At 46.6% G+C, this 247,845-nt stretch overlaps 15 protein-coding genes and 2 long non-coding RNA genes across 51 annotated transcripts in view; 7 read left to right on the top strand and 10 right to left on the bottom strand.

Moving 5' to 3' along the window:
• Positions 1-7,087, bottom strand: part of TSLIG3A (tRNA splicing ligase complex subunit 3A) — a 14,609-nt gene extending 7,522 nt beyond the window's left edge. The window contains exons 1-5 of one of the 2 annotated variants that reach the window (XM_015857708.3): positions 7,023-7,087; positions 6,805-6,873; positions 5,370-5,518; positions 4,069-4,203; positions 1,180-1,364 (exon numbers count right to left, since the gene is read on the bottom strand). In XM_015857708.3, coding sequence (XP_015713194.1) covers positions 1,180-1,364; positions 4,069-4,203; positions 5,370-5,518; positions 6,805-6,857 — 522 coding nt within the window. In that variant the 5' untranslated portion in view covers positions 6,858-6,873; positions 7,023-7,087. The remainder of the gene's footprint in view (positions 1-1,179; positions 1,365-4,068; positions 4,204-5,369; positions 5,519-6,804; positions 6,874-7,022) is intronic. The other variant, XM_085543237.1, reaches the window with a different exon arrangement.
• A 1,927-nt stretch (positions 7,088-9,014) lies between these two features.
• Positions 9,015-11,703, bottom strand: LOC146761345 (uncharacterized). The gene is made up of 2 exons (XR_014944692.1): positions 11,012-11,703; positions 9,015-9,321 (listed from the first exon to the last, which is right to left on the bottom strand). It is a non-coding gene; the product is annotated as an uncharacterized LOC146761345 (long non-coding RNA).
• A 2,800-nt stretch (positions 11,704-14,503) lies between these two features.
• On the bottom strand, positions 14,504-39,446 carry ZNF318 (zinc finger protein 318). Its single transcript, XM_015857706.3, has 10 exons — positions 38,918-39,446; positions 34,367-34,512; positions 29,506-30,145; positions 27,045-28,469; positions 24,935-25,034; positions 23,998-24,284; positions 21,020-21,223; positions 20,441-20,540; positions 19,458-19,576; positions 14,504-19,008 (listed from the first exon to the last, which is right to left on the bottom strand). The coding sequence occupies exons 1-10, from the start codon at positions 39,254-39,256 to the stop codon at positions 15,625-15,627; spliced, it is 6,744 nt and encodes a 2,247-aa protein (XP_015713192.1). The 5' UTR covers positions 39,257-39,446; the 3' UTR covers positions 14,504-15,624.
• A 34-nt stretch (positions 39,447-39,480) lies between these two features.
• On the top strand, positions 39,481-53,986 carry ABCC10 (ATP binding cassette subfamily C member 10). Of its 5 annotated transcripts, none has more exons than XR_014944689.1 (22): positions 39,481-39,744; positions 40,399-40,594; positions 41,490-42,858; positions 43,791-44,018; positions 44,258-44,414; positions 44,989-45,128; positions 45,328-45,407; positions 45,558-45,729; positions 46,661-46,759; positions 46,971-47,160; positions 47,527-47,604; positions 47,973-48,164; positions 48,309-48,444; positions 48,823-49,018; positions 49,092-49,435; positions 49,593-49,762; positions 50,072-50,232; positions 50,633-50,752; positions 51,158-51,303; positions 51,746-51,843; positions 52,037-52,149; positions 53,493-53,986. XR_014944689.1 is itself a non-coding variant. In XM_015857797.3 (22 exons), the coding sequence occupies exons 2-22, from the start codon at positions 40,434-40,436 to the stop codon at positions 53,626-53,628; spliced, it is 4,620 nt and encodes a 1,539-aa protein (XP_015713283.1). In that variant the 5' UTR covers positions 39,481-39,744; positions 40,399-40,433; the 3' UTR covers positions 53,629-53,986. The 5 variants fall into 5 exon arrangements, 3 of the variants coding, with proteins under 3 accessions (XP_015713283.1, XP_085399361.1, XP_015713285.1); XM_015857797.3 differs by having other exon boundaries at positions 50,633-50,886; XM_085543235.1 differs by having other exon boundaries at positions 39,610-39,744; positions 41,934-42,858; positions 50,633-50,886.
• Positions 53,987-54,782: 796 nt separating this feature from the next.
• DLK2 (delta like non-canonical Notch ligand 2) lies at positions 54,783-64,602 on the bottom strand. 3 transcript variants are annotated; one of them, XM_015857801.3, is made up of 6 exons: positions 64,238-64,602; positions 59,777-59,878; positions 58,666-58,729; positions 58,108-58,238; positions 57,464-57,608; positions 54,783-56,999 (listed from the first exon to the last, which is right to left on the bottom strand). In XM_015857801.3, the coding sequence occupies exons 1-6, from the start codon at positions 64,308-64,310 to the stop codon at positions 56,222-56,224; spliced, it is 1,293 nt and encodes a 430-aa protein (XP_015713287.1). In that variant the 5' UTR covers positions 64,311-64,602; the 3' UTR covers positions 54,783-56,221. The 3 variants fall into 3 exon arrangements, with proteins under 3 accessions (XP_015713287.1, XP_085399365.1, XP_015713288.1); XM_085543239.1 differs by lacking the exon at positions 64,238-64,602 and adding an exon at positions 62,140-62,539; XM_015857802.3 differs by lacking the exon at positions 64,238-64,602 and adding an exon at positions 61,844-62,002.
• Positions 64,603-70,393: 5,791 nt separating this feature from the next.
• Positions 70,394-107,397, top strand: TJAP1 (tight junction associated protein 1). Of its 13 annotated transcripts, none has more exons than XM_015857759.3 (13): positions 70,394-70,433; positions 71,283-71,356; positions 91,263-91,357; positions 92,868-92,921; positions 93,012-93,074; positions 94,371-94,529; positions 97,310-97,338; positions 98,360-98,521; positions 99,117-99,183; positions 99,639-99,668; positions 100,884-100,991; positions 101,666-101,749; positions 103,389-107,397. In XM_015857759.3, exons 6-13 carry the CDS (start codon positions 94,404-94,406, stop codon positions 104,703-104,705), a joined length of 1,923 nt encoding a protein of 640 aa, XP_015713245.1. In that variant the 5' UTR covers positions 70,394-70,433; positions 71,283-71,356; positions 91,263-91,357; positions 92,868-92,921; positions 93,012-93,074; positions 94,371-94,403; the 3' UTR covers positions 104,706-107,397. The 13 variants fall into 13 exon arrangements, with proteins under 13 accessions (XP_015713245.1, XP_085399348.1, XP_085399343.1 ...); XM_085543222.1 differs by lacking the exon at positions 93,012-93,074 and adding an exon at positions 95,697-95,858 and having other exon boundaries at positions 103,389-107,389; XM_085543217.1 differs by lacking the exon at positions 91,263-91,357.
• A 1,069-nt stretch (positions 107,398-108,466) lies between these two features.
• LRRC73 (leucine rich repeat containing 73) lies at positions 108,467-114,296 on the bottom strand. Of its 2 annotated transcripts, none has more exons than XR_014944687.1 (6): positions 113,719-114,290; positions 113,123-113,283; positions 112,206-112,556; positions 111,340-111,440; positions 110,568-110,751; positions 108,467-108,925 (listed from the first exon to the last, which is right to left on the bottom strand). XR_014944687.1 is itself a non-coding variant. In XM_015857764.3 (6 exons), the coding sequence occupies exons 1-6, from the start codon at positions 113,988-113,990 to the stop codon at positions 108,855-108,857; spliced, it is 912 nt and encodes a 303-aa protein (XP_015713250.1). In that variant the 5' UTR covers positions 113,991-114,296; the 3' UTR covers positions 108,467-108,854. The 2 variants fall into 2 exon arrangements, 1 of the variants encoding a protein (XP_015713250.1); XM_015857764.3 differs by having other exon boundaries at positions 112,206-112,328; positions 113,719-114,296.
• Positions 114,297-114,371: 75 nt separating this feature from the next.
• On the top strand, positions 114,372-118,323 carry LOC116653204 (uncharacterized). 2 transcript variants are annotated; one of them, XR_004306699.2, is made up of 3 exons: positions 114,372-114,576; positions 116,143-116,282; positions 118,201-118,323. It is a non-coding gene; the product is annotated as an uncharacterized LOC116653204 (long non-coding RNA). The 2 variants fall into 2 exon arrangements; XR_014944688.1 differs by lacking the exon at positions 114,372-114,576 and adding an exon at positions 115,480-115,768.
• A 452-nt stretch (positions 118,324-118,775) lies between these two features.
• YIPF3 (Yip1 domain family member 3) lies at positions 118,776-123,513 on the bottom strand. The gene is made up of 9 exons (XM_032443784.2): positions 123,394-123,513; positions 123,117-123,323; positions 122,936-123,042; positions 122,809-122,854; positions 122,127-122,219; positions 121,654-121,785; positions 121,036-121,149; positions 120,496-120,619; positions 118,776-119,274 (listed from the first exon to the last, which is right to left on the bottom strand). Exons 1-9 carry the CDS (start codon positions 123,454-123,456, stop codon positions 119,153-119,155), a joined length of 1,008 nt encoding a protein of 335 aa, XP_032299675.1. The 5' UTR covers positions 123,457-123,513; the 3' UTR covers positions 118,776-119,152.
• A 45-nt stretch (positions 123,514-123,558) lies between these two features.
• On the top strand, positions 123,559-126,848 carry POLR1C (RNA polymerase I and III subunit C). 2 transcript variants are annotated; one of them, XM_032443785.2, is made up of 9 exons: positions 123,559-123,655; positions 123,729-123,800; positions 123,897-124,004; positions 124,096-124,228; positions 124,789-124,908; positions 125,124-125,276; positions 125,412-125,561; positions 126,088-126,204; positions 126,544-126,848. In XM_032443785.2, the coding sequence occupies exons 1-9, from the start codon at positions 123,587-123,589 to the stop codon at positions 126,660-126,662; spliced, it is 1,041 nt and encodes a 346-aa protein (XP_032299676.1). In that variant the 5' UTR covers positions 123,559-123,586; the 3' UTR covers positions 126,663-126,848. The 2 variants fall into 2 exon arrangements, with proteins under 2 accessions (XP_032299676.1, XP_032299677.1); XM_032443786.2 differs by having other exon boundaries at positions 126,429-126,848.
• A 429-nt stretch (positions 126,849-127,277) lies between these two features.
• XPO5 (exportin 5) lies at positions 127,278-153,514 on the bottom strand. Of its 8 annotated transcripts, none has more exons than XR_014944682.1 (34): positions 153,334-153,514; positions 153,004-153,125; positions 152,097-152,169; positions 151,369-151,506; positions 150,878-151,060; positions 149,832-149,873; positions 148,945-148,971; positions 148,438-148,623; positions 147,686-147,762; positions 147,165-147,264; positions 146,118-146,201; positions 145,564-145,689; positions 145,220-145,310; positions 143,645-143,773; positions 142,934-143,049; positions 141,855-142,010; positions 141,404-141,445; positions 140,687-140,776; positions 139,893-140,092; positions 139,370-139,469; positions 138,920-139,101; positions 135,266-135,368; positions 134,482-134,582; positions 133,851-133,947; positions 133,214-133,350; positions 132,783-132,880; positions 132,226-132,272; positions 131,718-131,812; positions 130,822-130,884; positions 130,342-130,424; positions 129,785-129,892; positions 129,467-129,604; positions 129,171-129,335; positions 127,278-128,874 (listed from the first exon to the last, which is right to left on the bottom strand). XR_014944682.1 is itself a non-coding variant. In XM_015857658.3 (33 exons), exons 1-33 carry the CDS (start codon positions 153,436-153,438, stop codon positions 128,731-128,733), a joined length of 3,663 nt encoding a protein of 1,220 aa, XP_015713144.1. In that variant the 5' UTR covers positions 153,439-153,514; the 3' UTR covers positions 127,278-128,730. The 8 variants fall into 8 exon arrangements, 4 of the variants coding, with proteins under 4 accessions (XP_015713144.1, XP_015713145.1, XP_015713147.1 ...); XR_014944683.1 differs by having other exon boundaries at positions 135,266-135,365; XM_015857658.3 differs by lacking the exon at positions 135,266-135,368 and having other exon boundaries at positions 140,687-140,794.
• A 137-nt stretch (positions 153,515-153,651) lies between these two features.
• Positions 153,652-160,970, top strand: POLH (DNA polymerase eta). Of its 2 annotated transcripts, XM_015857663.3 has the most exons (10): positions 153,652-153,829; positions 153,912-154,046; positions 154,129-154,340; positions 154,607-154,776; positions 156,939-157,042; positions 157,499-157,618; positions 157,852-157,975; positions 158,562-158,627; positions 159,305-159,468; positions 160,012-160,970. In XM_015857663.3, the coding sequence occupies exons 1-10, from the start codon at positions 153,693-153,695 to the stop codon at positions 160,856-160,858; spliced, it is 2,079 nt and encodes a 692-aa protein (XP_015713149.1). In that variant the 5' UTR covers positions 153,652-153,692; the 3' UTR covers positions 160,859-160,970. The 2 variants fall into 2 exon arrangements, with proteins under 2 accessions (XP_015713149.1, XP_085399340.1); XM_085543214.1 differs by lacking the exon at positions 154,129-154,340.
• Positions 160,971-162,387: 1,417 nt separating this feature from the next.
• GTPBP2 (GTP binding protein 2) lies at positions 162,388-172,187 on the bottom strand. 5 transcript variants are annotated; one of them, XM_015857664.3, is made up of 12 exons: positions 171,889-172,187; positions 170,376-170,402; positions 169,644-169,828; positions 169,230-169,338; positions 168,519-168,716; positions 168,054-168,228; positions 167,258-167,477; positions 166,693-166,828; positions 166,260-166,318; positions 165,364-165,535; positions 164,920-165,084; positions 162,388-164,587 (listed from the first exon to the last, which is right to left on the bottom strand). In XM_015857664.3, the coding sequence occupies exons 1-12, from the start codon at positions 172,069-172,071 to the stop codon at positions 164,390-164,392; spliced, it is 1,827 nt and encodes a 608-aa protein (XP_015713150.1). In that variant the 5' UTR covers positions 172,072-172,187; the 3' UTR covers positions 162,388-164,389. The 5 variants fall into 5 exon arrangements, 3 of the variants coding, with proteins under 3 accessions (XP_015713150.1, XP_085399350.1, XP_085399349.1); XR_014944684.1 differs by having other exon boundaries at positions 164,119-164,587; positions 165,364-165,691; positions 171,889-172,175; XR_014944685.1 differs by having other exon boundaries at positions 164,119-164,587; positions 165,364-165,688; positions 171,889-172,175.
• A 907-nt stretch (positions 172,188-173,094) lies between these two features.
• On the top strand, positions 173,095-175,815 carry MAD2L1BP (MAD2L1 binding protein). Its single transcript, XM_015857667.3, has 2 exons — positions 173,095-173,409; positions 173,653-175,815. The coding sequence occupies exons 1-2, from the start codon at positions 173,104-173,106 to the stop codon at positions 174,181-174,183; spliced, it is 837 nt and encodes a 278-aa protein (XP_015713153.1). The 5' UTR covers positions 173,095-173,103; the 3' UTR covers positions 174,184-175,815.
• Positions 175,805-184,886, bottom strand: LOC107311272 (epoxide hydrolase 1-like). The gene is made up of 10 exons (XM_015857666.3): positions 184,767-184,886; positions 183,527-183,550; positions 182,348-182,561; positions 181,682-181,862; positions 180,725-180,955; positions 180,364-180,493; positions 179,225-179,439; positions 177,464-177,572; positions 177,026-177,145; positions 175,805-176,103 (listed from the first exon to the last, which is right to left on the bottom strand). Exons 1-10 carry the CDS (start codon positions 184,793-184,795, stop codon positions 175,902-175,904), a joined length of 1,455 nt encoding a protein of 484 aa, XP_015713152.1. The 5' UTR covers positions 184,796-184,886; the 3' UTR covers positions 175,805-175,901.
• Positions 184,887-206,024: 21,138 nt separating this feature from the next.
• On the top strand, positions 206,025-222,820 carry RSPH9 (radial spoke head component 9). The gene is made up of 5 exons (XM_015857775.3): positions 206,025-206,272; positions 206,430-206,571; positions 207,401-207,530; positions 208,064-208,210; positions 222,567-222,820. The coding sequence occupies exons 1-5, from the start codon at positions 206,046-206,048 to the stop codon at positions 222,725-222,727; spliced, it is 807 nt and encodes a 268-aa protein (XP_015713261.1). The 5' UTR covers positions 206,025-206,045; the 3' UTR covers positions 222,728-222,820.
• Positions 222,821-224,276: 1,456 nt separating this feature from the next.
• MRPS18A (mitochondrial ribosomal protein S18A) lies at positions 224,277-242,838 on the bottom strand. The gene is made up of 6 exons (XM_015857776.2): positions 242,721-242,838; positions 242,446-242,477; positions 240,452-240,556; positions 233,902-234,025; positions 233,069-233,135; positions 224,277-224,758 (listed from the first exon to the last, which is right to left on the bottom strand). Exons 1-6 carry the CDS (start codon positions 242,818-242,820, stop codon positions 224,614-224,616), a joined length of 573 nt encoding a protein of 190 aa, XP_015713262.1. The 5' UTR covers positions 242,821-242,838; the 3' UTR covers positions 224,277-224,613.
• Positions 242,839-247,845: the final 5,007 nt, after the last annotated feature.

Raw genomic sequence — 247,845 nt, 5'->3', positions numbered from 1 at the left:
ATTGTTCATATAGAATACAACCTATGGATACAAATCATAAAGGTAACATTTATGTAGCCTTAATGATTTTACAAGGTGTATCCAAGTTGGGCTATAAAGAAAGACAAGGAAATTCAATGAGACAGTAAAGCAAAGCATTAGATTCAGAAGATTATGATCATATCATTTGTGTTTTTACAGCTAGTGCTGTTCATTTTTATGAGTATTTTTTACTTTTTCTTGAAAATGGAAGCACAGATTTCTTAACGCATCTAATCGACAAGTGCCCATAACGCCAAAACCAGAAAAAACCCAAACTGCTTCCATTCCACATCCTGGGCTGATGGAAAAACCATCATTCCCTTCTTCAACAGGTCAAACCAAACAAGATTTTTTGTTTGGTTGTTGTTTTTGCTTTTTTTTAATAAGGGTGGGGAGCATGAAATAGAGCGCTGGTTCCAGCTGCTTCAATTTGGTTAAGTACAATGCAACTAAAGAGTTACTTAAAGAACTTTTCTGAGAGCATTCTGTGGAGCTACATAAACACATCTGTTCTTTAAAGTTCACAAAGATTCTTTGCTTCTGTTCTGTTTTCCCCTGCAAGAGGAAAAATTGTGTGTCTGTACACTGGATAGTCTATTCCACTTCATTTTTTGGCTTTGTAAGAATTGCTCGAACAAAAGGAAAACTTTAAGAAAACAAAGTGCAACCTGGAGAACACATACATGTAAAGAAACAAAAATGGAACCACAAGAACTGATAAAGCCTCAGGGAAAAGGGGTGAACTTAACTTTAGCTATAACACCACCTTTTAATTTGAACGTTTTTAACAGGAAATTCCTGTAGAAGCTTGTTCTTATGTCTGTATCTTGAAATAGATTTCTCCTTAATATTCTTCCCAAGGGCTAAGCTCAGCATTTTCTACGTCTCCTGCAACAGGTGATGACATTAAAACCAAGAGCAGAGTAAGAAACACCTCACCCTTTAAGGCAACGATAGCACTAGTCCCTGACCCCATGCCTTGGCATTGAAAAAGCCTTTAAGCTCATTTTCCAAATTCTGACTCTTGGCACACCCAGTAAACCACCACAATTCAAACTCTGGAATTTCAAGAGAGACAAATCTCTCCTTGGTAGCAAACTATTTTCCATCGAAACAGCAACACAGTAAGCACTCTAGTTTTGTTCCTTCGGTTCTTACTTTTTTTTCAATTCCACTGAAGAACTGGAACATCGTTATGTTGGCTGGAGGCTTGGACATGCCTAAAGCAATACATATGCCTTTTAGCTCCTGAAAGACTTCACTGCCACCTCCTTCCTGTGCTTTTTTAGGAGGGGCGTTCACACACAGCATTCTGGCAGCTTCCAGTTCTGAGATGAGGTATGCTGGGGTAAGAAAAATTAGATTTCAGCATCAGATACAGCCTAGGAAAATATTTTAGAACCAATAACAACTCAAGTGCTCACAATCAACTAATGTGCAAATGGCATGGCTTAGTTAAAGCTGTAATTCTGGTATCCACACAATATTTCTAACAACCACTAAGGTCAATGCTAGATACAAATTAACAGGAGAAAAGTTCAGTGCAACAAATAAAAGCCTGGAAAAAAAATCCCTACAATTCTGACAGGTATTATTACAGATTTCAGTGCACAACTCTTTTCCTTCAGGCTTTGCCCAGCAAGGACAGGAGACTAGGAACAAGAAAATAAGCAGGATGAGAGACTCACACATGCACTTAAAGCTAAACATGCAAACACTGCTCAAGGCTCTGGGAAATGACACAAGGACGTGAGTAAATAAAAGTGAAATGTTGGATGAGTCCCTTCTACTTTTCCCATGAATGATGCAGAGTGGAAAAACAATCTCACTTTTTAAAGTAATGTTGAGTATTCAGGTTTACCATCCCAGAAAAGAAAACAGCAATTGATAAAGCCAAAGCCAGAATGCATGCAAAGCTCCCCGACATTAGAACTGTGAGAGCCTATCACCACATCTGAACTCCTTTGTCAATAAAATAAAACAAAATAGTGACAGGATGACATGAAATGGTTTTAAGCTGGAAGTGGGTAGTTTTAGACTAGATATTAGAAAGAAATTCTTTACAGTGAGGCTGGTGAGACACTGAACAGGCTGCCCAGAGAGGCTATGGATTCCCCCTCCCTGGAGGTGTCCTCAAGGCCCCTGGATGCGGCTGTGAGCAACCTGGTCTACAGGGAGGTGTCCCTGCCTGGAGCAGGGGGTTGGAACTACGTGATTTTAAAGGTCTCTTCCAGCTCAAACCATTCTATGAAAAATCACAACATTTCTGAATGTGGTCTGAGGCTGTAATTGCAGCACTGTGATGTAGGTTACAGTAATAGCGTACAGCCTTCAGCTGAAGTTTCCACAATACTAGGATTTGAATTAAAAAAAACCACATTTAACAATACTTTTGTCTTGAATCACACTGGGTGTGTTTAACATCAATTTAAAGAATTAGTTCTTAAAACAAGGATTGAAAGACGCTACAGTGATTTAAAAAAAGACCTCTGAATATATAAAACTATAATATTAAAAAACAAAAAAACAGCTTACTACCTCCAAAACTGGAATTTTCTTTTGCCTATGCCAGCACTGCACTGAATTGAGTGATGCTGCTCACCAAGACTGTCCTGCCTACTTATGTTTAGCTGGTGCTTTTGGTCAGAATACTGTTTTGCCTTTCAAGTGACATAAGCTATGCTGCATTTTGGTTCTGCTTTTAATATAAAATACCCCAGCACTCACACTCAAAGCATAAATCTTTTTCCAAAAACAAAAAAGAAAATAAAATGAGTTTATGGCTCACATAAAACAGGACACCTAATAAGTTAGTTTGATGCAGGTAATGAAAGCTGTGTGAAAGTTTTAGGTATTAGGATTATGTTATACACAAAGACTTTGGCATCAATTTCAAGTCCACATTTAACAGTAAACAAAGTATTCCTGCCAGATGGAACACAAGAGTTCAGCTTCTGAACATAACCTTATATTACCAACATGTACATCACCCAAGACCTCTGGGATAAGCCCAGTCACTCGCAAGCCAAATTTACTGAATGGCTTAGCTCACAGAGAACAAGTCAAAGGGCAGAATTGTTTGAACTATTAATGCGATGCGATTAATGTGATGATTACCTCATTTCACCTGATATTTTTGAACATATTATCAAATTGAGTTCGGATTTAAGCCTTACTACCTATTCTTTTCCAGCTGCTGCAATACAGGAACCTACACTATAATTCATTTCTCAGCTGGAGGTAGAATGATATTCCTGCTTTGAACAGGTAAAGAATCAGAAGCAGCTGAAAACAAAACAAATGCTGAATTTAAGACCAGATTCAATTTAGCATTAAGATTCTTAACTCTGACACTTGCCATTTTATTTGTTTTAAATGTGCATCAACATTACATATGTTTTCCAAACTTCAGTGCTATTTCTTCCACACTTAAAATTCCTGAGCAGGAATAAAAGCAAGTAAGATTTTCAGGATGGAAAAGCGACAGGAGGACATCACTTGCTACTATTCATTTCTTTTGAAGCAACAGAAAGTAATATTGAGAGTGTTTACTAAGGGAGATAATCAAAAGAACTTGAGCTGGGATCTTTTCCACAACAATTTCAACTACTGTAGGAGAGCAGGAAAATGCAAGTCCTATTGCACCTTGCAAGTCAGCTGAGGGGGACACTAAAGTGATGATGCATCTGATGTTAGTGGATGTTTTTATGTCCTTTCTGAACAAAGCTCAGTAGCTAAATCTTGATAGAAGTCTCACATGATTTTCCACTTCAGAGCACCTTCTGAGAAGCAGGAGAGGCTTTTCACTAGTGAATGCAAGAAGGGTTAACACTCAAAATATCGTCATGCACTGGCTACAGAGTGACTGGTAAATTTATGAGACCCTAACGTGTAATAGTCTGACACCAGACATTACAGGGAAAAAATATTATTAACTTTAGGTAGCTGCTTTTATAGCGAAACAAAGCACCTTGTCATAACATCTCACTAAGTGTAAGAACATGAGTCTTTGCACAGAAACCACATTTGCTTGCAATTTCAACTTACTAAGCAGCAAGAGACAGTTCTTTTGGTTAAGAAGGCGTTTTGTCACATCTCCTGACGTTAACGATGTGTAAGGACAGTTCATTTCAGCCAGCAACCCACTCACTTCGAGTTGAAATTCTTCAGCTTCATTTGGACCTTAGAAGAAAAATAATCATTTGTTTATAGCTTGACTTTTCTGGCAATGAATGAACTAAGTTTACTCTTAAAAATAATAATGCTTTGCTTCAGTTGCTTTCTAACATGAAAATCCTACCTGCAATGGAAGCCAAATGCATTTAGAGTTTTTCAAAGACAGAGCACAACCTCTTTGGAGGTTTGATGTCCCTCATTATTGCAAAATTATCTTTCACTGAAAACTTAACCCAGCTACAACAGACAGCCACTGGCAAATCCTACAGTGAAAAGGGATACTGAAAACAACGTAAATTCTACAGTGTATTTTAAGTAGACCAATTGCTCGCACTACAAACATGTTAAATAAACCTGGTACGGTCAGAATAATACGGTTTATGAGTGTTCATGTTTGCATTTCCTAAGTCAGCTAACATTTGTCAACTGATCTTATTTCCTACTAACATCATTTGAAAATAATTAAGTCGTTTAAGCCAAAGATCAGTTTCCAGTACAAGTATCAGCCTAAGTGCTACTAGTGAAACAAGCCTGAAATTATTAAGCCAAATTATGGGAAAAAAATAAAAGGGATAAAGTAACAGTCGTCTTTTGAAGAGAGACTGTAAATTACAGACTGTCTTGGGCTAAACTCGAGTCACACAGAATGAAGGAAGGACTTGGTTATATATGACAAATAAAATGTTGGCAATTTGAAATTGGTGTTTAGAATACTGCCAAACTGTAAGGTGTACAGGGAGAAACTTATACCACTACAGGCAGTGAAAAGCTCTGTTATTAGTGGTAGGGAGTCAATTACACTCACAGAAGAAGGAATATTATCAAAACCAGTAAGGAAAACAGCATATTGAAATAAGCCTTCTCGTGATCTAATAAAACAACTAATTTTTCCTTAAATCCATTCCCAAAATTTAAGAAGCATCTACATTTGTACCACTGAACAAAGCTAGTACCAAAATACTCAATAACAAAATGTTTGATCCCTGTTATTACTTCAGCTTCTACTGGCTGCTCATTAGGCAAGTCTGAAATCTGAGGTGGAAAACAACTGAAAATCTGACAGCATACAGACAGTACACAGTGGTACATCAGGTATAGCAGCTGGCAACCCAGATACAGCAGGCAAGAACACACGTGAAGTGCACATTTGTGCTAGAGTTATGGCTACTTACTGTTAGTTGCTTGCACATTTTCCTCTAGTTTACAGAACAGCCGTAACTCAGATACCAACCAAGCACAGAGTTTGGTGAACTCAGGGGAACTGGCTCCACGAGAGACTGCCTGAGCCAGTGCTCCGTCATCTAACAACGGACCTTTGTAACTGCCATGCAAAACAAAAGCACAGTTCATTAAAGTTGACAGTGACCGACGTCCTGTTGCACATTTATTTTATGCTCTATATATATTGAGAGCTACACCCTCATCAGATATGAAATGCTGAACATCTAAAACTGTACGATAAATTCCTGTGCTGAGCTGTAAATGTCTGAGTAAGCCCAATCTGTCTGTGCACATTAGCTCAATGGCACTGAGACTGTGGCACAAGACATTACAATCAAATGTCTTTTTATCCTGGAGAAGGCCACCATATACAGCTGCAATTTCCTTGTCTCCAGCTCTTGGAGACACTATACTTACCTTAGACAACTACAGTCCTAAAATATCATTTCTGAACGCTGCTTTATAGCATATTGAACTATATGTATGTAGTATGGTGAACTACTGGATTGGTGCTTTTTCTGCCACTTCCTATTAAGTGTTAAAGGAAGGACTTTGATGCTTTAAAACACCTGACAGGCTAAAGGTCCTTTTTCCTAGTATTTTCCTTTGACAGATACAACATCTTAACTGTAATATCGATGCTAACTGTGATTTAAGGGATACAGCTCCTTGGCTAGCAGTCTAATCTGAAGACCCTTGACTGTGAGCAGCCTCTTACTTCTGTTCATGCTCCCACAGCTGCCTACACTCCACAGCTACTTTCTCTTAGTAGCACAATGTTGTCAGGTCTGTTTGCTCCCTGAAGCCAGAAATACCCTTTCAAACATATGGCAAGTGCATCGTGGCAGGGACCTTTTCGCATTTCAATCATTGCAATACCAGCCAAAACAGAAGCCTATTTGTCAATCTGGGGAGTTATCATCACCAGCGTAGCCTGGAAATATAATCTTTGTGGTTCAAGTCACACTCCAACAAAGCGATTTATGGGAACATGGCCAACGTGAGTCAATACAGCTGTTTGCACAGAACCGGCAGCAGCAAAGTCCCAACTGCTGCTGCCCTGAGCTCCCAGCAGTGCGAGCTTACAGCACCACACCTTCTGCTCCCTCTCTTTTGTATTGATATAACCTTTAGCGACCCTGCTGAAACATAAGCTTTAAACTACAAAAGTTTCCTGTGCAATGCAAAAAAAAAAAAAAGTGCTAAGTCATCAACAGCTTTTCAGTTGTCATTATTCATCCAAAACACAAAAACCACACAGTTTTCCTGCCTCCACACTTCCCCGTTCCCCACCTCCGGCCTGAGGTTCCTGAGGAGAGGCTCCACCACAGCTCAGGAATAGCTGCAGCCCCGACCGGTCCCCACACAGCCCGCACCCGCACCTACCCCAGGTCCTCCAGCGACTCCAGCACGTCGCTCTCCAGCAGCTCGAACTCCATCCTGCGGCGGGGAAACCTGCGCGACAGCGGCACTCAGCAGCCCCGTTACCCGCAGCAGCCCCGTTACCTGCCCGGCCCCGTTCCCCGCCCGGCCCCTCTGAGGAACAACGGCCGCGCCCCGCAGCGAGCTGAGCAACCCCCGTCACGCGCCGCCGCCCCACGCACACTGCACGTCCGCTGCACGTCCACTGCTCTTATGCTGCTCGCACGCCGTTACGCCGCCGACTGCCGGGTTGGCATGTCAGGGTGGGGGGAGGCGGGCGGGCCTCCGGGCTGCCCCGAAACGCGCCTGACCAGCGAGACCTTCTCCTGCGGCCTTATCCTCCCACCCGCAGCGTCAGACCGCGCTGAGCAAAGGAGATGAGAGTGTGAGTGGAAACGGCTGGCTGCTTTTGTAGGGCGAAAGCACGAGAGGAGCCGAGGAGGATGTGATTCTATTCAGGCTCCGCTGTGGGCAGCCCCCGAGTGAAGGACCCCTTCTCGCCGCCGCGGAGCTCACGCTGGAATGCGTTGGGGCGAGCGGCGCCGGGCGGAGAGGGACGGGGCGGCGCGGGGGACAAAAAGCCTCAGAGACAGCGCGCTTCGCGCAGCGCTGGGACCAGCGGGGACCACAACTCCCAGCCTTCACCTTATGGCCGCCTCCAGGACTGAAGTGGCTCAAGGGGCCATAAAGAGCCCTTGGCTACCGTATCAATCACCGCTTCTAAAGGCTGGCCAATCTACTGAGGGGAGAAATGCCTCCTCAGGGCCAACAGCTTAACGAGAAATGAGCAGTGTGGGCATTTACTTGCTTCTGGTTAGATAACAGTTGATATAGAGTAGCCACAAGCTCCCAGCAAGCTGCCTTACCATGGCTGGGCTAAACTTGTCTATGAAGTTGTCTATAAAGTTGTCTATAAAGTATAAACTTGTCTATGAAGTTGTCCTGCTTTTACTTCAGTCCGTCCATCTCAATTGCTCTGTTTAGCTGCTCTGTGATTGGAACCTGGGGGGCTGTTTCTTTCCTCCCAGGTTCAACACTGCAGCTGAAGACTTGTGACACTTCAGTGTGTTCAGCCTCTGTGCAGCTGAATACAGGGTCCAGATCATGGAGAAACGCAGCATCTCGAGGCCAAAGCCTGTTACAGGAGGGACTATTCATATGTCTCAACTTTCCACTAAGGACCTTCATCCCAGATCTGCATCCCAGTCCAACAGAGAAGGAAACATCACCAACCCCATCCTCTTCCTATTTGCACAAGTGCTGCTTTCTGGCCATCTGTATACTATCAGCATAAGCTCATTTTCTAGAGTAGCTTGATCTCTTCTGCTCTCCAGCTCCGGTTGCTAAAGGAAGAGATAAAAGTACTTGCAATCTGTTCTAGACAGGGTGTTTGAATCCACCCTCATGTTACTCCTCTACTAAAGGATATCAGTGCTATGAAATCTAGTTTACAAAACAGCCTCTGCAGCAGCAAATTAATGCAACAGCAAGCAGAGACTAGACCATTGAATACTTCAGATTTTACAGATGGGCAACTGCTGCTAGGAACCGTGTTAGCATAACATGGACCTTGCATAGGGAATACAACCATTTCTGAAGTGCTACCTTTCTCTGAACAGCAGCAGCAAACTAGCTCATGTTTTCTCATCACAAAGGTAAAATAGGATGAGTGTATCTGTACACGGTAAAGAAATATACCACACATTTTTTTCCTAGGATAATCAGCCACTGTGATAATCTGCAAAAAGTCAGGCTGTCTGTTGTGTTTATCCTTTTACACACTTGATATCCCCTGCTAGGACATTTTTGTTGGTAAAACATAGCAGTATCTCTCTCAGATAGAGTAACTATGGAAAGGGTTAACAAGACTTCTGTGAACATATGAGAAAAAAAGCTTGGGTGAGCTGGTTGCTGAGTTGCAAAATAACAATAAAAATAACAATAAAAATAACAATAAGTATCCAGATTAAGTATTTAGGCAGTATTAAAAAGCCTTTTTTCCTTCAATTGAGCAGCTCTTCCAAGAGATACTACAGAGCCAAAAAGGCCTTGTGAATCAAGAAGCTTCATAAATCAGCTCCTTCTCTCAGAACTATTGAATCCTGAAGCAGCCTGCACACTGTTCATCTTCTTCAGAGAAAAGTTTTTAAACAAAAAGCACTCGGGGTCCACTATTATTTCATAAATGTTTAATGTTTGTTTTTAAAATAGTACTGTTTAAACAAGAGAAAAAATATCTACATATACACGGTCTCCTTGGACGCTGGCAAAAGAACTTACATTACAGACAGACCCATGAACACCATGTTCAACATTTAAGAGTACAGAAAATCCTAATGCTGATTAACCATTTTAATAATGAAAAGAATGTACTCTCATACTGAAGCAAAGAGATATTATTCCAGGCATGCAAATGTGCACCCACCTTCTTGGAAGAGGATTCTAAAAGCCCAGCAGCTCCAGATAACATTTCCATAGCTCCTGTGGAAAGTAACAAAAAGCCAAATAAGGGAATAATGGGCTTGTTATAGCAAATTCAGGGTTCATCCTAACATCCCTCTTTCTGACCATCTGGTGAGTTCGGCTGTTATATTCCCAAGTCTGAGGCCTTTCTGATTCTTTTCCCATCTATATAAAAAAATTTCAAACCCCAAAGCATTTCAAATAGTCTGGAAGAAGCTTAAAACAGAATAAAAACAGCTATGGTTGAACATACAGTGACTGCAAGTATCACAGCAGGATTTTTAAGGACTAGAATACCAGAACTTATATATTTGATGCTTTGGTCTTGCATGCTAACCTTATCTTACACATCTTTCTTGAGTTCTGAAACCCAAATTTAATCCTCATGGGAATAAAACAGATATATTAGTATCTTCGATGATCTCTCTTCTATAGACACGGTAGCCAGCCTCAAGTACGCTGTTCACACCTGCCCACTACCAAATGCCAAACACATCAAATGTGTGTTATATAAAGTACTGTAGCAAATGTAGGTATGGAATTTTCCCCCATTGAATCCACTGCATTAATTTACTGCACTGAATGCATGAAATACAAGAATGAATTATTTCTGTAATCTTATCTTGGATGTTGTGGCTAGAGGTACAATCAATATATACTGGTTTTAAACCTCTCTATAAACTTGGTGAAGTAATATAATCTTTGAAACTAACTGCCAGAGGACATGAACTGTAAAAAGTCCTTGGAAAACACCACATTAAATGGGTTTAATTGCATTAAGCATTCAGTTCTCATGAGAAAAAAGCAGTCACCAACAATTCTTTGCTAATGGACTTTGTTGTCCTGTTCTTCTGCAAACCAGGTATCTCTGGATACCTACCTTTCAGGTACATAGATATTCAGTAATCTCATGTGATCATCTGGCACTTTTCTTTCATTTCTAGTTTTCATATCTGACAGGACATGAATAGCCTAATGTGATTCCTGATGTGAGGATCATGCCTGCTGTTCCTTTATTGGCTAGCTGCAACCAGGCTTCTGCTCTTTTTTACTAGTCTTCACAGCTACTGCTACTACTCAAGTGTTATTTTGCTTCAAGTTTCACGTTCATCGATCAAACTAAACAGGGTTGTATCCCAACTATTTCATTGCTGATTAGAAGCCAGCTAAAGCTCCCTAATGAAGTTTCTCAAAGTATTTTATTAAGAATTGAAAGCAATACCTTATGGATATGCTTTGCTCTCTCTAAACTGACTACTCTGCAGTCAGTCTATTAGTAAAAGAGATGCAGTAGCTCTAATACAGCTTTTATTTGCTGTCACTACTCGACCATCCTCCAACATCTACTCCAACAATTCTGATGGCTCAGCTCTCTGCAGTTGCTATAGGAGCATGCTGGGAATGAATACAGCAACTTAACTAGAATTGCTAACTAAGTATTCAGCCTTCTCAGTCTAAGAAGAGCATAAGAAGAGGTCACGGTAGGATCACAAACCAAAACTCAAGAATTAACACTACATACAGAGTCATAGTTTTCTGCTCTAAGATAAATAACAGTCTGCAGCTGCTTTATTTTGCTCAGGCTGGTTTCAGCCAAGAATACATCCATACTGGTTAACAGAAAAGGTGGCCTAGCAACCATAAACCTGCATCTCTCTTCAGGTTGTTCTGTTTTCCCAGTGTGGTCACACACCCTCCTTGTACTTACTCTGTGTAGGGGGCCAAAGAGGAATGAATTCTTTCCCCGATAATGATTTTGCTCCCTTCGCCTTTCTGTAACATTCTGAAAGAGTAATAAACCAACATGATACTACATTTAGTGCCCTGGAAAAAGCCTACCTCAAGTACTATCTCTTGCATTTTTTAAGGGGAAAAAAAGTGGAACATGCTAAGCAGATATGGACAACAAACAGGACCCGATGAAATGGCCACAAGATGTACCACAGGAGGTTTAGATTAGACATAAGAAAGAACTTTTTCTTTCAGAGAGTGGTCAGGTACTGGAATGGCTGCCCATGGAGGTGGTGGAGTCACCATCTCTGGCAGTGTTCAAGAGGCATCTGGATGAAGAGCTACGAGATATGGTTTAGTGGCTTGTGGTAGCTACAGTAATGGGAGATGGTTGGACTAGATGATCCTGTAGGTCCTTTCCAACCTTGTGATTCTATGATACTATCATGATTCTATGACGATTCTATGACATTCTTGATCACATAATTCTAGTCTCAGAAGAAATAAATTTTCAACACTAAACCTATCACTACACTAAAGAAGTATAATTTTAGCATGCTGTGGGATGTACTGGCTTGGTGGACAGTTGCCTCTTTAAAGAAACAAACCAGCCTACCTCTACCATCATTACTTTCCTTTGGTATTAAAAACAAACAAACAAACAAACAACAACAAAAAAAAAACAAAAAAAAAACAAAAAAAAAACAAAAAACACCAAAACCCGAACACTTGGGATTTACCAGTCTAAGAAAATTGTTAAGAAAGTAGGCAAATACAAATTATCTGTGTTAATGGAGAAAAATTAAGATCTTTGTGCAGTTTCCCTTAGATAAGAGTTAATTTCCACTCCTATCAAGAATTAAGAAGTGTCAGTAACCCTGTATCTTAATCTGCTACTTGTAATTTCTACCAGTAAGATAGGCATGTATTTGAAAAAACTAGTAACAGAACATTGGTTGATACATTCCCCACTAACATGGCCATTTAAAACACACACACAACCCTCCCCAAAGAACAAACATGCTGCTTAGTAAAATCTCAAAGAAATGACTCCAGCAAGCTGGAAACAAGATCTACCTGCTCAAGGGACTACAATAAAAATAATAATAATAATAATAATAATAATAATAATAATAATAATAATAATAATAATAATAATAATAATAATAATAACAACATTATTTTGTCTAAACCATAACTTTTGCTTTTAAAGTTTTTAGCACCATTTAAATATTTGAAGGCCGTTTCTACTTTCCAAATAGAGCCACAGGTGTTAAAAGAAACATGCAAAAACAACTAAGAAAAACAGGGCTTACAGTACACAGATTACCAGCAGCTTTTCCATGGCTCTTCTAACTGTCTGTTAATAAAAAGCTGTTCTTCCACAGACTTTACGCAAGAGAATGTTCTTTCTGCCAGCCTCCAACATGGCAAACTAAAAGTCACAGTATAAAATACATGCCTGGAGTTAATTCATCACCCTTGTAATTTACTACGTATTTGTGCTGGCTTTGAAGATGTGTAAAAACAGAAAAATTCAAGTAGACTTATTCATTCCCTATCAGCAGCTTTCTAAAAATCAAAGAGAAAGGCACTTATCCCTAATGCAGCTTGTACAGAACTAGGCCAGAAAGGAGAGATCACATCATATTGCACTACACAAACACACAAGTAAATTCCCCTCCATTAACTCACCCCTCCTCCTGAGGATCTGGAGTCAAGCATCCAAGGCCAGCCTAGAACTTAAGGCTTCCCAGTCAATGCACTATGCTACAGCTCTGCCAGCACAGGGGATCAGTACGGTAGATAAATCATTTACTGCATGCCTCTGAAAACCACAGCAAAAATAAATAAATAAATAAATAAATAAATAAATAATAATAATATATAAACACATATACATGCCATTTCATAAAACTTTGAAACAACACATGCCTCCACCAATATGCCTATGTGTCAGTCTAGCACCATTTGTTTTGTTCCTACATAATCCATCAGTTCCAGGAGTATCTTCTACTCCTACCTTAAAAGGAAAACAACAAAACACCACAAATAGATCTTACTTTCAGCATGGAATAGTGTCCCAGTTCACTCAGGCACAGAAGAACAACTACTTGACCAAAGGTCAAAAGGTATTATTTAACTCGTAGCAAACGAAGACCTAGCTTCTGGAAAGCTGAAGACCAACACAAGGTAACAACTCTTCCTTAATAGTTTGTAAAGTTCTTGCTTTCCTTTGGCGCTAAGCACTCTTCATTCCTGGACAGCAGGGCTGCGTGCTGACCACCGATGCCAGTTGCAGAAGCAATTGATAAAAAGGATATTGGATTTATGCTGATGTCCTTTCCACCAAAATAAAGCTAACCAAGAGCACTTCCCACACAGGTTGAGGACGTCTGAAGAAGATTGTCCAAATGAGTTTCTCTACCGTTGCATATACCTTCACGAAAAAGAATCTGAGAAATGAAACTAACCAGGTGGTCTGTATTCCATAACACCAATTAAATGCATAACTGTGGGAAAAGAAAACAAAAACACCAGCCAGCCTTTCCTTCCTAACTTCCTTCCCTGCACTGACATCCTTCAATACAAGGCAGGCAAGCTTAGGTCCCCCTCTTCCACGTCAGATTTATAACTAAGCAGGCCCTTCACTGAACAAACTGATAAGAACATGTAGGTAGAATATTCAGCTGTCAAGTGTTGAACAAACAAGCTCAGATATATAATCAGTCAGTCATAGAAAACCGAAAAACAACTACAAAGAACTGTGAAAAATAATAGAGTTTTAACAATTTCTACCCATTACCCAACTTCCACTTCCAAATTATCAAAAGCATATCAAACCTTGTTTTCTTTCTTTCTGATAGCAAATGGTTATTTGAAGAAAGTAGGGCAACGATACTAACAAATTCTCCTTATATTCAATGCGGGAACTGCTTAAAACTGTGAAAAGCAGTCAAAAAGGCTCTCAAAAGCTTCTCCCTTATTTAATTATGATTTTGGGTGGGTTTTATTTGACAACGTACCCTAGCTTTACAAATTCAGATTACACTTTTGTATATTCTTGTATTTCTATTATAAAAAGCACAATAACAACACTGAAAAATGTTTAATAACATCTTTACACAGTCATGGAAACAGAAGACAAAATGTCATTTTTTCCCCCTCTGAAAGTCCACGTGCCGGTAGCAATTACAGAAATATGAATGACCTCTGCTTGCTTCCCTCCCTCCTTTACAAAGGCTTAGGATTTCAAACAAAATTCCAGTGATGATGTTGACAGAAGTTCTTCCACTGACTTCAGCTGGGAATAAATCAGGTTTTTACTGAGCAGGCCAACTGCTGAATATCTTCATTGGCTACAGCTTCTATGAACTACCACAGGAGGTAGAACGTACTTGAAATAAAGCACTTTCCTAGAGCTAAAAAAGAAAGAAAAAAGAGGAAAAAAATAAAAGAAAGAAGAAAGTCTTGTTGAACACTGTATGTTTATTTTTTAAACAATTTACAAATAAAAATGTTCAATTTATCCAAGCAAACACATTTAATACTTTAGTCTTTAACGAGCTATACAAATGAAAACCATCACTCTAGAGCTTCTGCTGGCTCTAGGATCATTCAGGGTAGGCATGCATGTGTCTCTATCAATGAAGCGAGTCCAATTCCTGACACCAGGGTTCTGATCTTCTACGTCTTCAGAGCTGGTCAGCTGCTAAACGATTTAACACAAACAGTTACTGGATCACAATACAATGAAAGAAAGCCCATTTCAAAACATGTAAGTGACCTCAATATGTCTGATCCAGGTGTCAGGCCACAGAGCCTTACCGATTAGTCTTCTTCTCCAAAAGCCAGTCGGACAGATTTTCTCCCCTTGATTAGTGATGTGGCATCCATAAACGTGCTTATACAATACAGTGAAACAGCTTAAGTACAGATGTAATACAGCAGTGATTACAAATCACAAAGACAGATAAACAAACAAACAGAAGATAAATCACATTTCTTGCATTTCAAACAATGAAAGTAAACAAAACCATGCATTACAGTTTAAAGCAATGTTCAGTTTTAGTTCTTCTGCAAGTCTCCATTTCCTCAAGTTCTAAATTGCTGTTCTTGAGCTTGTCCCAGAGGTTGGACTACTTGCGATGCTACTCACAGAAACAAGGTGAGCTGGAAATCATCCGGAAGCGTTCAAACAACAGAAGCCCCCAAAATAAACAACAAAGACGCACGCGTTATAAACGAGAGATTCCACTTTAATAGCAGAAGTGTAGAAAAGAAATCGGCAAAAAATTCACATGAAAAAACATTTTACACAGTTAACTATGTACAGAATAACATGTGTCTGGTTTCTGATGGTGTTAAGTTTCAATTTAGCCGTGTCCTACGATGCTGCGATGTCCTAAGTGTTTCTGCTCAGGCAGGGCAATCGGACTACATGACCATTTGAGGTCCCTTCCCTGATATTGTGTGATTTTGTGATGCAAAGTGCACCCAAACCCCTCAACTGGAACAAAACAAACAAACAAAACCATACACATCATCCCGGCTCTGGCTCCTCAAATATTGGGGCTGGCTGGGTTCAATTCAACCCACTGGGCTCTCTGCTAAGCTTTCAGTAATTCCTGAATTTGCTGTAGCTTCCAAACTACTCTCAGTAGTTTCTGTTTGCTCAGTCTTCTTGCTCTGGATAACGCATAGTCTCTTGCCTCCTGAGCCATCCTCCTTTCCATGTGTTTCTTTGAGTCCAGGAAGGAACGTTTCCACACAACCAGATACCTGACTTTGTCTGCTGCCTCCATCGCAGCTCAGTGACAGCATTTCAGCACCACCTTTGCTCTCCTCCACTTGCCGAAGGCTCTCGGACACGGGAGAAATGCCCTGCATTTCTGGAACTGGTGTGACTGCTTTCATAGTGTCATTGTTTGAGGGTTGCAATCCAAGCTGCGATGCAGCTGTCTGAGAAACCTGGCTGCAAAGTTTATCTTCACAACTACCAGAGGTAAGAGTGACAGAATCAGTAATCTCTGTTTCATCCACTGTTTTTCCAGTGCCCAGCTTGCTCAGTTTGTTTGACTCCAGTTTAATGGATGCAGTAGTTTCTGGTTTTGAAACTTCTTTCAAATTTGTATTTAAAAGTCCTGCTGGAAGGATACTGATGTCTTCATGTACTGCCTTAGTACTTCCCAAATTAAAGTCTGTGCTTTTAAACTCAAGCTCTGCTTTCTCAGAGGGAGTCTCACTGCATTTTGTATTTTCTGATCTCAAGGAGTCTTTCTTGTTATCCTCACTAACACTTGGAGAGAGACTTTCAGATTGCTTGGTATTAGATCCTGAATAAGTGGTATTCAGACTAAAGTCATTGGCTGCTGAGGTTCTTACAGCCTCGTATTTTGTTTGCTTGTTGACAGCCTCTTCTAAATGATGCTCACTGAAATCTGCTGGTAAAGCAACTGCTGACTCTTGGACAAGATCAGAGCAAGCCCTAGAAAAACCTGCCATTCCTACTCCTTTAGCATCTCTCTTAGCAAAAATATCATCTAATGTTTCATCAGATCCACTGTGTCCTAGTGACTTTTTATCAACTTCAACTACTAGTTCTACACTGGATCTGAGTTCAACAATGCTCCCTGAGCAGGCACTGACTAACCAAGCAACCTCCTGCCTTTGGGTTTGCTTATCTAATACTGCACGACCTGACAGTTCTGGTCGAACTTTTTCTTGTGCTTCTAATGTGCTACTTCTAGATTTGGGATTACTAAGAGATGTCTCTGTCTCTCCCTCTGTCAATCTTGAAGCACTAATTTTATTAGAACCATTTTTCATTTCTACATTTGAAGTGTTTGATAATTTCCAACCACTTTCAGAACAAGAAGTGGTTGCCACGACCTGTTCTTCTCTATTATTGTTCCCAGAAGCATTCTGGGAATGCTTTGGGGGGCTTCTTGTCAATTCTGAAATCTTACTTTGAGTTTCTGAAATCTGGGGAGCTTTGCCAAGGACTCCTGGTACTTCCAAAGCTGCACTCTTCAGTTTCACATCTTTTAAGGAGGCATCAATAGAATTTTGCTCTGTCATTACTGCTACTAAAGCTTTTTCTTTTAAAATGTTTTGAGAATCACTAAGCAAGTGTGGACTATCAGTTTCTGAAACAGTTCTAAAGCTATCACTTAAATTTTCCTCTACCAAACTTTGATTTTCAACCTGTTCTAGCATAAGCTCAGGCCTTACTGCTTTTATTTCCTTGTCTTTCATCTCCTCGTCTTTCTCCAAAGTGCCAGAAGCATTTGTGTTACTAACTGCAACTTCATTTGCATCTTCCTGTCCAACTTTCTCTTGGATCTCCGTTCTCTGCAGATCACAGAACTCTTTGTTGTCTGCTTGCACTCGACTTGCTACATCCACAAGTCCCTCTTCTGCAGGCATCTGAATCTGAGAATCAGGTTTTGCTTTTAGTTCTGTGACTGACATATCTGATAGCTGAGGCTGAAATATCTCCTTGTTCCTTTCAGTGTGATTCTCATCAAGAATACAACTGTCCATTACTTGATTACTACCCTGTGAAGCATCCCCATCTTTCAATTTAATCTGAATATCTGTTGGAAGAGTCTGGAATTTTTGATCTACATCCTTCTGAATATCACCTTCAGTGTCAGTACTCGTTTCAAAATTAGGTATTAAAATGTCCTGAAAACCAGTTTTCTCCATTACTGAGCCTGGCTCATCTGAGTGGCCCTGGCAAACTTCAGTAGCCACATTCTGAGATTCCTCTTTAAAGGAGGATAAGCTACTGACTGTCCTAGAGTTTGCAGGAAAATCTGCAGATTTTGCTAGGTTAGAGTTTTCTCCATTTGGAAGCGTAGAACTTGCAAGCTTGCCGTCAGCTGAACCCTTCCCACCACTGCTGTAGAAAATATCATAGAGATCTTTAGCATTGGCAGTGGCCAGGCAGGAGTTTCGTTTCTCTATCTTTTTTGCCTGTTCACTAAAAGCAGTTGAAGGTGGTGGTGGAGGAGGGGGCCTTACAGGCATCGCCAGCATTGTCTGTTCACTTTCAGACACACCTGGAGCTACTTCATCTGCAGGAATGACAGCAGCTGGCTGGACTGCAGGTGGAAGAGGTGGAGGAGGCGGTATATCAGAAGACTCAGAAGGCTCACTTTTCTCTGGTGCATTCATATCCTCCTCTGACCCTTTTAATATTACCTCTTCTCCTCCAAAAGCTTTTGAGATGATATCTGGAGGCAGCAGAAGATCTGCATTTGTTTCTTTTACCACGGGTAGTGGTTTGGTAGTGGCTCCAGAGGATTTGATGGATAAAAAAGTGTTCAAAGGTGCTGGTTTGCTAACTGTTGCAGAAGTAGATTTCCTGAAAATCATAGTGGGGACTGGCAGATTGGGCAGAATTTTTGACTGTGTTGATGTATAAGCAACTGGTGTCCATGGGCTAGTGTGTGGAATAACAGTTTTCCCAGACAGTTTGATTTCAATGGACTTGGCATGGAGTTTCCCAGACTGAAACTTGTTCTCCTCTTTGTTTCCCTCCATATTCTCCTCCTTCGGAATAGCTGCTCCTGGGGCTTTATCCTCTCTCTCAGCCTTCTTCCAGCTGAATTTTCCAAATGATGTCTGACTCGGTGATTCCTTTTTAGATTCCTCCTTCTTTTCCTCTTTTTTATCCTCTTTCTTCTCTTCCTTCTTCAGCTTAAGCTTAATACCCATTTTTCGCTCAGAAGAATCTGTTTTGTCTTGACTTTCATTAGCTCCTTCTCCAAGCTCTGGGCTGTTCTTTGTTTCCTCTTTCTTTATTACTTTTGCTTTCTTCTCATCCTTCTCTTCTTTCTGTTTCTCAACTAGTTTCCTCTTCAGTTCATTCTGCCGCCTGCGCTCCGTTTCTAGAACTACAGCCAGTCCAGCCTGACGGTCAAGATTTCTCCTTTCTTCATAGAGAGGGTTTTCATCTACATATTTCTAAGGAAATAAATGGCACAGTTTTAGCAACTATTTCAATAAAAAAAAATAACATCAATTCAACTCTGTAACAGCTTTGCCTTGTAACAGCTTTGCCTTGTTAAGTAAGTGCCTTCTCAACACTGAGAGAGCCGAGAACTTTTTCCCACAGAGAAACTGAGATGCCACAAACTCTACATCCTGTAGTTTAATACAAATTGAGTGGTGGCCTCCAGCAGTGCTGTCATTCTTCTGTAGAGTTTGAAAATCAACACTGGTATTGAAACACAACCTTATGCAGAGGAAAGGTTAATATCTATGTAGTGGGAAGCTCTGCTTAGTCAGTTCAGTGCAATACAGTAAAAATAACCGAATACACCATGTCAAATGTAATTCCTCAGGAATAGATGATAGAACAAATAAAGGCTAACAAAAGGAATCACTCACTCCTGGTCCCATCAATTACCAACCTTGTATTTTTCATTGTGAGGATGACTTTTCACATGCTGCTCAGCTGAGATTTGATCTCCAAAAAATTCATGACAGAGCTGGCAGTAATAACCAGTGATGGGAATCAGAAACTCAGACCCTGAAAAGGCCGAAGGAAACACTCAGCAAAAGCAAAATTTAAAAGATGCCAAGTTTTTAACAAAGACAAATAAATGCGTCAAAGAATAACAGCAAAACCTCCAACAATGTTCCTGTTCACACTTTTGAAACAGAAATTGGTGGATTTTATGCTGACAGTATGGTAAATACCACTAGTAGGAGCAATCGAGTAAAGTGAAGAATCTTGATTACTGTGATTAAAAATTACCAGCGCTCTTGGCAATGTAACAGCTATACTCTATACAAACAGGCTAACACTTCCTACAATTTTCATCTACCTTCCATCTTTGTGGTATAGTCTCCTCAAATAACAAACACCTGCTTTATAAAAAGAACACACTGAAGTTTATTAGAAGTGCATCCCAGTGCCTGCAGAACCTGCTGCAGTTACCTAATATACTACCAAAATCCTACCAAGTACTCATTAGTACTTTTTCAGGGACAACTCTACGCAAAATGTGATCAATGGAAGAGTCTGTTGCACGACTGTGGAGTACTCCACAAGGTGTGCTCAAACACAGCAAGATTTTGTGGTCATATTCTGATCTGAATTGTAATATGTTAGTAAAAATGACTTCAGAACATTGGGAAAAAGTCAACCAGTATTCAAAATAAGAAACTAAATTCTGAAGAGAAAAGAAGGAACCATACTATGTTTTCCTACATTCTTGCTCCTTTCCCACAGAAGTGCCAGGAAATTAAATCATCTGCCATTTACTAACAATACAGTATCTATATGTGCTCCTGTAACTATGGCAAGATTTGAACTTCCTTTCTCTGAGAAACTGAAACCTGCTGGAGGGCTAATGGAGAAGAAATTCAAGTTTTAAAAAAATTAACGTACCTTTGGCAGGAACAGTTATCTTATCAATGCGCTTTATGGAGTCTTGTTTGGTCTCGCTCTGGGTCTTCGAAGCCCAAGGTCTGTTGTAAGGATCCAGGGTCTATTTGCACAGTGACAGAGGTATACAGGCTCACATATTACACTAGCAAGGCAACTACACTTGGGCTGTTTTGTTGGTTTTTTTTTCAACATCCTTCCAGAACACTGAACATTAAAATCAACGTGCAGTTATATACAGGAGCTAGGTTTTCCACATTTCCCTCCCTTTTTGTAACTTATAACATGAGAATAACCGGTGAAGAGGGTAAGATGTAAACAATATTGAAGGACAGGCAAACACAAAACTAAAATATCAAACACTAGGCCCCAAGTGAACTGAATACAAGCCCCGTTTACACTAGTCAGAACACACCAGTAGCTGTACAAACTACTCGAGTCCAACATTTTTGAATTTGATACGCAGCTTCTTGCATTCATTACTTCAGTTTCTCTTGTAAAATGTAGTTCTGTGGTGTATGTTTCAGTGCTAATATATATAGCAATATGAAATGCACATAGTGAAGGAAGCCTGTCACATACCTGTCTGTGTTTCTTATTATGCATATGTGTGAAAAAATCAAACATGGTCCCGCAGATGGTATTGCAGTCTTTGCACCAGTGGTTCCCTGCATCATAATACTCATAAATACTGGCCAACTGGAAAGGATGTTTGGAGGACTGTGAAGAGGATTCTGCTGGCTTCGGGCTTCTGCCTTTGGATTTTTCATTAGTGGGTTTTGATTCCTAAATTGAACAAAAGGAAATGTTTATCTAAGACAAGGTAGGACAGACATAGTACTCTGGAACTCAGATCTTGTCTCCAGCAAAAGCCACACGCACAAAAAAAGAAAAGTATATATCACCTGCTTTTCAGCTCCCAGGCTAAATCCAATGTTTCAGAAAGCTGGTATTGATGATTAAGGTGCAGCGTGGTCACAGTGAAGAGCTTCCAGTAAGATTCCCAGATGTAATGGCTGGATGGTTGTAGGTAATCAAGGAACCAAATAAACAAATCCCCTAAAGCATGCACCCTTCCCATTTTATGTGTTTCACACAAGGATCTCAGTAGTTTCAATTTATAGTACTAGACAACAGTAAAAGTCAGTTGACTAGAAGTATTCAACTCAATCACTTGATCAGACTACTTGAAAGTACCTGAATTCTCAGGAAGACTCATTGCTTAACAGTACTAAAGTTCTGTTAATTACCTAAGTACATACGGAGAAGCACCTTGTGACTTAAGCATGTGATACTTACACTGATTCATACAGAAAGATGCCATGCAATAATGCACAGACCTTTCAGGACATTAGCCAAAATCAATACATTTTGCTCAGAATCTTGTTGTATGTATGCTACACATGCTACACTGTGAGTAGCAAACCAAATAATCCCTGAAACAAATAATGAATAAGCCCTGCTAATTGAGATTAGCATTCTGCTGCATAGTACTAAGAATATTTTGAGTTTTGATTTACATTCCCAATGGCTGAAAGCCCGCCATGTTGCCATTTCCCATTTGTGCAGCATTCCAGGAAGAACAGCATCTTTCCAAACTTAGCAGGTCCAAACCAGTTGCATGATTTCCAAGTAATTTAGTAGTGGTGTCAAAAAATTACTTAAACAGATGCAAAAACAATGAATAACAACTGCCTTACTTGAAACTCCTTTTGATTATCAGGAATGGGTTCTCTCCTGATACCATTCCATGCAACATAAACAGTAACACAAACGATGAAGAGACATCCGTGCCACTATGCACTCCAGAAATTTCCACATCCCAATGCAATTTAGTTCTTGGTATAGAGTAAGAAGTGGTCCAGTGAATATTTGCATATATTCTATATGCAAGAATGTAGCAAAGCCGACATTCTCTTAAACAGTGAGAAGATCAACTTATGATCAGTAAGAAATGCATGGAAGGATCTTCACGATGCCTAAGAGTTGTTTTCTTTTATGTTATTTATAGACCCACACAATATATCCTATTAAATACTATCTCAACCAGGGCTTTACGAAACACAATACTTCTTAAACAGATGAGTGACAGCCAACTCTAACCCATTTGTGCTTCTGCAATTAACAAAACAAACAACTTTCAGATCATAGTATCTTACATCCACATCAACAGAAACTTGGGGGAAATCTCAGGATGCGTTTTTAGTACAAGACTAGATTCAACTTTGCAATTTTATCTACAACGCACAAACACAAGCTCAGCAACAAAAGACCACAAAATAGCTTGCAAAGACGCAGGAAGACATAAATGTTTTTGCCCCTTGATTGGCCAAGTAAACTGGTCTCAGTGTCTGAAAGTCTGCACTATCTTTCTTTTTACAAAAACAAAAGTTACCAATCAGAATTACAAGGTGAATCTCAGAGGCTAAGGTCACCATCCTATGTTCAATGTTAAGATAAGGAACCATAAAGGGGGAACAAGTTATTATGTGTTCAGACAATGCAAACAATGGAAGTAAAAATAATGAAAGACACATTCACACATACTTCATCTCAAGAAAAGAAAACAATACAACTTAAATGCAATGTAGGATTTAACAGATGTTCTTGTCTACACATTTGTACCATGTGGTGTTTGATGCAAATAACTTGTAAAAATAAGTGGACATCAGATTTTGGTTCAAAAATAATGCACAAAAACAAGCCTTAAAATGAAAGACATCTAATGAACTCCCTGAACCAGACCAAGACGAAACATAAGGAAAAGTTTACAAGATTCACCTCTTACCCTAATAACACTAATTTCTGCAAAAATTAAAAAATACACAGTAAAGTCAGGCATACGCAAAAAACAACTACTATCTCCCATCATCTATACTAGTGACATAATTGATAACACAGAAGAAAACGACATCATTACTGTCCTGAACACACATACAACCTCTCAGATGCTACTATCATCACATACTTCTTCCAGAGTTAAAAACAATTTGAGAACTTGATAAGCCTCTTGTAGTGCATCCACCACTCAGAGACCAAGTCAAAGAGACCACCATGGCACATACTGACATTTCTTAAGATAGAACACTTAGCATATATGTAATAATTGTGTTAAGCTGACAATCATATTGAAGACTTGCCATGATTTGTTAATATCATCACCTGGTGAGAAAAATAACATGCTCCAAACTTTCAGAGAGCTTGGACAAACATTCCTTTTTGGCAGGCACTACTGGAAATACTGTACAGAAAAGTCTGTCATTCTCAATAGGGAGTTGAGACCTAACAGCTACAAACACTTATGCTACTGTTCAATCCATCCAACACCTCACAAAGCCAAGATAAAAAACAGTAAATGGTCTTGAACTGCACAAACTCCATGGGAAATTACAAACTCTGATTACATTTACTCTCACCTGCATACACAATCAACAACAGCATGAGATGTGGTAATAAACGCCATCAAATGAACCTTCTGTTGAATGTCTGTGAGCAGCTGTTCCCCAATCCCCTCTTCTCTTAATGGAAAAATCATCAGTATACAACCCAGAAGATTTTACCTTATTAGAGGAAGTTGCCTTCTCCGGGGCTTTTGTGTTTTCTGACTTGCTGTTCTTTTCTGAGGAATCTTTGGTTTCCACAGATGGCTTCCGGGATTTTTCAAATATGTTAATCCCCAAGATCTGTGCTACTTTGTCAAGCTCAGACTGCTTCTTATCTGCTGCATCAGATTCTTTATGGAGCTCTGAAATCTCCTTCATAATATTCTCTTGAAGTCTGTTCACCTCAACCAACAAAGGGTCTTTGTGTCCATCCTTCTCACGTCGTTTTTTCCTTAGCATCTCTCCTGAGCCAATCAAGGAAAGAGAGGAGTTGGAAATGCAACATGAAAACTGTCTTAAGATCTGTATTTTGTCTAGGAAGGTTTAAAAGTGGAACCAACTTGTAGGTACAACAAATCTGAACAATCTACCTCTGTAGAGGTGTCTTAATATACACCCCTAACAAAGACAGCACAATCCTCAAGAGAAAGGATCACCTTAATAATTACTGTATGATCAAGCAAGCAGAATTGTTTTCTGTGTTAAGTATACACTACAATCTGAAATGAATACCTTCCACAGGTGGAAGTACTTACTTCTGATAAAAACAAAAGCTTTAAATTAACATAAATTATTAAGTTAGAGAGGACTTTTCCTTCTCCAAATAAGACTTACAAAAATTAAAAGACACACTACAAGTCTTCAGATGCTATTTCTTATTTCTTCTAAAAAAACACTAGAATATACAAACGTGAATTCCTTTAACCTACCAAGCTACTAAAGAAGTCTGAAGAGCAGCTGTCTGTTTCAGTGTAACAGTCAGATTTTAACATAATTAATTTCAGTACAGTACTTAGGTCGTTGCTTTCTCAGGAGTTCTGCCTGTACATTTTGGTATTCACTTTTAACAGGAACTGCTGATGGAAAAAAAGAAATTGGGGGAGATGTGCCATACCTTGCTGTTTACGAAGCCTGTCCAGTTCAGTCTTCAGATAATAAAGCTTCTTCTGCCGAGCTTCTCGCTCATTCTTCAGTTTTTCTCTCTCTTCTATCACCTAAACAGATTGCAAGAAGACTGGATTTTCTTCTCCACCTACCGTAAGTTAATCAGTCTTGTGAAAAGACAGCAAGAATTCAGTTTGCCAGTCACAGAACATTGCTCACTATTCTCAAAATGCTCTTGAGTATTATAACCCAACAAATACTATTCTTTACTTGCAGCTGCAAGTAACTATACCTGCGCTTATGTTCCAACCATATACAAGTGCAATTTTTTTCTCACCCCAATTTAAGCAGACCAATTTATTAGCATTGTTGCTGCTGCCACTAGCAAGAACCATTATAGATATTTTAGTTCCCTGTGTCAGAATTCAGTAATCGGTAAGACAGAAAACACATCTCATTCTAATCTATTAGCAGGGTATTTTCTAAATGTGGTAATTTGGCCACTGTATTCTCCAAAACTGCCTGGTTTGATCATTTCTCAAGGCACTGAGCCTTGGCTGACTATCTTCTTACAGGGCTGATCAAGTCTAATGTTAAACAGCTCTTCAAAACTCACATAGAACCTCTACAGAAAGCATATAACTGACCTTTCTGCCCATCATCACCTTCTCTCCTAATGTGACTTTGCCAGGTTTTAGCCGTCATTCAGGATTCTCCCTCAGTGCATCTTAACTGTATCACCAAGAACATTTTGCAAGCATCAGTGACTGAGATTAAACGCATGTATGAAGTTTGTTTCTTGCTCAGTAAAGTCTAGCAGGAGGAGCTCATACATTCGCTTTTCACTAGTTTGAATTGACTCTCACTGAATAAAAACATCCAATGTGTTAAAACCTGAGAAGTGCTTTCCATTTCCTCCCTAATTTTTTTCTAACAAATTTTCCATGACACAAGTCCCAGTATCTTACCTTCACAATGCTCCTGAAGATTACTACTGACTCCTCCCTTGAACAAGCAAGAACTGATCCAAAGACTAGTCCTCACTAGAGCACCATTACTACTATGTCAATGTAAGTGTCGGCAAGATCCCTGCCTTGAGTAAATCTTGCATATACCAATGGGAGAACTTCTACCAACACAGTTAGGCCACTTCTTGAAAGCTGTAAGACTTTTACTATTTTCAAATTATCAAAATATCATTTTGTGACTTGAGCTTTTCTGGCAGCACGGGGGAATCAAATGAAGCATGAAAGTTGCTATATCCCAAGGCATTCAGCAAAGAACTGGACTAAGCCCAAGCCAAGGAAATCTGTAGTGCAATGACCTGGAAGTCCAGCCAAGACACATAGCTGAGCTACCAGTGCATGTCAGAGCAGGAGGAAAGCCCCAAACCTTCAGCCAACACAGCTCTTTCACAAGTGCCTAAGTTCCATTAACAACAAAAGTTCAACAACATCAACTGAAGAAATTATTATTATTGCAAACAGTCAAAATTTGCTCATCTGCTCAAATAGCTTTTTGTCTAAGTACTTCTATTTGAGTCATTTCAAACTAAAAGCAAAGGAGTTATCTCAGTCCAAAGCTTTTGTTTATCCCCAAAACCTCTCTTGGCAACTTGTGCCAGTGCTCAGTCATTCTGACAGTTAAAAAAGCATTCTCCCATGTTCAGATGGAAGCTCTTTTAATATGGAAGGTATTTCAATTTATACCCATCTTGTCCTGTCACTGGGCACCAATGAAAAGCGATTGGCTCTGTCTTTTTCACACCATCCTTCCACGTACTTATGTACCTACAAATCTTCAATGATTTGAATATCTAAACCTCAATGGAATGAAGCTAACATGTGACTACCAAGTGTCTTTCTGTAGGCTTTTGTTTGGCCCTAATCTATAACCTACAAGAGTGCAATCTGGGGGAATTTTAAATGTCTTTTTTGAATTGTTACAGAATAAACAGACAAGTGCCTAGAAATCTTTAACAAAAACAAATTCAGCCCAAGTACTTCTAAACTGGAACCACTCAGGCTAAAATCAGAGCATTTAAAGAGGAAAAGCTTCTAGCCCAGTAAGCAAGCAGCATGACATATTTGGATACATATACATTAGAATAGACAGCATACCTTCTGCTTCTGAGCCGCTCGGTTTTTTTCATCTGATATTTTTTCTGGAGTACTTTTGGGAGGGTGTGAAGATGGACGAAGGGGCGCTTTGGAATGAGTAGGAGTGGTAGGGACACGAACAAGCACAGAACCGTCTCTTTTCACATCAGCGGCATCCTTTTCCATAGAGACTGTCTCAATAACCCGGAGGTTGGGACGTGTAGGGTTCGCTGACATGGCCATAGTAAGAAGCCCGTGAGCCTCTGGCAACGCAGGATTAGGCTGCTGGGTAGGGGGATACATGGTCCAGCCAGGAGCTGCGTAAGCCATATAATGCCCATATGCATCATATCCTGGAGGGGCCAATGCGGGAGGTGGATAGTTTGGGGGCATCTGAGTGGCAGTGAACTGGGAATAGTTGGGAATTTGATATTGGGAAACAGAAGTAGGTGTAGATGGTAAATTAGCAGGAGCTGGTGGAACTGAGGGAATGAGAGAAACGGAAGGAAGAGGTTGATCTGGTGCACATGGAGGTACGTCTGGTCCTCCTAGCTTGCTCTTTGTATATCCTGATTTCTGAAGAGAGGATGGATCTTTAGACTGCTGGAAAGAAATGGGAGGTGATGCTGAGTGCTGCTGGCCTGAGTCTGGAGAACGAGTGCCACACCGGCTTCGACGTAAGTCCCAAGGGTCTGTTCTGCGAGTATCTGAAGAGCGACGATCAGGAGAACGGGACGACAACTTTTTGCCATGAAGGCGTTCCTGAGTACGAATGGCTAGTCTTCCGATTTCAGCAACACCAATGTCAAGTCCAATGGTTTTGAGTAAGTCATGAATCTTGGCATACTCAACATTAGGCTCTTCTAAAGAATCCAGCTTGACAGCTGAAGCGGGAGAAGGAGGCAGGCTCACCTTCTGGCTTCTTACTTCAGTGCTACAACTCACAGGAGGCTTTTGAATGAGGTGTGATTCAGTTTTAGTGTCTTCATCCTCATCGCCATAAAGAAATTTCTCTTCATCCTCAATGTCAGGAAAACTACGCCTCCTCTTCTCCTGAGCACTGACAGAATCAGCCATCATGCCCAGAATTCGGGAGAAACCACTGCCATCCTGACTGGCCCTCTCATGAGGCAGTAGGAAGTCGGTATGACGATCAGCAGGCTCTGATTTGGGTTCTATTTTCTCCTTGTGACTTAAGAAGCTTCCAAACTTCTCTCCGTATGTAAAAGTGTCTTTGGGAGCCCCAGAAAGTGGGTTCCACTCATATAAGTTATCATGTAACTCTTTGTTTGCAGACTCCATAACAGAATCTTTGTTAAATCGCTTGAGAAAGTTCTCCACTTCAGAGGAAAATGGAGCTGTGCTGTTGCTCTGGGGTAAAGATGAATGACTAGAAAGAAGAGGAAGATCCTTGCTGGGAGCAGGGCCGCTAGAAAACTCCTCAGGCTGAAAGACAGAGAAGTTGTTATTCACTACAGCACCCTCTGAAGGGACTACATACCTTGTAGAACAAAAAAGCATGATCATTTCTCTTCAAGACCACATTTGAAGAGTTACGAAAGGCAATTCACAGTTGAAAGAGAAAGAGAGGAGATTAAAAAAAGTAGTTATCTAGTTATTCTAGAATGTCATGTCCAGCAATGAAAGCTCATCCTAGAGAGCACACAAGATCAAAATTATATTTAACTTTTTTATAAGCTTAATAAATGAAACTTTTAAGCTGAAACACTGACATAAATTTAGCTCTGCTTTGAGTTTAATCACACACAAACAGGATATAACACTTTAAGACAAGTAACTGTACTGTGAATACTTCCAGTCATTTCTCCAGATATACATAATTAATGGCATATGAAATAAAAACAGGCATTGAACAGAATCTTCAGTACTGGGGTTCTTCAGTACCTTCTATATAAACATGTCACTGTCAACCAGATCAGTATAATAAGCAGATCAAAAACAATGTGCTAAAACATGAGAAAATAAATTTATCACAGTGGTCCCAATTCTGTTGATACTCTGATTTTCAAATCCAAGTGGAATGGCTTGGGTACAATTTAAGTAGCCTACAGTCTAAAGAAAAAAATTAAGGATACTCAAAGATGTTTGCAACCAAAGACACTGAGGATTCATCAGGCAGTCCTCAGTCTATAAAGAAGCAGAAAGAGGCACTCTGGCAGCCATAGCTTCTATCAATGTCCTGACTGCCTGTTTGCAAAAATACTCAGCTTTTCAACACAATCTGAGAATTTTGGGGCAAATTTCAACAAGAACATTTTGTTCTACCTCAGATTTCATAGATATACAATCCCTGGTTAAATGCCTTCACCATTTAAAATTTCCAATGCAATTCTAAATTGTACAGGCCTGCAAAAAGACACCTGTCCTTTCCGAGACAGGAGAATGTAAGCGTCAAAATGTCAAAATGAAAGTGACTTTTGGAAAGGAGTAATGAAGAGACAGCTATAAACAGAGATCAAACCTGAATAGGAGACTCTACTTCCATCTCTACTCTCTTCTTCAATATAGATTTTTTGGGCATGGATGGTATTTCCTCAGGCCTATATGTGTAACGAGGCTCAGAAGTCTGTAGTGTGTTAGTCAAGCCTGGGATGGCATAACCACTGTCTGAAATGTCATGATTCAAGTTTCTATTACGTTCTTCCTCTTCTCTTTTCCTCCTGGCTCGGTCAAGCTCTCGGAACTCTTCATTCAGGTATGACGGGCTTGGACTTCTACTGCGGCTAAGGCTGTGGCTTCGTCTGCGATAGTTTCGTGTTCCTGATGAGAAACCTGGATGCTCTCCACTCATACAGTGCAATTTCTCATCTTTTTCATATCGTGGACGCTTTATTTCTCGTCCCCTCTCTTCCGGTCTCGATGGGTAGAAAGATTTCCTAAATTTGTCACCATCTCTGTCAGATCCACGAGGCAGCTCTTCTCGACGACCGTAATGTGGACTATAATCTGAACGATGAAGAAAAACATCTCGGTTGCGGTAGTCTTCATCATGCCTCATGTTGAAGGGACTTGAAGAGTGATCTTCATGTGACAGGTACCTGTCCAAGCCTCGAGAGCATGAGAGGCCTCTGGTGAATATGGGACCATCAGCCATGTCATCCCTGCATAAGAGAAGGCACGAAAAAAACATAAGTGCTTAAGTCAGGGAAACTAGGTCTTATTCTCACTCAAGAACAAGAAATTTCCAAATCAAATTCAGAATAGCATCTCCATCACTAAACAGAAGCAGGGGACAGAAAGGATTGCTGTTTTTAACAGTGTCATGCTTCCCTCCTACAAAGTCACTTGTAAATACAGAAACAATTCAATTCACACTGCAGCTGAGCCTTGAAAAATTGGCAGGATGAACTTATTTCTGTAGAGAGACCATGCAACTAGAAAAAAAAACCAAACAAAACATTACTAACATATTGCAGGCCACAATCCCTTTCCTCACCTCTCCCAGCGAGATGCTAAGGTCCCATTTCATATGAATTATTCAATGTGTAATTCAGTTTCACGCTAGAACACGCAACCAGATCCTCTTTCTAACTTCAGTTGTGGAAAAAGACCACAAATTCTAGCAGTGTTTTCTGTTGCAAAAGATCTATAGACAGGATTGTCAAAATCACAATCTGCTTTACCTACAAAAGCAGCACAGTTTTTTGACATGGTATTAGTGAATCAGGAATAGTAAATGTAAGAGCACTGTTCCTTTGTGCCAGCCCCCGCATTATTATATGCAGTGGACTACAACTAGCACAACCTGGGAATAACGGGCTCTATTTCTTGGTTTATCCTTTTTTGGACCAACTTCTACAGACTTCCGATGAGGAGTACTATTTTAACCAACTCCTTTTCCCTTCAGCCCCTGAGAACTTCTCTGCCGCTGTCATTTACATCGGGCAGGAACAAACCAAACCACTTTAAAATTGCCAACTGTTGTCTTTATTTTCAGATACTTCAAAACTCTAGCAAGATCATCCAAGAATGGGAAGCAAATGTGCTCAGTTAAGGGAAATCAATGAGACAGAAACCTTAGAAAACATCTCTCCTGAGTGATTAAGACATCAGCTTGAGATAAACTACATATGTCTGCCTGAATCTTCAAACATCACATCCTCCTCCTAAAAAAAGTGCCTCAACAGATCTGAGGAGACAAAAAATCACGTGAGACAACATTTTCCAGAAACAAAACAAATCCACCAAAACCAAACAAAATCAAATAACAGCCCTGCAGATAATTTACAGACCTGTTTTTAAGTCACCAGACCAAGAAATAAATAATGTGACCCAGTAAGTCTTCTTGTTTACCTTCATAGTTTACACAAGCATATTTAAGAACAAAACCAACCTGAAATTTCACGTCATCTCTGACATGCATCATTGCAAAGCACTTTCTACATTATTAGATGCTTTACTGACCCAAAATGTCTTCAAAAATATGGTATATACTAGTATCTGTGATATCAACGGCACCTCTTCCATAATAAACCATGCACCTCCACTCTTCCAAAAGCACCAAAACATCTATGTACAAGTTAACCAAGTTTTGTACACAAATGTTGTTGTTCATAGCCTACACAAAATAATTTATTTAAAAGCAAATGTCTCTCTTTAGTGCCACCATCACCTTCCACGAGAACCTGCTATACCTAAACATGGTGATCAAGTAACAGATGTACTTCACCATACACCTCCAGTTGATTTTAGAGCAAACTGATTGCACCCATGCTTGCCAAACACTCTCACTGCAGCAACAAAGGGGAAGGAATACTAAATCAAACTTTGCAAAGACAGGAATAGCAAATCCTACCACACTTAAAAGAATGTTCTAAATACACTCTAAATAGTGAGGACACAGATTGAAAACCAAAGATTAAATAAAGGTGTGAGAAAAACATTTACTTGCCTTACAGAAACTATGGCTCTTTGAAATATGTACTCTGTAAAAATAGTTCAATTTTCAGTCAGCCAAGTCTACTAAGTATGTTGCATTCCTGGGAGAGGATACAAGGTGGTACCACACTGAGCATCCCAATTGCACCCCACTGCAGAATCTATGAATTACTGGAAATCACAGTATCAGAGAACAGACCATAGACTACATAGAAATGATGCCTCAAAGAATGAAAACTGATGTAAGGTTACTTTTTATCATATCTGTGTATTTATATACATTGAAACAGAAAAAAACAAAGATACTCCACTGTGAGCAGCCAATAGGACTCCATCTTAACAGCCTTTGAATTGGAAGTTCAACAAACTGTTTACATTCCAGCCAGCTGTCACTTTTGATATTAAGTCAAAATTTGCTATTTCAGATCACAGCTTAATGCAGACCAAGTCTCCACAGTGATATGGTCAAATTTTTTTTCTAAGAGAAAGAGGAGGGATTGTGTGTACAATAAGAATGTGACATGCCCAGTATTAAAGCCAATGATAGGCCCCAGGAAGGGCCACATTCTAAAGCTCAGTGATAAAGTTGGTGTCTCCGAACCAAGGCACACACACAGGAGAAAAAAATATGTTAAGAACAATATCCTTCACCAACTACCAACTGTCTTTTTAAAACAACCAAAATAACAAATAGTGAATAAATCTGCAAGCCATAAGCAGTATCCACAAGCTTTAGAAAAGCAAAGGGATGACTAGGTTGTCATGTTAAGCTTCTGGACAGTGGCACCATTCAGTCAAGTGCAGCCAATGCAAACAGAATGGAGGAGGAAAAAAAACAATGACAAAACACAAACAAAATGAAACAAAAAGTAAACTTAGCCACATGGAGCTCTGGCACACCTACACTTTGCAAATCACTTAAAAACTGAGGTCTACACTGTCCAACTTCTTATGCCAATTAATCCCTTCGGTACCTCAGGTCATTCTCAGGAACAGACAAAGGCCTTTTTTTTTTTTCCCCCTTTAATGCTTTAATTACCCTGTTACCATTTTTCGTCCAGTAACAGAGAGAAAGTGAAAGTTATTTGCTTACCAAGAGGGTAAAGATGCCCACAGCAGTGATTTTCATTCTCGTGTTAAAATAAACTCTGCTGTACATGGTGCTACTCCTAACCAGGAAGTATAACCACAGAACAGGTTACATATAAAACCTCACTGGAGAAATTGAAGCAATGGGACAACTCCTCCACCACAATGTTCTTAATTTGCTGGAGCAGCACAGCGCCAGCTCTCCTAAATACAATTTCCTGCTCCTTCCAACCACTGCATTCTCCCCAGGCATATTCACTCATCTTGTTTGGAAGACTGCAGACTGTACAAGGAATTTACAAGTAAAAAACTGATTCCAGAAGGACTGAGGTAAAGCCATAAAAGTGACAATACCGAAAACTAAACTCTCATTTCCTTTTCTGCACCTGCAGAAACTTAACCTTACATTTGAGAGACAGGAAATACACTGCTTCTTCTCACTTTCTTTTATTTTTTCCTTTTAAACAGCTAGGGGGTAACTGTATCAAAAAGTGATGTTACTGTGCTTTTTGTTTTGTATGCCTGAGCCTGATTAAAATTACAGTATGGCTGCTCTCGGGCACAAACTACCCCAGCTTTAAGATAAAGCCAACAATTTCAGTTGAACAAGATCATCTTTACTTCTTCTGCCAGATTCTACCTGTTCTTCCACTGAAGGCAAAGATTTTCTAACAGTACCTACTAATATTTAAACTTCAGTGTTTACAGCAGCACTTATAACACAACTGACTTCTCTTCATTAACTGATTCTCTTCAGTTCCAATTAAGGAATACTAAGAATTCTAACACTTTATCATGTACGAGATTGTATGACAGTGCTCACATTCCCTCAGCAGGATTTCTGAAGCCAAAATGACAGGCTTTCTTCAAGCTATGCTAGGGATCTCTTCTGGACTATACTAAAAAAATCAAGAAAACACATTATTCCTCCCAGTAAATGAGGAAATCAAAGAGCAACAGTGTCTATAAACAACCTTACTTTATGTCAGCTGCTTCATAAGAAACAGAAGGTAATTGAAGCTGTGATACATCAAATGAAGCAGCTCCTTCCTGCAAGATCCTCCTGGCCCTTTTAGTTGATATAGGTACAAGAAACAATTGACAAAAGTCAGAGAACAAACATTTGTCCAGGATTACTACAAACACAGGCAACAATGCCTCTTCAGAAATTCCCCATGACAAAACATACTGGAGACTGGGAGAGTATTCCAAGGAGGCATTGCTACATCACTACGCTGTCAGTCCCCGCTACAGACAGACTACTGGGCCAGTGAGTCGCTTGGCTTCACCCAGTACAGCCATTCTCATATTCTTACTGTTTCATATGCTTGAGTTCCAGCTGTGGAGGACCATACCTGTCACTCAGGTTATCAATTGGTGAGCCCAGTCTATCAGGCAGCCTCCTTCTCTCCGGTGTGCCAATGCAATACCGGTCATTACCAACAGTAATCCGCAAACTCTGTTCCAGTGAAGACTCAGAGCGGAGACTCGGTGAACGTCTCTGTAAATTGAAGAAAGAGTGCAAGCCCATCAATCAGGGAGTTTTAATCTGAGCTACAGAAAGGCAAGAGACTCTGTTCAATAAACAAGACTTGGGGTGGATGGATCAATTAAAAAAAAAACAAAAACAAAAACTAGACAAGTATTTATTCCAAGTATTTCAATTGCTAATAGTTACTAAAGAAATGGGAGGGTACTAATTGCACTTAACTTCTCACCCAAGCTGCCAGCAATAAGCTCTAAGTTTACATTATCTAAAAGGGAAATTTTCAACTCAAGATTACCTTAAATAAGGTACCATTTTGGAAGGTGGAAAATCAAAGAAGTTCAACAAGTCCCAATTTCACCGCTGAGCTCTTTTCTTCCTTAGAGTGGAATCAGTTAAACAAACAGCGCATAAAAAACAGCGCCAGGACTATCGTAATAAAAGTGCCTGGATTTCTGGCCCTTACCAGCTCCAATAACAGCACGAAGATAAGAATACACCAGTCTAAACACAGATTTTCCTCGCAGTGATGTTTTCGGCCGTTTTCCTCACTTTATGATGCTCTCATTGGATAAGCACAACCTAATACTAAAAATGTCAGTGGCTGCAGGAACTCCATCACCCCATTATCACTGGTAGAACCAAACCACAGTTAAGTTATCCTTCAAAGAACTACAGCAGAGAAGACCTGAGCTAACTGCCCTGCACTGATCTCCATTCGGAGACGTGTCCAATACAGAGAATGTCATTACTGTTAAGTTGTGCTTTGTATCCTTTCAGAACACACTACTAAAATTCGGGAATGACCAAAGGGAAGTTCCATAAGAAGCAGACTGAAAGAAGAGATACTTGATCTATTTTTTTAAACAACCATGGTTTATATTCCTCTTAACAGAAAACAAAGAACCTGCTTTAGTTCTGCCAAACCAGTCATGTGCTTCATATCACCTTCACAGCAGTAGCAAGCTGAAGGTGCACTACATCAGCTGTATCCGTGCTGTCTGCCCTGGGAAGGTGTAGCAGACTGAGCTCAATCTTCCAAGAGAACCAAAGAAGAACATTATATAACCCCCATCAAAAATGTATGATTGCCTCACAAATTCATCTAACAAAATTTACTTGCAGTACAAATCTGCACTAGAACCCATTGTGCATGTCGTTGTTCTAAGATAAAATCAAACTGATTTTTGTTTTTCTCCATTAACCTGAAGCCCAGCATTTATGAGAACACACCCTAATGATTTTCTAAGACCAACTGTTTTATAGAGTACAACATCTTCCAGGACCAGCTGGGCTGAAATACAACACAAACAAGGTGCGTGCATCTCACACAAGCACACTTGGAAGGCTCAAACGTGCTCTGATTAACACTGAATTTCCAGGGCACCCTGCAGTTGCAATTATCTTGAAAGGCACCTTTTTGCCATCGAGGCTTACAGCAAGTTGGGCAATATGACAATATCCCCAGAAACTGGAGACAGAGAAGTGACAGTTATGCCTCATATAAAGGAACTTTGGATAAAAGAAGGGAATGGTTTACATTCAGTTAGTTCAGGATGTATATCACCACCATACAGATCATCTAGAGACCGCACTGAAGGTGCATAAGGTATCTGAACTTTCTGTTGTGAAAGACAAATTCAAGTTTTAAGAGCATTTGCATCCTACCAATGCCCTGCACTGTGTTTTCTTCCCTTCCTCTCCAGGCTCTCAAACAGTAGTGGCCAATACCACATAAAATGCAGCGGTTGCATATCAGCTCTTAATTTCTTATTTCCCTGCTGGCCCAAAATAGTCCAACCCTTCACTTTCATCTAACTTTCTTACATGAAAGCAAAGGAGCTGACAAAGGCTATAAAAAGAACAAGCACGCATATCAGTGGCAAAAACACAAACACTGTGATGTGTTGTCGTGCAAGAACATACAGTCTGCCAAACACTTTCATTGAACAGCCCTGACCTTCCTCTCCCCCCATTACATTTTTCAGTACTCACCCCAAACCCCTGCTGTCACTCCATGCTCTTCCAGTTCCCATGGTTTTCCTCAGTTACTAAGAAACTTACAACATCCACTCTTCCAACATCTAATACGCAGTCAGCATCTCTGTTACACGTAAGACCAATGCTGATACCTTGGGAATGTGCGCCCGTCATCTCAAAAACACAATGCCCAGAATCAAGAAAAGGGAGTAAGAAATCTCAAAGGACGTTCCTTTCATATTCCAATCCATGTGAAGCACAGGGACAGTAACTCTTCCACTCTTCAACCTCGTGCCTTTATCCCATCAGTGCCTACATTTCATGTACTACATCTTCTATGCTCACACTCCCCTCTTCCAAGTCCTCCTTCCTCACTGCAGCTTCAATGCCTCTTTCTCTCAGGCTTATGTCTGAATTCGTCTCTCGGTGACAGCTTCAAAACGCCACTTGTTAACACTACTGTTCAATTCTCCACCTTTCCTCAGCTTCTGTGGAGGGGGTCTTAAGTCGTACAGGTTGAAAAGCTTTGTTCAAACTTTACCAGAGCGTGTTGACCCAATGAATCTGCTGCTGATTTTATTTCGATCTCATTTAGCTCCACTGTTTGGAAAACAGCATAATCCCAGCTTTTCTCTTCCTCTGATTTTGTAAACAGCCATTCTACAAAATGAAAACAATCTATACACGTATCTCCTGCATTAATATCGCCTTTAGATAAGCAGTGCTGGCTGAACACCTCTTGGTGGGCAAAAACTTCAATGGAAAAAAATATTCACAGTATATATTCTGAGAACGAGCTATACTGGGCTTCAGCACATGCCAGAGTGCAAAATACAGGTTAAAGAGCTGTATTAAATCATCTCACTTTGACTCACACAGTGAAAGCTGCTTCCTAGATTAAGTTTTTTCCCCAAACACAGTAGTGTCACAAGTTTTGTGACAGCCCATTTACACTGCCAACCTACTGCAGACACAGCAAAAAGAAAGACCGAGTGCTAATAATGCCTGTCATACTGTGGTATCCCTGTTAACCATCCCCTTAGCTGTGACTGTGTCACTGCCCATCAGGCTACGAAGTAAAATGACATTAATCATACTAAAAATCCATTCTATTTAAAAAAATAAGCCAAAAAAAAAAACCAACTTTTTTTCAACCTGGATCTCATTAGCAAGACAAATTGCAGGGCTACTCTGACAACAATTTATAGGGCTAAGGTAATAGTGAACAACACCTAAAAGTAAATGGCCAGAGGCAAGCTGCTCAGCCCAGCTTAAGTGCCAAACACAGTATTATCTTTCCACACCTTTGGGATGGGTTACACCAACAGCTGACTTTTAACTCCACCACAGACACCTGCCATCTCTTCCATAGATGCAGCTCCAAGGAGATCCCATAAGAACAACCACCATCATCACAAAGGGCAACCCCACTCTCTCAGAGTCCTACCACGCAGTGAATCAATCACAGCAGACAACAGATAGTGGCTGAATTAACTTCCAGCCAAATCAGTCTCTCAAAGCAGTTCACTTTTGCACCTTCACAAACATGTTTGGTGGCCCTGCCAGGCAGGGGGGTTGGAACTACATGATCCTTGAGGTCCCTTCCAACCCGGGTAATTCTGTGATTCTGTGATGAGTGCAGAATACACTGCAGAGCAAAAGAAAAACGTGAGTGCATCTTTCCTATTAATTATACGTGTGCCAAGTTAAGTGAGTAGGGAACCTATAACATCACAGCACAAAAGTCTTTTCTGTCAGAGTAACACGAGCACACAGCAAAGTTATGACTTATCAAGGCAGCAGCTATTGGATAAGTGCTACACCAAGGGCAACAGCCTGAGTGAGTGAGAACAAGGTACCACCATGAGCACCCAAGGTGGTGTCGCTTCAGCTGCAACACCACAGCTTCACACCTATATCCACATATCAACGTCAGATTGTGCGTGGGTTGAGTAAGAGTGGCACACCTGGTGGTGCAGCCCCAGCCAGAAAACAGCTCGTATTCCAAGATCAGTACCAGTAACACGGCTTCCTTTGTATGTCAGTGACAGCAGAAAGTGCTCAGACAAAACACTCAGCCAACACTTGACCAAGAAAGTCACCTTCCCATCGATAAAAGATTGACACAATAACACAGCGCTGTGACAACGCTGTGACAGCTGGAGGAAACGGACCAGCTGCATCCCTTCCCTTAGTAAAAGCATCACCTTCCAGACTGAGCTGAAACGGATCAGGGCGTTAAAAGACAAATACAAACATAACGGGGGAGAAAAAAAAGCATTCCTTAAAACGGCCATAACCGATACCCGCACGGTGCTCCTCAGGACACCCCGGGGACCACTCTCCGCCCGGCCCAACACGCCGTGGGGCCCTGCCCCGTGGCCGGGATCAGGTACCGCGGCCTGTCAGCCGCCCCCACCCGCAGCCCGTCGGCGGTTACCCGGCTGCCGCCGTCTCCGTGCTCGCTCCCCCGGCGGCCCCTCGTCCCTCCGGCCCCCGGTCCTCCCGGCGGCGACGGCGGCCTCCGGCTGCGGTGCGGCGACGGGGAGCGGCGGGAGGCGCCGCGGTGACCCGACGGAGAGCGGTGGCGGCGCGGCGGCGAAGCGCCGGTGGCGGCGGCGGCGGTGGGGGACGGCGGCGGGGGAGGCCGGCCGCGGCACGGCCCCGGCCCCGACGGACCGGAGCGGGAGGCACGGGACCCCGCCGAGCCGCTCTCTTTGAGCCGGTGCGAGTACGAAGAAGACGACGGGCCGGAGCGGCCGCTGCCGGAGCGGTACATGATGGCGGCGGCGGCCCGGGGGGTCCCAGCGGGCTGCGCGGGCGCCCCGGCTCCTCTGACCCGCCCCCCCCTCCAGCCCAGTCCCCCGCGTCTCCCGCGCGTGCGCGCCGCCGCCGGACACCCCGCGCGCGCTCCCGAGCCGCCACCTCCACCCCCCCCTCCAGACGCGCGCTCCCGGGAGTGGGGGGTGAGCGCGGAAGGGGCGGGACAAGGGGCGGGACAAGGGGGGTCCCGCACAACATGGCGGCCGGCAGACACTGTTGTTTCACTGGGTGTAATCTCCCGCCTCCTGGACTCGCTGTGTCGTGTCGCTTTACAGTCACGTCCCCCGCACAGAGCGCGCTGCGGGGCGGCTCGGGGGAATGGGGAACCAGCTCCTGCTGTGGGTGCAGCGCGTCCTCCCGGCCGCCAGGGGGCGCGCTGCTGCCGCTAACTGCTATCCTACACGTGGGCAGCGCGGAGCCGGGGCAGGGCCGGGCCTAGCCGAGGTACGGTAGGGGGCAGGGGGCAAAATTGGTCGTGCGGCGGCAGCGCGCAGCTATGCCGACCACTCGGGAGCTGCCTGCCTCTGTTGGGGGAGACCTGTAAGAGCCGGCTGTGTTTGGTGGGATGGTGTAAGGCCCTAAACGTGTGCTTCGGTGTGCAAAGCAGAGCACGGAGCCCCAAATCCTGCCGCTTTCCCAGCCCTCCTGCACGGCCGCCGGCGCAGTGCTGTGAGCCGTGCTGTTACGTGCTGCTTTAAGGAGCACCGCCTCTGCCTGTGCCCCATTGAGGATGTCTAGAATTAAAACTGGTATGTGGTAGTTGAAGCAGCTCGAGGTGTTTTGAGGCAGGATGCAGGCATGGCAACGCTTCCTGATGGTAATGTGGCAGGGTGAGCTGGCCATGCCAGCACTTGGCCTGACAGTGCAGCCAGTACAGCGTTCCCAGAGCAATGAGACTGCGGGGTGGCTGCAGGAGGCAGCTCCAGCTGGAGCTCGCTTGGTTTGCAGAGCAGCTGATAAGGTGCCAGGTGTGCAATAGCCTGGACTGCCTGACCCAGGAAGCTGTTTCTGGTCCTACGTTCATTCCTTATCACAGTCCACCCTGAGCGGGGCTGTGCACGTCCCGTGCCTCATGTCGTTTGCTCTTTTCAACCTCAGGAGCTTCATCTCTCATGTTCAGTTCCCGCTGAAGGATGGAAAAGGTCCTGGCTGGTTTGTGTGGGACCAGCCCAGAAGATCCACTCCCTGTGTGGGTTGGTGGCACAGTTGGCCATTGCTTTAATCAGCTGGTGCTGAATGTGGTTCCTCATGTGATCCTGGCTGCGGTCAGCGCCTGCTTCCTTGGCACTCCAAGGTATGAGGACTCACTTGTCTGGCACTTGGTTGTTAAGCAGGACTGGAGGCGGGATGGAAGGGCTGGAAATTAGTTCTACTGGAATGTACCGTGTATATCATTAGAGAAAGGCATGATGTTGGAATGCCATTACAATTGTCAGCATCTGTCCTAATTCTGAGCACTGTGTTCAGCTCTGACTGCTCCCTTGCAGAAAGGTATCCAGAAGGAGCAGAGTGTATTGGGAATAAAATAACAGAAAATAGTGAAAATAATTTTAATGAATGAGGGTTGTGGAAACTGGAAGTTTTCTTGACAGGAATTTAAATACAAGGTGGTATGGAAGATGTATGTGAGGTAATAAAGAGCTCAGTTAAATAAAAAATAGTTTTCCTGTTTACTGTTGTCTTGAATTAGTGAGTATAACAATGTTCACTGATACTGAAAGGCCCTGAATGATAATGAAATCTTTTGCTGAGCAACAGATTGGACTTTACCTAGACAGCATTATTGAAAGCAGGAGTGAGGAGGTGATCCTTCTCACAAAGGTGAGGGAAATCTCGGTTTAGAAATGTGACACAGAATTTGATCATCTGAAGGTTAAATATACTTCTCTTTTAATCCTCAAGGACTGGAGCCTCACTTGACCACAAAATATCAAGTTTGCAAACAAATTTCTGTAGAGAAAGGGTATTTTCTATAGTATCAGAATCTCTAGTGTTGGTTTTTATTGACCTGATGAAGTATAACAGTGTCTACAGTCTGTTTAAGTTAGATACCTAGGGAACTGAATACAAGGAAGTGAAGTAAGAATGAATGGGTAAAGGAAAGATGAGTGAAGGAAGAAAGGTGAGTGCTGACTGAGACAGGATGGAATATCAACTGTGAAGATTTTATCTGTTCTTTCCTCCTCTAGATCTGGCTCAGCATTGTCTCACAGGCGAGGCTGGAGATGCAGAATTGCCGTATCGTTTGTACTTGCTGGCTTACTCCTCGCTGATATAATCCCAGCTGCCATTTCTCAGCAGGAGCTGGGCCCTGTATACCTGGAAGTGTTATCCAGTGGCATTGCTGCACTGACGTGGCTCACTCATGGCCTTGCTCTCGTCATGCTCAGCAGGTCCATTCACAGCTCCACTAGGGGCCCTGCCGCCCTGGCTCTCCTCACTCTCTTACCGCTGCCTTCCCTCCTCATCACACTGGTGTGGTATTGCCAAAGTGGGACAGCTTGGTCTCCTGCCCGTCCTGCTGCCTCCTCCAGGTTCACCATTCTCTGTCTGCAGCTGGCCTCCTTGCTGACTTATGTGATTAGCTACCTCTTGCCCGCTGCTGATAGGCTTGAATTCCTCTCCATCAACAGCTCCCAGCAGCAGGATCAGCTCATCTCAGAGTCAGAGATCTCAGCGTCAGATCAGCAGGGAGTGGCAGAAGATGGTGAGAGCTGGCTCTCACGCTTCTTTTATGCTTGGATGAACCCTCTTATGAAACGTGGCTATCAGTGGAAGCTGAACCAACCACAAGATGTCTGTCTGCTTCCTCGAAAGCTTCAGGCTGCCAGGGTCTGTGATCAGTTCTATGCCTGCTGGCAGAAGAAAGCAGCTATGCACCAAGTAGAGGAGGAGACGGTGTCTCCTACTAGCCCAATCATTGCTGGAGGTGATGGCAGTAGCGATGTCCTGGACAGGTCACGCCATGCCCAGGAGGCTGTGCGACTCCTCTCAGTGCTTCATGCAGCGTTTGGGCTTCGTTTCTACTCCCTGGGACTTCTCAAGCTGGTTGGTAGCCTGCTCGGTTTCTCAGGCCCTCTGCTTCTCAACCTGCTGGTGAACTTCATGGAGTCACGGCAGGAACCCTTGAGCCACGGGGTGCTCTATGCTCTTGGGCTCTTTGCTGGCTCCTTTGTGGGTGCACTTTTGCGGAACCAGTTCAGCTATGAGGTGCAGAAGGTGATGCTTATGGTGCGAGCTGCCGTCATCTCTGCCATCTACCGCAAAGCTCTACGTGTTGGCAGCACCAGCCTTTCCCGCTTCACTGTGGGTGAAATCGTCAACTTCATGAGCACGGACACCAGTAGATTGGTCAACTTCTGTCTCAGCTTCCACGAGGTGTGGAGCCTGCCCTTCCAGTTTGCCATTACACTCTATCTCCTTTACCAGCAAGTGGGTATAGCCTTTCTGGGAGGCCTGGCCCTGGCACTGCTGCTTGTGCCTATAAACAAGCTCATAGCCAACCGCATCATGATGAGCAACACAGAGATGCTGAAGCACAAGGATGCACGGGTCAAGGTGAGGGGGAACTGGTGGCTCAATGAACTTGTTATTATATTTTTTCCCCATTTGTCCCTGGAACATTGGCTTTTTAGCTGCTTGCAGTGAATTTCAAGTGGCTGTACTGAATAATCACTGTTGGGAAAAGTGCTAGAGGGGTTCAAAAGTGTTTCAGTGTAAAGTACAATCCCCACCCACAAGATAGTGAATCTCCAATGCTTGACATGCCGCCTGGGCAAAATTGAAGTTCACTTGCGAGGGTCATCTTCTTCATGCAGTAGTTACGGCATGGCTCCTGATTGCTTCCTTTAGACGTGCTTCCATCCCATTACTTCAGTAATGCTGTCAATGGCTGAGGTATCTTGCCATCTGGACAAATGCAGTGATTGTGGATGCGGTGGTTTTATTTCAGTCTAGCTTGGCATCCTCAGTCAGCTTTTCCACAGCTGTTTGGAACTACTGAAATATTTATCTTCCTGACAGAAGATGCATCTAGTAGTACAGGATGTGTTGGACCTCCTCCAGCTATTTCAAGATGAGTTTGCTCTCTTGTTGCTTTTCTTTCATGTCAGGCACAGACACATTTCAGCTTGCTCTGTGCATGCTGATGTGAGAGCAGGAGCGAGAGGGGAATGTGTTGCAGGATGCCTGAGCTGCTGGATGTGAGCCTGCTTGGCTTTGGATGCAAGCTAGCTGGGAAGTTGTGTAGTATTTTGCCTTTTCGTGAGCCTTTCAGGCGCAGGTAGCTGAGCAAGCTGGTGGAATGAATGAGAGCAAAGTTCTCAGCAGCTGCCACTTGAGTTTATATTTCTGTTAGCAATAAATGTCTCCTATTATCCGGAGCCTGGCCCTTAAGCAGGAGTCAACTGCAAACCTGAACACAGCCCAGATACCTAACTGGCATTTGGTGTGTTAAGCAGATGCTCCATGCTTTTTCTCTATGCCTGCAGCTAATGACGGAGTTCCTAAATGGGATTCGTGTTATCAAGTTTTATGCCTGGGAGAAGCACTTCAGCACCAGGATAAATAACTGCCGAGCTAAAGAGCTGCAGAAGTTGCGAGCCATCAAATACTTGGATGCTGTGTGCGTTTATCTGTGGGCAGCACTGCCGGTTGTTGTCTCCATTGTCATCTTCATCACCTATGTCCTGATGGGTCACCAACTCACTGCCACAAAGGTGAGTGAAGGAGGAGATCCCAAGTGACAGCACTGCTTTCTGTAGGTAGGAGAGCTCCAAATTTGTCTCTTGCAGAGGACAATCTGCAGTGGGACTGCATCCCTGAGGCATCTTTCCTAGAAAGTGATCTCCCCATGTCTCCCCACAGCCTTTTGGGCTCTCACTCCTGAAGCCATTTGGAGAATACAAGATGCAGGGAGGTATTGCCTTGGTTCATGGTTGTTTCCTTACCCGTGCAGGTGTTCACAGCATTGGCCCTTGTTGGGATGCTCATTCTCCCCCTCAACAGCTTCCCATGGGTGTTGAATGGGACTTTGGAAGCCAAAGTTTCCCTGGATCGGATCCAGCGTTTCCTTGAACTCGTGGACCAGGATTTGGAATCGTATTATGCCCTAGGTAATGGCAAAGGATGCTGGCAGGGTTGGGACCCTGGGCAGGAGACATTTGGAGCAGAGAGCTGAGGTGTGAAAGGCAGTGCTGGAGGGTGGCCATTCATGACTTTACCAAACATAGGCCACTGCTTGTCCTCAAAGAACCCCACTGCTCCCTCCTCCATCCAAAGCTCTTCTGATAATGAAGCCATCAAAAACCCCAGCTTTGCTTTGGCAACAAGGCATGAGTGCCCTCTCCTGCGTCATCACAGCTCCATTTTTCTCCTTCCTTGCCTTATGCTAGCTCCCTGCCATTCTTTCACCTTCAACAATAAAACCAGATTATCCTCACAGTGTCTCACTTAGAGCCAGCAGAGCAGTCTGTGTTTTTTTCTGGGAGTTGGAGAATTGGAAGAAATTAGGTGTAAGTTTAAGGGCAAGTCAGTAGGCGAGTGTCTTATTTTGGGGTTGGGTCCAGGGCATCCTGGCTGTGCTCTGTTTCTGCTTCTTGCATATGGGAACAAAGCTGGTAGTATCCATGATGCCAGATTCTTGTTACCCTGTAGTATTCTCACTGTAGTGCTGCTTCTTCCTTGCAGGTAATCCTTCAGGTACGGCTTCTGCTATAGATATAAGAGGTGCAGATTTTTCATGGGTGCCAGTCAAAGAAGAAAGCACCAGCCAGCCCTCATCCACTGGCAGTCTGCAACTGCACATTGAGAACCTCTCAGTAAGAAAGGTGAGCAGGAATGCAGGAGGAGACAGAAAGATGGCACCAGGGTGGCACATTTTCCTTGTTTTACAAGCCATATGTGAAGATTTTCTCTTGTCCCAGTGGTACAGTACACATATAATGTCTTTCAGAGCTGAGATGGACTGGAGGAAGTCCATGCTGTGTATTAGCATATCATGTTGGTCCTTTTCATTTCCCTTTACAGGGAATGCTCCTGGGAGTTGTCGGAAAGGTTGGCTCTGGCAAGAGCTCTCTGCTTGCTGCTATCACTGGAGAACTCATTAAGTAAGTAATATAAAGACTTCTCCTTACCTGGTTCTTCCACTAAATGGCAGGCAGGGACCATTGAATTACATTACCCTTATTTACTGGTCATTCTGATCTACCAACAGTTTACCTTTAACATCATTCTGCTTACGCCTGGTGTGCTTGCAGACAAGGTGGACAAGTATATATTTGTGACCTGGAGCAAGGATTTGGTCTGGCCACACAGGAGCCTTGGATCCAATTTACCACTGTCCGTGAGAACATCCTTTTTGGGCGACAATATGATGCCAGGCTGTATGAAGAGGTGGTGGAGGCCTGTGCCCTCTCTGAGGACCTGAATGTGAGTGCCTGAGCTGTAAAACCTCTTGGGCTTCCTCAGCCATACATTCTGCCTGATATTCACTGTGAGGAGTTCTCATTCTTTCAGGCTTTAACCTGCTTTTCCAGTGTCACAGTCACACAGCTTTGCTATGATTAACAGTCCCAGACTATACCCAGCTCCAGTTTTCTTTAAGGTGCAAGATCGCTCTGTTAGCACTTTGGTTTCCTCGGTGCTAAGCTAAAAGCTCTTGATTCTGATGAAAGATATTCCATCAGAGCATTGACTGCTAGGTTTTTCAACCAGATCTATCAGCAGCTGATGCTTTTCTGGATCAGAGGGGCTGATTTTGTGGTCCTTCCATCAGTAATGCATGTATTGCACATTTGAAGCTTGTGGCTATGTTAGCCAATGAACTTGCTGTTAGACCTGGTGAGAAGCTAGCCTCCTCCTCTGAGTGTATAACCTAGTCCGTGAGTTTCTGAAGTGCCAAGTACTAGGAGCTCCTAATTTGCTTCAGCAGATCTGCGAGTACTATGCAAGTGCGAAGTACTTACTTGAGAAGTGGTAGCATATGCCTATGGGAAGCATTTCTGTTTGCTGAAATTCAGTGTTTTTTACTGCTGAGCTGGGAATGGGCCCTTGCATTATTTTGTTGTAGGCACAGCTACTGCTTTTCCAAATAAACCCTGGGCACAGTTCTGGAATTGTCTCAGACTAAAGTTGCTCAGTGGCCACCTATTCTGGAATATGAGAGAGTTCAGTGGCATAAATATTGCCAAGCTTGCATGTTGTCTGCAGAACCATTGTATGTACTGTTGCATTGTTTCATTTTTTGTAAGTTATCACCCAGTGAGTTACTGACAGAGTCAGGAGAGGGGTCTCAGTGTTCTCATTTTAGTCCGCAGTGGATTCCTATACCTTTTAAATAGATTTTTCTTGTATGTTTCAGATTTTACCTGCAGGTGACCAGACAGAGGTGGGTGAAAATGGTGTGACACTCAGCGGGGGTCAGAAGGCTCGAATAGCCCTTGCCAGGGCTGTTTATCAGGTAAATAGCAAAGCAGTTCTGCTGTGCCTTGTGCCAAGTTGATTGTAAAGTTGGAAGCATGCAGTTGTACAGTGTGCTCTGGCTGCGTGCCTTGAACCACTTCATGCTGGCCAAAAGCTGCTGGCAGTGTGCCACGCTGAGGCACTTCTCTCCAGTATTGCCTGTTCGGGCAGGGCCAGGAGCTTGTCCTTGTCTTTTGTCTTTTTCTCAGGAAAAAGAGCTTTACCTCCTTGATGATCCCTTGGCTGCAGTCGATGCAGATGTAGCCAGTCATCTGATGCAGAAGTGCATTCTTGGAGTTCTCCAACACAAGACCAGAATCCTTTGCACCCATAGGACAGAATTTTTGGAAAGGGCCGATGCTTTGTTGTTGATGGACAATGGCAGGATAATCAAGACAGGTACAGTGGCTGTCTTCACAGGCGTCCATTTGTGCCACTTTGGAGTGGCTTGAGCAAAGATGGCCATTAGGGAATAGGAGTAACTGGTGGAGAGCCCAGGGAAGGATAAAGAGTTTGAGGATGCTGCAGGTGGGAAAAGAAGACTGTGTGGAAGGGAGCATACACATTCACAGATATGGACATAGAAAGCTGATAACACAAAAGGCCATGGCAGGGATAGATGGAGAAGAACTTTAAAGAAAACAGTTGCTGTGGGAGAAAATAGAGAATGTCATGAGATCAAACCTGGGCCATTTCATAGCAATAATCAGAAAGAATCATCGATTTATCTCAGGCTCTGAAGCATGTGCATGTCTTTCCTTGCAGGCCCACCAGCTGATATCCTGCCTCTCGTGGAATCTGTCCCCAAATTCAAGGATATGAAGAAGAGGCGGAATGATAAAGGTCTGCACCTGGCAATTTTGGGGGTGGCTGGGACAATACAAGTCATCTGAGCACCCAGACAGAACCAATACACTGTGGCTTTTGGCCTTGAAGCAGAGCTCTCACTGCCTATGGCATAGCTGATCTGTGGGTATTGTGTTCAAAGGGGAAGAGAAGACCATCAGCTATTGGTCTGGAACAGTGTTTGTATCTGCTTTTCCATTTGTAGTTCAAATCTGAGTGTGAGCCTGCTAGCATTGGTGCACCTATCACAAAAGGGCAGAGAGGAGGGAATAAGTCTTCTTCTTAGCCTTGACTTGCCCTGTTGGCATCAAGGAGCAGCTGCACCAGCGTGACAGTGACTTTTGTGTTTGCTTCTGTCCCAACAGACTCTGATGAGCAGGGCCAGGAAGAAGCTATAGAGACAGAGGCAGAAGAATCATTGCAGGACAAATGTCTCCTCCACAAGGAGGAGGAGAAGAAAGAAGGGGCTCTGGATTTTCAGGTGTACAAGGCATATTGGTTGGCAATGGGCAGCTGCTTAGCATTATCTATTCTCCTCTCACTGCTCCTGATGCAAGGTGAGGCAATGACCCAAGAGCGCATCTCTCTTTAAATGTTCCTGTCTTCTTTGTTCCTGGCTTTGTGGAGTCCAGGGAAAGAAAACAGAGGTTTTCTGCTTTGCTAACTTGAAGATTGAATCCTTTGTCTGTCTCTCTCCGTAGCATCCAGAAATATCTCGGATTGGTGGCTCTCACACTGGATCTCCAGCATATCCCAAACAGCAAATACATCTGTGATGGTCTTTTCAGCTTCCCTGCCTTCCACAAAACTGCTTCTCTTCTCCGTTGTTGGGCTTGTGTAAGTGAATGCTGGGCAGGGGATGCCGAAGGAAGCACACTCATTTACTCATTTTGCCCTTGTGCATTTCCTGTGAGTACCCTTCTTAAGACCACCCCATTGCAGGCAGGGGATCTGTAAGACTGCTTTGAGAAAGAAATAATTGAAATCTCTGGCCAGACAGGGAACTTATGAAGTGCCTGTAGAGCCCATAACCAGAGGCTGATGGAAGGCCTATGGCTGCATGGTAATCAGTATTTTTCTCAGCAGGGCAAGAGGAGCATCAGGCTCAAGTATCCTGATTTCCCCTCTAGTCTGCTTTTGGGTTCTGATGCCCTGAGTGTAACTTTACTGCCACAGGGACCTTGGCAGATTCATAATCCTCCTTCTCTGTTCTAGCTCCCCGATTCAAGCTCTGGACACAGCCCCAGTCCCTTCCAATGCTTCGCTGGATGTGAATTTCTACCTGACAGTTTATGGGGGCATCGCAGGGGCCAACTCTCTCTTCACCATTTTTCGGGCCTTCCTCTTTGCTTATGGCACTATCCGTGCTGCCGTTGTCATTCACAAGCGACTGCTCCAGAGAGTTATAAAGGTAATGGTCAGAAAATTCAGGACAGGACAGAGTTCCTGCAAGTCATTCTGCTTTCTTGATCCTCTGTTTCCAGGCCACAGTCACCTTCTTTGATACGACACCAACAGGCCGGATCCTGAACCGCTTCTCCTCAGACCTATACTGCGTGGATGACAGCTTGCCATTTATCCTTAACATTTTCTTGGCCAACATGTATGGGCTTTTGGGCATGCTGGTGATAATCACCTATGGTCTCCCTTGGATTGGCCTGGTCTTACTCCCTCTGGCTGCTCTCTACTTCTCCATCCAACGCTATTACCGGCGCACATCCCGGGAACTCAAGCGCCTTTGCAGTGTCACCCTGTCTCCCATTTACACTCATTTCTCAGAGACTCTCTCAGGACTGAGCAGCATCAGAGCCATGCGGGCAACACAGAGGTGAGTGGAAGGAAAGAGCATCTAGAGGGGCAAAGTTTTGGTTTTATAGATCATGGAGCTAGTTACATGGTGGCAGGAATGCCTGTGATCTTGGGCAGTAGCAATGAGGGCTGATTGGTGCACAGCCTGGTATGAACTTCTGTTGTTCTTCCATCAGGTTTGAGTTGGAGAATGAGCTGCGCCTAGAAAAGAATCAGCGTTGCCTCTTTGCCAGCAACACAGCGATGCAGTGGCTGGACATTCGCTTGCAAATGATTGGGGTTGCTGTGATTACAGCTATCGCAGGAATTGCCATCATCCAGCACCAGAAGCAGCTAGGAAATCCAGGTAGACTGCTGGGATTTTTCTTTGCCCACCCTTAGACTGTGGCCCAGGGGTTCTTCTCAGCCCAGAGTCGCATGTCTCTGTATACCAGAGTAAGATCCAGAGTTCCTGTTTCTTGTCACTGTGCACGTTGCCCACAGTGTGATGCTTTGGCTCCTGTTGCTGATTTTTATATGTCCTCATCCAACAGTGAGATCCCAGACTCCAGAGTGCTGACTTCTCTCTTGTTTTGTGTTATTTTTTCTTTGTCTTAACAAGATCCCAGCTCCTTCCCTGCCATGAACATTCTTGCTTGTGCTTTTGTCCTTTCAGGACTTGTGGGCCTGGCGCTCTCGTATGCCCTGTCTGTCACAAACCTGCTCTCAGGCCTCATTTCCAGCTTCACTACAACAGAAACCATGATGGTGAGTGTAGAGCGGACAGAAGAATATACCACAGACATCCCCGTGGAGCCCCAGGATAAACTGGTCCAGGTAAAATCTGGTTTCAGGAATTGGCCTGTCTTCTGGCCCTGTGCCTTGTGGTTTCTTCACGGGGGAGATCGAAAGGTTCCACTGAGTGTCTGGAAAGCACTCATCCAAAGAATCTGTTTCAAACATTCATCCTTTATCGGTGCACTTCTGGGGGGATAAACCTTAGGCAGGAGTTGTTGAAGGCTAGAGTGATGGAAAAGGGTGGAAAAGCAGAAGGGGGTATTAGGGCTGAGCTGTGAGTGGGGAAAAAAATTGTAGGAGACAGATCTGAGCTGTACCTTGAGTCTGTTCAAAAGCCAAGCAGTCATCCAAAGTGATGTGCGAGGCTTGGCCTGTGTGGAAATGGGGCTGAAGATGACATTCACATTCATCCTCTGTCTTTCTCTGGTACCTCTCTTAGGTTGCTGCTGACTGGCCTAGCCAAGGGCTTGTGGAGTTCCAGCAGGTGATCCTGGCCTACCGAGCAGGCCTTCCCAATGCACTCGATGGAGTGAGCTTCACCGTGTACCCTGGAGAGAAGGTGGGGATTGTGGGTCGCACAGGATCTGGAAAATCCACCCTTTTCTTGGCACTGTTCCGCATGCTGGAGCTGAAAGCAGGCCGTATTCTCCTGGATGGTGTTGACAGCCGGCTGGTGGGCTTGGAGGAACTGAGGTACAGAGGGCTGAGCAGAGCAGGGGGCAGCCCATCGGGGTGGGGTGGTCTGGAAGCTGAGAGGTACTGCTGGTTGGATGCCGAAAGGAAGAGTCAGGAGGAAAGGGCTTCCTCTCTGAGCTAAGGAAACCAAGTTGAATATGTGGCCCAAGCCCTATCTCTGTGCCTTTAAGACATGCAGACAAGGCATGCTGGGTGAAAAAGGATAAAATAGGCCATTGCTTTTCTGCAGAACTCACCCTACGTGCCTTCAGCTATCCTTTGCTTGCAGATCTAGACTGGCCATCATCCCCCAGGATCCATTTCTATTCAGTGGCTCAATCCGAGAGAACTTGGACCCACAGGGAAAACGGACAGATGCGGAGCTCCATGAGGTGCTGGAGCAGTGCCACCTGCGGGATGCTGTTACCCAGATGGGTGAGTCTGGAGTCAGTGTGGAGAGCTTGGTGGGCCCTGATACTGGGAGAGGAGAGAAAGCTTCCAGTTAAGAAGCTGAGGAAAAGGGAACAGGTTGTTGTGCTACAGAATTGGTTAGATGAGGCACCACTAGCACCAGTTGGAAAAAGGCCAGTGAGACCACAGTGACATTCCCAGATATTTAATAAGAGTCTGTCAGGTGATGGATTGGGTGGCAGTGGATGCTCAGGCAGAGCCTCAGAGAGATGCCACAGCCCTGGTTCTAGCAGCACACTTTGTGTCTGTCAGATATTGCTGGCATCCAAGCAGAAGAGCTTTGATTGCAAAGACTTGGGACTGAGCAGGATTGGAATTTTGAGTGCTGCTGGGGAAAAAAAAAACAGACCTGGGGAGTTGTCTACACAGGGTGTGATGTGGTAACTGCTCAGCTTGACCTCTGCAGGTGGATTGGACAGTGAGCTGGGAGAGAGAGGAAAGAATTTGTCTTTGGGTCAGAGGCAGCTGGTGTGTCTGGCAAGAGCGCTCCTGACACAGGCCAAGGTGAGTGCCTGCCTCCATCAAAGAAAGGAGTGTGTTGCTGATGGCTGTGTTGGCACAACAGGGCAGCGTACTCCAGGAGTGGGGTGTGGTGGTGATGGATGACCTGTGCTACCTTGTCACACTGTCCCTTGATGTAGATTGGGGGTCTCCCCAGTGATGCTTGGGTGTCCCCTTCACTCTCTGCCCCTGGCAGGTGCTGTGCATTGATGAGGCCACAGCCAGTGTGGATCAGAAGACAGACCAGCTGCTGCAGCAAACCATCCGCCAGCGCTTTGCTGACAAAACTGTTTTGACAATTGCTCACAGGTACGGAGAAACCATTGTTCCACGTGTAAATTCATTTTGACACTGTGTTATGCCCTCAGAGGGAGCAGTGGCTGTGCCTGCCATGCCTGAAGCTTGAGCAGAGCATGGCGGTTAAAGTGTTGTACCTAGAAACTGGGCGACAGTAGAGGGGAAATACTGTAGAGCTGATGGTTCTCCTGCTGGGACCAGAGGGTGTGAACTAGAATGCGGTTCTGCCTAGTGGGGGAAGGAGCAGTGAAGAAGCATCCTACAGAAGGCAGCAGTTGGACATAGGAGTGAAGCAGTTGGCTCTGGCTCAGTAGAGGGCACTGCAGGACAACTGAAGGTGAAGGGCTGCAGACAGCTGCTGGCCAGCGGAGGCAGAGCACTTCATAATACTCTTTTCTAGACCCGGGGTATTGGATCCAGCCTGCATCCAATGCTGACAGGCTAGACATTTCCCAGACAGTATGCAGCAGCAGTGCTTGCTCCAAAGCCAAGAAGTGTAAGAGTTGAAGCAGAGTATGGGCAGTGATAGAGAAGTGTAAGACACAGATGCTGTGGATACTGAGAAGGGATGGGTCGGCTGTGGTCTCTGCCCTGAATGCTCCCACTGTTGCCAAGTGGAAGACAACCTGGAGGAAGGTCATGCAATGGTATGTAGGGTGTTTTAAAGGTAACTGCTTCCCAGCACCATATTTACTGCAGAAATAATAATCAGACAAGCGGGTGACAGGAGATGTTGTCAAGTGGGAGTGGTGGATAACAGACAGGGTGGGCCAGGCCTTGCAAGGGAATCGAGTGGGTCTTGTGAAGTGGATTAGATGGGGAAGACGGGAAATGGGAACGTGATTCCAACACTAGGGAGATTATGCAGAGCTAGAGTAGGAAGGTAAGCACACTGTGGGCTGAGGTGTGTGTTTGGGGTGCAGTCGAGCTTTCTTTGATGAAAGAGCAATTACTGAGGAGAACCAGCAGAGGAGGGAGTGACAGGTGATAAAGCAGCAAGACTGGGTTGGAAGTGGCCCCAGCCTCTTTTCCACTAGAATTAAGAGGGGAGGTGATGAAGGAATTTTGTACCTGCAGTTGTTCCACACCATTCAGTTTTGAGTGAGCCATTAATTGCATGGGCAAACAGAAGCAACTCAGTAACTCTGCTGTGAGGATAGAAACATCTCGTATTTTAATGGTGGACAGGGGCTGCCTGGAGAACTGGGCTGTAGCATGTCCCTGAGTGCATAAGGAGAGCCTCTGTGAATCTTGGTGCTGGCATGTCTTGGGCCAGCCCTTGACAGCAGGTGAAGCATTGTATGGAGATCCTCCTCAGCTCCACTAATGTGTGTCCTGGTGTCTGCTGTCCACAGGCTGAACACCATCTTGGACTCGGACCGTGTGCTAGTGATGCAGGCTGGAAGGGTGGTGGAGCTGGACTCACCTGCCTGCCTAAGCAAAAAGGACGGCTCCTTGTTTCAGCGCCTGCTGCACAGCGGGCAGCAGTAACCTTCAGGGGCTGAGGTCAGGCAGCCCTTCTGCATCCGTGTCTGCTTTTCCTCTTGCCTCAGCTGCCAGCCCCATCCCTGCAGGGCCAGGAGCTGCTGAGGTGAGAGGAGGGGTCATTGCTTTCTGCTGATAGTGACTGTATGTCTCAGGGATGGAAGCATGGCACTGTAGCCTTTCCTTAAGCAAGGAAAATGTGAACTGGTGCTTAGGGCCATGCGAGCCTGGCCCTAAGCAGGGCCCCAAAGCTTCCCTTTGTGATTACAGAGGGCTTTTCTGCTCACTGAAGAATCAGTGACTCCTAATCTGAGATTCAGTCTCAAGTATGCCATTTAAAATAAAATGGGAACATTCTTGTGAAGTTGTGTTATTTGGGTTTCTTTTCCCTTCTTTTCTCAGTCTTGCCTGTGAGCTGCAGGAGTGGTGCTTTCTGCGCTAAGATAACCATTCCTTCTTCCTAGAACCTCCCGGGAATGTTGGCCTCTGCAAATACCCCAGAAGTTTGCACCCAGGGTTCTTACTGCTTTTTTTCTGGCCTCTGAAAGGCCAGAATGCAGTGACATTAAAGGCACTTAAAGCTAAGTTTATTCCAAGACCATTTTTACTTGGGGAACTCCCTTTGACTCCTCACCTGCTCCCACCTGCACAAATACATGGCTTCTTCCAGTTGGAGAGTCAACTTGCTCTTCCCATCAGTGCCTTTTGACTCAGTCTTAGCTTTTCCTTGCTCTCCAGCACTCTTGAGGCAGCACCTTGCAGATATTACTCTGTCCTGAGGCAGGTCCCTACCCACTGTCTCTCTTTGCTCAGTGACGGGTAAGGCTGGCCTCAAACTAAGCAGGATCTGATGTTTTGAGATGTTAAGATCAAGAAGGCCCTGACAACTTCTCCCAGCAGGACAACGCCAGGCCAGCAAAATTAAGGGCTTCCAGGTAATGAAAGGTTTATGGTGACTTTGGGCCAGAGCATGGGCTGGAGCAATCCGTGTGCCACAGTCTGGGTGTGCACTCTTGAGGGCAGTGATGAAAATACAGATGCTCACACCTGGACAGGATAAGAAGCTGAGCAAGCTGATGTCACTGAATCTGCTGAGAGCTGGAGATTGGCATACAGAAAATTCCTTCAACTCAAATTATTTTATCATTCTCTGATACAGATTCTGGGCTTGTAATTGTTTTATTTGATAAAGGTACATTATCCATTCATGTATTAAAAAAATAATCTTTTTCATGGAGCCCCAGTCCCCTCTCCCAGGTCTCTCTCCTGGCTGAGCACTCAATCCTCTGTCCTCACTCTTTCTACATGACCTCGAACCCTGTTCTGTGACCCTACAGGCCAGTAGTAGGGGTTGTTTTGTTGTTTAGTGCTTAAAATTTCCACTGTTTAACCTCTCATTCCTATGAGGAGGCACAGAAAATCCTGACCCTGGCAGAGAGGCCCTGCTTGCTGTACACCAGACCAGAAAAGGCAGAACAGAGCCATTACCAAGGCTATGTGCCTCTCAGCCTTGCTTTAGCAAGGAGATTGCAGTGCTGTATCTGCTTCCTACAGTCATTATTGGCTCTGTATCCTTTCTTCATATCCACTGCGTAGAGTTTAGCTTGGTTGCTATCAAGAAACACTGCAATGGCTGGTTTGAGGTTAATGCCAGCAGGTTGCCTTGGAGGGACTAGCAGGGGAAATGAGGATCTGGATCTTGTATTACTCCTGAGCCAGTTGCAGCACATCTCCAGTCTTATCCAGCTCCTGTTTCACCTGTGAGGGCATGTGAGAAGAACCAGCTCAGGCCCTGAATGCCCCACAAGGAAGAGGCCATGCACTTCCCCGTCAGCGAACAGTAAAGCAGAAGTGCACACTGGAGTGGGGAAGGAGCTTTGCTGTCTGTGTCCATACCAGAAAGGATGGCTCCATAAGTGGGGAGAGGAGACCCCATGGATCATCAGGAGAAAGGTACAGAACATGTTTGTAATGCCAAGTCTGGTGGCAGGAGGGAGGAGCATCACACAGGGCAAAAAAGGACAGGAGACCCTAAATGATCTCCATAGTCTTTCCAAACTGTCTCACAGGACCACAAGGCCACAGAGCAAGAGCATCTGCTTGTGCCCTTGGAACGCAGTATCTCAAACTACAACCACCAGAAACAGCTGGGAGACCCTGTTCCAGGGCAGGGAGCGCTGAGCGGGCACAACCATCCCAAAGGCCCCAGAAGAAACATCCCAACACCAACAGAAATAGCAGGGCAAAGCCACTTCCAAGTAATCACAGAGATGAGTTGCAGAGGACCTAGCAGAAGACAGTTGTGAGACGGCACTCCAGCACTCCCAGTCCCATTTCCAAGCACTCATGTTGGAGCGGTATCAATGCTGCTCCCTTGCAGGGCTGGCCCCATGCAGCCCTAACTCCACTCGCACAGGCACTGGCCAGGTGGAGACAGCTTGGTCCCACTGCACCGAGCCCAGCACTGTGGGGTTTTGTTGATGCGCTCACTGCCTGAGAAGCCCTTCCCTACTGCCCAGTTTGCACCAGAACAGCTGCCTGGGGTGCAGTTCAAGGGGTCTACCAGCACGATGACCTGCAGGGGCCTGGCTCAGAGTGCTCACAGCTCCGTTGTTTTTCTGGGCTCGATGAGGACCGAGTTTAACATGCCCACCTGGCACTCCTGATCTTGGAGCTTCCTGGCAGCCTGCGAAGGGCTTTGGCACCAGTTTGACCGCTGTCGGCCCCTCTGCCAGTTCCTCAGGATGAGCAGGATGGTGATGAGGACCAGCACTGCCGTCAGCACCCCGAACACCAGCACTGTCACCAGCTGGGCTTCGCTCAGCCCCGAGTCCCTTTGGGTCACCACCTCCTTCACGGAGATTTTTAACAACCCTCCTCCCGGCACTTTCTCGCTGTGGTTGGCCACACGCCGCCCCGTAACCGCAGTCCTCACGGGCTCTGGCTGTGTCACCGCAGGCATCTCGCTGGTGGTGCTCCTCATCGCCCAGCTGCTCTCGTGATTGGCAGGGTGGTAGGGGGGAGCCCAGGTGGGCTCAGGGATGGAGATCTCACAACTTTTGCCAGTGAAACGGTCGGGACACAAGCAGTCATAGTCATTGATACGGTCGTAGCACTTGGCCCCGTTTTTGCAGGGCTGGCTGGCACAGTCGTTGATGTTGATGGTGCAGAAACGCCCCTCGAAGCCCACCTGGCACTGGCAGGAGAAACGGTTGATACCATCTTGGCAGGTGGCACCGTTGGCGCAGGGCCGCATCAGGCAGTCATCCACATCGTGCTCACAGAGAGCCCCCACAAAGCCAGCAAGGCACCGGCAGGTGAAGTTGCTGGCAAAGCCATTTTCATCTTGACACTGCCCCCCATTCTTGCATGGAGATCTGTGAGGAGAGAGGAAGAACGGGTCATGGCTCTGGAGAGCAAGCAACTCCCGCCCTAGGGATGGAAACTCCCTACTGGATCTGGCTGCCAAGCCACAGAGCAGGTGGATGGATGCGGTAAAGGAGGATGTGGTAAAGCTTCTGCCTCCCCAGTGACAAGGGTGGGATGTCCCCAAGGCACAGGGCAGCTGCCCAATGGGAAGAGGCAGCAGGCTGAGTATCTGAGGAAGATGCAGGCCCTACTGATGCTCCTTAAGGCACAACTGGTGTCAGCTCATTGTATCCACACTGACAAGGAATGGGACCCTGCTAAGGTCACAGCCCTAGCGGGACTGCAGCATGCCAGGCTAAACTAAAGCCAAAGATGGTTTTGGCTTAACTCCATGAGCACATGGAAACTCAGAGACAAGAAGCCAAACTGAGTTGCAACTAGTGATGTCTGTAATCACAATGCCGTGTCTTACCCTGCCTTCTCACATGGCCCTGCCTTCATCTCACAGTCCTTCCCGTGGAAGCCCTCTGGACACAGGCAGGAGTAGTCCCCATCTCGGTCGTAGACACACTGAGCCCCATTCTGGCACGGGGACTGATGTTCACAGATGTGGACGTCTGAGGGGGAAGGAAAAGGTGGGGGGAGTGAGAAATGAGAGTCGATGCAGCCACTTCAGTTCCCACACCCTGTCAGACCCAGTGGGGATAGGAAAGTGGCCACAGCTTCTCTCTCCTTCCCTCCAACAGGCACTAGCAGCCCAGGTCTGGAGGTGGCAAGAAGAATCCTTGTTGCCCTAGAGGCCTGCATGATGTGCTGGTGCTGTGCATGCCAGCTGGAAGGGGCACACCATGGTGGTGGCACTGTTAGGACAGATAACAGCACTTGAATACAGTGTCATGCAGCTCCCACCATGCAGCTGGGGACAGCCAAGGCACATCCCATCTCCTTGCAGCCCAAGCTGAGAACCCACATGTGGCTTCTGGCTGTGCCATCCCTCCTATTAGTGCAGGGCATGCAGGACTTTAGCCACAGCACCCTGAAGTGCAGCATGGGGATGAGTTTGGATGACGCTCCTCTGTCCCCTGCAGAGCTACCCCCGCCCAGCCAGGGACTCACCCTTGTCGCAGAACTTGCCGGCCCAGCCGCTGTGACAGATGCATTGCCAGGGCTGGTGGCAGGTCCCATGGAGGCAGCCCGGCATACGCACACACTCCTCGCAGTACTCGCCTTCCCAACCTGGGTCACACCTGAGGGGACAGGGCAGCGTTGTGACACCCAGCTCTTCTGTACCCACAGATCATCAACAAAACAAAGCTATGGTGTCCCAGTAGCCTTCCCTCATCCTGACAGCTCTCAGCAAGTGCTAAGAAAAGAGGGCATCTCTATGGAAGCAGGGCTGAGCGGAGGTGGCACCAGATACTGCAAAAGCTATAAACAAAACAGCATGAAGATAAACCTCAGGATAAACCTGAGTGGGCAGCAAGCACTGCTTCCCTTGGGTACCACAGACTGTGGTGCAGGAACGGGAGGTGCAAACTGCTTTTCTTTCCCAAAATGTAAAACCTAAAAACCACAAGGGCAAAAGTCCCTGGGCAGAGGGCAGTTTTGGTGGGATGTTGCCAAGGCTGAGGTGTGGGTAAGGACAGATAAATGCATAGAAGGAGGTGGACGTACCTGCACTTCCCATCCTGGTCACAGCTGCCGTGGGCCAGGTTGCAGCGCTCGCTGCAATCATCACCTGCAAGGTAGGGACAGGGGGCTGAGGTTAAGCAGAGATCATGGGTGACCCCAAACCTGCTCTGGCCCTGCTGGCCTGCAGGTAGCTGAGAAATGGGACCCTACAGCCTGTGCTACAGCACGTGGACCACCGGGGTGAGAAGGCTCAGGCACACACAGGACACAAAGGCACCAAAGGCAGAAACAGCAAGAATGGGTCCTTTGTATCTCTGGGATGCTCCCATTCCTGAGGAAAACTGTTAGCATGCAGCAGACTGCAGCCAGGGCCCAAGCACCCCACTGAGGAGCAGGTATCCAGTTCTGTTTATTTATTTAAAGGCCACCATAATGATGCTGTAACTGAGCCGTGGCCTTGCCATGCCGCTTCTCACTCCTGATCCATGTCAACCTGCTCTCTCCAGCCCCGTGTCTGCTTTCACCCCAGCCTCCCCCTCTACCACATCACCTACTCAGAGGTTTCTGCAGGAGCCCATCATACACCCAGGCCAGCAAGTGACTGCCCGCCCTAATCAAACCCCTTCATCCATGAGGCATGAGCTTCCCAAACCTCCATCTGTGAGGCAGGAGCCTCCCAAACCCAACCAAGGCAGTAGTGCTGGATCTGCTCAGCCCAGGCATGGGTATCACTGTCCCTCCTGCCCATGAGCACCTCTCCTGGCAGATGGCTTTGGGAATTCTGCACTTACCCAGAGTGGGGGGAGGGCAAGCTAATCTTCAGGATTTTGCCTCACAGGATCCAGGATTAGCCATTTGGGGTCAAGATCGTCTCTCTCTCTCACCCTGCCTCTCCCCATGGGCCCATCCCAGTGAGAGGTGGGGCACTGGGACCCTTCACCTCCCACCTGCTCGTGCACTGCCACCCAGCTGCCATCACAACAGGGTCTCACAGTCACCATTAGTCACTTCCCAGGTGCCAGATGACGATGCAGCATTTTCTGGTTTTCCTCATCAGGCCAGCTCTATTTGAGCTGATAAGCTGAGGAGTCTTGTCTGCGCCAGGGATGGATTTGAAAAGGTGGACAGAGAAGAGCAGGACCCAGAGACTCACCTTGGGCAAGCTGGTGATGGGCCAACAGGATCCAAAGCAAGGACATGAGCTGAAGGCAGAAGCTCCTGAGCATGGTCAGTGTGGCCCCACCGAGATGAACACCTACAGAGGTGAAAAGAGCTGGCTGAGGAAAGGCCTCTGGCTCACACTGCAGCGTCACTTCATGAGTCCCTTCCTCTCCACTGCCTGGAAGTTCTGAGCTGAAACATCCAGTTTTGTATGGACTTCTCACCACACACCTCTCTGTCCTTCCAGGCTTCTTCCTCTGAGGCAACGCTGGAGCACTAAGAACCAGAAAGCCTTCTAAAACATATGTCTGGGAGACCAAACAAATACACCCAGTGCTGAATGCACAGCAGCTGAGGCTGCTACACTGCCCCAACCAAAGCTCTATGAACTAGTGCTGTCAAAGGGACCTTCACCTTCCCTCCCTGCATCGGGAGACCTGAGCTCTGTGTTAAGTGAGGTGTGAGGTCCCTGCACTGCATGTATCCCATGCTCACAGCACCTGGGCTGCTTTTCAAAGACTCACAGCCTGCAGCAAGCAAACCCCATAAGCCGATGGCTAAGATGCGAAGCTCCTTCTGGCTCAATTAGGAGGGAAGGGAGTGGGGTGGATCTAGATGGTAAGAGGGCAGTAAGTAGCACCAGAGAAAATAGCTTTGGTAAGGAAAGGGGTGAAGCGATAGACCCCAGGGTTGAAGCACTGAGCAGCGCTCACTTGCTGGGTGCAGCCCTTTCCCTCTGACACCCCGCAGACAGCCCTGTGAGCCCCGAGTTCCCGCACCCATTGATTTTCTGACCACCTCCTGCCCTTGTAAAGTAGCATTAAACACTTTCCAAAAACACTTCGATCCCTCCCAGCCTTCTGGGGTTGTTTAGGGCAGGAAATTCTAGGGTGATATCATAAGGATATTACTATAATGAGATGGGAGGGGTTAAGCCATCCCATGAGGAGTGTGAAGAGGAGCAGGCTCCATCCAGTTGCGTGGGTGTGATGGGCAGGGGCCACGCTGCTCTGAGCCCCACTGTGAAGTGAGAGAAGGTTGTGTTGGGTCTGCCCAGATTTGGAGAGAAGTCCCCCCACACCTACATCCATTGCAGGACAAGGTGCTAGGGACACTTCTAATGGCTTGACACACATGGACCACACAAAATCACCCACTGAGCCCAAAGCAATGATTCTGCTCAGGGCATCTCGCCACAAACAAACCATCACCCACAAAGGACACAGCATTTTCAGAGAGACTGCGGGATGTGCTTGCCAGTGTCCCAGCCAAATTCCAGCAGGGATCACAGCATCCTCCCTCCGCATGCTCCCCTTGTCACTGTGCTCTCAAGACTGTCCTTCGCTTCCTGCCCTGAAATGCTGGGCAGTGGCGGACAGCTGCAGCATTTCAGGGGAGGGTGAAGCAATGCCTAGGAAACTTATAAAATAATTGAGAGCCGACGGGCGAGCAGTTGGCAGCCCATCCCTTAGGGCTGTTGAAAGCCCGACCTCCGATCACCACGCGTCCTTGCAAAGCTTGCTGCTCGAGGCTCCCCACTGCTGCCCCTTCGAGCTCCAGACCCCCGTGTGCTGCCGCCGGTGGCCGCATCCCGGGGGCAACCGGTGCCCACGGGGCCGTCAGCGGGCCTGGCCTTGGGGCGCAGGGACGCTCCCGCTCTCTCCTCCCTAATCCCCTCCAGTGCCCTGGGGCATTAGGGCCCCCGGGGGGAATTACAGACACCCCCTCGCGGGTGACCGGGAGCCGCCAGAGGCGACCGGGTCCAGCCTCATAACGAGGGCTCTTCCCCAGTCCCCCGGCCCGGAGCTACCGTGGCACGGCAGGATGCACCGGGAGATGCCGCGCCGCCGCGGCTCTGCTCTCCCGGCCCCCTCAGCCCCCCGCAGCTTCACGACCCCTCCAGATGCCCCCGCACCCCCGGGATGGTCCGTGCGGGATGCGCTCTCTCTGCTGTTCCCCTCTCCGGCCGGGGGGGCCTCGCACCACCCGGGCCCCGCTGCCCCCCATGCGGCGGGGGGCCGCGCAGCGGAGCCAGCTCAGCTCCCCGGTGTGTGCTCACCTCGGCGACGCGGCGGCTCGTGGTGCTATCGCGGGGCTCGGCGGCGAGGGGCGGCCATGCCCGGCGAGGCGGCGGCGGCGGCGGCGGGGCTGGAGAGGCGCGGGGCTGCGGAGGGAGCTGCCGCGTGTGCCGCTCCGCCCGCCGCCGCCGCCGCCGCCGTGCGCCCCGGCCGCCTGCCAGCGGCTGCGTGTGCCTGCACATCCCCGCTCCCTCCCCGGGACATCCCGCCTCCCGCAGCCCCAAACCGCAGGCAGCCCCCCCGGGCCGGCTCGGCCCGACCCGCCCTGCCCGCTCACCCCTGCCCTGCTCCCTCTGCCTCCGGGGACGGCCACACGCAGGACTCCCACCCACGGTCACTGCGTGGGCCAAGCTGAGCCCCCGGACCCACGAATAGTGGCAGCTCCGGGCTGGGGGTCGGATCCCGGAGGAACCCCTTAGGAGGGGGCAGGGTCAGACATCCTTATACACGGAGGCTTCGCTGCTGGAGCTGGGTAGTGCCGGGCTCCCGCTCGGTGTTGGCCACCTCCCTCTCAGCACCTCTGCCTGCTCACCGGGAAAGCCCAACAGATTCCCCCCACGCTTTACAAAGCTTCAAGATGCGGAGAGAAGTGAAAATGCCTTCCCAGGCCCCCCTGTGCCAACTCCAGTCCCTCCAGTGAGCACACCTCCATTTTCAAGCCCTGGGATTTAAAGTCTGAAAGTAGAGAAGCAACGTGAGGCAGCCACCCCAGTAAGAAGGCGTCCTGCCAAGCTGCCAGGAAGGAGCCATCCCACCAAGCTGTGCTCCTTGGTGCTTCTCCTGCTGCTGCTCATGAGACATAGACTCCGATGCTCCAACATGGAGACAGCCCTGTGTGAGCGGCTGGGCAGCCAAGTCTTTAAGAGGAACAGCTGCCTGTGCTTCTCTTCACCTTGCACGGCCTTTCTGCCACTTGATAAACCTGGACTATTCCACCACCTCCCAAGGCCTAGCTATCCTTAATTAAAAATCACCCACACCTTTTCCATACTCCACTGGCCCCAAAGTTTGCTATTTTCCACAGAGAACCAAGAATAACCTAATGCTCCTGGTACTCGTGTGGGTGTTAGCAGTTCCTGTCTCCCCACCACATCCCTGCCCTCCCTTTGTCACCTCCTGCAGCCCCGTGACCCTCATAGCCCCACCAAAGTCCAGCTCTGCACCTCATCTGCCTGCAGACCTCAGCTTGTTCAGACAGCACAACTCTAGGGAGCTATACTATGGGCTCCTACCTCATGTGCCTCCTTTCTGCTTCCCTTCTGCTCTCCTGTCAGGCAGAAAGACCATTCCTCTCTGCCTGCCTTTCCTTATCTTGGTCACCCTGTGGAACTGCTCCAGAGGCCCTGAGGATCAGGCAGGTCCCAGTCTCCTGCAGCTCAGATGCTGACTGAGGTGTCCCAGCTCTAGGATGCTTCCTGCAGTTTTCCATCCTGCTCTCACTCTCTTCTGTGGATATCTGCCCAAACACTGCACCACACTGCAAGGCCATACCTGTGTGCAGGTAAACCTTACTTGTTTGAATGAACATTAGAAAAAGCTCTTGCAGACCGACACTGTGTGTCGGTACCCATAAGCATCTGTATCCACAACCGGAGCGGTGCGGGAGGGGGAGATGGGATTGGGTTGCAGAGAGCTGAGCCACACACGTGGCTTTCCCATAACAGTCATCTCCGAGGTGAAATCTGTGGCCAAGGCTAGGGAGGGGAAATCGGCTGCTGGAGATCTGCATGCCGAGGCAGGGGAGTGGAGAAGGGAAACCACGGCAGGGATTCAGAGGGGTGAAGTGAACACATCTGAGGAAAAGAGATCTGGGGTTTGGTTTATTCCTCTTGGTGTGAGGCACACAGACAGGGAGGGGTGGGCAGAGAAAAGCATGTGCAGAAGGGAGCTGACAGGCACATCAGGCACAATGGACCCTAAGTATTCTCCTTTCTCATCATTGAAGGGCTCTTGTCCAATCCATGGGCAAACTCTGAGCCTTGCTCTGGCTGTCCCCAGGCTGCCCGTGATAACTCCAGCAAAGTGACTCTATTTGCAGACCCAAGTTATGGGGGCTGAGGAGGGGATTCCTGCACTTGGCTTGGACCTGACCCTACTGTGCTCTGATCCCTGCCATGCCATCCCTAGGGGCGTCTCGCATGAAACAGCTGCTGGGTCAGAATTAGGAAGGATTTTTTTCCTAGCCGTAAGAATCCCTCCACTGCTCCTCTCTCCAATGAAGGAAACCCCACAAAGCAGGGACCCAGAATGGGACTGGGAATCCCCCATCACCACAGCACCTTTGTGCCTCTCCCCCATGCCTACCAGCTGCAGGCTCCCTCCCATACCGTCCTTCTGATGCAGGACCATCATTCCCAGTGAGATGGAAAAGTTACCTGTCAAAGCCAGCTGGGGCTGCTTGCCTTTCCTCCGGTGTCTGCAGCCTGCGCCTTGGAGACAGCTGGACATCAGGGGTGAGGATTCTTGCTTTCAGCAGCGGGTGATACTGCCTCTTCTCCACTGAGGAACCTTCCCCAGAGCGAGAAGAGAAAGAAGCTCTTCTCTGTGCAGACTCCTGGAAAAACTCACCCCTTCCTGCCCACTGTAGTCCCTTAAGGGAGATAGAGGAGTAGTAGCGAAGCAGCTGGAGAACGGCTGCAAACACCTCTGAGCTACCAGCTTATTCCAGCATCCTCCCCCACAGCTCGGTGTGACCCTCTCTGTATGCACGCTTGCTGTGCTGCACCAGCCCGGGGTCTCTGGGTAAAAACAAATGTTCTCCCCCATGCCACCCCCCTTGTTTCTCCCATCCCACAACAAACATCAGCAGCTCGCTGGCCCCGCAGCCATGTAACCCAACCCCGGCCATTGTTCCCCCTTCCCCAAGGTCTATATTTGACTCGGTGGCAGCACCGTCTCTGTGTGGATGTGTGTGTGTGTGCGCTCACCGCACGCGCACGCTCCAATATTTGTTCAGATCCTCATTCCCCGGATGCCCGGGATTGCTTAGAAATAGCTTCCATGGGCAGTAGGTGTTTGTGCCTGCAGCGGGGACATGGAGAGGGTGGGCAAGAGTGTGGCAGGGAGAGGGTGAAGGTCGAGAGTGCAGGAGCTCATGGCTCTTCCTGTGTGATTTTCACCATTTCAGTAATCTCTCGCCATTCGGAGGGTGGATGGGAGGAAACACAGCAACACTTGTGGTCAACAGCAACAGTGGGACTAGTGGTGAATATGGGGAAGGATGGAGAACAGGGAGATGTGTATTTGCAGTGAACCCATTGAGTTCCACACTGCCCTGTGTTTTACTGTGGTATAAATGCTCCAAAAGCCCTTCAGAACTTCCCAGGACTGGTGGCTGAGACCATCAGAAATGGCTCCAGGAAGGGAAGTGTCACTGGCACAGCTGCCCAGAGAAACTGCCACTGTTCCATCCCTGGATGCACTCAGGGCCAGGCTGGATGGAGCCCTGGGCAGCAGAGCTGGCGGTGACAGCCCACAGAAGGGGTTGGGATTGGGTTGGCTTTAAGGTCCCTTCCAACCCAAACCATTCTATGATTCTAAGACAAGACCAGTTCCCTTGCTCCTGGTGGCTTTGCGAGGGGTGCTTCAGCCCATGAGAGCTCTGGGATTCACCCTCCTCCATGTTAGCGCTGCAGTGAGGGCAGCCTCCCTGGGCTACCCCAGGATATATTTTGTGTTTCCCCAAAGCCTGTAGGAATGCTGCCCAAGCCCAGTGTCACATTCCCTGTGACCCTGAAGTCCCTAGGGAATATTGCTGAGACTCAGCAGTCTTTTTTATTAGGATCCTTTGTGGCTTGCCAGTGCACTCAGCAAAATCAGAAATACTACAGTCAAAATTAACGATGGGAAGGATCCCCTTTATCCTAAAAACTGATGATCCAGGGAACTCATTGCTGGGGGACAAGATGTCCAGTACACTTACAGAAATAGCTGGACATTTATATAGACAGTAAGGATACAGAATGATGAACCCCATAAAGCTATAAACCCTCCTGCTCCAGGGTGTTGAAGATGAGTGCCAGGCTGTGGAGTAAGGCTTCTACCTTCCCCTGAGTCAGGAGGATGGGTGCCTGGGAGGGGAAGGGTGCTGAGTGTGAGGAGGCATCATTCACTCGCTGGAGAGCAGCCACAGAGGGGTGGCCCAGCCGACATTTCCCATCACCACAGCCAAGGACTTGACAGCTGTTTAGTAGCTCTATGAGATATTTCAGAGAGATGATTCCCAGTGCTCAGAGCCATGTGTCAGCCTCAAGCCAGTCCTGCGGGGCTGGAAAAGTCACACACTGTTGTGAGATATGGATTCCTTGAGCATAACTTGATTATTTCTCTTGAAGTCAGAAGAGAGTCACCAAGAAAATAAAAAGTGTATACATATATATTTGGCTAATTAACTTCAAATATACGTGAAAAGGAAGAGAGACAGGTATATATGGAGGGTAGCTGGAGAAATAATGTATCACCTTTATCTCCCACAGCTCAAAAAACTGAGCCATCTCCTTTCAGAAAGCCCCCAAGTTCCCTGTGTGGGATCTTATTTTGCCCTGTGATCTTTGGCTTCCCGTTCTGTGTTCAACAGCCACTGCCACAGCTGCCCCAGGGCGCAGCCCTTAGGAGGTGCATCCCCGCTCCTTGCAGCCTCCTGCTGCCAGGGGAGGTTGGGAAGGATCAGGCATGAAGGACGAGCTGTCAGAGGACCTCTGCCAGGCCTTCCATTTCCTGGCATGCATGATAGAGTGCCTTGAAGCCCACCTCCAGCCATGCCCTGTCCTGTTTTCTTCCAGCTGGCAGCTCTAGCAATAAAACCTCCCTATCTCACTGAGAGCACGCGAGCATTTAATGGGATCCTATTGAAGAGAATGTTTGGAGCTTCCTCGCAGCTCACCTCCAAGCTTGCTCCTGGGTATTTGCAGAGGTTGGCGTGTCTCCATGTTTGCAGAGAAACCTGGCAGGAGTCTGTTGCAGTCAATTTCAAGGTCATTTCATGAAGCTAGAGCCCATGCTTCGAAAGGCTTGAACCTTGGGTGCAAAGGATGGGAGTCCATAATTACCAGCCCCGGGGGGCATCGATGATGGTTGGAGGGGGAGGCTAATTGCAGACTGACTGTCTCCTTGGCCTTCAACAGCTCTCCTGGAGCAGGGAAGTTGAGCGCTCAGCCAAGCACCAAGCGTGTCCTACGGAAAGGTAATTCCTCCCCAGCCTGCCTGAACCCGTCCCTATAAACAACGAGAGCTGCACGGGGAAGGCAGTGCTGCAGATTTCACGAAACAAAACAAAAAAGTCTCTTTGAGCTGGAGAAGCAAGCCAGGCGTGCAGAAAGGCTCCTTAGAAGACAGCACACAGCCACATGCCTCTTCCTGGAAGAGCCTGCAAGCCCCTGCTGTGCCCTCAGAAGCAAACAAGGGCTGAGGGGCTGGATCCTTCGCCCCATTTTTGCTCTCCAGGGAAGTACCACCACCACCACCCTGATGTGGATGCGTTCACGACGTCCCCTCGTGTACGGGTGGGAGTTCTGCCCCATGCCATGTCTGGCCCTAGGGCTGCACCTCAGCCCTATCTGCTGCCCCATGCAGGCTCTGAGATACATCCCCCTTTCCCCTCCACATACTTTTAGCTTGGTTCACTTCAAACTCTTTATTAGCATGACAAGCTAAACAAGTTTCGACAAAGGGGAACGGATTCAGAGGCCCTGGAGTCTGGATCTGAGGCTGACACTATTACTCCAGCCTTTGCTCCCTGGTAGGGTTTTCTCTTGCACTCAAGCATCTGCTCTTCCCCTTGGGCATAGGCTTCTCTCTGCCCCTTCATCAGGCTCATTCTCTGGCATGAAAAGGTGGCAGTTCCTCAGTGTCCACTGCAGGGTACACCTGTGCTGGCACTGGCATCCCTTGGGGCAAAAAGGCTTTGCAGAAAGTGTTGGCTGGGTGAGGCGAGATGAGGCCACACAGCAGAGCCCTGAAGCCTCATGTGGTGGGGGTTGGAGGCACTGTGCTGGGCACAGGGTGGGATGCACACCCTGCTTATTGGGTGAGCACAGTGCAGAGCCAGTGGTCAGCTGAGGAGCAGGGGGCTGCCACAGCCCAGTCACTGTGCCCAGGAGGGGACACTGGGGACAAGAAGCAACAGCGAGCTGTGCTTTGTAATGGCTAGTTAGAAATGGCCAGTAGGGGTCACTGATATCTATTTATTTTTAATTTTTTGTTTTATTTTTCAACATACATACATATATAAATATATGAAACATGCACAGGAAGCAGTTGTAATGGGGAAGCGTTGACATGCAGTGCATTCATCAGATGTACAGGTTAGGGAAAAGGGCCATTACATACATTTGAAATACCAGTGTAAACCGTGCATCCTTCTCTGCTCAAAATTTATGATGGCACAAAACCTCTGAGCTGACCAGGAGTCAGGGTCCCATGCAGGTGCTTCACTGCTGTTGTTCTTCAACTTCCAAGCAGGAGGAAATGGGACTTCATGCATCATGCAGGCAGGTGTCACAAAAGGGTGGCCCAGTCCATTGTCTTCCCAGCTTGACCTGCATTGGCAGAGGACCTGAGGGGACCAAGGCTGCTGTGACTTCTGGTGGGGAGACGTTATTTATGGTGTCTACTTCTTCATTATAGGCACTTCAGAGGGATTTGTCCCTCTGCAGGGTGGCACCTGCCCCTCCAGGGGTTCCTTCTATAAAGTTACAGGGGTCTATATAAAGTGCTGCCAGTTGGAAAGTATTTTGAATAGATTCCTCCCTCCTCTTCATTAAGGGTCATAAATTCAACTGGTATTTGAGAGAATCTCGAATGTATTTCTAGGACTGTTTACTGAGAGCTTCAACATCCGCCAGAGGCCCCTTAAAATAAAGGGATTATTGGGAGTCAAGTGTTAAATTACCTGATGCTTGTTAATTGAAGTTCAGAGGCTTTAGTGAGCAACTGGCACTAGCAGGGAACAAAACTTTGGCATGAATAGTGTTGTATAAATGAATATAATGCAACACAACGTCATGCTTCCGCATCGTGTCACTTCTCTTGGCTCAGAGCAGTGGTGAGCCCATCTCATGAGCCATCCTGATACATGAAAAGGCAGGGTATATGTGTGTGGCGCAGAGAGGGAAGGGGAATGGCAGTCAAGGGGTTCTGGATTTGGGTGCAGGGTTTTCTTCATGCTGACAGGAGGTGTCATCCTGACTTCTGCTTTTGTGTTCCTTTAGACCTTGGGATCTGATTTTGAAAAGAGTTTATTAGAAGCATATCACACTGAGGCCATCTGAAAGTCCAGTTCACCCTGTGCAGCAGGACTTATTTCACCTAAGCTTCTAAAAAGATTGGAGGTCCTCTTCATAGACCCTCTGCCTTAGGTTCTCTATGATTCTAAGAGTGATCCTACTCTAAGAAAGGAAAGGGCTCTAATCATCGCTGCCATCAGTGCACACCCACAGAAACCTGAACAGCCTACAACTGCGAGCCCTCCAAGGCAGCAAGGCCCTGTGGAAATGGGAAACCTCATCAGCTATGAAAATTTCATCAGCTGGTGCTGCAGAAGCAAGAATCTGGAAGTGGGGAGCAGATGGGCAGCCTGGATTTTTGGAGCCATTGTCCTCCTGCTTGTTATCTGACTCCAGCATGGGGAGGGTCGGGAGAATTTATGGGGGCACAAAGGATTGAAGGCTTTCTTGAAATATCCCTGCTGACGCGTGGCACAGTGCAGGCGGCACTTGCTGGGTGCACAGCAGTTTTGCACTGTATTCCCAAGGTCATGAAGCAGGGCTCTGCCGAGCACCTGTCCTCTATTGTGTAAGAGAGGGCACCATGTGGGCTGGGCTTGCAGCACACTGAGCCTTTCACTACCTGACTGCAGACTTGAAGGCTGTGTATGTGTAATACACTTGGGAATATCATCCAAATACTATCAGGACTTTTCTCGGATGTTCCCATTTCTTCTGGATGTGGCTCAAATAATCACCATGCGGGCATCGGCTTTGTGAGAGAAACAGTGACAGGGAGGGGACAGAGGGTAAGGCTGCAGGACAGGCCTAGAGGGCAGCGGGCAAAGGACATGTGTGAGCTCCGAATGGAACAAGTGGGATGATTTGGTTAAAATGTAAAATGTATTAACTTGCTGAATCTTCAAGTGTAGAAAAGATGAAGTGGATGAGTTTGCCAGTAGAAACCAAAGTTCATGATCATAGCTGTGTCCAGATCTGACCTGTTCTCATCCACCTTTACTGCCAGTCCCTCTTCTCTAAGAGACAGACAGAAATCCACAGGACTTGTAGTTGGGTTTTCCCATTCAGCTCTGGGATCTCTCTGGCCCCGCTGGCAGTACTGAGAGCTGTGACCTCGGGGGCATTTGTCCCCCTCTCCTCTGCCCTTGTAAGGCCCCATGTGGAGCATTATGTCTATGCCTGAGACCCCCAGCCCAGCAGTGCCGAGGAGCTGAGGCGCGTTGCCGCGGTGCCGTTGGGACGCGCGGCCCCGCCCTCCCGTCCCGTGCTGCCCGATGACGCACCGCGCTGCGGCGTGGGGATTCCGCCGGATTACCCGGCGTGCCCTGCGGCAACATGGCGGCCTGAAGTGAGAGCGTGGGGCCGGGCCGAGAGGGGGCAAAGTTTGGGGCGGGTTCGAGGCGAGGTCGAACCGGGGCCGAACCGGTCGCAAAGTCACGGGGATCACGGGTGGAAACGAGCCCGACCGGGTCAGAACCGGGACGGGGCCTCGGGGACGGGGAGAGGGGACGGCGACCGGCCGGGGACCGAGCTCTGGCCCTGCCCCCGGGCCTCGCCGGCCTTCCCGGGCGGGAGACGGCGGGAGGGTGTCCCGGAGGCCGCCGGTTCCGCTATGGGGATTCGCTTTGCGGGACGGAGCCGGGTGGGTGCGGGGTGTGGAGGGATGAGGTGCAGGGTCCTTGCAGGGGGTGCTGGAGAAGGAGCTGCGAGACAGAACCAGTGTGGGATGGTGTGTGTGTTTTAAGGAATCAGAGCCTGACTGCCACAGTCAGAGCTGGGGTGGAGGGAGTGGCACTCACTGCCAAGCCTGGGTTTAGATGGGAAGTTATCTGCCAGCCTGGGTGCCCTCTTGTCTACGTGTGGACCTCTCCTATGGTTGACTTAGAGAGCAGCCCATGGAAACTTGGGAAGATTTAAAAGATCTAAGCAAACAATAGTGACCTGCTTCTTGCTCAGAGCTTAAACACACGGTGTGGTGTGCAGTGAAAGATTGAGTGTGGGTGGATTTTTAAATGGGCAGGATGCTGCATTGGGAGGCAGCAGGGCATGCAAGTGATATACAGGTCTGGCAAGGCTGCAAATGACCTAGATCTGAGTGATGCCAGGTGGAGGCTGTCCACTGGAAGGAGTCATCTATTAAGTACAGTTACTTTGTGCCAGAGAAAGCTTTTCAGAGGTATTCATTTGTGTTTTACAGATTCAGAGAAAGAAATGGGAAGAGTGTCAGCTTAAGAGGAAGCAATTAATCCCTGTTGAAGCATCAGATAGCAGGTAAGAAAGCCAGGAATGAGCTGATGCTGAGCTCTTCTTGTCCCTTTACTTGAATTATTTGAGACTATGGTACCACATACCTGAAAAACTTTCCCTCCTGTGGTGTTTTTTGCATCGTGTTAGACTTACATTGCCTGAATGAAGAGGTCAGGGGTGTGGATCAAATGGATCTAACCCTGAAAAATTCAGTAAGAGCCCCTGAGAAGGAAAGTTCAATAAAAGATGTGGGCTAATGCCCTTTACCTGCTGTGTTAAAAAAATACATGTATCTCTAGAGTCTTTTCTGTCGGTGCTGAAGTAGCAATGTTCTCTGTGTAATGGCAAGAGGTCTGCTGAACCAGTCACGGTGAAATCCTTTCTGGAGATGTTTCCCTTGCAGTAACTGCAATATCACAGTTAAGTAATTCCACTGACCCTTAGTTCTGTTAGGTTATTTCTTCTGCTGCATAGTTTTTTCCACCCATATTTTGACTGATCCCATGATGGATGGTGCAGGTGTGCTGCTGGCCTCTCTGTGCTCTCCTGAACTCATCATTGAGGTCCAGTCCCAGGGACAGTTATTTGATACCTGACTGCTTGGTCCTGTACATTTTACATCCCTTTCACTTGTCAAATCACAATTCCTTTTTTTTATTGTTTTGTTTTGTTTTCCCTTTCATAATGGATCTCTGCAGAAAATGTTTGTATCCAAACAGTACTTTACATGTGGTGCATCTTGGCTTCTGCGTGGTAAATCAAAATTGAAGCTCCCAGGCCCTAGTTGTGGTATCAGAAGCTTTTGGCTTTTAATACCTTGCCAGTCACTCAGTACTCTTGAAATTGTGGGATTGCGTTTCAGAAGGATCAGCAGAGTTCAGAAGTGCAATTCATGGCCATCTTCATCTTAATAGGAGACAGGGCCTTGGGTCAGGAGGGGAAGTGTTGCATGCAAGGACCTGTTGTCTCATCAAACCATCTTTTTGAACCAAAGATGACCTTGCATTCTTCTTCAGCGTTCTAAGCACTTTGTTGGCTGCTGCTAAGTTACTTGCTTTGCAGCTTTCAGATCCCGAGTTCTTCTCTGCCCTGTCCACACAGCCATGTGGCACAGTATTTAGGGAAAGTAGGAAACAAATTATACCCTCACAAGAGGAGTAGACTTTCACAGGTTTGCCCCTTTTCTTCCCACAGAAAAATAAAGTTGAGTCAGATAATGAGTGTTTTCTGATCAGTCTGTTGGTGAGAATGGTAACAGAGATGGCTTGGAGAAAGGATTTGTGGAAGCCAGTGTTACATAAATGGCTTGTTCAAAATAAATAAATAATGGTCTAACTGTTTACCTAATAGCAGTATAAACAAGTTTCAGTAACTTGTAACTATATATATTTTTTTGCAGTTTCATGTAGATTTGTGAGCCTTGGAAGCTGATGGTTTTTCCAAAGACAAGCTTCCTAACATGCAAAAAGTATCTGTTTATGAAGGTTCTGCTGAAATCCAGGCTCTTGAGATTTCCATGTTTTCATCACTTCTACAGCACAGTCCCAGTAAATAAATCTGAGGGTTATGTCACTGTGAATTAACCACTTTATGTCCTTGTGAACAGTTTTTACAGCACAGTGTGACAAGATTAATGTAGCAGTGGTTAATAACTTTCTGCCTTTCATGTTACTGGTAGAAATGCTGCGTCAAGGAGCCTCCGATGAGTCTGAATGTTGATACTGCTTGAGGGCAGGATTCCTCCACTAAGAAATGAGAATCATACTTGATGCCTTTTTGATGCTGCTGAGCTCTTTTGACCAGTGTTATCAGCAATAGGAATTTTCATAATGAGCTGAACAGACATCCTTGGCTGCTGGACTTGATTGATCCTTTGCAGGTAAACTTGAGGTCCTGAAGCTCCCCTAACTTGAAGGTTTTGGCTGGGAGGATGTCCCCTTCTTGTATGATACCTTGAGTGCTTCTGGCATTTGTACTAGATTGTGCCTCTTACGTTACTAGTAACTGGATAAATACGGTCCTTTCTGAAACCCATTTCATGCAGGACTGCAAAGGAACGGCATGTATAATCTGTGTAAATGGGGCTAATACTTCTGTTTGTCACACTCCTCTACTGATTCCTTACCTGAGGGATTTTTGTAAGTGTAGATCAGCTGAGACTGTAACTGAAATAGGGAGAATCTTACTTTTTAGGACTTTAAAACCTTTACTGCTGGTTACAGGGGAATGATGAACCTGTGGTGAGAATGCTGAACTGGGATGTAGGATACCTATTTTCTACCAGAGATTGATTATGTGTGTTCAGATAATTCCTGATTCTTGCTTTGTTCTTTGGCTGTAAAAATTAATGCCCATCTTAACTAAGCATTTTAGAAAGGGTTCATAAATACCTGTAAGATGCTTATGTACTGTGTTGCTAAATGTTTTGGTAAAGCATAGTAAGGAAAAAATTATAGAAAGAATATTCAAAGCCATGACTTCAAAATGAAGTAGACCTTCTGTGATCTGTCATCCTTCATGTTCTGCAGCGTGTTGAAATTGCTTTGAAGTTAGGCCTGGCCTTCTTTAAGGCAAATAAGCATTTTGAAGCCCCCCTTTCCGCTCTTCCCAGGAGCTGTTTCATATTTTCCACATCCGGTAATGCCTTATCCTGCTGAATGTTTACAACTTCAACTCATGTTTTCTTGTTTGTCCCCTTTGATTGTTCTAGACTTGGAAGCTGTTCTCTTTGTTGCCAGGATGTTCCTGTAAGGTCTTATTGCAAATGTGCTCAGGCAGAGAAGGCCGAGAGCAGAAGCTCGCAGGCTATCTCATGTTTGGAAAGACATAAGCCACCCTCTGGAGTGTCCTCCTGGGAGCTGTGCTTAGGAAGGAAATGGCGTGGAAGGCCATGTGGGAGTGTGAGAACAGCATTGCAAAGGGTTGGAATGCAGGATAGGCATCACTTGGGTGGGCTCGGTTTTCCTCTGCTTTTCAGCAGTGCTGGGTGCCAAGTCTGAGGAAGACTGCTGCGCAGAGCTGAAGAAGCTGGAATGTGTTCTTCAGTTGAGGTGAATGCAATTCAGTAAAACTGATAGGCATCAAACTGAATAATGATTTTAAAGTATTTTCACATGATGTCTAATCTGTGCAAATTCACTACCACATAATAGCACTGAGGCTGCGAGCTCAGAAAAGATCAAGCACTTATACGAGTGGTAGTGTTCAGACTTGCTTTAGCTAAAGAGCTTGTTTTAGAAGGCATCTATTTTTTTTTCATACATAACCCAATCTCTAACAGGTAAAGGTTAGAAAAAAGGGCAGCGCATTCTGTAATTGTCCACTGGGGCTTCCTGCTGTCTTCTAAACCACCAAGTATTGGCCTGTGTCAGAGGAGAGGGACTGAATCACACTTGCTGTTTAGAACCTTTCCTTCTGTGAGAACCACATCTTAAAATAAATAAATAAAAATAAAAGCACTATGGCTGCTTTGAGTAGGGCTGATAGGTGAGGATTGTGAAGTGAGGCTCATGGAAAGGTTAGCACAGTCCATAGATGAAGGCTGTCTTATTCATGAATGTGAAGGCATGCAAGTATTGTTTCTTTACTCTTCAGTGGTCAGGCATAGTGAGTTGTGTTTCTTGCCTTTGCTTCCAAGTGAGGAAAGCGTGCGGAGTTTGGCCTTTCCACGTTGCAGTTTTTTAATGGACTTTAATCCCAAAGGCAGCTGAGGAGGTGGACTTTAAGGCCATTCAAGTGAAATCCTGTATCTTGTGGCATGAGCTTCACCTTCCTGATGTTTGGGAAAGCACAGCTTGTGTTCTGTGCACTTGTCCAATTTGCCCTGGATCCAGAGGCTCAGCAGTGCTGCTTGGTCACGTAGGCATCAATTCGATTTGCTGCATAGACTAACGAAGGTAAGTGGCAGTGGTAAGGTGGTATGTATAAGGGGTGCTTATAACATCTGCCTAAATGCAAGGGGAACTCCTGGAGATAATTGCAGAGAGGGGGAGGGTTTTCAGAGCTAGGAGCAGGTCATGCAAACCTTAAGATCTGTGTGTGGATACCCTCCTTATGGGCTGCTCTGGAACAGCATGTGCTTTAGGGCACAACGTAGCCCTGTTGTGGTGGGTGTAAAGAGTTGCTGGCTTTCACAGAAAGCGGGTGATACTGAGGGGATAAAGATTAAAAAGTGAACAGGGTCAGGATTGGGAAATAAGGTTTTCTGTAGAGATGAGGCTTGTTTTTAGGTACCTCCTGCTAGTGGCAAGAGAGAGCTAGTTTAACTTTCTGATTTCTAGGGGTCAGCAAATTCAGAACTGAGAGTCTATGGCAACTGTTGTGTCTTTGGTTGACTTCTGTATTTGTATTTTGCCCATGCGGTAAAACCGGCTTTGGCACTGTTGCACAAATCGTAACTGTGGGTTTTCTTGCTCTTGTGCTTAAAGGCTCAGTTGTCTGGTTGCATTAATGTAACACTCGTGTGCGTATGGTTCTGGAATGAAAAGCAGCAGACGAGGTAGTTTCTCTCGTATTGAGGAATCATACTTGGGCTTATAAAAAGCCTTAGGCAAATTTTACTTTGTAACGTTTGTATCAAGAGAACATAAGTTATTTTCCCAAGGCAGTAATTAGATAATTATTGTGGCAATAAGTTTTTTGACCATTATTTTAGCATATGTCACTCAGGGTAACTGAATTCAGACCTGGCTATGTCTTGCTGTGCAAGCTCTGCGCAATTCCCAAAGATGCCTTGCTTCATTGTCTCCTGAATGAGATTCCATCCTACAGCTTCCCTGCTCATTTGCAAGGGCTCTGCTGCTGCCCGGTGGGAAGGTTAAAATGTTCTCAAGAGATGACTTGGAATCTGATTAATCTCACATAAATGAAAGGCGATTGCAGTTAATTCTACTGTTTTGTTGTTGTTCTGTGTTCTATTTCTTGTTTTTTCCTTGTTTAAGGCGTCTTCCCCCTTCCATTTTACTGTATGTGATCCATACCCAATATGTAGTTCACAGTCCTGTCAAATGGGAGAAAAGAAAGCAATAGAAACAGTGGATGTTTGTTTAATTTAGAGTTGTTTTAAGTTACCTTTCTTGAGAATGGACTTCAAGTTCAAGATCCTGCTTTTAAAGCGGTTTCATTTCTCTGAGCAGAAAGTATTTCATGTGCTTAAGTATGCAACATATATTGTTCGAGCTTCTAGAATTAGATGTCTGAGTGTTGCTTGTGCTACAGTTACCGTAAATCCTAGGAAATGCAAACTTTACTGAGAAGGATTTTCTCAACTAGCTGCATTTTCCTAGCAAATTCAATCTTAATAAACATCTGCAGAGGCAGTCGGCCCACTTTCTCCTAGGAATAGTGAGCAGTGGTATTTGGGGGAAGCTTCTCAAACCAGGTCAGACCGATTCCTGAGAGCAAATCACCCTTTCTGGACTGTGCATTTTCTGTAGAATCAACTTTAAAGTGTACCTGTTCTTTTCTTGATTTGATTATACCTTTGTAATAGGTTCCCAGGTGTATCTGGAATGGCTGTAACAGAATTCAATGTCGTCGAAGCTCCAGCTGGATGAGTAGAGCTGTATTACTGTGCAACTCTGGAGATGATTTACTGTCCGCCTGACAACTTGCAATATAAACATTAGTCCAAGCATGATCTTGTCCCAAAACCCCGCCTATGCAGGGAGCCAGGAGTCTTCCTGCCACGCGCCATAAATCGTTTTCAGTTTGCTCATTCCCGTGCATTTGAAAAACAGCTGTGCATGGGGGATTAGCAGTTTGCAGAAGGCCCGTGCGGGGCTAAATTAGGGTCTCTTGCTCTGGTGGTGAATACCAGTAATGGAATAGCCAGAGTGCTTCTCTGCAGCAGGAGGCAATTTACTCTGGGAACAGGGGGTTAGGGCTGGGGGTACAGCAGCCATGGGGGAGAGTGCTGTACTGCAGTGCTGCAGTGGGAGCTCAAGTGCCTGCCAGGTTGCCCAGCATGGTGAGGGACTGAAAAATCATTGTAAGCTGTGGGGCTTTTATTTTAGTTATTTTGTTACAAACGCACAAATGCAATAAACATAATTCGTTTATCCAAAATGCAAGCAGACTGCTTTTGTCTTTTAGGAGCCAAAGGGCTGTAGAGGTTTTTTTGTGTGTGTGTCTGTGTGTGAAGTGTGATTTCCCCTTTGTTTTAGCCCCTGGTGGCAGAATCTGATTCTAGGTGGCCATCTGGGGCTTCACAACTAGCTGCAGCTTTTAGGAGAAGTTTTACTGGGCCGCTTGGATTTATGACAGCTTTGCAGTTTGAGCTCCCGAAGTCAGGCTGTTGTGTTGTCTGGGTTAATTTAAATTACCTCCAGGAACCTTTAATGACTAACATGTGTTTATGGTGAATCCTCCCATTTTTCCAAACCCCGAAAGCATGATCTATTTCATAACTACAAATATTGATGCTGTTACATCAATGCTGGGTATGTTTGAGCCTAGAGACAGTTGGTGCCTTCAGGTCTTTTTGTAATAAAAAAAGAATATTCAGATTCTGCTGTACAAATGAGGCTAGAGAGTAGAGTTCAGATACCTCCTGCATATGCTGGGTGATGGACCAGCTGCTGAGTAATGCAGATATAAGTAGATCATTTTATCTGGGCTGGTGTCTCCATCTACAAATCCCCTCTTGGGTGGGTTGGGTAAGAATCTGGGTGGAATGTGTCAGTGGGGCACCGCCTTTTAGCTGCATTGGTGAAACACAAGTGCTTCCAGGCTGTACCATAAGCATCCATGAGGCAGAGAAAATAGGCTCTGGGTAAAGCAGAGGACTTGTTTCCAAAATGAATACAGTTAGAAAGGTCCTTAGTGTTTTGTTGAGGCTGCTGCTCAGACATCCCTCTGAAATAGGAATATTATACTGGAGCCTCCTGCTTTGTTCTCCTCTGTCAGTGATTTGGGGAGAACAGCTGGAAGGACTCATGATAGGTGCCGGAGCCTAAGAGTTGCCTCCTTCTTGTTTTTCTAATCAATTTTGGTGAAAGGCTGTACAGTCAGTTTGGTTCTTTGTGCCACGATGAGATGGAGGCCAGATAGTACCGAATGTATTTGTGGCTGTTTATGTGGGCATTTGAGATGTGGAAGGCACCTGCTAATGGGCGGTAGGTCATTTCGTGTCAGATTGGCTGAGTTTCTATCAAGTTGGTTCTTTGTTGTGGCAATGCGTGTGGACTGTCGATGTTTGGGGATCCCTATTATCTACCTCTGATGCAGAAGATTTTCCTCCTCTTTGCTGCCGCCTCGCTGCCCACAAGAAAAGAAATTGCCCATTTTGGGAGAGCTCCTAACCTAGAGATGGAATCAGGTGCTTTGCTCTTGCTTATGTGGGCCTTCCAGATATACACGTTGTTAGAGAGGGGCGTGGGTACCTGATCATATTGCAAACTTTCCCTCCTTGTTGCTGTTTTTGATGCAGCTGTTGGAATTCACCTTTCCCTTTTCCTGGGAACTGGTGTGAAGGAATTGCCATCGCTCAGAGCAAAGCTCAGCCTGCTTGCCTCAAGGCCTCACCCCCCCCAGGTGAGGACTTTGCCCAGCTTCCAAAGGCACAAGGTTCTTTGTTGTCCTGCGTTACCTGAATCTTCTGGGTTAGGTCTGAAGGGAACGATTCAGGGCAGTGGAAATAGCAACTTGAGGGATGCTGGAATAGGGGAGGGAAGGAAAGGATGGAGTTAGCCATACAGTTAGCTTATCCTCCCCACACCCTTCTTTTTTCTTTTTCCTCACCTGCCCAGCTGTGTAGTAGGTTAGCAGTACGTGTCTGTTCTTATTCTTATGAAAGTAGACTTTGTTCTCTGAAGACTGCTAATCATGCCCCATGGGGGTGTAATCAGTTATAAGGTATTTAATACGGTGCAGGCGGGAACAGGCCGCCTGGCTGGGCTGGCAGATTGCAACACTACAATTATAAAGGGCCCCTTTCCCCCACTCACCCGCCCACTGGTGGCAGGATGAGGGTTGTACCTTAAAACAGCTTTTAGTCTATGAAAAATAAAGGTGTAGTGGGGGTGGAGAGAGGAGAGGCAGAGGAGGCAGCTCCTATTCTGGGAACTGGGCAGATGGAAACGCTCTGAATGCTGAGGCCATGGCTGGTTGTGCTGTCGAGACTTGTGGGCATTTGGGTGCAGTCACATCTAAGTGCATTGCATGGGGCTGGCCCTTGGCAGCCTGCTGAGCATCAGGGGCTTCCGTCCTCTCTGCTCTGGGTTTTCTTGTGGTGGTTGGGGTTGGAGTGGTATGGAGTGGTTAGAACTGAAGAAGCCCTTTCTCTGGCATAGGGTGATTTAGACATCTGATCTGTTTGGGTGCTTTTGTACATCCTGCCAGGCTTCTATTTATATCTATGGATATAAATCTATTGGTAAATCTAGCCTTTCATGCCTCTTTCTCCTAAAGGCTGTTGCTAGTGCAGCAGCCTACCTTCCTGCCTTGAAAGGGAATAGATGGCTTGAGGCACTGAAATTCAACGGGCATGGGAAAGTGTGTTGCACCTCGTCTGATTTGCTCTCATTACCTAACAGCAGCCCATTCCCCTCATTGAGGGCCCTGAAGTGCACGTGTGGAGTGTGGAGCAGCAGGGCCACCACCTTAGAAACCATCCCTTCTCTGGCAGCTTGCTAGATTCATTGGTGCACCTCTGGAGCTTGTGGCCACGCTGACTTTTCCTCTTCCAGGATCCCCAGAGATTATAGTATTTTAGGCCTTTGTTGGTGCTCTTGGAGCTCACTGGTGTTGTTCTGTGCAGTGACAGCACATGGCTCTCTCCCATATGTGTGCTCTTCACTTCCTGGAAAGTAGAGGGGGATTTCTGTTCTGCTGTTCCAGCTTGTGTTGTATAGTTTCTGTCAGTCTTATGAAATCTGACATTCCTGTGCTTTGCTGAGGTTTAGAACCCTTTAATAACTGAATTCTTCAGAAAGCCTTTTGGATTTCCAGGCACTGCCTGTGAAAAAGTGGTATTTTTTTTCTCTGGTGAGAGTGTGTGGCTGCTGTAAAATAGTGGGACAGCAGGTTCCTTATGCATTGTATTTTTGTATGCTCAGTCTTCTCATGTTTGTTTAATAATGTGGTGTCAATGCTGTTGGAGAGCAGGGTAATGTGCAGTGAAGATCAGATCTGTTTCTGTGGGCAGTGAGGACAGCGTTAGGATAGGATGTGGAAATGATCACATCCCAGAGAAAAGCTGCTTGACTTCAGTTGGGGTGGTTTCCTGAGGGAGGATAAGGGTTTGGGTACCTGGAGTGCTTGAAGGGGCCCAAGTCAGCTTCCTTTCAGCTCTGCCCCTTCAGGTCAGCAGGACTTAGTGTTGCATTCTCCCCTTGCCTTGTAGGAAAAAGCAGGGAAATTCCCTTCCCAGGCTACTGTGCAGCACTCTGTTCCTGCCCTGGAATGCGATTGCTTCCTGGCCGTGATGGTGGCTCCTCTCCCCACACTATGTGTGCTCAGTTGGTGCTTCTCCTGCCGTATGCTTTGTCTCTTGCCCGTGGCTTCAAGTCACCTGGAGAGCTTCAGAAGGCCCAGTGGAAGATTTTGGGGCCGAAGCTGTTGTTGGGGCCCTGGCAGTAGCAGGGCTGGCGTGCGTGGGGAGCGTGGCGGGTGTCAGCCTGGCGGGTGTGTGGGCTTGCTGCTTGTTTTCCTTCCCTGCCTGGTGAGGAATGCAATGTGTTTGCCTTCCTTGGCCTGTGGTTGCAGCCACATTCCTGCACTGGGAGTCAGCACGGCGTGGCGTGCTGTTCATGCCCCCTGGCTACATGCTTTCAGCTCCACATCAAAGGTGTGTTTGGTGTGTAGCTTGTGCCATTCCTGGCCACACCTGGTGGCCTGCAGGCATGCAGGAGGTGGAGTCTGGCTGTGTTTGCAAATGGCATTCAGGGTTCAGACTTCTTGCTTGTGGAGAGGCTGGAGCTGAGTCCTTGCTAAACAACCCCAGGAATGCAGCAGGAGAGCTGAGCAGCACAGTCACTCCAGGGGCATGTCCTAGCAGCAATGTTTCCTTTATAGCTGCAGCAAAATAACTCATACTTGCTTCTCCAAAGAAACTGTTTGCTTGGGTGTGTTGTAGGGTTTAATTTACACCGCTAAGGCCAATTAAGGTTGGCTTGTCCCCCAGCAGCCTGTATGATGTTGGCACTCAGCAACGACTGAGTGGCTCGTGCCATCAAATTGTGTGCTTAGTACAAACTGTGCATGAGATGTCTTCCTGGAGACAGAATGACCCCAGGATTTAAGCCAGGTAGGAGCACTCCCCTCCCCCCCCCCCCCAGTCAGTGTAGTGTATGTTATTACACAAATAAGTTACCACTAAACTGTCCCAGCTTCTGGAAAAACCTACTTCTGACTAGTACTTAAAGGGAAGAGCACTGGAAGCTTGGTAATGAACTGCAAATCAAGATGCAGATGCCTTATTTTGGGGTCCTTGCCGGATGTCTAAGAGAAACAGGCACTAAGATCTTTCATGTCCCTGTCTTACAAGCCATCCTAGTTCTATGTACATAAGTCTTTTGTTTGCCTAGCTCAGGGAAAAAATAGTCTCTTTGCTGGTGCTAGTGTGAGGATGGGTGCTTTGTGAACAAGGTCTGTGGGAAGAAAAGTGGAACATCATCTGTCCTGAGTAAACTCTGGGCTGTTGGGCTGTTCAGTTCATTAACCAATTTGCTTTTATCTTGGAAACTTGCTGTTCCCCTTCTGAAAATTTCTGTGAGCCTTTGGTTCTCTGACCGGCCAATTGCTTCCACATTAGAATTTGTCTTCTGAAGAAGAAGACCTCCTTACTGCCATCCTTAGACAGAAACAGGCATGAAAGAATGGACATTTGAAAGTGCTCTGGCTTTATAGCGTAGCATTTGAGTTTGGGCCATGGCTTTAGTCCTTGGATCAGTTGCTGCGGGCTGGTCCGTGCTCCTGTTACTTCAGAAGGATGTATCGTTTTTCAAAGCAAGAACTCAATGATAGATGATTAGGGAGATGTTGCTTGTTGCAAAAGGTAAATGATTGTGAAAGGATTGGAAATGATTTGTGTTGGTCTCTCCTCTCCCCTGATTTTATGTAAACTGAGCATTTGATTTCATGCCATTTGCCACTGACTCTACCTGACTTCTAGGACTCAGGTGTTGGGGAGAAAGTGTATTGCCTGAAACTGTTTTCCTTCCTCTATTTGGCAGTGCCAAACTCAACAGTGTATCCTGTGGCAACATGAAGTGTAACAAAATATAAATAAGCCTAAAACTGGATTATGTGGAAAGTTATTGATTGAACGTTTAATTGTATATAATAATTGCGTGTTCCAGCTTTGTCATGCAACGTGGGCCGCAGCTGCAAAAATGAAGGTTTTAGGATTAAATATTCCTTCTGCTGCTACTTTCTGATTGCCAGGAAAGGAGTAAGGCTGATTCTTGTGCTTTTACTTGCCTATCAGTGAGTTTTAATATGTTGTGTGTGGGGGGAAGTTGGTTTGACTTCACTGCTGGCTTTCAGGAACTTGTAGGAATCCTGATCTCTCTGCTTTGATGTCCAGTCCCAAACACCTTTACCAGGGAGGTGTGCTCCCCTAGCTAGAGCATTAACTTTCACCAAGTAGCTACATCTCCCCCTGGTGGGACAGAGAGCAGAAAGCAGAGCTGTGGTTAGACCATGGGATAAAGGGAATTGTTCTTATCCTGAAGCACCTTGAGCCAACAGCAGATGAGACAGTTGAGACATTCCTTAGTCCAGAGTCACAGACTCTAGAGCCCAGCTCTTGTAGCTGCATGAAGCTGAAGACATGAGCCAACAAACACCTTCTCTTTGCAACATCTGCCTGGAAATACACTGGCATTCGTCCTTGCCCTCAGATGAGTAGTGACCTGCTAGCCTTTGGAGCGGTTTTGTCTGATATCTGACAAAAAAATAAAATAAAATAAAGTGCATATAACATGACAGCTTGCTTTTTTTAGGACATCTGGGACAACTGTCCTCTTTACTCAGAGCCCCTTAGAGCAGTGATATAGATCGGGTACTTCAGTTTTACAAGAGAAATGTCAGGCAGGGGATTCAGTGCTAGTCTGGACAAGCTGCCCTTGTGGTAAAACCAAAGAGCCTGGCCTTTGCTGCAATTGCCCCTTGGGAGGGTTCATGTTCATGATTACCTCCTGCTGAAGAGCCATATTTGTCATTATTAGCAGTGTTGAAGGAGCCAGTTGATGAGAGTGCTAACTGTGCCCTGAGGAGGAGTTTTGTCTGAGAGAAGAATCGAAGAAGCCATGTGCTCTGGGGTTGGATGTCCGTGGTGGTCTTCCCAAGGAGGGAAAGTGAAGCCTGGGGATGTAACACAGCATACGTGGAAGGCTGATTAGAGCAGGCCCCTCACGTGCCATCTGTGGGGTGAAGGATGGAGGTGTGGGTCCCTGCTGCCACTGTTAGGATCCTGTTGATATGAGGACTAGCGGGAACCCAGAAGAATGGGAGAAGGGGCATAGCCAGAGTGGTGTGCCTCATACAGGTCACCAGAGAAAGATGGGTGGGTGGATCTGTTTGCTTTTCCTAAACTGGATTAAACCGTGTTGTATTTCTGCGACTGAACTCTCAGCATAGAATCTTTCAGCAGTTCAGTAGAGCTGAAGGCTAAGAAATGCATTCAAAACAAATAAAAAAACCTAAAACAGGTGAGGCAAACTGAGGCAGATTAACTGTGGGACCACACCACAAAAAAGAGAAGATGCTCCAGGGTTACGTTCTGCTTCAGGAACCATGCTGCTCTATTGTTTACAGAGTTGAGACAAGTTTTGTGCCTGTTCCTGCCCTTGGCTCACGCTCTCTATCTGGTAGGCCCAAAGCATGTTTTTGAAAGCAGCCTCCTTTCCTTGTTCGTGCGTCGTGGCCTGTTGAGACTGCTACAGCCAACGTGTAGGTGTGGGTGCTCCAATGCTCCAAATCACACCTGGCTGCAGAGGCCAAGTGGAAATCAATGAGGAGTCCTCGCTGCAGTTTCTAGAGCTGTGACAGCTATGACTTGGGTGAGGGGGGAGACATCCCTGCCTGACAGGATACATGCTTTGTGAAGGTGTTGGCAGCACCATCACTCCTGACTTCTTGGGAGGGAAAGTGGCAGGATAGGAGCAGGCTGTGAACTGTTTCCTCTTTTCTTGCTGCAGTTGGGCAGTTTTATTGCCCCGCTACCTCTTCTGTTCCTCTCACTGCCAGCTCATAAAGAGCTATTACTTATTGCAGGTAAAGTAAGGCCCAGGCTGGTCGATTGAAGGTCAACCTACTGGTGTCCTCGCACAGTGCTGGAGTCTGTAATTTTACTTCGTTGTACTGTCTGCTGCCTGTATTCAGTGCTGCAGAGATCATAAAATATTTGTTCTAGATTTTTTTGTGATAAATAGCACAAAGGATGGCTCAAGTTTCCATGGCAATGCATCTGAATGTGCTTCTGTGTCACTGAAGAAAGAGGGACTTTCAGTTGATTAATGTTTAAAGGTTTTCCCTGAGAAAGGGGATGGTGGTGAAATTGCATGTTAGGTGTTTGCCTGCCTTTGGGTAGTACCTCTGCTCCTGATGTATAATCTGGAGAAGGAGGGAGCTGACATTTGGCTAATGGCGAAGATGGACTGTGTTGTGCAAACTGCAGCTGGACTCCTGACCATGCTTAACTGTTTGGATACAGATCATGCAGCTGCATGATCACACAACAGTTAAGCCTGTGCCATTCTCTGCCTCTCACATCTGACCATCTGCTAGGCAAAAGCTAATTAAACCAAAATGATTCTTGCTGGGATTAAACCCTAACAGCAGAGAAAATTGAGAATTGTACAAATATTGTTCTCCCGCTACTCGATCAGGATTGCTGCTTTATTTGTGTATGTAATTCAACTCACTGCTGTCAGGTAGGTGTTTAGCTCATGCAGGCTTTCCTTCTTTTTAGCCCAGATCGCTGCTGGTGTAGGTGCGAGAAATAGGGCTTTGTCTTGCTGAATTTTCCTACATCTCTTTTTTTGTGACAGCTGAGTCTGTTCTCCTTTTTGGAGAACATAATTTGCATGGAATTTCATGCAGATGCAGTGTGCGAGGCTTTCTCTCCCAGCGCCTCAGTTTCTTTCCTTATTGATGGAAATTTCTATTGTCCTTTCTCAATGCTTGCCAGTACGGTGAGTGTGAATCCTGGTTTTGATATTGGGGCCATGGACCCTCAGAGCTGCTGGAAGCTACCGGTGCGAATCTGAGATTAGACACCAAGTAGTTGATTGTGAAAATGTACCTGCAGCCCTCTGAGGGTTGGAATTTATATCTCATAAAATAAAGTGTGGTTCCCTTAGCAACTGAACTCTCATATGTACCTACAGCCCGTGTTGCCATGTGATCAGGGTTCAAAATAGCTCTTTTCAAAAAATAACAAATGAAGTGGCCTTTCAGTTCTGATTTTGGTGCTTCTCCTGGTACTGAGCAGAAGTGACAGCTCACTCTGTTCCTGAGAATGGTGGCACAATTATTTTGGTGGCTGATGAGGAATATAGTTCCCTGCGAGGGGCTTAGAATATTTTCCCTGTTGTCATTGTGTGCTAAAAGGGAAAGCTTGTTGCATGGGAGAGGAAGTGAGCTCTGCAGGGTAGCTCAGAGGTGCCAAGGGAAGGCAGTGGTGAAACAGAATTGCTGCAGTGGGTGTGAGGAGGGATAGTGAGCTCAGAGACCACAGGGGAGAAACAAGTAGAAATGGAAGCGAGCACAACAAAAGAACGGGGATGAACCGTCATGGTACTTGGGGAGAAATGGTTCAGATGGTCTTTAATTGAGGAAGGAAAAGACTGGTAGTTCGAAACTGCTGGAAATTAACTTTGACAGACTTGTTTCAAGAGGAAATGCTGTGGGAACTGGGGAGATAAGAGGCGATTTTAGAGTGTCAGCACATCGCATCTGTGACTTCTCACTTGTTTTGTGTATGTGATTACCACACTGTTAGCAACTGTGCCTCCTGCTTTGGTGGGAGAGGGCAGCCATAAGGCCATGCCTGGGGGCCCTTAGCTAACATGCTCAAACTCCACACTCGGGTTGCTCAGGTAAGCTGTTGGTGAGCCATTCCCTTAGGAATGAATGAGAGTGTGGAGAACATTCCCTTCTGTGTGTCCAAACCGGTCCAGGTATGTTGGACATTAGCTAGCAGAAGTTGTGTGAGTGCATGGAGAGCAGGGTACGGCACAAGCGCTTGTTCTCATACTTCTTCTCTTGCTCAGAGAGTGGAGAAAATGTCACGCTATGTAGGTCTCAGCTCTGTGATGATAAAAATCTTGTAGTCATATCAATGTCAGTAAATTCAATACCTCAATATGTGATGTGGTTAGCTTATATTGATTCTAAGAGAGATGCCACTCTTTTTTCTTAAGGAAAAACAAACAAACAAGCAAACACAGAACCTTCTTTGGAAGCAGGGAGGGACAAAAAGGGTTAACTTCAATACTGTTAAGGATTATGCCTGCGCAGGGAAGTTGTACTGATTCAACTTAATCAGATTAGAAACAGTTGTGATTATATTAGCGCAGCATTCTTGTATAGGCATTCTTAATTTAGTTTGTCTTGTATCTATCTATTTAACTTAAGTTGATTCAACACAAAGTGCTCTAAAACTGAATTAAAAACATTTACCCAGGAGGGTTATACCATTTTACATTATTTTCTAATTCAATTTAATTTAGTGTAGTGTATATGTAGACAAGACCGTGGGGAAAAGGCTGATCTTTTTTATTACTTGCTGAACAGTATGTCATGTTTGGCTGCAGCCATGTGATTATGGAATGAAAGGGCCTGTTGTGGTGCATGGGGATGGAGGATGGGCGCACTGATCACTGCAAACCATTTGCTTTGTCATTCTTAGCCACAGCATGTGATTGTAGATTGTTCCTCCTTATAGAGTGGGACTTCCTTGGCTAGCACAGGTATGAGACCCCTGGAACACTATTTTGAGGTTGTTTCTTGGCTTGCTAATAAATTTGATGCTGCTTCCCTGACACTTCCTCACCCCAGTGTGCACGTGCCTCAGTGTGAATGGTGACTTCAGCTCCCACAAAACTCATGGTGAAGGAAGTCATTCTGTAAGCACTGCAGATGCCAGTTATCTTTCATATTGGAAAGCATGAACCCAATTGATACACATCGTTTTTTCTCCTGGTGGCTGAAGGTTCTATGACAACTAAACGCTCTACAAACCCAGTTGTACAGGTAATATTTCAGAATGAACTTGGCTGCTCTAAACATCTGTTTAATTTTCTGAAGTTTATTTTTTGCTACCACCTGCAAGCATCAGGACTGAGCATAAAGTCTCTGCAATCTTGCAGGTGTTTTCTAGGTTGGGTCACTGCAGCGAACTTGCCCATCTGTCCTCTGTTAATTATGCAAGTGATGTGCCGTGCTCCATTGCCAGTCTGTGTGGATGCTGCACTGTATGTTGGCCATCTGTGTAACTGTAGCTCATTGAAGGAGGATATGTTCTGAAGAGCAAATTTAGGCAAGCATGTTGGTTGCAGTAATGGTGCATTCTCTAGCATTGCTATGTTTTCTGTTAGAGGGACAGCTCAGTGACTTGCAGTCCTTGCAGTTGAGAAGTTGGAGGCTGTAGCTTTCCCATAACTTTAACTTAAAAAAAAATATCATGGGCTGAAACAAGAGAATTGCTGATATTAATTGCTGGGATGGGACTTAGGGACTTGGACCTAGGCTCTGGAAGGTTGCAGCCAGAACCACCTTGAGAGAGTCAAAAAGATCACTAAGCAAACTAAAACGATCCAACTAAAGGAATCTCTGAGCAAACCAAATGGCCTTTTGGTCTGTCAGTGTTTCTGGATGAGAAGCCCCTTCTGTAGCTGTTGGTGCTAAAGGTAACTTGGCAGGTGACCTTTTGTCAAGCTGGTTCTTGTGCAATTTCATATGTAGCCATTAAAGGTGGTTCTATGTTATATGGATTAGAAAGCTAGCATTCATTTCCTGGTCAGAATCTCCCCCGGGTATTTTTATTCTCCATTAACATTCCTTCTGGGGATTGTATTCGGGTCTTTTGCTTCCTGTCCTGTTCCTGTTCAGATGTTAATCAGCTGTTGTGTTCTATTCCAGTTACATGTGAGAGATGTTAGTGTTTCTGATCCGTTCTGGCGTTTATAAAAGGGTTAGGGGAGCTAAGCTGTTCTTAGCACAGTGACTAGATAATAATCCATAGTTAAGGATAGGGAGCCCAGCTGAGTTGGGAGGTGGGGATCTTTGTATTGCACATGGAAGGAGTGAGGCCATAAGAGAAGTGTGATTCTGATAACTTGTGAGAGTCTTTCACAGGGTGCATGTACGTGACAGACACATGATATGTCCTGTTTGGTGGTATTTATATTCAGCAAGAACTAAGCAAGACTAGAGTCCATGGATTTAATTTCCTTTGGAAATATGCTAGGTGTTAGGCCGGCCTATTCTTCAACAGCAACCACGATCCCTTTCTCTTGCTATCTCTTGAAGTTGCTCCCATGCAAGGAACAGAGATTTCTGCTTAATAGCCAAGGTTAATTGATATGAAAAAGCAGAAATGAGCAATAATTCTTCTGAAACTCAATTCTAATCCAAAAGACACTCTAATGCTGTTACTCAGATGTGACCTGTGAGTATTAACATGCAAGTAGAACTGAGATGCAAGTCTGTATGCTGGGAGCTGCTATCTCTTTTTATTTTAAACGGAAAGCCTGGGAGCCTCAAAGTAACCAGCAGCAGAATGGATCTGAACGTATTTTTAATTGAATTTCCTTCTCTGCATGAAAGGAACTCATTAAATGTTAAAATACCCTTTAATAACCCTGCGGTCCTTTTCCATTCTGCTTGGCGTGAGCAGTCTACAGGGGCTGCTTCTTAACTCAGACATGATCTTCTGTCCTCGACAGGATCTCTCAGTGCAGTTTCTACATTCCCCATCTCTCTGATGAGTTGTCTTGATCAGGTTGACTGCAGCAGTAACTTGTGTAATCTGGCTTGAGACTTGCAGGGGCTGAGGTTGGCTCTGTCCATAAGCACAGGAAGACAAGTGACAGATCTCTTGCTGTTGCTTCCAACGAGGCTAACAAGGAGAAACTGTTGCTTCCTAATTCTTGCCAGTCTCCAGTTGAATCTGGTATTTCAGCTGTAGGCTGGTTAAACTAGGTGAAAATTCTGGGTTAGCTGTGTGATTATATAAGTGGCACGGGACAGCAGCAGCAAATACTTCTGCACAGGAGTGTAAAAAAGTGATTGGAGTTTTTTGGAGTATTGATATGCTGATAGCCAATGGATGTTCCTGTAGTGTTGCTTTAGAAACAAATGTGGCTGTGTTATGGAAGGTATTTTCTTTGTCATGCAAGCTTATCTTTCTGATTAAAGCGCAAGATCAAAGAAATGCTGCTTTTGAAAGGAAAATGTTGGACAGATGATGCTGAAATAAGGAACGTTCTCTGCAGCAATATCACTGTATTTCTGTTAAGGATGGAAAACTACTGTTTCTGAACACTGGTGAACAGGCAGTTGTATGGGACCAGAAAAAGCAACATGAGAGAAGGTAGTGGTGAGGAACGTGTCTTAGATGTCCCGTTTCTTGTTATTGGAGAGGTGATGCAAGTGGGTAGTGCTGTGGTTTTGCAAGAATGCCATGTAGCTATTAGTTCTGTGGATCCCGGACAGAATAGTCTAAACCATACAGTGCTACATCACACCTGCTCCTGATGTGTGGTTAAATTCCATCTGTATTAAACGGTGCAGAGGACACGGCTGCTCTGGGGATGGATTTTACATGCAGGGGTGCTGTCTGATAGAAACAACTGGAGCCAAATGTGTGTGCAGTTGCAGTCAGTCACTGTCACTGCGCCCTGTCTCAGTGAAGAGGCTGTTTGGCTTTTGTCTTTGTGAGGGGGTGGAGGAATCATCAGCTTCTGGCAGTAGCAAAGTAAATTGTTAGGTTTCCCCTGCAGTCTTCTGACCCTGTATCTGTTCAAGTCTGTTTTTTATGAAGATGTGACTATTGCTGATGGGTGTTGGCCCAAGTCTGGTAGCCCTCAGTGAATTGTTCTAGTGAAGCTGTATCTGTCAGTGAGCTCAGAAAGTGTCAGGAGTTATTGTGGGTAGGAGCATGAAGACAGTAGAATTGGAGCTTCTGCATATGATAGCCTGCTAGAAAGAGAACTGCAAATGCTAAGGGGTGTTATTGGGAAAGATGGATAAGGCAGATAAAAGGGACTAAGAGGTTCGGTTTCCTCTTGTATTACAGTGCTAATTAGAATAGCAACATTTGGGCTGAAGAGCTGCCTGCTGCTGTAGCTTCACACTTAAAAAGCTACGTTTTTCCTGCGTACAACAGAATGTGGACTTGTAAGCAAGCTTCTTCAGAGGCTTGTGAATACTTCGAGTGTAGAGCAGAATTAGCGCTTTCTTCTGTTTCTAGGCACTGCCTATGTCCATTTCTACTTAGAAGCACAAGGTCCATCGATCTGCGGAATGTGTCTGTTGCTCTCTGAATGGAGTAGCAGGGGATTGAGCCACCTCGGAAGCAAAGAATGCCTGGATATTGTAGGCAGAGGGGGCCTAACTGTGTAGTTGCAGTGAAGTCTGCAGAACAAAGTTAGGCTGGTGTGGTGGGCTGGTTGGGGCAGAACGACAGAAGCTGGATTCCTGATACTGGTCAGACTGCCTTTCAGGCTGGTTACTGTTCTGCACAAGCATCCTGCTCAGTGGTGGGATGATTAAAAGACCTTCCCTTTCTGGGATGCAGTGAAGACAAGGAGCTTCTCTTGCTCTAGAGGCTCCTGTAATTAGATAGTAGCCTGATGGTGCAGCAGTTTGCTTCTGACTCTTGCCCTGGCACCAGGCTGTGGGTTGCTGTGCGCGTGCCTGGCTGTTTCCATGTATTGTGTCCATAGGTGACTGACACTTAGTTTCCTTTCTCATGTTTCAGGAGCTGTTGGCCAGATGCTGCTGGATGCTGACAGGGGAAAGCTGATTCTGAGACAAGCAGTCAGAAATGTTTGGACACATCGTCATTTTGGATCTGTAAGTCCTTGTTTGAGGGAAAGTTGCCTGGAGGCAGTGTGAGTATTTGAGTGGAAATTTTGAGATTGTGATAGTAGGTTTCCAGACCTGGTATCTCTTCCAGGTGGGTGAGGATGAGATGGAAGGTAGTTTAGTTGCTGAGTATTGGGTAGGAAGTGAGACAGTCCTGCCTGAGCCTGAGGAACTGTGTGATGAGAAACAGCGAGGCCTTTAGCATTTTGTTCTGGGTACCACCGTGATGGAAACCTGCAGGGATCCATGGGGACAGCTGTTCCTGGAAGCCTTTGCTTGTTTGCCAGTCTGACTTCCAGCTGTTTCTGGGAGCTGGTAGAAAAGCAGTTTCATGCTGTCATAACCTGGTCCTTCCTGGAGTTACGCTTTTTTTTTTTTTTCCTCTCTCTCCTCTCTCATACTGCTTGCTCCGGCAGATCATTTACACTGTTGTGGAATTGTTCTTAACATTACTAGTTGAGACCTGACAATAGCATTGCTGTAAGGAAGGGGGCTAGACAGTTTGTTGGGTCAGGGCCAGCACCAGGGCACCTTTCAGTTTGTTTTGGCAGAGCTTGAGTTTGCATGATCCTGGTTGCCTGCCTGTTCCATTCACCTTCCATCTGGCTCTCCCCATATGCATACAACTACTCCACACCCTTCACTTCTGTCCCTCCTCCCAGGGCTTGGTGCCACGGATAGGGGAAAAAGCAGCAATAGAGGTGCATCAGGAAAGGGAAGACTCCTCTTCAGTCTCTCTCATGTCAGTGACGGGGTGATAGCCATAGAGCTAAGCTCTTAGAGCTGTCTCCTGGATCCAACTATTTCTCTTCAGGCAATGATGGATGCCCTGAGCTTTGAATACAGGAGATCCTTTCTGAACTTGTGTTAAATCCTGGATTGGATGGGCAGTATTTCACAGAAACCTATTTGCACCAAAGTAGAGCATGACATGCTGCATGCAGGAAGCCAGAAGGCAGCTTGTCTTCTCACTTGTAGAGGTGTGAGCTGTCACGGTGGTATGCGCGGGAATGTAATGTTTTGGCTCAAAGGAGAGTCTGATAATTACCAACTCATTTGTAAGTGCACCTTTAGCAAGAAAAACTGACTTAGCAATTACTTCATTTGTCCTTTTTAGCATTTAGGCTTCACAGTCTGCAGTATCAGAGAAAATTAGCAGTAAGGGTCCCATTTCACAGGGGATTTGTTTAGTCCTTCCTGGAAGCAAGGTTTTCTAGAACCTGTTGCTTCATGAATTTGCGTGGTTTGGGTTGCTTGAGTGAGTCCTTGGGATGTGTCCTTGCCAAGTGCCTTTCTAGCTTTTGCTGGGTTATGTGGCTCAACTGTCCTAAGCTAATCTCCTTTAAAACTTACCGTTGTAGGTTGGAACAGGCACTTGTAGTGTGATAAATATCATGTTGTGCTTCATTATAAATATTCCCTCTTCTTTACACACTTACAGGGTGAGGTTTCAAACTGACTTTTTGATAATGCTAAGACATTTATTTCTCTTCTTCAGGGCATCTGAGTGAGTGTTCCTGTTTCATGAGGCTTTGAATTTGAGCCCAGGCTGGTAAGTCCTCAAGTCCTTAAGGGCTGGAGAAATGACAGTAATTCCATCTTGAGATATTTACATGAGTATCTGCTGTCCTTAACTTGTCAGGAGTTGACAGAAGAGTTAAGTGTCAGAAAGATGCAGCTAAGAAAGAGAGGATAAAGACTGAAGGTAACTCTCAGGGCTCCATTTGGGCACTGAATAACATGTAAAACTCCCCTGGCCAAAACATAAAGCAAATGAAGCCTGCTGGGTCATTGGCCTGGCAATATTCCTTTGCCAGCTGGGAGAGCCATTGTAAGTGGGCATTAAATAGCCTTCCCAGCAGATGAGTGGGAAGGGTGATCTGAGTTGTGGCACATTCTGCACTTTAGAGTTTTGCACATCAGGCTCTGTGGATTGCAGAGACGCTAAATGTTGTCAGTGATAGGATTCAGCAAGGGAAAGGGGAATGGGAAGCGGGTGCTTACTCCAAATGTATGGGGATTGTGAATGATTCATGTATTATCATCAGCATAAATCTGCTATCAGGCCCTAAAGAGACTTCTTAGCATCTCTGGGACTTGCTATCTTGTATGCAGTGGCATAGCTGAAATTCTGGCTATTTGAGGGAAAGTCTTCCTGCTCTCCACCATAGTTACTGAGTGGTGGAAAGGAAGAAGATTATTCCAGATATACAAGATAGCTGCTTTCCTTCTGTCCCACATCTTGCTTTTGTGCTGCTTCTGCTCATACAGCAGGCAAAATCTTCCTGCCCAGTACAGCTGGGGTTAAGGGACAAAAACTAGTCTGGTCTTTCTCATAGCAGTACTGCTGCATTTTGCAACTTCTGACCTTAGATGCCAACATTAATGGCAGTGCTTCCTAATTTGATGCCTCCTGCAACTTGGTCTTTGTCTTTTTCTGACAGTGAGGAGCTGTAAAAGTATGGTAGCTCCTTCTGACATGCCTCCTACAGTCTGCCCCATTTGTGTTCCTGTGTAAGCAGTAAACTCCTGAATTTGGGCTCTTTAATGACTAGAGTCTCCTCCCACATAGTTCCTGCTGACAGTGACAGCACATAATCAATAACTCCTACTGTCACTGCTGCCTGTAAGGCTTGCTGTTTCCATACTGGAAAAGGCCTTTCCTAAAGAGCCTAATCAATATGCTGCTGTGAGGCCTGTTCTCGTTTGCTATATATATCTGGATACACACAAACTACGTGAGTGTGTGTAAAAGGGGGGAGAGGATGTGCCAGCCCTCTGCTCTCACTGGCTGGGAGAAGGACACATCTATCTCTGACTTTGCTCCCTCTCCTGCAGCTGCTGCTCAAGGCTTGTGGCTGCATCCTTTTCCTGCTCTATCAGTACTCTGCATGGGGACCTGCTCTGGGACTCCAGGGGAGACTGCTTCCTGCTGGTTTGCTTCTAGGGTTCGATGGGGTGCCTGTGCCTCTCTCTTCTGTGAACTTTCTGCTGTTGGTAGGTAACCCGCTGTCGGAGCCACTCAGGAGGGAGGATGTCAAACACAGCTCCAACAAAGAAGCCTTACCGCAAGGCACCCCCGCAGCATCGTGAGATCCGTCATGAGGTTCCCATCATTCGTGACGACCAGGATGGAGTGATCTTGGCTGAGCAGAGTCAGGTAACAGCTTGCCGGGTGGCAAAGGGCTTATCACCATTGCACCAGCAAACAGGGTTTAGTTGCACTGAGGCAGGCCAGCTTGAGCAGGCAAAGGGGTTTGAGGTTTGCAACCTGAACTTCTCCTCATCGTGGTCCCTGGAGTCCAGCAGTGAGAAGGAAGTGACAGGGTGCAGAGCAGAGTTGAACGTTAAGAGCCAGACCATCTTGCCAGCACCGCCACATGGTAGGAAGATGGGACAGCGAAGTGGGAAGCGGTGCCCAAACCGCAGTCGTGGGCATCTCAGAAAATTTGTGAGCCGTAGCATGGAGACAGTTGTGATGCCTGGAGACGAGGTACACCATTCCAGTTGTTCTTTCAAGAGCAGAAGCCTGGAACGCTCACTTATGTTTAAGGAGCCCCCTGAAGTCTTGACACCGAGGAAGTTTCGGGTCTCTCCTTCACACCAGCCTCTGAAAGGGATCTTGAAGCAGCCTGGCATGCAAACCGGCCCATGCCCTGAGACCTTACGCAAGTCCCGCTCAGTTGAGACACTCTCCCATGGCCGTGGTTCGTGCAAGTACAGTGATCCTCAGCTCTGCCCTGTCCGTAAGGAGAAACGCTCTCTGGAGCACAGCAGCAGTAGTGCTGCTGACATTGCCAAACGCAAAGAGAAACGCAGAGAGGAAAAACTGCAGTTCTCCAGATTCCTGGATGAGATTAGCCAACGGGTTCTGAGTCCCATCCGCTTGCGCCCACTAGAAGAGACCAGGGGAGCACAGCAAGACCAGAATTCTACCTGTTGTGCCAGAGGCTCTGTGCCAGAAGGCCAAGGGGAAGGTCACCTGGAAGAGGTCAAAACTAAGCGTGCATCTGAAAGATCCTCCTGCCCAAGCAGAAGAAAATCAGAAAAGAAATGTGAGGGAATGGGAATGGCTTCATGCCAGAGAAAATGTGCAGAGGAGGCTGAGAGAGTTTCCAAACTAAGAAAGAAACCCATCCTTGGGAGAAAGGACAGTAAAGAGAAGCTCCTTTCTTTGGACAGAAAGGTAGTAGATCTGTGTCAGTATGAGCTGCAGCAGCTGGGAGACTTGGGGCTGGCAGGGACATCCTCTGGGCAGCAGCACTCACTGTCTTCATGGAAAAGCAGTGCAGAGGGCAAGAGGGATGAAAGGAGTCCCTGTTCACAGCTGTTACAGCCAAACCATCTATGCGCTAAACTCGAGCGGAAGCGTACAGTGGAGCGGAACCACCCAGATAAAGGATCCTTCTCCCCTCCAACACACAGGAGTTGGGAGAAGGGACCTGCCCCATCTAGATGCTCCCCTTCCTTCAGCCTGGCACTGAACAAGGTAGGTGCCAGGACTACTGGCTTTTGCAGACAGGGGTCTCACAAAGGCTAAAACTCCTGCCTGGATCTTTTCACAGCTGTAATTCCAGGACTGGGGGGGAGACAGCAGGCCCCCAGACCTCGTTATGTGGGTACTCAGTCACCAGAAGCATTGCTGCTCGTGTCTGTGCTCCAAGGGGCAGTCTGGCTCCATGTTCAATGTCCTTTTCTCCTCTGGGAGTGCTTTGGGACCATTGCCTCATTTTACTAGGCACTGCCTTATACCCTTTGCCTTGTCACTACTGTGTGCTATGTGTGGTTGTAGAGGTTAGGAAAGCAGTTGCTGGGTGATTCTGCATAAATCAATCGTTATTTGGGGTCAGAATACAAGGAGGTATTGGGTCAGTGGAATTGCCTTTAAGGACTGGAGGTTGTATGCAGGCACTAAGGTCTGTCATTTTTAAAAAGTGAAGTGGTGAAGGAAGCAGCCTCCTGATCGGCCAGAACTGGGGTAGGTTTGCCTTATTTAATATTGCTAGAAGCTTAGCAACCTCATTTGCAACTGCATGTGGCATGGCCTCTAAGCTCAGAGCTAGCTGACTGTGACACTTAATAGCCAATTTAAAGTGTTTCAGTACTTAGGGCTTCTGTAGTGCCAGCCCTACACCAGGCACCAAAAATAGACTATGGGCAGCTTGGACTTTGTGAGAATGGTCACAGCCTTGGGCTTTCACAGAAGGTATGGTTGTTGTTAGTGCTAATTAAATCTCACCCAGCTGTGCTGGCAGTCAACAGCCATTTCATGCTGCAGCACTGTCTCTCCTTGTTCTGTAGATCCCTACTCCAAACATCTGTGGGGATGTCGCCCAGAATGTTTCTTTCACAGGTTTTTTGGCTTCTGATGTTTCTTGTGCTACCTAGAATAGTTACAGTGGCTGTTTTCAGGTCTGCAGAAAGAAATCCTTTTCACAGTATAATCTAACTGGTGTAAATGGTAGATGGGATTTTTGTTTGGTTTTTTTTTAATCTCCCAAATGATGCTCTGTAATTCTTTTGTGAGGCCTTGAGGGTGTTGTGATTGCTGTGGGGACAAGTTAATTTGCAATGTATGCTGGCCTGTTTGATTCCTGTTGCCCTCTAATTGTGGATTTGTAGCAAGCTGAAACACCAGCGGAGATGACAGTGTTGCAGAAGATGCTGAGATTGCAGATGGGAGAGTAAAGTTACCTAACTTGTGTGGTGGTTTCTGGTCTAGCTGTTTTATCCTGAACCAAAACACACAGTCTGTTTTGGTATCAGACAGCAGTGATGTGTACAGAGCCCAGCTTCTTTAAGCTTCCTTATCATAATCCCGCAAAAAAGATGTGGAAGTCCCACATAGGGTCTAGCAAATGAAACTTTGTCCTCTAAGATACTATGTGAGAGCAACTCCTGTTCTGAAAGAATCTCACAGCTGTTTTCTTCCCTGTGCAGGAACCCTTGACGGATGCAGAAAGGATGAAGTAAGTGTCCTGTTCCCCCTTTATCCTTGCTGTACTGCAACTGTGTGAATGCTGATTCCTCACATCTTGCCTGTGCCACCTGTGCAGTGAAGCTGACTGGCCCTGCAGGCTCCCCATAGATCTTCATTCAGCTCTCTTGGCCTACACGGGCAGAGCTTTAGTCTGTGCCTTGCCAACCTCTGCATTGTATGCCTCGCTCTGGAGGCATGGGGGTGCAGATCTTCAGTGCAGGTGCAGGCAGAGGAGTTGGAACACAAGTGGGGAGAGAAGTGCCTTCATGTTGTGGCATCTGTTTTAATGTAAGCCATCAGAATCAGCATGCAGGAGCCTGCTGCTGAGTGAGGGTGAGAGCTGGGCCCTTTGCTGATGGTGCTGTGGGGCACAGACAGCTGCTAGTACTGTGCTTAAAGCTATAGTGAGGAACAAGAATGCATTGCTAGAGAGGAGCTGTGCTGTGCTTCTGTGTTTTTCTGAGCACAAAGGAATGAAAAACAACAGGAAATCCTTCTGACCACCAGGCATGTCCTGGCTGTGTACTAACAAAGCAGTTTGTATTAGAATGGGATTGACTGACAGCTGTGATCACATCTCTACACCCACCCCATCACCTCTCTTGCTGACCTCAAGGCTGTTTGGTGTACTTTCCACCATGTGTTAAAGGTGTGAGGGCTTCTGAACAGTTCAGGGGAGGAACAGTTCAACTCCTCTATCATATGCTGGGATAAATTATTGAGTGGGTTTTATTCACCAGTGGGGGACACTGGAGCTGAATGGCCCATCTGGCGCTGTAACCTGAGAGGGAGCTGGGTGCTGGTAACATGGCCAGATAGTGTGTTACAAAGCATGCATCTTGTAACAACAGTGCACCTCTCTGCATGGGCTGGAATCTCCTGATAGTTCAGTTCCCAACTTTTTGGGGCCCATGTGTGGGGTTGGCCCTTAGAGCAGGGCAGCAGGATATGGGTGCTGGTGTGGAGTGCCCCTTGTATGCTTAGTGGTACCTTCATTCCTTTGTGTCCAGGCTGCTGCAACATGAGAACGAGGAGCTGCGCCGACGGCTGATGTATGTGACTAACAAAATGGAAGCAATGGAGAGGGAGCTGGAGTCAGGTCAAGACTACCTGGAGATGGAGCTGGGTCAGAACCGGGAGGAGCTGGAGAAATTCAAGGACAAATTCCGTAGGTATGGAAAAGAAAAATGAAAGAGGGGTAGAGAGATCACTCCCACCAAGAGCTCCCTCAGCTGGCTTGAGCAGGCTGCGCTTTGTTGTGTTAAACAGAGAGATATGCTATATCTGCAGTTCTCTTCCAGGCTGAGGGGAGAGTAAAAGCTTTGCAGCCATTGCTTTCTTCAGGGTACAGTGTAGAAACCCAGCTCAAGGGATGGACAGCAATAGGGAATTCTATTAATTGGTTGTAAGGTGGGTTCTGTCTTGGATGGCTGTCTGACATTAACAAAAAGGAGCTGCTGACTACCTGGGATATCATACTTTAGTTAGAAATTAATGCTAGGCACTGGTTACATGGTTGTACATAACTTAGTTCAGAGGAATCTTCCAAAGTCTTTCTTACTCTCTCCAACAAAGACGTGAAAGGTCAGTTGGCCAACCTCACCTTGTCCCTAGTAACTGGGAGTCTGAAGGCCTTTATGTTGTCTTAGTACTGTGAATACTAAGGAGTATTGGGGTTGTGGAGTTGATGGGTTGCTTGGTAGTTATGAAGAAAACTTGAGCAAAGGCCTGAGAACCATTCCTGTGTGTATGTTCTTGATCCTGTAGGTTGCAGAACAGCTACACTGCTTCCCAGAGAACCAACCAAGACCTGGAAGAGAAGCTGCATGCCCTGGTAAGTGTTCTGCACTACACAGAGGAGGTAGAAGAGACATGTCAGGGGCAGAAGGGGGAAGGGTTTCTGGCTATAGCCAGCAGATGTGGTTGGTGTGGGGTGGGTTTTTGGCCATGACCATCTATTCTCCCTTCCGGCTGGTGTCACTAACTAGTTTCTTGATGTATTGAGGCCTACTTGGTCATGCACGTGAGCTGGATTGCCCACAACATAACTGCATGGTATTCCGTCATGTTGCTTCAGTCCCTCTCAAAATGCCAGGGATGTGTCAGTCAGTCTTGGGGTAGTCATCCTGGGAGGATGGGGGCTGAGCCTGTGTGCGTGTGTGTCTGTTATGTGCATTCATAACACTCATGGCTGTTTCTTTTCTCTCCCTCCCTCTCTCTTTCTCTCTCTCTCTCTCTTTCTCCTCCCCACGCTGCTGCTGGCACACACTGGGCGCGCTCACCTCTCAGGCCTCTCTCAGCCAAAGCTGGATTTTTGCAGTTGCGTCTTTTCGTTTGTGTGTTTTTTCTTTTTCCTCTTCATGTGTCTCAGCCTGTTGGTTTCATTGTCAGTCCCACATATACACCATCCCAGATGGAGGGGCCCCAGCCTTCGTCCAGCCAACGTCTCACCTGGTATCCAGCAGCTGCCCACAGATGCAGCAGGTCCTAGCTTGCAGTGCTCCATCTTAAGAGCATTTGACTCCAGGCCAGCTTGGAGCATGGTGTGCTGGGAAGTGATGCCCATAAGCTGTGGCACTGCACAAGATGTGGATGGCTGTGAGCCTTGTTTGCTCCCTTTCTTTCCCCTTCTGGGTTGTGAGCAGGCAAGTGAGCAGCTGAGATGTAGCCCGAGATGAGGGTGGGTGTTGTTTTCTAGGTGGCTTTTGTTCTAGGCATTGAATTTCTTGGGTTAATATAAATTGTGTTGATTCCTAAAGAGACTGCATATTTGGGAAGGATTCTGCTCCTCAACCCCCTTGTGCCACTGTACTTCACCTACTTCATCACTGGGCTTTGATAGTCACAGCCTTGGAGCAGACTTGATCAGTGTTGGAGGAGCTTCTTGAGAAAGGAGATGGCCTGGTTGTTCTAAGCTACTGATCCTCTCATTTGTTATATCTGAGTTTCTGTCTGCCCTGTACCTGAACTGCTAGGGAGTCTAAAGAGATAAGATCATCTGCTTTAGGAAGGGTGTTAGGGGAGCTCCAGGTGAAGCTGCACAGGTCCTTTTTCTTAGTAGAGCAAGAACTGAACTCTTTGAAGATAGTGCCCTTTCCCTGCCAAAAAGAACTGTGCATTCAGTGTTGACTGCTGATATTTATCAGCAGTATTCTTATTCTGCTGATACTGAGCAGAGGGCTGATTAGCATGAGCTCAGAGGTAGTTACTGCTGGTGGCAAGATGACTGTTCAAAACCAGTAGCTTTCCATCAGACACCCTGTGAGCCATGACATAATTAGGCTGCAAGAAGAGGGACTGCATTAAGGAGGTTCAAACTCACTAGTTGTCTCTGTACCTAGCAGAGTGGCTGTCTCCAGCTGCCTTTGGAATCCCTCATGAGGTGAAGAGCCAGGCTGTCCCCCTGTGTCTGTCTGTCTAGAAGTTTTCGTATCTCAGCTGAGCATGTCATTGTGCTATGCTTGGGGTGAAGTGGGTGGTGAAACCGGTTTATTCTGTGCTGTGGAAATTTACACTGGTGTTCTTGCATCCCAGATTAAAAAGGCAGAGATGGACCGCAAAACATTGGACTGGGAGATTGTAGAGCTCACTAATAAATTGCTTGATGCCAAAACAACTATCAATAAGCTGGAGGAACTTAATGTGAGTCTGCAAATGGTTGTGGAACTGTGTTGAGGTGTGGGCTATTTTTCTGGTTCAAAATCATTAGTGTAAACAAGCACGAGTAACTAGAATGTATATGAAAACATGGGAACAAGCAAGTAGAAAAGGGCCTGAGGGGCTGAGCAAGAAAGATCTGATGTTTGATATGTTTACTTTTCTAGCATTTAAGTTTAAGGTTTGACCTGTGCCCAGGCTGTAGTAACCAAGTGGTCATTTAGTTTAGAAATGGGAGGAAACTATTGCCTTTTCCACACAATAATGTAGAAGTTCCTAGATTTTGTGTGTGTTTCTATTAACTGCTCTCAGTTCACTTCAGTCTGTCTGCAATCTGCCTGATATTGAGCAGTGTCTGCAGGCATGGCTGAGAGCTCCAAGATGGGTTAGCAAAAATCTGATGGGACTCTTGGAGATCAGTTCCAGAAAAGGATAGGAGTTTGATAAATAGAGAGAATATAGGCCTGGAACAAAAGTTGAAAGGGACATGGCTGAGTTGTAAGTAGTACACAAGGTGTGGAAAGGAGAGAAAGGCAGGAGGCACCCTCAGGAGAAATTCATGATGTTCCACCTTCTGTTTGAAGTTGGCGAGGTGGTGTCATTTCAGGTAAGAGATCAGCCTGACACTGTTGCACACCTGTGCTCTTTTTTTTTTCCAGGAACGCTATCGACAGGACTGTAACCTTGCGGTACAGCTGCTCAAGTGTAACAAGTCCCACTTCAGGAACCACAAATTTGCTGATGTGAGTAGCAATCCCAGTCAGGTGGGAAAGAAGGGCTTATGGTTTCCACCTGTCTTTCCAGCTTTCTCTGTAGGGCTATTGGCCTCTCATCCTTCAGCCTCAGGCAGAGTTCTGGGGGTCTCCTATTCCCACTCCCACCAAGAAGGCAGTGCAGAGACTCTGACAGCTCCTCTTTCACACCAGCTCCATTTCGCAGCGTAGCCAAGAGCTGTTATAAAAAGCACAATAGCCTTGAATTTGATCACCTGCTTGATTGGAGCTGGCTAAAGGACAGACCTCTCTCTTACCCTGTTCTGTCCTCTTTCCTTTCTTACCTGGCCACATGCAAAGGCCATGCTGTGTGATAAAGAGTCAAACAGCAGTATGCTGGGCCTGCTTCAGTTCTTGCTCTGATGAAAAGTTTGGGGGACAGCATTCAGAATATCTTTTGGGTTTCCTGAATGAGAGATGTTGGTGCCAACATATACTCCTGCTTGAGAGAGCTCATCCTGCCCTTGGGATAAGAAAAGGTGGAGGTTAGGCCTTTCGTGTTGGTAACATCACTCATTTGATTGGGAGTATCATTCAGGCGTTTAACCCATCTCTCTCTTTTTCTGTGCCCTTAGCCTTCAGCCCTACTTATGTTCCTTTCTGCAAAACCATGTGCTCATCTTTAGTTACTTAGCAGGTGACCACCGTGTCCCCCTCCCCCATTGTGTCCCAAATTAGCACTCTTGAGGTCAATGTATCAGTTACTGCTGGGGTAACCTTGACCCCTCTCCCAGCTGTCTCCCTTCCCCAGGGCTTTGAATTCTGCCCCCCAGAGTGCTGCATCCTACATGGCTGCCACTGGAGGGGGTCGGTAACGAGCCACTCTGCAAGCAATCTGCCTCACAGCCAGCTGTTCACATGCACTGTGCTTCCAGCTTTGGATGAAGTTTCCTTCTGGCTGTGACAGGACGGGCCTTGCTGTGCCATGGAGTGGCTTGTGGAGCTTTGTTCTCCGTTCTGGTGCATTTGTTAGGGCAGTGGAGAGAGCAGTAGCACCCATCTGCAGGACAAGGAGCAGTGCTTAACTCTGCTGGACGTTGGTCCTGAGGCTGTGGTAATAAATAAGCCCTGTGTTTGCCTCTCTGAAGAGGAGAGAGTTGACAAAATGGGATGAGGTGAGAGGAGTCAGTGGGAGCAAGGGAAGGCATCGATTGTGATCTGTGGGCAGGCTGCCAAGGCAGCAAGGCTGTAATTACTGCATTTGGGGAGCACTGCAGATGTGAGCACTGGGGGCTGTGCAGTCACTTCAGTGCAACCACAGATTTTCCACAGATCAATTGACCTCTCTCTGGCATGCAGTGGCTGGGCCTTGTCTCTGTGCTCATAGGCATGACCTGTGACATTATTTCTTGGTTGGTTTTTTTTTTCCAAGATGGGCCTGTGAACCGTGGCCTAGAAACATGAGTGGTATGACAGTTACAGAGCCTTGTTAGTCTGTCACATGCAGCAGGTTCTCTTTTGGAAAGAGATGCCTACCCCAAGGCAAGGCAGGTAAACGTTAGTATTGAGATAAAGATTCAAGATGAAGATTGGCTGGAAAAGGCAGGTTTTTTGGAACTTAATGACTTGTGTGTAGGTACTCTTCTAATGTCCTGTTTCTTCTCCCTAGCTTCCCTATGAGCTGCAGGATATGGTCAATAAGCATTTGCACAGCACCCAAGAGTCTGCAGGGCCTGCTCAAGAGGCAACCCACACCTTGGCACCATCTGATGTTGTGCCCACCTCAGTCATTGCCAGGGTTTTGGAGAAGCCAGAATCTCTGGTGCTGAATTCAGCCAAGTCTAGCAGTGGCAGCTGTCCTGTGGCTGAGGATGTCTTTGTGCATGTGGACATGAGTGGAGCCCCTCCTGAGGCCTGCAGCAGTGCAGGGCAGATGAAGAAGGAGGGAGGGGAAGTCGGGAAGCAGCAGAACGGTGGCTGCAAGCCACAGGGCAGTGTGGAAAGCATGCCGGAGGATGTGCCAGCCTTTGAGAAGCTAAGCCCATACCCTACACCTTCACCTCCCCATCCTATGTACCCTGGACGGAAAGTAATTGAGTTCTCTGAGGACAAGGTAAGGATCCCAAAGAACAGTCCCCTGCCCAACTGTACATATGCTACGCGCCAGGCCATCTCCCTCAGCCTGGTACAGAGTGAAGATGAGAGCTGCGACAGGCACCGAACGCTTCCCAACAGCCCTGCTTCAGAAGGGCGCCGCTCGGCCTCCAGCTGTTCCTGTCAGCAGTCCCCCAAAGCAGCCAGAGCTCATGGCTCTTCCCAGAGCAGCCCCTTCAGCAGCCCTCCCCAGATCCCGAGCGCCTTCGCCAGTTCTGCCAGCTCCGAGGAGGACCTGCTGGCCAACTGGCAGCGTATGTTTGTGGACAAGGCACCCCCCACCTCAGAGCAGGTGCTGATGAACCGTACAGCATTCAGCCGTGACACAGCCCCCGAGCTCCAGAAGAGGTTCAGCCGCTCCATGCAGGAGCTGGATAGAGCAGCCTCTGCCTACTCAGATGGCGAGGAGTCTGCTCAGAGCTGCAGCTGGACCGTGAGCCGGGACTCAAGTGTGGATACAGACAGCACCGAGTCCAGAGCTCGCAGGAGTCATTTCTCCTCTGACTATGGTACAGATTTCTCCCAGGATGAAGCCCAGAAGCTGTTGCAGGGAAGCGGTGGAGGCACTGCTGAGCCTGGAAGTCCACCCCCAGAAAAGCACAAGGACTACGTGGACCTTGGCTTGCCTGAGAGCCCAGCCGATGAGAGAGAGTTGTTGCTCCAGGGAAGCAAGGAGGGTAACCAAGCAGGAGCTCAAGAGGAAAGCGGGGAAGGCAGGGTCAAGCCTCCCTTTAGTCGGCCGCACCGCAGCCCCAAGAGAATGGGGGTCCACCATCTGCATCGCAAGGACAGTCTGACACAAGCCCAGGAGCAAGGCAACCTTCTCAGCTGAGGCAGGGGACGCAGCAGCCACATGCTGCAGAGCTGTGGGATGCCTCCGTCTTTCTTCTGAGGGAGAAACTTCTCTCAATGCCCTCCACCCTAGGAGGAGCTCTGGGCTCTGCTCTTAAATGATGTATTTATTCTCTTTTGCTACCTGGAAGAGCTGGGCTTCCTATTCCCTGGCACCTCAGACCTGCAGTACTAGCACATGTGCGGAAGCACACCCACAGCCCTGGCACACTCACAGCTCTCTTCACAGCCTCACACTGGTGCCTGTACCAGACCTTGTTTTGGTACCCACGTCCTGGTGCCTCTCCTCTCTGAGCTCCCATCCTCTCTTTCTCCTTCCCACTCAGGTACCTGAGGCCCCGGCTGCTCCCATACTGGTGCCTGCAGCTGCTCTGCTCTCTTTCAACTAGTGCCAACAGGGCAGGGTGCCTGCATGGTGGTGTCTGATTCCCTGGGAGCCCCCAAGGGCCATGAGAACTCTCCCAGGGGATGGATCTGGGCCCTGGGGTGTATGCTGAGGATGTTGGTTTCTTACTTTCCTGCTGGGTTTTCCCCCCAACCCCCTGGGTTGTGTTCTTCAGAATCTGCCCCTACAGCTCCCCATTGCTCGGCTCAGCACCTGGTCCCTATTGAATCGAGTGCAGGGCTGTGCTGTGACATTCAGCTGAGAGGCCTTGGGGAGCGAGGGGGGTCAGTCCCTTCCCAGGCAGGGACATTGCCCTGTGGGCCATGCGGTTTATTTGTGCGTCTCCTCCCTCACACCTCTTCCCCCGCTCTCTGTGCTGTTGTTTTGTTTGAATGGTGCTGACGCCTTGCTCTTGGGTGGGCTTCTTTCTTCTTTCCAAGCCTTTGGTTTTGGGGTGTATTGGTTTTTGGGGTTTGTTTTTTGTTTTGTTTTTCTTCTTTTCCCCCCGCCCTGCATAAACAGACACAGTGGTTGGCAGCCAGTCTGTTGCCTGCACTAAGGGTGTGTTGGGGGTGGCTCAGCTCTGAGCTGCGCTTCCCTCTGATCCTGGCCTTCAGCCTGCAGAAATCCCTCCAAACATAGGAAGGAGATCTTGCCCCTGGGGGAGTGAGGCGTGAAGGATGCTACTGGGATTTGCTGGGCAGGGCTTTGTGTACTGTGGGGATGTGAGGGAGCTGCTCCCTGCGTCTGCACTACCTCACTCCTCAGTAGCAGCCCTCTGCCAGTCTCTTTGTGCCCCACTCTGGGGGCTCCAGGGCTGGCTTTGGTGCTTCCACTCCTGAGCAGGGCCTCTCTGCGTGTTTTTCCTAGTGTAGTGTGGTATTATGTGATTCTTCTTCACGGTCTCGTGTGCTGTGTCTTTCAGGGGGGAGGGAAAGGGAGAGGTCTGTAGATGTAGGTATTTTTTTTTGAGGGCTGACAAAGCCTGGTATCCAGTTTTTAATTTAGTCCTGTGCCCCTTGTCCGTGTTTCATCCCCAGCCCAGGGGTGTGAGGCAAAGGGCTGGCCTGCTGCCTCAGCTGTGCTGCCCCCACACCAGCTGGCTGTCCCTTAGCTTGCTGTCTGTTTTTTGTGTTGCGTTTGTGTTGTCTTCCTGCCCTACTCCCTTAGTTCTTTGCTGTCTGGCTGTGCTGGAGAAGAGCAGCCCACTGCCCAGGAGGGAGCTGACAGCAAGAGATGCAGCCAAAAGCTGCCCAGGGTTCCTGCTCCCCTCCCAGACCTCCATCTTGCCAGAGGGTCACGCTTGCAGCTGGGGGCAGCCATGGCCCCAGCTCCAGCCTGGAGGCTCCAGGGCCAGTGAAAGGGAGCTGCAGGCCTCTGGGGGCTTGGTGTGCCCTCGTTAGTTGGAGCTGCTGCCTATATGCTTACCTTCTGTCCCACCTCCAACAGCTGTGGAGCTCAATGCCGACCTCCGAGGTGGAGGTGGGACTCAGTATTTTACTACAGTATTTCACTCAATTCCTGTGCAAACAGGCTGGTGCTGAGAGCAGAAGATCCCTTTTAGCTTGCAGGGCATTATTTCCTGTCCTCAAAGTTGCAATGGGATCCTTGCGTTTGCTCTCCCCTGCCACCATGCTGCTGAATTTCTCCTGCTCTTCTGCAGCAGTACTGAGGGCTTTCACCTGCAGCAGCCACCACCTCGTGGCCCATGGACATCACCTGGGGTTGGGTGCTAGTGGTGTGAGCTCCTTGGGCTCTCAGAACACTTGTAGCACATGTGGGACAGCCTGTCGGATGAGGCTGGTTGATGTGGGTTACCCATACCCCTCATTGCAGCAGGGGGGCACTGCCCTTCAGGGCTCATCTTTCCTGGTGTGCTGGTCAGGAGACAAAACCCATTCTCTTGCTGAAACTGATGGTGCTGGGCAGAGCTGGGCTGCCCCATGCTTTTGGTCTCAGTAAGCTAAAAGCACAACGGAGGAAAGAAGGGTGGGAAAGGAGTGCCCACAGCCTTCACACGCATTCGTTTCACTGGCAGGCAGTGAGGGGGAGCGGGCAGCCTAAGGAGGAGCAGAGCCCCCTCCCAGCCAGCAGTGCCTGCCCTCTGCTCTCCTCCAGCAGTGTTGGCTCCAGGGCCTTGAGCTGACCCAACTTTCAGTGTCCCAACTCCAGACTGTTAATCTGTAACTAATGTGTTTTGTTGTTATTTTTTTTCTTTTTTTTTTTTTTCTGAAATTTTCAAACTGATGTATATTTTAAGACCAGAAATAAACTATTTTAAAAGTAATGGGTGTGATGGCTGTAGCATTCTCTCAGTATTGAACCAGGCAACTTTGGAGTTGACAGGAGATACTCAAACAGGAAGCCTTCTTTGTGTGAGAGAGTGTTTTTACAGGTTACTGATACCTCACTTCCAAGAGTTTTGTTTCCGTGATGAACTGTGCTGCAGGGGACTCTGATGAAATCTCCATCTCACATGTTACACAGGTGTCTGCCTTCTTGCAGTACTCTGTTTCCCAAGCTCCATCTTCATGGCGACAGGAGGAGACCCTGAGCACCTTGTGGTATAGGTGGATGGAGTGACACAGGAAGTGTCTTGTTTCTGTGACTCCATAATTAATGATTTTATTCTGTGCTCCCCTGAACAGCAGCTGCTGCCACAATTTAATCTTCCAACCTAATACCAGTCATGAAATACAATCTTCTTCCTTACTGCACTTCAGTGCAGGGGACACATGGCTACAAACTGCCATACCAGTGCTAGTTGGAGCCTTCACCATAGTTAGGCTCCAGCCCTCACTTCCAGCAGAAGCAAAGGCCTGGAGGAGAGCAAACAGGACTATGCTGGGCCGCACTGCAGGACCAGGCAGGAATCTCCTCCAAGGGAGCTCTGCTCCCTGTGGAACAAAGGGAGGAGGGAAGCTCGTGTCCTTCACCCTCTTGCAGCTGGGATCCAGGATCTTGTGCTTTAGCAGGAGCTTGTGCATTCCACCAGGGGCTGACTGGGCTTGTTTGATGTATGAAGGAAGCTGTCAGCACCTCATACTCCTGCAGAAGCCTGTGCCTGGCAGCCTAAAGCTGGCACCCAGCTTCAGCAGAAACTCACCCCCGGGTGGCAGTGTGCCTCTGTGTCCCTTGCCCCTGTCCTGCGAACTGAGAGTAGCACCTGCAGCAGGCTGGTACTCACTGGGGCAGGGCAGCACGGAGCCTGGCCCTGGGCGGTGCTGCCACCTGCCGCTCGTGCTATGCCCCTTCCAGTGTCTGTGAGAAGCAAAATGCCCGTTTTTAGCACCATTTCTGGCAGCACAATTACCTTGATGTAGCGGGAGCGGAAGGACTGAGGCAGCTGCGAGCAGTGCCACATCTGTGACCTTTATAAAACTCTGATTGCGACAGCAGAACAAGCAATAGAAAGACCATCTCTTATACACATCTGAATAAATACAGCCTGCGCCCCGCAGGGCACAGCCAGGCATGGGGAGAGGCAGGGCAGTGTGAGCGACACATGCAGCAACCGGACAACCACAAGCAGCCGACGGGGCGTGTGACGACACGGAGATGTGTAGAGGTTCACTTGGACCAGGCTCCAATGCTCAGAGAGTCAAAGGAGCATCGACAGGACGTGAAATGCGTGAGGAGACCCCAGGGGCAGCTCACCGGAGGCATGGAGCTGGTGGGTGTGTGCCCCCCCGGTGTGCCATGCGTGCGGCACTCTCCTTGGCAGAAGCAGGCAGAGTAGCCCAGCTACATCTCTGTTTCTGCTAAGAGGCTGTCACCGAGGCCTGACGTCATCAAGACCATCTGGGAGCTGGGATCTGCGGTGAAAGGGAGAAAACAGTGAGATTTTGGGGCTGCGGGAGGACTTGGAGCTGCTCTCCAGATCCAGAGGTGAGGATGAAGGACTGCAGCCCTGCAGGATGGAAGCAAAGTGCTGAGAGGATTTGGGGATTAAGTAGGAGCTATGCCTGCTCAGGTCACGCAGCTAATGGGGGAGGGGGGCCACTGTTATGAGGCATCTGGGCAGGGGGAAGGTAAAGAGAGCTGCAAGAGACCAGGGTGAGCACCTGTATTTGTTGTGTCCCAGCAGCCTGGGGTACTCAGCTGTCAGGAACATAGCTCTGATCCTCCTAGCCCCCCTGCACCTTCCTGACACATACGTGCAGTTACTGGTCCTGCTGACCCAGCTGTGTGTTTAGTCAGCTCTTCCCCATTAAACCTGCATGTGATGAATGGAATCATTTCAGCTCTAAAGCCAGTGTCCAGCTGGGATGAGCTGTCAGGCAGCCCACAGCCTGAATCCACCTAGGGTGGTAACACAGCCTTCCCAGGAAGGCAGCAGGCAAACAGACATTTTGTGGCAGCAGAGATCTGGAACTCCTGCTTTGCTTTGTTGCATGAACATAGGGTTTGTGCAGCCCTCCTCAGCCTGGCTCCAGGAAGGTGAGGACAGCTTTCTGGCTTTGCAGTACTACGGAGCCCCAGCCAGGAGCTCGGCAACTCTCCCCTGGCCAAGTGACTCTGGTGCAAGAGGATGGGCATGCACACCAAGTCAGAAACCAACAGAGTACCAGTTTCTCATCCAGAATACTTTACAAACAGCAAAAAAACCTGTTTTTTCTGGTTGTGATGGGGGAGATGTTTAGCACCCAAATGCTTTAGGTCCAGATCATACACATTCAAAATTGCTGTGGGGAATCTGTTACTAAAAACTGGGTCCCGAACTTGGTCAGAGCTGCCAGCAAGGGAGATTTAGGGCTCTAACAACCGAAGAACCAGATGTTTTGAGGTCCTTAGAGTGGTTGTGCTTGTCTGCTAGTCTGCTAGTAGAACGGGGAGGAGGGAGGAAGGTTAATTAAAGATTTGAGGTAGGAGGGAAAACAAACAGACCGACCAACCAACCAGCAGGATCATAACGCAGATATGACAACATACAATATTGTGTACACGCACACAACAGCCTATTGGTATGTCCTTCATATACCTTCATTTCTATTACAAGCCACTGCACAGACAGGCTGTGGCACCTGGCTAAACTCTCACAAGCTTGGGCCACAGGGACAGGATCCTGTGCCAGTTCTGGAAGCAGTGAGGAGTGACATGAGTTTTGGCTAGGATATCTGGCAAAGACCCCTGAGATTTTAATGTTCCTGCCCATGGATTTCAGACTGCATAAAGATTTAATTCCTTTAGCATAGGGAAAAACACCTCTGAGATACTGTTCCTACTCTCTGCTGCAGCCGCATTGTCCTTGTAAGTTCCTTTTCCAAGCATGGCTCAGCCCAACACTATTAAACGTGAAGGTCATAGCTAAAGGCTGTCTGGATTTCAGCTCAGGGGGATAAGGGACAGATATCTCAAACCAACCCCACCCTGAGAGATAAATGGCACTAGGAACCACCCCATGCACCCCCTAGTCCTGCCTTCCAACCCCACTGTGCCAGGCCCCAGAGCTCTTACTGTTCTGGCAGATCCAGGGGTTCTTCTCCCTGGCTGTGACTTCACGAGCTTCCGTTTCCTCTTCTTCCTCGCCTTCTGAGAGCAGGTCAGAGATCTGCTGCTGCAGCTCAGGACTGATGTTGTTCTCTGACAGGATGAGTGTCCGTAGGGCCGTGGGGTAATTCTCTACCATGTCTAGCAAGGTCTGAGCAGAGAGTGAGATAAGCAGACTGACGAGAAGCATAAACAGCAGCTAGGTTCAACAGCAAGAGTTTCAGCACCATCTTCCTGCAAACTCCAGCCCTTCCTCTTCTTACCTCCACTGTCCCTTAGCTTTGACCTCCCTTTGCCAGACTTTCTGAGAGCCTGAGGACTTTCCATCTTCTTGTGGGAAGAGCTGAGCCTAGATTTTCTTGCTCCATCCAAAGAGAAGTGGACTGCTCTACACCCTGTTGCTTCCACATACCCAGGCAAGTCCCATCTCTCAGGGGAAAGCCTATGCTACCATGACTCGGCCCCATCTGTACACAGTGCTTCAGCTCTGATCCTCCGCTACAAATTCACTAAACACAGTTATGTGACCTTTCCCGGCTGACTTGAAGGAGGCAAAAGAGCCCTAGGGCTGGAGATGTGGCTTCTAAGTTCCTCCTGTGGCTGAACGCAACAGGCCAGGGGAAAGCGGCAGCAGCACTTCTAGGTGGAAGGGAAGAAAGGTGTTCTGCCTCTATATAGATGGTCAGGACCTGTGTCCTTTAGACTGCAGTGATGCTGTAAGAGTAACAGGTTTCCTTACCTGGGCTGATTGGTTGGTGAGTCCTGTTCCCTCCAAATCCAAAACTTCAAGGGTTCGACTGGAAGCCACAGCGACAGCAAGCATCCCTGCTACCTGGTCACCTAGAAGAGAAGCAAACCAGGGCTGTGAGCAGCACCTGCTCACATACAACCCCTGCTCTTGTGGGGTTGGGGCTGTCATGGAAACACCCTCTGCAGATTTCTGCCATTGGACAACTTCTGGCAAGTCTTGGCTACCTCAGGAAAGGAAAAGTTAACTGAGGGAAATGCATTTTATTCCCCAAGGATCTGCATCTGCCCACATCTCCTTCCTACTCAAGGCTGTGAGGACATTTCATGATGCACTGTAAGGACTTGGAATAGCCTAAGGGAAAGTTAGAGCCTGGCTGAGGCCTGTGCCAGCTAATGGGCTGTCACCTTGGAAAGCAGGGAGACTTCTGGGGTGGATGCAGCAGGACTGGGAGCATTAGAGATCAATGCCAGTGAAGGAAAGAGACCCCAGGGTGTTCTCTTGGCATTTCCTAGGGACACAGGACTATGACACATCCTCTCCTGAGGAAAACCAAGCTGACACCAGGTAACACCCTGGGGCCTTCACTGCTCTGGAGGGTGACCTGGTCTGACAGGGTCTGGTAAGGTAGAAAGTGCCCAGCTGGTGCCTGGGTTAGGGACACACGGCCTGGTCTCCTCCTCACCACCCTGCAGTAGAGCTGGAGAGAGTTGGTTTCTATGGCAACCCATGCCAGGCTCTCCTCCCCCCAGCTCCACAGAAAAGAGAAGGGAGGAGCAGGGGGCTGTAAAGCCACCAAAGCAAACAGCACAAACGTGGGCAGGTGGGAACACAGTATTCCTTGGTCATCTGCTTACCCAGGGGGTTGTAGTCCAAGTTCAGCACTCGGAGCTGGGAGCTGTGAGCCACAGCGATGGCCAGGCGGCCCCAGCCTTTGCTTGTGACACCCGGGTTGGCACTCAGTGTCAGTTCCTTGAGGCCTAGAAAGGGGAGAGAAGCCAAACCAGAACCTGAAGGTCACCAGAGCAGTCAGAAGGGAATGAGTTCAACTAACCAGGAGGTGTGTCCCCTGTACTCCAACAGGCTAAAGGGTTTGGAGGAGGTGGCATGAGGCGACAGGTCAGCAAGGATCACAGGGACAGCCCATACCCAGGTGACCAACTCAGATAACAGTACCAATGGCACTGTGAGCATGGGCAGGCAAAAGTCTGGGGAGAAGAGGTCAAAATCACTCTGAATGCCAGGGAGAGGGGTGGTGTTACCCAGTATGTCATAGCTCCCCTTTTAAGTGGGGCCTCAAAGCTCTAGAGATCATCCTCTGCAAAGGTCTGAGCACTGAGGCTCTGACCATCTACACACTCCATGTGTGCACTCAAAAGCAGGGATAATTTCTGGGTGCTGACAGTAAAGCCAAGAGTGAGGTGAGGAGCACACCAAGTATTTATCTGTGGTGATTATCAACAGGCTAGTGCAAAATAATAAATGAAAAGCCCAAGCTGTCCCCTCCTCCAGTTTCAAGCACTCCTGTCATGAACCAGAAGCAACCTGTTGGTCTCTGAGCAACAAGCTGCCTGCAGGACACATGATAGCAGAAAGCCCATGGGAACTGCTCCTCCATCACTTGGCTTTTCTGTTTTACCTGAGTTTGGAAAATAAGTCCCTCAGCCCAAGCTATGGAACCTGCCTCTCCCAGGGCTGAGGATTTGTGGCCGTGTCTATCTGCTCCATGTAAAGCTCCACTGGCTCCCATGCAGCCCACAGCCCTCGTGCTTACCAGACTTAGCCCCATCAGGCGGCAGGAGTCCACAGATGAGGTTGATGCCTTCATCACCCAGCATGCAGTCTCCCAGATCCAGAGCCACCAGTGAGGGATGGATGGAGAGCGCAGGGTTGAGGAGAGCCAAGCCTGCATCCGTCAGGGGACTCCCATGGAGGCTGCAGAGGTAAAAGGGAAATCAGCGTGGAGGCAGCCCAAGGGCCAGCTAACCCCACAGGGAGGGAGTAGAGGAGGATGACAGACAGATCCTAATGTCAGATGGGGAAAACGTGCTGGGAAGGCCCTGCAGAGGGGCTCAGCCGGCAGCTGCAGAGGCACTGCTCTCCCAGCAGGGATGAAGGGGAGCGGAGGACGCTGACAGGGCTCAGGGAGGTGCTTACAAGCACCGGGGACACCCAGGTTTGGGGAGACAGAACCGACACCACGGCAACCAGCCGGGAGCAGAGCTAGCTCCCCCAGCCCGGTGAAGGGCACCGGGTCGGTGTCTGCAGCGTCAAGGACGTTTCTCGTCACGCCGGGGCTGGCTGGGAGCCCCCGTCCCCATCATGCCGGGCAGACCCGGCCGGGCACCCCGCCGCTTCCCCGCTACTCACAAGAGGGACTGGACGGAGCGGTTTGTCTTCAGGGCCTCGGCCAGCTGCTTGACGCGGTTGATGTTGGAGACGATGCCCAGGTTGAGGTTGAGCTGCGCCAGGGAGCGGGACTCGGCCACCCCCCGGCAGACGTGCCCGAAGTCTCGCTCCGAGAGCTGGCAGCCGCGCAGCGACAGCAGCCGCACCGAGTTCTCCCGCAGGCTCTCGCAGATGTCCCGGATCTCCGCGCCCGACAGCGTCTCCCCGGAGATCTGGATGGACCCCGGCAGCATCTTCCGCCCGCTCGGGAAGGCGCAGCCCGCCTACCCCGCGGCGCCGACAGGGAGCGGGCCGGGGCGAGTGCCAACGCCGCCACCACCGGGCACTGCCGGCCCGGCCCACCGCGGCCCCGGGGGCGTCACCGCGCTGCCTTACCGGCGGCCGCCGGGCCGCCCCGCTCCCCGCATCGGGCGGCAGGGGTCCGAGGGAGCCATCGGCGGGGGCCGACCCGGAGCGGGGACGGGGAGGGAACGCGCCGCTCCGACCTGCGGCTCCAACCGGGGCCGAGCAGCTCCGCCCCGCCCCGCCCCGCCCCGCCCCGCCCGCACCTGCGGGGCCGCCCCTCCCGTCCCGTCCCACCCCACGCTGAGCGGCTCCGTCCCGCCCCGCCGGCCGCGCCGCCATCTTGTGCCCCGCCGGCACTCGAGGCGCATTGGGGTGTCCGCCATCCTCTGCTGCTCAGAACAGAACAGCGGTGCGGGACAAGCCCAGAGAATGGGCCGGAGCCCATGGGCCATGCTGTACCCCACAATGATTGATCCACTGACACCCACTGCTGTTGGGTGCTGGTCCAGGTGCATGTAGCACAGCGCTGTGCAGGTCAGTGTGAGCCCAGGCTGGTGCTCTGCAGGCGGGACGGGGCTTTTTACAGTGGGTTCACAGCACGTATGGAGGGCGAGGTGGAAGGTTGGGCTGGAGGCTTCTTGTTGCCCCTTGGTGGGGTTGGAGTTCTGCTGGGCCCTGCTGGCCGAGGTGAGTGAGTGTCTGGGGGGGAGTGGAACGAGTTCGTGTGGGGCGGATGGCCCGGGGGGCAAAACCTGGGGCCGATCTGACAAAAATAACTGTGGGAAAAGGGTGAAATGCTGGCTTCCCTGGCTGGCTGCATTATGGCGTGAAGATGTGGAAGCCTGCACACAGCTGAGGTGGTAGCGCTGGGGTTGTGAGGAGCCCCTGGTGGATTAATTTAGTGTGATTTCCTCTCTGAGAAGTAGGGCAGCATGTGAAGGGTTCTGGGCCACGGCTGGGTGCACAGGAGAAGCAGAAGAAATGAGGGCATCTATCATCCTTCCAGTGGTTTCCTTCCCGCAGCAGGGAATGATGTGTGCTGGGTACGGCCTGGAAGGAGGGGGTTGGGGGCATGGATGTGTCCTCAGGCAGCAGTGATGTGCCTCAGGCTCATGGTAAGGGAGCAGCCCTGCCCCGTATCATGTCCCCTGCCTGGTGCCAGGAGGTAGCTGGAACATGTGAAGGGGGTGGGGAAGTGCTGTGTGTTTGCTCACCTCTGCAGCACACAACCTGATAAGAGATGTGAGGGGTGTCTGTGATGCCCTTTTAATTTTCTGGATCAGGGAATTGCTCTTTTCCATGTTCTTGTAATGCTGTACTTGGAGAGAAATATGATGCAGGGCCCCCGTTGTTTCAACTCCAGTGAGCTGAGAATGGAAGCCAGTGATGTGGAAATTAGGTTAAACCACATAAGTAGGCAGCTTTCTGCACATAGCTAATCTGTTAAGGAGGAAGCCTGGCTGCTGTATATGGCAGGACTCAAATGAATTCTAGTCCACCGGGTAACTAAGGGACAAACCCAGGCTCCTCTGCTTTGCTTTCAGGCCATGCCATGAGAGAGGAGGGGAAAAATAGAATGTGGAGGGGGTTGTTAAGCAGTTTTTGTTGTGTGAAATGGAGGAGCAGGTCACCTGAACCACTAGCTACGTGTTCTGTCCTGGATGAGACGGTAAGCAGCAGATGAGAAGCTGGACTCTGATGTCAAAGACTTTGACTGCAGCCAAAGGTAGGTGTCACCATGCACGTTGCATTTCCTGTTGCACATGGGTGCTTGGGCTTCGAATTGCATCTGCAGGCTGCACCAGGAGTGAACCACAACCTGGAAGTATATCTGTTCTGGGATATGAAAAGCAGCTGTATGCATCCAGCAGTGCAGTGCTGGTGATAGCTTTCAAAAAAGGACTTTCTGATCTATGATGCCATTAAACGGTTCAGGTGAGAAGGTGATCCTGTGTATTGCAGGGCTGTGGTACAGAGTGAATGTCATAATGGTCTGCCTAAGTAACAGCTGCTGATCAGCACAGGTTGAGTGGAAGACTGCACTTAGTTTCACTTGACAGTCACCTCCAGGCACTAATGAACCCATGCTTCCTTCGGCAGGCTATTATTAGAGAGGCACTTGGAAGAGAGCCCCTGGGATACGTCCCACTTCAGTTGACAGCAGCAGCCTTGAAGCACTGCTTAGGGCATCAGCCTGCCTTTGAAGCTCTAGTGATGGCATCTCCGGTGCATGTAGTCAGGTGAGAGCACATCAGGGAGATGAATATCCTGCCTTGCTTTATGCTCAGATCCATTGGGATTAGTGGTACAGGAGCAAGGGGTTCAAAGCTTGACTCACTAAGCCTCACTGAGGGCTTTGCGGAGGCAAACTTGGCAGTGGTATTTTGTCAAGAGCTGGGTAGTACTTCCTTGTCACGTGCAGTTAGCCAGCAGGTATGAGAAAGGTGATTCATTGTTTTCCTTCTGGGGCATGGAAGGTGAGAGCTGACCCCCTAGGCTGATGGCATTAATGGCTAACACATAAGTAGGGAAAAACAGCAGGTGATGAGCAGTTAGAGTGAGATTAGACATAGGGGGGAAGACACATGGGAGAACACACAGCATACCTATAACCCAGAACATAACTAAGGTAACACTAAGCGCAGCAGCTATGAGCTGTAAGAAGGGTTGGTCTCCCAGGTACTGCAGAGGAGAGGAGACCATAGCATTTTTACCTTCCTCTTTCTAATGTGGCAGCCTTGTATATTTATTTCAGCTTTTAATTAAAGGGTTTACAGAGTTCTTGTAGCATTACCCTTCCTCAGCAGCTGCACCTGTGAGGAATTACTTCAGATTTGCTGCAAGGGAAGAGGGAGAAACTTATTTTAGATTTCCTGCAAAAGCCACAGCAGGAAGCAAAGGCATTAAAGGTAGAGTGTCTGGCATGATGGGGATGTAAGACTTGTGCTGATAACTAGAGGACTTGTGTAAGGCTGACCTGCCCTCCCACAGGGACCTGACTAAGGCAGTGAGCTCAGCGTGCTCTAAAGAACTGCAGCACACATGCATTTCTCTGCAAAAGCATGTTCCCCTCTGTCAGCAAAAGGAGAAAGGCTGAATCTCTCAGCAGAGCACCAGAGTTCTGGTAGTACAAAGTGTTTCAAGCTCCAGCTGCTGCACAGAGAACAAACTGGGTCTGAGGAACTGGAGCAGAGCAAGTCCCACAGCATCTGAGAGGGAGGTTTGTCATTGCTCTTGTCATCTGTCCCCAGCTGACAGGACACATAAGCTGCACAGGGACAGCATGAAGACTTCTCTTGTAGCATTACTGTGCTTTGAGTGAAAACACGGGGTGCAGCTTTGTTGTTCTGACCTACCTAAATGGCAGGGTGTAGAAAAGGAGCACAGCTCTTCTCTAATGATGCCCACAGATCAGTGGTGGTATTTTGGCCGAGTGGCTTTTCTAGTGGCAGTCATCTCTTTCTCCTTTCCTTTTCCCCTGCCTGCACTTGAAAAGTTTTCACCAACAGAAACAGACCCATTCTATGCTGCCAGGGCAAGAAGTGTGTCAGAAAATTATAAGCTAACCTCCCATAGGGTTATAGTGAGGGGAGTGCCAGACTTGTAGCATTACGAACTAATTCTTTTAAGTTTGAAAATAATGGAAACTGTAGGTGCTGAAAGTGGCTTAATCGCTCCAAGTAACATGGAGGTTGATGGCCCACATAGTGTAGCTGATGCTCCCAAGCAACTTGTTCTTGTGTTCTTCAGCCAAAATAAGTTGGGAGCTGGGGGAGAAAGTCAGAGAATGTGTCTACTATGCACGTGTGAGCAGATTAACTTCTTGATCTTGGGAGGGAAAGAAATAATGAACTCGGGAATAAGCAACAGTGGAAAGGAGGTCTGTGACTGAAATGCTCAAGTCCTGTCTGGTGACACTGTTGTAACTGGAGCAGTCTGACTGCAGTAGCTGGCACTGTTTTCCTCTTTTTCATCACGCCTTGGCTCTAGTTTGAATTTTATCTCGACAGTAGTATCCTCTCCCACTAATAAAACAAAGGGGAGTGCAGTTCTGCCATGCTATCTGCCTTGTGCTGATTGTAGGCACATCCGGAGAGGACTTTTTGTCTTCTCTCCAGTATGAGTGTCAGCTCCTTAGGTGTGGCTCCTTTCTTCCAGGACAGACGGAAAGCCAGAAACCAGCTGACAGCTTAACACTTTCAGACCAATGAGGGAAGACTACAGCTGAACTATTCAATTGTGAGTTACAGTGCAGGTAAGCCTAGCCTGGGCTGTTCTACTTACTTCCCTTTCCTTAGTGGAGCCTCCCTGCTCACAGACATGCTGACTGCAGTCAGAACTGCTATCCCAGAGCAACTCAGGCAGGGGAGTGATACAAAAACATACAGAAAGGTGTGAAAACACAAGGACAGATACATTTCTGACATGTACAGGAGATGGGATAGTGAGGTGAGATAGCAGCTTGACCAAATGGAAAGAGAGGGATCAATCTGGAACGTGACAAGGAAGAGAATATGGTTAAATATCGTAATGTTTCTTAAAAGTCTGCAGTGTAGCTGAAATCCTTTTTAGGCTATGGAAAAGCTGCCCGAGACAGGTCATTTATCCTGAAACACTTGGAAATGTGACAGCACAAAAGTGCAGAGTTATGTTTTGAGTCTAGACAAGATAAATCAGGGCATAGAGACCCCAAAACACTCTCCCATTACATAAGCAGGCTCAAACATAAGACATCATTCAAAACCAACATCATTTAATTCTTCCCTCTTCAGGACGGGAACAGAGCAGACACTCCTGGGGTTACATGAGCAAGCAGAAAGAGGGGTAAGGGACTAACCGAGCTAGGAAATCCCAGCTAAACATGCAGGCAATAGAACCACTCTACTCAAGACAGCCCAGATCTGGGTGGGTAGAAGAGCGTAGTCCTCCTGAGTCATGGAGGTGCTGTCCACGCAGCTGTGCAGAACTGCAACCCAAAGGACAGTCCAGGAAAGCAAAACAAAACTAAGTCTTATCCTGGCTGTTCTGTTCCTTTCCTAAGAGGCAGCAGGCTGCTGCAGCCCTATGCAGCCCTGAAAGTAGTGAAGGAAGCAAGTCCGAAACTGTGCAATTACAGGGTCAATGCATTGGCTTTGGCTGTTGTGTTTAATACAGCATTGGAAACAACTGGAATGTCTCTGGCAACTCTCTGAAATGGTGGCATGTTGGGTCCTTCTAATGTGTCCAGGATACCTGCAGGAAACAGGAGGAAGAGGAGAGTGGCAAGAGTTAGTTCAGAAGCAGGTGCTGTGTTTCTTCTTGCTTTTCTCTCTGGCCAGTGAGTGGCAGAACTCAGGACATGGAGGCAATGGGAGGAGACATCTTGCCCCTCAAGAATAAGCAGCAATAAACACCTCCAACCAGAGACTGCAGCATGCAGACCAGAGTTTATCCTTGGGACAGGGGAACATAGATCCTTTCTCTTTGAGGGAGCTAAATCCAGCCCCTTGTCATTTGACCTGAAGAAAGACGCTGCTAGGGGCTCTCCTCTGCCAAGGCAGCCTGGCAGGTCATTTCCCCGCTTCACTCCAGCACATACCCTCCTCTTAGAGCAACTGTTTGCTTTCACCTTGAGATACACCTGCAAGGCTTATATCAGAATTACAGTTGGAAGTGCAATATGGAATTTTTATCACTGCACTGCAAACAGACCATATTTGGCAGGAAATGCAGATGCTGATGGAAGTGTTCTCCAGTTCCTGTCAATTACCCTCTCAAGACTGATCATCAGTCACGGAGATCCTTGGAGAAAATTGCTTGGAGTATATTCTCACATATTTCATTTGCTGAGAAGTTGCATATTAGGGCTGAGAACGTTGGCCATGAATAGGGAGCCAGGAAAGAACAGTGTTTAGCTCCAAGAGGACTTGTGATGCTGTGCCAAAATTATGCAGGTTTCAATCTAATAATTTGTTAGGAGAAAATCAACAAAACACAAAGACCACCCAAATCTGTATAACCTGGTAAAAAGTACTGACTGCAGAGGATGCAGCTTTTGCTGTCTGTGTTGTACAACTTAAGATAATAAAGGTGTTAGGTAAAGAAGGAAGGACTTTCATGATACGTTTCCTGATCAGAGTAAAGCAGCCTGATTTTAGCAAGGATCAGGAAGGGACTGGATAACTGCATAAGAGAAGCAGTCACTGCTTCAACGCTTGACTTGTGGGGAAAGCCTGCTTGCAGCTTGTCTTAAGTACGAGAACTGCATACAGAGACTACCCCACATCAACATGCTGACCTGCTTTGACACCTTCTGCTAACTATGGTAGTGCAGTCACGCTTGGGCCTGGAACTGGCCCAGATGCCCTTAGGTCAGTTCCAAACTGCCTGTCCTTTCTCTCTGAGAAAGGAAGAAGCACCACCTCCTCCTGCCCCACATCAAAGAGGTACTGCCATCATGTTTCCCTTGCTTACCTTCTACCACCTTGTGATAAGCAAAGTGCAGATAGAGGAGGAAAAGCATATGCAGAGCAGCAAGAGTTCCACACAGGATGAGCCGCTGGGTGTGCCCCACCGTGCGTGACACCAGCACAGCAACCTAGGAGAGAAGTGGAGATTTAAGGGATGGGAGAGCTGCAATATCAGCCTCTGGCACTGCAGTCAGGAGTACACAGGAGGATGGGCTAAGCAGAGAGCCAGTGGGAACACTGCTCAGAGCCTTCCTCACAGTTGGCACTAGGAAATCTGACTGTTTTGGGTAGATGAATCTTGCCCAGTTTCACTCAGTGTTAAGGGGGCTCAGCAAGTATCTCTGGAGCAGCGGGGGACATAAGACAGCAGGCTTCCTGCAGCTGTTAGAATGGGTGAGGACAGTAAGCCAGGCCACACACTAATAGCCAAATGGCCCAGAAGCATCAGGCTTTCTTTAAGCACCCTACCCAGCTGTGGAATCACTTGACTGGCCCAAGGAACAGAAAGCAAGAAACACTTCCCTCTGGGCTGCCAGTCACTTACCATTCGCAGTGTAGAGAGTCCACCAACGACTAACCAGAAAACATAGAAGAGGGAATGGAAGTGGATATTATAGGTGACAAGCAGAGTGATGCAGTGTCCAAAAAGGCCATAGCCCTGGCAAAACAAACACATCCATGTTACAGTTGTCACTTGCACACAAAAGGTTGTTGAGCAACAAACAGCCAATGCTTGCAATGTTTCAGCAAGGCACTACTTTGCAGACTGCACACTCCGTGCTAGAATGTCAACCAGCACAACAGATTTAACAGGAGCTCACACCCAGCTCATCTGTCAGAAGGATTCACAGGACTGTTGGAGATTGCATCAATCTAGGAAATGCAAGGAAAAAAGCCTCTGATCCCAGAAAAATGAGAATCTCCCCAAGAGGAAACTTGCAAGCACTAACAGCTGCTCTGTGCCATCTCTGTGTCTGGGACAGATCAGGTCCAAAGATCATCCCGGATTCCAAGTTGTCCCTGTGCAACAAGGTTATGGTCATCTGGGACCACTCATTTACAAAGATGTTTCCAGCTCTCTGGGAAGAGCTCACAGGTTACCCTCCCCTCTGGAACACCACGCAGCCAGCATCCATCCTGGGGCAGCCCCATCCGTACATACCAACAGCGACAGCATCTGCACCATCGTGATTTGGGCATTGCACAGATATGCCAGGAAATAGATGAAAGAGGAGACTCCCAACCAGTAACCAAAGCAGGTGCCAATGGCTGTGCCCATCAGTGTGCCTTCCCTCTGTGGAGACAGCAGCAGGACAGAGAGAACTCAGAGCAAGGGCCTGCCAGCACCTGAGTTTCACTGCAGAGCACCCAGAGCCTTTCATACATGTATACAAACAGCTGGCTTAACAGCAGGCAGGTTGCCCCACGACCTACACCCCATCTCTCCCAGCTACAGAGCATTGGGACTTTCTGATGCAACTTTCCTCCCCTCTCCAAAACCAAAAGGATCTTCCTCAGATCAAATCTGCTTTTCAGCTCTTGTGATACAGAAGAGGTTTCCTCTCCCTTTCCAGTGTCATTATAGCAATCCCAAACCCGGTCAAAGCACAAATGAATCACTGAGACTCGCCATACAATGATAGTGTCCGAGGTCTTCATCCCATGCAACAGGATGGCCACCAGCGTGAAGACCAGCATGAGGGGTCCGTAAAGCTCACCTGCAATCTTCTACATGTAAAGAGAGAGATGAGGCTTAGTTAGTGCTCCTGTCTTCCAGGCTCTCCACCCTGAGAGACATAACGAGCATCTTGGAGACTTTTATCACCCGAGGAGCATCTGCAAGGCCACTGCTGACAGAAGCCACACAGAACAGACTGTGATGAGTCAGAGTGGTGTTCAACAGGATGCAGAAATGGGCAAAGTGAGGTCTAGAGTTCTACAACTGTACCAGCGTTAAGGGTAGCAGGAAGGTAAAGGCAGCGCTGGCACAGGCTGTGCAGGGCAGCGGTCACAGCAGTGAGCTGGCTGGAGTTGAAGAAGCATCCGGACAATGATCTCAGCTATATGGTCTGATTTATGGGTGGTGCTGTATGGAGCCAGGTGAGCCTTATGAGTCCCTTCCAACTCAGGATGTTCTATGATTACAATTCTATGAGAATGGGGTTTGGAACAACCATAGGAAAGGGTTTACTGATACTTTGAGGGAGGTGAACATCTAACAGACTTGGATCCTTAATAACAGGCTAATTACATCTGAGGGGTCTCTGTGGAACAGTCACTCAGGCTGTGGGGTCTGGTTCAGTGAGAGAGAACTCACCTGTGGGAAACTGATCATCTTGACGGGCACCATGGACTCCAGCAACCTGCATTACGGCACAGCGGGGAACGACATCAGGACAGTCATTAAGAAGCAACAGATCCCGTGCACCCGCTGCCCTGCCCACCTGGTGCGCACTTGGACGGGCTCCACGTCGAAGTATGGCCGCAGGATGTCGATGTTGGCGTAGAGGCTGAACGCTTTGGACGCCTGTCGCTTCCCCACCTGCCACATCTGCGGACAGAACGGTACGTGCAGCGGCGGGGCCGGGGCCGGCGGGGCTGTTGGCGGCTCGTGAGCCCACTCACCTGGTCGGCCACCTGCCGGCCCAGCTGCCCCTGCAGCCCCTTCATGCCCAGGAACTCGCCGTCCTCTTCCCCGCCGGCCCCCGCCTCGCCCTCCGCCTCCTCGTCCTCCTCCTCCTTCATGCGCTGGTGCATCTCCCCCATGTCCTCGAAGCTGGAGCCCGACGTGTCGTCCATGTTCTCCATGTCGATGACGGCCGAGCCGCCGCCCTGCTCCGATGCACGGATCGTCAGCGCCCGCTCGGGCCCCTCTGTCCCCCCCCCCGCGGGCCGGCCCCACCTGCACGTTGTCCTCAAAGCCGCCCCACTCGGCGGTGCCGCTCCTGCCGCCCGCCGCGGCCATAGCGCCGGTAACGGGGGACGGCAACGCGGATGTGACGGTCCGGCCGCTCCGTGTCTCGCGAGAGCCGTCAGTTCCGCATGGCCGCCTTACGTGCGGCGGGGCGGGGCGGCGGCGCGTCCTTCCGTCGGCGATGGCGGCCCGGCGCGGCACGGACGAGATGCGGGAGCGCGTGGTGCTGGGCGAGTTCGGCGTCCGCAACGTGCGTGGGGCGGCGGGACGCGGGGCGGCTCCCGCATCACCCCCCGCTGCCTCACGGGCTGCGCCCCCCGCAGGTCCACACCACTGACTTCCCAGGCAACTACCCCGGGTACGACGACGCGTGGGACCAGCGGCGCTTCGAGGAGGTGAGTGGGAGCTGATGGAGATGATGGAGCTGATGGAGCTGCTGCTGCGGGGCCCCTTGTTCGGCTCCGTCGTGACGCGGCGCGGTTCCCGAGCAGGGGTTCCGCGTGGACGTGGTGCGGGAGGAGGACGGCGTGCTCGAGTTCGACATGGTGGGCATCGACGCGGCCATCGCCAACGCGTTCCGCCGCATCCTGCTCGCTGAGGTACCGCGGGGCTGGGAGACATGACGAGTGGATGGTCCCCGTGCGGTGCCCTGCTTGGCGGCTTATCGCCTCGCTCTGTCGTCCCCCCGAGGTGCCGACCATGGCTGTGGAAAAGGTGTTTGTGTACAACAACACGTCCATCGTGCAGGACGAGATCCTGGCGCACCGACTGGGCCTTATCCCCATCCGGGCCGACCCGCGGCTCTTTGAGTACAGGAATCAAGGTGAGGGGCTCGGGTCGAACAGCGGTGGGGAGGGTGGAGCCCATAACCAGGAGCTGGGGTCACACCGTAGGATCATGAAGGCCATCAGGTCCAACGATCCCACAACATACAGGGACTCCTACATCTGACCAGGTGCTCAGAGTCCTGCCCAGCCTGGCCTTGTAAGTCTGCAAGGACAGGGCATCAGCCGCATCTCTGGGCAGCCTGTTCCAGTGCCTCACCACCCTCATTTTCACCACTCTCACTCAGTAATAGACTTTTTCTTTATCTCTAAAGTAAATCTACCCTCTTTAAGCCTCAAACCGTTTCCCCTTCTCCTATCACAGCAGACCCTGCTGTAGAGTCTGTCCCTTTCTTTCTTGCATGCTCTTCCTAGGTGCAGAAAGGCCGCTTCCAGGTCTCCCTGCAGCTTTCTCTTCTCTAGGCTGAGCAGCCCCAGCTCTCAACCCATCCTCGTAGGAGAGATGTTCCATCACTGGGTCATTCATGTGTCCCTCCCCTGGATACACTTCAACAAAGCAGAATTCACTTCCATAAAGATACTGTTTTGCCATTTCCAGGAGATGAAGAGGGGACGGAAATTGATACTCTGCAGTTCCAGCTGAAAATAAAATGCAGCCGGAATCCTCAGGCAGCCAAGGAATCGTCTGACCCAAACGAGCTGTATTTCAATCACAAAGGTGAGAGCTCCTTGTGCCTGCCCTAAAAGTAGGTGCAGCTTTCTGCTTTTTCTCTTGTTCATTTTCTTCTTTCTCTCTCTTGGTGTTTTGCCTTGTGAGCAGAGACAGCTCATTTCCTCACAGTATACATAGCTTGCTTGTGCCATCTCCTATTCAGGTCAGCAACCTGTTTTCTGAGGCAGCAGCTGGCTGATGCTCGTGGTTTCTTTTGGCAGTGTACAGTAAGCACATGACATGGGTTCCCTTGGGGAATCAGACAGACCTCTTTCCGGATGCTGACTTCCGACCTGTCCACGACGACATCCTTATAGCACTGTTGAGACCTGGGCAGGAAATAGATGTGCTCATGCACTGCGTCAAGGGTGTAGGTGAGTGCTGGGTCTGAGCTGGGGAGTGGGTGTGCTGGTGCTTGGACTCGAGCACAGCTGTGTGATGGGAAACACTGGAGAACTAGCTTGACCCCAAGGCCTGTCCTCATCCTTAATTCTGAACTCTTTGTGCAGGTAAAGATCATGCCAAGTTTTCTCCTGTGGCCACAGCTAGTTATCGACTGCTTCCTGACATCACTCTCCTGCAGCCTATCGAGGATGAGGCAGCCGAGACGTTACAGAAGTGCTTTTCCCCTGGAGTCATTGAGATCCAGAACGTCAAGGGTACTTTCTTTCCAGCTGTAAAGTGCCTCGTTCCTAACAAGTCTTAGCAGTGACTGAATAGAGACAGTAGAGATTGTAGTCAAACCTTGTTGGGAAAATAACACATTGCGATGTTGTCTTGCTGATCAACAACAGTTGGTGCTGTTTTGAGCCTGGTTGTAGTGGCTGAGTGGCTGTCACACACAAATGTTTTTAGCAGTGAACTGAGATCTCCCTGAAATGCTTATGTGTTGCATGCCTGTCTGTAGAGCCCTGTGCTACTGTTAGGTGTCTGGGTAGCGAGCTTGCTCTTTGTAACAGCTGAGCACGGGGAGGACTTGTGTCCTGCCCAGGAGCACATACAGGCTTTGTGTTTGGCTTAGAACTGTTCGAGGAAATGAATTCTGCCAAGCTGGAGTTTCATGTTAGGGATGTGCTAATTATATGTGGCTTTGCTGCCTCTGCTGCTTGAGGGGTAAGTACTTTTTGTGACCCCAAGGTGCTCATCTGCTGCCGGTGCCCACCTTGTTTTGTCTTCTCCTTTTAGGAAAGAAGGTGGCAAGAGTAGCCAACGCACGGTTGGACACGTTCAGCAGGGAAGTCTTCCGACACGAGGGTCTGAAAAACCTGGTGCGCCTGGCCAGGGTGCGAAATCATTACATCTGTAAGTAGCCTGTTTTGTGCAGAGCAGAGTGCCCAGCCCGATTCTGCTTTGTACAAACAAGCAGGGGCTGGCCAGTGTGCATACCTTGGTCTCAGTCTTTCCCTTCTACTTGGCATCGTTATTCTTCCTATGTTTGTATTCCTCTGGGGAGCTACTGAGATAGTGGTTTGGTGCAGCTTTGGGGTAGGATGTGTTTGTGCTTCTTGCTGGCTTATTTCTTTCAGCTGCAAAGGTCTGGCTTGCTGGAAGTGCAGCATAAGGGAAGATGAGGAGCAAACGCTGGAGCCAGCCGCAGGCTGAAGCAGCGCAATGGCCGTGCTGACTTCTGTCTCTGTGCAGTTTCAGTGGAGTCGACAGGTATCTTGCCTCCAGACGTGCTGGTGACTGAAGCCATCAAGATACTGATGGGAAAGTGTCAGCGTTTCCTGAATGAACTGGATGCTGTGCCAATGGAGTGAGTGAGCTGTACAACCAAGAACCCTGTGCTGCTGTTTTGGGCTTCTTGCTCTGGCCGGCAGGAGTGGTTCTTCTGCCCTAGGCATGAATTTGGAGATGGATTTTTTTAAGAGCCCTGGGACCATCTCTTTGTTTCGTGTGTGATGAGCCTCAGTGAGGAGATGCACTGAAATAAAAGCTTGCTTTTACCTCTGCCTGCTTCTGTGCAGTTAACAACTGTGAGACTGTACCATACAAAAATAAAGTGGCAGCAGGGCTGAAGCCAAGTAATACTTGTTTTAGAATGCAGGCAGTGTGTGAAGAGGACCAGTAAGGCACTGTAGTAAAGCTCTTAGCAGCAGGCCCATGAGAACTGAAGTCACTGTCAGTTTATGTCTGTTTTGAAGATGTCTCAGTGTGGTAGCTGGGTTGTCTTATAGTACTGGGCTTCTTTGTGTAGTAGGGATGGTGGGGTTTAAATACGTGCTCTAGAATCCACAGGGGGGATTTGAACCTGGGCCTCCGTGTTGCAAGCGGCACTTCTACCACTGTGCCACCGGGGCATTCATTGGCTGCACTTTCTTTCTGGCAGCTGGAGCGAGGAAGGCTGAATACAAACAAAGTCATGACACCGTGGGTATGAAACTGGAATAGCTTTACTGACATTCAGAGGTGTAACACAACTGGTTCAGAGACAGCTTTAAACATTCCTACAAAAAAAAAAAAGGCTCTAAAAACCATTTAAAAAAACCCCTTGTGTCTAGCATGAAGTCACAGAATGTTAAAAACCTCACAACACAATAAATACACCCAGCCTTTGCTAAGAGCCAGGAGCCACGTCAGCTCAGAGGTTCAAAATGTCTGAGGCCAGGAGGGAAGTAGAGGGTGCAGGTGGAACAGCAGGGGCAGGAGGGTGTGTAGATTCCCAAGGCACACTCATCTTTTCTGCATTCTAACCCCCTTCCATCCCAAACTTTTCAGTCCCGTCTGTCCTCGCAGGATTTATTGGTTCTTCTTGATGGCAAAATGAGCTGAGCCTCGCAGCTCCTGTGCCAGCATAAGCGTATGCTGAATGAACCATTTGTCATGTCAAGAAGAGCCAACTTTGCAAACCGGAGTCACCTCATCTGACACCTTGTTTCTGTTCTGGCTGTTCCCTGTAAGCTGCAGTATAACCCCCACTCCTCCTGCCCCGCTGCATTACCTCTGAGAAGTACCAGGCTGGGTGAAACTCCTGTCGCCTCCACAGCAAGAGGGTGAGGAGATCCCATTTGTTTTGCAGGTGCTTCAGGTATTGGTCCAGATTTTGTGTACCCTGCACTGGCCATCATCAGGGCGTGGTAAAAACAAAACGAAACAAAACATCTGTCCTGCTCCCCCTTAAGGATATCCAAGAAAAGCTAGCACAGAGTCAAAGCCTTTCGTTTGGCTATGGGTAGAACAAGTATGATCGTATATATATACATATGTATGTATATATATGTGTGATGGTGCCTGCCTCCCACAGAGGAGCTGCACCTTAAGAAGACTGATCTCAAGGAGATCCTAGAGCACTGCAAGGCTTCCTTGGCACGCAGCCCTCAGCCCAGCATCCTGGAAGAGAATGGATCCATTAGAACACGAGTCCAGTAGAGACAAGCATGATAGGCATGACAGCAGTGCCTGATGGATCCTCTGCAAAGCCTGGCTACCAGCACCTGGAGAAAGATGATGGTAGCCCCTTTTCACAAGCTGCACTATACCTTGCACTAATCCTAAACCCCAAAGGATGAAGAAGTGGAGACCCAAGGCTATAGGATGACCATGTTTTACCTAACAGTCTATGGGCTCAGCTCCCACCTTGCAGAGACAAAGGTCTAAAGATGCTCATCCAGTGTAGGGGAGGGGAAGGAATAAGAGAAAGCTTAACAGACTGGATCAGATGCCACCACAGACCCCATCCCATTGTAGGGAGGAGGATGGGACCGGACCTGTAAGGGGCTTTATTGAGACAAACGCTCGTAGAGGTGGTGACAAGGAGAATCTAGTGTGGTTACTATGAGAAGAGATGAAATACAAAATAGGGAAGGAGATGGCTGCAGCATCCCAGGCTCAGGGTTCAAAGAGCACAGTGAGATCCTCTCCATCCTCATGTGTCTCCAGCACATCTGTCTCCAGTGATGGCTTCACCTTTTTGAAGAGAGATGGGAGGTTCCGGATATGAACCTCCTTGCGGAACTGCTCCCCAAGTGGCTTCTGCAGAGGACAGACAGACATCAGTCATCAGCACCCTCATGCCTCCATCTTCACTAAAGCCCAGGACCCACTTGATGGATTTGTTCAAATGTTTCCCTACCCAGTTCCCTACAGGCACCTTTGTGTAAAGGTGTCTCAGTGAGATGAGGGGGGAAATAGTCAGAATCTGCTGCGACAGCTCCTTAGCTGGAAAGGGTGGTGGACAGGGGGAGGCAAAGCAGCCTGACTGCCCCGATGCTTCTGCAGGCACAGGGATCATTTGAAACAGGCTTGTTTTCCCTCAGGATATCACCTACCCCAATGCAACCCGTTATCAGGCGTTTGAAATGATCTTTCCGGCGCTTGTCTGCCACTTTCTGCAGCGTTGGGTTAAGAAGCTTTGAATCAAACTGCTCCAACGAGTCCCTCTGGATGTCTGGGATCTGCTCCATCACCATCTTCAGCTCAGCGTAGTGAGGACGCTGCAAGGAGAAGTACAGTCATCGCAGCTGCCCTCCCTGAGGGCCACTGGCTCCTCTGCGCCCCTCTAAGCAGACAAGGGATTTGCTTCCCACCAACCCCCAGACAAGGCGGCACGCTGACAGTTTCTCACCAAAGCCTCGTAGATCTGGAAAGCCAGATGGACAAGAGCTGCCATGCAGCCATCGTGCTGCCCATGGATCTGTAAGCCCTTCAGCACGCTGGTGAAAAACCAGGACACGGCGTCGGGCAGCAAATTGCCTGGAAGCACCTGGGGAAGAAGCACCGTCAGCATACGATATGACACACGATTGCCCTCCTACAGCTGTTCAGCCTTCTCAAGGGACACTGTACCCAGGGGTGAAGCAGCCATGCTTCTCATTCCCACTACATTCACAATTTCCTCTCCCAGTTCTGCCACAATGTACCCGTACCTTCCTCCTGTACGTACCTGTTTGAGCAGCGGCCAGCAAAGCTGTGTTGTGGTTCTTTGGCAGGACAAGGTGTCTTTCCAGGACAGGGATGCATAGGCAGTGGTCATCAGAGCAGTGCAAACATCCTGAGAAAGAGTAAGAGGAGTAAACCAGTCAAGAGAGATTTCCACCTCCACCCCCAGCATTTATACCAAAAGGGAGCCAAAAAGCAAAACAAAGACTCTACATCCTGTGTGCTAATGCTGCTCCAGCTGGAGGTGCTGACAAACACCTAACAGGCACCACAAGGTGCAGCAATTGTTCCATCTAAAGCCAGGAGCCCAAGACTGGGAGGCAAAGCCAGGAAGTGCTGACGGGGCTGAATGCCCTCTGCCTCACCTAAAGAACTGCTGACACACTGTAGCTGAATGTTACACTGGATTCCAAGCCCTGAGTGTTTTGTGGCCTCTGCAACAATTAACACAGCCCTCTGAAGTTCCCTGCACTGGGAATGCTGAAGCAGACCATCTGCACCACAGAGATGCATGACAAAGAGTGCACAGGAAGGATGATGGCAATGGAAGCGTGCTCTTACCTCCTGCTTCATCAGACACTTTCCAAGCTCTGTCAGCTCTGCGCTGGCAGGAGGAGCCACATCTGTGGCCATTGCTTCATCATCTGCACAAGGAAGAAGAGCAGCACTGTGAATGGGGCCTCCGGGGGACAGAGGAAGATCTGAGCTGTGAACCCCGCACCTACTCTGTGGGACAGGAATTAGCATCTAACTAGCTCCATCCAGCTCTCAGGAGTATCCACGCTTCAGCTCAGCCCCCCCCTAGGCCCCTTAAGAATCAGCTGCTCCAACGTGCTGCCCCATAAACCATATCACATAGCACATTCACGCTTAGGCTAGGCTTTGTTTTTTGTCTGTGGTCTCCACAAACACTGGGCAAAATCTGAGCTGAAAGCTGCCCACCATCATCTCCATCTACAGGCCAGCCTCCCCTTTTAACAAATGAGAAAGGTGTCTGCGTGCACCAAAGGGGTGAGAAGGCAAAGGTGGGCATTTACTCACCATCTCCATCCACAGCAACAGAAGTGTTATGCTCAGCACCTCTCTTAGCAACACAGCAAACAGCTGCAAAAACAATTGTTAATTGAGCAGAAGAGTCAAGATGAACATGCAAAGATGATCCCACATTCTTTAATGGGCTCACAGTTGCTTCAAGCTTCCCCCAGGTCTCCCTTGACCTTTCTTCTCACACAGTATCTGAAGAATTTGAAAGCACAGCAATAAAAGCCAAATACTGCACTAATTGGGAGGTCAAAACGACCCACTCAGAGAATCGTCCCACGGTGGAACCTGCTGTACGGGAGCTGCTTCAAACTACTAAGAACTAGGAATGCACAAGATCCTTACTAGCCTAAAACAAGAGAATAGCAGCACTGTAGGGCTGATGAAGAGATACAGAGCTGAGGAGCTGTGAACTCTATGTGGAGTTAATTTTCCCTGCCTCTCTGCTCAAAGCCACACAGGCAAAAATTCAGCAGTGGAGCAAGGGGAGGGAAAGAAAGGAGATTGTTTGTGGGGAGAGATGCTTCTGTCAGCAAATAAACACCCCATACTCAGGCTATCCATGACTTGATGTCATGTATCTGGCATCAGGGCACAGAAGGCAAATTCCAAAGGATGACTGGATTCCTATGGGGACAGTGCTGACAGCATAGAGCCCTAACTGTTAACAAAGCAAAAAGGAAAGAAAATTCCCTTTCTTCTGAAGGTTTTAATGTAATCTCTTCCCAGGTTGATGTAAGATTCTGACAGGTCTGTTTCACACATGGCTTCTAACGGTTACATTAATTGCTGCTACCTATTACAGCTAAGTTTGACTGTAAGCTGGAAATCCTGTAGCTCCTTTCCAGGTCAATCATCCCCGAGCATAGCAGTGAGCCCAGCTTGGTTTCACTTACTGATGAGATCCATGACTTCTCGGGTCAGCAGCCTGACCAACTGCTCCTCAAGCATCTCCTGAGACTCAGGGTTGTCATCTGCAGCATCATCCTCACTGAAAATAACAGGTTTTTGTGTGAGGGGAACCAGTGTCTTAAAGTATCCCCCCTGCCCAAAGCACTGGGAGTCAGTCAGCATCACTGTAAACAAAGGGAAAGTGAGACCACGGACAAGTTAAGACCACCACTCTCTCAGCAAAGCGGGGAGTACTGAGATGCAGCTGTGACCAGGTTAGGATGGGCTAAACCAATTCCTTACTAACAAACATCATCATGTAGGAAGTCCAAAAGCGAAACCAGCCAACTGCAAGCTCAAGTCAGAGCCCCAGAAGAACCGGTATTTTTCAGCTCCCTACTGGGGAGCCCTTCTGGGCTCTTTTGTGTGCAAAAGCCTAAGTGAAAGACATAAATAAGCTCCATCCCACTGCCCATCTCCCACTTTCAGTACTCACTGAGGGGTAAAGCTTACCAGAGAATGCTTCGCTGGTTGATCACTTCCCATTTCTGAGACAATCTCTGTTGAAGACCAAGACACAAGAGAAGATTCAATAGCTTCCTAAGAAGAATCCACACTGCAAAGAAACCCTACTGCAGCCTTGCTTGGAAGCAGCAATAGCCTTCAACAGAAGCACAAGAGCTTTAAACACAGCCCAACTTTGAGTGGGACAAAAACTGTGATGGACAGCCACAAAGATGTGTCTGTGTTGACACAGAATCCAAGCGAGCTGTCAAGAAAATGTGGGGACACAGGCAAAAGCCTCCCGCTTCCATGTTCTCATGGCTGAAGTTTGAGGATCCAATAACCAGCAGTTTGAGTTCACAGCAAGGAATGCTGTGGGAAAGCCAGAGTTCGAACATCTAAAAATCCACTCCACAAAACTGCATCGAAACATTCAGTACTGAGGCTCTGCTCTTGTCTCTGCTGACTTTGGGGAGACACAGAAGCTCTCACACTCTGCTTGCTGCCAGCTGCTACAAGGAGTTAGGGCTGCCAAGAAGCAACCATCGATCAATCTGTTTTCTTACCATGTGCAGATAGGTGAAGAGTGGTCCCAGCATGGGGCAGACGAGGGTTTCGTAGTATTCTGGAGGGCAGGAAAGTACCATGGGCTTCACAAACACACCTGCACAGACCAGTTAAGGAAGAGATGCAGCACACACGGCCTGCTGCTACACTGCCCAAAGCAGCTCGTTCTACTAGGCCAACTGACAGCAAGCTGGGCTCCTCTGGGAAGGCGAAGGGCCCGCTCCCTCCCTCCCACTGCCAACAGCTACTCACTAAACAGCACCTACAGGGCAGTGGGAGGAAATGGCATGACCCAGCCCAAGTGCAAAATGACAGCTTCTTCCTCTGACTGTTTTGTCCTGGCCACACTTAAAATAATATCAGCCACCAGGTGTTCAATTTACATGCTCAAAGCCTCCCTGGCCGGCCCAAGGCAGTGACAGAAGGATACGGAGCATAGGGCGCAATCTGTAATCAGGAATGTTGTTGAGGTTGATGAAAGCTGAGCTGATGAGCTGGGCGGCGAGACCCTCAACTGTGTAGAAATCCTGTTGCATGGATGGGCCTGCATTTCCCAGTATGTGGAAACTGCAATGAAGAGCAGGTTAATTGCAGCTGTGCCAGAGAACAGGTACCCTGAGAGTATGACCTGGAAAGGCTGCAAGAGCTGTCACCTCGAGATTACATATTTGCCACGGTCTTAAACACTATCAAGTTTCTTAAACAATATCAATTTTAGCATAATATCTCTTTTTTCTTTTTGTTCCTGGGATATCTGCAGAGGGACAATGATTCAGTGCGCAGTTAAGTAGTAAAATGCACTTTCAAGTGTTGATGGATGCTCACACATGACGTGGAAGAGCTAAAAAGCAGATGCACTTTTTGGGGTACATTCTCTAGTGACTGTGTTCTATGTATGTGGTAGGCTACAACCACCAAGTGTAGATCACCACTGCACCCAGCACTTGGATATTAGAGAAGGCAGTGCACGTGGAAAGCACAAGACTGTGCACATGTCAGCACCCAGCAACAGCCCATTGTTCCAGCTGTGCAACGTTGGATTGTGTTGGGGTATCCAGCGCTCTTACCAGTTATCGTAGAGGGTACAAAAGAAACCCTGCATCCTTTCTAAGACGGTTTTGTAAACAGGAGAGTCATAAAGCTCCAGTAGAGGCTGAGGGAGACCTGTGGGGAAAAGTCAACTTCAGCTGCACTGCTGAAAGGGGACCAGGACACCCCTAAGAGGGCAGATTCAAGAGAAATGCTTTACACTTTTATCCACAAGGCTGCTCTGTTCTGATGGGTTGGAAGGGCTTCTGTGTTCAGACTATTTTAAGAAGGCTTCAGAAGTCTGTTTAGTAAGTCACAGGGCCATACTGCAGGACTTGGCTCCTACCCTTTGGGGCAAGTTTCTGCACTCACTCCTGCTTGAGCACTACTCAGAGGCAGACATTTACAACTACCCCAGACTCCGCAGCCTTAAGAGCCACACTGCACAGACTCCTGCCCAGCTGGTAAACACCTTGGTGGAAAGCCCTTTATTTCCTGCAGAAAAAATAGGTTTGTTTGAGACTAGTAGTTTTCCATTTCAGCAGGTTCAAAGCAGAACTGAACTGCAAACACTGTGAAAAAGCTGGCTCTCCAGCCCCCATCAGCGGACTACTTTCTCAGATAGCCCCAAAGAACCTGCCCACACATTCCTAAAGAGAAGCTCCTTACCTAGGATGGCGTTCTTCTCTACCTCCAGCATGTCTAGGGCTTTTGCAAATGTTTCTCCCAGCTTAGCCACCATTTCTGGCGTGTAGAGATTGTTGTGAGTCCTGAAACAGAAGAGCATTTGGTTTATATTCATTTGGGTCAACCCCTTTTGCCCTTGACAGTGGGATCCTCTCCTTCAGCTTGTGAACAGCTCCTGAAGCAGACGATGAGGAAGGTGAGACCAAGCACGTGTGCATGGGATCCCCCTTCCCCACCTGCAAAAATACTGGGGAAGCTCACCCCATAGAGACATGGAGTGACTCCACCTCATGTCCCAAATCTCCTGGCAGCCCCTTCTACTTATTTCGGCAACAGCCTATTAGCTTGGCCAAAGGGATATGAATGTGCTTTAAAAACCGACAAGACACAGACTCTGTCATCTCAAGAGATCTTCTGTACCTAAGTCCCCTGCAGAGGGAGGGGCCGTTTCAGCTCCGAATACACACACTGCCCCTCAGGGATGGGTCACAGTCCCCAGAATGGCAGGCGGCATTGGAGGGGCTCTAGGGAGAACACTGGTCCAATGCAGGTGTTGCTCGTGGCAGACACAGTTGCCCCTGGACAACGCATCCAACTTGGGAACAACTCCACGTCATCAGGAGGTGGCTGTGGTCAGCTCTCCGAGAGGGACACCAATTCCGCCACAGGTGGCCGGTTCTTGCCATCCAGGCCAAAATGGGTCCTCTCTTAGCCAGGGCACTGACACGCAGAGCTGGACTCGGTAGGGGGTGTCTCTCTCACCTACCTCTCTCCTTTGAGACCTCAGACCTCCACTCTGGGTGTCGCCAGCTGCACACAGCACAAATCCTGCAGCCTCCTCCAAAACTGCAATGCCATTGTACCTGCTGCTAGAGGTGATCAAGGGCAACTCAGTATCTCCCCCTAGAGCAGCGTTTCCCAAAGCAGGGGGGATACATGGGAATGGCTGGGGGAAGGGAGCGCGGGTAGACCTCAGGATGTTCTCAGAGTCTCAGCTTTCACTCATGTCTTAATGATTTTTTGTTATAGTGTTTGAAGGTCTCTGTTGACAATCCTGGCAATCCCAATGCAGCGATCACTGCCTGAGTTTGCAGAGAGCCTGAGTTATTTCCAAAACAACAGCTACCCCATTTTTCTATGTATTTCATACTTCCCTGCTCACTGCACGTGAGGAAGGCAAGTATTTAGAGTCGTAAGAGTTACACAAATCACTTCTTAGCCACTCATACTCTCATTCTGGGCTGGGTCTCAAACCATGCAACAGGCCTCAAAGGGGACAGAAGCTGATTTTTCCCAAGGGAGACCAGGGAGCAGCCCCTCTTCCAAATGTTTGGACAATGCAGTTTCGATGACTCAGAAACTGTGCATTTCTGCTTGAAGCTATCTGAAACCTAGCCACTAAAACCACCTCTCCTCCTGTATATCTCCTGCTGCCCCCATAGCCACTGTCGGCTTTGCCTCGTAGAGCACGCAGGCAGTGGGACAAACTCAAAGACTGCAGCATTGTGGGGTGCACCCTGGGACCCCACTGCTCTGGCCTCAGCAGGAAGGTCAGACAGTCGCATCCTGAAGATCTCCCTTCACATTTTAGCACGGTCCCCTTGGTAACAGAACAAGGCTGATCCGTCAGCTCCCCATGGGAGTTAAAACAGCATCCAACAACCCTTGTATGCGATGGAGATGTAGCCCCAAGACATGGTCCAGCCAAGACTCATCAGTGTGCAGCACTCCTGGGCATCCCACACACGGGACAGTGTGGAGAATCAAAATTCAAGAGATGTTTTACACTTTAAGCAAAGGATATTGCAAGACTTCAGGTCATGTGTTTTCTGACACGGCCACAGCTCTGCTGGAAAGAGTGACTGATGCTTAAAGAAGTGGGCTTACAGGCTGAAAGATGAGTCCTTTGGAATGGTCTGTGCTTGAAGTCTTGATTTAGACCTTGAGTTGTCTACACTGAAAATGCTACAGAATCCCACCAGCACTGATGCCTTGATGTTGTCACTAACACATCAAGAGAAGGTCCAGAAAAGCCTTGGTGCAAAGAATTCGCTTCTTCAGTCCATTTGTAAGAGAACGAAAAACAATAAAAAAACCCCAACAACTGAAAACACAGGTAAATCCCAACACAATGACGGTACCGTGCTGATCAGTTAATGTAACTGCTGACTCTGGAAGTGCCTTCATCTAAAGGCAAGATTGAATTGGTGATCTGAGACTGTAAGTTGGGTTTAAACCCAAAAGAGAACCAGAAGAGAGAAAGCAGTTGGATGAAATGCTGTACCACACAGGGAAAGAGAATCATCACTCAAAAAGCTGCAGTGATTAACAAAGCAACTTCAAAATCATTCAGCAGACACAGCTACTGAGATGGCTAGACACTAAAATACAGGCTGGCAGGGGAAACACCATGCTGTCCATGCCACTCAAAGGTAATTTATCTTCCTTATTACCTGGACTATCTATCATTCATCTTGCTTTTCTGTTCTCACCATCGAGCTACTTACTTTGGCCAAAACCCAACAGTTCAGCAACTTTCACTGCTTCCATCTGCAAACACAGCAGAAAAATGCCACACAGTGTCCAAAGTGCAGCAGACCCAACTGCTCTGCCTGGAAAATGCCCTTTTTTGCATCCTGGTGCCTGACACAGAGTTCAGTTCAGCTGTTCAGAAGGACCTGTGCAGCTGCTGCTTGCAGATTTACTTATGCAGCAGCTAACACCATCTGCAAAGGGACTTCCAAACCTGCTCCCCTGCATATAAGCAGCACTGGACTTGGATGGCACAGAGATAAGAGAAGCATCCATCCCCTTGCAGTAATGCAACCATGTTAATTAATGCATCCTCAATGCAGGATGCTTTCAGCCAGCTGTCCTCCATGTCTCTGTATTTTTCATCTGCTGACAGGCTGCTGCAAATCCCACGTTCTCTTGCACAGTCTATTTTAAGGATAGCCTGAGCAGTACATGGAAAAAGCACCCAAAGCCAGCAAAGGATGCACCAAGAAACACCACAGCACCAGCTCCTGCTTCTCCAGAAAGACGTAAAAATCATCAACTTTTACAGTGAACACCGCTGAGTTTGCAGTAGTCATATGGAGTGGCCTCTACGTCCAGCAGCAGCCAGGAAAGGCATCAAGTGGAGGATCTCTCAGTCACCATCAGCCATTGGTTCTCTCTGGAGTGCACAGCCTCAAGAAAAGCCTGGATACATCTGAGTGAAGTTACACAGAGTGAATGTTGCATGCTCTAGAAGAAGCTGCACAAAGCTCCCACTGCTCAGGGTGGTACCCAGCCTACTCTACACAACCTGCCCCAAAAGCTCAGCCTTCCATGATCAAATGCAAACCCATCACAAGCACTGCTCCTCTGGGCCACAGCCATAACAAGATGGTTCAGTCCTGCCCACAGGCCAAGGTACCACTTGATGAGCTATGTGGAGCTATGAGATGAGAAGCAATGCTGGAAATGGGCCAATACAGCATGTGCCTGTCCTACCTGTCCAGTGTGTTGCTTCTCGTTGGAAGCAGCAGTCTTGAGCTCATTAGTGACTATCAAATGTAGCTGCCTAGACACAGCATGAGTAATAAGGGCCCCCTCCTCACAGATTTGGGAGCAGAAATATCTCAGCGTATCAGAAAAGGCTTTTTCTCAACAGACTCCTGCCAACGACAGACCTTAAGTTTCCAGGTAAGCAATATGTAGCATTATCTAACAGAACAGCTCTAGAAGCGTTATGCCAGACACTGGCAAAAGCCCACTGTCAGCAGTTACTCCGAGACTAATTCCTGATTTATAAATGTGGGAATGGTGTTATTCTGGATTCTTCTTTTCTGCCTTATGTTTCTCCCTCCTCTGACTGCCCTAAATGTATAAAACACCAGTGGTGTGCAGAGAGTAACTGCAAGGCAGCAACAGCTTGAGAGTATGTATTGATCACTGGTTTCAATAGCAGGCAGTGTTTTAGGAAACTGACATTCACATTCAGAAAACCAGCTTGATTTCACTCTGAAGAGAGAACGACACAAAAAGGATGTGATGAGAGCTGGGACTGCCCTGGTGGTGGCTGGAGAGGTGGCCTGGCAGGGGCTGAGGGCAGAGCAGAGATGTTAGTCAAGTAAAGATTAACTGTGTGCAGATATATATCAGTAAAGGTGGGGGAGGCAACCCTAGCCCAAGCTCCCATTGGCTTTAATGGACTCTTGTAGGCCAGGCCAATGAATGTTCAAGAAGGCTCCAGTTACCCCAGTGCTATTCCCCACCACTAACAGTCAGGAACAGTACTTGGGCACCTGCACCAGCCTGCATTCCCACTGGCTTCACTGAGGGAACATGCTCTGAGCATACAATCTATTTATCACAGCTTAGCTTTCAGAAATTCTTAAGCCAACATGAATGATTTGAAGTCAAGTTGACCCACCTTATAAGAGCAAGTAAGTTGTCAAAAAGCTTCAGGACTTGCTCAGTACAGGGATTGCGGTAGACTGGACTTCCACTGGGCAAGTACCCGACCAGGAATCCTCCAGCTTTTGCCTCCTCCATAGCTGCAGGCCAACGAGCTCGTTTCACAACTCCCAGAATGGTGTACACACAAAAGCTTATCTGCACCAAGAGATGTGAACAGAGCATATTCAGTCAGAGCACAACTTGAATAAATATGTTTTCAGAGAAACCCATCATCATCCCATCTCAAAAACAACACTTGGCATTACTTAAGTAAGCATGGGATGCTTCTACCTAAGGATGACTTAGTGTGCTTCACTTAACAAATGAACATGGTGACAGGAACAAACTTTGGTGGTTTCTTTGCAAGAGAAAACAGCAGGTCCTGTCTCTCTCTGGATAATGCCTTTCCTGGTACAATACTCACTCTAGAGCGGTTCAGGCCACTAGGATCTTCCATGACTGGATCAGCAATTTTGTTGTCTGCACCCACATAGGAGATAAAGGCTTCAGGATCCGAGAGAACTCTAGCAGCAAAAGACAGCACATCTCTTAGGGCATAGGAACACAAGACCTTTGAATCTTTTCATTGCCGCGTCAACACTTGTAAATGCCCAGCTGCCCAGGGCTGCAGGACAGCACAGCTTCCCAGCTTCATCTGGATATAAGCGAAGATCTTTTACATCTCACTTTCTGCAAATACTTTGAGCATGCTGGCAAGCGTCCTATCATTTTAAACCACTCTTCCCCAGCAAGATTCAACAAACAGCATTTAGACTCAGCTAACAATTTTTAAATGTCAGGAGAGCTACTAGCACACAGTGACTGCCCCAGAGCACAGGAGGTATTTAAGCATCTCACCACCTTCTTTTGGTATGTAAGCTCTTTACTGGGATACCACACTATCTCTGTAATACCTCCAACTCAGAGCTCTGAATAGTGACCCATACCTCTGCATCTCTGCGGAGAGCCATAAGCCAGCAACAGGGGCCATGAGCTCCTCCAGGAAAGCTTTCTGCCGCTCATAGTCCTTGAACTGGTTGCTGATGAGGACAAGTGCCTCCATAAGGGCACACTTTTCCATCTGTGTCAGAAGTAGCTCATTGGAGAGCAGCTGCTTCACATGGTTGTACAGCATCTCGAAGTTGGGCTAGAAAACACATCCAATTGAAAAAGTCATGTATTTGGTGTGGAGGAGAACAACCGGGGAAGGCAGGGGGAAAAACTCTGGGGTGTACTGTGCCATTCATAACAGCTGGAGCAGCGTGCCTAATTTTTCTCTACACAGGAAACGCTCCATCTCAGCCTCTAGTGTTTCTGAATGTTCAGCCTACAAGAACATCTCTTCTTCCCAGCCCCTCTATCATCATCCTATAGAAGATACACCTACCAGCTCTTGATAGCTGCTGCAGACAAGAACTGTCTTCAGCTAAAGAATGAACTGAGACTAGCATAAATAAGTGGTAAAGCAGAAACTCAGTGAACAAGTCACATAAAGTGAACCCAGTGCTGCTTGCCTGTTCCTCACCATCATCTCCTTTGGATTTAACTTAGCACTTCACTATTCAGCTTCTCAGGCAGAAAATTGTTGGGATTGTGGTAGGGCAGGATGCAGGGAATAAAACACCACCACTTTTGTGGCAGGATTGTTTCCTTGAAGGAAAACGGAGGCTGTTTCCAAGGAAACTGAAGATCCCACAAAATCCAGCTGAAATTGAGGCAGGACAGAGCTGAATGTACATACCAGGACAAGCTGAGGGTAATCCCGACACATCTTTATGATAGAGGAGCATGCATGCCTTCTCACATTTTTCACTGCTCGAGTTCTGGGAGCCTGGACAGACACAACAAACTTCAATGCAACAAAACAAAAGTTCAGAAAAATGCAGGGTATCTTCAAGAAACAAACGTATTATGTAGAGTTTTCTTCACTGTTGAGTACACATAAAAAATAATGCCTAATGTTTCCACACACACCCCAACCGCACAGCAACTAATTTGCTCTGAAGCTGTAGCCAGCCCCAAAAGCCCATGTTCTGACAAGCTGCACTCCAGGATGAGGATGCTCGGGGTCTTATTGACTTTATCAGGATTAAAAGCATCCCCCTTAGGTAAAAGGCAGCTTTACAAACATTGCTCATAGTAATGTATACCAGCCACTGAAATCTACCAGCAGCTAATGAATACATTTTACTCTCAGGAGGAGCAGCATAGACTTGAGGACACAGTGCACTGGCCTCAGACCACACCTTTAGCCATCTAAGTTTGCGAGTCAAAGCTTGTAAGGCTATGTCAACCAACAAAAGATCATTCAAGTCTGGACTCCACAGCCCCCTTTCCAGAAGCAGGGCTATAGCTGAGAAGCTACTATAGCAGAGTCTGCAAATTCAGCATGCTCTTAAATAAAATGCAATCTGATCCAACTGTTATAGCAGATAAGTAGAGATTAATTCAGACATACCTTACTTTCTTCTACAACTTCAAAGGTAACTGAAGCAAACAGCTGTGAGAAAAGGAAGGAAAAATCCTAAAGCTCATGTCATTTGCAAATAATATCTATCAGTTTTGGTTGTTTTGAGCTCAACAAATAGATCACTGACTTTGGAGTGATTTCATTAGTCAATAAGGAACCCCTGACAAAAAAGAAAGACTAACCATCATCACAGAGAAACCTCAAAATAAACCATGATGTTTACTGTACTGCCTGCAGTGTACACTTAACATTGAGATTTAAAGCTAGAAACTGCAAAATTTTGTTATTTGACACTGTTTCAATTCAATCTGTTTTACTGTTTTTTAACACAACAGATTCCCTAAGAGGAATGTCAAGAGGTTTAAACTACTCCAATTGATAAAAGGGCCACGGTTCCTTAAAAACCTACTTGATTTTAGCATGGTCTGCAAGTACCTACCTTGGAAAGTACTTGTGGGAGGTATTCTGGTCGGTAAGTGACAAATGGGAATAGAGCAGAGACATTGGTGAGCACACAGGACAGGATGAGAGGATCCTTTGTTTCAAAATTAAGGACAAGCTGCAGTAGATCTATGCCATCATTCACTGGGATTTCCTACAGAGGTGGGGATGGGGAGGGAGGAGAGAAAAAGAGGAGGAAATGCTCACTGCTTCAGCCTGTTGCACATACCACAGAACTCCTAAGAATGAGGTTGAGTTGCTGGTGCTGTGATATCAGGCCTCTCAGATGAAGGCAACTGTTCTCCAAAGTGGAAAGAAAAGCAATGCAAACCTCAGTTTACCTGCATGCTATGTACACTTGTTGACAGAAGGTGGATAGCAAGCACTGGCATTGCTGCTAGAGCAACCTTGAAACATCCATCTGAAATCCCCAGTGTTGCCTGTATCTCTGGGAAAGGCTATTTTCCCCTCTCTGGCTCCCAGTTTTCCTTTTAACTATTCAACAGATTCCATGCTTAACCAACTACAGCAACCCACGCAAATACATTATGGTGATTAGAATAATAAAGTGTAGTCTAACGGAACAAAAATCCAACCAGTCTACATGAGACTATGAGGAAAAAATGCTTTCTTTCTGATTTGCCTTATGTACAGAATGCAGAGAAATTTCACCTGATCTCCTGATCTCCCACTACCTCAGCATGAATTTACCTCACTCAGATAAAAATACAGAAAACAAAAGAAGAAATGGGTCAAACTTGAAGATGATTTAAAAGAATAAACTTAAAAAATGTTTGCTTAAGCAGCCCTCCTCTAACAAGGCACTGTGTCAAAGCAGGCCATCTCCAGTGACTTCTCACGGCACACCATCCAGAACCAAAGCATATTGGATGCAGTAAGCCAATGTGAGATTAGTCCCATCTAAGGAAGGGTGAGAAGGACTCACTAATGTTTTTTCTGCATGGAGGTAAATATTAATGACAGTGGTTTTAAGGACAGTATGGCTGACAAAAACCAACACCATTTAAGTCAACCCAGAACAAGGCAGGAGAGCAAGAGAACACGTGGTTCACATACGTCTTTATCCAGGGTCCGAAACATCTGGCTGATGACACTCTCTGAGAAGAAGGTCATGGCATCCCACTGCACAAAGGATGGAGAGAAGATGGAGCAGACACCTTCACCTGTCTTCGCTGAAAGGAAGAGAACAATGCATCTCTCATCACGTTCCTCTCCTCATGCACAACACCAGGCTTATAAGCTCCCACACCACATCATTTTAGCGTGCCCAACTATTTCTGTCACACAGCTCCGCCTGTAGATGTCTAGCAGGGATGTACTGGAAGCAACTAAGCTACTCCAGAGCAATTTGCCTTACTGGGGAACCTAAGACACAGATGTCACCGTGCCTTTGTAGAACACAAAGCTGCCTTCCTTCAAGGTGACTGACAGAGAGATCCGCCAGTCAAGCAGAACTCTGAACAAAACTAGTGCTACAGAGACAGCAAGGCCCAAATAATTGCAAAACTGTATCAGAAGGAAAAATGATATGTGGAGAAGGAGCTTTCCTGCTCACCAGGAGCTCTGCAGTAGCTATTTCAGAAGCAGACTGCAAACAATAATTTTTCAGTTTGCTTTTGTTTTTAACTTGCACAGACCCTGAAAGCCTGAAAACCTGCTGCAGTCTCTTGACTCCCCTCCAAAAGAAAGAATGAAGAAAAGCCAAAGAAGTTCCTTCCTGGCTTGAATTAAATGTTCACTTTTTTCTTTTGTTCCCCAAATACTTACAGTTCATGGGTCCAGTATCAACAGGAGCTGTGAGCTGGTACTTCAGCCATTCCCCAGCCATTTGGAAGCCAGTTAGAGGGTCAAGACGACAAGCCATCCTCATCACTTCTCCTTGCTGGGCTCGGAAAGCTGCAGTGAAGGATGGTGAACCTTGTAACAAGCTGGTGCTACAAATGCTCCCTCCCCAAAGCTCACCTGCAGCTTTGCAGACCTGGGAACATTTTTGTCTGTTGCTCTGTCAATAGCTGCATAGCAATCTCAGATAAACAGTGAGTAAACTAGCTATAACAAGACGAACATTTGTTTTCAAAGAGATATAAATGACTGAAGGGCAATGGATTAACATAAAAACAAACTCAATTCAAGTGCAATTACAAGTTACGAAAATTACACTAAACCCAGACTTAATAAAACTGAGTCTCTGCTATTCACTAGAAAAATAACCCTTAAATGATATGTTTGCTGCTTGCAAAGCATTATAAGACACGCAGATATCAAACAGATTTGATACCTATTTGATGACTATCACTTGCATCTGCTAAATGCACTTTTTTCCCCACATTATTCAACTCACCCCAGTGCAGTGACAGGTTCTAAAAGCTCCTAAGCCAACACTAACTCAAAAAGAACAAACAACCCACCCCAAAGCAGGAAGCCTTGTTTTCACTTTCAAAGATAGGAGCAAAAGCAAAGTCAAGACAGGTATGTAATTTGTCCCAAGGCATTCCAGGACAAGACCACACAAAAGGAACAGCTCTACTCACTACAGATCCAGCTTGCACTGTTCAACAGTATCATTCTACTTTATGTTTCCAATAGTTCCACTTTATGTTTCAAGCCAATTTTCACGTGCATCTTAAAAAATGTCAAGACCATTTAAGTCCCCTAAACAATCTCAAATCCCATCCCTGCACATTCAGCCTTTTGATTTACACACAACCAGATTAATTACAGCTAAATAAAATGAATAATCTAATGAATGATACAAAAATGCAACACTCAGACATAACTCTAAAAGATAATTTAAGTAAGAATCAAACTACACCAACCAGAGACAGCCAACCTCATTTAGAGGAATTAAAACACAAGAAGAAAGCAAATGCAAAATAATTACAACCTTCTCCATCTGCTGGTTTAGGATTATGATTAAGATCAGCTATTCTATATGCTCAATCCTTGCCATCAGTACTGAACCAAAACCTCCCTAGAAGGATCAGGACAGACTTTCTTTCTGGAATGACAATCTGTTATAAGCTGCTTTCCTTTCCTAACTTGAACAGGACTCCAGGCCATTTCTTTTCCTTATCTAGGTCACCACAAGGCATATCTTCAACACTAAATGCTACTTGGCCTCTCAGCTGGCCAGTAAGTGAAATACGATAGAGAAACCGTAAGAGGAAATGCCTGAGCTTCCATGGGAAAACCCCAAATTCATTCAGCTCCAAGTCTGAGGCTGAAATAGGATACAACTGGAAGCTGACCAAGCCTACACAGCAGTCTCCAAACTCAGCCAGCAATTGAAAACAAGAGGAAAGGCACACACAGCAACATCCGCAAGGAGTGAGAGCAACTTACAGTTGAAGAAGGCATTGAAGTCCTCGTCGCTGTCAAAATCAAAACGAGAGTATTCACAACTAGGGCTGTCTGTTTTAGAGGGAAAGCCCACCTGGAGATACAGTGGACAAGAGAGGAAGAGAAGCTGATCATCACAGCTAATGCCACTTCAAGGAGATGAAGACAGAAAGAGCAGAGAGCAAAATGCCAAGATGGAGCTGTTTGCTCAGCAGCCTGGGATCTTGCCCTCAGCAGAGACCACGTCTCTGGCATTCACACTAAAAATATCTTTTCTCCCTCATAAGCCACAGGCCATGTTCACATAACCATTTTCTCACACCAGTCTGCCCAGAGTTCCCACATACCTTCACAAGGTTGGTCATAGATGCACGAAGATACTTGGGGATCATAGCCAGCAACAAGGGGTCGCGGGAGAGAACCTCGTGTCGAAATAGGGCTCCCCATGTAATCTGGGTGGAGGAGCACAGAAACTGGATGGGGAAGAGAGGGAAAAAGAACAAAATGGAGAAGGATTTCAGTACTGCGATCTCCACTGCTAACATTCCAGTGTTGCAGTCGGTAGGCAAGGACAAACTACACTGACTATTTATGTGAGGCCAAGGCACCCTGCAGGCTCAATCCAAACTTTCAGAAAGGCAAAAATCTCTCCAAATAAATACCAGCGTCAGTTGCAAATACTGCACCAGATTCTCCACTCAGCCCTTTTCTGTCAGATACCATTGCTACTGGGGTAGTAAAGGAGGAGAAACCACTCAGTCTTACAGTTTGTTATCTGAAATGGAGAGATTGGAAAGCAATACCAGGCAGAAGAAGTTCTACTGCCTTCCATAGGTTAGTTTAATTATGCTTTCACACATTCTTACAGAGACCTACACAAGATTTTTGGTTGTTTACGTACCTGGCTGGAGTGAGTTGTGAAGGCTAAAAATGAGTCAAGGTATTTTCCAAAGTTGGCGGGTGTTTCCACTTCAGAATCTGAGCCCTGTTACAAAGACAAAGTTTTATAAAGGATACTAACTACATGTCACTCTGGGTTCAGAAGTGGCATGGGTGAAGCAGGATTGCTTTGGGTAAAGCACGAATGCTTATATCCAAGGCCATAGACTAAAAGAAGAGGCAAAACAATAGAACAGCGAGGTTTTTTCTGCAACTAGCAGCCTAAGGAGCAGCAAATTCTGTTGACCAGCTTGGGGGTGCTGCTGACAATACCATGTTCATTTTAAGAGCAAAGGGTGACTTCTCAAATACCAAATTCATAACCACTGCTGCTGTCGCCAAGTATCAGCTTTGCTCCCACCCATCAGCACCTAAACTGGAGACTTTTTAACCACAAACTGCAAACATGCAGACACATCCAAAGGATTTCACTTCCATTCCTCCAAATGGCTCCTGTGTTGAACAGGTGAACATCTCTTACCAGGAACTTTCTGCTAAATTTGTCAGGAAATTTCACTCGATGCCATAAAATCAAGGTTGTGCTGCTCCTCACTAAGATAACACAACCCAGCGCCCTGGAGATCCCCATTCCGGAGCTGTACAACTCAGTACCTTCTCTCGCAAGTGGATCAGTGTGAAAGGATTCAAACCCCTGTTTCATTACTTCTGAATGGACTAAGAACCCACACTGGAAGTAATAGCTCACCATTTGTTTGCTGCCCATTCTTGCTAGGGATCCATTCTCAATTTGTTTATTTCTATTTTTCATTTTCCCTCTTTGTGAGAATTCTCTGCTCTGTTAGATTCGCACAGGCTGGCTATCTCAGTCCCCTCACAAGCAGTAGCTCTCAGCAAGTCTGCCTTCCCTGCTATAGAAAAACCGTGCTGAACCGGGGGAGCAGGAATTGAGAAGTCAGTATAGTAACCACAGTAGCGGTGTGCATTTTCATCTCAACACTGACACAACTGTCCTTGCTAGGATTGCTGCTGGAATTCAGTAGAGACTTACTAGCAATGCACACAGTTGGCTGCCCAGTGCACACAAAACTTGGCAAAGTCTCTTCAAGAAAACATAGTGCTTCTCCACCAGACCTTCACCATCTGCTGTCCTGGGAACGAGGAAAAATGGAAAAACAGGGTCACAGTTATTCATGCTGTAAGAACAGGTACACCAACTATCTTGTAGATAAGAGAACACTAGAACTATTAGATTCTATAGAGGTGGGTTTTTCTTTGCTATTACCATAAAAAAAACTGCCACATTGACAACTGACACTTCTAAAACTTTCTTTCTTTCTGAGTCCCTCTGATCCTGATTTCTGGCTAGCAGAAGAAGCTTGGCGAAGCAGATGTATTTACCCCACTTTGTCCTACAATTTTGGATCCGAAAAAAAACAGCAGTTTTTCAGGGTGTTTTTTTTCCTTTTCTTTTAAGCAATGGTTTTGTTGTCTGCTTCCCCAGCAAACTACACCTAGAAAGCTATTAGTACACAGTTCTGTTTGAAAGAATCACAGCAGGATGGTACTCACTGGGCAGCAGAGAGAATGTAGTGCATGGCAACGTCTCCAAATAAGACCATCAGAGGTTTCCGATCCTCCAACTTCCCCTGTGTACAAAGTAAACCAAATGCTTTGATTAGAGCATAACTAGTTATTCCCATCTGCAATTGAGTCTGGAAGATCCTCAGTTGTTCTTTCACCTGGAGAGGAGCTTGCAACCCACAAAAGGATTTCATTAAAAACTGTAACAAAAATAACTAAATAACTAAGGGTTCCCTTAATTTCAACAATCCCCCCCCCCAGCAACCCCATCACAGGAACTTAAAAATGAAGGTTTGATTCTCTGACATAAATTCTTCTTCACTGCAGACCGGCAGCTGATAAATACTCAGCCTTGACACATAAGCTGCTTGTGAATGTATGGGTCAAATCACCTGCTTAGATCCTGCTGCCATTGATCTGAGCTTCTAGATGACACAGCTAGGTGACAGTGTTTCCCACTTCTCAGTTGCAGAAAATGGAAAAACTAAAGTTAATGGGGACCTAAAACGCTGAGAGGGAAGCACAGAAGCTGGAGCATTCCAACAACTGCTGTAAGCGTTGTGCTGGCATGGCATTCACTACAAGTGTCACTGACTCAAAGCAGTCAAATTTTAACTTTGTTTCCTTAAATAAAATGGCGAAGACATCATTGTTCAGTCCAAAGAATTATATAGGAGGTGTATACATATATACACATATTTAGGAGGAAAACAAAGAGGAGCTGAGGAGGAAGAACTCACTTTTCTGCTGACAGCAATTAGGAGACACTCTGCTGCTCCTATTTGGAGCTCAGGCTCGTTCAGGAGCAGACACAACATCTCCAAGAGCTTGCAGTTGTCCGCTGTGATGTGGCTCAAGGCCACCCAGTCAATGTAGCCAGCCAGGGTGTTGAGTGCTGCTATCCCCACACGGCAGTTTGCTTGGGCCTGCGAACAGAGGCAAAAGGTCAGAGCTAAGGAGAAACACCAATTCCCACCTAAAACCGTGCACTCTCTAAAAAAGTTGTATCAGAAACTGTCCTGAGAAAATGAGGAGGCAGGAAAAGGGTCCAAGTCCCCACACAGAGGACATCAGCTCAGATCATGGCATTTTTCCACTTAGTTTATCATTCACCTCTCAACAATTTCTACAATGGGTGAACAAACCCATCTGCAAGTAAGAGATTCAAAGCCTAGGATAAGCCTGTTTCTAAACAATCTTGATTTTAAGAATGACTAATGCACTAAACCCTGAACAGCTCCACTCACCTTTGGCTGCTGAGCCAGATCAGTCTTCTGAAAAAGAAAACAACAGAGAGATGGTAAATGAGCAGCTACAAAACACGCTTATTCCCAGCCAGTGCTGGATGGGCTTGTTCTCAACAATGCAGCCAGATGCAACTTCGTGGATCAGCTCCCTAATGAAAGAGGCTGCAACAGCCTCCTGCTCACATTGTTACAGCCATCATAACCACTTCTGCAGCCCGCCATCAGGTCTTCCAATTGCAAGTTAGGCCACAGTTTACTTCTCATCCAAAAGATGACATTCCAGTCAGCAGGCACCAGGGAGACATGAGGGACAAGAAGAAAAGGCATTCTGGTGCTTCCTGGAAGCTACCAGAGAAGAAGGTTTTGACCTTTTAAAGACAGAGCCTCCGATGACGCTGGTGGCTTTGATCTACCAAGATTAGTTTCTGAAATGGATGAGTAATTTGTCCATAGTCAGAATGGAGCTGGAAAGAGAGCTGGGGCGAGAGCTTACGGCCTGACTCCCAGTCTCAAACACTTGACAGTGGCAATGCACCACCTGCATCATATTACCTGCAAACTGCAAACGCAGTTTGAGCTCCTCACACAGACAAGTTTTATTCACTTTTCAGATGCAAACGCACCATAAGAATTTCTTCTGTCTGCAAGGCTTCGGTTTGGAAACTGTCCATCAATGCATTCTGCACATTTACTTGATGTTAATTTGGTTGTGTCCCAAATGTTTCACAACTGAACCACTATTGCAGAACCACATATTTAAAAGCACTGCAGATGGCACTCTTGGGGAAACTGTCCATCATCTCCCCAGTCTCAGTGTGCTGGTAGGTAACTCAACACCCAACCCTCAGAGTTTACCCTGTGCACAAACATCCCAAAGATCTGCTAACCTGTGGAGTGGTGAGGGCTTCTTGTTCCTGGGGTGCTCCAACCTTGCCAATCAGAAAGATTCCACCGTTAGCAGAAGCAGCCACACTTCAGAACCTTAAGCACTGCAATTCAAACCTTACCTGGAAATGCATTTCAACCAGGCTAAAAGACACACCAGGGTTGCCCACCCACCATCATAAACTGCACAAAAAACGCCTTGCGGTACAGGAGAGTTTGTTGAGCACAGCAATGTATCAGAACAGAGGGCAGGTAGTACGTGTTTTTTCACCTTCCTAGATTCACATTTAAAAGCAACTCTGGATTCCAGTTCACAGAACAACAACAAAAAAATCAAAAACCAAAAGGAAAGTACAAGAGATACACCTAAGGAACCTATTTATAGATTGGTTTCTGAACTTGCTTCACTCCCTCAAATTCACTTCCCTCACAGAAGAACAGAGTGGGGTAGCATTTGCCTTCACTATCCATCCTGACCAACCCATATTCCTCTACATGAGAATTCAGGAAAAGTCTCTTTAAACAAAAGGGCAGAGTGTTCCTCACCACACCTTGGCAGAAAAGTGCCTCCTGACCTGAACTCCAGGAAGAATGGGCCAGAGAGGCCCACATGCATTGCTGAGCCACCAGAAACTCCTACATTTTGGTGCATCGACACAATCACAGCTGCAGCAAACAACGGTAGATGTGTGCCCAGGACAACAGCTCTTTACCACTGCCTGTTACACAAACCACCCCAAATCTACCTGTTCCTGCCACAACTCTTTTGGCTAAGCTGTGCACCCCAAGCGTCAGCCAGCTGCACAGTCCAGCACTCAGAAGGTACGCATGCCATTTACACTACAAATCCAAACCATTGCTGCAAACCCTATCAGCCTTTTGTGCTATAATCAGCACAGCCTTCCCTGGGCATGGCAGATCCCTGCCTCACACCTACAGCAGCAGCTTTCAGACAGCTTCTACACTTGCTTCCCAAGACTTGTGGGTTGCACCCCAGTTCCCAGTTGCCTCCAAGTACCAACTGAAGCCAATGAGAGGAGACGCTCACCATGCGCCTGTACTTGTTGACGTTCTGCTGCAGGGTAGACAGTAGGAAGCTGAAGATCTTCTCCATATTCTGGGTGAGGGTTTGCTGGATATCTCGCCGCCGCTGGGTAGGCAGGGTTTGGAAAGTCACCACGTCCTCTGCCAAACGTAGGAGGATGAACATCACCAGTTCTGTCTGAGTTTCCTGATGGCCCAAAATGAAACACACTCCGTGAGCACAGTTGAAACATTAAAATCCCCAGAAGCAAACTCAGAGATATAGAAAGCAAACACTGTGTGAAGATTTAAGTCACATTTCAGGAAGAAAGAAGAGTCATCTCTCTCCCAAAACTCCCTCCTAGAATAACAATCATACAGGCACTCCCCAAGCCTGTCATCAGCCTGCCTCCCTGCCCCCGAGCTTTCCTGATGCTTTTCTCACAGTGATGGAAGACTGAAACCCTCCTGAAAACCAGGAGAGACTGGAAGAGGACAGACAGCTGTGGTTCATACCCCTTGCTTGGAGAGAGTATCCAACTCCTTCAGCATATCAGGCCAGTGCTGAGGCCATTCCCGCTTAATCATCTCCACCACAATGCGAGACAGAACATCCTTGATGTGACTTTCCTCTTCTAGAATGCTCTGAGTTCCCTATTAGAGAAGAGGAGCAGAATTACACACACAAGCAAACATGAGGCACTTGTAATTCCGACACAAAATTGCACAGCGGATGCAAATACTCTAAACAACAGAGAACAAATGAAAAACTGCACAGGGTCAATCTACATCCCAGTTAATTCGAGTGGCACTGCTACTTTCCATAGCATCCACAGATGGAGGGATGGGAACCAAAAGGAATTTCCTCAAAGGGAAATCACTCGGTCATGACAACAACCACAACTGTAACGTAAACATGACTAAGGGAACAGCTTCAGTGCCCTTGCAAAGGATAAAACACCTCTGTTTACTGAACCTCTTTCTAAGAAACCAGAAGGAGCTTGTACATGCCTCACAGGCTCCCGCCATGTGAGGTGACATGGCTAATACTGATACTGGAACAATCAGGGATGCAAAGCAAGAGAGTAATGAACTCCAGACTTGAATTCAGGTTCTCGACGCTAGAAAACAGGCACCTATTCTCCTGTTTGCTCCCACTTTCTACCTCCAAATGAAAAAACCATGCCTCAAAGACCAGAAGGCACACTAAATATGAGACCCATCAGATACCAGAAAGCACTTACACTGGATATGAGACCCATGACGTTATTCTTTAGGTAAACCTTTTCCAGACGAGGCATGTTGTTCCAGCGGTACCTGATCAGAAGAGTTCAAAGAGATGAGAAAAAGGGCAGTCAAAACGTTTAAACATTTCCAACTTGACTCTCATTGGACTGTTTTACCTAAAGTGGAGAGGATGGGACCCTACAGCCCACCACTGCCCAAACCCTTAATGAAAAGGTCACAGAATCACAGAATTGTAGGGGTTGGAAGGGACCTCTAGAGATCATTGAGTCCAACCCCCCTGCCCCCCTACACCATGTCACACAGGAAGGCGTCCAGGTGGGTCTTAAATATCTCCAGAGAAGGAGACTCCACCACCTCCCTGGGCAGCCTGTTCCAGTGCTCCGTCACCCTCACTGTAAAGAAGTTCTTCCACACATTCATGCGGAACTTCCTATGCTGTACTTTCATCCCATTACCCCTAGTCCTATCCCCACGCACTACTGAAAAGAGACCAGACTCACCACTATGGCCCCCACACCTCAGGTATTTATAAACCTGGATCAAGTCCCCTCTCAGCCTTCTTTTCTCAAGGCTAAATAGACCCAGTTCCCTAAGTCTCTCCTCATAGGGGAGATGCTCCAGGCCCTTCACCATCTTAGTGGCCCTCCACTGGACATGGTCATGACATGACAGAACTGCTGCCGGCACCTCTGGGGTCAACACAACTGGAAAGCAGCGGCCAAGCATAAAGCACCAGGGCTGCAGAGAGGGCCCTCAGAATTGAGCTGCCACAAAGCCTCTTTGTTAGCATGGAGAAGGCTGAAGGCCTGCGGATAACCCCATGTTTACATGTGGCAACGAGGTGAGCTAACAGAGCTCCCCAGCCCGCCCCACAGCCATTCCCTGCCGTCCTTCAGCCCGTACTTGACCACATGCTCCAGGATCTGCAGGCCGAAGTGGCGGACGATGGCCGTCTGCGTCTTCTCAGCCAGCTTCAGCCCGCAGGGCACGCAGATGGGGCATTTCTCCTTGAACTCCTCGCAGAACTGCCGATGGACACGGACACACAGACACACACAGACACAGACACAAACACAGACATATAGCCATCAGACGGACACACACACACACATATATAGCCATCAGACAGCTGTAGGCCCCCAGCCCGTCCCGCCGCCTCCCTCATCCCCACGTACCCCCTCAGCCCCCATGGCCCGGCCCTGAGTGCACCCTCGTGGCCGTAGCACCTCGTACCTTGAGCGCCTCCAGGCGGTACCGCTGTGTGGAGGCCGGGTCCATGATGACGGTGACGGCCTTCACCAGCTGCTCGCACAGGCTGCTCACCTGCTCGGCGGACATGGCGGCGGCCCCGCCACACACCTGGCACCTGCGGCCGAGAGGAGACGGCGCTGCGTGAGGGGGCGGCCCTGAGGAGGAGGAGGAGGGAGCACGCGGCGCACGCGCCAGGGCACGGCGGTTCCGCGCATGCGTGCCGGGATGAGCGCACCGCCCCCTCGATCCGAACTACAACTCCCAGAGTGCACCGCACGCCACTTCCGCCTCCATCCGGCCGCCCCGCCCCGTTGTCCCGCCGTGTGTCGGCGTGTGTCGCGATGTGGCGCGGCCGGGATCGCGTGGTGGCCCTGGTGGACATGGACTGCTTCTTCATGCAGGTGGAGCAGCGATACGACCCGCGGCTGCGCGGCCGGCCCTGCGCCGTGGTGCAGTACAAGCAGTGGCAGGGCGGCGGGTACGTGCTGTCGGCTCTCCCCTTCCCTTCTCTTTTCCCCTCTCCCCGCCGTTCTGTCGCCCACGGTTTTGGTGCGTTGCAGGATCATCGCCGTGAGCTACGAGGCGCGGGCGTTCGGCGTGTCCCGAGGGATGTGGGCGGCGGAGGCGCGGGCGCTGTGCCCGGAGCTGCTGCTGGCCAGAGTGCCCGAGGCGCGGGGCAAGGCGGACCTCACCCGGTCAGTGGGACGGCGGGAGGGGCGGGGAGGGAGCGGGGATCCCCCCCATTGCGGTCGGGCGGCGGCTGAGCTGTGCCGGCAGGTACCGGGATGCCAGCGCCGAGGTGATGGAGGTGCTGTCGCGCTTCGCCGCCATCGAGCGGGCCAGCATCGACGAGGCGTACCTGGACCTGACCGACAGCGCGCGGGAGCGGCTGCGGGAGCTGCGGGGGCGGCCGCTGGAGGCCGAGCTGCTGCCCACCACCTTCGTGCAGGGGCTGCCCGCGGGGCCCGGCCCCCAGCCCGCCGACAAGGGTACGAGGGTTCGGCCCCGACGGCCCCGCGGGGCTCCCGGTGCCGCCCGGCGCTGTCCCTCCCCGCGGTGCTGCTGGTGCGCTTCGTTCCCATAGCGCGCTCCCATAGTGTTGTTCTTAAGCTCCCTGCTTCTGTCCTCGCTGTTGGTGCGCGCTGTCAGATGTAGGCAGCTGTTTGCTGCTGTTTGCTGCCGCTTGCCGATGCCGTCTGTCCCTTTGGTGGGCTCACCAGCACGCACATAGCTCCCCTTTGCCTTCCTTCTGTAGAGGAGCTGCGGCAGCGTGGCGTGCAGGAGTGGCTGGCATCGCTGTCTTTTGATAACCTCAACTGCCCCGACCTGCAGCTGGCCATGGGAGCAGTCATTGTGGAGGAAATGAGGGTGGCCGTGGAGAAGGCCACCGGATTCAGGTGCTCAGCTGGGATTTCGCACAACAAAGTACGTGTGTGAGGCATCAGCCTCGCTTCTCTGAGCCACTCTATGCCACGGCAGCGCCACTGTGTTCTTCTAAACCTGTCCAGTGGAAGATGGGTGGGGAAAGCTATAGCGAGAGAATGATATTTACTGACTCAAACTCCCACCGACTTGAAGGAAAACACCTGCGTGCTGCTGCTGAGCTGCTTCTCCTCTTTCTGGTCAGTTGGTCTGTGGCACCTGCTAGCCATGCTCTGGGGGATGCTCAGCCAGCCGCACCGGTACCTCATGCACAGCAGCAGCTGCAGAAACAAACTGCCTTTGATGCTGCAGTTGTGGGGCTCAGCCTTTGCAGGAGCTCACCCGTTACAACTTTAAATGTGCAGGTGCTGACCAAAATGAGAAACAGATGCTTTGAAACTGGGGATAATGCATCTCGTCTTGGACTGCCATAGGTACAAGTTAAGCTCCCACCAACCAAACACAGATACCTGAGCTAGTTCTGCACAGGCTCATCTTGAAAGCAGCAAATGGACTGTGGCACAAGCTGAGTGAGCTGTACAAGAGCACTGCTGTAGTAATTTCCAATGGAATGGATGTTCAGCTTTGCTCTCTGTAGCATTCCTGCTCCTCATAGGAGCATCTCCCAGCAAGTTTCTATTCTTGCATTTTATTCTTAAGGAGAATAAGGATGTTAGGATGGGCTTTGTTACGTATCTATTGAAGAACTACGTATCTATTGTGTCAAGTGCAGAGTAGAGACCACCAGGTGGGAAGCCTGCACATGGTGGTGGTGTGAAATGTGCTACAGTGCTGCCACAGCCAGCTCAGCTCTGTGTGCGCGAGCCTTTTCTGCAGAGGCTGAAATAAGCATTAGGGTTCTCAGTAGACCACAGAGCATTTTGCCCAGCAGGAAACCATTCACAACTGCAGCATCAAAGTCAGTTCGTTTGTTGTGCATGAGGAGCTCTCAGTGGCTGGCTGAGCATCACCCAGAGCATGGCTTGATGATTACCGTGTACCACACTTGGCAAGATACAACATGAATGAGGTTATCTGTCTGCATCTAGCAGCTAAAAGAACAATACTGTAGTCTGTAGTGACTGTTTAATGAAGTGCAGTCAAATGGGGATGTCTAAAGTGGGATCCTGGGGAGATCAGTCTGAGTTCCATCGAGAGCCAATGTTTTCAATGAAGCCTACAAGGAGATAACAGCTGTAGGTATTACAGGTGAATACTAAGCAGGGGCAGGGCTGAGGGCCTGGGGCTGTGAGAGTTCCAAGAGATGAGATTAGGGATGAAACTTCTGGGCTTGGAGAAGTCCAGAAACAGACTGAAATCCTTTGTGTGTGAGTGGCTTCCAGGAAATAAGAAAATAAGGAGGTTTTTGGCTGAGTTGCAGTAAGTCAGGAAGTAGCCTGGGGTTACTGTGAGCAATCAGTCAGTAATGGGAGAGCAAATGGCACATACCCTGCTGCAGTATGTGCTAATTAGAGAGGTGTCAGAAAAAGTCAACTAATTATGCCCACAGAGCAGCAGTCATTGGTTCAGTTTGCTTCAGGAACAGCGTGGTTAAACTTGGAAGAGTCTCCAGTGAAATAAGAATGTCTTGACAGCTGCAAAATGACTGGATGTGGAAGGCTGAAGGAAAAGGATCTGCCTTGTCTAGAGAAAAGCAAGGGTTTGAAACAGGCCGAAAGCAAAGATGCATTAATCTATGAGGAGAACGCTTTGTTACGTGTGGTAAAGCAGTGCAATTATGGGACTTCTTAAAATTGGCCATACTTATTTCATTTGTGTATTTTTGACCCTGTGTTAGAGTAGGGTGAGAGGAGAAGCAGCATAGCAGATAGGTGAGGGAGTATCCCTTTTGAACCAGCCTTTGTGTGTTTTATAGTTTCCTTTTGCAGCATTATGCTGCTGTAGACCTTACAGAGAGAAGCTAAAACATTAAGAAAAATCAAGATAGAAACAGAAGATGAAGGAGCAAGCGTAGTGAGAGAAATAGCTGGAGGAGGATTATGGAGATGCTGGGAGCAAGTAGTGGTGCAGCCTCTGTGCCCTTTCTAGCAGCCTCTCCAAAGGCAGCCCTTAAAGCTGCTAGAGCAGCATGTGCTGTTGAGTTCTGGACAATGAAGTCAGCGCAGTTCTTAATAACAAGCTTTCCACCCTCTTCCGTATTACAGATGCTGGCAAAACTGGCCTGTGGGTTAAACAAACCCAACCGCCAGACACTGGTATCTTCACGATCTGTCCCGCAGCTCTTCAGCCAGATGCCTGTCAGCAGTATGTGAGTATGGGGAGCTGCCTGCTTTTGTGCTGCTTGGGGCTTAGGCTGAGCTGCTGTGTGGCAAGAGCACCTGTTTGAAATGCTGGTGCTCCACTTCCTCAGTCTAGGCTTTTATGATGAAGAGAGCTCTGCTTGCCCTTGTTACTGATGTCTTTGCTTCTGTTAGTTTTGTCCTTACTTTGAATAAAGAAATCAAAGTGACCTGGGTGTAGGAAACTGTTCCCGGCTACATCAACAGAGAGCAGTCTAATGTTAATTGACAGCAGTCAGCAAAGGCTTTCAACATCCACAGTAACTGTTCCTCTATCTATCTAATAGAGAGAGAGGAAATCCTGCTAGGAATCCAACCAGCTTCTGACTGCTTCTAATTGTCCTGAACTAGTGTCATCTGCAGCAGAAAGGCTTATTGCACTCTTCCACATGGTGCTCTGTTTTCATCTTTTTCCTTTGCTGTAGCCGTAACCTGGGGGGCAAGCTTGGTGTTGCCATCACTGACATCCTGGGAGTGGAGTACATCGGGCAGGTGACACAGTTCAGTGAGACGGAGCTCCAGACTCACTTTGGAGACAAGACTGGGTAATGATGTACCATTGCTGCGTTTTGGGTGAGAAGGGAGGCAGTTCATTGCTGCTGATGTTAGAGCAGGGACCAAATCCAACTGCCTATTGTGCTTGTCCCAGCTGCCTGCATGCAGGGCAGCAAATTATCCACTTGGCACCTGCAGAACCTCTGCAGTGGGTGTCCCTTTGTTTGCACATTCCCACAGGGCCACGGCTGCCTTTACAGCATCGTATTTCTGTGGCTTTCAGGTCCTGGCTCTATGATCTGTGCAGAGGAATTGATGATGAACCTGTCAAGAACCGCCACTTGCCTCAGTCCATTGGCTGCAGCAAGAACTTCCCTGGGAAATCAGCCCTGGCTACACAGAAGGAGGTAGGAAAAGCCAATGTCTTGCAAGAAGAAACTCAGCTTTTGGATTGGTGAATAAAAGAAAGAACTCTAAAAGCAGAGATTAGCTTGCAGAACTGCTGCTTTTCTGTGTCGTGGTACCTTAAAACTCAAGCCAGGGGTCTGGTGGAAGGGAGTGATTTGGGCCACTAGAAAAATCCCCCATTGACAGAATTGAACTGACAATTCATGAGTAATAAAAAGGTCCAGCGTCATAATTTCCATGAGCAAAAGGGATCTCATGGTACCAAGCTTCCATGGCTGGCTGCTAGAAGGAAGGTAACTACCTGAAAGGAGGGGAGAGGCAAAAACAGATCCGGAGTTGTGGAGCCTGACTACCTTTAAGCAAGCTCTGGTAGTAATGCTGTAGGTTTGGTGTCTGCAGTGCTTTTCCTCCAGAGTTACCTGGGCCATTTCCTCCAGAATTATTCCAGATGTTGGGCTTTGTGATAATCTGTGTCTATTCCAGTCTGATCCCCTTCCAGTGTTCCTTAGTGGCTGTAGTATTGCTCTGGCCTGGCAGCAGTGCTGTGAGCATGGGCCCACACCTGTTTGTTGTTCTTTTATCCAGGTGCAACACTGGCTGCTGCAGCTGGCCTTGGAGCTGGAATCCAGGCTGATCAAGGACAGGAGTCAGGTAAGGAGACGTGCAGAGACAGCATCCTTTCTTCTATGCCTGAGGAGGCCAGGCCTTCAGGAAACCACACAGTGCATGTGCAAGAGGCTGAGGGTAGTGGGGCTGGGGGAGGGAATCTGCCTGCCCTTGGATGCATGTCAGTGCTGAGGTGCTCTGAGAAAGGAGTGTGTATTAGAGTCCAGCCACCAAAATGACTGTCTCAGAATGCTGCAAGGCTAAGGATGGTCCTTTTTCTTGTGCTTTAGGATGCAGGGACTTGAAACCTGCTGCACTCTCGAACTGCCTCATCGCTGCTCTGTTGCATATTGCAAGTCCTTAGCTGATGGTGTGACCTTTGAGAGCAAATAATATGATTAAAACCACAGATGGTAGACTGCAGGCCCAGGTGAAGCTACTAGCTTCACTGCTGCAGGAAAGCCACAAAACGGCACACAGCTGCCTTTGAACAAAAACGAGGACGAAATGCTTGACAGCCCGTGTGAGGCAGTTGTTTAAGTCCTTGCAGTCCTGTATCTCATCTCTTGGAGATCAGGCCAGGCAGGACAAGCTGCCATCTGTCACGTAGCATCGAGAGGTGGCAGGGTTGGAGAGCGCTCTAGGCAGAGACCATCTCCGCCGCCATTCCGGCTCCTCCCTGTAGATGTCGCCTGCAGCACAGCTACGTCTTCTCTCTGCAGAACCACCGAGTGGCCAAGCAGCTGATGGTGGTCATCCGCATGCAGGGAGACACCAGGCTGTCACGCTTCTGTGCTGTGACCCGCTACGATGCACAGAAGATCTCCAGTGATGCCTTTGCCCTCATCCAAAACTGCAACATGGCTGGGGCTCACCAGGCAGCCTGGTGAGTATGGGAGGAAGTGGTTCACATCCCTGCTAGGACTTGATATGAATGACGGTTGTGCTGACTGCCAGGAAAAGGACAAAGATGCTTTTTGAGAAGAGGCCATTGGGACAAGAATTAAAACTGGGGTGCACAGCTCCTGTATTCAACATAACTTCCTCCCTCCTGCTCTGTAGTAGATGCTGGGGTGTACTTTTACGACAAGGCTGCTGCTGAGGCCCTCTCTGTGACTAGAAGGGTCACAGTAGCTCCAGCCTGTGGTGGACTAGGCTGGCAGCTGGCTGTCCCTGCTCTGCTACCTGTCTTCTGGGGGAGGAAATGCTGTTTTGGGATGAGACTTGCTGCTGTGCCCAACGTAGCCTGCAGTATGTGAGAGGCTGTGTTCTGGAGATAGCATAACAAACTGTTACAGGAAACGTCCCTCCCACCTCTTGTCAGATACCCAGACTAAGTGCTTTCACAAGTTTCCCTCTCTCTTTCCTGTGAGCATTGAATGCTGCCTTCTGCCTCTTGTCCAAGTTGATGTTGCTCTGTCCTTTGCAGGTCTCCCCCACTCATATCAGTGCACCTCGCTGCTAGCAAGTTCTCTGCTCCCACATTCCTCTCCGCAGGCATCACATCCTTCCTGACTAGTGATGCTTCATCTGATGGCACTGCTGCTGGCAGCACAGAGGCCACGTCTTCCACGAGGTCTAGGGTCAAATTCTTCAGGAGCCCAAGCAAAGAGCATAGACAGAAGCCGGCTAATGCCATTGAGTCGTTCTTCCAAAAGGCGACAGAAAGGCAGCAGTCCCAGGCAGTGCTAACCAGCCTGCCAGCTGCCTCCTGTGCTCAGTCACCTGCACCCAGCTCCCTGGGGCACCCAGAGGGAGATGGTGCTGGTCTTGCCTCTGAGCGGTGTGAGCTGGAGGCCTCTGTGAAGTGGAGTTCTGGAGATGGGAGCCCTACTTCTTCCAAGAGGCCGCCTTGTGAGGAGCTGCCGTCTGATGCTACACAAACACCCTCAACTCCACCCAGCTCCAGGATCCTCCTGAAGTTAGAGCCAACTCTGGAGGGAAACGAGCAGAATTTGCCACCCCCCGAGCAAGCCCTGCTCCCTCATGTCTCACCAGGGGACCAGCAGCGCTGTGAGAAGTGTGGCCAATATGTGCTGGCCTGGGAGCTCCCAGAGCACATGGACTACCACTTCGCTGTGGAGCTGCAACGCTCCTTCCAGGAGCACAGCTCCCCACCAGCTCCAGCAGAGGTTCCCAACCCCAAGGCTGCAGCTTCTGGGTCTCCTGCCAAGGTGAGGAACAAGTCCAAGACTCCAACAGGACCTAATGCAAAACGACCTCGGGAAAGTGTGACAAGGACTTTAGATTTTTTCTTTAAGCGTTTACCTCCCTAACACACAGCTGTGCTGCAAGCTTTTAGAGAATCAGTGTTTTTTAAAAACTAAACCTTTTATGCTGCCTTTCAGCTTTTAATCCAGAGAAATCTAATAAATTATCTCTACCCAACTCTATGAGGAATTAGGACTGATGAATAGTGTGTGGTGTGGGATGTACCCAGCTCTGTGAATTGCACACATAGTCTGGTGGTGACTACCATGCCTGTGCATGGTATATATGGTTTGGCAACTGTGTTGCTGCTTAGTGCGTAATGCTCATCACTAGCTCTAGAGAGCACAAGAAACACTGCTAATATCAAATGACCCCATTGGCTACAGAGCTGACAAAGCAGTCTATACTATACAGCAAAACAGGAGATCCTGCATCGTGGCAGGAGATGGGTTCAGCTCCATGCTGCAACGCTTGGGGCCCCTGGGCCTCTTCTATAAGCTGGGCTGCTGCCGATGTGAGCCCAGTTCTGGAGCAGTGGGAGGGAGCATATACGTCAAGGCAGTGCTGGGTGGGGCCAGGAAACACAACATACTTTGCAGAGGGTTTCATCAGCTGCAGCCTTTCTCTCCCAGAGCAAGGGGACAGCCTCTCAGGCAGCAGAGAATGATGCAAAGTACAGCTGTAGTTGCATGTGCTGTTTCCCTTTCGTTTCTGAGTAGCACCACCCTGCTTCCAGCTGTTGAGCTGCTCTCCTTCCATCAGCCAACGTTCTCCCCTGCGCTAGGAAGCTGCCACACTGCTGTCAGCGGCCACCTAGTACATAGCATGGCAGCTGCAAGATGCTGAGAAGCACAAGGCAAAGCTGATGCTGGTGTGTGCAGCAAGCTCTGCTGGCAGCGAGCAGAGGAAGGAATTACAGAGTCCCTCCTGTTAATGACAGCCCTCACCTTGCAAAGTGACAAGTTTCCTGAAGTCCTTACAGAAAGAGGAATAGCAACCAGTCTGGCAGGGTTGCCTCAGTCCTCTGACAGCAGCACACCTCATTTCCTACGTGACTGGCAAGACCGGCCTTAGCAGGTGCTGCTGCTGGTCACAAAAACAAGCTGAGAACACCCATTGACGCAGCCACTCAGTGACACACATCACTTCCACAGGGAAGCCCTTCTGCCTCTCGTCCCAAGGGAACAACACGTTCTCAGGGACATCAAAGCAGCTGCAAACCCCTTGATAAGGTTGAAGCTATTTTAGAAGCAAGCCACCAGTTAGGTCTGTCCCCTAGAACGCATCCCTTTAATTAGGCTCTGGGGCAATGAGGAAGCCCCAGCCAAAGGCAGTCCCGCCCCCAGCAGCCAGAAGAGCTGTGCTCACGGTGACGTGGCTGCCTGTCACTTCAGGCTTGCTCCGATAAGTTGGGAGAGCGAGGTTGTAAACAGCAGCGTGCACGCATTCCTTCCACGCCCTGGGATGGTATTTATAGGACTGAGTGCAGGATGCAGGGTGAAGGGCAGCCATGTCCAGCCATGACCCAGCTCAAGGGCGGCAAGGCAAAAAGCCCAGCTCCACCCTCACTCACTGTACAACTTGACCAGCAACCTCCATAAAACATCTTTATTCTGTACATTTATTTATAGACACTCAGGGAACAGGGATAAACCCCAGCATTAGAAAACGTCAAGACAACAAAACAGCGATTATGAAGAGCATGGCACCAAGAACAGTCATGCCACAGCTGGTAGGGACAAGATGGGACCAGCCATCAGCTATGTACCTCAGAGAGGGTTAGAGAAGCCCAAGCCTACTTTGGTGTGGAAGACGCTAGGGCTGCTGCAAACAGCTGGCATCGTGTTCCTCACCCCAAGGCAGCTTCTTAGTGAGCCACGAGCTGGCAGCTGGCACCAGTCCTCTCAGGCACGGCTGAAAGACCTACAACCACTGCAGTCACCCTGACCCAGCAGCTGCGGTCTCCCCACTGAGCTGACTTACAGCTGGGTCAGTGCTCTTCCCAATGGGCAGGCAGTGCCTGCTTCTGCCACCATTGAGCTGTTTCTTGAGTCCTTTCAGGTACATCACCATTTCACCAGCCTCCCCCTGGCCCAGCATGCACTCTGCAGTGCTGCCATCTTTTGTCTCCCCAGGTATTATGCTGTCCACAGATCCGCAGCAAGGGCCACCCAGCCCCGCACGCACTGCCTGTGCCAGCAGCCCAGCACCAGAACTTGCTTTCAGGAGGGCAGAAAGGCTCTTTGGGTGTTTGTGTGCTGTTGCAGGCCCTCTCCCCTCTCTTCAGTCAGAGCTGGTAAGCTACGTGCCATGCAACAAGGTTGGCTGAAGGACTTGCTCACAGCTGACTCTTTTGGTCTGACAGTCAGTGAGAAAACCAAAAGCCCATGAACAGCTCAACAGACCCTGCCTATGGGCTGAGGGGCCTGGAGGAGCTGTCACACATGGCAGCCACACAACGGCACAAGGGAAATGAGAGCGCTTCACTGCTCGTGCAGAGTCCTTGCTGGCAACAGCAGCCTTCCACTCACAACACACCCCAACGGCAGGGGAAAGAAAAGAAGTCTTCCTTGAGAAGAAAAATAAAGTCACGCCACTTTCAAATCACATCTAAACAACAGAAATCACCTTGTTTTGTGTTAGTAATGTGGCCTGTCCTCACATTAAGGCAAGTGTGAGGAGAAAGGTGGGCTGGGCCCTGGAGAACTAAACCAGGGAGCTCACTGCAAGCCACTGCAGCCAGCGTGTAGACTTCACCTGTAGCTGCACAGCCATGGAATAATCTGCCCATGCCAGCACAGGCCCAGGTCCTGCTCTGCTCCACAAAGCAGATCCTGTTCTGCTGCTGCAAGGAGCTGTTTGCAAGCGCAAACTCTGCCTTTGCACTGTAATGCCGGGAGGCTGCGCCACACCAAGCAGCCACAGCTTCCTAAAAGCCACAAAGTGGGATGCTGAAGGACTGTGTACATGCACACAGGGAACAGGACAGGATGCTTGTCCAACAGTAAGATACTCAGACTGGAGTAATGCAAAACCAGCATACAAATGGACACACAGCAGATTAAAGCCAACCAAGATTAAAACAGTTAAAAAGTGTCCTGAACGTATTTTGATAGGTTCAAACAAGATCCTGCTGCAGGCAGCAGGGCCTCTCTCATCCCCTGCCTGGAAGGATGTGCTGCAGGACTGCATCAACCCAGTGCTCAGAGAGCTGGAATGGGACCAGATCTTGTTTCACAGATGGAAAAACATCCCTTCACTACCTGCCTCCAAGGCTTCTGCTCTTCCCAAACAGTAATTTTCTAACAGTGAACAAAGCCAGAACTTGCCTGCCCAGGCCAGCGGGTGCCTCCAATCTATTCTGAAGGAAGGCAGGATAACAACAGCAGTGGGCAATGCGGACAGCGTGCTTATCTTGCCTCACGTACAGCACTGAACGTGAGGAACTCTCAGAGGCTCCACCTCACAGTACGGAAGAGAGACAGCCTTGCTAGAATGGGACAGCAGCAGCTCCAGGCGTCGCTCAGAGACCCACGGGAGCTTTCATCCTTCTCCCTGGTTGCTGGTGAGCAGAGATCTCTCTGACCTAGTGGTAGTCAGAAGCTCAGCTGTCCAGGCCCTAGAGACTCCTCCAGGCCATTTTCTTTGGTGGTGATGGCTTGGAGGTCAGTGACATGCCCAATGCCTTTGGTGACTCCTTCACGGAAAAGCAGCTTGGCTCCAATCTTCAAGTATTCAGGATGTTTGATGAATCTGAAACAGACAACGGCCTTCTCTCCTGTCCGCAGCTTATCCTGAAGAGAAAAAAGGGACAGCTTAGATCTATCTGTCCCACTGATGCATGCAAGAGAGGTGCATGTGGATGCTAAGATGAAGCAAATGAGCAGGTTGTCTCCTCAAGTGGCTCAAATCCTTCCCATTATTGCTTGCATAGGGGGAGACAGGAGAACACAAGCCCTGGTGTATGGAAAGCTCCCCCCCCCCCTCCCTTCAGAGTCTTGCTGTAGTCTGTGATACTGCTTATTTTGTGAGGAGGAAACACCAACCAAATGGAAAGGATTCCCATCTGGAACCAGCAGGTCCCACACTGAGTTCCATCTTTATCCCTTCTCCTTCCACAACTTACCTTTCCATGGATCTTCTCTACAACAGCCGTCTGCCGCACGTTCCCCACATGTACCGTCACCTGAAATCCCTTCCGGAAAGTTGTTGCATGGAACAGCAGCACAATCTCGGCTTCGAACACTGAGCAGATGGTGGGGTTCATTTCCGGGCTCACCATGACCATGCCCTGCACAATAACCAAAAGCTCAGATTAGTTAAGGCCAACCCTCCTGTTTCTGAACAACACCCACAACCATAAACATGTCTCCACTCTTGGAACTTGGACTTGTGCCCCATTCTCAGTCCAATACTCATCACACTTCACAGCCTGGCAACCTCCTTCCCTTTCAACAAGCTTTCTGTAAACACTTCTATTTCATTCCCACTCTACCAAAGGGAGATCCACAGGGAAGCCTCCAGTCCCACTCACTGGACCAGCAAGGAAGCTGGCAACAGCAGGACTCACCTTCCGCAGCAGGGAGCGGTCGAAAGGTCCGAGGGCCAGCGTGGCTGCCTGGCCAGCCCGCAGCACACGGCAGGCTGAGCGGTTGCGCTGGATGCTGCACACTTTCAGCCGGAGGAACTTCCCATCATCAGTGGGACCAACCACCAGGTTCTCCCCTTCTCGGCAGATCCCACTGCCCAAGGCACAACAGCAGGACAGAGCTCATCAGGAGACAAGGAGGAATTTGCGCTCTCCAAGATCAACCTGCACAAACTCCCTAGGGCCAAGGAGGCGAGTGTCTTTGGATTCTTACCCAGGCACGTGACCAACTAATAGGAATGCAATGCTGCTGGGAATAGGGAGCAAAAGCCACATTATCGCACCTCAAACACCAAGATTCCCTTGGACAGGGGCCACTCCCTCCCACTGCTCTGCCACACTGCATCATTTCTGCTGGTGAGACTGCAGTTGCCACTTGTGTGAATGTAGCCAAGCTGTGCTCACTGCTCTTGAAAGCTGAATGACAACTGCTTTCTTCACAGGGTGACATTAACTTCTGCTGGGAGCAGAGGACTTACAGTCTACATTTCCTCATCCTGATGGAGGAAGAAGGAATACAACACCTTAGCATCCTGGCTTACTTTCGCTGACTCTGTTTCCAGCATGCTTTCACCTACTAGAACATTACAAGTCACATCCCTATCTAGCAACTTTAGAGCAGATTCCTTGCCTGCCACTGCACGAGCAACAGACGGCTCATGACACCTCCTAGCACTCTGTGGTCCTCCATCCTCTCTCGGTTCAGTGATCTGGCATAGGGATAAAGCTTGCACTGCTTCCATCTGCAGCAGGTAACTCTAACCTTGTGGGAACTCCAGCAACCATTTGCAATCACACATGTCTGCCTGCTCCCTTACCTCGACAGAGTTCCTCCCACAACAGTTCCGACTTCTGGCACAGTATAAATTTCATCAACCTGCAAGAAGGCAACAAGAAAAAGCTGCTCAGAGAGCCGCGAAATAGCACTCCAGAGTGAGAACAAACGGCCCAGCCCATACAGAATCAGACACCATCTGTGAGCTTTCATTAGCTCCCACAACTTTCCTTTTAGAGGAACCTTTGCCGTTTAAGTGGCAAGTAAAGAAACAACCTTCTCACTGAAATGGGCACCCCTTGGTTTGGACGCAGCCCAGCCTAACAAGCCTCTTTCGAATGAATTCTTTCTTTACTTGAACATCTCCCAGTAGTTCACCTTGTCTCTGCCTGTTCTATCTAGAATCCACAGATGTTTGTCACACATCACAGCAATGAATGCACTAAGAGAACTGGAGCCAAGCTACCCTTCCATACCTGAAACTCTGTGAGTTGTTGCATTAGCTCCTCCTGCTCTTTACTGTTGGTCAGTGGAGGAAGGATGTTGAGAAAGACTTTCACAAGATCCAGGTTCTCCCCAGAAACACTGGACAGTGTGAAGATTGGGGTGATGCTGTCAGACACAAAGAGACAGGAGTAAGCAGAAAGTCAGACTGCAGCTATCAAAGGTGGCTGAGATTCTGAATCTACCAAGTCCAGAGGCTACAATGATAAATGGTCAGAGCAGGAGGTCTGCCCTCCTACTCTGGAGGGGTAGGCACAATTCTGCAGTAACCCCTGTTTCAGTAGCTGGTTGAGGCACTGATCTCTTGCCAGCCCACAATTCAGTCTTGGAAAAGCAACTCCAGCACAACCTTTGGCATCTTCTGCCCCCACAGCCCAGAAAAAAGGCCTGGGAGGTGAAAATGAAGAGGTTATAAAACCCGCTGAGAAGCCCAGACGTTCAAGATGTGGTTGCCTCCCTTGTCATCACCCTCTCCCAGCTCCACATAGCAGCCCAGTCTGAACTGGCTGCCCCCAGCAGAAAAGAATGCTTCCTTACTTGGGAGACTGTGCAAACTGCTGTGCTGCTGTAACAGCATCATCATCTGAGGTGACAAGCAATGGAAGCTTGTTGCAGCCTGGCTGCTTCAGAATTCGTTCCAGCTGCTTCACTGTCCGTTCCACAGTAGCTTTTGAACACAAGTCAACTTTGCTGATGACAATGAAGAAGGGGACCTTGAGGGCCATGGCCAAGCCCAAGTGCTCTCGTGTCGTGCCCGCTGCAGGAGACAAGTTAGATTGCAGTCACTGTTTATTTTTGTAAAGCTACATCTCCTGACCTTCCCACGGGCTTACCCTAGAAATTTTATCCCAATAGTTCATCAGGCAACGAAAAAGCAAAACTGTTCTTTTAAACAAAAAACAAGAGGATTCCAGCAAAACAGAACCCAGAATTACTGGAACAGATCTCCTTGCTTCAGAAGGATGCAGTAGTTTTCCTTCTTTATAACCAGAAGATGTCACAGAAAGATGTGGAAAAACTCCAGCTGCCTTTTCACAAGGTTGCAGGATTCAACACCTCTAAGAATGCAATAAAAGCCTTCTTTTTTTCTTCTCCTTCTCCCCCCACCCTCCAGCAAGTACAGCCTTAAATTCCAAACAAAGTCTCCGTCCAGAGCACTGTTTAATATGGCCTATAGCTAGTAACCCAGCTCTGTTTCCCTCCCAGGCACTTACAGGTGCTGGTCTACAAGAAATCAGAAGAGACTTCTGGACTATTATTATCTTCCAAAAACTTGCTTCCCCATTTCTCTTCATATTTTACTCTCAGCCTGTGCAGGCAGTGTAACACTCACCAATGCCAGTGTTGGCACTAACCACCAGCATTGCAAAATCTGGGCAGTAGCTGGTGAGGCCAAAGATGGTTGTTTTCAGATACTTGTGGTGGCCAGCCAAGTCGATGAAAGTGATCATCTTGGAAGAACTCTCACAGATCTCTTCTGCCGTTCGGGAGTCACTGTAATTTACCACCTGAGGAACACGAGGACTTGGTGAGAAAAGAAGCTCCAGCTGACAAGTGAAGGAAGGGCCAGCTCTTATTGGTCCCCTTTGACATCCAAATTAGCAAAGAGAGATCATAGATGCAAGAAATCATGTCTGTTGCAAATGGACACAAGCAGCGTTCAGGTTCAGGTAAGGGGACACAGAGCTGTACTGCCTCTCTTCAATCATATTTCCCTCAGTACTGTATCAGGAGGGAAATCCTATTCTTCTCCATCCTCCCAGTCACCTCCATCTGAGTTCAGCAGCCCCCTCCTTACCTCTCCTTTGCTGTTGAAACCGAGAATCTCAAAGCTGATGCTTGATGTTCTTCCTGACTGGATTTCATGGAGATGTCTGAAGAGATTGAGGCGTGCTCGGCCCCGGCCGTTGTCCAGCTCTCCTTGCGTTAGGACACCCAACAGAGTTGACTTCCCTGAGTCCACATTCCCCAGCACAGCTACTCGCAGGTCTAAGAACTACAGGAAAAAGAACAAAGAAATCATTAAACCTAAATGCTGCGCTCCACTGGGTTCATATGAACACCACATAGCAGCAGAGATGCACTCCAGAGTATCCTTCCACAACAGACACTGCAGTGTATTTTTGTTCAGATTCTGTTCTTGCTCATGGCAAATCATAGTCTGGGAGTTGTGATATACTTCATTGTGTTGTGACATGACACATCAGCAGGAAGTCTAAATTCTTCCTTGTTTGCACACTGGGTTGCATCATAACTGTTGTTGCAGAAGTCAAATGGTTATCATCTCTGATCAAGGAAATCTCTCCTACTGTATGAGCCACAACCACAATCTTGGAGATAAGAAGTGTCGTCCTCAAAGCCTCCCTCTGGCAGCTCTTTAAAGCACCTGCTACGGGCTAATCTAGAGCAGACTGCCTCTAGGGCTTGGACTCTCATCCCAAAAGTAAGTTCCTTGTATGAGGGCTGCAATTCTCTGGCAAGAGAGGATGGCCAGGTCACAGGTTCCTACCTGCTGGTTGTCAGGCACCTTTCGGACGAGCACCTCCGTTATCTTCCTTGGAACATCACTGTCATAATCCACCTCCCTCTCTCGCAGCACCGTAATGTCAGCTCCAACCCTGCCACAGACACAAAAGGGAAGAGTGAGACACACACTTGCACTCAGCAGCCCTTGCACATCTAGAATCAGACCTGAGAAAGCGAACAGGATGAAAACTAGGTATAGCAGGGTAGCAGCCTCAGACTTGAAGCCTGAAGTCCTCTAGCTCCATTCCTATGTCTAGACCTTCCTGATAAGAAAATTTCTATCATACACAAGCACCGTGGAGTGGTGCCACCAGCTCCTCTTGGAACTCCTGGAGCCAAGTCTCATTGTACCAATTGTTCAAGCCTACAGGTCCTTCAGACAAAAGTGAACACATACTTCTCTGCCATGCGGCGCAGGGTCTTGAGTGAGGCACGCATCTCCTCCTCCGAGAGGCCCACCAGCAGCCCGTTGTCCTCCACACCAATCTGGTACACAGCCTCACCGCGGCCTTCCTGTAGTCTCCACTTCATCTGTGTCACCAGGTGTTCAAAGCGGTACTGCGAGGGATTCACCAGCTTCAGCTGTTAAACAGAGGGGGGAGTTATAGTCACAGCCTGGAAGCAATCCCAGAGCCCAAACCAGCAGCACTCTAAATCAACTCTGTGAAGCAAAGCCCCCTGCTCTGACCCACCTCTGGGAAACACACCCCATGTTAGCATCTAAATAGAAACCATGGGAATGCTAAGAGAGTGTTTCACAGGGATGCGTGCATATGGCAGCAGAGCATTTCTGCACCTTCCCAAAGGGTCTGTACTCTGCCTGCTGGGGGGTAACAGCACCATGGGACCTATTTGTGATACATGAGCCAAGCGTGATTAGCAGAACAGCCACAAACCGAGTGATAAATGATTATCAGGGACACCTACAGCTGTCAATATGAGCTCAAACTCTTCCAGCTCAGACACTGGGTATCTCTGGGCACTCAGAAGATGACTGACTGTTCCTTCCTTAGTACAGTGTCTGTCTTTCTGTCCACATGGGCACGTTCCCCACACACTGTCTTTCCTGGAGTTATTTGTTGTGAGACAACTCTGCGAAGAAACCCTCCTACCCCCACAAAAGGCTCACCTTGTACTCGATGTTACCATCTTCTGCCTGGTCAGAGAACAAAACAAAACAGAATGGTTAGATGCTGTGCCAGCAGGGATTTCTATAGGCATCAGCTGAAAAGATACTCTCTACTGCTTGCATTGGCTATTTCAGAGAGGGAAAACTGCAGAAATTTATTGTTAGATTACAGTCTATTCTGCTGTTCATTCCCACACTCAACTAGAACGTACTTGAGGTTTCTTTTTGCTGTTTACATCACATATAACGAAAAACAAGGGATAAAAGTAGAATATAACACAGAAGGGTAGCGCTGCCACCTTCTTGTTTGTTTAACTTGTCCACAAAAAACAGGGCCAGTCACACAGAGTTCCAGGCTCAAAAGAGCCACTTCCCACACTGCAGAGCACACCATCCCAACCTTCTGTCCACTCAGTGCACACCAAGTTGTTTTAGAGCCTAAACCAGAAAGGCCCATAGAGTCATCGACCACAACAGGCTCCAGCTTCCAAAGAGAACGTATAGTCTAAACTGAAGTAACTTCAGCACTGATTTGGTCTAAGGAGCCTTTAAGAAGCCACGTACTCTGGCAGACTAAGTTGAGCTGCCAACTCTAAGCACTTGCTTTACCTCTGGACACCAATTTGCGTGTCAAGAGAGGCAACAGTCCTCTCCCTGCCTTCTAGCTGAGCTTCTAACCACAGTGGAGCTTATGGTGGCGGAAGGCCAACAGAGGGAAGTTCCAAGCTGCCAGCTCGGCACTTGGGAAGCAGAGCTATGCAGCGAGGGAAGGCTATGTGCAGGAGGTTTTACTCTTTTGCTATTTAAGAAAAATATTGCGTTCACATTCTGTGCTGTCCTCTAAACAAGGGGGTCGGTCTGTTCTGAGGCAGCTGAGCCTAGAGGAAAGCAACACACTAGACTGGGGCGGCCAAGGACAGGAAGCCGTGCTGAAACCACAGGGGCCGTGCAGCCTCCAGCTGAAGGGAAGCAAAACTGAACTGCAGCTGCAGGGGACAATCCTGCCCACCGACAGGATCTCACACAGCCGAGCTGAGCTCCTTCCTCGCTATAGCCCGGTGTGGGGAATGCCCCTTCCCGGCACAGACTGCGATAACTTACAGAGAGCTCGGCCAGCAGTGCTGAGCAGTGTTCTGCGGGACAATGTATTAATGCTCTCCGCCCAGTTTGCTCACAGCTGTGCCAACCAACCTGCACTGACCCACACACCCCTCAAGTACCACCAGCAGCTTTTCCAGCTGCAAGAGGCAAATACCATCACCGAGATCGCTCCCTCCGAGCCCGCCGGCACCCGCCGCATCCCGGCGTACGACAACACCGCCTCCCCGAGCCGTGCCGGTACCGTGCCGTGCCGAGCTCCGTTCTGTATCCCGGAGCCGGGGATCCCCCGCAGCGCTGCCCCGAGCTCCCCCTCATTCCCACCCCGGCCCCGCGGCGCACAAAGCCGCCCCCCCGTCCCGTCCATCCCGTCGTGCGGCGCTGACAGGCCCCGTGTCGCCCCCCGCCGTGTCACCTCAGGCGGCAGGTACGGCGGGTTGTTGGCCTTGCCCCCCCGGCTCCGCCCGTTCTTCTTCTTCGCCTTCGAGCCGCCGCCGCCGCCGCCGCCGCCGCCGGGCGCGGCCCCTCCGCGTCCTCGCAACGCGGCTCCGTTGGGCCGGCAGCAGCCCCCGAACAGCTCCGACACCCGCGGATCCATGGCGGCCGCTGAGGCCCCGCCGCCCGCCGCCGTTCCCGCTGTCCCCGCTCCCCGCCCGGGCTCCCCTCCGCCCCGGCCCCCGCCGTCAGCGAGCCGCCGCAAGGCACCACGGGAAACGGAGTCCACGGCGCCACCCGCCTACGATTCCCAGCACGCACCGCGCCGCGCCCCTCTCGGGACTGCTGCTCCCGACGTGCCCCGCGGCGCTACCCGCAACGTCCTCTATGGGTTCCCTTCGCAAGGGCGGATGGGAGTTGAAGTCCCGTGCGGGCGGCGCCCCCTGGCGGCCATGGAGCTCGGGGTGCCCCGGTGCTCTCCGTTACGGGACGGGGCGCTCCAGCACACGGATATTGGCACCGGGGGCGGGAAGCCGGGGCGCTTTACAACATGTCTGGCAGCAAAACTACCCAGTAAAGGCGGAGAAACGGCACCACGTACGTGACAATTCACGCAGACACCGCAGCTCCTTCCGACGGGGCTCACAACGACAGCGCCGGGCTCGGCCCCCATGTGCCGTGCCAGCAGCACCCCGCTATTCACCCCGCACCCGGGGCACGGCGCCGCCGTGTCCGTGTCTGCCAACACGCTGTGGGAGGCCCGTGGCGGGCAGCGCCCAATGGGGCCGCGGACACGTTGTTTCCAAACACGGCCGCTCCCCCTCCACCCCGGCCGGGTGCCCGCCTCCTCCTCCTCCTCCTCCTCCTCCTCCTCGCTGCGGCGCTGCTGCTCCTGCCCAACAGCGCCCGGGGCGATGTGAGGCGGGGAGTTGTGCAGGGCCGGCCCCCATCACCGCCGTGCCCCCTCCCCGCAGCGCTGCGGGCGGGCTGTGGGACAGGGCACAGCCCCGCTGTCCCGGCCGCTGGGGGGCGCTCTTCTGCTGTTCTGCTGCGCAGGGCTGGCTCCTAGCGCCCTCCCCCCATCCAACATGGCGCCCGCTCTCCGGAAGCCGCGCAGTGGTCGCTCCCCCGCTCCCATGGTGCCCCGCGGCGGCGGCCATTCAAATTGCAGCGGGCGGACAGCGCCGCTCACAAAATGGCCGCGCCGGGAGGGACGCGGTCGCCCGGTGTGGCGGCTGCGGCGGCTCCGTGTAGTCCGCCCTCCCCGCTCCTCACGGCGGAGACGCCGCCAGCCCCGGAGCGCGGCCGCGTTGGGAGGAGGTCCCGGCGGAGCGCACCGACGGCTCTGAGCCCCGCCGTGTCCGTGGTGTTCCCGGGCTCCGTGAGCCGAGAGAGCTGCTGCCGCTTCGCCTGCGAGCTGCTGAAGCACGTCCTGCACCAGCGGCAGCAGCTCCCGCTGCCCTACGAGCAGCTCGCATACTTCTGCCAGCGGGCCGCGCAGGTGGGGGGCGGCATTGCCTTGGGGGGGGGGGGGGGCGTTTAAAAGCCGCAATTGCAGCGCCTTCACTCGTTGTCCAACGTGTCCCCTTCTAGAAACCTGTAGGCTCCAAGCTCAAATGTTGCCTTCTGCACGTTGCTCCATCGTGGATGGAGGAGGGGATGCACCATACTTTATGAAGAGTGAATCAGGACCCTCTCCAATCTTTTTTACTTGTATTAATGTCTCTTTTGTTCTGGTTTGCAGGATGGAGATGTGATCAAGAAGCCGTCCTCTGTGGGCCTGGCAAGCAAGAAGTGCCAGCAGGTGCTGGTGGAGCTGGAGGGAGTGTTCCAACAGTTGGAAGTGATGTTCAGCTTGACGCTGGTTCCCCGTGTTCTTATTCTGCTCGGTGGCAATGCTGTGAGCCCCAAGGAGCTTTACGAGCTCAACTTGGAGGGGATCTGTGTGGGCAGCGCTGAGAAAAGCCTGAAAACCACATCCTGCGTACGTAAGCTTTTTCACTCGCTCTTCATTGCAGATGTCTTCAGTGAACTCAAAGCTCTTCCCGTCACGGGCACTGTTGTTATGCTCCAAGGGCATCGCAATTGTGGTGCGGAATGGTTCCGGCCCAAGCTCAACTACAAAGTGCCAACCCGAGGAAGGAAACTGACTATTAATTTGTCCTGTGATGGAGACGTTGATACAAGTGCCTCAGCTCCTCAGACTCTGACTTCTGCTTGGGAGGACTACATATGGTTTCAAGCACCAGTGACGCTCAAGGGCTTCCATGAATGATCTGCGCTCTATAGAACTTTAATGGGATATTGAATATTTTTTGGTGCTGCTTTAGGCAATAATCCTATCAAATATAATGGCACACTCTTGTCTCTCTGGATCTCTTCTCTAGGACATCTGTTGCCTTCCTGGACCACCTTCTTCCATGTTCACCTCCTGACTTGTCATTGAAAGCAAATGCCCTTTAAGGCACAGTTGCATACAGATATAGTGATTCCTTAAGGAGATTAATTGATATATTGGGTGTAAAAACTTCCCTGTGACATGCTTGCTGAACTGACAAATATCGGGTACAGTCCTTCTGTGTTTTACTCTCCTGAGTTTTACTGCAGCCATTTCTGTTAATGATTACTGCATTTTATGATCATTTGGGACAAGATAACATATATGATTATTAACATAGCTGGCCATTACTGTGAAGGCCATAACCAGTCTTTACCTCACTGATGTGAAAAAAGACCTTTTCCTGCAGCCTACTCAGGTTTGAGTACTCAAGTGCTTGCCCATCTAGTAGATGATATATTTCTTCCCATAACATTGTTTCAGATTGTTAGGAATCCAGCATGGTGCCCTTTAGCAACTGGGAGACTTCATACCTAACACTGTGTCTTATATTGGTGATGAAATGAGGCTGAGTGGTCCTGTGAAGGCAAGGGAGCACATCTGCCTATTTCTTTACTAGTTTTTAGCCCATCAGACCTAACAATCAGATTGATATGTGATTAAAGTTAGGAGCAAGCAGTTTATTCTCTCCTTCCTATGAAGTTAGGACTCCTGCCTCAATGTTAAAGCTTATTCTCACTTAACAGAAAATAAAAGTGTCTTATTTGCTTTTGGGGCAGGGAGGAGAAACAAATGCCAGAACCAGATATCTGCTGGAGTTGTCTTGAGTCATCTGGATATGTCTCTGCCGTGTAATGAGTTAAACAGCTCCATCCATAAGAAGAGAATCTCTAAGCTGTTGGTAGTAAGGTTGCTTACTAGGTGCTAACAAAAGCTGTTTGATGGGGTGATAAAAATCATTTGAAAGGAGGTTGTTAAAGGGTGAGTTAACCCTCTGCACTCAGTGCATATTTTAAGCTTTTCTGACATTTTGGCAGTGAATAAGATTGTAAAACTGGAAGGAAATCAGTTTTTTTAAAGAACACTACAGGTGCATTTTTGCCTTGTTATCCATTGACAGCTAGTAAGTGCTAAAACTAGCTCTAAGGACTGCTGGAATAAGGAGAGCTGCCTTATGTGCAGCTGCTCACTTGAGAGTATAATCACAGGTCTCTTGAATGAAGTGTAACTCAAATGATTCCATAGGAGTGTTTGATATCCTCAGGACATCTAAGCCCTTTACATTTCCACCAAAGCTGCTTGAAGTGTCTATTTAAGTATGCTAAAGTTTCAGTATTTGAAGAAGGAACAAGGGGCCAATTCCTTTCTATCTCCTCCAGATGAGTGCAATGTAACTGCATTAAGTTGTTTACATATTCAATTATACTTGAATTATGAATGCAGCAGTGATACGGTGCCAGGAATAGAAGACAAGATGCTTTTTTTCATATGAAGAGCTTTAGAGTTAAACAAGTTTAATAGTTATCATCATCATTATCAAAATAAAATGGCTTCTGTGTTGTGATCGTATTGAGTTTATTTAATCCCTTAAAGTAAGGCTTCTGTGTGTGGCAGAACAACTTGCTTCCACTCTATACATGTATCTAAATTCAGGTTCATAGCCGCTCCACCTTTCTCACAAAGCGGATGATGTCTTGTGCCAGCAGCTTTGGTTCCTCAAAGGCAGCAAAATGTCCTCCACGTGGCATGTAAGAGTACTGGACGATGTTCTTGAAGGTCTTCTTTGCCCAGACCTGTGGTGTATGTGCTATCTCCTGGGGAAAAGCCGCAACAGCTGTTGGAACGTAAACTCCAACCCTAAAAAGACATTGATTAACAGTATTTTCAAGAAGAACTTCTCAAAGTCATTTAAAAACCTTCTGACTCACAGCTGTCACATGAGTTGAAGCAACTTCACCACAGCAACTCTTCTCATAGTTTGTACTCTGCTGAGGAGCTCCACTGGTGTTTGGATCTCCTTGAATTCAGAAGTGTTATATCTAAAGATGCACGAAATGAAGTCCCCTTTGTGCAGAGTTCAGTATTGAAATGTGTTGAAGCCACACCTCTGTGCCAAACTCCAAAGTGAGCTAACTCATGTTTGCTTTAGAATTCCTGGTACCAGTATAACCCCTATTGAGAGGGAAGGTGAACTGGTTCTGTCAGTCTACAGAGAACATGACTTTCTTTTGCTAAGATCAGTCACTTGCTGAGTTTTGCTTCCTGGTCACCCTCTCCTGCAGTCATCTCAAAGCTAGCAGCTGTTAAAGGTGTTTGGTTTCAAGTTCTGCTCTCCTGGAAGCTTGTTTCCTTGGAAAAAAATCACTTACTGCTTCTACAGTTTTTGCTTAACAGCTGTAGCTCATGGTTTATTCACCTGTAAATCATCTCCTTCCTGTTTAAACCTGTTCAAAATGCTTGTGATTTTCTGGTTTGTTCTTAGTGAACAAAGCCATGGATTACAGTTGTTTGTCCAGTAAGTCTATGGACCTGCTGTATTTTGAACACAGATCTGAATTAGCTCTGTTAAATGTTCTGCATTGTTTTGGCAACAAACCAACTTGTGTGAATCACAGGTTTAAAAGAAAAGCATCCCTTAACTATATCAATTGAAGATAACAAAAAAAAGCTTGCCTTTTATTTTTTTCCTAGTATAGGTTAAATTTGCAAGTGATCTGAATGCTTATACTGGTAAGTCTAATTTAATCTTGTTTCAGCACCCATCTTGCCACTTTGTTACCTGGCATCAGCCATAAAGTCCCGGGCAAAGTTCTCCTTGTAGTAGCGCATTGAGGGCACAATAGATGCTGTCACCCAGTAAATCATCACGTTGGTCAAAAGGTCATCCAGAGAGTACTTGCTAGTGTGAGAAAAAAAGATTCAATAGAACTGTGAGCTGTTTCTCAACATACTTTATTAGGCCTATGCTCTGATAAGCCATTGGTCCTCTGGTTCTCTACTCATTTTCAAGCAGCAAAACAATTTACATTCACGTGCCCAAAGCAGAGCAGTAGCTTGCAGGCAGCCCTCTATACGCTTAAACTCCTACTTACCTACTTGTAATCTTTCATCCTTAAAATTCAGCTTGCACTGGCCAGCCTTTTGTCTATCTCCTCATCAGTTATCATCAGGTGGTTGTTTTACAAGTTTTCTCACAGGATGACATTTGCTTTCTTACCTTTCCAAGCCTCCATCGTCTTTCTTCAGGAATGATTTATCTGTCCACGTAGAGAATTTCTCCAAAATATATGCAGCAAGCCCCACAGGGGAGTCATTCAGTCCACAACCTAATGCAAGCAAAGAGCAGCAGAGCTCTTATATTTGCATGGTGCTGAAGTACTTCAAAGTTCATCAGCTTTTGTATGATTTAAAGAGTGGAATACTGCATTACCTGTTCCTGCTATTAGAGAGCACTAACATGAGATAAATGTAGCATGTATGCACCAAGTTATCTTTGTAAAACAAGGATAGCGGTCACTCCATTAATGATGCTAAGGGTTGTATACCTTTATCTTAACTTTGTAGAAGATAACACACACTGCTGTTCCAATTTAAATTATGGACATAGCTAATTAAGTTTGTGCATTGGCACAATTTCCCCTGCAGTGTCAGGGTAATTTGCTATGGGCTGAAATCATGTAAGTGATTTTGACCAGCCAACAGTAGTTGAGGCCTAGATGTACCATCTAATGCATGATCCATATGGCAATGAACTGAGGGCTGGAAGCTGCCTCTCAACCATTGTATTAAACATCTGTGGATTACAAACTCAAAGAGTAGTCCTGTTTGCAGCTTGTTATTCAGCCTGTGCTGTAGCTTACATACTGCAAACTGTGCTGTGAGAAAAAAAAATATATAAGCTTGCTTTAAACCTGCCTGATGAGAGCTGCACTGACAAGGCAGTTATTCCTTGAAATTGAGTAGGGCCATACAAGGTTTCCTATTCTTTTTCTACACCCTTCTCTTGTAGTATGCCATGGAGTCCCTGCTTTTTTATTTATTGGTTTTAATTCCCCTATGGGTCAGAATCCTGGACTATATGCCACATTTGTATGGAAGCTGCCTGATCATTTCAGTATTCCTTTTTTTCTCTCCTTTCTGTATCCTTCTGGTTCTAAAACGTACATATAAAACAGGGCCAACAGGGATGCAATGAATTCCAAATATCCTTGTTTAATTCTTTGCCTCTTTTTGCTTTATTTGACAGACTGTAAAATGCTCTTGAACTCTGACTAAGCTGGCTGCATTTCAAAGAACTAGCCATGACTCATGGCTTTTCCCCCACGGCAGCAGCCAGACCAGAGCTGATTGTGATTTTCTTCCTCTAATTGCTTTGCACTTTGTTGACATCCAATCTTATAGGCCAGTTCAATTGGCAAGTCAATTAAATGTTTCTGCAACTCTGTGCAGTTATCTTTAGATTAAACCAAACCTTGGATAGCCATCAGTTTTTCACTTAACAATTAACTTTTCTCTGTAGAGAAATTAGGATCACACTGAAATGTGCTAACACAGATTTTTGTTATAACATCCCTTCCCCTGCAACTTGCTTATTCCCATGTTAACCAGTTATTAATCCATGAACTAAATCCTTTTCTTAAGGCACTTTTGTTTTTTGGGGAACAACAGGAATAGAACTTTGTACTTCTAAAAGCTTCAGTTTCATAACTCAATGCTTCACTTTAAGAGTGCTCTAGAAAGGAGTTCTTTCCCCAAGAGTAGCAGCATACTACTTTAAACTGTTCGGAAAAACCATATTTACAGTGTCCATCTTTCATAAGCTCCTCAAACTTCCTTTTAGGTCTTAGTCCTATTCCTTACATTTAGTCACCAGAATGTATTGCTTCTGAAACATAACAAGCCTTTGCTCAGCGATGAGCTTTTACATACCATAGGCAGTCTGTATACAATATACAGCAATACAGGGACGGTTCATTACCTGCAGTGTCTGGTTTGGTGGCTTGGATGTGTAAGTACCCAGATTCTCTCAGAATGTCAAATACATTCTTCTGCATGAAAGGGTACATCCGTTGAACATCTTCCCTGGTGAAGCCTACAAGCCATGGTACATAAGCTCCAAGCATCACCTGAATCACCTTTTTCAAACCTTGTAATCTGATGAAGATAAGATTCAGATGAAGCCCTTTCACAGACCTGGAATCAAATTCAGGAACAGTGTTAACACTTTTGTCTCCAAATCTTCCAGAAAATAGAAGTCTGACTGGAGCTGTGATAGAAGCATTTCACTGAACCAAGTATATAAAGCCTCGAAAGAATCTCTGTATAGTTGGAACAATACAAGCGTACAGTTGTAATTACAGAGCAAATAGCCATAGGGTATCTAGGAAAAGACTCATCAGTACTGAGGCTTTCAGTTGAAATGGATGCTTACCACAAAAACTCCACACAGGAGCAACCTCCAGAAAGAGACGCTACCTTAGTGGTGGTCAGCCCTTAAATGGGATCTGGGAGAGGTGGAGCCAAGCTCCATCCCTTCTGGTAGCACAGCTGAATTACCTTCACCTGTGCTCCTGCAGCTGACTCGTCACTTGCCTCAGATGGTTAATCAGAGGTTCAGGCTGTGATCAGCAGTTTCCCTTACAACCTGAAAGGTTCATTGTGGTGCAAAAAGGAGTGGGGGGATAGTACGGCTGGTTCCACCTCCATTCAGCTGTGTTATTTATCTGACGCCAGTTTTAGGCACTATTGACAGATGTGGCATATCCACATTCATAGGTCTGGCTGTTGGTTCATTCTATGCTGTAGGCAACTGATTGTGTTGGGTACTTTCTGAAAAGCTTTGTTAAATCACATTCAGTGAAGCGTAACTGCAGCCCAGAAGAGTGAGCTGAGCAGCAGCCTAATGGCTTTAACAGCTTTCTCTATTTATCTGTTCTCCGACTTAAGTACAGCTGTGGTAGCACTCTTCTGGTTAAATGCTAAATGCTCTGTTATGATGCCATCTTCCAAAGAAACTGTTATGTTTCTTTTCCTATCAGTCTTTCTCAGCTTTGCATAGGTAACTGCTACACCCAGCTGCTGAAAGGATGAGCTCCTTCAACTCCCTTTGCTACTCACTGTGGCAGCATCTGGGACATGTTTGTGGTAACACGAGATCCCCAGTCTCCTCCCTGTACGTAGTATTCCTTGAAGCCCAGTCTCTTCATCAGCTTGTGAAATATCCGAGCAGTTGCAACGGTGTCAAAGCCTGCATGTGAAAAGAAGCACCACATGCTTGTCCTAGCATTTCCTGGCCAGAGATCACAGCCTGAATGTGCTGCTGTAAAGCCACAGCATTCCACACTGCTTCTCCTCACTCTTTGACAATAGAGAGAACACGAAGTGTTGTAAATTCAATGCAAAGTGGAGAAAAGAAAGAGAGTTGGCTGAAGTGTCACGCCAAAAACTGTGATTCCAATGGAGCCTTTTCATCACTTACCTTGCTGGTGTGGTGCCTCTGAGAAGCCATAGCCTGGGATGGATGGGCAGATGACCTCAAACACCACATCACCACTGTCCAGGCCATGCTTGGCTGGATCCGTGAGTAGAGGGATGATCTTGTAGAACTCATAGAAAGAGCCGGGCCAGCCATGGACCATCAGGAGAGGCTGAACAGCTTTTCCATGAGGGACGTAGGAGGGCTTCACATGGATGAAATGGATATCAATCCCTGCCAGACATACAAGACAAAAAAGTTTAGTTTTGGCTCCTTCTCAGTTTCTCCTCTGCATTCTGAAGAAAGAGTTTGGCAAAATAGTGATTAGCAGAAATTACACAATCATCCCACATCAAGAAGATGACTGCCTGAAAGGGATGTCTAGAATCATACCTATGTAACACATTTGCCTATAGGTGGAGGTTTTGATCCCAGCCCCAGACAGGGGGATCACAGCAGACTGAACATCCTCCCCAAGAGAAACTGGTTTCACAGTAATAGGTAAAGCCATGCTTAAATACACAGCATAATGCAGGCAAGACAAATGCAAGACCATGACAAAATGACACTAAAAAATACTCTGGGCTCCTAGCAGGGATAAATTTTGCAGCTTCCAAAGGCAGTTTCAAGGCAATAGTGGAAGTAAACCTCACAGTTAATTCGCACAAGTTCAGGGCCAGAGGAAGGCCCTCTTGAAGCAGATCTAAATTTATGGCTGATATATGGTGTTTGTGATCTGTATGAGCTTATTAATAGTACAGCCAACACGAGAAAGATTTCCCTTACATCACTAAGCTATTACGTACAAGTAAATATTCTACCATCTTAAACTAGCCATCAGGGCTGAGCATCCAGAAGCTCCTTTTCCCACATATATTACTGACAAGTGCAAAACAAGGGCAGGAGAGGCAGCTGGGGAAGTGCCCTGTGGTGTAACAGGAGGCACAGTGACCCACTCACCTTCAATGGTGGTAAGGAAATGAGGGTATTTGTTGAGGATTTCCACTTGCTTGCGCCAGTCAAACTTGTTCCTCCAGTAGGCCACCACCTTCTGCAGGTAGTCAGAGTTGAAGCCATAGTTGAAGGCTGCCCTTTCCAGTGGAGGCGCGTAGCGAGCATGGTCGAGGCGGCGATGCAGGTCCTGCAGAAGGAGTGAGGCTACCCAGATGCCCACATGTGCAGTGCACCAGGGCAAGCATGTGCAGGCTCCACTAGCTTTTAGACCTCTACCTGTTACACAATGATCCCAATTAAAGCAGTACTCTAAGTGATCTCCTCAGTCACAGGGAATATACTTTGCTGTAGATTAACAATTATCCCAGTGCACCCAGGACTAGCAGGTCTCACTCTCACCTTTCTGTTAACTTCAATGTTTTTAGTACTAGGAGCTTTCAGGTAATGCTAGATGGGTAAAGAATAAAAAAGAGCAACTAAAGATTGGGCCCAGCTGCCTGTTGCTAATTGGCTGGACCGTTAGGGGCAGTTACTGCAATTCATTAGGAACTCTCTTCACTCCTCCAGGTGTTTTGCTGTGGGAGCCTCTCAGACCTGCCCTGTTCTACCAAATTCTGCCCCTACACCCTCCCACTCTGCCCCACTGCCTGCAGGCCCACTGTCAAACTCTACCTCAATTTCTTCATCAGATGTTTCAATCTTGAAGGGGCGGATGCTTTCATCTTCTTTCCCTTTTAGGGGTTTTTCTCCTGAGCCCCACCATCCATCACCCATTTCAATACTCTTGATCTTGCGTCTAGACATCAGCCAGCAAACCAGCACCCCTCCAACACCCACAGCAGCCACAGGGACCAGGACTGCATTCTTCTGAGAATATTGAAAAGACCTGGGGATGCACAACATTTGCATTCAGTGAAAGGGTAGCAGGACAATGCTGAGGTTTGTTTTCACACTGATTGAGTTCAAGAAGCAACAAATGTCTAACAGCCCCGTGCAGTTGGCTTCTGGTAGTACTTCTGTTGTTTTTGAAGTTCACATGCAAGATATGGAACAACCTCTTAAAAAGCAATGAATTCCACAAATACTGGCTTAGGAATCTAGAACCAATGTAGAGATATTAAACTAACAACAGGAGTGTGAAGACAAGAAGCCTCAAGGTTACAGCTACCAGTGTTCGTTAGGGATCTCATGCTCTTGCTGGTCATGACTTGCTGATTACAAGGCTTCCTTGGCTCTCTCCTCATGAAGCAGGATACCATGGGGGAATAGGGTCAGTAGGATATCTGCAAGTCTATTTTAAGGAAGGTACTCAAGTGAATGGGATAATAGGAGCTAGATTCCTCCAGGAGTGAAAACTGCAAAGGCTGAGCAGAGAAAGGGGTCTTCAGCTGCTAGCGGCAGCTTGATGTGCCCCTCTTGGCAGTGCTTTATATGCAGCTTCCCTACAGATTCAAGCCTCTTTTAGGATGACAGTGGCCCTCTAATGTAGCCTTCCACAGGTAAAGATCTCAGACTATCTTTTTGGTGCCCCTATTTCTGTTCCAGTCATGAATTACCTGAAAGCTAAGTCACTACTGTTGGCTTTAACAGACATGTAACATGTTCCAAAGCTGTTCAAATGTGACAGCAATCGTTACAAAATGTCATGTACTTTCATGTCCCTTGAACCTGTGGGTCAAGGTCTCCAGCTTCTCCTGGGGATTTGGAGAGGTACCTTTTCTAGGGGGCTGCAAAAAGTCTTTGAACAATGAAGATTTTGGTCAACTAGGGTAGGGAAAGGACTATGCTGTGTCTCAGCCAGGGTGCTGATGAACAGTGGAGGTGTCAGCACGGAGCAGCTATTTCACTCACCTGATGCGGGACAAGATGCTCTCCCTGCAGAAGAGAAGGAAAGAGGAAAAAAAAGATACTTATGGTCTGATAGTGTTGTCTGAATGGTACCAATCCTTAAGGACAGTGCAAATGATTGCCAGCACCATTTACTGCCCAGCCATGCCATTGCAAGCTTTTTAATCACGTGAGCACATCCACAATTTTTCTAATACTTTTGGATGCAATTGAGAAGGAGGACCTCAGATAATTGCTTTTGCACAATGGGACTGTTTCTTAGCTGCTAGATAGCTTGTTTCCATAATATTTCTTCCTTTAGCACAATTTAGATAAAAGGCCATAAACAAAGGGATAGTGTCCTTGCAGTCTTTCATCCTACGAGTGGTTGTGATACTCCAGCCATGAAAGTAGGTTATTTTGACCACTGAAGAGAGATAGCAGTGCAGCCCTGCAGTGAACTGTCAAGATCAAGGTTCATTCTGCTGCTAGCCACTCTGTGCTTATTATGCCAAAGGACTGGCATGAGGAGAAGCTTGCAGGACCTTTATCTGCTCAGATTTCAGTGAACTGCTATACCTTTGCCACTTCTAATTAGTCCAAGCTGAATAGTGAGCTTTTAGGTCTAATCTGCCTGCAAGGAAAATGAAACATCTCCCTTGCTTCTCTTTTAGCTTCATAGATTGCCCCATAAGAAAAGCACAGTCAAAACCAGAAAAACCAGAAGTGACAAGAGAAGGTCTTGTTACTGTCTCTGCCTTAAGGTAGGCAGCTAAAGAAGGGAGCTGTTTGGTATCATAATTAAGATACCTTGAAACAAAATAAGGGCATGAAGTGCTATGAAAACACCTCTGCTGGCTGTTTCTTTTTACCTTGGCCCCAAGCTGTGGAAAACAAGACTGCTGTAAGCAGTGTCACCCTCCAACTTACGCTGAACAGCTTATGAAACAGGTAATAGTATCCCCATGCACTTACTTCCCAGACCTTAGAGTCTGAGAGGCACGAAACAAGATAACATGGCAACAGCACCAGCTCAGCACTGATACAAAAAATAAGCATGCTCAACACAGCTCTCCAAGCAACAGAAAATAAGGCTTGATTTAGTAGAATCTCCTCCCCAGTCACGTTCCAGAGAAGTCAGCTGCATGCTCCCAATTCCCTCTAATAACCCACCTGGGCTTGGGTTACCCCATGGTGGTTTCTCCCACCCCAGCCCCAGCAGAGCTGTATAGGTCCCTCCTCCCCGTGCTAAAAGGCATCTCACCAGGCATTGGGAATGACCTCCTGCCACATGCCTGTCTGCTCCTCCTCGCCTTACTGCAGTGCTGAGTAAAGCAACGTGGGTGTCTCTTCCGCTGGCTTCCTCTTTGGCACTGGCACTCTCATACATTGGTGCCACCTATTGACTAAATATGCACATGCAAATTAAGTTCAACAAAGTTAAACAGAGGCCAATACAAAGTCCTGCTTAGGGAGGGAATAGCCCTGTGCACTACCATGGGCTCAGTGCCAGATACATACAGAAAGCTGCTCTTTAGAGCCTAGTTTGAAGTCCTCAGATGAATCAGAGTCAACAGGGGGACCTCGTGGCAAAGGTCAGCTGTGTATGGGGCTATACAGCAAGCACATTAGCCAGCAGGCTGGGGGAAGGGATGTTTTGGCAATATCTTTGGCACTTGTGAGATCATCTGTGGAAGTGCCATGCTGAGTTCTGGTCTTGTTGGTAAAGGAAAGACCAGAGCAAGTCCACTGTAGAGGCATGAGGCTGCCCAGGGGCTGGAGCACATGCTGCATGAGGAGAAACTAAGATCTATGCTTGTTCAGCATGGAGGAGGCATAGCGTGTGTGTATTTTGCAGCAGACAAAACAAAGCAAAACTATATATATAAAAAAGGAAAAGTTGAATTTCCTCATGTACCACAGAAATCAGTGCTTTGTTTTAGCTCAGGGAACTAGATTTTATTCCCCCAGTAGTCAGTTAAATCATGCTGGATAAAGGCTTCTGCTTCCTAGATAGTTGCTCTTGCTGTGTTTCAGTCCAGGAATAGCTATATTGCCAGGGGGAATGATTCTTCTCTCCACACAGTGCTCAAAGTGAAGTCTCATCACCACTGAGATCTGTGGTGATCGGCTCTCATGTTGCTGGGATGTATATGCAGTCCCTGTGTGGAAAATAGGAAGAAGACTGTAAATCCTTCATTTGGTCAAAGTTCAATGTATTGCTACACCAGGGCTATTTCTGGTTATGCCTTTCTGGGATCACTTAGCTTTAAGGTCTGATTTCCTAAACAAAAGGTCGAGAGCCCGTCTAAAAGCAGGGTATGTATACAGGGATACTGTGAGTGCTTGAACCAAAGAGACCCAGGGAGTCCAGAGGAAATCCTCCACTTCGTAGCTCTGCAGCAGCTCGACCGCTGTAAAAGAAAGATTTTTCTCCTCCTCTCTTACAACCTCTAGTGGCGAAAATAGGCAACTTCAGGCAGAAACTGCAGGCTGGTGGCATTAAGGCATCCTCCCTGGAGCCTGCGATGCGTGTCCCACAGACACAGCGATTAGAGGAAAGGACATAGAAAAGTGTCTCAGAGCATCTTCCGGCACTGGGGCAGGATCCCTTATCCTCAATGTCGTCTTATCAACCCTTTGCTCATCACCAATCAGCAGTATGCAGTATGGGTGCCCTCTGGTGGGAACAGGAGCTCACAGTTCACGTAATAATAGAGCGTGGCAACTGGATGTTTATATTTTTTATCTTTTCCCTAATAAGAAAGCAGCTGAAGGCTAATGCAGCCCTCCTCAGCTTGACTGCTTGTTTGCTCCCTCAGAATAAAGAGAGCACAAGACATGAAACATATCATTTCCCAACACTAATTCTGAAGGGGAATGGTCTGCGCAACCCAGCAGGTCCAAGCTGGGACTGTTCATGTATATATATGTCTTTTCTCAGATGTTGCATGAACAATGCTGCCTGGTAATGGCATAGGAAGAACTGGAAAGCTTAATATATGTGTCTGTGTCCTGAGAACCAACAAAGAGCCCCAGGTGTGCCACAACGGATGGGCAAAATTTTCACCTTCCTGCTGAGGCCTTGGGAGATTCAGATGGTCGGTGGGAGATTTGCTCCAGCCCTGAATGGCTGCCCCTGTATTGAGGCCTCAGTGATTACAGCCTGTGAAGAAGCACTGGGCTCCTAAGCACTTCCAAGTTGTTAATTCCTGAATTTTATTAACAAGAGCCAGATGAAACATCTGAGAGCTGATTGCAGCAACACTTCACTTCTGCCTCCACCAGCAGCCAGCCCATGGGGCTGCTCCGCGGCATTTTATGTAAAACTCAAGACTGCCAAAGTGACAAACAACTTGGGAGGGCTGTGGAAAAACTCATCTACTTCCCCTTCTCCCTTCACAAGTGCTTCTTGCCTTCCTAGGAAGCCTATCACCATTTTTCCTGCAAGTGCCATCACTCCCCCTTCTCCCCACATCTTTCTAGTCTTCTGCCCTGCACAGTGTACTGAATAAAAGTTAGTGTTTTCCCAGCTGAAAATGGCCCCTTCTCTGCCTCCCTTATTTCACTGCTACCTCCAGCAAGGACTAGCCCCTTCTGTTGCTAATTAGGGAACTAAGAGGCTCCCCCAGGCACTTCCCAGTGAAACCGAGCCTATTAAATGAATGGCAGGCAACAACTCAGGGGGTGGGGAGCAAAGTTACACAACAGCTGTTTGGAAACAGGCAGTTGGTTACGTGAGCTGGTTTTAGACTCAGCAACATTTAAAACAAAAGCAACTTTCAAGTCCAAAACAGTGTACTGAGGTCACTGATACCCTGGGGATAATCCGGGGGATATCGGTGATTGGAAGCAGGCAGCAGGCGGTGGGATCTGGTGCTCAGCCCAGACGTACAAAACGTGATGGTCCCCATGTGTGCACCCTGCCATGCACAGGGAGCTGGGTACATAGGATCCATCTGAGCTCTGGGATATGGGCCCTGCCGTGTTGTGCAGCAGGACTGTTAAATCTGGAATGTAATTGTAAGGCAGAGCTCCATTGATTTTGGACACATCGATGGCATGATGATAAATGTGACAGAGGCTTTCAGTCTTGGCCAACCCAGATGCCCAACAGCCTATATACTAATGTGCTGAACGTGCTGTTCCCAAGCCTTGTCTCCCTACGGGCTGGATTCTCTGGACACTAGATACCAAAGGCTACGTTACGTAACAAAGACAGAGGAATTTCTTAAACAGTGTGGGACTCCATACAAACTCAATCTGTTATATATTTTTATTGTCTTACAGTCTTAGAAGTGCACTGTGTACCTCCTGCAACAGTCGCCACAAGTGACCTACAATTATCTACTCACATAGCACACAAGAAGAATTAAAGGAAAAAGGATGCAAATGCCAAAGGCACCTGGGAGAAGTACCAGGCTAAAGAACTGTAGGGGAATAAATATTCTGATATCTTACGGAAAATAATATGGTGATTTTTCATTAGTGTCATGATGGAAGTGTTGGAATGCTGCGAGAAGCAGGCACACTGTAGGAGAGGGGCAGGCATTCTCTGTCACCCTGCTCTGTTACAGCACTGCAGAACCAATGTCCTGGAGATAGGCAAACCTCTTACAGAGTAGGACTTCTGGAACATGAATCACACAGAATCACACAGAATACATGAGAACACACTCTGCAGATCTGAAAACATGTGCAAGCAAAATGAGTCTTTTGGGAAGTCAGTCGCATGGTGTGTTGTTCAGTTCACTGGAAATTTCAGCTTTCTGCTCTGATCCTATGCATTATTTCCTCTCTCCTAGGGAACTGTGCGAACTACTTGGAAATATCTCTATGGCCTCCTTTCTGAATAGTCATTTATTCTCTGTATGGTTTTTCCTACAGTACGTAATTAGTTGTTATGCCTACATTGTATAACAACAACAACAGTGACATGAAGTCACTCCTCAGGTCCAGAGGCATTTAGGAAATCAAGACTGAATCAGCTGAACTTCTCACATAAGGATATGATTTTCATTTTTCATCAGAAACAGATAGTCTGGGAAACCACGACAGTTTGATATAGTGCAACAATAACACAGCAGAAATCTCTGCTAGAGAAAATAGCACTGTGGACTTTGAGCCTTATAGGAGAACCTACAAATAAAGCTGGGAAAATAATGAGCTATTGTATTTTAAGATATCAGGCTGAATATGGTAAACAAGACTCAACAAGTCTGTAAGGATTATTTTTTCCTTCCCTTCAGCTTTACAGAGCTCTTGGCAAGACCGATCTAAGCATAATCCCAGTGTATGTAACCGACTGGCCCTTCCCAAAGGTACAAGGATAAAGCCCTTTGCAAATGGCCATTAAGAAAACTTGGCAACAACAGTTTGCAGGATGAATAATTGCCAAAGATTAATAAGCAGTTGCACAAGCAGTGGGACTAATGAAGCCTCATTTCCTATGTGTATTTGCAAAACACAGCTACTATTTGCAAATGCAAATACAAAATCTTTTAAAGTGAATTATTGTAAGTTTTTGTTTTCTCTGTGTACATATATAAAATTCCATCTACGCTTTCCAAGACGAGCAGTTCTCATGAAATGTGTAGAAATACATTTCATAATTGCTTTGAAGTCACTGCTTGGGGAAGCTGACTGAAACCAGTAAATATGTTAAAAAACTACTGGGGGACATGTTGAGTGGTTGAGATATATGAGCATTTTTTTCTGCAGAAAGCAGGGAAATAAAGTAAAGTTGTGAAAGACGATATAGGAAAAAAGATCCATTTCGTAGCACTGTTGAATGTACAGGGGTTGAAGGGCATTTTGCATGATCAGCACTTTGATGTAAAACAGCCAAAAACGATCTGCTCCGGCTCCTTTTATTGCACTGGCAAAATCTTCAACATTGCTAGTGCAACCACAGCTTTCTTCTGCACCATGTCCAGGGGGTGAAGTATTCAATGAGGTGACCAAGCCTATATAAGAATATATAGAATGACTGGGAAAGAAATCAAAAGGTCCAACTCAAAGCTGCTCTTCCTAAAATCAGTGCATGATTCGGCATTTGCCTTCAATGGGAGTAAGGACAAAGCAAAACTTAGGTAAGTGAGTGGGACAAAGTGCTGGCAGATGGAGCTCTGTGTGCCAGTGGAAGTCATGGAAAGCTGAGAAAACTGCATTCTGAAAAATGCTGCAATAGAACTGATCTCAGGGAAAGGATCTGAGCACTTTCATGGCAGTGCTGAGAGGACACAGTGCAGAGCGAAGCATGTATTAAATAGGAATTTATACGTTTCCTTAATAATTCCTAAATAAGTCATCTGTGTATCATCCCATGAAATCAGAGTTGAGTATAATTACTCCTTTAATAAAAGGGCAGAGAAGAACAGAAAAAGCAGAAAATAAAATGACAGACACAGGCCAGTGGAAGCAGTGATGGGAGAAGGGAATGAGTGAGCAGCAAGGCTTAGCTTTGTGAAGAGCTGAGTTAGATGAGAGACAAACACTCCTTCCACAGCTCCCGTGCAGTCACAGACCTCTGTTCTGTAGTTAACAGGGCTTTTTTAAAGGCTGCACCCTCTCTCTGGACTAGCCACCTGAGGGCAACATCACACAATCACCCACTCAGCGCTGCTGTGCCTGCAGTACTGCTCTTGGTTCCAGGAACCACAGTACCAGAGAAACCATGACAAACTAGAAGCAGCTCAAAGAACAACAACAGAGACGCTGTAGCTATTCTGCAGAAGAAAAACATTGCAAAAGCAAAATCCAGTTTGCCTAAGGAACAGCATACTGACCTCCACATATTTGAAGAGTGAAGAGAAATCATTTAGCATAATAAAGGAAGATAGAACTGGGTGGAAATGAGGCAAGGAAAATGTGCTTAGTCTTCCTGTTGTGTTTTTCCTACCTGTGAGATACTTTTCTTGTTCTGTAATGAAAGATCACAGCTCTATCAAAGTAGGCACAGTACAGGCCAGGAATAGAGACCCTTTGCCAAGAAGAACAGCTCAAATTCATGTGAAGGCCAGGATATGTCTAGCAGGTAAAGCATATCACTATTGTGGGGACAGAAAAATACCATCAAATAAGCAATTATTTGAGAAAGATACGTCATTTCTCCAAGAAAAAATTCCTGAAGCCCTGGGAAAACCAAGCTGTTCTCCCCCATCTGCAACTTTTAAAATACACATGGTCCCAGGAAGGCTCTTTTTAATTTGTTGGACTATAGCACTATGTTTTGAGTGTGATAAAGCAATACTGCTTTCAGGCCAGAGCTACTTCTTCTCTTTCTTACTCTTTCCCAGGGAAGACAGTCTCTGAGTCCTAGTCAGGCTCAGGCATGGCTGACTATGGGAACTATTTACTATGATTCTGGACAGCTGTTATTTCTATACAAATGCTGAGTTGCTGCCTAGAACAAGACATAGATGAGAACTGAATTTATGGTATTTATATGAAGTGCCACCAATGTGTACAGACAGGTGTGAAGAGGAGACACAGAGGAGTGTTTGCCCTGCAGTTCAGGTTCAGCCTCCTCACTGCACAGATTTATCTACCAAAGCACAACTTCAGCGGGGCCTGATCACAGTATGTGATGATATTCACTGTGCCAATTAACTGGTACTGAGCTGTGGCCTTGGCAGGTCATGCTGGAAGAACCCAGGGAGACCAAGAACTGAGTACTGGGCAGTGTGGACAACTGAGAGCCTCTCTAAAGGCTCCTAGGATGGTCATAAGTAAAGCATGCAGCCTGGTCCTCAAGCAGCCCTCCCAAGCTGCCTCACAAGGCAAGAGAGAGGTGCAGGAAGTCTCCCAAAAAGGGACTGAAGCTGGGAGAGGGTAAGCTGGACATGCTGAGCAAGCCAGCAGAACTGCTGTACTGTGAGCTCAGTGGCTGCCCCAGCCTCTTCAGGACAAAGAGCAGATTTAGCAACCTGGGAACACACATAGTTGGCAGGATCACGCTCTACCAGTCCTGAAGGCAGAGCTAAGCTGCAGGACTGCAGTGCTGTGGCACTGGGCACTTGTAAGCTTTTCCATTCCTCTGCTTGGGAAGCGAAAAGCTTACAAGTGCTCCCTGGTGGGCTCTGAACACCTCTGCCAGCACTGCTCATGAAAACTGTTTTTTGCACAGGGACTGGAACTGCTAATCAGTGCCTCTCACCACTCCTCAACCTTCTTGCCCCACTCCCCTCCGTCTGCCTTGACAGTGAGATTTGAATGCCACTGGTCTAACTCAGGGCTAATTTTGTCCCCACTTCTCCCTCAGCCACCCACCTGGCACCCAAATTCCAGTATCTCCCTATCAAGCTTTGCCTTTCTTCCCTTTCTGTCTCTCCATCCTCCTCCTTTGCTAGTTGACCTAACAGGGCCACACCAGCTCTTCTTCTTAGAGTGTGCCAACATGAAAATAAGCTCCTAGCACGGAGTTCCTTGTGACCATGGAAAGCTTCCCAGCATTTTAATATGTGCCAGGCCCCTAGGCGGAAGTGGAGCAGGCTCAGCTAATCCCGAAGGGAAATGATTAGCAGCTGTAGACTTACGTCTTGGTGGCATAGGATTTGAGATTTGTTTTCTTAAAAAGCACAGAGCTGAAAGCTCCAAGGTGATCTGGGGCCACCAGAAAGCACTGGAAAAGAAGCAGTTTCAGACCTGCACGATGTTTAGAATGATCGCTTTGTATCACAAGTTTGCTAAAGGTGCTGCAGGATGTTCTTTATTTAAAATGCAGTTGGTGAAGGGAATGCTGCATAGGCAGACTTATCTAGATCTAAGTAGCAGGGATGTCAACGGCAGTAAAGCCACAGCAGCGTGGTCAAGCAAGCTTGCTCAAGTCCTGACTTCACTTGTCTGGCCTTCCTGGAAGTCTTTCCTGCTGTTACTTCATCACAGCTAGAGTTTACTTACAGTTGCTATGCTGCAATTAAACATTCTGATTCTGTGGTAAGCATGTCCTAAGTGTGATGGAGCCTGACAATTTGGGAAGCAAACTGAGCTCATGTAACTGAACTGACTCCAGGTAGAAAAGAATAGAAAATGGCAACCCTTCCCTTCCCTTCCCTTCCCTTCCCTTCCCTTCCCTTCCCTTCCCTTCCCTTCCCTTCCCTTCCCTTCCCTTCCCTTCCCTTCCCTTCCCTTCCCTTCCCTTCCCTTCCCTTCCCTTCCTTTCCCTTCCTTTCCCTTCCTTTCCCTTCCTTTCCTTTCCCTTCCCTTCCCTTCCCTTCCCTTCCCTTCCCTTCCCTTCCCTTCCCTTCCCTTCCCTTCCCTTCCCTTCCCTTCCCTTCCCTTCCCTTCCCTTCCCTTCCCTTCCCTTCCCTTCCCTTCCCTTCCCTTCCCTTCCCTTCCCTTCCCTTCCCTTCCCTTCCCTTCCCTTCCCTTCCCTTCCCTTCCCTTCCCTTCCCTTCCCTTCCCTTCCCTTCCCTTCCCTTCCCAGATCCCTCATTTAAGAAAGGAAATTATTCTAACATGCTGGTTATAGGTCAGAATTGTACCAACTATGATAGATCTTGAAAAAACAAAACAAAAACAAGAGGCGCATGTACTGTCTCCTGACAGAAAGCTGGTTTGCAAATACAGCCTGCTAGATCCCTTTCCTACAGTCTGCAGCAATATGTATTTTCTCTGAGATTAAGGAGTCAACACTCAGCCACACAAGTCTACCTCAGACTCTGGAGACAGACTAATGCATCATATCCTCCAAAAACAGCCTGATGTTTTCAGGTTCCTGTTAAAGGCTAATGATCAAAGAACAGACTGCTTTTGTTTTCACTCAAATACCGAATATAGTCTGTATCTCTATTTGAGCAAGAGCAAACTAAGTGAATATTTTGAGAACCACTGGCTCTCGGGAAAGAGGACTATTTCCTTTCTCCATCTCCAACTCTCACATTCTACTGATGAAAAGCAATGCACAAAGAGTATCTGGCAACACATTCAATTAGCTGACCTATGCAGTGACATGAAGATGAAGATACACAGTATTCTGTTGTAGAATAAATGGCAGAAGTCTCCTTAGCTGGAGAGGAAGTCATCATGAGAAGGTAGTTTTATTTTTCCTGGCTGTTCCTTCCTGGCTTTGTAGGGTCCTTGCCCATAGGCTGTTTCTCTGAGAGAAGTAGTCAGTGACATTAATCTGACGTCATTATATCGTGTTTTTACTGGCTTCTGGAATATATAGCCCTTGTAAATATGAAAGAAAAGAGCTGAGCCCTCAGTGACCTGTGAAAAAGCAACAGCATCCACAGCTATCTGCGCTCCCCAGCCATGACAGAGCCCTCCCTGCTACACAGACCCTCCTAGTCCACTATCCTACCCCTTGCCCTGAGACAGGGACAGAAAAGGGTGACCAAATATCTCTTTGTGCTTCATCATCTGTTCGTAGTCAATGCTGGCAATGGAAATTCGGTCTTCATGCTGGGTCCTCTAGGGTTTGTCAGCAGTGCATCAGTTCAGCTTTCCAGGTACTCTCCTGCTCTCTTACTCTACTTGGAGAGTGATGTTATCACATCCTTTCCCCTTTTGAATACCAAGAGGAGGAGAACATGTCCACTGAAGCAGAGACACACTGGCAAGCCTGCAATGATGTCGGTCTGCAAAATCTGGAAGCCAGCAGCCTGCTCTGCTTAAGGCCTCTCGCTTTATTCATTCTCCTTTGAGTTTTGGGACTGTAGATACAGCCAGCTTTGTCTAACAGCTGGACATGGAAAAGGGTCATTTCACAATCCTTTGGAGCTGCTCCAGGTTTGCTGGCCTCCGGTACATGTCCCACTGTGTATTTCTGACATTCCCTTTCCATCTGAACTGCTCTCCCATGTGTGATATTGCCAGTATTACTGCTCCAGACTAAAGCATCCTCAAATTGCTGTGAAATCCCAGAGAATTAAGCCCTTAATGGCAAAAACTGGCTTCTTGATTTTTATTTGCATATAAAGACTCACTCATACACGTTTTATTACTGTGAAACTGCAGCTATAACCCTGAAGCAGCTCATTGCCTTTCAGCTTGTGACGGCACTTTTCCCACAAGCGTATCCCAGGTCTTGTGTTCCCCATCTTCTACGTATTCAGAACTGACGATAGGATCACTTTTGCTGGTGCACATCTGGACTGCCTTTCTTCCTTTCTTGCTGCATGCTCCAGGCTGCTGCACTCACAGAGCTCTGCTGAAAGCCAAGCAATAGGGCCATGGCTCCCCTGCACAGCCACCTTAACAATTTGCCATGCTCCCCTGCTCATAGCTGTTCTTCCCAGCACCCAGTGCCACAAATAGCACTTTTCATGAGTCTCCTCTGACATAGCACCATAGGCTACCAGATACTTTAAAAAAAAAAAAGCATCTTTTTCAGCAGGTGTCCTGAGCCCCCCAGGGAGTGTTTGCTGTTCTCTGTTTGCAGATCTTCTCTCATTTATCAGGCCATCCAGGTCACTCATCACTTCCTGATGTTAATGCTGGAAGACAGGGATACTGAGTGCAAGAGTGGCAAAACTGTCATTCTCCAGCTGGGCAAAAGTGGAGCCTCACTCAGCAAATATTGACACGTCTGCAAACAAACAGAAGGCAGATTTCAGCAAGCAGCTCTCTGGCTCCCTGAGCAGAGGCTGGACCAGAGATGCTTGGTGTTTTGTGGTTACAAGCTGATGTTTATTGAGTACAGTATGCACGCATGGATCTCCAGCAGCTGTGATGACAGTGGCAAAATCATGGGTTCATAGGAGTCACCAGCAGCGTGCCTAATGCCTACCTGCACTACAAGTGGCTGCAACCACTTCAGCTTCTGGAAAATCAAGCTGTCTCTGCCACTCCTCAGCAACTTCCAGTCAAGATTTCTTCAAGAAAATATTCAAGACAGTCTCTCCTTGAAATGGTTACCACAAACACAATCTTGTTCCAAGTCTCGAGTTGCCCTGACTTCCAGTTCTAACACACTGCCTATGATATTTAGGTGGTTATCATTCCTCCTGTGGGTAGTTGGATGTAGGGAAGTCACAAGTGTGAGTGCATATAAACACAGAAGTCATCAGACTGAGTCCTTCTCATGGATACATGAATTCAAGTAGCCAGAATCAACTGTAACCGAAATCCCAAAATGTAGTTCTTATGCCTTATAAAAACTACAGATTAGTATACACTGTAAAATGGGAGTTTTATGTCTCCTTTCAGACTGCTGCCTGCAAGCTAAAGGACCACACTCCCTGCATAGATGGAGCAGAGCCCTTTTCACCAAGACGAGATGGAATTGCAAGGAAGGGGTCTTGATGGATTGGGTTCGCTTCCTGGCCCACCCCCTATGACTTTGAGCAAGTTATTTGATCTCTTAATGCTTTAGCTCCTATCCATGAAAGGGAGGTGATAATGCTTTCTCTCTGCAGCTCTTTCTTTTACCTACTTAGGCTAAAAGCAACTTGACTATTTTTCTTTTTCTTTTTTTTCCCCCCTCCCCGGTGTTCCTGTGTTTTCTGTTTGTTTGTATTTTTAGTATGTAGGTTCTTCTGAAAGTAATGACTTCTACTTATTTTCATGGTAATTGGAACAGAGGAATAAAAACCACAATAACACTATTTGATAGAGCAAATTCTCAGCTACCAAACACTCTATTTCAAAGTAGGTATCACTATTAGCTCTACATTTCCATCAGTGATGAACAAATGCCTTCATGCTGTCCTCGTTAAAATCTGCACCAGCAGAGGCGACCCACTGTCACAGTCACCACTGCTGAAGTGCAACACGCACAGCCTTACTGTGCTCACATTCACTGCTTTGCCCTCAGAAATGTTTAGCATCAGTGAATGAATGTCAGTGGGTGCCATCTTTTCCTCATGGAGGAATCCAGTGACACACCTTTGCTTCATGCCCACTTCCACATCAGACACCTTCTGTCAAACTGCCCCTCTGCTGCCATCAGTCACACGGCAACAAGATGTAAGGGAATACTGATGAGAGGGATCAACTGCTACAGCCATTCTACCAACATAATCACACAGGAGGCATTACTTTCGGAGCAGCCATCTTACAATTAGATTCTGATCTGCAGAAGGAGTTCCTGTATTCTTCAGTAAATACAAATCATTATCTGTTCTCATTTAGAGCTTGAAGGCACCACCATGTAAGGCAATAAATAACGAAAGGATGACTCAGATCCGTAACTGGCACTGTATGGATCTTAGATTGGGAACTAAGGAGGAAAACAATAACTTCAGGAGTCACCATGAGCGAGTCCCTTTCACCTCTTTCCCTAATGTCTAAATTATTTCTTTACACTTGTTCTACACTCCCTGGTTTGTCTCTAGTGCCTCTGCCTCTCATTTGCAGAGTAAAGACAACAGCTAATCCCCAGTTCCTTTCCCCAGCATTAAATAAACACATTAACTAATGTGCGTGCTTTGGAGAGAGGCCTGATCCCTGCCCACAGAGCACGTCGTCTCTCTTCTTCCTTGTAGTCTCTTGCCATTTGTCATTTCTAAATCAAAACTATCAGTTTCCTAGAGCAGGGACTTTGTGTCACACAGCACAAAGCGCCTACAGCACTGTAGTACATAAGCAAAGCCATTGGTGTAGACTGTACAGGGTTTCTTATTTATTAATTTCCCAGAGTAAATCAGAAACCAAATATTTTCTACTAAACAGCTTTGCTGAGCCAGATATTGGGTGATGACATGTATGAAGAGTGTGGAAAAGGAGGCTGGGAAATGAAGATTTGATTGGTGCCGGACCAAATTTCTCACTGCTGCAACAGTGACAGCCCAAGTGCTGAGCAGAACAGGAAGGCACAGAAGTGCTGCCTTGACAGCACTGATGTTCTGATCCAAACCTCAAATTCTATGGAAAAAAAAAAAAAAACAAAACAAAACCAAAAACAACCACAAAAACTATTTAATAGCAAACATTTCAGCTGTTCCTCTCCTCTGGCCTACCCTATTCCACAGTGTCTCTGCACAGGGCTGTGAGTTCCCATCTGGAATCAGTTCTTTTGCCAAGATCATTGGAAATCACGTTCAAAAGCCAGAGCCAAAACTGCTGTATGCCTCCAGCACTTGCAAGTCCACTAGTACAATTGAATTACAGGGAACAAACAAAGCTAGGCATGTTGCTGGAGATTTGGGACAGGGAGAGAGAAGAGGAAAGCACAGCATGAGGCAAAAAGGAAAAGAAGCAAATACAGAAGACACCGAATGGGTCTAAAGGTAAATTAAAAGGGCAAACTGGTGATACCATTTGTAAATTATTCCTTGAGTGATGGTTTGTACAATGACAGTCACAGAAACATAAACAGCAGGCACAGACACTTCAATGGGATGGCAAGTTGCATTCCCCTTTCAGAAGTCCTGGATACTGGCACTACATAGGTAACAGTACAGGGCTTTTAGCGTATATGATGCTGAAAATGATGGCTGCCAACTTTTTCCTACAAACTACTTGCAGGATAAAAACACATAGGTAGAGACAGTAACCATCACCTATGCATGAAAGACAGTGTGAAGTATCACGTTATCCGGTGCCTGGTCTCCCAGCTGGACACTGGGAAAAGTAGGACTAAACTGCACCTCTGTCTTCTGTGCCTAGAAGAGGGTGAGCAATAAATAATTTATTTGAAGGCTTTTCCTGGTACAGACAGATGTGCTGTAGACACACAAGGGAAACATTGCTTGTTGAAAGGTCAGCATATATTGGTTACGAGCGGGGGAATGTTTTTGCAGGAAACACAGGCTGTGCAGAAGTAAACATACCTCCAGTGTGGAGTGCTGCAGTGATCCAGCTGAGTTTCTCCTGGGAATAGCTTCCCAGGAATGATGCACAAGGCCCTTGGGGTATTTACACAACCTGTTCTCTAAAGACCAGCTGCCACTCAGCACAGTTTATCTTCTTTTCCTGATTATTCAGTTTGTGTTTTCTTTGCTAGTCCTGGCTGCCTCTTCCTCCAGTTCCAGGAACCATGAGGAGCTGTGAGCCTCTACAGCACCTGTGTGTGTATGCCAGGCACAGCAGCTGCAGCATCTCCAGATGCTCTGTGCAGCCTGTCAGTCACGTGCATTTCCAGTCTTCTGTGCAGCATCCTACATTTGGGTCCTAACCATGCAGGTTTGTTTCTAAGCATGATATTTTCCTGCAGCATGAAAACTGCTCTTTTCTCCTTTGCATCTCTGTGTTTTGTGTACCTTTCAAACATGGAAGCACTCATCATTCTGGTGCAGTGAGTGCACCTGAAAAGTCCCATCTCCTTGTTGCTTCCAAAATAAGAAGGGGAGAGAATGTTCCAATTTACGAAGAGCTAGGCTGAACTTGTGTAGAGGCACAGGGAATATAAATGAGAATCTGACTGGATCGTTGCATTTGGCTCTTTAAGGGACTTTTACAGAGGGTCAAAGCCTCACTTTATTTCTGCTTGTGAAGGCTTGCGTGTTCATTTTCATGCTAGATCTCTCTGCAAGGATGCAAAAGCCTATACTCAAATATTTGTGACAGCCTCCACTTGGGCTGGAGGAACCCTGACTTGCAAAGGCTTTCCAAACACATGAAGATTATGCAGTCCCAGATGAACTGCTGGAACCTTTTCAATACACTTCTAAGCCAAGATATGGCTTATTTCTTGCAATAGCAAAATAGCAGTATCAGAGAGATGCATTCTTCATTGTGGAACAAAGAGGGCACTGTCTACCAAGCTTTGCGGTATGAAATTCATTCAGTGAAATTCACAATCACTGCTTGCCTGCTCCCTAATTTCATAGGCCTGCTGTCCTGACTACCTTCACCAGCCCCATCATTTTTTGATTCACCCCCTGTAACAATTAATAAAATCCACTAATTGCCCATAGATCACAATTCCCACCTGCTTGTGGGACACAGGACGTAAGAGAGAGATTTCTTCATCTGTCCATCACAGATTTATTCTGGTTATAACCCTGCAGAGAAAGAATCCTCTAAAAATATGATTTAAAAAGTTGAAATGCTCATTAAATGCACACATATGCACAAAGTGTCCCTAGCTAACTTTGCTTGTATTAGCATTAAACTTCTCAGCTGATTAATCAATTGCTTATAGCACCCAAAGAGGTGCTGTTTAATATCAGAAGAAATTATTGCTGGCTCTAGTCTCACAAATAAAATTCTTAATCTATGCAAGGTAGGAGTGAGTGCCTTGATGTTGTTGCTACAGACTGAAGGAACTGAGGGGCTGCTCTTGGTAGATAAGAAGTCTACGCATGTTTGCAAGGTAGAATTTCCAGGGTATATGAAGCAGCCCATCATCAGCCAAGGTTACAGCTGACTTGAGCAATCAGTTCCATGGAGTTTGGCTTTGTTAAATAATTGTATCCAGAAATCCTCTGGGAGTTTGAACTACGCTGTTTGGCTCTGACAAATAATTTGTGAGGCATCTCTACCCTCAGGAGTCCATACTGTGGACCAGCTGTGGTCCATAATGCAGAACAGCTGTCAGCTTTCTTTGGGAGAGTGGTACTGCTAATGACCATTCCCCAGGTCATACTCTAATTACTTCCCATGATTTTATCTTTCAGATCTTCTTCAAAGCATGTAACCACTCCAGAACCATTTTAACTTTCTCAATGAGTTTATAGTGTAGGTTTATAATTTTGTTTCTCCATGTGAAACACTGAGAGGCATATTCCACCTCACTACAATTATTGTACTGCCATTTCTGCTACTGTTGTTCATTGACTCCTCATTTGCACTCTACAATCTACAGATGAAATCCTGATCCAGTGAAATCTATGGAAGCCTTGTCACTGGCTTCTGCCAGACCCGTGCTTCAAACAGCAGCCTCTGTATTTTAACCAAGATACAAGTTCTTTTTTCTTTTTCTTTTTTCTTTTCCTCACAGCAAGAGTCTTCCAACCACTCGGCAATACACCTAGCAGCTTACCTGAGCTCCTATTCCTGCTTATACCAAGTGGATAATGTTCTGAAATTGGCAGGCTATTCTCATGCAAGCATACAGCTGTGGCCTGTCACTTCAAAGACAAACGATCTCAAGCCGCTGAGATGTAATTCTGGGCTAAGAGGGGAAAACTAAAGCTGTGGTCTAATGAAAAGGAAACATTACATTGTTTTGTATTTTGTAATTGACTGAGTATTTATACACAGAGACAAACTGAAGACTTAGAACTGGACATCCAGATCAGTCAGTACTGATCTGAACAGTTACTTCCCAAAATGATTATATCTTAACTCATCCTTGCCGACAGTGGTAGCTCTGAGAAAAAAAAAAGCCCAAACCAAAAAACTACAACAGTGCTTAAGGTTGCATCATGGCAATTCTCTGGGTAAGGAAATTTGGTTCCAAAAAACCCCCCAAAAATGTCCAAGTCTGCATGTCTCAACAGTTTATTAGTTGGTAAGCCAGGTTACCTATCTCCAGTGACAGCCCGTTCCACAGTGATCCTACCGTGCCAAGTTGAGCTTTGTGATGTGTTGTCACTAGTTTAAGATGAAGCAAAAGAGATACTACAACTGTCTAAACCAGGAATTCATCACACCACTCACTTCCCTGCCCTTAATCTCCAATTCCTTTCCAGTGGAAACCAAGGGGAATATCAGGAAGGGGAGAAAGGAGAGGATGGATGGTAATACATTCAGACTGCCCTGAAAAGCAAACAGAATCTGAGGCTTCTGAAACAGTCCCAGGCCTCACAGTTCAGATGTACCTCTACACTTCAAAAGTTGTTGTCAGTATGTAATTGTCCTGTGGCTGGCTATAAAGCCTAAACAACTGAATATGTGATTCCCATCCTGTTTTCTAGTAGCATTGCACTGTGCTGCTGCATTGATAAACTCACAATGTGGAAGTGAAGAACATGGTTTTTCTTCTTGTCATTAAGAAAATTTCCCTGGCTCAGATCTGGAATGACCAGCCCTGACTGGACAGTGACAAGGTCCCTGGGCTATGGGAAAATCTGTGGTAGAGGCAGGTAGAAACAAAGGCAGGTAAAACAGTCACTGCAGGAGTGCAGTGGTTGTCACTGTTTTCATGGTTATATGTGATATTATTTGTATTCCAGTGGAAATTAAAGATCATAAATGTGGCTGGAGGAAAGATTAATTCTTCTAGGTGGCAAACAAAGCCAGAGTGACTCCCTGTTCTTGAAGTTTACAGGTGTAAGTGGCTCACATAACAGAGGACCTTTAAATTTGATTGTTTGTTCCCCCCCCCTTCCCCCATAAATTTTATCATTTCTGTAATGGTCAGAGAACTGGAAAAGAGATCAAACCAGGAAAGACCGGATTCTGCAAGCACACCTGTGAGACTTGAACCTATGAGTTACATATTTATAGGGTTAATGGGGTTTTGGGAGTGATCCAGGTAATGATAAAGAAGTCAAGGAAAGAAGGAGAGAGATGGGAAATGAATTTCAAAGGATTATGACACTAGATCAGGTTATTAATAGAACTAAATTAGCCTTCCTTCATACCCATAAAAATACAGCCTGCATTTTCTCTTTAGAGCAAGTAGTAGTCTAATCAGATGAGAGAAAAAATATATATTCTGTCAATATAGAAATGTCAATCAATGTTCTGTTAATTAAAACGATTTCCCAACAGAGAGAATAAAATACATTTTTCAGGGGGGCCTATAACTTCTATCAATGATAACCCTTCCCCTCTCAGCTGCACGCACTTACTTCACTTTTCAGTAGCTATGTCTGAAGCACACATCTATATAACATTTGAGAATTTTCACATATAATTCACTTCTGAATGGGCAGCGTGTGTTTAAGTTTTCACTAAATGAATAGGGAGAAATTCTGCTCTTTGAAAACGTGATGTAAATCTTCATTATCTGCACTAATACAGTTATTAATTCAGAGGAAATGAGAGCACACTTTGGCCTCACGACATCCAAAATGGGAGCAGAAACATAACACAGGAAAGGGTTACTTTCTAACTGCTTGTAAGAAATAAGACAGATAAATAAATAATAATAATCGTTTTTTGTTTCTGGAAGGAGATATTTAGTCTACCTAAAGCACTATTCAAGTCATTAAAGGATTCCCAGGTGCTAGTATTTGGAAAGGGTATTAGCTGTTCAAACAGTTTAGGCAGGAGTCTCTGCCGTTCTCTCTCCTGGGTCATCTCAGATTTCTTCTGTCTCTGCCCAGAAGTGAACACAGGCAGGAAAGAACAGTTGGAAATTTCAGAGGAGTAACATTTTCTTGTGAACAAAAAGAACTTTTATTTTTTTTTCAGTACTGCAGTAAAAAGGAGGAACACCCTCATCCCCCCCCACCCTTTGTTAGTACGGCTCAGTTGGATGGAGGCCTACATGCTGCACATGGAGGGGAAGACAGCAGGAGATCAGACTCTGCAGCAGATGCTGAGCAGGAACCCTCTTGTCTTTCCCCCTTTCAGAGATAATTTACCTGGCTAGACTCTATTCCTGGGAAAAGAAAGCACACAAAAGTGTCAGCCCAATGCAGCCGGGTTGTTCAGAGTTATCCAGCAGCAGGTGGAAAGAGCAAATGCACACATATGCAGAATACTTACTGAGGGGATGGCTGAGCTATACTGACAGGAGTCAGTTCCTCGGAGACAGGAATGCAAACATCTCTCCAGGAGGGAAGTCCAGATGCAAGCTGCAGACAACCATCTGAAGCCACCAACCCCATCTGAGCTGATCTCTGGCTCTTGTGCATTTTTAAACATTAATAGTTCTAAGCAGGTGTCCGAGACCAAGTAGAAATTTCGGGTGGGAAAGGCCTTTCCTGAGGGAAAAAAAAACAAAAACAAAAACAAAAAGGCATTGGAAATAGTACTATAGATAGTGACAAGAAGAACTTAATATCTGACAAAGGGAGAAATACATACATCTCCAACTGGAAAAAGCACTAAAAGCAACGTTTACTACAAGTGTGTTTTCAGAAAACTTTAGTTAATGAAATCTGCCTAGTAAATTGCTCTGATCGTAGAGTCCATCCAGATTCAATTCCTTACTCTGATCCAAGTTCTCAGACAGTAGGCCAGAAGTGTTCTTCTTGTTGTCTGCTTGCCAAATGCTTGTTTGCTTTCCTCACAACCACCCAGGTCTTTGCTGTCTCTGTGCTAAACTATTGAGAGGTTCTGTCTGGAGCCACCTGCAAGCTGCAGACTTGTTGGTCTTTTTTGATTAAACTTGGTTATATCAAGACTTTCTCTATCTAAGGTTCCTCAACAGTACCTTCCTTCTCAGACTGTAGGCTGTTTGACTGGCAGTGTGTTGGGACAAGGTAAAAGAACTGTACCTCACCTCACCAGGTACCTGAAAAATACAAGAAAAGCTGTGTGTGTCCAGTTAATGTCAGCTGGAAGAATCATACCTACTCATGTGATGCCCAGACAAGATTTTGTTTTCTTGTTTGTTGTCTTTTACTAATCTATTTGCCTTATACAGCAGTGATTTACATGCAAAGGAACAACTCAAAGCCACATGATTTATGAAGCCAGAGACAGCCTAAGTTTTGAGGTAAATGGGTGGAAAAACAGATTTATATTCAATACAGCTGGGAGGAATAATCTCCCTGCATATTTCCAGCTCCATCAGAATCAAGGGAACCCACATTTCTTATCCAAAAGGATGCCAGCTATAGCAGAAAAGCTTTGCTGTGGAGTAGAGCAGGGAGGAGCTGAAGCAGTTTGGCACATGGGTACATAGATGCCTGATCTGGTCAACACAAAAAGGCTCAGTGCTCCAACGGGAGACCACTGTGCACCACTGGAGCACAGCACCTTCCCTCAATGAAGGAGGTTATCAGTGGAAAGCTGCCTGACCTGAGCCAAGCTGAATGATACCTGGTGCCTATTTTCTTCCCTCCTGGCTGCCCGACTGTTGAGCTGCTTGTTCGAACCTGGGATGGCAACTGATGGGAGAACTGCTTTCAAACTGTTTAATAACAGTGATGGTAACCTCTGACCTTGCTGAATAGCAGTGCTTTTGACCTTTCATTTGTTAAATAATACAACCACTTACTTCCCGATGCTTATCAGTGTTTAGTAATTGGGGTCAAGACAAAGCAAGGCAGAATACAGTTACCTGACAGACTTCATTGAACCAGGGAGAATTTCCTTAAGCTACAGATTTCCTTTTTGATGATCTTCAGTCAAGAGAGGCAAAGACTGGAGTCTGGGTGGCTTAGAAGGTCCATAACAAGCTAAAGAGCCTCTCAGCTACTAGCATCTGGTTTGAATCCAGTTGTGGTTGACAGTGGCAGAAATTCATTATGGTCTCAGTTTGCCTCTCTGACTTGTATGAAACGAGTTTGGCTTGCAGTTCTAGTGGTTATTGGCCAGCCAGCCAGCCATATAAAAAATTATGAGTGTAACAAATAGTTCTAGAGACATTCATGATTAAATGAGCTTACAAAGCTTGAAAATGTCTGTTCCTATAGGGAAAATCAGGCTAAGGAATGGTGGTAGGTGACAGCACGGACAAAAAGTCTGTGGTCACTCCTGCATGCTCTGCATGATTCACATTAAAGAGGGGCGGTTAACCTTCAGGAATTCAAGTTGCTTTTCCTGAGACCTAAGTAAAACAAATGGGTCGGATTGCATGCTGGTAGGTCATTAAACATCACACTTGACAGACAAGCAAGTGACAGCCGTTCCAGAAAGCAGCCCCAAGAGCTGTGCGTTCCTTAGATGCGAGCAGGAAATAGATGAAAAACAAATCTAAGAATTTATGATGTGACAACAGATTTCAATATTTGTATGTATACATATAAAATGTTAAACTTTCTTAAGACATCAAACAGTTTTTATTTGTCTAAGCTGCTGCATGACCTCATTCAGTTTGTATTAAGCTGGTCAGCATGACTTGCGTGGTGGAAACTATTTCTTGAATGCCTGTCTGGGTGTGATTCAGCAAAAGAAGTCCCCACACAACGATATGAACACTGCTACCTATTAATGAGAAAAGGAGTCATTGACTTACAGATGTACATGAGGTCAGTAAAAATGATGCTATGTAATGAGACGCAGTTGTGTTTTTTTGTTAATATTTCAATAAAAAAATGAGGAAAATGGTGGTGTCTCAGCTAAGGTGCAATGCAATTGAAATGTCCATTTTTTTGGATGTATCTTTGTGTTTTGGCCTTTCAGAATGGATGAATGACACACACACCAAAGCAATCCTGCTCACCACTATCTGCATTCTTAACACATTGCTTATCAGGATCCCCATGTCTATGGACAGGGTTATGGTTACACTGGGTTATGGTTACACTGGGTTATGGTTACACTGGGTTATGGTTACACAGGGTTATGGTTACACTGGGTTATGGTTACACTGGGTTATGGTTACACAGGGTTATGGTTACACTGGGTTATGGTTACACTGGTACAGCCTGGACTGCCACCACAGACACGCCGTTCTCTCCGGTGGCGGCCTGCTCCTGTAGGCTCCCCAATGCCCACCGCCATTTTCCCCCGGCTCCCTCCACGCCGTTTCCATGGCAGCAGAGAGGCGGGCGCCGCCATTGCCCAGGCACCATCTTTGATTGACGTTCTCCGCCATCGGAAGTCCCGCCCGCCCTAACGGCGGTTGCCCGGCAGCGGCGACGCGCTGTCCATGGAGCTGGTGGCGGTGCCCGCTGCGCTGCAGCTGGTGGCCAGCGGGGACACGGGGCTGAGCATGGAGACGCAGGCGGCGCTGGGCTCGTCGCTGCTGCTCCTGAAGCGCGATTACCGCTTCGAGAGGGTCTGGTTCTGGGGCTGCATCCAGGGCGTCAGTGGCACCTACTACATCGCGCAGGGGCTGGGCCCCAACCTCGCAGCGCCTCGCAGCCGCCTCTACAGGTGCTCGGAGGGAGGGAAGCGGGGAACGGGGAGGTCTGTGCGGCCCCAAGAGGAGGGATGGCGGCGTGGGGCCTGGAATAAGGGGCTGGGGTTGGAGCCTGGCCGTGTCCCAGGGCTGAGCTCCGTATCTCACGGGATCCGTGCCCGCGTCTGACAGCTTGGACTGCGTGGAATGGAACCTCCTGCCGCCGGCGACCGAGGAGATGGTGAAACAGGCCGAGCTGCTGAAGGGCCACTTCCAGGGAGATCCGTCTTTTGAGTACGAGTATGGCGGGGGAAACGCAGAAGATAATGAAAAGGTAAGGAGGTAAACACAGCAAAACGCTAACCGGCTCTCTTTGCTGCAGTTGTACCCCTCGCACCAAGCAGACTACTCCTCATTTGTTTTAAACAGCTGGTGGGTTACACAAATGACCTGACTGCACTTGTTTGGCTGACAAAATCTCCCACTGACGGGCTGCTCTGTCCTCAGATTCAGTGCACTTGCATATGGACACCATTGACTGCTACCCTCAAAGTTAGGACAGTGTGGGTCTGTGGGACTTCACAGCTCCTATTTGACGTCTGTTTAGAGAGGCTGGCTCTGTGGCTTGTAGTTTAGTTCTCAGAATGCTCCTTCCAAGATACGTGTCCTCAAGATTCTCCCTGTTCACATCCGGTGGAACATACAGTTTCCTGTTTTCTGTCACCGTGTAGCAATAGATCCTTGACTGAACTCTTCCTCCAGTTATTCCTTTAGATGTGGCTCAGAAATATGATTTCTCCTTTATCCTTTATTATGTGCAATTGGAACAGATCCTGAAGTGTTATACATGAGCTGCAGGTACCCATTCATTCTAATTATAATAAACAAGCTACCCAAGTAGCTTATTTGAGAGGGAGGAATGGATGAATGAAGGGAGGGACGGTTAATTTTCTGGTGAGTCTAGACTGTTCCCATATATCTTGTCATATCTTAGGAAAATAATGTCTGATGTGTGATCATCCTTGTGGTGTCGTTGGGCTCCAAGCTGAACCTGTTTTGGTTTCTATTGTCATATCAAGTTTATTTATTTTCAGAAAGATCACAAGGAAAGCCTTCCCTTTAAAATTTGCCTTTTTTTTTTTTTTTTTTTTTTTTTTTTAAAGCCCAAAATCAAGGAGGAGAACCGCCTTGTAGCTACAATAGAACAGATAGACAGAGAGGTTGGTATCATCCCCCGACGTGCATTTATGAAGACTCCTCTTGGGTCTGTGCAGGAAAACAGACACTTTGAAGGTAAATTTTCATTGTCTGTATCAGGATCAATTGTTCTTTGTTCATAAAGGCTGTAGAAGAAGATGAATTTACCTCTCTAGTTGATGTTTTGATTTCAGCTTGGGTAAGATGAATAGGGGACAGTCCATTGCCACCCCTGCAATTGTGATTCATCCCATGGAGCTGTGAATAAAATCATTAATGTTCAGGTGTGCAGTTCAACTGGAAGGTGGGAGTAGAATCTGAGTCAATAAACCTGTACTTTCATTTGTCAGTGTATAGTTTATGTGGGTGCTTAGCAATTATATCTGCGGTGAATTCTCCATCTACACAATAGGATGTAACCAAATGGGCACAGAGAGTTGGTCTTGACTCAGAAGCCATTGCTTGTCTGTGGCCACGATTAACATGGTTTGCAATGCACTAGGGAGTCAACTGGAGAAAGCCTATAGCTGTCCTGTGCTGCAGACATTAGAGAAACAACATGACAGTCTGTGATGCAATGTACTTCAGCCCAGCACACTGTATTAATGATGAGGAATGGCTGTTTGCAGGTCTTTCTTTGACGGAGGCAAAAAAATTAAGTTCCTATTTCCATTTTACTGAGCCTGTTAACTTGAAGAATAAAACCCTGCTGGAAATGGCTGACCTGGACCCATCCACTGACTTTCTGGATTCTCTGGAGCATGATGTCCCACAAGGTAAAGACAGCAAAATCAAGAGATACAATGAAAAGTAGTTTGCATAGTCCGAGAAATACTGCAGTGACGAGGTGTGAGTTGGTGTGCTTAAAGAAAGCTCCGGTAATCTTTAAAGGAACATTATCTTTCCTAAATATTGTACTTAGTTCCTTTATCAAGCAATTATAAGCACTTGAAATAGCAAGTGTACCAGGGCTGTCATATCCTCACTAAAGGTCTTCTGACCAGCACTTCCCTGCTCTTGGCCTTAGCTCTACCTTTACCTCCTGACTTCAGTAAAGCCTGTTACAGAGGTGTCCCTATGGGCAGGGATAACTCCTCCTCTGACAGGGAATTCTCATGGTATGAAGTATTTCACACCTCCTGTCCCACCCAATATTGCTCTTCTTTACTTAAGCGGGCTTTCATTAACACTAAGTTGATATCCTTGAGAGTCAAGATTGAAAGTTTGTTTTGATAAACTGTTAGAAATGCTGTACTAGGGAATAATCTGTCCTCTAGCAGAATTACAGAGTTTAGAAGGAAAAAGAAAGATGTGCATAGTGGAATGTTCACATCTCTACTCTTCTTCTGGACAGCTGTTAAATATAAATACACTGAAAACCTCATTCAGTGATTCCTCTGTTGGGATATTTCTCAGAAGTAATGTTAACAGTTTGGATTTCTGTTACTGTTTTGCTTTTGGAGCTCTGAATAGGACCTAGTTTCTACATCAGAGTGAGAGTAAGTCTTCATTTAATCCATGTGGTCTGCAGCTACATTCCTTGATACTGTACTGTACTACAGTTTTAAGTACAAGTAATTCTCCAGAACTGCAGAATGTCCATAAACTGGGAGTGACTTATTTGTTTCTAACTGCTTTTTGCTGATTTGGTGCTTATATACTGTATGTATACTGTATGTTTTACATATGCTGGCTCACTGAGTTGCCCCTCTTAGACTCAGAAAAGAATATTGCAAGTGGAGTTAGCTCCTAGGTACTTACTAAGAAAATCTTAGCTGCAGTTTCATATGGTAGTTCAGGCAGTGTTACTATTTACGTTTTCCCCTCTGTTTTTCTTAGGATTTGTGATAGGGGTACTCTTTACTTTTGTGAGATTTGAAGGCACAAGTCCACTGCAGCAGCTGATGAATCTGTAGTGTTGTCTATGTTTCCACTGGAAAATGGACACCAAGGGTTAAGATCCTGAAGGCTAATTTGCATCAGAGAGCTGGTTTTAGACTTTGGCTGTGATGGAGAATGGCAGCTTCTAAAGATCAGAGATCTCATACTGCAGTTTCCCATCTAGTCTGAAGGATGAGGCAACTGGCAAGTCATGAAGACATGAAGACAGTGGTTTCGTGGAAGTCTTTAAATCAAATTTGACTTGTAGCTTTGTTTTCCCAGTGGCAGATGGAAAGTAAGGCTCAGCCATGTCACTGTCATGTTTGTCTTCTTGTGGCAACCTGAGGTTTGTATAAGCATGAACCTTTGCCCTCTTCCTGGGAGGCTGTTGCTGTTAATGTGGTTCTCAGTCTCGTCAAAAAAGGCTACCTGTGAAAGACTACCTGAGCTCAAATGTAACTGAGTGCTTCTTAATGGAAGAGTAGAAGATTCATCATAGTGCCTCTGCAGCTCTGACTGTAAAGCCTTGCTCTTTTTAGATAGAACCTGGGGATTGATGGGATGAGCTTGTCAGACTAAGGAAATAAGACAGGAACTGATTACAGGATCAGCAAAGCAGATAGCTTCTCTAATTGCACTCTCTCATGTGCAGATAGGAGCTCTGATGTGAATGAAAGATCAAGCCACCTCTTTAACAAGCATTCAGGTTGCCTGAAGTACCGGTTGCTTGCAAAAATGTAATGGAAAGAAAAAAAGAACATGGGACAGACACGGGCTTTGCACTGATTTGTATCAGCACAGCTCCGCCAAGGTCTCTCATTCTTGGTTGCAAGCCTTTTGAACTCTGGTTCTTGGATCACTTTCTTTCAACTCTGCCAGTGCATGTTAGTCCTGATCTAGAGCAGACAATGCTTTTTCTGTTTCTTGACATGTTGTTCGCAGCTCTGGCAAATTCTCACTGTATGACCTGAAGGTTTTCCTGCCTTTTCTGGTGCGATCTGTTCTTGAACAGTTGTTACCAGAATCAAAGCAGGAGTTCCCAAATGTATTGCATCCAGAATAGATTGTGACCTGAAGCCAGAATTGTTTTTGCCTTCAGTGTATATATCTAAAAAGTGGACAAATGGGTGAGTGACATCTTGGTGACGTTCCCAGCTTTTATTGACTAGAATTCCAGTAGCCTCTTAAAACACCAAAAGAACAGGACTGAGGGATGAAGGGCTGATTTTCCCTGTCTAAAAGTAATAACTCTGCTGGAATAGTTTTCTTGATTAATTGGAGAATGAGCATCTGTGACAGATGTCAAGGAGGTAACTGTCATAAAATGTATGGCATGTCATTATTGGAGAGCAGAGGTGTCTTACAGAATGGAAAGTTGGAGGCAGAGAGAAGATTTTATGTGACAGCTGAGAGGTGGGAAGAAAGGAAGTTAAACCCGGGTTGAATAAAGGATGCAATGATAAAAGCAAGGAGTTTAGTGTGAGACTGCAACAACTGGAGTTTTATAACAAAACTGTCCTCCACCCTTATCTTCACCAGTGATATCTCTGGTGATTGCAGGTTCCAGATTCTCTCTGTCTTATCTGTGTGGTTATCTGTGTACTTTAAGAGTTTGGAATATGTTGCTGGTCCTCCCCTGATCATACTGTGAGTCTGTCTGGTTTTCGTGGTATCTCAGCTCACTGAGGCAAGTGACTGTGTGACATAGTTTTCATTAAAAAATAGTAATAATAATAAATATATGTATATAAATGGAGAGAAAAGTGGGAGGCTACTGTCTTAAAAGCTAATTCAGTCTGCTTCCCCCCTTTAAAATTTTCAGTTCTCTGAGCAAAACCCTTGAATTTGAGTGGCCTGACTCAGGACTTTTGAACATGGAGGAGCTGTGATACTGATCTTCTGTCAATACAGTATCAGATCATGCAGTGCTTCATTCTGATCCAAATGGCCAGCTGGCCAAAATGTTGCATGCTGGGATCTGTAGGTTTTTGCTGGCCATATGTCTGCATTAAAGATAAGCTTGTTTGCTCTAGTTTAAGCAGACAATCTGCTTAAATTTATGCACAATTAGATGTAGCCTTTGAGCCACTGGCAGATTGCCAGCACGGTCTTTTCTATTGCAGGGAGTTCAGCACCCTGGGCAATAGCATTTCAGGAACTAGAGTTGTGGCAAGTTTTATATATGCTTGTGGGTAATATAATAGCAAAGCAAACAGCAATAATTCCTTGCATGCCTACAGCATTTTCACTTGACCTAATGTTGTGTAGCTGTGAAACAATAGTCATTTGTCACGCACTGGCATGGTGGGGAACGTGAAAGAGGAAGGATGATTTTACTGTGATCACGGTACTAGCTCAGGCATACATTCTGCATGGGTGTAGGAAAAGGATGGGATAAAACCTAAGGTACTAGTGTTAAATGGAAAGCTTGGGAGGAAGTAAAAGAGGGGACAGTTCTTAGGCACTTTCAAACTACTCTTCAGAAGAAAAATAAGTTGACTTTGAAGGTTTGTGACAGATTATTGACTCAGAACACTTTGAAATGGAGATAAGGAACACCAACAGGGCACTGTTAAACACTGATGCAGAAGAGAAGTACGTCAGGGGAGAGAAAAGGGGGAGAAAAAAAATGTAGATACAGAAACATGAGAGGAAATAGAATTTCTATGAGAAGAGTTTATTAGAAAGTCATGACTTCCAGTCAAGAAATAGCAACTGTTGGCAGAAGGCCCACCAGGTTCACTGGTAAATGGTGATGTAAAAACAAGAATTGAAATTGAAAATGAGTGTAAAAGGAAATGCAGGAAGATGGGAACAATTAATGATTTCTGTAAGTGGAATTCATAATGAGTAGAAAATGACAAAGGAAATCAGAACAACCTGGAGTAATCCGTGGCTGTAAGAAGGAGTTTTTCAAGTATATTGAGAGGAAAGAAAGCACAATAACAGTGCTGGTATCTTTCATTATATAGTGATGGTAAAATGGCTGATAAGAATGTGGAAGAGCAGAAATGCTCAACAGTTTCTTTTGCGTGTTTGTTTGTCTTTAGATTGAAACAAAAATATGGACTTGTATCAAATGAAGACAATAAAATACCATTTCAGATAACTTTCAGACTATTTGCTAAGGGAGAAAATAATTAGGTAACCTTTACTGTGGGCCAAAAAAAAAAAAAGGAAAATATCACGAGCCAAATGAGTTACTCCTGAACGCATTATCTCAGCAAGCTTCTGGCATAATTATGATGCTAACCTTTAATTAATTCCAGCACTGCTTACAAACTCCCTAAACTGCTTTTGATTTGTAGCTGTGATTCAGAAATCACTGAATGGGTGTGTTCCTGGCAGAGAACAGAAGGGGGACCAGTGTCAGTACTGATAATTCTTCAGCGTATGAGCTAGAAATGTGGGACTGGTGGGGAGATGAGCACTGACAAAGGTGGGACAGTTGCAGTGACCTAGCAAACCTGGCTTATTAAAGTAAAGTATATTTTGGTGTAAATTATATACCCAGGAACAGGAAGCACAAGTCAGACTTTGAGAATCATATTTGAGAAGCTGAGGCTCTGAGGAGAAATCCAGGCACAACCTGCTAAACATGAGCTCCCGGCCTGATGCTGAGACCTAAAAGGTTAATATGATGTGCAGATGTATAAACAAGGGTGTAGCAAATAGGAACTGGGAGGTGACTTTACTTTTGCTAGATTACTGGTGGGATCAGGACTGTATTATTGCATGTTGCAAAGCTGGAGAGGCTGCAGAAAAGAGCCACAGAATGATTCAAGGGCTGGTGAGAGACATAAACAATTCAATCTGTTTATCTTACAGAAAAGAACACGAGAATGACTGTATTACACTGCGTAAATACTCAATGGATTTTAAGTACTGGGTACTGAATTCTATTTAGTACGGCAGAGAAAGCCATAACAAGAACCAGTAATAATCTGGAAATAATAGCCAGAAAAATAAATAAATAAATAAATAAAAGGAAAAATTTGGTAGAAATCTAACTAGTGAAATTATTACCTGCTAGCAAGGGCAATGATTGAGTGTGTCTTTTGGTGTCTTAGCATTATGTTGGATATCTTTCTGGAGATGCATCCTAGCCAAATGGAAATACAAGTTACTAGCCCCAGACTAGAATAACTGAGTTCAGTTTGATGGATGGTGGCATGTAAGTGTCCAAAACAGATGATTTCCTGGCTTGCCTAGCTGTAAATGTGATGGCAGCTATGGAGAACCATATTTGGCTTCTTCAGTGCCAGTGTCAGCAACACAAAGGTGACAGTAGGTTCTTAAGACAGTGATCCTAAGCATAGGACTGTCAATACATCTGACTTTGCTTCTTGAACTATGTGCACTTAAAAGAATATTGAGGAGATTCCCAATTTATCATTGTCCATCATGGAACGTGAACCAAGGAGCTGATACTTCTTCAGATGCTGTTGCTGACTCCAATGCAGAAAGAGATTTTATAGCATTGTTCCAAATAGGTATGTAGTGGCAGAGCAGACCATAGTGAGCCATATCCATTTTCTGTTTCAAGATGCAGCTAGAGGAAGGGGAGAATCGCCTAGAAAAAATATTTAATTTCTTCACCCCAAAGTGTGCTGTTTTTGGAGTGTTCCTCATAGAGCATTACAGACAAAGTGATTTGTGACTATTTCCTTGACTGAATACTTTGGGCACTAGCCTTTCTGTAAACTTCCTTAACAGTAGCCTAGGTTAGAACACTAACCTTCTGTCCTCTGAGCTTCATTAGCACACTCTTTATCGGTTTAGCAAAACTGATAGGGCATAATGGGCCCTTGAAGATGGAGAGGTTGTGTTTTTAAGTGAGGGAGAGTTTCCTTTGACCACTCTCAAGGGCCATTTTGGTAGCTTCATTTTGGCGGTCCCAAAAAGCCCAGATGCTGGGCAAAAGAGGTCCAGGAGACATGAACCTGCTTTATCTCCATGCATTAACAGAGCTAATTAACTCCCTTCTGGACCGTCCCCCTCAGGCGATTAATCCCCTATCAGCCTCGTCTCCAGCCATTCGAAGAGTCTGTGTCTGCAGAGGTATTTACAACACCAGCTAGCCAGCAGAGAGCAAGTCGGCCTGTTATCAGGGCTCTAAGACAAATGGCTGCCTATCTCCCCAGCGGCCTTGCAAAATCCAGCAAAGTGCTGTGCTGTGTTGGCCACCTACTTTCACCCAGCCTCCCTTCTCTGTTAACATTTCACAGATGTGACCTGAGCCCTCCCCTTTCATTGCTTAACAATAAGCAGCACCTCCCCAGCTCTGTGAAAGCCGAGAGCAAGAGCACTTTACTTCTTAGCTTGCCAAGAGCCACGCGGGGACAAGGCTTTTCAAACTGTCTCACTGAAATCCAAACTAAAAGACCCATAATGAATGAGAGGACGGTGTTGCACGTTAGCATGGAAAAAGGAGGTAGCCAAAATATAAACCAAAATACTAAGTGTGGCTCCTCATTCCCGATTAGGAGATGTGATCCTTAGGCTCTGTGAAACTGGGCAATGGAGTTACCTGACATCTATAGGAATGGCGTTGACAAACAAGCTTTATAACACAGTGGTACAGATGGAGTATAATCAGTGAGTGTGGATCAGAACTGCTGGTGGTTTTCACATGTAGGAGCAGAACTGAATAGCTGTCTTAGTGAGTTATTAATTAAGTCATGGTTGTTTTTTTTTTTTGTTTTTTTTTTGTCTGGTACCTGGATTTCTTTTAAAGCCGAAGGCAGCCATCCCTAGAAGTAATTGTCGGGTAGCTGTAGATGCTACGCTCCAGCAGGGGGCACTATGGTGCCAGCATTGTCAGTGTTGAGACTGAAAGGAAACCACGGGAAAGTAAAACGAGAAAGAAAAGCACCAAGAAAAGGATCAGAACGAGGAGAGGATAAAGCCTGAACTTCCAGCCTGTGTGTGGTGTAAAAACATACTGAGTTGTGTATGGAGAAGAGACCCCGTCCCTTCCAAGTTTAGATAATTTTTGGGATGGTCACTGGACCATTCCAGGGAAATAAGCATTTTGAGTATCGTCAATGACCAGAGGTGTGCAGTGGACATACAGAAACACACAAGCACGTTTCTTGCCTCATCCAAAAGTAGAGACATTGATTGGTTTTGCTTGTGATATGTGGTCTGGGAAGCCTTCAGAGACTAGTAAGCCATGCCCACAGTGACCCAGGAAAGTTACCTGGGAGCAGCACAAGATACTGTCCCTCCCTAAACGTGGGGTACTGCCAGCTCAGGAGTTCAATATCAGTCTGAAACCTCTCATGTGGCAGCACAGCAGGACTCCAGAGCCAGCTACTATTATATCTTTAGATTGGCTGTCAATGATCTGCCTTGATTTCTGGAAAGGAGTTTGTTTTCTTTTGGATTTACGTCTACTGGTAATAAGGCAGTGCATTCACTGCTTTTGGGTCCTGGGTCTATATCACCTCAGGGGTCCTGTTTAGTCAGAGGCCTTGAGTAAGTTTATACTGGATCAGGGCTGACCATCAACTGTGCTGTGGTGAAATCTTTCGCTCTCCTGACTGCTGTGGTGAATTGAGGACAGAAGCACGGTCTTTATAGCAACTTTCCAGGGATTGTATTTTAAGTCTGTTCCTTGTCAGTAAAAGAAAATGAACTTCTTGCTTAACTGATGGGGAAAAGGCTGCTAGAGCTTCTGAACCAGTAGCTGTATTTTGATCACTGCATCAGTAGGCCTTGAACTAAACCATTTTTTCCCCCTAGAGAATGATGAAAAATTACATGAAGGAGGAATCCTAGGGTGGTCCATCTGTCACTGGATGTCAGAATGAGCCCTAAGCAGGTCAGCTTTTGCTAGGAGCGATCTATTTCTGAAGGGGCTCCACATAAGGAATTGCAGTTCCTACCTGTGCTCTGGCTGGCGTTGGTGCCAGCGTTACATATGGCTTTCCTCTGCTGTTTGCCGCTCCTTTGGCTGCAAGAACTTTTGCAGGAAGAGTCAACAGACATTGTCTGGCTTTGCCGTAAACAAATATCACATGGATTAAAATTCAGCATGCTGAAGAGGTGCACAGCTGTGGGCCGATGGAAAAGGATGAGGGACAGTTGATCTGTAGGTATATCTGTACAGTAATTGTAGCATGCATGTGTTTCTAAGCTACTATAGGTACTAAAAGATGCTTGGCCATCTTTAGTGTTCAGAATTAGCTCCAGTATTAACACAAATGTCCTGAGCTGTAGACAGTCTCCTCAGAAACTGGTAAACTCTTCAGGTAATTTGGTCCAGAATTCATACATAGCCTAGTATGAAAACATCCGCTGTTCATTATCTGTGCCATCTGTTCTTCATCCAGAATCCTTTTAACTAGACATGCTAACTTGATGATGAGGTAAGAAGTACAACTTGGGGACTGACTGACAGGGTTAGTAGCTTTGCCTCTCCTCCAGGCCAGTGAATTGGATGTGCTCTAAGCATTCAGTGGATTCTGAATCCTGGCATTTACTGCTTTGTGTTCTCTCAGAATTCAGAGATCAATGTGAGGTTCTTTGCCCCTAATCCAGCCCCTGTTCATCATTATCACCTTCTCAAAGTGGCCAGTGCTTTGTTATCAGGAGAGGCAAAATCTTACAAGGTGGTCATAATCTCCTCTGAGAGTCAGACAGATATTCTCCCTTGGGTAAGAAAGTGACAGTGACCGAAAGCTGTAGGGGAAGATGGCTAGAACAAAGCTGTCCATTGCATGCTTTCATCAAACTGTTAATCTTTCTTTCAAAGACATCACATTTGTTTGGCGACAAAAGCCCCAGAGAAGCTGTATTGAGCCTGAAATCCTGTAGCAAGATTTAGAGGAAGCGTCTTTCATTCAGAGTGGGGAGGAGCGAGAGACTCCTTCTTTTTCTTCCTTCTAACCAATGGGCTCACAGAAGTCCACGAAGGTGACGGATTAATGCAGGGGCTCCCCAGGTAGATGCTACGTGACTCCTGGCACGCTCCAAAAACGTTTCCACAGCGACCAGCTGAACAAGAAATATGGTGTATGACGGGATCCGGCATAAGCCTGTGCTGTGGAAGGAGAGTGCTTTGCTGCTCTGAGATATTTCTGAATTTACGGCAGAAGACTTGAGATACAGTGATGTGTATTTTAATTGTCAGAATCCAAACAGCAGGGATTGGAATTCATTTTTCCTGCTCCTTAGAAGTTTTGATTGTATATTGTCTTGCCGTTTCCTCTAGCGCACAGTTCGTTCCAAATCTCTTCTGGATGCTTTCTGTGCTAAATCTGCATCTTTTTCTAAACATCAGAATTGTAAGGAAAAAAGAAAAAAAAAAAAAAAGACAGCTGGCAGGAGAAAAGGATTCTAGTTCTGTTCTAATTATCAAATGGATTTAGAACAAATGGACAAAATAATTAGATGTGCAGTGCTTCTGTGTTAGCTTTTTCAGTGCTTCCCATCCTCTGCTTCTCATTTATGTGTGTGTATTGTCCTTTCTTTTGTATCAATGGTGATGGCTGTACAGTCAGATTCCAGCTGAAAAAATAACTTTATTTTTTACTACACTGTTTTGCAGCCACATTGTTTTGCAGGTTTCCCTGACCTGGTTCACTGAGCAGTAAATAAAATGCTTTTGCAGTCCTTGTGATGGAAGGGGTTATGAAGGTGGGAATAAAGGTTTGAGGACAGAGGCTGCTTCAACAGAACTAAGCAATACTGCTGTCAGATGTCTAAGTATGGCCTGAATTTCACTCTTATAAGGCACCTTGTGAGTCTGGGACAAAGCTGCAACTTCTGAATCCTTCTCGTCAATAGGAAGCAGGTACTTTGTCTGTAACCAAAAGGCTTCGGTCCATCTTAATCATTTGTGCTGCATCAGTGTTCCCAGTGAAGGGTAATGAAGAGAAAAAGTCTCTGGAGTAAGATCATTTTCCTTTGAGGTTTGGGAATGGTCATATTTGTATGTCAGAGATGTGGCAGCCATTAGAATGATGCAGCCGCCTCCTGGCAGCGTTTGACTGTTTTTAAGCTCCGCTTTCCTGGCTCTTGTAGCTTTTAAAAATAGTTGTGAATGTGCAACCAGTCTGTGTTTCTATTTAATTATTATTAAATAGTTACATGGGGAACTGGAAATATTGACAGCAGTGATAACATATGGGGTGCAGGTGGTGTGTCAAGCAAATGATAGATTTAGTTTGCAGCCAGTAAGTGGCATGGAGTTTGTGCCCCGTGTAGTGCTTGTCTGTGTCCTTATGGTTGTCAGGCTGTGCATGAAACGTCTGTGTGGGGAAATTTGTTGAGAGCCAGAGGACAGTGACCTTTCCTTACAGCTGCTCTGCTTTGCAATTAATCTTTGTTCCCTACAGACAGCAAATTAGAGGTAAGAAGCTTCTCCCAGCATTGGATTTTCAGTTGGAGGGAAATAGAAGCTAAATCCCGTGGTTGTAGCCTGACTTTGTCAGAGTTAAGTGCCTGGGGTCACACAGCCAACCTGCAGCTGCTTTTGCAAAGGGAAATGGTTGCCTTCCCCCTGTGTAAGTGTTACTATTTGTCCAGTAACTCAGTACTTCACTCTCACTCAAGATTGACTGTGGCATGATACATTATAACCTGCTCTTGAGGCTGTGTATAGTGGTGAAGTGTATCCACGGTGTAGCTGCTTTTCCCTTGAGACATTTTGTTCTTTGAAGAATCGATAATGTCAGTCTTACAGCTCAATGTGAGCTTTCAGGACATGGAATCCCTTGTCAGGCTGTCTAGCTTTTAGAGCTGTTTCTTCTCAAGCCTACTCTGAAATGAGGCACTGCTGAATCACCTCCAAAGCAGCAGTGTTATGAGAGGTCATACTGAAAGTGGACCAGTTATGGCAGGAAAGTTCTTTTGCAAACAGACCTCTTAAAAGGCTTTTATTTAAAAGCTAATGCCTCATGCACCCTCTTGCCTCTGAATTAAAAGATTCAGCCTGTAGCTGAGACAGACATGGGGGATGAGACAGGGATTTCTATTGGCGACTGCAAAGGAAGAAGAAGCTGAGAAGGAGGTTGACTTTTGAAATTCAGCCCTGGTGTCCTGGCAGCTGTTGAAGGGCCATAAAAAAGGCAGTGGTTTAACACTGGGTGAGCATCAGGTTCTTCAAAGCACTTTCTTGTTTGGGAAAGATGTAAGGAACTCCTCAGAATTCCTGCCTGTGTTTGGAGGGGTGGAGGCTGTAGCCTGCTCCGAAGGGGGAATAGGAAGCTCCAGATCTTCTTCCAGTGGATATTTTTCCCATGCTCTTTCCTCCCACACAGCAGCTCCCTCCCTTCCCTTCTGGAGCAGCAGCAGGCGATAGTTTCAGAACGGTGTTTGGCTGCCTTAGGTTTGCAGGATGCAGCTTAAGAACTTGCTGTTTTGAAAAAAATATATATTTTGAAGAACAGAAACCTTAGTAGAGCAGTGCTGCTGTGAAAAAAATCTCTATTGTGAGAGCAGTGACTTCTAGGAGTTCCCTGTTCCTCATCAGACCTTACACGATAAGTGAAGTTAACTCTGCTGCATAATTTAGGGGCAATACAGGCTGCACCCTCACACCCAGGTGCTACTTAAAAGCAGCACTGAACTCTAGGAAAGCCAGTTCTTACTTGCAGTCTATTAGTTCTAATTGTATTGCCTCCAATGCAAAACAAAATCACCCATATTTAACTTTTTTTTATTCCTGACAACTTCCATCTAGGTGTCTCAGTATACCATACAGGCTGATGTTCTGAGCTTCCCAGTCTCACATCAAGAAACACTTTGCCTGAAACAGGGGTAATGATATGCCAGTGTTAGAAAGGATCTGAACCTTGCATCCCACTTCATTATATCACTACAGACATACACCTACCTATGTAATGGTTTTACTCATTAAGTGCTAAGAACCATTTGTTATTGCAGAGAAGCTTAAAAAAAGAAGATAAATGAAGCATATAATTTTCATAACTCCCCTGATTCTTTTTAATATCACACTATTGAATGCATTTCTAAAGTTTTCCCTTGAAGGAGAAAGAAGGAATATTCATTTTAAGCTATTATTTTATACTGTTCATTAGCTATTGACTAAAATAGTTTCAGTGAATTATGATATCATTATTTAAAACTCCTACAAGAAAAGTAGTCCTGATAAAGCATCATGTTGTTCAAAGATTGATTATGAGATTGAAGATGTGATGGAAGAGAACGCAGTTGTCTTGGATCTTTCAAGGAGAATGACTCTGTCCCTCTTGAGTTGAAATATTAACTTTGTTTTCTAGACTATTTCTTTGAATGCAGCTCACAGTGCAGTAACGTGCAGAGATGCCATACACCTGTACTGATCCTGCCCTGTATTAAACAGTGAGTGCTTTGCTTCACAGTGATTCCAGTTGTTTGTCTGTAGTGTAAACAAGGAACTGTATCAGAAGTAAACTCTTCAGTGCAAAAATGTCCCGAGTCTTTAAAGACTGCAAATATCTTCTTTGTGCTTCCATACTGCGGCCAGTCAGTTTATCAGAAAGTTCACTGACTGTCACAGAAGGTGAAGGGGTCCTTGTGGTTCATTTGATTCCATGTCTGCACGTAATTGAAGACAGTACTTGAAAGGGTACCAGGTCAAAGATCACACAGGAATTATGTTATGTATATTATGACGTAACATACCAGTGGAACTCTCTACTGAAAGATTTGTCCAAGAAACTTCTGAAAAGAACAAAAATATGGAGAGGACAGGTGTTGGGTGCTTGGATCAACTCATGACAACTGGTCTTACAGGAGTTTGAATTGTGTTATTCCTTTGTCATTCTGCAGCCATCATATATACGTTTGCTTTCAACATCCCTGGTCATGTTCCTCCTCCTTCAAGAAATCAGTTGTTGTTAGCTGTCAAGTGGGTAAGAGACTACATGTACTTTCAATGTGCAAAAGACTGAAGACATGTGAAGACTGAGTGCCCAGCTGGCTGCTGCCTTTTGACTGCCAGGCAAGCCATACATTATGGAGATACCTCTTGTAGGAACTTGTGGTGCTTAAGCCCCTCAGCCCTCCATCAGATGCAATTGGCCAAGTGTCAGACGTTACTGGGAGAGGGAGGATTGGCAGCTGGCAGCAATCACAGAAGCCCTTCTCCAAGCTAACCATGACATGAGTAAGCATGAGTCACAGCATAAATTACAGACCCCAAAATTATCTACAAGAATGAGTATCTTCTAACTGGCCCAAAACATTATGGGCTTTCTGCTTACTTTTGGATTGGCAGTTTTTGGCTCACCGTATAGGCTCAGCACTTGACTCTGGGCCAGTAGTGGCGAGACAGCTCTGACCTTTTTATTTTTTAATTTGGTCTGTTGCTTCTGTTTTTAAATGGGGATTCAGCAGAAACCTTCGTCCCTATATTGCAGCCTCTAGGCATTTGGAATTGAAGATGTTATTTTCTTCTCCTGGAAGCTTCTTACCCCTAGCACCCAATCCAAACTGATGCTCCAGCCCCCTCCCCTCTGGCATTGTTCCCAGGCTGTTGTGTCAAACACAAAACAATACTCAGTGGCTCAGAGCTCCTTCCATCCAGGAGAAATTGCGTTTTCACATTGGCTCTGGACTTCCTCTGCAGAGCTAAGGCAAAATTAATTCCAAAACCAGTTTCTTTGCCCCTACTACGATGACGCCAAGAAAGAGTGAAGAGAATTAATGTTTTCTGTAAGTTTCTGAGATAGGAAACATCCTGCTTTTAGCTTTCTTTTCTTCTTCTTTCTCAGTTCCTGCATTAGAGAAACCAGTCTTCCCTGAAGCGCCTTCTTCTTCTTCCCACTACTAACGCTACCAGTCTGAGAAGAAATTTCATACCTGGGCAAATATGCACAGGGCTGCCATTTAGCAGGTAGCTGGACCAAACAGGTAGGCAGGGCTTGCTAAAGTAACTGCTGCCCATTCAGCAGCAGCCAAGTAGTAGCTTCTCCTAGAGATAAAATATGCAAGTCCAGAGCTACAGGAGACCCTTCCTATGATCCATGTGACACTATTGTTAGGGCTGTAGGATTGTGCAAGTGCAAAACTAGACACCTGGAAGAATGCAGCCAGTAATGCAGAACCGCCAAAAGAAGAAAGGACATTGAGGTTTTTGGTCTGATTTTCTACTTTTTGGGTGCTAGGAACTCCAATATACTGATGCAGCCTTATGCATTGTTGAATAGTTGGGCAGAACCCACCACAGTCCTTCTCCCCTGTCCCAGGAATTCAGTCTTTCTTATTTGCAGTAACACACTATCACATGTTCTCTTACAGGCTCCTGGGCCGTCCACCTTGAGAGGGGATGCACTGTGGTGGTGTTGAGAAGTCTGCTGTGGCTTGGACTGACATTCTACCATATCCCAATGACTAAGCAATATGGCTACCTCTATTGTGGCACCGGTGAGAAGAACTTGGATCTGCCCTTCATGCTGTGAAACACTTCTCTGGGATGATCACTCAAGAATATTTAGAATTTATATTTGGGAGATTTTTCTTTATAGCTTGTTTTACTAAATGCATGAAACCTCTGCACTGTGAGCTGAATTCTTTTGCGCCTTGATTCTTTTTCTAGGATTTTACAGCATGCAGACCTCAACTCCTGATTAAATTCCTTGCAATGTGTCACTACAGATCCTTCAGCTGGTAACAAACAACATTTTCTTCCATGAAGGGCTGAGTCTCAGGTCAGAAATCAAACCTGGGCCAACAGTTTGTGTACAGAGACATGATGCTTTAAACAAAAACTCACCTGGAGGGAACGTAAATGAATGCCTGCTGTCACCCATGAATGACGAACAAAAGCAATTTTTGCCTTGGAGTGTTGGTTACTCAAGGGGATCCTGAAGACAGGAGTGTGTTTTGTTTTTCAGGTGTTAGCCTTCACAAAAATTAGTGTGGTCTTTCCAGCTTATTTCACAAAACTTTAGAAAAAAATTAACTGTAGGCATCATTTAGTTGTTTGCAAAACCTTCTCATTTAGGTTCATCTCAAGGCCATGGCTTTATCCAGTGACATTTCTGTTAGCAGAACTCACTGAGTGCAGCTACCTGGGCTAGAAAACACATCTACTTCTGTTCACAGGAGAAGGAAAAATCTTTACCTTTCTGAAGGCCTGTAGGTTTCAAAGCTTCATAAAACAGAGATGGCCAACCCAGAGATTTAAACTCAGTATAGTGAACGAAGTGTCAGTTCTTTCCCAAAGCCACAACATCTTAGCCAGCTCAAAAGGCTAAATTCAGGGCTTCCATTCCACAAAGGCAAAACAACACCACCAACAACAAAACTGACCAACCAACCAAACGAAACAACCTCCCCAGCCAAAAACTCCATTATAAACTAACTTGATTTCCCAGGTAATATGAGTTTATCCCAATCCTTTATTCCTGTCCGTACCAATAAGTATGAACTGATGATTCTGATGCAAGCAGTACATATAGAAGGCTGTGTTGATTTGTAGCTTTCAAATAAGTATCAAAGAAATGGAGCCAATAATGACCCTGATAATTTAATAAGCCTTTCACATAAGGCCCTTAATTAGCACTTCTCAAGTAGAAATGATCAGTGAAAGTTGCACATAGACATTATACAAGAGAAATGGCGCTTTTACTTACAATATGGAAAATTATGCGCATCTGTCAGCCCAAAACTATCCTGGGAAGGACCCTCATCACTGACATGGAAAACATAGAAAATGCATTTATTTGCAAGGAGAAAACGAAGTCCGTTTGTCTGGAACATCAACATTCTGTATTTGCTTGATCCAGGAAGGATGCACAAGCTTGGAATGCTGAAGTGCATGTGCAAGAAATACACGTTTGCCTGCCACCGCCATGTGTTTTCTGCTGCAAATTATGGATAGCACAGATTTTAAATATAGTTAACTTTGGTAGTCATTAACCTAATTTGTTACTGCTTAGGAGACACAGAGCTCCAGGAAGTCAGAGATACAACAGCCCAAATGAGGCAAATCCAAACTGAAACACGTTAAAGGGGAATTACCATTTATTTCCAGGAAAAGAAGGAAACCGCCTTTCCAAACCCAGCAGCAGACTACAGTGACACAGAAGCCTTCAGATCCTTCCTGGCTTTGAGGTAAAATCTTTGCCCCATGCTTTCTCCAAAATCATTCCGAACGTTGAATTCTGCTTTGCTGAATCCCGTGTTTTCCTTGAGGAACAGATCGCAGCTCATTCGCCAGAGGCAATACAGGACACTAATGAGAGTTTCTGAATTTGGAAATTGGAGATACCAACAAACTTGCAAACAAAAAAGCAGAGCAGTGTAAAACAGCTGTGCTCCTTGACTGTGCCAGTTCGGGAATCTAGTGGTTGTAATAAAGGGGCTTGTGTATAAATTTGACATTATCCTTCAGAAGAAGGTGTCCAACTGGCATGGGAACTTTGCACCACTTAGGGCCCCTCTTCCAGATGGGCTTTGCAGATCTGACGGACCAACGAGTCAGATACCTGTCAAAACAACACAAACGTATTTCAAGTTGAGACCGATCACTGAAAAACGGCTTTAGTCAAAGCAGAAGCAGACACTCAATACATTGCCTTTGCCTTTCCACATGCCTCTCTATGAAAGCAGAAACGATGAGCAGAGCTCTCTCAGTTCAGAAGGGAAGCACTGAAAAGGACTATTTGTTTTGGAACTGCTGCGCCTCTGCTGTACTGTAGCCACTGGCACCTGCCTGACTTGCAGTTGTGTAAAACAAATCAGGTGTAATCTCCAGGCTGCTGGCAAGTTGTCCACCTGTAGCTATCACAGAATGCCACATCCCTTCACTGCAGCTAAGTTCAACAGTCCGTCCATCCATTCTCTAGAGGAGGTGCCATTTCAACAGCTTGCCTCAACAAGATAAACTAATTACAAAGGCCAAGTTCAGTGTAAAATAGCCTCTGAAAAAGAACTAGTTTGCTTTCAGTGGATAAATAGGTACTTCTTTTCCACAGGATGGGATTCTGGCCCAGTCTTGCATTTTCATATACTCGAGTTTGCTTTAGCATTCTCTTTATAAGACTATTCCAATTTGCTGCTGCAGGAAGTCAGAACCTGCAATGGAAGAGGTACCATAATCGAATTATCACAACTGCAAATCTCTGTGCGGAGTAACGTCTGGCAAATATCCTCTGCTTTTTTGCCATTTGATGTTTTAGACTTGGCTTTGCAAACTGGCAGGGGATTTCAGATTCAGAATCGGTTACTGGAAATCTTACCCTGCGGCTGGGTGGCCTGGAGTTTTGTTAGGCTTTAAATCTTTCGCTACCAGTAGAGAGGGAACAGAGGTCCTTAGAGAAAGAAGAGTCTTTTCAGACAATAAAGATCCAAAGTAAAACCCCAGCATAATCTGCACAAACAATGCTCCAACAAATTAGAATTTGGAACAGACTGATAAACTTTGTCCAACGATGTTTGCATGCCTGTGTTGAGTAATCCCATGGTCTTCATGTAACCTCAATCAGTCATCCTCTCCCCAAACAGCTTTGTTACCTTTCATTTGCATCATGCAAATTTGAGATATTAAGAACTTTGGACAGAGATCATGTAATGCATTTGTTTGAAGGCATGTGGCAGATTCCCAGGAGCTCCAAAGAAAGCTTGCTATGCCAGGCAGCTACAGACTGTGTAACAGCAACACATTTTCCTAGTACTTTTCTTCTCCAGCAATCCCAAATAATACTGATTGAAAAAATGAATTGCAGTTTGAGGTTCCTGCCACTGAAATGAAGCCACTTCCAAACTGTTTTGCTTTTGCTTTCAGGAGTTTATGATAGTTAGGATGGCAGGAGGGGTTCAAAAGATGGCACGGAACAAAGCTCAGTCAGTTTTCCTCACGTAAATGCATTATATTAGACCCTTTTGAACTTTAATTTTATGCTGCTGCGTTAGTGGAATCCCTTACGTAACAATATGAGGACAAGAAGTCAGAGAGACTCCTATCTCTCATTCCAAACGTAAGGGGAGCTCAAAGAGACCAAACACAGGTCCCCACTTGGGAAGCTGGAAAAGAGCCAATATAAGGCAGCTCTTTTTGGAAGAAGGTGTAGAGTTATTTGACAGGCACACGGGGCTACGTCTTCTCACACTTCCCTTCCTGCAGAGAGAAGTCTGGCTTGATATCACAAGACCGCAGTTACAACAAAAGAAGGAAAAAAAAGAATCTGAAATCATTGTAATGCATCAATATGCCAAGTGCAGTTCTGGTCACGTGTCTGCACGTTTACAGGAAAGCAGTCCCGTGATAATAAATGTTCTCAATGGGAGAGAAGCAAACGCGTGAATGCGAGATACACACCAATGCTGTGTGCAGGTTTAGACAGACAGTGGCTTTTTAAGAAATCCCTCTGTTTCTGTGTGGGGGCTGGAAGTGCACACCCCAATTCTGCATAGGAAGGAGGATTTAGTAATGGCCTGATTTTAAAGCTTTTGTTCTTTCTCCTTTGAGCAGGTCTAATCCAGCCCTCTGGTCCAGCCTTTTAGCTTCCTTTGGGGACTGCAGGCTGGGGCTTTTCATTGTTAGCTGAAACAGACATTTGGACGCTTTCCCTTCCTGGAGCACATTTGCTTTTAGCACTTTAATACTTGCTTTGTCCCAAACTCAAACTTGTCCTATTTTATTTGCTGGTTTTTTTTTTTTTTTTTTTTTTTTTTTTAACCTTGATTCAGCAATAGCAAAAGCCCAATGCCTGGCAGCACTCGCTCTACTAAGTTTCTTTTCCTCTTTTACTAACCCAAGTTCCTACTGCTTCACAGAACAGATCACTTTTTTTGTGCCCAAGAGTAAAAAGAATCCACAAAACTCATATAGGAGCGCTTCGAAGCCCAGCACATGGGACTTTTCTGTGCACTTTACTGTCCACGTAATCCAGTGCTTCAGAAAGTTGTGCACCCTTTTCTAGCCAAGTCACCCAACTTCCCATTGTAGTGAGCCACCTGGTTTGTCTTGGGCAGCTTTTACAATAACACACAGACATACACTGCCAGATGGTCTAAATTTTCTCAGTCAGCTGAGGGCTGTCGGGCTTCCACGTGGATGCCAAATGCAGCTGGCGTGCAGTCTCCTAACCTGTTATCTCAGTATTCAGAGCTCTCATTCTGGACAAAGGAGGAAAGAAATGTGATCTCAGGGAGCAGCAACCAACCCCAGGGCTCTACTTGCCACCTCGATTGTGGTGGGATCCTAGGGAACAAGCAGAATCCCTAGATTCCAGATACACAAGTGACTAGTTTGGATAAGGCAAGATAGGAATTCTGGTCACATTTCCCTGATTGGAAATGGCAAGACCTAAAATGAATGGAAACAGATGTAATTAGTCAGCCACAGTCACTGCAGTCACCCAAAATATCTGTGGCTCGTAGAAATCAGTTTCCGTGGATTTTATTCTGTGAGCAGGAGGGCCCCAAACCCTTCCCACTGAGAAGCTGCTGTTTAACACCTAAAAATAAGCACAGAAATTCTATGTGCTGGGTAAGAGAAATTACCTACACATGGGGCTACTGCAGCCCTGCATGCAACCCAAGTATGCTGGCGTGGTTCAGGGCTGAACTTCTGAACCCTCACTGAACTTTTTTCAGTCTGTCTCCTGTTTGGATTAAGAGCAGAAGGCAGAGGAAGCACTCTATCAAAGTGCTGGCAAGACTGCCTCCTCCCTGCCACATCCCTTCCCTAGACACTTCTTGGTTTTGCTCACCTGCAGCCACTCCAGCTCTTTGCTCTTTTGAATTCACATGCTATGCACAGAGTTTCCATACAGATGAGAGAAACCACAAACTGCTGGAGTGAAACACTGATAGCAGTGAAACCGGATTCTGCTCTGAGGGATGAGAGGTGTCTGCAGAGCCTGAGAACTTTATAATTCATGAGGAGCTCATAAGGAACCTGCCTCTTCCCCGACACACTGCAAATTCTCCAGTTCATGCGGAGGAAGGACTGGCCTGGATATTAGCTGTGCCAATTTCTGTTCTTCCAGTAGGAAGCTGAAAATGGAATAGTAACTGAGCACTTAAAATCACATACTCATACTCCACATGTACAGCATGTCTTGCTGACAAGAGTACGGATGACTCAGGGAACGTGTGACATCCTTCAGTCCTTTGGGAAGGGAACAACTTCCCAAAGCTGTGCTTTAACCAACGATTTGGGCCTGCCAAGAGAAACACAGTGGTATATTCACGTTAAGAAAGCATCTAGATGATGGCCTGAACTTGGTGTCTGTTCTAGATAGTTAGTCCACAATACCCATGCAGCAACCTCCATGCTGTAAACAAAACTGCTGAGTTGTTCAGGTTTCCACTCCTGGAAAGCAAGGACAGAAGTGTGGCCTGCAGCTGTACTTGACAACTTCCCAAATGGCTTTTTGTGTGTGGTGGCTTGCAAACACAACCCTGGAATCTGCGAATAGCCTGTCACTCCACACAGTGTTGGTGAAATCCCTGAGAATGTCCTCAACCTCATGGGCTACTGACAATGTTTTGTTGCTGCAGCACTTTACTAGAACATGCCAGGCTGGAGCATAAATGAACTCAAAAAGAAGAAGTAACAACAGGAAGTTACAAAAGGAAGAACTCGGACTGCAGCTGAGGGAACAAGCTTTGGCTACAAGACATGTTTGCTTGTAGAATCAACCCTTGGAAACAGCAAAAGTCCCAGAATGGGCCAAATAAATGAACCATAGGGACCAATTCTGTAATGACAGGGGTAATCTTCACTGGTTTCATGCCCAAGTTCTGTAGATAAATATTACGAAAGAGAGGGAGAGGACAGTAGACTGAAGAGTTTATGGATGATGCAGATACTCTGATGACCATATGTCTAAAGTGCCCACAGCAAATAAAGCAGTTAAGCAATAATGGTCATGAGCTATCATCATCAAAAACAAATCAGACAGAATGTGAAAAGAAAGAACTGAATCCTAGAATCCAGTGGGTCTTACCTGGACAGCGTCCCAAATGCAGGGAGTAGAACACAGAGCTGTGGAGTGCCCCTCTGTTAAATTCTGACCCCAAGCTGTTCCACACATCACCCACCACCATGATGGCCAGAGCGTGGCTCTAACTGGATTCCACTTGCACGTTATACCTTGTTTTGCAGTTCCCAATCTTCTTCTCTACATTACATTACATCCTGGATGGATGGATGTGACCACACCCACTCTGTGCTAGAGCTGCGTGACCAAGAACAAGCTGGGATCAGCAGATCACTGCTTCCAAAAGCAGTCTGCACTTATTCTTGCATCCCAGAAACAGGTTAGGAAATGGGGTAAGCTGCCTGTCAACCGACCCAGTACAAAACAGGTAAATTCTTACCAATATGCAGACAATTCTGGGGCATGTGAGAGAGAATGTCTGAAGTATGTGCAATGGAGACAATAAAACCACTTCAGAGAATGTAACAGTGATTCTGCCTGTAAGCACCAGAAAAGCAACTTCCAGGGAAGTAAGAAATCCAAACTTCACATCGGTAGATCAGCTGCAGGGCAGCATCCCTGATCCTTGCAAAAAGGGTGGTCAATGCTTTCTGGAGGAGACAGAGAGCAGAAGTGTCTATTTCAACACTACACACAGAACAGACCCACTGATGGTGGAAGGAAGAAGCCATTACTGCAGGCTGAGCTGGAGAGTGCATAGGCTCATCAAACTAGCGTTAAGGAATGTACATTAGCTGTGTTCTAGTCTTGGAAAAGCTTTAACAAGTAGCCAAAGATGCAATCTGATACAACTGCATTTAACATCACTGCTCATTTTCTCCCCATTGGCATTCCTGGGGCTACAACAGCAGCACAAAATAAAGCAGTTACCTCTCATTTAAACAGAGATAAAGACGACTACAGCAGTCAATACAGGGATCTCAAGAAAAGCTGGAGCTCAAAGATTTGGAAAATACATCACCTAATTGTTCAATACAGCACCTGCTATGATAGGATCCCTGCACTTGAAAACCCAGCAGGCCTTAAATGCAGTGAAGAGAGGCTCTGTTAGGTGGGCAGTTCATTATTATGTTAGACAAGATTACAGGATGACCTGTTTAGGTTCCCATGGCACTGAACACGGCAGCTTGCTTCACTCATGTCCCAGGCCAATTCTGCCCTTGCGAGCTCACTTGCACTCGGCATCACCACAGGCTGAGTCCCCAGTTACCATGGCCTTACAAAGACTTTAAGAACAGTTACACAGGCAAAGGAAAAATAAGCTAGGACAAGTCATTTACAAAGGAAACTTATGAGAATAGCATGGAAAATCCAGGTAGGGGCAGGCATAGTTAAAACTCTCATAGAGCCACACTGGATAAGATTTCCAAGGAGATATGGATTTTCCCCTTTCAGCAGAATGAGACTGTTGTAAAGGACCACAGACGCACTCCTGAAGTACCCCTACACTCTACCCTGGCTCCAGTATTTATTTAGTTCCAGCTCCATCACTACCAAAGCTTCCCATCAAATTTCTTGATCCCTTCCATTGTCTCCATTCAAACCCCAAACACTGCCTATTTCACTGCTTTTCCATCTCCTCAACAATAGCTTTGTTCTCCTCAACCATCTGCAATCTACTTGTTACATTCTCTTGCTGGAAAGAAAAAAATCATGTGGTATAAGGAAGGACTAGCAGCAGGGAAGGTGCGGATACTAATCACTAATTAAAATCTCTTCATCTTAGAGGTGGAGATACCCACTTCCACATAGAACATATGTTGAAATATCCCTTGTTCTTCTAAAATTCTAAGAAACGATTTATAAAATTCAAGGCATTAGACCTGGAGTCCTGGTGTGATTCCAGCAAGATACAGGATTTACCATTTCCTGTCTCAACCTGTTACACAAGGTTGCTATGTGAATACTAACAGCATCCTGGCTTGCATCAGAAACAGTGTTGCCTGCTGGAGCAGAGAAGTGATTGTCCCCCTGTACTCAGTGCTGGTGAGGCTGCACCTCGAGTACTGTGTCCAGTTTTGGGTCCCTCACTGCAAGAAAGATATTGAGGTCCTGCAGCATGTTCAAAGGAGGGCAACAAAACTGGTAAGGGGTCTGGAGCACAGGGCATAAGAGGAGAGGCTGAAGGAGCTGGGAATGTTCAGCCTGGAGGAGGCTCAGGGGATACCTTATTGCCCTCTATAACTTCCTGAAGGGAGGTTGTAGTGAGCTGGGGGGTCAATGCCTTCTCTCATGTCATTAGTGATAGGACTAGAGGGGATGGTTTCAAGCTGCAGCAGGGGAGATTGAGGCTGGACATTAGGAAATATTACTTCTCAGAAAGGGTGGTCAGGCACTGGAATGCACTGCCCAGGGAGATGGTGGAGTCACCGACCCTGTGGGTGTTCAAGGAACAATTGGATGTTGTGTTGAGGGACATGGTTTAGTGGTGGGAGCTATTAGTAATAGGTGAACGGTTGGACTGGATGATCTTTTAGGTCTTTTCCAACCTCGGTGATTCTGTGATTCTAATTAGATAATGTGCTCCACCCCACAGCTGCTGGATAAAAGCAGCAACTAAATAATCCCAAAGACTTTTAAGATACAGGAAAAACAAGGAGTCAAAATATCTGATGGAAACAAGGCTGCACCAAATGTAGAGTCCTCCAGTTTGATTCTCCCCAACACTCAGTGCACAGCCTGCCAGCATCTCAGGGACATTTCCAAGGGCCTGCCTCAGATCTCCATTGCAGAGCATCAGACCTGAAATGCAGGAAGGAGTCTCTGCCCCAAACACTGCAGCCTAAGCTTTCCCAGCAACAGCCCCATGCCCTCTGGTAACCCCATGGCTTGCTAATGCAGGGTTCATAAACCGCTCTGACATCCCCATGGAAACAGAGTGTGAGGCCATAAACAGGGGATTAGCACCTCCTAATGCCGAGCAAAGCGCAGAAGGCGACAGCAGCCTTTAGGTTTGCCCCAAAGGCCAGGGGCCATTCAGTACTGGGAGGGGGAAGACAGCATGCTACACAGGAAGGGCAGGCTGAGGACGAATCACAGCTTGCAGTCAAAAAGGGCAAATGGAGATGGGGCAGTGTAAAACAGGCTTCTGGCAGGCCCTTGCTAGATGTGCAGCCCCCAGCACATGGCTGGTACCCATCCCAAGCACCCTTTCGTCCTGTGTGCAGTTGAGGGCCAGACACCAAAAGGCTGAGAGGGAAGGGACTGTTTATTCTGGAGATGAGAAGGTTCAGAGAGGGTCTCATTAGTGCTTACAAATACCTGAAAGGAAGGTATAGAGAAGACAGACGGGCTCTTCTCTGTGGTGCACAGCAAAAATATAAGAGGCAATGGGCACAAACTAAAAGTGGTGTAATCTATATTTAAGAAAGTACCTTCATAACTGTGAGTGGCTGAACTCTGGAACAAAGAAACCGTGAATGGTCTGTCCTTGGAGATATTTAAAATTTGGCTGGGCATTCTTGGGTAATCAGCAATAGTGACCCTGCTTGAGCAGGAGGTGACTAAATAGTCTCCACAGTACCTGTCTAACCTCAACTACCCTGTGATGCTGTGACTCCATTTCTGTGGCAGCCTTCCATGTCTGCCCTACTGAATATTAATGAGCAGGAGGCAGCTGAAGAAGGGAGGGCAGACTAATGTGTGGCATTCATCCTGTGGCAGTAGACTGATGGAATGAGATGCAGTTTGTCCTTAGAAGTCTAATGCAAGTACTTCATTGCAGTAGATATGTATTCTTTATAAGACCTGTTGCCTAAGGCATGTTTTCGCCAGTTATAAGGAACTGCTTTTCCTCTTCCAATCTATTCCTGAAAAAGAGAGACATGGAAAGACAAGACTACTCACCTGTTCAACTTGGGTTTCCTGGGAACATGCCCTTCAGTAAGTAAAGGCCTGTGGTTTGGCAGTAAACCTGAGACAGAAAAAGAAAGGCGTGAGAATACTTTACAGTGCCTTTGTTCCATCTACAGCATCTACAAATTAGTTATACCTCATAAGCCAGGCAACCCACATCCCTACTGCTAAAACACAACTAGAGCAGAAAAAGTATTCTTTCTTTTGCCACTGCTGAACCTGTGCTCTAGCCAGAGAGAAGCTAGGAGGTTTTGCTGTACACACTATCTAAGAGGAAACACACACTGAAGACTTAGGCTCACCAAAGAGGCTTTTTGAGATGACATAAAGCACCGAAGTCCAATCAGATTCCACTTTCAGGATGAAAATCTGACTATTAAATCTTCAGTCCATTTAACTTGGATAATACTCAAACTGTGTCAACCTGGGACCTGCTCCCAGGTCAAAACAAAGATCTTCTGAAGGTGAATAGGAGACAGGTACATTAATGGGTAGAAGATCAAGCTTATGCTAAAACGTCACTTCAAAAATTGGTGTTTAATCATTAGTTACTATGGATTGAGATATTTCCCTCATCTTTCAGCAATGGTAGACTCATCTAGAGAAGTAAATATGTACTGCTAAGGCAGGAACCAAGACACACAGAAAGCAGAACAAGTATTTTCTTTCTGGTCAGTCACCTTGTCCCAGTACTTGGTGCATGATGGGTTTGCTGGGTGACTAGACACTGAAATCTCACCAGCATAATATGTGGGTGGGAGAGCCCTCTCATGGGGCTCTATTCCCTGCACTAAGGATGTTGTCTGAAGGAGGAGGCGAGGTACCTGCACGGTGCGCCATCTGCACACAGGCAGCAATCTTCTTGTGCTCCTCCAAACACAGGCCTGTGATCCTTCGTGGCAGCATCCCTCCATCAGAACGGATAAACTGGCTCAACAGCAAGACATCCTGCAGAAGCAAGAAAAGGGCAAAACCAAAGTAATATAGCTCCTTTAATTGCTGTGATTCTTAGGTGTTGTGCTAGTCCTCATGCTGTGTACAGAACTCAGTACAAAACAAAGCATGCTTCCCACACATCTCAGATGCAGCTTGTCAACAAGTGGCTTTTGCTAGCCATTACTTTGCCTGCCAGCTTAACTCAGTGAGGTCACTAACATGGTCTGAGTCTTCCCTTGATTTCACTTCTGTAAACACATGATGTCAGCTGCAATCCCTACTACTTCACTGTCACTTGCTCCAAGATTCTGGCTAAGATAATGTGTCCTAGGTACTGAGACACAGTTACACAAGACCTACAGATGGATGTGTTTACACAACTTGAAACGCCATTAAAGCTGCTATCCTAAAGGTCACAGATATGTTAGATCACCTCTGGCCCTTTCCTTGTTCCCCTCAGAGCAGGATTGTTCTCTGCTATCTATTCTTCAAACTTCAAACTTCAGTTTCCCATGGTGGAACTTCCCTCACGGAGGGGTGGAGAACAAGGAAACAGTCCATAATGTTCCATGAAGAAGCTTGTTGTAAGAAAAGAACATGTGCTGATAGGAAAGACCTAATAGAATAAATCACTGCTTTCAATTCTTTGCCTGTGTGTGCACGCATTAGGCTGAGATGTTAAAGCCACATTGCATAGAAGGAGCACTCAAAACACACTGAGGGTTTGGCTGAGATTCAAGAACCATTTAGATTAAACTGCTGTTGACCTTAATTAAGAGCTCTAGAAATGTAAAGCACTTTTAATAAAAACAAAATTAGAGGAATCTCTAAAATCAGATAGTATCACAGGTCTGGGATTACAAATTCCTAAACACAGCAGCAACAGCTGTTGCATGAGTGTCCCATTAACTGTACATAGTAAGCCAGTCCAGCTCTTCACTTCCACACGCACCACCACTGCTAGTGCACCCTCAGATCAATGCAGGCAGGTCCCCTTGACGTGCTGATGTCTGCACAAGTTGACCCAAAGGGCTTCTAGGGCCTCTGTACTTGTTTTTCTCCATCTGTTCACAGACTTGTTGCTGAGAGTTTACTTCTCCATCACTGTAAACATTTTCATAGTTGAGGTAGCTGGACCATGCAGAGGCGGCTCACAAGGCTGGAAGGGACGTGACAACAGACACTTCAACATGGTAGGAATTCAAACTAGGTATATCAGCACTCCATACTCCTATCAGTTTAGGGCAACAGGTGAGAACTGAGAGTACTTGTTGCTCTTCACGATGGGTGACCCCAACTCTGCCTGTTAGAGGCAGGCCTTCTTCCACTCTATATCTAGTCTGTTTTACAAAGGGCTCCCTGAAACATTCCTAGCCTCATTTACTGCCATTGCAAAGACGAACAGTTACAAGTGGAATAAAAATGGGCATTCAGAAGCTACAGCTGTACTGAATTTATAAATCCATCCCTAATGTGTGAGATCGGTTAAACTCTGAAGCGGGCTGCTAGAATTCTGTATGACTTTCAAGCAATAACCAACTCTGCAATATGAGATGCTGATATACAAATGCTGGAGCAAAAAATCCAGAGGTTTATTTTCCCCAATCCCATCCTCACTATTGTGACCACAGCAAACAATTTCCCTCTTCCCTAGCTCCTAGTTCTACCAACTAACATGATCAGGTTGATTTTCAGATCCATCTCCTTCATTTTGTAAATACAAAATGGCTTATCATCCACCATTCACGGCGATGCTGCATCATAAGAACAAGAATAACATAGCTGAGTAATGAGCAGGAAGCTCTCAAGAGGCCATCTGTGGATAAAAGGGAAGAGAAGTGTCTTTGGTCCAGCTAGTGCACTGCCCTGCCAATGAGAACAGTAACCAGGGGATGAGTTGGTGCCAGCTGCGTTGGTGGAAGTTGGGCAGGGGCCAGCCAAGCAATCCAGGGGCACTGACTTTCAGCCACTCCTGAAATGCACTGGATTGGGTCCAGGAAACTGAAGCAAGACTCCATCCCCCTTTTCCCATCTTCTTTAGCTACCCAGTTCTCCAAATAACCAACACCTCAATTTGCCATTTAGCACAAACATACCACTTCCCTAAGTGAGAAAGGGCTGTTCAGCTCAAACTGCCTAGGAAATGAAAAACTTCCTAGGCTTTTCTACTAGCTTGCATTACTCTGTGGGAAAGAGGGAAAAGGGAGATGATGGCAAGTTTAAGGCTGTTCTAGTCTTTGCTACAGTGAAAACCTACTGAGGCCACAGGCTCTAGTGAAGGGTGTGTGTGGTCCAAGTGCTTTCTCATATTACCACCACGCCTCATGGAGTCACAGAGCTGTTATCAAATATTTCCATGCAAAGGAGGGGAGGTGAAAAATAAAGGGAGATAGTGCTTTTTCTCCCACTGGAAAAAAATAAAATAAAAAATCAGGAAAATCCATTTTTTTGTTATTATCTCTGAGCAACAGCATCACCAGCTGACCAGCTCTGTGTGGCAGTCATTTCTCAAGTGAAATCGCTTATGTTCTAGTTGCCACAGCTTCAAATCATACTCATGCCATTTGGCTTGAAATGCTGCATACTCGACAGAAGGTTTGTCCATTTCTGAAGATTCCCACAGTTAACAGAGCAGGTGCCTCTCCCATTGTAATCACACAGATGCATCTTACCACTGGGAGAAAGCAGACAGGTACAGCCAACTTTACGGGGCAGCTGTGGAGGGAAAGTGTGCAAGTACATAGAAGAGTCAAAGAAAAAAATACGTCTGGCAAGTTCTCATAGTGCCGTCATGTTCCATGAAATTCACATTGTGTGCTAATGGACAGCCAAGCCTGTAACCACGGCTTTGCTTTAATCACTGGACAGCTCCCACGAGGCTGGACCCAGATTCCCACCCCTGTAATCTGCAGCATTTGATGAAAACAATTTGGATTGAATTAATCTAGAGCTAACAGGCAAACTTTGCAGTTCAGTTTCCTCTAATTGCTGCTAAAGCAAGATGACATGTTTACTGCCTAACTCAGACTAACGATGGTTGAAGTGGATAAGGAGAAAAGGCAAAAAACAACCAACCAAGCTTGGCCTTCACCTCTAAAAGGCCTGGATGAACTTGCTATCCGTTCATAATAATGTGCTATACAGTGTTTTGTTTAGCAACTGAATAGCAGAGGCATCTCTGCATTTTACTATCAACAGACAATCTGAAAAGCAAGGTCCTTGACATGTTATATGCAATTCATTAATACCTCCCACTTACCACAATAAGATTTGTCTGCGTAGCCAAATTACTACTGGGTTGTATCAGCCAAGTCATTATTTCCAGTTACACAAGAATATACTTCCTCCTTTCACTTTTACTCCGGGGAGCTGTACACCATCCTTTAGATATTTTGTAAGAAGACTGCAGATTCCAAACCAGTTGCCTGACTGTGATCAAAATCGTTTTATTGTTTAAAATCTCCAATGGCTACAAAAAATAAAATCACCTCTAAGTTTTTAGTGGATAGACATACCCGGATCACAAACTGTGGGAATTTGTGCCTTGGGCCCCTTTATCTTGAGCCTCAGCAGAGACTAAGGACTGAACTGGCAATGACAACTGCAGCCCTCCACACCACAGCTGAGGCAAGTTGGAATCATGACCCGAGAGCGCTCACAATGCCTGTTTGGTTGATTAATAACTTAGGAGACATTGGTCCCCCAGTTCTCCGACAGCTAAAGTAACTCATTATGCCACTACTTTAGACTGTGCTAGTTGCCCATCACAAAAGGAAAGTCCTATGAGGTCATATTACTCAGCTCCCTCAGGGGCTAATTCAACACTTCCCTTTTCATAGTGCCTTATTCATTCCAATTACAAGCATCTCAAGCAAAAAAGCTCACACTTTCCCTTCTGTGCAACTGACTGATCTCAGCTTATCAATCTCAAAAGAACCACTGTGATCCATCCATTCTAGTCTTTTTTCAAACACAGGTTATAGTTTATGCTTTATAAACTACCCCGTGTCTTTAACAAAGATAGCTGTTCTCGATTTACTGTCTTTTAGGATAATTCAACCACCAGCGAGTAAATTGTGCCACCATTTAATTACCCACACAGTAATGTCTCTGCCCTTTATTGTTTGAGCACTTCAAGATTCTGCTAGTCATCCCTGCTGTAGCATAGAAAAATAGCAGAGAGCTTTTGTGCAGAAAAGGGAGGTTTTATTCACCTTAACATTTAAAAGCCCATAAATTCTCAACTGGCATTCAAACACATAACAAACTTATTCAAGCAGAAGAGGTGATCTACTCCAGAACTGAAACTTTCCTAGTTCACATCAGGCCCGTGGAGGAATAGCTCTAAATACTGAGGCAGGAACATGCTATGACTCAGATATGCCAGTTCATACTACTATCTTCAGCTTTTTGTCCACATTCTCCTCTGCTCCACAGCAGAAGTACTAGATGTATATATGCAGGAACTAGCCATATATCCTGCATAGCCAGGATGGACACATCCAGGATTCCTCTATTTTTGGGAACAGCCTCAACAATGATTCTAAACATTCTGGCTGCAGGATCTCTCCTCACATTTGGTTTTCTCTTCCCTCTATGCTGACCAGCAGAAACCAGGATCTAAGAATCAAACTGAACTTCAGTATGGAAGAAATGCAAAATCTTCATTCACAGTAAAAACACAGGTAACACTTGACTAACAGTCTCCTTCTAACCCTGGCACACAGTCTCTGCAGCACTACATTATCTAAACCCAATGCTCTGGATCTCAGTGGCTCTGTTATCTATTCACACAATGGAGTCCACTACCATCAACAGAGGCAGAAAATGTTTTCATGGTAATTTCCAAGATCTGATCCTCTGCAGTAGCTCACTTCAATCCTAAGCATCAGTTTATAGTTCCTCTAGAGCTCCTAATGTGAGACTCATGAAACACTTCCTAGAAATCCACAGAGCTAGAACTAGTTAACAATACTGCCAGCTCCTTATATTTAATTGCATGTAACACTGAATTACCCTTTGAAAACTATTTTCCAGTGTGAACGGTTTACTTCAAATAGTTCAGTTTAGCAACCATAAAGAAGCGTGTCTTGCAAGAAATCCCTGCATTCAAACATGGCAACATAAAACAAATTAGATTTGTTATTCCAGCACTTTCCATATCAGAGTTGGAATCACTGACAGCACAGAGACCAGACTATTTTGTGATTCCTTAGGCCTTTTCCATACGTTAAATAAAATCCTTCCCAAGTCAAGTAACATATTTGTTAGTTAAGTCCCCTAAGATCTTGGGGCTACATGCAAGCTGGGCCTACTGTTCTGTACCTAATTCAATGCTTAAGCTATCTCTATAGCTTAAGTATGTATTTGTTTAGCTGTTTTTTTCCCGTTGCCTTGCAGTAGTTATTTGCGAGATTGTCATTAGTACCAAGATATCCAAAGCTTTTAATTTCTGTACGCACTAGGACTGCATGTGAGCAGCTCAGTCATTCTGCAGCCAACAGGGCTTTCTGTTCCTCTCACGTTAATGTTCTTCCTTTCTCAAAGTATTTATTTTCCTCCAGATGTATTTGTATCTCTTTCACCCTAATCCTAGTGGCATTAACTCGCTCTGACTTCTCCGTTACCTTATCTTAGTAACAGCATGTTCTTGTCTGGTTTTCTTTCCTGATTCCAGCACTGAGATTTTAGCGTGGTGGGGGCACTTAGTCCTTTTATGAACTCTGTGTCTGAATGACATTTGGTGAGGCTACATTCGACGTCTTCTACTTCATACTCTCTATTCAATGGCGCTTTTGCTTTAAAGAATTACATACTTTCCCTGCCTTTCCACACTTAGAGTTATTAATACTCTCATTAGCATTTCCTGCAAAAGACATCAATCAAAATCTGTTTTTTTTTTTCTTTCTGTTGCTAAGGGGAGAGGGAAGTCAGCGTGTGTGCTCTACCTCACATACATCAAGGCCTTTAAAATGCATAAAGAATAGTTACCACCTTGGAGAACAATGACCCAAAATGAAACCATGGTGCTCAAGTACACAACTGATTTAATCAAGTTTTCTGGCCTCTCTGGAGTTACAGCAGGCTTGAATCTGATAGCTAAACATCGCATTCCAGCTCTACTCACCTAACCATGCTAAAGAGCTGCTATGCACATTAGAAATACAACTTCTAGGACAAGATGGTCAGAAGAAATGAGCATGTGCATAATTCCAAACCTCCTACTTGATATGAGAAAATCCATTTTTTCCCCAAGGAATACCATCAGCCAAGGCAGGCAATTACTATGTAGGAAGTTATTACACTCAAGGGCAGCAGAGGTGGAATGATCTACTCTGACTATACCCAGCAAAAGAAGAAAGGGGCAGGTTGTACAGTACCCTACATCGGAGAGCAATATTTATCCACCTGTGGGGAATACTATTTCATTACACTTACCACATAATCGTACTTATGCTTCAGGTTCCAGCGACAGATAGGACACTGGCCAGAGGGGTTAGGAGGTGGTGGTGTTTCAGCATCCTCAATAATTTTCCCTTCAATCTAAGAAACAATTCAGAGAATATAATGAACAAGCAAAGATTCCATAGTACAGATACCTAACTTTCTCTGTGATTCGAGGAGTATCTTTCATCAAGTCTATGACATGCTGACCAGTACAGCATGGATGTAAGGGAGCCAGGATTCGTATTACATGACTTACTCATATACTGAGAGACTGAGCACTTTGGGAATGCAAAGGCATTTGGGATAAAAAAAAATCCAAGGGGCACAGAAAATCATTTGACAAACCCTTGTGTATATTTTACTTAAATTTAAGCTAGTACACACTTAATGTGAAGTTCTCATTCTTGCTTGAATTCCATTTATTGTGTATTCCTCTGAACTACTATGCCTTGCAATGGTAGCAACCTGTTAGACAGAAGCCTTAAACATTTTTGCTGGGAATACGAGAGTATCACAAAGTAGCAGATGCATGCTGTGGGCCAAAACACCCATAGGCTTGCTAGATTGTAAACCACCAACATGGAAAACTATGAGGAAAAATCAGGACTGTTAGAAGATGTCTGTTGTGCGCTATTTGACTGCACTTTGCACTTTGACTGCAATTTCACCTTGAAAGTAAATGAAGAAAAAATATAATCAGAATGCTACATCAATTTTTCTTGGCATCAATTTCAACATACAGATTTGGGTAATTATTGACCAATAACTGAGGGCTATCATATTGTTAAGCCACTGAGTTATTATTCTTCCGTTACAGAACTAAGAATGAGTACAGAGGCTTGATGTTCTCAGTATGCTGATGAATTCTGAGTTCCGCTAGGATTCATTCATCTGGTTCATGTCCAGCACTTCCTTTGATACTGATAAAACATACGAGTTCATAAGAAGATGAGCATGCAGATGGATTCAGATAAATCTGAGGTTGAGTTCATAGGAAAAATGGAGTGACCAAAGAATATACTGAGAAATGCATCAGCCCTCTAGTCGGCCAATTTACATCATTTGTTACAAGATTTTCTCATCTATGAGCATAGATGAATCATATGTGGATGCATTAGTACTGATGCATATTACGCAGAAGTATCCAGATCTTCCCTATGATGCACAAAGGAAGTATAAAAAAGTTATACATCTAAACTGTAAGTAACCTACTCCAAGTTTCAAACATGACAGTGCCCACAAATCCAAACATGACACAAAGGAAACCCAGACTTTTAAATGTATAAACAGTTTTTGCATAGCAAAGAAAGAAAATAAAAAGTCCCTTCAATCTTTATTTATGTATAATCCATGCTCTACTCTCACAATGATATTGAAACACCTCCAAGTATCTGTGTTGCCTGTCTTCAAGACACATATAAAAACTTTCAGAAGCAATACTGTTTGAGTATTTAGAGGCTTGCTTTTGACAACGGTTCTTCCACTGATTATTTTCTCCTCATTGGATGCATTACAAAACCTTAACATCACCAGCAGCTGGTGAGGCACATGTTGTGACAAACACAGTGCAGATCAAAGGCAAGCGGCACGTGTGTCATACAGCCGGCACTGAGCAACTCTGCAGTCAGGCAAACTTTGGCCATGCCTGCTCACGCTAACCATGGGGCTGAGATGATGACAAGTGTCAGGGCTCCCAGTTTTATCGGGTATTACCACACAAGAGGTCTGGGTAGCCCTGACCGCAGCCCTCCATCACCTTGCTCAGCAGCAGGGTGACGACCCAGGCTTTCTGTGGCCAACCGGCTTAACTACACTTGTAACGCCCTCTTTCTTTTGTTTGGCCTTCACAGGCTGCGGTGTCGTTTGGGCAGAAAGCCGACCCTTTCACCCTCCCCTTTCGGAGCCAACAGGCTTATTCCCCACTGCAGAAAGAAGAATTAACAGCATCAGCTGTTAACGAGAAAGAAGTAGGGATAGAGACTTACTATGGTCGTGTTGCCTTCAGTCACCTCCACGACTACACAGAACAAAAATAAAGGAGAAAAAGAGAAGAAAACAAAATGAGACTCATTCCTCCTTAACGGAAATTAAGAAGAAAAAGAAAAAAAAACCACTAGGTGATGGTGAAACAGCGTAGTTCCACCGCAGTGAGAGACCACAGCGAGAGGCTGCCGGGGGTCGGGGCAATACAGAACGATCCCGGAGCACTGCCCCGACCCCCCCGAACAGCCCCTTTGTAGACGGCCACTCGTGCACTCACCCTCCCGGAGGGTTCTAGCCGGTGGTGCGACCCAGCCGCTTCCCCAGAGCCCGGCGAACAGCCGCCTAAACGCCCCCCGCAGCAAGCTGGGTGCCGCCATCTTGGCGTCGCCCTCAGTGCCGTCACTCCCGCTTCCGCCGGCGGGAAGGCGGGCTCTCGGGCGCCATGTTGAGGCTCTTTCCCTCCCTTAGCACCTGAGGGGGGAGAGTAGTATGAATAAGAGTGGTATGAAGAGAAGGGCTGTTGCTGCTTTGAGGTTCTTTTGACTCTTCAATTGATCTATAACCGATAGCAAAATTCATCCAACGAGTTTCCTCAAATGCTTGTTTGCTGAAAATAGGTGTGTGTTGATGCCATTTGCTTGTACTGGTGGTCTACGGTGCTCATGCAAAACATTGTGTACATTTTTTACTAAGTTTCTAGCTGAAATGTGATGTAAAATATAAATTGTGACCTTAATGTAGCAATGTAGCATACAACAAAATGTGCAATGAACTGCGATCATCCTGTCTCAGGAGGTCTTCCATCACCTTCCTCTTGTTTGTTACACTTGCTTCTTGTTACAGTGTAGTATGAAAGCAAATGCTTTGCAAGGGACTACACTTCCTATTTTACAGGTTCTTCAGGTGCTATCACCATCTCTTTAGTTTGTAGAATGGGTTACCAGACCAGAAATTAATGGAAATCCCTTTCCGTGGCAGTTCTAAGTCCGCAACTCCAAGACTTTTCTGAAGAAATCAGAATGAAGGCAGGGCTTCTTCTTCAGGACTTGCCGTGCTCAATGCCAAGCAATGGAAACTGGGTCATCCCAGTTATTCAGACAGCAAATTGAGTAAGAATGCTGACTGGAACATAACTATTCCTCTCTTGCTGCATTACGCTATATAATGTCCTCCAGAAGCAGAGTGATTTTCAGCTTGTCCAAAGCTTAGAAATAAAATCCAAACAAAATATCTACTGCCATCCAGACTGAAGATAATTTCCTTATGAGGAAAAAGGAACATTGCTAAACACTGTGATGTAGAAATGTCACATTTTTATATAGAGAATTTTATCCCAATGGAAGGAGTTTGGCTATGACAGCCTGACAGGAGAGTTTATTCAGTGTCTTAAACCCAGTTTCCTCCATTTGTCTCACGTGAAGGGGAAAACTGAAGGGCTGACTGCTTCAATGGGATATAAACCAACCATTGGTAGGAGCACAGTGCTGGCTCACCATGGTAAAAGATCGAGAGGGCTGGTGCTGGTCAAGGGCTTCACCATGTCATTTGACTTTCATTGCTGATATTTAAGCAGCACTGTGGGTTTTGTTCTGATAAAGGCAGCCAATGTGGTGATAGTTCAAATAACATTAGGTGCTCCACTTGCTTCTCTCACCTTCAGACAAGCGCTGTCCCTAATAGTAATTTAAGTGACACATAATTTAAAGCAAAGAAGGAAAACAGTTGCTTTCATAAATAATTTTTTTTGGGTAGAGTGAATCCTCTCCATCTCCAAGAAATTTTCTTTGCCTTCAGAGTGTTTTCTAGAACCATCAGCAATGCGGACCATTTTGTCCAAAGGAGACAAATAAAGTTTGTGCCAACTTGGGTTGAAGCCCATTGTTTCTTTCCAAGTTTGGAAATCTGACATATTTTTGATTTCTTACAGATAATTTCTGAATGTGTTTATTTCATCCAGCCCTTTTATTCTGGGGTAAAATAAAAAATAATCCTGAGTACTATGTCTGTGTACAAAAGAAAAGCAAATGACTTGCTTTCTGCAAGTAATTTCAGCCATGCTCTGTGTTTTGTCAGCACTGCAGAGGGTGGTCCAGCTTAGATAGAAGCAGACATTTCTAAGGAATGGAATGGGATGTCACCGACCATTAAAGAATGGATATTGACATCATTACAGCCTTTCAATACCTGAAGGGAACTTACACCCAGGAGGGGAGTAAACTCTTGGAAAGGGCTGACAATAGCAGGACACGGGGAAATGGTTTTAAGTTAAAAGAGGGAAGATTTAGTTTGGATGTTAGGGGTAAGTTCTTCACTAGGAGAGTGGTGAGGCCCTGGAACAGGCTGCCCAGGGAGGTTGTGGATGCCCCGTCCTTGGAGGTGTTCAAGGCCAGGTTGGACGGGGCCCTGGGCAACCTGATCTAGTAAAGGTGTATGTTTGGTGGCCCTGCCAGGCAGGGGGGTTGGAACTACATGATCCTTGAGGTCCCTTCCAACCCGGGTCATTCTGTGATTCTGTGATTCTGTGATTTTCCTTTTGAATTAAAATTAAACCTGTGCTCACAAGTTGGGGTGCTGGGTGGAAGCAAAGAAGTAGCATATTTTAGCTGAGAAGCGTATGTCCTCATTGATTATGGCCTCTAAAGACTGATCTCAAAGGAATGGTATTCCAGTATTTGAACTCCTTTGGGACTAGACATTGGAGGTGTTTCGTAAGACGTCCTTTTTTATTTTATTGTTATTTTTTAGACAAATTTGTGTTCTGCTTTTTGTTATTGTTTGGAAAATGGAGTATGCTTTGCTTTTTTCTTATTTAATATAACACATTACTACTTTCTGCTTCCAGCAACAAAGCAACTTTCCTGATCCTTTGGGCATTTTTTGGTCCATTGGATGCTAATAGATGTATATCTGCTCTAGAGCTTTACTTGTGCAAATATCTAATGAAGGCTGAGGCTATTCCAGTGGAACAATGTTAAAAGTCATAGAAACTGAGATGGAAAAAGCTAGTAGGTCACGCAGTTCCCACACTGGCCCCCCAGACCAGTACAGGTTTGTTTCCAATGGTACATTTTTGGTGCTTTCCAGAAGGGGTCACTGCAGGTCAGCGTTCACTTAGTCCAACAGCCTGTCTCCGTTCCCTCTTGAAAAACTAGGAAACATTCTCAATGTGAGTATGCTGCAAAATGTCTAGAACTTTTATGATAGCGTGTAAGTTGATACCGAGTGATCAGAAGCGGAATAAATCCATTCAAGTGCAACTGAACAAGTAAGAACAACTGAACATGTAAATGAGGAAATTTAGTGAGCTCTTCAAAGTGGCTTGCTTGCCACACATGCTTATTAATTGCTACTTGGACTCGATGATTAATTGCTACTTGGACTCAATGATCTCTAGAGGTCCCTTCCAACCCCTACAATTCTGTGATCCTCAGGACTGGAGCCACCCAGCTGTAAGGAGTAAGACAGATTCACAGGTTTGTCCTTTCAAGGTAGTTAATACTTAGAAATATCACGTTTTACAGTTAGATAAAAATAGCTCAAATAATTCAAATGAAACCGATTGGAAAAATCAAATGAAACAAAACAAACAGAAACAAACAAAAGCCCAGAAAACCCAAGAACCTGCAAAAGTTTCCCCCCTCCCCTTAAGTGTGAACAGAAGAAGGGAATAATGAACACTCATGTCGCACCAAGACTTCACTTCATCATTACTCGACCATTCAGAGCCACTGGGATACAAGGAGCTCTCTGAAGATTGTCTAACAGCCTGTTAGAGATCAGAGGCTGCTGCGGGGTTCATCTCTATCATGTGAATCAGGTGTCCTGATTGAGGGTAGCCAAATCCTTGTCAGCCTGCATTCCACACATGAACAGCTAACCCCAATTTCTTCTGTCCATATACTGGGAACTACCTTCTGAAATGGACTTGAGAAGGTAGGAGAGAATGATATCGGGACAGAAATTAATCATTTGAAGTGTGGAGGGGGATGAAAAGTTGGTTGGAAAGAAGGAAAAGCTGCAAAGAGAGAAGGAGCATAGAGCAAAGCGATGGTGCTCTAGCAGGAAAGTGAGCAACTCACTTGGAAATAACGTGTTTATATTTTTAAGGTTTCCACCTTTTCCCAGCGGATACAGTTATTTTTCAAAGCAAAATAACCAAGAAATAATTTTATGATGTTTCCTTCCAATATTTCAGGCTTAGCGTAAACAAAAAAATCCACCGGGAAATAGAATCCAACTTCTGCCAATAACACTTCAGTTCTGTTTCTTCCACTACCTGCCTCTCTCCTCATGTGTTTTAGATGCTCCTATTCTCATATCCAATATCTGAGGCATTGCTGATACCAGTTGAAATACGTTGGTGAAGACATTTGTTAGAGGGAAGAACCTTTAGGCTCACTGAAATTCACTTCTGATACAGCAATGGGAAGTTCTGAGAATTTCAGTGTTTAAAAAATACCAGTGGCTTTTGACATTTTGGGAATGTTCCATATAGGCAAGTCAACGTGATGGAAAACAACCGAGCTGCCTGCACTGAGATTAGATCTCTGGAAATTAATATTTGGGTTGCATGGAAGAATCAGAAGAAAAACTCTTTAACAACACCATAGACATCAGACCGGCTGCAGCCCAAAGCTTTCATTTTTCCAGATGTTGCGTGGGCTTTTTTTTCCCAGGCCAGGTGAAGGAGGAACTTCAGAAAAACACCATGTATAATACTGAATTTGTTAAGGCAGGGCTGCCATAAAGACCACTTCAATAGTGAATCCTCAGGTACCTGAAATGCAAGCAAATCCGAATTTGCATTAAATGAAGGCAGAGGGTTTATCAGAGCCCTCAAACAATGGTTCTTTCTTCAGACGTTTCCAGACAGAACTGTAACAAATGCTAAGTTTGATTTCAACAACAGACATGTTTGTACATGATGAGGATGAGCAGTAGAAGACCAGGAGCTCTCTGGTTCATTCATATGAGAACAACCCTGTAGTAGTCTTCAAGACCAGGTTGGACAGGGCCCTGGGCAACCTGATCTAGTAAATGTGTATGTTTGGTGGCCCTGCCAGGCAGTGGGGTTGGAACTACATGATCCTTGAGGTCCCTTCCAACCCGGGTCATTATGTGATTCTGTGATTCTGTGATAGTCTTTTACTGGGGACTCTTGAAGGCCTGAACCAGCTGTCTGCATCTGTATTTTGTGCTGTTGGTCGTAGCCTGTGTAGCCTTGACTCAGTTTCTCCCTTGTTGCGGCCAAAGCCTGAGGCTCCCCATGGAGCTCTTGGGACAGTGTAGGCAAAACAAGCAATGCCCAAACTTTCAGCAAACTGATGTGTTGCTGTAGCAGCTGCTTCACTGAGTGTTTCCTGCGGACACGTGTATGCTTTGTATTCCCATCACATGCTCCT

This window comes from Coturnix japonica, chromosome 3 (genome assembly GCF_054131305.1).
Source record: "Coturnix japonica strain WE chromosome 3, WE-NBRP24, whole genome shotgun sequence".
Classification (NCBI taxonomy): Eukaryota; Metazoa; Chordata; class Aves; order Galliformes; family Phasianidae; genus Coturnix; species Coturnix japonica.
This window is presented reverse-complemented; position numbering and strand designations above follow the sequence as displayed.

Excerpts from the sequence above, each read along its gene's own strand:
- LRRC73 (XM_015857764.3), bottom strand. The coding sequence starts at position 113,990 with ATGCTGCCGGGGTCCATCCAGATCTCCGGGGAGACGCTGTCGGGCGCG. Across the intron at positions 113,284-113,718 it reads CGCTCCGTCCAGTCCCTCTT|CCTCCATGGGAGTCCCCTGA; the intron begins GTGAGTAGCGGG and ends TTACCTCTGCAG. Across the intron at positions 112,329-113,122 it reads GCCTGATGGGGCTAAGTCTG|GCCTCAAGGAACTGACACTG; the intron begins GTAAGCACGAGG and ends TCCCCTTTCTAG.
- MAD2L1BP (XM_015857667.3), top strand. The coding sequence starts at position 173,104 with ATGGCCGCGCCGGGAGGGACGCGGTCGCCCGGTGTGGCGGCTGCGGCG. Across the intron at positions 173,410-173,652 it reads TCTGCCAGCGGGCCGCGCAG|GATGGAGATGTGATCAAGAA; the intron begins GTGGGGGGCGGC and ends TCTGGTTTGCAG.
- LOC107311272 (XM_015857666.3), bottom strand. The coding sequence starts at position 184,795 with ATGTGGCAGGAGGTCATTCCCAATGCCTG. Across the intron at positions 183,551-184,766 it reads GAGGTCATTCCCAATGCCTG|GGAGAGCATCTTGTCCCGCA; the intron begins GTGAGATGCCTT and ends TCTCTTCTGCAG. Across the intron at positions 177,146-177,463 it reads GACGATGGAGGCTTGGAAAG|CAAGTACTCTCTGGATGACC; the intron begins GTAAGAAAGCAA and ends TTCTCACACTAG.
- GTPBP2 (XM_015857664.3), bottom strand. The coding sequence starts at position 172,071 with ATGGATCCGCGGGTGTCGGAGCTGTTCGGGGGCTGCTGCCGGCCCAAC. Across the intron at positions 169,829-170,375 it reads ATGGTAACATCGAGTACAAG|CTGAAGCTGGTGAATCCCTC; the intron begins GTGAGCCTTTTG and ends TCTGTTTAACAG. Across the intron at positions 169,339-169,643 it reads CTGCGCCGCATGGCAGAGAA|GGTTGGAGCTGACATTACGG; the intron begins GTATGTGTTCAC and ends TGTCTGTGGCAG.
- POLH (XM_015857663.3), top strand. The coding sequence starts at position 153,693 with ATGTGGCGCGGCCGGGATCGCGTGGTGGCCCTGGTGGACATGGACTGC. Across the intron at positions 154,777-156,938 it reads CTGGGATTTCGCACAACAAA|ATGCTGGCAAAACTGGCCTG; the intron begins GTACGTGTGTGA and ends TCCGTATTACAG. Across the intron at positions 157,976-158,561 it reads CCCTGGCTACACAGAAGGAG|GTGCAACACTGGCTGCTGCA; the intron begins GTAGGAAAAGCC and ends TCTTTTATCCAG.
- YIPF3 (XM_032443784.2), bottom strand. The coding sequence starts at position 123,456 with ATGGCCGCGGCGGGCGGCAGGAGCGGCACCGCCGAGTGGGGCGGCTTT. Across the intron at positions 121,150-121,653 it reads TGCAGATGCTGTCGCTGTTG|GGCTATGGCCTTTTTGGACA; the intron begins GTATGTACGGAT and ends TTGTTTTGCCAG. Across the intron at positions 119,275-120,495 it reads TTATCACAAGGTGGTAGAAG|GTATCCTGGACACATTAGAA; the intron begins GTAAGCAAGGGA and ends TGTTTCCTGCAG.
- DLK2 (XM_015857801.3), bottom strand. The coding sequence starts at position 64,310 with ATGTCCAGCTGTCTCCAAGGCGCAGGCTGCAGACACCGGAGGAAAGGC. Across the intron at positions 59,879-64,237 it reads GCCCCAGCTGGCTTTGACAG|GTGTTCATCTCGGTGGGGCC; the intron begins GTAACTTTTCCA and ends TCACCTCTGTAG. Across the intron at positions 58,730-59,776 it reads CCATCACCAGCTTGCCCAAG|GTGATGATTGCAGCGAGCGC; the intron begins GTGAGTCTCTGG and ends CCTACCTTGCAG.
- ZNF318 (XM_015857706.3), bottom strand. The coding sequence starts at position 39,256 with ATGTACCGCTCCGGCAGCGGCCGCTCCGGCCCGTCGTCTTCTTCGTAC. Across the intron at positions 34,513-38,917 it reads ACGGAGACGGCGGCAGCCGG|AGACGTTCACCGAGTCTCCG; the intron begins GTAACCGCCGAC and ends TTCAATTTACAG. Across the intron at positions 19,009-19,457 it reads CTCACAATGAAAAATACAAG|AAATATGTAGATGAAAACCC; the intron begins GTTGGTAATTGA and ends TTATTTCCTTAG.
- ABCC10 (XM_015857797.3), top strand. The coding sequence starts at position 40,434 with ATGGAAAAGGTCCTGGCTGGTTTGTGTGGGACCAGCCCAGAAGATCCA. Across the intron at positions 51,304-51,745 it reads GGATGCTGTTACCCAGATGG|GTGGATTGGACAGTGAGCTG; the intron begins GTGAGTCTGGAG and ends TGACCTCTGCAG. Across the intron at positions 52,150-53,492 it reads GTTTTGACAATTGCTCACAG|GCTGAACACCATCTTGGACT; the intron begins GTACGGAGAAAC and ends TGCTGTCCACAG.
- RSPH9 (XM_015857775.3), top strand. The coding sequence starts at position 206,046 with ATGGAGCTGGTGGCGGTGCCCGCTGCGCTGCAGCTGGTGGCCAGCGGG. Across the intron at positions 206,273-206,429 it reads CCTCGCAGCCGCCTCTACAG|CTTGGACTGCGTGGAATGGA; the intron begins GTGCTCGGAGGG and ends CGCGTCTGACAG. Across the intron at positions 207,531-208,063 it reads GGAAAACAGACACTTTGAAG|GTCTTTCTTTGACGGAGGCA; the intron begins GTAAATTTTCAT and ends GGCTGTTTGCAG.
- MRPS18A (XM_015857776.2), bottom strand. The coding sequence starts at position 242,820 with ATGGCGGCACCCAGCTTGCTGCGGGGGGCGTTTAGGCGGCTGTTCGCC. Across the intron at positions 242,478-242,720 it reads GGCTAGAACCCTCCGGGAGG|TCGTGGAGGTGACTGAAGGC; the intron begins GTGAGTGCACGA and ends TGTTCTGTGTAG. Across the intron at positions 234,026-240,451 it reads AGCATAAGTACGATTATGTG|GATGTCTTGCTGTTGAGCCA; the intron begins GTAAGTGTAATG and ends TTGCTTCTGCAG.
- POLR1C (XM_032443785.2), top strand. The coding sequence starts at position 123,587 with ATGGCGGCCCGGCGCGGCACGGACGAGATGCGGGAGCGCGTGGTGCTG. Across the intron at positions 124,005-124,095 it reads GCCGCATCCTGCTCGCTGAG|GTGCCGACCATGGCTGTGGA; the intron begins GTACCGCGGGGC and ends CGTCCCCCCGAG. Across the intron at positions 125,277-125,411 it reads GCACTGCGTCAAGGGTGTAG|GTAAAGATCATGCCAAGTTT; the intron begins GTGAGTGCTGGG and ends CTCTTTGTGCAG.
- TJAP1 (XM_085543222.1), top strand. The coding sequence starts at position 94,404 with ATGTCAAACACAGCTCCAACAAAGAAGCCTTACCGCAAGGCACCCCCG. Across the intron at positions 98,522-99,116 it reads TTCAAGGACAAATTCCGTAG|GTTGCAGAACAGCTACACTG; the intron begins GTATGGAAAAGA and ends TTGATCCTGTAG. Across the intron at positions 99,669-100,883 it reads GCCAAAGCTGGATTTTTGCA|ATTAAAAAGGCAGAGATGGA; the intron begins GTTGCGTCTTTT and ends CTTGCATCCCAG.
- XPO5 (XM_015857658.3), bottom strand. The coding sequence starts at position 153,438 with ATGTCCGCCGAGCAGGTGAGCAGCCTGTGCGAGCAGCTGGTGAAGGCC. Across the intron at positions 152,170-153,003 it reads ATCCTGGAGCATGTGGTCAA|GTACCGCTGGAACAACATGC; the intron begins GTACGGGCTGAA and ends TCTTCTGATCAG. Across the intron at positions 130,885-131,717 it reads AGAAGTCATGGATCTCATCA|CTGTTTGCTGTGTTGCTAAG; the intron begins GTAAGTGAAACC and ends TTGTTTTTGCAG.